Source organism: Lissotriton vulgaris, chromosome 9, assembly GCF_964263255.1.
Source record: "Lissotriton vulgaris chromosome 9, aLisVul1.2, whole genome shotgun sequence".
NCBI classification, from domain to species: Eukaryota; Metazoa; Chordata; class Amphibia; order Caudata; family Salamandridae; genus Lissotriton; species Lissotriton vulgaris.
This window is the reverse complement of record NC_141697.1, coordinates 1,143,108,444-1,143,379,441: the sequence shown is the minus strand read 5'-3', so window position 1 is coordinate 1,143,379,441 and position 270,998 is coordinate 1,143,108,444. Positions and strand designations below refer to the sequence as shown.

General features: G+C 44.8%; 2 protein-coding genes across 2 annotated transcripts; both read right to left on the bottom strand.

Moving 5' to 3' along the window:
• Positions 1-10,715: 10,715 nt before the first annotated feature.
• MUSTN1 (musculoskeletal, embryonic nuclear protein 1) lies at positions 10,716-49,784 on the bottom strand. Its single transcript, XM_086939188.1, has 3 exons — positions 49,646-49,784; positions 43,839-43,956; positions 10,716-10,970 (listed from the first exon to the last, which is right to left on the bottom strand). The coding sequence occupies exons 1-3, from the start codon at positions 49,658-49,660 to the stop codon at positions 10,864-10,866; spliced, it is 240 nt and encodes a 79-aa protein (XP_086795314.1). The 5' UTR covers positions 49,661-49,784; the 3' UTR covers positions 10,716-10,863.
• Positions 49,785-133,453: 83,669 nt separating this feature from the next.
• STIMATE (STIM activating enhancer) lies at positions 133,454-270,146 on the bottom strand. Its single transcript, XM_086939187.1, has 8 exons — positions 269,665-270,146; positions 193,370-193,418; positions 188,844-188,939; positions 181,588-181,709; positions 161,907-162,019; positions 159,085-159,162; positions 146,293-146,442; positions 133,454-134,732 (listed from the first exon to the last, which is right to left on the bottom strand). Exons 1-8 carry the CDS (start codon positions 269,837-269,839, stop codon positions 134,616-134,618), a joined length of 900 nt encoding a protein of 299 aa, XP_086795313.1. The 5' UTR covers positions 269,840-270,146; the 3' UTR covers positions 133,454-134,615.
• Between the last annotated feature and the right edge of the window lie 852 nt (positions 270,147-270,998).

The following is a 270,998-nucleotide window of genomic DNA, read 5'->3' as shown; positions in this document are numbered from 1 at the left end:
AAAATAGCGAGTTACTTTTCTCAGGCTTTGCAGAAGCAGACAATTTTTTAATTTCAAAGTATTTTTTCATTCTTCTTGCGAGAAACCCCTTCACTGGCATCTTCTCTTATGCATGCAGTGGTGGTGGTAGAAGGCAAAATGATGGGGCCCCTCAGCAGAATGGGGAGAGGGGGCCCCCAAGTCACCCCCTTATCTCACTAATATTCATTGGCATGTGACCCTCGTTGAAGGGTGCAGGAACTGGCCGCGCGGCGCATCCGCATCGCACCAGAGACCAGCATCATCACATGCATCTGGTGCGTGCGTGCGTGCGTGGCGAGGTGCTGCTGCAGTGAGTAAACAAACTCACTGCACTGACTGCAGTAGTACAGTAGCAGTAATTTATTTTTTTGGGTGGCGTGCGCTTGAGACTTGCACGCACTAAGCCCCAGCGTAACTGACCAGATTGGTGTCACCCCAGATGGGGTGACACCCGGTGCGGTCCGCACCCCCCGCACCCCCCTAGTGACGCCACTGCACAGAAGGCACTTACTACTTTCGGGATTCACAGAGTGAACTTACTACTTTTGGGATTCACAGAATGAACTTACTACTTTTGGTATTCACAGAATAGATTTAAGACTACTGACTTTACGTCCGCACTCGGGCCGGAAATTCCGACCTGGAGGTGGAGCTTCTGGCTTGGGGGCGGAGCTTGCAGCCCGGAGGCGGAGCTTGCGGCCCAGAGGTGGAGATTTCAGCCATGGTTAAATACCCACCTCTGAGCCGGAAGCTCCGCCTCTGGGCCGCAAGCTCCGCCCCCAAGCCTGTAGCTCCGCCTCCGGGCCGCAATTTCCGGCCCGAATGCAGACGTAAAGTTAGTAGTCTTAAATCTATTCTGTGAATCCCGAAAGTAGTAAGTGCATTCTGTGAATACCAAATAGTAGTAAGTTTAGGATTTAGTCTTAAATTCATTCTGTGAATCGGGCCCTTAATCTCCTCGAGGGCCCTCTGCGCCTTGAAACCTTAAGGGCTGATATGTTCGCGACAACTTCTTTGTACATTTGCTCATGAAAATCATTATTTTGAATTTACTGGTGTAAAGTACTAAGTTATTTGTCTTAAAATTGATTTCCATCACTAGAAGTTGGGTCTGTAGCAATATAGGAGTCTTTGTAATGAGAATCGAGTCATCTGCATGGAGGAGGGGTGGGATCTTTATGCCATTAATTGATGGAACATCAAATGCTGCTTTCAGGACTTTTTCATATATGTCATTAATATAAAGAGAGAACAGAAGTGGTGCCAAAAGGCAGCTCTGCTTGACCCCATATTGGTATATAATTTCCTACTAACATACCCCTTTTGGCTGAGTGTCACCTGGGTGGATGTACCAGAAAATAACATTTGAATTAGTGCCAAAAAACCCAGCTCTATCCCCAGCATATGCAGTTTTTCCCCACAGGTGATTTCTGGAAACCAGATTGAGGACAGATGAAAAATCTAAAAATGACACATCCAAGGGCATTCTCGTCATTGTGCTGGTTTTACTAATCAAATGTAGGAAAAGGAAAAACCTGGTGAATTCTTGACAGCCCTTCTCTGAAGTCACTTTTTTATCGGTGAAAAGATACTCTCAGGACAGAGACACTCATCCAAGGTTTTCAGTACCAATTTGGAAAAATGTTTACAGTCCATGTCAATTAAACTTATTGGTCTGTTGGACTTTGGGTTGTCTTTTTGACCTTTCTTGTATAGAGTAACAATAATACTGTTTAACCAAGAATTGGGGCAGCGATGAAACACAGTTGCTCTTATAACTTCTGCAAGAATTTCTGCCCCCCATTCTATATCAGCGAGAAAGTTCTTTGAAGGAATCATATAAGGGCCCGCCGCCTTTCCTCTATGAAGGTTTTTTATTTCTTTGACTGTTTTTTCCTTTCGTAAACACTCCCAGCTGGCTGATACTTGATACACTATTGCGGGCTCTGTTGAAGGAGAACTGGCGGAGGATGATTCCAGGCCTTGATTGGTCGAGGCATTAAAGATTGCACTGAAATGCTTCAACCAGGTTGCTTCATCGATATTAGCTTCCAAATAGTTACTTCTTACTCTGAGGCCTTCCCCTGATCATCTTCCAAAAAGACCTGCGTGTCATTTTCTTAAGCACATCTTTCCAGCTTCAGCCACTGTCTATTTGCAAAATCTGTCTTCTTTTTTCTAATGAGTGATTTCTAGTTAATTCTGGCCACTCTTATGACCTGTTTGGAGAATTCACATTGAAGCACTCTTTGTAATTCCGATTTTGTTGACTTACATTCTACGTCAAACCAACCCAGCTTACCATAATTTTTTCTTTGATATTTAATGATGCAAGATCATGATATGATTGGGGTCAAGGATTTCAACAAAGATCATGGAGGGATAATATAGGGCCATATTATCAAGCCTGGGCGATAAAATTATCGCCGCTTTATCGGTAGGAAACTGCAGCTAAAGTGGCGATAATGGGCTTGGTAATAGGCTCTATGAGCCCGATTCACAGAACTAACTTAAGACAAAATCCTAAACTTACTACTTTTGGTATTCACAGAAGTTAGGATTTTGTCTTAAGTTTGTCTTAAGACAGACTTAAGACAGACTTAAGACAAAATCCTAACTTAAGTCTGTCTTAAGTCTGTCTTAAGACAAATTTAAGACAAAATCCTAACTTCTGTGAATACCAAAAGTAGTAAGTTTAGGATTTTGTCTTAAGTCAGTTCTGTGAATCGGGCCCTATGGAATTCCAATCGAAGCCCATTTTAGATGTGAAGGACATCTAACATGAGCTTTGATTGGAATTCCTTAGAGCCTATTATCAAGCCCATTATCGCCACTTTAGCGGCAGTTTCCTGCCGATAAAGCGGCGATAATTTTATCGCCCAGGCATGATAATATGGCCCATAGTCTCCCCACATGCTCCATTCACTAGCCGGGTCTGAAGGTCCGCTTTTGAAGATTCCTGCTTCCAATCATTAATTTTGATTTTGATGCTGGTGTTCCATTTTATTCTGACGTGTCCCTCACCTGTCAGATGTGCTTTAAATTCTGTATTTCTCTTGGCTCAGCCCCAGCTTGGTTGATTATTTCTACTGTCAGCGAGGTACCAATCAGTCAAAAAATTAAACATTGTCAAACATGAAATTTGATTTTAATATTCTCAGATTCTCTACAGTTTATAGAATAATTAGGTCAGACCTAAACATACTTCTAAACATTGCACCTTTAACACAAGCAGACAATACTGGAGAAAACAAAAGGAAGAAGAAACAATATGTTAGTGGCATCCTTAAACATCAAAACACAAGTAGAATAATCCTAGGCCAGTCTTTCTTCCTGCTTCCTTGTATAACAAAGTTACATTGTGTTGGCCCCTTCAAGAAGAAAACAATGAATCATTCTCTTTCCCTTTACTTTCTTAAATGACATTTTAGTTTGTGATTCTGCAGGTATTTATCAGTGTTTATGTTTATATAGATTTGTGTTGTTTCCCTTTTGGTAGGGTTTTGTCATTATTGTAGGTTTCAACTTAAAACACTGTAGCCTAAGTATATATCAGTAAATTGTCTGCTACTTTTCTTCACTTCTTTTTGTGACCATTACTTCTGTTTTGGGGAAGCATACAACAATGTCCCTAGTAAGGCTTGCATGAAGTTTGTCATAGACATGGTATATCTTTTGCAGTGTGTAGAAATGTTGCCATTAAGGCTGCGACCAGGAATGTGGACACTTTTTTACAAGAGACGCTTAATAGCAAGTGGTAACCGGACACATTATCATCCAATTTTGTTCATATAAATGGGAAACTCTATGTGACAGCACAGCTTAATATCAAGACTCAGCAGGACTGATGGCAAATTTGGAGCAAGTTAGAAGTTGTACATTACATGGTCTTGTAAGATTCCTGTCCTCTCACATACAGAGTGTCTGCTGCAAGGCTCAAACAAAAAAAATGTTTAAAAAAAGGGAGAATATGGTGTGTGGGTGTGTACATGGCTTGTTGGGTGTTCACGGTGGTTAGATAACCATGATAAAAGAAAGCAAACAGCACAGCTAAACGTTTGGTGGCCAGTGCCAAACCTTTTCGTTTTGCCAGTGCTTGCCTTGTTAACAGTTAGCCAGCCTTGAACGATTTTAGTTTATTTCACATTGCAAATCATTTCATTATTTTGTTCTCAGCAATATTTGTTCTTATATAACCATGGTTGATGCAATAAAAGCCAATGCCCAAATATACTAAATAAACATGAACCTGAACTGGAGTTATTTATCTTCTTCATCAGCGTACTTGCTCTCATCCTCCTTATTGTTAGTATCTTCTCCTTTAGCTTTAAAGGTTATATAAATACAAATGATTCACATTTCATGTGACCTAAAATTTAAAACAATAAACACTTCTTTTCATGATATCTTAGTTTGCACGTGTGATTGAATAACCCAGAACAGATATACTAATCACAAACATATATTTTTCAGTTTTAATTCCTCTTCTCTTTCCTTTGGCCTTTCATGTTCAAAAATAACTTGTTGGTTAAAAGGAGTTCAGTGATCGCGGTCTGTTTATTAAAATATTGTCCAAATAAAAGCCCCGCGAAGCGTAATTTGTCATTTCTCTTCATTCACTCAGATAAACCAGGGGTATCAAATGTCTGTTCAAGAATGGGAATTCCAGGCCTAAATATCAGGCTAAATTCTGAATAAGTAAATTAGTTCCATTGAGTATTATTTTATGCAAATCTGTGTTATGTGGCTATGCAAAAATATGGCAAAGATCCTGCCCCACTACATCTACTTTGGTCACCTCTTGGAAACTGGGCCTGCCATTTGTGTTTTTTTGCGTCCATGTCATTCGTAACATTATGTTACATTGCAATTCTTGCATCTACAAACCATTGCAATCTGCCAGTGTAATGCAGCTGTATACTTAAAGTAAAGCAGGACTATATTGTGTTGTTAAATAAGTGACCAGGGCTGAGATATGGCTTCCACGGTCATATTATATCAAACTGAATTACGGATGTCCATTCTGTACGGATGAGCTTGCACTGCAGTTGGATTGGGGTCCTGTTCTACGTGTGACGGTAAGAGTGATTCTGATGCCTTCGCTGCATATATGGGAAGCCTGAACTGCTACTGTCTGTGCTGAAGCTGCTTTTCATGCAGGGAAAAATGCAGACCTGTTCAATGTCCAAGTCAAGTCAAGTCAAGTCAAAGAATTTATATAGCGCGCTACATACCCAGAGGGTCTCAAGGCGCTTGAGGAGGGGTGGGGAATTACTTGTCAAATATCCACGTTTTAAGTTGCTTTCTGAATGCTAGGTGATTCTGAGTAAGGCGAAGGTAAGTGGGAAGGGAGTTCCAGGTTTTAGCTGCCAGGTAGGAGAAGGATCTACCTCCCATGGTGGTTTTGTTGATGCGAGGTACAGTGGCAAGGGCTTGGTTGGATGATCGTAGCTGGCGGGAGGGGGAGAAGAAGGACAGTCGTGTGTTGAGGCATTCTGGTCCGATTTCGTAGAGTGCTTTGTGTGCGTGGGTTAGGAGCCGGAAAGTGATCCTCTTATTGACGGGAAGCCAGTGGAGGTTTTTCAGGTGACCAGAGATATGTTCTTTACGCGGGATGTCTAATATGAGCCTGGCTGAGGCGTTTTGGATTCGTTGGAGTTTTTTCTGGAGTTTAGCGGTAGTACCGGCGTAGAGGGTGTTTCCATAGTCCAGTCGGCTCGTGACCAGGGCGTGGGTGACCGTTTTCCTAGTTTCGGTGGGGATCCAACGAAATGTTTTTTTGAGCATGCGAAGAATGTTGAAGCAGGATGAAGAGACGGCGTTGACTTGTCTGTTCATCGAAAGTGAGGAATCCAGGATGACGCCCAGGTTCCGTGCATGGTCTGTCGGGATGGGTGCTTTTCCAAGGGCTTCTGGCCACCAAGAGTCGTCCCATGCAGAGGGGGAGGTACCTAAGATAAGGACTTCTGTTTTATCTGAGTTCAATTTCAGACGGCTATGTTTCATCCATTCGGCTACTTCTTTCATTCCTTCGTGTAGGTTAGTTTTGGCGGTGCTAGGGTCATTGGTGAGTGATAGGATCAGTTGAGTGTCATCCGCGTAGGAGATGATGTTGAGGTTGTGTTGGCGTGCGATGACCGCGAGGGGGCTCATGTATACGTTGAAAAGGGTGGGGCTGAGTGAAGATCCTTGTGGCACGCCGCAGATGACTTCAGTGGCCTCTGACTTGAATGGTGGAAGGCGGACTCTCTGGGTTCTTCCGGTGAGGAACGAGGTGATCCATTCTAGTGCTTTTCCTTGGATTCCAATGTTTCTGAGGCGCTGTAGAAGGGTGCTATGGCAGACTGTGTCGAAGGCTGCGGAGAGGTCGAGGAGGATGAGGGCGACTGTGTCTCCATTGTCCAGTAAAGTTCGAATGTCGTCTGTTGCTGCGATGAGGGCGGTTTCAGTGCTGTGTTTGGCTCGGAAGCCGGACTGTGAGGAGTCGAGGGAATTGTTGGCTTCGAGGAAGGCGGCGAGCTGGTTGTTGACAGCTTTCTCGATGACTTTGGCCGGGAATGGAAGGAGCGAAATGGGACGGTAGTAGGTGCCTGCTCTGTGGGTCGGATGCAAGCTTAAAAAATATTTTCAATACATAAATGGCTATGCAGCTGGCATTTTCAATTAGTGTTTTATTTTGTTGGTAGCATTATTTTAACCCCTTCCATGCGGCCGCGATTCCCCTGGTGTGCTGTAAACAACACGGAACAGGGGCGGGCCGTGACGAACCCCAGCCGTCATCAGCACACGAGCACCGTGGTGCATTACGGCTGGGGTTCGTCATCAGCATGGAAGGGGTTAATCTGCAATATTTTACAGTTGTGTCCTTGTCCAGAAGTCTGTATGACTGTACAATTAACAATAGATGAAACATGTCTATTCTAAGTTATTAAAAGATGGCTCACATGTTGTACTTGCAATGAACGAGTCAGACTCTTTAAGACAAAGTACAAATTTATTTTGAGCAAGAATCTGTCGATACATACACCAGGCTTTCATTATGTGAATGAATGTGATCACACATACATGCAATGCACAGTTAGTAAATAATTAAAAGGAAGAGGGTTCTATCCTATGATAAACAATAAAATGCACTGAGATATTGTCCATAATATCACATGCCAGTCCTTATGTGATGCAATGACACTAAATAGACAACTATAGGACTCAAGCCACTTTGGTAAAGTAAAAAAAATATATATAAATAGTAATTTAAGAACTGCATATGTTACACTTACAAATGTGACTAAATTGCAGCATTTAGCCTACAGGTAAACAAGTCTGTTTGCACATGCCTGGCACAGTTGCAACTCTGGAATAATCTAAAATGCATGTGAAATATATGGGTTTCACAAAGAAAGCGGAATACGCCTAATTTTGCACTTCTACTCACTCAGCATTTCTGCTGATGTTTTAATACTCAATTGTAGGCTTAAGAGAAATGACTGAATTTCGAATATTTTTAGTGACGTCTATGATCATTGAACAATTCTTCTATTTGAAACCATCTTACAACATATTACACACATCCTCTCATTTCTGGTTGCATTGGTTTATTTCACCCCACAGTCCAGCTTTTTTACACCACACATGCTCTCTCTACCTGCCTTCCATCATGCCGACTACACCTCTTTTTGCGAAGTGCTAATCCTAGGAACATCCACCCCTGTGCACTCAAATCCAAGAATGCACATGTTACAGATGCATAAATGAGACCTTTTCAGTCTCCTGGCTCTGAATTGAGCGTAATTTACACTCGCTTATAATATGAATTACAAATTGCGTATTACCATACACCTGCACACATACATACACCATTACCATACACCATTACCCCATGCACATGCACACAGTGAATAATGCATGCAGCATAAATACTAATTGATGAGGACAGTCATGTTTTCCTTCTGGAAAATATTTGTCAGTTTGATCAGAATCTCAATAAGAGTAAGCATTTAAACCATGCATCAAATAGCTGGTATTTGTACAAACTATACAATTACATACTGTTAAATACCAGTAAACAATCTGCACAACAAAGTGAAAAAATACATTTAATAAAATGTTCAATGCATTACAAAATATTTGTGTTTGGACTCTGGAAACCCCAGAATGGACGCCTAGTGAGTCATCAGACTCAGAGATGTCTTAATGAGACGACAGTCATTTTATGTGCCGAGTTTCAGGGAGTAGCCAGGGATAGATAGGGGATGAAACTCTTCGGGCATCTAAACATCATCCGTTGTGCATGGCCCGAGGGAGAGTTGGACGGAAAGTCATGAGCTAGGTCAATGTGTGACCCTACTAGGAATCGGTATTTTAAAAATCAATTCTTTAGTACATTAGGAATACCAATTTGGAAATCACATTTCCTAATCTTAGTACATCTAGCCCTTAGTTACCTGGAAACATTGTAAGGCTTGGGGTGAAGAGTCGCAAACGCTGTGTTTGACTGGTGCATTTATGGTCAATCAACTTGCAAACATCACTTATGGATGTCTGTGAAGAGTATTAGGACAAAGAATGCAGACCGGATCAATGGCAAATTTTCATAATAACCACTATGTAAGTATGTTTGGTTTAGATTAATTGCACGCACATTTGTCTTGAACAAATATTCAGAATAGCTGACATGATTCAAACACTCTTTGACAAGGCCTCCTGAGACCCCTGGTCCGGTTGGCAAAGATTTGTCTGTGTATAGTTTAAACTACTCCAGACGTAAGCCTGCAGCAGACCGAAGACCTCCTGACCTTCAGAAGACTCCTCACTGGCTCTTCGAACAGTAGCAGCTCCCCGCTAGCTCCTTGAGACCCTCGCGGGTATGTAGTGCGCTTTACAAATGCCATGATTGATTGATTGATTGATTGATTGAAACCTACTCATGGGAAAAAAGCTTTGTGCCTGAAGCTCTAGTGTGAGATATGCTGTGACTGAAGGAATCTCATGCAGATATTACTCAACTTTTTCGTTCGGATATTTGCTTGCTCATTTTCATACTGACAAATGGACACTCGATAATTCAAGAGAACAAGAGTGGCCAACTGAAAAGGAGTAAAGGTTTTTTTAATACTTCATGTTTGGCAAACCACATTACCCCAAGACACCAGGATGAAACTGGCGAAATGTGTGTTTTAAAAAATGGCCCGGTTTTGGGGGAAAACTCTCAGCAATCAGTGTGAATCCCCAAAGTGATTTCCCATTGCTAATGAAACACAGTAATTGTGCAATAATTGTACAGCTGAAAATTAGCACTCCATGCAGTATGGGAAGTTCTGTTTGTGGAATAACCGTAATCAGGAGACCTAAAAATCCCGTAATGCGGCCATGTGTGTAGGAACTTTCTCTTTGGCTAGGGTACTTCTCTGATGGAAATCAGCTCTCCAAAAATCAACTCTCCAAAAGTCCACCAGTCTTGGCTTTGTCAATGTTTCAACGAGCCACTTATTACCATAAGGTGACTAGAAGGCTCCATGTTCTCATTGACACCATGTTCCAGTCCTTTCACAATGAAGGTTAGCTGGTGTGGCAGCACAGCTCCATCAGTTGGTATGAACCTGAACTACAACATCCAAGGCCCTTGTTACATTATGGTGCACACTCCATGTTTGCGCCACAGCTGACCTTTAAATAGAAGGGCAGGGGCAGCGTGCAGTATTACCATGACTGAGCTGTCCCAAGGGCAGCTGCAAACTGGAGCTGACCCAAGGGGTGAACAACCTTTACAACTAAACGTTTACAACGCACTACCATTACAACGCGGTAATTACAACGCAAACCATTACAACGCATTGCGCTGGGGGCGCTCTAGGATAGGAAATACGTTTAATTTTCTATCCAACACCTTCCCTAGTGTCCACTGGGACTGGAGTTGGAATAGAAAATTTAACTTTTCACTATCCAGCACCTCTAAGCGCTATGCGTTGTAAAGGTATGCGATGTAAACACCCCGTTGTAAAGGCAGGCGTTGTAATAGCCTGCGTTGTAACGTCACACATCCGACCCAAGGCAGCGTATACAAGTGAAATACGGGGCGGCTACTTCAAAGGAGTTCCATGTTTCACTATGCAGGAAGACACTAGCCTACCCTTTCAAGAGGTGAAAGAGAGGCCCTTGCAGGGGGTACAGCGAGTGACTGCACCCGCCTTCAAGTGAGTGTCTGCGGGGCTCCATGGGACACCCTTTTTCCCCTCCAGAGGGCTGCCTATAGGAGGTGCATTGAAAGTGCGCCACGTTGTTGTGACGCACTTTCAGTGCACCACCTAAAGGCATGTTTGCCTCTGTGTCCACATCCATAATATGGCAGGGGCGAGGAAGCAAACTGATTTCCTCAATCTCATGGGGCCACGCCCCCATGAAAATGAGAGAACGCCCTCTTGTGACAGCGGTGGAGCAACATGTGCGCCAGCAGTATCTGTATTACAGACAGGTCCGCACACGCATCTGTGGTTCCGGTAATGCCATAGTGCCCCGGGGATGCACAAAGCAGGCGCACGTGCCCGTTGTGACTCCTCTGCGCTCTCCGTAATACAGCCCCAGGTTGGGAAAGGAAATCAAAGGACTGGAAATTTGTTTTTTGATGTCATGGAACCATCTGATAACCCACCTGGTAGCAACATGTTAACTTATTTGACTCAAGAACAAATGGTACTTGGTTTGGTTAAAAAAAATATATAAATGACAGCAATGTTGCAGATTTTGGACAGCAATCACATAAAGGCATTAGACAAGGAAGTGATGTGTTGATGGTGAAGTAAACCCTCGTTTCATTGCTCTTTTGGCTGGCGCATAGACGATCCATCATCACCCAAAGACACTCTTAGCCGGTTCTTCCTTGGGTTTGTCAAACGCCGTCTCCCCTCCGGTGCGATCTCTGCTGAAGACGGAAGGGGCTGTTGTTCCGCTCTTCTCTGAAAGAGAGAGAAGGAAGATGCGTGTTCATTTCCGCCTGTGGTTTAGGAATGCATAAAAAGTCAGAATCAAATCTCTGGCCCTGGGGATAGGATTCTACTCAGACTTCAAACCCTCAAAATTCTTTTGAACCTCTAGAGAACAGATTCCGTGGGCAATTTCGCAATTTCAAAATTAACTGAAAGGGACTGTTTGGCTCTTGGAGCCTTGGACGTGCATCTGCGTCACTACTAAAAGATCATGATGAGACACACAGAGCATACCGAATGTGGACACCTCTTGTAGCACACAGGGGCGTCCACTGAGGCTGAAGACCTATTCGTGAACTCACGGGACCAGTTCTGGTCATACACTCATGCCTCCAACACCTAACTTTGGAACTCTGAACAGAGCACAGGGGGCTAGATCCACTTCAGGTCGGCACAAGGGCTTGTGTGGTTTGGGAATTTTGCTATGCACAGGTAGGCCCTTGCAATGTAGAGTAAACCAGTGCCATGTTTTTGTGTTGGGTTGTGCCATGTAAGTACCAGTGCACGACTTTAGTTAATTTACCACTTACTTTGTGACTGCAAGGTCATGTAAACATTACTGGCTGTAACAATATTTACTCACAAAAGCCTCTAAAGTCATTGCACAGGAAACATATGCACTGTTAGACCAGTCATCCTCGGCATGGTTTCCCCCTAACGTTTTGCCTTGAAAGTTCCTGTTTTGCTGACTTCGTTTTTTTGTGTTTTTTTAATGGAGTTTTATATAGCGCAAACTTGACCCGAATGTATCAGAGCACTTTACATAGCACCAGTTGCATTACATGAGTACACATTAATTTTTGTTAGGCATGGGGAGATGAAGTGATTTGCCCAGAATCACAGAATTTTCAGCGTCATTGCCGAGACTTAAACCCAGTTCCCCAAATTCGAGATCGACCGCCCTAGCTGTTAGGCCAACTCCTCTCCCCCGACTCCTCCTTTGCTGGCTTTATGACTCCGGGCACTTTAGCACTGCTAACCAGTGCTAAAGTGCTTGCGCTCTTTACCAAAAACATGGTAACATTGGCTTATACCCAAATGGCATATTTAGATTACTTGTAAGTCCCTAGTAAGATGGCACTACATGTGCCCAGGGCCTGTAACTTGAATGCTACTAGCGGGCCTGCAGCACTGGTTGTGTCATCAACTGAAGTAATACGTTAAACATGTCTCAGATGTGCACTTTTAAACTGCCATGTTGACCTGGCAAAACAAACATTTTGCCAGACCCAAACCTTCCTTTTCAGGTCTTGCCTAACATCACGCATGTGCTGTTGCTGTGAGGGGTATTGTATGCAGTAAAGGGCTAAGAGCCCCGCCATCACTTTCCATTTGCAGGCTCAATTGTCACTCTTTGTAGCTGCTTCCTATTGGGACACCATATGCCTGACCTCACTTCGTTTTGTTTTTCTGGCTGATGGACAAAATACCATTTAATTTAATTTAAATCGTATCCTTCCGCTATTTGCGCTGTGCTAATGAGAACTTTTTTTTTACAACATTTATCTCAGATCACTATTTGTATTTTTGATACTTTTGACTTTTTTGGACAACATTTTTATAGATCGGCTAATCATTCTAAACTTTCACTCTGTTCTATGTGACTGTAGTTGAGTTCATTGTTGGTGTGTTTCTTTTTTGTGTGAGAGTGCATGTGATTTAAGGTTTTAGTGCAACTCACACCCGAATTGCAGAACCTCTCGCACTTCTCTCCATATTTCTCCTCCTCCTTCTTATCTTTGCCGTTTTTTATTTTTTCGTCTGCAGTTCTGTATAGTGACAACTAGACTGGAAGGTATTGAAGTGGTCTACCTCTTTTTTAGACACAGGGAGATTAAGTAATTTGCTCAGAATCTCAAGACATTGAGCAAGGCCTGGTACTTGAACCTGGTTCCCTGGTTCCAAAGTCGACAGCTCTGATCATAATGCCACATACTATCTCGTTTATCATTCAGCACATTAGGTTTGCATTTGGATTAACAGTAAGCATTGTTTTAAACTTTACCTTGGTTCTACCTGACTTTTTATGGCAAGGATTTTTAAAGCAGTCCATGTGAAATCAGTGTGTTTCTACTTTTTTCGGGTCTGCATTTTTTTTTCCAGTCGCACATTTTTTTCTTCAACCTTTTACTTTTTTAGTTGTCTGTTTGTTTTTTTCCGTGACACCAACCATTAAAGCAGTATGTGTGACTGCATGTGTTTGTAGGTTGTGTTCATTTTTTTTTCAGTTTTTTGTTTGAGAGTGCATGTGCTTTAAGGCTTCAATCCAACCCACACCCACATTGCTCCCTCTCTCGCACCCCCTCTCTGTGTTTTTCCTGGTTAGAAATGGGGTCTCTAGTTGGAAGTGGTTAACACTCTGTTCAAGTAGGGACCCTCACTTTAGTTAGAGTAAGGGAGTCACATAGCTGAGATAACCCCTGCTCACCCCCCGGGTAGCTTGGCTGGGGCAGTCAGGCTGATCTCAGAGGCAATGTGTAAAGCATTTGTACATATACACACAGTGAAAACACTGCAAAATTAGTCCACATCGATTATTTCGTGCCATGCTCGAACATCCAAAAGGATGAAATCAATTTGGCTTTTACCATCACCCCTAATGAATGTTGGCTTTGCATCAAGATCTGATTACATGGCCTTAGACGAAAAGAGACCGTTGTATCAATATTCTCGAGGGCAGCAGAACTCATTTTAAGTGATTTCCTATGGACGCAAAGACCAGATATCCTTCCAGATTCATCCTCTTCCTTAACAAATTTCAGAAATGGAGTATATGGTTCAAAAGATGTATTAAAATCTCCTGAAATAATCACGTTATGGCTAGGGCTAAAATCCTCCAAAAATGCATTCAAAGTTCTGAGAGTTTGGAAAAAGGGGTCGGCCTATAATAGATATAATATGGGACCCCAGATTTGGGTTTCAAGCTAAGAACTAGGAGGTCATAAAAGTCAATATTGATTTTCTTTATGGTAAACTCCAGCAATATTTTGGACCACGTAAAAGCCCCCCAGATGGCCTAAATGCTACTGATTGCATTGTTTCAATGTTATGTGTTAAGAAAACCTGCCTATGTACTTTAATGAGCGCCCAGGTCTCTTGGAAGATACAGAAGTTAAATTTATCAATGAACAATCTCCAGTCCCTGTTGTCCATTTTGGACCGAATCCCAGCATTGTTCCAGGAGATAAGATGGAGAGCAGAGGCTGGATTTGTCAAGTCATGCGGGGAACTCTGAGCAATCAAAATTGGTTGCACAGAATTAGTTGTCCGTTCAAGATCATCGGTGGACTCCATGATAACTGAGGCAGGGATAAGCTCCTCCTGCCTATATTATATGTACATGGCCCCTCTGGGTAGTCAATCAACTTGGTCTAAAACATCAAACCAGTTGAACATGGGAACACTATAAGGACTAGCCAGCCATGAATCACTCCTTCTTGCAGCCCAGCACACTATGCCTCACTCTAATGCAGGCTCGCGGGAAGTCCTAAGGTTAGTCATTGTTTGCTAAACTCAATAAAATGCTCACACGTTGTACAAAGCAGCTGAGGGGGTTATTCAGAATGTGATGGGGTAGGTACATCTGAAATAAATTGGTGGGTGTAATGTCCTATCTGCCCTAGATAACTTTTTCACTGCTAGGGTGTCTGTACACCGTTATGCTGGAACTCTTAGTACATAATCAACGTTAGGTAGCTTCTATTTTGTCTCTTTGTGCTTCCGCACAAACTATATCTCTGTGCCATATTTAGGGATAAGTAGTGGTGCAAACCCTGCATCAATGTCTCATTGCAGTGTAAATATGTAACGAAAACCAGGGCAATATTTTGATTTTATTTAACAAATGTGTTAATTTTTTTTATTGTTTTTACTGAATGCATCAACATAAATCCCAGACCACTAACCAAAGAAATGTTGCTCTGAATGTCATGAGTCCTGCAATACAAAATATTTGTTAGTTCTCCTAGAGAATGGACTCTGCACAATCAAATATGTAATATAAGCACTGAGCACTAAATTGTTGCAGAATCACTGTATATGGAGCACAGTTCATATGACTACAGCATCAAACTCAGGACTACATGGAAAGTATAAAATCAATGTGTTTTCTAATTCTGTAAGAATCAATGTCTGTAAGACATACTTTCCTTGTCCTGATTGGCTCTCAGGAGAACACTCAGATCCTGAAATGTGTCAGATTGTTTTGCATTTGCTTTCAAAAGAGGATAATATCCACATTTCAATCACACACAAACAAAACTCTGTGAAGGCTAGACTCCAAAGTGAGTTCCCTTTGGAAAACAGGCATCTGTGGCTTATCTATGGATTCATGGTGTTCACAGGTGATACATTTAGTGTAGAGCATTTTGGAAATTTGAACACAAATGAAAACAAAAGCATTTGAGAAATCTGGAAACAAATGAAAATGAAATGCCACTTCGGGGTACTCGTATTTTGGTCAGAAGTATGGACCCAGGGCTGAAGGAAAACATACCACAGCCATATCCCCTCCATAGGGAGCCAGCCAGTAGAACACTCTGACCGTGACGTTTGTCTGGCTTTTAGAATGTTTTCAAAACATCCCTCCAGTCTTCCTGATTCAGGATTATATCTCTGACAAAGAGTGATCCTAAACGGATTTCTCTTGTTCCCCCAATTGTGGGAGTCCCAAAAATATATGCATTTATTACATAAATCTACTGGAAGTCATTAGCGGCCATCCGGATAACATGAGCTTGCATACAGGCATTACCTATATGTTCAGCTCTATGGCCCGGTCGATATTAACAACAAAAAAAAAACATAAGAACAGGAAAAGACATTCCAACAGTAATTACAAAGTACACACCATGCAGCAATCGCAGCATGAGCATTGAACAGTTCAGTAGTAGATTAGCTTTAGCATGTCAATAAACACAGTAACTCTTCATTACATTAAGTTCCCACCATGAAGAGATGTAATTCCTCCCGGAAACCTCTACATGTAGCTGGGGGTTACAGAATTCCCTTGTGGCATAAACATCTCAAATTCAATGTGTACCCCGCGGCAGTATAACACTCATCCCACCCCAGTTCGAGCCTGCTCTGCCTGGGAGTCATCCGCAACAGATCTGTCTAGTAGGTATTGTCGAAATGGACCCCAAATATCTTTAGGTGCACATTTTACAGGCATCAGTGCATTATAGCTTTCGGATTGTGTAGAACAATACGCTAAGTCAATGTGCCATTCCGCCATGGTAGGTAAGGGACCCCTCATCCATCTCCAGGCCACTCTCCGTTTGGCCAAAAGTAAGGCAATGTCTGCCAACTTGCGCACTCCTTTTGGTATCTGTCTATCAAACCCCAGTAGAGCCATCAGCGGTGTTACTGGTAGCGCATGATCCGACATTTTAGACAGGTCATTGAATACCTCCCTCAAGAGCTTTCGTATTCCCGGGCATTCCCATGCTAAGTGCGTGAAGGGTGCATCTGTGGCGGCGCACCTCATACATCTGCCATCCTCCTTCAGGCCATACCTGCATAACCTCGCTGGTGTGTAATAATTTCTATGACGATATTTAAAATGAAGCAGTGTATGTCGGCCGTTCAATGAGATCGATTTGATATTGTTGAAGCACCAAGACCACTGTGCCATAGTGATTACTATCCCAAGTTCCTCCTCCCATTCCAGATGAAACTTTAGTTTAGCCTGTGCACCCTGTCCTTTGAAGAGTGTATATAGTACTGTTACTCCGTGTTGTGGAGATTGAGTTTGCAGAAGGTATGTCAGCAATTGCATCCCTGTTGGTTCTTGCATGGCTGGGCCTAACAACTCGCACAGAGCACTGCAAAACCTGTAATATTGAAAAGCATCCACCCCTGTGACCCCCCACCTGTGCAGCTACCTGGTCCCATGTTTTAGCAATCCCTTCATGGAACATGTCACCCATACATTTTATGCCTAGCTTGGGCAGAGTGTGCATCGTGGCTTTGTCCTCCTTAACCCGTTATCCGCGGCGTAAAATCCACTGCGGTGCAGCTGTTCTATTGCGCGGGCGGGGCTGCGTCGGCCAACGGACGTGCCCAGCACTACCGAGGTAGTGCTCGCGATGGCCGTTGGCCGATGCACGCACTTAAGGGGTTAATTGGAAGTCAAACGCACCATTGCAGAGGTCATTTGGTAGAGTATATTAATTTTATCTGATGCTTGCTGGCTATTTTAGATAATTGGTGCAGTTCACATGTCTATCGTGTGAGGATTGATCCGTAAAGCCCCGGTCAACAACTTTGACAGTGGGGCAGGGGAAACCATAGAATTCTCTATGAAGTGGTGCTGAAAATTATTAGGGCCATGTATCTATCCATGGGCGTGCAGCATCTGAGCAGCTCTATAATACCGTTCCATGTCAGGTGCATTCAGTCTGCCCCCGAATATGGCTTTGTTAGGGTATCCCACTTAACCTGCAGATGTTTCCCTGCTCACACTAACTGAGTCAGCAATGTATGCAGATTACGGAAAAAGGACTGGGGCAGACTAATGGGTATATTCACGAAAAGAAATCGAAAACGAGGAGGCATCACCATTTTCGTCAGGGCGACCCGACCAACCAGAGACAGCGGGCGCTTGATCCATTTTTCTACCACCTCTGTCAATCTGTGCATTGCACACCCGTAATTTCCTGACAATACAATCTCGGCATCAGTGTGTATTTTTATGCCCAAGTACCTTACCGAGTCTTTGGTCCATTCCAGTAGATATGGGGTCTGCACCAGGTAGGGTGACGTCAGTTAACGGGAAAATAATAGACTTTTGCCAGTTGATATGGAGTCCTGAATGTTGACTAAAGTGCTCTACTTCATGCAGCATTGGAACCAAGTTTTGTTCTGCAATCCGAATATACAATAAAGTGTCATCTGTGTATGCAGAAATAGTAAGGTTGTAGTTCAAGGACCGAATGCCTTGATATGCATGGTATTCGCGCAGTGCGCATGCTAGTGGTTCCGCCACCAGGGCATACAAAAGGGGAGAGATGGGGCAACCCTGCCTTGTACCCGAAGGGCCGGATTCACAGAACTAACTTAAGACAAAATCCTAAACTTACTACTTTTGGTATTCACAGAAGTTAGGATTTTGTCTTAAGTTTGTCTTAAAACAGACTTACGACAGACTTAAGTTAGGATTTTGTCTTAAGTCTGTCTTAAGACAAACTTAAGACAAAATCCTAACTTCTGTGAATACCAAAAGTAGTAAGTTTAGGATTTTGTCTTAAGTTAGTTCTGTAAATCAGCCCCCTAGGTATTGCAATTGTCGGAGACAACATTCCATTGATCCATACCTGGGCCACAGGCTGTGCATACAGCACCTTTACTAATTGCATAAAAATATCACCAACCCCCTCCCTACGGAGGACTGCATATAAAAACCTCCATTCTACTGAATCAAAAGCTTTCTCGATATCAATGAATAATGCTGCTGCCCTTTCCTGAGGGATAATACGCGATATGGTTCTGAATAGTGTGCAAAGCTTGCTGGACAACGACCGACCAGGGACAAATCCTGTCTGTTCTGGCCCCCCTAAGTTAGGTAGCAGGGGAGCAAGCCTGTTTGCCAGCACCTTGGCAAACAGCTTCATATCTGTAGTCAGCAATGATAGCGGCCTATAGGAAGAGCAGTGTTTGGGAGGCTTCCCGAGTTTGAGGAGGGTAACTATAGTGGCTTTCCCCTTGATGGTGGCATTTGTCCTGCTTTAGCCATTTCTTCTAATAAATTTACAAGACATGGAATTAATTTGTCTTGGTACGCCTTATAGAATGCAACTGTTAGACCGTCTGTGTTGAGGGCTTTTTCATTAGGCATTTCTTTCAGCGCATTATTTCTGTGGGTCTCAATGGGCCAATTAGTCTTTCCCTATAACTATTTATAACCATGTCATTTCTATGTGGGATAAATACTCATCGGCAGATTCAGGGGCGAAAGCCTCTAGAATGGTTGTTGTGCTATCTACCAGTTCGTTTTTAGCATCATACACACTTGTGATGTGGCTATCGCCCCTGTAAGGTCGGATCGTCGCCGCCAGAGTGGCGCTGCGTCTGTCACCCTCCGAGTATGCCCTGGCAATGGCTTACTTCCCTAGATGCTTAACCTCGTCCTCAGCCAATTCATTATATTCACAATATTTTAGTCCTAAACTGTGAAAGCATCTGTGGGTCGCCAGTGTCATGTAGCCTGCCCGCCAGAGTCTTAACCCCTTCGATGCTTGTGACGGAACCATTCCTTCATCAGTCACGGTTGGGCTGTGCTAATGACGGAATGGTTCCGTCACAACCACACCCATTTAAATCGGGGCCAGCACAGGAGGAGAATTCCTTTAGCAGCGATGAGGTTAAGTGTAGTTTCGACATTGCATAATTGGGTGCGAATAGACTTAAGAACACCCGTGTGTTTAGAGATCGTAATTCCCCTTATGTAGAGCTTAAATGCAAGTTTCCCATATGGAGCTCATAATCGTGACGCTGCCCAGATTTGTGAGAAAGAACTCGTCAATCGCTGTGCCTATTAATGTACGAAATACTGAGTCTAATAAGGAGTATTGAGGAAATCTCCAAGTTTGCTTGTTGATGATTGCGTCTGACAGCCCTATCTTCAGGAGAACTGGGTAATGGTCTGACAGGGTGTGGGCCATGTGTGAGTAGGTGTGTATTGAGGAAAGCAGTGTGCTGAAGGCATACCAGTAGTCTATCCTGGTGTGGAAATCATGTGCAGCTGAGTAGTGCGAGTACTCCCTGCCCAGAGGAGACAAGTGGCGCCAGACATCCCGCAACCCCTCGGTATGGGTAATTCTGGCTATAGCTCTAGCTGCACAAGATGGAGGTCTAGGGGCTCCCCTCGAGCAATCTAAGTCAGGGTTCTAAATACAATTGAAGCCCCCACCCCAAAGTATAGCCATGTGAAAGTACTTCAATATCTTATGATGCAATGCATGGTATAATTGAAGGTCATCATAGTTGGGCCCTTAAACTCCAACCAACAGAACGCTGAAATGCTCTTTATGACACTTTGCCAGAACAAACCTGCCACCTGAATCAACTTCCATAGCCTGTATCTGTATGCCTGAGTGTCTGAGGACTCAAATAAGTACCCCCCTAGCATGTGATGTGAACCCAGATGCAATACATATACCCTTCATCCTTCTTTGGGACAATAACCCAATCTTGGGGGATAGGTGCGTCTACTGTAAAATTGCCACATCTACATTGTGTCTGTAGAAACGCAAAACTACCCGAAGGTGCGGCCGGCCGGTTGGAGCTGCTGGAGATTGTGGATATTGGACCCTAATTATATGTGGGCTCTGAGAGCAAATATTTCTCTCCAGACAATCATCAAGCACCTTGGAGTGATTTATCAGGAAACAAGGTGCTAGTGTACTGCAAGCGTCTTCTTGGGCAAAGATAGACTTTTTAAACAAAACAAGATTATCCTCCAAATCAGGTCGGATTCTGTTCACTGGGATTCTCGCCATATTAAGTTATAAGTTTTAATACCAGGGTGCTGTCATCAAGGTTTGGATTGTACTGATTCCCTCAACGCACAGCTGATTAAAGAGTGCAAGCAGGGAAGTCTCGCTAATTAAAGCAGGAGACTACATGAAAACATTCAATATAAGATAGAGTGTATAAAATACAGGTCTTGATAAAGATGTATTTATAAGGCAAATTACCATCGAAACACATCGACTCTACATTCTGATACACAATCCGGTCATTGAGCATTGGTGGAAGAAGGCTAATTATAGATGGCATATTCCCGTGGTTGTGATATTATGTTATGACGGAGGTGTAAAATGTTAAGACCAATTTTTTCTGTCTAGCTTACGGTTGTTTCACTCCTTTGATGGTTTCACACTTACTGTGATTAATCTTTTTAATGTATTGTATTTTTATGAATTTTTGTGTTATCAAATGTATGGATTTATGGGTTTTTTTTAATGTGACATTTTGTATACAAACAAACAATAAATATATGTGATATATTTTTTTATATAAAGTGTTTATGTGGTTTTCCCTATTATAGATGGTCCAATTGTAGTATGTGTGGACAATGAGACAAAGTATATAGGTATGTGTGATATGCGAATATAGATTCTACTGCGAAATACTTACCAAAAGGGATTTTCCTTTTCTCACTGTAGAAATATGCCTCCACTTTGCACATTTTTCTCTGGTCATTTAGACCCATGACATTCCAGGACAGGAAGCTAATGTCAGCTTGATGCTTAATGGGTTTTGACATGTATTAACTTACTTATCCCGAGCGACCTACCACTGAAAATACACGCTGCATAGTCTAACACAGTGCACTTTTCCTGTTGTATGCACAGATTGACTAGAATGTAACATAGAAAAACCCCCTCAACTCCCACCCACACCACATCAAAAGAAGTAGGGGCCGATTCACAGAACTATCTTAAGACAAAATCCTAAACTTACTACTTTTGGTATTCACATTAGTTAGGATTTTGTCTTAAGTTTGTCTTAAGACAGACTTAAGACAAAATCCTAACTTAAGTCTGTCTTAAGTTTGTCTTAAGACAAACTTAAGACAAAATCATAACTTCTGTGAATACCAAAAGTAGTAAGTTTAGGATTTTGTCTTAAGTTAGTTCTGTGAATCGGGCCCGTAGAAATGGCAATAGTAGTTCCCCCCACCTCACCCCCACCACCCGTGAAAATTACCCATCAACAACAGAACAGTTCCCCAATAGTGGGTACCCAGGTGTAATAATACACACTAAGACAATGGCAGCCAGACCCGTCGTGTTTTTAGATAGCCTGCTGCCGCCCACTCTTATCATTGCCAACGGAGCATCTGGTTAACAGTGCTGCATCACACTATGGTGAATGTGCAATAACAGTACATCTCAGTGTAATTACAGCATAACGTTTACAAGTTAAGCATTACAATGTATGGTGTATGTCCAACATCCTCTGTAGCAGAACGCAGAGTCCTTGAGACATTTACGAAGCTGGTGTACCTGCCCCGGCAGACTCCTTGGCTCTGCGCCCCCTGATGAGGCAACACTCTCCATCGACGGAGACCGAGTTGATCTGTGCGTTTTTTCTGGGCTGTACTTTTTGAGGTCCAGCTGCAACTGATTTGGGTCAGCGTACATTTTGGATTGGCCACCGAAGTAGACCCAGAGCCGGGCTGGATATAACATTGCATAATCCAGTTGTAGTTCTCTTAATTTGCGCTTCGTAGGGCCAAATGTATTTTGTGCTTCTTGTACAAGTGGAGTGAAGTCCAGGAAGAGGGACAATTTAGAGCCTTCATATTTAAGAGCTTTCAGATCTCTTGCACGCCTCAGAGCGGTATCCCTTTCACTATAGTTGAGTAATCGAGCAATCAATGGTTGGGGTGCTGTGCAAGGGGGAGGTCGTGGGCCCAGAGTACGGTGTGCCCACTCGACTACAAAAACTTCAGAGAATGTTTCATGGCCCAGCAGTTGTACCGGCAGCTTTCCAACGAATGTTTCCATGTGACCAATGGATGTGGACTCCGCCAGGCCTAAAATGTGCACATCGTTGCGCCGGGAATGCGCTTTGAGATCTTCGGCTTTGCCCTTCATCACCGCCACTAGTTTCTCCATTTGTTTCTCCGCAGCCCCCATTTCGGTCTGAGTATCTTAGCGATAAAGATCCTGCGCTCCACCATATCAATCCTTTCTGCGTGCTTGTCTACCCTTTCAGACATTCTGTCCATGCGGTACACCAATGAGTTCATCTTAGCATCAAACAACGTCAGGCTTCGCTGCATGGGCCCCAGAATTTGCCGTATGTCCCTGTCTGGTGCAGCAGGGTCGTGTATCTGCTCAGTCATTGTAGGGTTGTGGTCTTCGTCTCTGTGCCTATACGATTTACGTTGTTCAAACTGAAGTTTTGACTGTGTTTTGTCACCTTTATCCATATCTCCCGTAGTTGGTATTACCACGTCGATTGGGTAACAGTGGTATGGGCCCCAGACAAAACTGTCAATTTAGCAAATGTTAGTGGGTGGACTGTGCACAGCACTATATGTCACTACTCTGTGGCGCGACTCAGTAGATTAGACGATGTTAATCCTCGAAGCAGCGATGCCGGAAGTGGTATCCGATGGTGTCCCACCTCTTGTGTTTCAGTGCTTGCTTCACTCTAACTCACTCTCGAATATGTGCCGGAAATGTGGCACCGACCTACAGCCCAGGAAAGCCCAACCTGCGCACGGCAGTACACAGGGTCGCTCAGGCATTATATTGACCAGCTCTCAGAGCAACCCAAAGTCATTCATGCACTTCAGTTGCAAGCGCCGCCAGCGGGACCAGTACCAGGCCTTCTACTAGTCCCCCAGGCGCAGCAACCTGTACAGAGCACACCCTCGTGGACCACTGGAGTGTAGGATGGACGCTGGAGAGCGCTGTGTTCACAATTACAGGCCGTCGATTCTAGTTCTCGTATAGGCCGGGGTCGTGCAGTATAGAGCCGACGCGCTACCTGCCAAAGGACCAACGGAACACTATACTTAGGCCGGCTGGCCCACGCACTCCTCTGCACACACACTGTCTTTCTGGCACCGTTACTGAACCAATAAGGTTTCCACCCTGCTGCACCTCCGGATCAGTGCGGGCACCGCTTTGCAGCTGTGGTACACTGAAAATGGCCGCCTCAGGTCTCCAACGGGGCGCCTCTGCATATTACAGCACTGCTCCGCCGCTAGGTCAGGTAGTACCTCCAGACTTCTTCCGATCGTGCGTGGCTACATTAGATGCTACTGCCACCACTTTTTGTGCCACCAAATGCTCCGATGGTGCAAATTAATGTAGAATATTTTGGGCAGCTGCCGGAGCTCTATCAGGCTCCGGCCATCTACGAGTCAGGCAAGGCACGCCCTCGGCCCAGTCGATTTCTTTCATGTTTGGTGTCAAACACAGTGCTTTTTTAACACCCAACACGATGGTGGTACCGTGGTTTAACCGGCATGTACCTAGGTGGCACTTTAGACAGTGTCCCCAAATGAATCCAGTGTTCCTGTGCCTTGGAGGGCTTTTTTGAAGGTTTGCCGCCAAGACAGAAGTCTGACCTCATGCTGTGGAGCTCCCAGAGGCCCGAGACAAAGACCTGTGTGAGCAGGAGGTAACACAAAGTTTAACGAGTGATTACACCGGTACCGTGTTGAGCCTTACAGGAACTTGTCCCCCACTTGATAACAAAGTCTTCCCCTGCTCCAGGCACTGTTTTTCGCTGGCAGGCAGGAAATTAGCTATGCATGAGGCGTCATCTCCACAGGGCGGCAGCTGATATGTGCAGTCGAGGATGGTTTTAGCCATCCTGAAATTAGGCTAGAAATCAGGTTCTGACTAGTTTTAGTGACTCACGCCCACAGGATGTCATCTCTATTGGGACGGATTAGCCGTAGAACTAGATGGTTATTAGTTTCTAGTCCTCACTCCCACTAACACCCCCTTAGTCCAGGCTCTCAGGGCACCCTAGACCCAGAACCTTAGATTGCACATGAAACAAGAAGAGACCCATGTCTGCACAAGAGAATGACTGCACAAAAGAAATGCACGAAGTACTGCACCTGTGATAGTCACCCTGCACCCGCTGGACTACGACTCGCCCAGGACAAGAGACTGGTTCCAAAATTAAGGTGAACCTCTCTGCAACCCAAAGACTTCATAAGATCTTCCTAGGACTAGTGGTGACTCCCCTGCAGTTGGCAGGGATAAAGCACTAAGTCCACGACCTTGACGTCCTGTTTCCCGAGCCATCCGGCCGCTCAAAGTCCTCGGGTAGGTGACTTCTGGGAACTGTAGTCCTCCCCCTCAATGAGGCTCAGCTTTCTACAATGTTCCCCTGGTCCTCTGATAAAGATTTCCCCAACCTGCAGTACTTGCAGGAACCAAGGCTTGTTGGTGGTCAGTCTGACTGCGACCTGCTTTACTCAACACTTCAAGAGAAGGGACCTGCATGAACAACCAGACACCCCTGTGGCTTCATCGTTGAGATCTTGCATTTGTTTTTGTCCTTGTTTGGCACGCCTGCCAACTCCTCTGGTCATGGATCCTCCTGGTTCAGAGCCAGCTACTTGCTTAAATTCCAAAGGGTTTTGCTCCACTCGCCCCTTAAGTACCTTTTTGCTAAGGTAACCATTTTAACAAAAAAATGAATGTGTGTCCTCATGTAACGTAACTGGTGCTATGTAAAGCGCTCTGATACCCGATTCGGGTCAAGTTCGAGCTATATAAAACTCTGCAAAAAACACAGCGAGCCTGATTGACAGTTTGGTTTGACAGCTAAAGTGCATCTCTGCACCCCGCTCCCCTGAGCCAGGTAAAATTGTGCTTGCTGTGGTGAACTGGTCTAGGGGCTCACGAGACCTTATCCACAGTTGGGTTCCATTGAACTCACTCTCTAAGTAACGGATTGCATATATGTGTTTTCCCCTCTGACCGCAGCGTTATTGCATTCACATTACAAAGTACTGATTTATTTAATGCTTTAAAATTGTTAACTCCGGTTATACTGGATGTATTGATTTCATTTTTGTGTCTTAAAAAAATTATAAAAATCTGAGCTACTTTTATAATTTGGTGTCAGATTTCTCTTGAGTCGTGTCAATTACTTATCGTCCATGATGCTGATGTGAAATGCTGAGAATAGGTGTATTGAGAGAGTGTCGGGGTCTATCTTTGTGTATTGTGCTAGTATTAAATGGTAAGGCACCCCTGCCATACCACATAATACTTTTCCCCTGCAACAATGGGCCCGATTCACAGAACTAACTTAAGGCAAAATCCTGAACTTACTACTTTTGGTATTCACGGAAGTTAGGATTTTGTCGTAAATTTGTCTTAAGACAGACTTAAGTTTGGATTTTGTCTTAAGTCTGTCTTAAGTCTGTGTTAAGACAAATTTAAGACAAAATCCTAACTTCTGTGAATACCAAAAGTAGTAAGTTTAGGATTTTGTCTTAAATTAGTTCTGTGAATTGGGCCCAATGTGTGGCTGCTGCTCTTCTTGTTCTGTTGCATTTATCTGTATTAACTCAAATTGCATCATCGGTTAAATTTTGGACGCTGGGATGTATTTGTGCTAAGAAAATAGCACCAAATACTGGTTTGCACGCACGTAAATTAACGTAATCCTGCATAATTTCGCTGTAATTCTGCACAATCACGCTACATCGTATTATGCGAGTTAAGCACAACCCTAGTTTAGTGTACCAGTTTTTAGTTGCAAGTATAACCCCTGGGCTACCTGCAAAGATATGACAACAATATTTTTAACATGCCAGACCTCCCTCCCCATAATTCTTGACTGGGAGATGGAGATGTTATTCTTTTTTTTCAAACAGGGTATTTCCCTCTAGTCTTACTCGTGCACAAACATATTTTTGCCAAGGCTTAAACCACATCTTTGTTCCTCCTGGTTTTCTGAGTGTGTGTGTACCAGATAATGAGTTTGAGCAGGGATCCACACACTAGACACAAGAGAATGGTTTTGATGGGGGCGCATCTAAAGGGGAGGTCTGCAAAGTTAGGCCTGGGGTCGGCCAGCACCCAGGGAAACCTACCAACCCCATATATTTCTGAAAAGTAGTTCCTCTGGGAATCCATGATGATGTAGCGTATATGCATCTCAGCATATTTGATAACCATAAATACTCTTGAAATATTAAAATAAGGGTAAAAAAAAAACAAATGTTCTTCACTTTTCTGTGGCAGAAAGCTTCAGAACTTTTGTCAAAAGGCAAAGTCCCACCATCAAGTGTTCCCATACATCTACTAATGGAAACAGTACCACAGAAGTGTGGGTGGGCCTTCTGCATTGGATAGGAGTACGGCAAAGCATTGTCCATGTGAAGAGCACATTGACATTACACTGACTTCACATGATCATCGTTTTAGCCTTTTTCTGTCCATTATGATAAGTCCACGCACACATGTGAGGTATGTTTCTATTGGTGTCAGTAAACTAGTTGGTGTGCTTGTGCCATTCATCACAAATTCCAGAACTTTCTATCTCAAGAATATGACAGAATTTACTTTTTGTACAATTTTGAGGTTTATAGGACATTTTGGGTAAGAAGATATTGTATCATTCACACAAGTCACATCACTTAGGGCTCCCGTAGGTGTGTAGTTTAAAAAAATGTCTAGGGTCGCACTTTTTCCGGGGTATTTGGCAATCCCATGTCAAAATACCGAATCTACTTTCATCCTAGCTTTCAACCTAATTCCAAGCTTCATTCTTGCACTTTCCACCGTTGCGTTCTTAGGCCTTTTGTGTCCCAGATCATCTGCATAGCTCCACCCACACTTGCGGAGCATGGGTTTAATAGAAAGGAGTTTGGGAGCTCAAAATGGTATGCCATTTGCTATTATCTATTGAATATCCCTGTATTTTTCGCTTGCTATTGTAAGTCAATGCCCGCAAAAACAGTTTTATAAAAAAATGACCTCAGACTTACCTGGCATTTTTTGTAATCCAGAATTCAGCGTGGTTCAAATGACGTCCTATTCCTAAACTCAGTTTATTGGGGACATTTCAAAAATACCTAATTTTTATTCAGCCCCAATGGCACACAGAGTTCTCAGTATCATGTAATGCTTGGTCAAACACAGTAAAAAAGTATTGCAAGCCACAGCTCAGTTGATGGCTATAGGTACTGTGGCCTTTTGTACAAACATCAAACAATATACACAACTGTAAAACACAATTCTGTTTCACATCAAGCAGCCAGACGTTGTTTGGATTTTATTTTAGCCTATGAAAAAATTCAAACACTGTCTGCCATGCTTGGGCACAGAAATGTAGCAAGAATCCAGACACAGAGTATAAATATATTTGGCAGAGGAGATTTGGCTCCTAGGACCAGGCCAGATATGCAACTAAATTAGTCATTGACCAGTTCGCATTGCAGTGCTTTTTTTAAACAGGGAATGTGATGCTCTACAGTGGATAACGCATGCAGGTATATTGCCTGTCAATATATAGTGTAAAGCCTAAATATTAACTACAAAAAAATTGTCCACTGAGTGTGGGGTTTCCATTACTAACTCCAATATGTTTTAGTACATGTTTATGACAATCAAATATTTTGACAACAACATTCTGATACCAATGGTTGAGCGACCTGGTGGGTGACTGGCTGAAGACTGTAGTTCAACTATTGAGTCGTAAAAGGGGCAGGGGCTACACTGCCAATAATGTGGCACATTGTAATAGGGACATGGGGACCATACAGCACTTCAAGGAACTGCCACTTGAACAGGAGATGTTGACCCCTGATGGACAGCTTCTGCTGTGTGAAAGGTCACTGACTGACAAAGGCTATTGATAACCTTTCATTGCTTTCAAACGGCATAAGCAGCCACACATCACTGATATATGGGATTTCAAATCACAAGTAAGGGGAGCCCTTGTGATTCTCAAGTAAATGCAGTGACATTTGCAACTTGCACTGCCATTTTGAAACACTGCATTTTGTTTTAAATCCACTGAAGGTAAACAAAATGGCTGCTGCATCATGACGCATTCTTACGCCTGATCGACGATGCTTCTGTAAAAAAAAAAGTTGTTCAGCATCGGCCAATAGCATAAGCAAAACAAAAGACTTGCTAATGCGTTTTTGTTTTTACAGACGTCGTTCTGTGGTTAAGTATCTACCATATGTATTTGGAAACGCCCAAAAAAAACCCTTGTTGCCACTTGGAAATATTACATTTTTATTTGGCTATATTTTCTCTCTGCCCTTGTGCCACATATTTAACATTTAATCACCAAAAACAAGCCTGAGGGAGCAGAGAGAACAACCATAACATTGTCTTTCAATAGATATTATTTACAAATTGCTGACATGCTTTTCAGTCTCACAAGTACTATTTGGTTTAATGTGCTGCTCTGCAACAAAGAATGCAAAAGATATTTTTAGGCTCATCTCGCGAAACAAATTGTGTACCCTTGGGCACATTGGAAAATAGCATTATAGAGCACAGGAGTAATTGGTGCAGTAACTTATTGCAGACCCGGTGGGGATTTCCACACATTCCAAGTTCCCGGCCTCACGCTTTGGCAGCTCTTGTAGGAGACGTGCAGAACTGTACAATACACAGTGCCACAGGGGAATCCGACGGGAGCTAAGAGTGCTCTAACATGGCTATGTAGGGAAGAGGTCTCGCCTACCCATGCCAACTCATGCCAGCACTATTAATTTCCCTTTATGAGAACCGAAGCACACAGCCGCGCCTGACCTCGCTTGAAGGTTGTTTTTTAATAGTCGTGCAAGTAGCAAAACAACAGAGGCACAACAGAGATGCCCCCGTTCATTATATTTCGCTTGTTTTTTCAAAATAACCTTTTTATCGGAAAAGTTGACTCTAAAATGTTTTTGTTGAAAAGTGAAAAGGAGGTTTTGACAAGCACGGTAAAATAAAAGAGCGTGGGATATTTCTCAGCTATAAATACCGACTGGTAATATACACGCGCTTATCAGAAATAGTGCATTTTCGTAGACAACACAACATCAAACATGTATTGATAAAGCCAATAGGTTGGCCTTTAAATACTGAAAGCAATTCTGTGTTCACACACCCACCTACACGCAAAGTAGAGATAAGTGGAGAAGTGGGCAGGCAAGAAGTGGGATGAGAGTGTAGTTCTAAACAAGCATTGGCAAACTCGAGCTGCCTTAAAGTAAAACAAGCATTGGAAATGCAATAGGTCTCGCATTAGAAAAGTTGTAGCTATTGGTCTTGTAAATGTAATCATTTTTTAATTTATGTTTATGTTTTTATAATAGCAAATGTATTCATTTTGTTATTGTAAATGCCAATATTTATAGAATTTGCAAATGTGACACCTATAGCATTATTAAAGCTACATGTTTAGTATTCCCCTGACTTACATGTATTCATGTGACAAATCTTAATGGCGTATACATTTTATAAGTAATTATTAATTACATAATAATTTTTGTAATGTATAATACCACTACATTTAAAAAAAAATTGTGAGAAGATTGTGTTGCGTATTTTATATTTTTTTAAATCAAGATTAAAAGTGTAATATTTTTTTTTTGTACTTTTGTAATAAAGCTTTAAACATTGATACATTGCATTTTTGCTGAGAACTGGGTAGAGTGAGGGTGTGAGGGTGGTAGAGTGAGGGAGGTAGAGTGAGGGCGGTAGAGTGGTATAGTGAGGGTGGTAGAGTGGTATAGTGAGGGCGGTAGATAGATAGAGTGAGGGTGATAGATAGAGTGAGGGTGATAGATAGTGTAATTATGTGGTGTGTAATTATGAGGCACTGAGTGGTATTAGGAGTGTATGTTGCGTTGAGCGCAGTGTAAATATGTAGCATATAAATATGTGGCACAGAGTGGTATTTGGAGTGTATGTTGCATTGAGTGTAGGGTAATTATGTGGCGTGTAATTATGTGACACTGACTGGTATTTGTATTGTATGTTGCATTGAGTGCAGTGTAATTATGTGGTGTGGAACTATGTGTTAGTGAGTGGTATTTTGAGTGTATGTTGCGTTGAGCGCAGTGTAAATACGTAGCATAAAATGTTGCACTGAGTGGGTGTTGTAGAGTATGTTGCATTGAGTGCAGTGTAATTTTGTGGCGTGTAATTATGTGACACTGAGTGCTATTTGGAGGGTATTTTGCGTTGAGCGCAGTGTAATTATGTAGCATTTACTTATGTGGCACTGAGTGTTATTATGAGGAGTGTATGTTGTATTCAGTAGAGTGTAATTGTGGGGCGTCTAATTATGTGGCACTGAGTGTTATTGTTTGGAGTGTATGTTGCATTGTAATTATGTAGCATATAATTATGTGGTATTGTGTGGAGTGTGTATTGCATTTAGTAAAGAGTAATTTTGTGGTGTGTAATTATGTGGCACTGAGTGGTATTCGGAGTGTATGTTGCGTTGAGCGCAGTGTAATTATGTAGCATATAATAATGTGGCACTGAGTGGTATTGTGTGGAGTGTATGTTGTATTCAGTAGAGTGTAATTGTGTGGCATGTAAATATGTGGCACTGAGTGGTATTGTTTGGAGTGTATGTTCCATTAAGTGCAGTGTAATTATGTAGCATATAATTATGTGGCACTGAGTGTGTGAGGGTGCAGTGTGTGTGAGGGTGCAGAGTGTGTGGGCGCAGTGTATGAGACCTAAAGTAATTTGAGGGTGCAGTGTGTGTGTGGGCTAAAGTAGTGAGAGGGTGCAGTGTGTGTGTGGCCTAAAGTAGTGTGAGGGCACAGTGGGTGTGGCCTAAAGTAGTGTGTGGGCTCAGTGGGTGTGTCATAAAGTAGTGTGAGTACGAGTGAGGACGAGTTCCAAGCCTGGCAGAGGAATGTTGGCTCGGTCATATTCCACAGCAGGCGCCCCAGCCAGGCTGGTGGTATGACACCAGCAGATGCAATATTTAGCAATCAGACAGTGTCAGAGAGGAAACGGACAGTCTGGCTGCGAGCAGAAGGCGGTAGAGGCATGGAGTGGGAAATCAACACTGGAGGAGACAGAAGCCTGTGAAGAAAGCACACATGAGATGGAGGAGCAGAAATCCGGAGGAAGAAAGCTTGAGAAAGTTGAAGGATGGAAGGATAGGGAGAAAGATGCAGATAAAGTCAGTGAGGAAGGAAACGATGGGGAGAACGGAATGGACCTAGAGCAAGAAATATGGAGTTAAAAGGCATAGAGGAGGCTGAGAGCGCGTGGCTAACTGAGAACATCTAAGCGGCCGAAAGGGGATCAAGGAGGTGCGAGTGCACGCCGAGGTGAAGGACTGTGCGAGAAGGGAGGGGGAAATGCCAGCAGCAGAGGAGCCTGCAGGCTGTTTAAGGCAGATGGTGTCTGCGCGCAAAGGACTGGGCGAGAAGGGAGGGGGAAATGCCAGCAGCAGAGGAGCCTGAAAGCTGTTTACGGGAAATTGCGTGAAAAGGGATGTTCATAACATTCACATTAGAAGAACCACACCAGTCAGCAGAGTAAGACCTTCTGCAGCGTCTAAAGACAGGAGTGTAGCCAGCAGCATCAGAGATCAGTTGCACTACTTAGTTGCGTTATGTATTTTAAACATGCACAATTTATATTGGTATGTATGTTAAACGTACACACACTTTATTTTCTTTTAAAGCATGACTGCTGATGTGGCTCCACATGGCGCCATCCTTAAAAGTTACCGAACAGTGCGACGGTCGTTAGATGAGTGCCATGCTGAAAGCAAAATGTTTTTAAAAGTTACTGACAGTGCGGTGGCCGTGAGATGGGTGTGAGAGAGAGAAATGCTCACCTGAACTGTTAAACAAGAAGCGGTACAATTGCTCAAGCAGTGTCCCGCAAATGGTGTGTGCGGCCGCCACTGCTGAAGCGCGGGATGCCGGGCAGATTGAGAAACAAGTAATTAAAAAAAAGTTAAAATAAAACAAGAGACGGCCTGGCTGGTAAGACTGGTAGATAGACTAAGAAGACGGACTACCCAACGTTCCTTGCTTGCTATTACTGCACATGAGCATGGTGTTGACCTGAAGCGCCATGCCCCTCCTCCTGGGAGGAAAACTTTGCAAGTACAACAAAAAACATAAAAGCAGAAGCCGTGCTCAAACATGAAACACAGCACCAGTGTATATAAAAGTTATACGCATAATGCACTGCATGGGGCATCTGATGACACGACATAGCAATTCTTGAGGGAAGTGTGATGAAGCCTGGTGCGATGAGTCGGTGCCATGCTGAGAGAGAAATGCTCGCCCGAAATGTTTAAAAGAAAGTTACCGAACAGTGCGATGGTCGTTAGATGAGTGTTGTGCTGAAAGCAAAACATTTTTAAAAGTTACTGATAGTAGTGCGGTGGCCGTGAGATGGGTGCTGCTGAGAGAGAAATGCTCTCCCGGAGGGGAGGTGCTGGGGAACAGATGGCCGTGAAGCAGGGGGCGGGGCAGCGGAACCCTTTGAAGTGGCCTGGCGGCCGTGAAAGGAGAAATGCTGCTGCCAGGGGGAAGGCTCATGCATGAGAGCAGATCACGTAATTGTGATTCACTTGAACTGTCCAAAATCCTCTGGGGCCTGAAGTTTGGTTAAGCTGCATTAGGGCTCTTTTCCTATTCCTGCGGAATAGGAAAGGGGCGAGCCCTAAAAAAAAGTGCTATGACAGCCAGTGTTAGCCGCATCATAGCGTTTTTTCTTGACTTCAAGCCATGTTGCACAGCAGCATTGGCTGATATGTGACATGGCTTAAAGTTAAGGGGAGAAAGCGCTTTGAGGTGGCCAACACTGACCGCATCATTGCACATTTTTTTAGCCAGGTTGCACAGCAGCTTATGCTGGTGCGTAATATGTTTAAAAAAAACACAAGAAGGGCAAGCCACACGTGGGAGGTGTGGGGAGGAGGGAGAGAGCAACAACAACGGACCGGGAGAAGGAAGCAACATGAGGAAGGCACGGGGAAGAGGGGAGGAGCAGCAAAACCGGAGGGGGTGGGACCAGCAATAAAGGACAGTGGGAGGGTATGGGACAGCAAAATGAGGGAGGTATGGGGAGGAGGGAGGGAGCACCAACAATGGACCGTGGGAGGGGAGCAGGGGACACAAGCAACATGAAGGAGGTGCGGGGGAGGAGGAAGGGATAAACAACACAACAGATGGAGGTGGAGGGCAAGAGCACAGACATGGCAGGAGGGAGGGACAGGAAACACATGTGCTCTTATAGAGTGCATGTAAAAAAGTTTTTTTTTAAGTACTGCAGGAGCCTCCAGCCAATGGAAGGACACTGGCCACAGACAAGAAGGTGTACTACACCCATGCTCCTTGGCAGGGATACACACAGGACCGGACTGGCCATAGCGGGCAACGTGCATTCCCCCGTTGCGCAGCATGGGTGGGGGGCTGGTTTGGCCCCCCCGGGGGCAGTTTTTCTTACAGGGCCGTTTTTGCAGCATAACCGGCCCTTGCAAAGAGCTCGGCGTTACCCACATCCCCCGGAGGGGGGGGAAGGGGGCCGGCCGAGCACTTTGCCAGGGCCGGTTTTGGTTCCCAGTCCGGCCCTGGATACACAATGGAAGCTCCTGGAGGAAGCAGGAAGAAGCCATCCCAGACGGGTCATTAAAGCTTGGTGTCAGCAGGTTCATCAGTTTGGTATAGCCTGGTTCCAGTCACACACTGAGTCTGGCAGTTTGAGCTGGAATGTTCCTATTGGAGGAGGGTCAATGCTAGTTTGTATATTGCTCGGTCGAAACTGAGATGGATTGGAATGCTCCATGAGTTTTTGCCAGATTTTAGACTAGTTGCAAGCATTCCTCCCATCAACGCTTGTCTGTTTAATCGGTATACACCCTCATACCCTTTAAACAATTTAATATATCATTAAATATTAATAAAGGCTACATCCTTTTGACTACAAGTTCAAAGAGCACAACCTTTACTATTGTTATTGTGGCCAGTCATACTGCTCTCAAGGGTATTGAAAATAAGTGCCTAATGAGTATTTTTTTTTTGTCCAGTGTGACGACTCAATCCCAGCACAATAAACAGTAACTACTAAGTAACAACCATATTTCTCATCTCTAAAATTGTTCAATATATTTATATTTCCATTGAATTAATGGCTACTTTGTCTTAAGACAGAAATGGAAAATACTTAGGGGCATATTCACAAAGAAGTGGCAGTGAGAGGCGTTAGCCTCCTTGGCTTAATGCCTCTCACCGCCGCTCCGGAAACGCCAGGCTGCACCCTGTTCACAAGAATGTGGTGCAGCCTGGCGTTTCCCCCTGCGACGGCGCTAAGTCTCACGACTTAACGCCAACGCAGGCACCCTTGCACCAGAGTGCAAGGGTGTCTGAAAGCTGGGAGGTTTGTTTATGTACAGGAAGGTGTCCCTTCCTGCACATAAACAAACCCAAAATGCTGTTTACTAACTTACATGAGTGCTGCTTCATGCAGCAAAGGTGCAAGTTAAAAAACAGCATTTTTAAAAGGTTTGTTTATGTACAGGAAGGGACACCTTCCTGTACATAAACAACCCATGGCGTTTTGCTAATTCCATGTGTGCTGCACAAGGCAGCACACATGGAAGTAGCAAAAACGAGGACAAATAAAGGTTTACTCCTCGTTTAGCCACATTAAGACTTGATTTTTCTAGGTCTTAAGTTTGGCGCTGCCACCTATTATCGTATAATAGGTGGCAGCGCCAAACTTAAGACCTAGAAAAATCAAGTCTTAATGTGGCTAAACGAGGAGTAAACCTTTATTTGTCCTCGTTTTGCTACTTCCATATTATCGTATAATAGGTGGCAGCGCCAAACTTAAGACCTAGAAAAATCAAGTCTTAATGTGGCTAAACGAGGAGTAAACCTTTATTGGTCCTCGTTTTGCTACTTCCATATTATCGTATAATAGGTGGCGGCGCCAAACTTAAGACCTAGAAAAATCAAGTCTTAATGTGGCTAAATGAGGAGTAAACCTTTATTTGTCCTCGTTTTGCTACTTCCATATTATCGTATAATAGGTGGCAGCGCCAAACTTAAGACCTAGAAAAATCAAGTCTTAATGTGGCTAAACGAGGAGTAAACCTTTATTTGTCCTCGTTTTGCTACTTCCATATTATCGTATAATAGGTGGCAGCGCCAAACTTAAGACCTAGAAAAATCAAGTCTTAATGTGGCTAAACGAGGAGTAAACCTTTATTTGTCCTCGTTTTGCTACTTTCATATTATCGTATAATAGGTGGCAGCGCCAAACTTAAGACCTAGAAAAATCAAGTCTTAATGTGGCTAAACGAGGAGTAAACCTTTATTTGTCCTCGTTTTTGCTACTTCCATGTGTGCTGCCTTGTGCAGCACACATGGAATTAGCAAAACGCCATGGGTTGTTTATGTACAGGAAGGTGTCAAATTGATTGTCAAATTGATAATAGGCTGTAGCGTCAAACTCAATGGGTGTTGCTGTGGTACGACCACCGCAACACCCACTGCACGTCCCCTTTCATGCTAAGTTTAGCGTCAAAGAAGCCCTATTCTCAAGGCAGCGTTAAGCCACTTAACGTGGCTTTAAGCCATGTTAAGTGAGTTAACGCTGCCTTGAGAATAGGGCTCTGGCCCCATGTGTGAGGGTGCAGTGTGTGTGAGGGTGCAGAGTGTGTGGGCGCAGTGTATGAGACCTAAAGTAATTTGAGGGTGCAGTGTGTGTGTGGGCTAAAGTAGTGAGAGGGTGCAGTGTGTGTGTGGCCTAAAGTAGTGTGAGGGCACAGTGGGTGTGGCCTAAAGTAGTGTGTGGGCTCAGTGGGTGTGTCATAAAGTAGTGTGAGTACGAGTGAGGACGAGTTCCAAGCCTGGCAGAGGAATGTTGGCTCGGTCATATTCCACAGCAGGCGCCCCAGCCAGGCTGGTGGTATGACACCAGCAGATGCAATATTTAGCAATCAGACAGTGTCAGAGAGGAAACGGACAGTCTGGCTGCGAGCAGAAGGCGGTAGAGGCATGGAGTGGGAAATCAACACTGGAGGAGACAGAAGCCTGTGAAGAAAGCACACATGAGATGGAGGAGCAGAAATCCGGAGGAAGAAAGCTTGAGAAAGTTGAAGGATGGAAGGATAGGGAGAAAGATGCAGATAAAGTCAGTGAGGAAGGAAACGATGGGGAGAACGGAATGGACCTAGAGCAAGAAATATGGAGTTAAAAGGCATAGAGGAGGCTGAGAGCGCGTGGCTAACTGAGAACATCTAAGCGGCCGAAAGGGGATCAAGGAGGTGCGAGTGCACGCCGAGGTGAAGGACTGTGCGAGAAGGGAGGGGGAAATGCCAGCAGCAGAGGAGCCTGCAGGCTGTTTAAGGCAGATGGTGTCTGCGCGCAAAGGACTGGGCGAGAAGGGAGGGGGAAATGCCAGCAGCAGAGGAGCCTGAAAGCTGTTTACGGGAAATTGCGTGAAAAGGGATGTTCATAACATTCACATTAGAAGAACCACACCAGTCAGCAGAGTAAGACCTTCTGCAGCGTCTAAAGACAGGAGTGTAGCCAGCAGCATCAGAGATCAGTTGCACTACTTAGTTGCGTTATGTATTTTAAACATGCACAATTTATATTGGTATGTATGTTAAACGTACACACACTTTATTTTCTTTTAAAGCATGACTGCTGATGTGGCTCCACATGGCGCCATCCTTAAAAGTTACCGAACAGTGCGACGGTCGTTAGATGAGTGCCATGCTGAAAGCAAAATGTTTTTAAAAGTTACTGACAGTGCGGTGGCCGTGAGATGGGTGTGAGAGAGAGAAATGCTCACCTGAACTGTTAAACAAGAAGCGGTACAATTGCTCAAGCAGTGTCCCGCAAATGGTGTGTGCGGCCGCCACTGCTGAAGCGCGGGATGCCGGGCAGATTGAGAAACAAGTAATTAAAAAAAAGTTAAAATAAAACAAGAGACGGCCTGGCTGGTAAGACTGGTAGATAGACTAAGAAGACGGACTACCCAACGTTCCTTGCTTGCTATTACTGCACATGAGCATGGTGTTGACCTGAAGCGCCATGCCCCTCCTCCTGGGAGGAAAACTTTGCAAGTACAACAAAAAACATAAAAGCAGAAGCCGTGCTCAAACATGAAACACAGCACCAGTGTATATAAAAGTTATACGCATAATGCACTGCATGGGGCATCTGATGACACGACATAGCAATTCTTGAGGGAAGTGTGATGAAGCCTGGTGCGATGAGTCGGTGCCATGCTGAGAGAGAAATGCTCGCCCGAAATGTTTAAAAGAAAGTTACCGAACAGTGCGATGGTCGTTAGATGAGTGTTGTGCTGAAAGCAAAACATTTTTAAAAGTTACTGATAGTAGTGCGGTGGCCGTGAGATGGGTGCTGCTGAGAGAGAAATGCTCTCCCGGAGGGGAGGTGCTGGGGAACAGATGGCCGTGAAGCAGGGGGCGGGGCAGCGGAACCCTTTGAAGTGGCCTGGCGGCCGTGAAAGGAGAAATGCTGCTGCCAGGGGGAAGGCTCATGCATGAGAGCAGATCACGTAATTGTGATTCACTTGAACTGTCCAAAATCCTCTGGGGCCTGAAGTTTGGTTAAGCTGCATTAGGGCTCTTTTCCTATTCCTGCGGAATAGGAAAGGGGCGAGCCCTAAAAAAAAGTGCTATGACAGCCAGTGTTAGCCGCATCATAGCGTTTTTTCTTGACTTTAAGCCATGTTGCACAGCAGCATTGGCTGATATGTGACATGGCTTAAAGTTAAGGGGAGAAAGCGCTTTGAGGTGGCCAACACTGACCGCATCATTGCACATTTTTTTAGCCAGGTTGCACAGCAGCTTATGCTGGTGCGTAATATGTTTAAAAAAAAACACAAGAAGGGCAAGCCACACGTGGGAGGTGTGGGGAGGAGGGAGAGAGCAACAACAACGGACCGGGAGAAGGAAGCAACATGAGGAAGGCACGGGGAAGAGGGGAGGAGCAGCAAAACCGGAGGGGGTGGGACCAGCAATAAAGGACAGTGGGAGGGTATGGGACAGCAAAATGAGGGAGGTATGGGGAGGAGGGAGGGAGCACCAACAATGGACCGTGGGAGGGGAGCAGGGGACACAAGCAACATGAAGGAGGTGCGGGGGAGGAGGAAGGGATAAACAACACAACAGATGGAGGTGGAGGGCAAGAGCACAGACATGGCAGGAGGGAGGGACAGGAAACACATGTGCTCTTATAGAGTGCATGTAAAAAAGTTTTTTTTTAAGTACTGCAGGAGCCTCCAGCCAATGGAAGGACACTGGCCACAGACAAGAAGGTGTACTACACCCATGCTCCTTGGCAGGGATACACACAGGACCGGACTGGCCATAGCGGGCAACGTGCATTCCCCCGTTGCGCAGCATGGGTGGGGGGCTGGTTTGGCCCCCCCGGGGGCAGTTTTTCTTACAGGGCCGTTTTTGCAGCATAACCGGCCCTTGCAAAGAGCTCGGCGTTACCCACATCCCCCGGAGGGGGGGGAAGGGGGCCGGCCGAGCACTTTGCCAGGGCCGGTTTTGGTTCCCAGTCCGGCCCTGGATACACAATGGAAGCTCCTGGAGGAAGCAGGAAGAAGCCATCCCAGACGGGTCATTAAAGCTTGGTGTCAGCAGGTTCATCAGTTTGGTATAGCCTGGTTCCAGTCACACACTGAGTCTGGCAGTTTGAGCTGGAATGTTCCTATTGGAGGAGGGTCAATGCTAGTTTGTATATTGCTCGGTCGAAACTGAGATGGATTGGAATGCTCCATGAGTTTTTGCCAGATTTTAGACTAGTTGCAAGCATTCCTCCCATCAACGCTTGTCTGTTTAATCGGTATACACCCTCATACCCTTTAAACAATTTAATATATCATTAAATATTAATAAAGGCTACATCCTTTTGACTACAAGTTCAAAGAGCACAACCTTTACTATTGTTATTGTGGCCAGTCATACTGCTCTCAAGGGTATTGAAAATAAGTGCCTAATGAGTATTTTTTTTTTGTCCAGTGTGACGACTCAATCCCAGCACAATAAACAGTAACTACTAAGTAACAACCATATTTCTCATCTCTAAAATTGTTCAATATATTTATATTTCCATTGAATTAATGGCTACTTTGTCTTAAGACAGAAATGGAAAATACTTAGGGGCATATTCACAAAGAAGTGGCAGTGAGAGGCGTTAGCCTCCTTGGCTTAATGCCTCTCACCGCCGCTCCGGAAACGCCAGGCTGCACCCTGTTCACAAGAATGTGGTGCAGCCTGGCGTTTCCCCCTGCGACGGCGCTAAGTCTCACGACTTAACGCCAACGCAGGCACCCTTGCACCAGAGTGCAAGGGTGTCTGAAAGCTGGGAGGTTTGTTTATGTACAGGAAGGTGTCCCTTCCTGCACATAAACAAACCCAAAATGCTGTTTACTAACTTACATGAGTGCTGCTTCATGCAGCAAAGGTGCAAGTTAAAAAACAGCATTTTTAAAAGGTTTGTTTATGTACAGGAAGGGACACCTTCCTGTACATAAACAACCCATGGCGTTTTGCTAATTCCATGTGTGCTGCACAAGGCAGCACACAAGGAAGTAGCAAAAACGAGGACAAATAAAGGTTTACTCCTCGTTTAGCCACATTAAGACTTGATTTTTCTAGGTCTTAAGTTTGGCGCTGCCACCTATTATCGTATAATAGGTGGCAGCGCCAAACTTAAGACCTAGAAAAATCAAGTCTTAATGTGGCTAAACGAGGAGTAAACCTTTATTTGTCCTCGTTTTGCTACTTCCATATTATCGTATAATAGGTGGCAGCGCCAAACTTAAGACCTAGAAAAATCAAGTCTTAATGTGGCTAAACGAGGAGTAAACCTTTATTGGTCCTCGTTTTGCTACTTCCATATTATCGTATAATAGGTGGCAGCGCCAAACTTAAGACCTAGAAAAATCAAGTCTTAATGTGGCTAAATGAGGAGTAAACCTTTATTTGTCCTCGTTTTGCTACTTCCATATTATCGTATAATAGGTGGCAGCGCCAAACTTAAGACCTAGAAAAATCAAGTCTTAATGTGGCTAAACGAGGAGTAAACCTTTATTTGTCCTCGTTTTGCTACTTCCATATTATCGTATAATAGGTGGCAGCGCCAAACTTAAGACCTAGAAAAATCAAGTCTTAATGTGGCTAAACGAGGAGTAAACCTTTATTTGTCCTCGTTTTGCTACTTTCATATTATCGTATAATAGGTGGCAGCGCCAAACTTAAGACCTAGAAAAATCAAGTCTTAATGTGGCTAAACGAGGAGTAAACCTTTATTTGTCCTCGTTTTTGCTACTTCCATGTGTGCTGCCTTGTGCAGCACACATGGAATTAGCAAAACGCCATGGGTTGTTTATGTACAGGAAGGTGTCAAATTGATTGTCAAATTGATAATAGGCTGTAGCGTCAAACTCAATGGGTGTTGCTGTGGTACGACCACCGCAACACCCACTGCACGTCCCCTTTCATGCTAAGTTTAGCGTCAAAGAAGCCCTATTCTCAAGGCAGCGTTAAGCCACTTAACGTGGCTTTAAGCCATGTTAAGTGAGTTAACGCTGCCTTGAGAATAGGGCTCTGGCCCTATCGCCACGAGAACGTCAAAAAAAGTGACGTTCCCGTGGCGATAGGGCTTGTGAATATGTCCCCTCAAGAGTTGTGATATTGCAAAGAAAATTAGGCAAATTGAGTGACAGGATAACAACGAACTTGTGCTTTTCTCTGAAAATACTGAGAAAGAATGGTGTAAAGGAATTTATAGGGAAAAGAAGAGAAATAAAGGAGAAAGGAAAGGAACCCAATAAGGGGGTCTGGTGAGATTTTTTTCATAGATAGAGCACTTAACAGGGCTCTGAGAATATTGTATTTGTTGCATGCCTGTGCACCTCAGGCTCATTGCAAGAAAACAATTAAAGAATGGATTGTTTACCAAAAATGTCAAGTAGGGGGCTTAAATGTTCACAGGCACCAATAACCCACGGAACCCAGTGACCGCTGTAGTCATGTCACACTCTTTATGTATCTGTGCGCTTTCCAATCATTTTTCTAGGGTTTTTAACAAATGTGTGAGTAGGATCATCGAAACTAAGGTCGTGTCGCCAGGATTTATGCAGCAATGGATCACCAAATTAAACAGCAGGACTGACTATTTATGCAGCAACAAAGGCAAACTATGTAGCACCATGTAGCTCATTATGTGGCAGAATTACGTTTTTATTTTGTCATTTTAACAGACATTAATAATAGTAATTAGTACAATTTTAATATCGGGATACATCAAACAGCAACAGAAAGGTGAGCAGTTAACCTTTAGGGGTGGTCTGCCATTGGACAGCCTAACTTGTGGCACTTTTTAAAAGTAATTTGTGACCCATCTGAGCTAAAACCAAAGGGTTGGATTGGCAAAATGTTAATGCAATGCAGCAACCTATTGAGATTGGCCTGCGTCTGCTGGCTTCCCCTGTGCTGGCACTCTTGAAGGCTGCCTTGCATGATGCTCAGCCCTGCAGAGGCCAGTGTGCCATGTCTAGCATAGGTTTTGTAAAGAAAACATACCATCCAGCATGATTTCCTAGCTCTAAACAAACATAGAAGGATCCCATGGACTGGATGTGAGCTGCGAACATACAATGCTTGCTTGTTTTGAAGAATAAAAAGCTGGGTATCTTAGCAGTGGCGGCCAGCACAGGTAAGAGCGGCAGGGAAGGGGTGGGTCGGGTGGGGGCAGGGAAGTTGACAGACAACGGGATAAGTAAAGTTAAAGAAAAAAATTAATAAAACAACTTACCTTGCACTCGCTGCATCACGGCGATGCTGGTAGCGTAAGGTTAGCAGGTTTATAATTTTTTTGTATTTAATTTTACTTATCCCATTGTCTGTTGGCTTCCCCAAAACTGCCCCACTGCTCTTACCTGTGCCGGCTGCAAATGTATCTTAATAGATCATTTATCGCATCAAAATCTATGAGTGGTTGCACTGTAATGCCACAGTAACCTCTCTCTCTTGAGGCAAAATGACAGAAGACAGCTCAAAGCAGCACAAACATTTTTTGCTACAAAAAAAGGCACCTTTCTAGTGCAAAATTCCCTTTCCACTCAAATGAAATACCAATGCATTGCTCTACGGCATTTTTCCATGAGTTTGGGTCACATTGAAACTGGCCTAAGTGTTTGTAAACCTCGTCCAAAAAGTTTTTTTACTGAAATATCCAAGCAATGCAGAAGATGGAGGATTATGTGACGTAAATTATGTGCAAAATGCCACAGCTGCAGAATCATAAAATCCCAGAGTCTGACTATAGTGCCATATTAACAAAAGTACATATGCCAGCACTGAACCTACAAATCATCAATTTGAGGTATGCAAGTCCAATTGGGGAAATCGGAGTGATCAAAGACTATGGGCCGTATGTATGAAACAATTTTTTTTTCGCAAACGCCTAAATTCGCAGAATTTTGGCGTTTGCGATCGCAATTCAGGTAAGTGGGGTGTAACAGCCTAGCAAAATAAGGAATTGCAAAATAGCGATTCCCTATTTTGCAATTGCATTTAAGGAATCGCAAATTGCGATTCCTAAAATGCAATGTAAGAGGCACAGAAAATGTGCAATTTGGCCATAAGGAATCGCAAATTACCACCAACTTCTAGTTGGTGGTAATTTGCGATTTCTTTGAAAAATTCACTTTTTTGCATTTTCAAAGTGCCACGTGGCACAGATACATGCCCTTAGGGCATGTATGTGTGCCACATGCACACACATGTACATTTCAGGGGTGCAACAGGGTGTCCTTTTGGCACCCTGGCCCCCTTGAATTTGCATTCGCAATTTACGATTCTCTAATTGAGAATCGCAAATTCTGAATATCTCCCCATTCATTCCAATGGCCTCTACGCCCATAGGAATGAATTGAGAGGTATTCCTTAATTGCGAATCACAGTTTGCAATTCGCATTTAAGGAATATGTAGGATCCGCAAAATTATTTGCTAATCCCACATACATAGCATTTTACTATTCTCAAATAGCGATTCTCAAAAAATCGCTATTTGAGAATCGCAAAATGACTTTTTGACACATATGGCCCTATAACTCCCACAGTGCATTGGGATCTTAAATGCAAGCTAAGAGCTGAAAGATGCTGCCCTTGGTAACATGGACAGAGTGTAAAACAACTACTGCAGTGTCTGAGTAGTAAAGTGTATGAACGTTTATTTCAAACAAACACTTTTGCAGCAAATATGTAGAAGAAAGGGTAACAGAATCTGAAGGTATGTGATATAAGATGGCTAACCCTTTAGCAAAAGACAAAAGGAAACATATTTACCACATTCTTTCATGACTTGGTAGGTTTTCGATTTGATCTCTTGGTTGCCCGATAGCTTATTCCTGGCACCTTTGAGGTCTTCTTCTTTCATGGGTGGGCGCTTCTTTTTCACGGGGGCCTGGTCAAGGTTAATAGTAGAAAGTTAATACCCTCAGTAGAGAGTTTACACCTTCAAGCAGAACACATTCAGAACTGCAGACAGTTGAAGTGTCCAGTTCCCATGAAGCCTTAGTCTCCCCTGATCATCAAACAGAAATCTCTGCTAACAACCCACAGTGTAACGCAGACTGTCACCTGGAAGCAGACTTTATTTTGTTACATGCTATATTACACTTGCACATCTGCCTAAATTCCTGTTTAATTTGGATCCCCTTAATAAACCAGACTCACACTCCCAGTAGATACTGTTCTTGTTCCTGTTTGGCAAATGTCTAACTATGCAATTGAAATTTTCTAAATGCTTGCAGAGAAATTGGACAGGACAAGGTGCTGAAGTTTCTCCAGTGAAGTCGCACCCAAGGGGTGCAAGAAATCCAGTTTTGTCCAACTTGAAGCTTTTTGTAGCCCTAAAAATTGGTTCAGGAGGACTTGTGGCAAATGTATACGGCCTCAGGGATCCATGTCCAGCTAAAGCTTTCAGCCGTGTCCCACTGGAGGATTCCAACTTACAATAAAGTGATTAAGTCCAAAAATAAATCGACCGGGCGAGATGGCATATCTATCCAGCCTGAAAAGCGATCCGCCGGCTACAAAATCCAGGTTTGTCCCATTCAGAGCTTTTGGTGCCAACAACAACTTTAGCAGGAGCTCAATGATGATGCATTTGTCTTTGATGGACCCCTCACTGACCACAGCCTTGCACCTGGCCTCGCCGGAAGATTTCAACTTCCATAAAAATTACTAAGGGCCTGATTTAGAGTTTGACAGACAGGTATTTTGTACCCTAACATACTTGTAATAAGGAGGACTGGAGTAACCCATCCTCCAATCTCTAAAGCAGGCCCTATGCAGACAGTAAAAATGTTGATTGGGAAGACACGCTTGGTACGCCCAACCTCAGCACCATTACGGTCATCTTGAAAATCGCACGGAGGTCCTGGTCAACCTCAAACAGTGACTTTACTTTTTTTTTTAGGTTTTCTTTACCCTATAACTTTAAAAAGTCATCTCTCTGCCACCCCTTAATCAATTTTGATGATTGTGGTGTCTTTGATCATTACATTTTGGCTACCATGTATGTATTGTTCAGGGCAGCTTTGAACTGGAAAGGTATTGTCTGATTTGCTTCAATTTTTTACCCCATGTGGGATCTGCAACAATGTCTGGTAATTAATTAGCTTAGTCAGCGGTAGTCCGGCATATATTCATGCAGTGCCAACGAGGGGAAAAAAGTTGGGAGGGGAGCAAAAAGATGTGTTTTACCATTTAAGCTCCCACATACATTTTGCTCATGCCTAAAGCAAAAGCTGATGGAAGGAAAATGGTTGTATACCAAACTTGATATTAAAGTAGCCCAATACTTAGAAAGCGTACTTTTTGAGACACAAACTTTTAAAAAATGTGCTGAGGGTGCTTGAAAGAGTTTGAAATGTTGTCATATATAGTTGCAATTCAATAATTTGTAACTAAATCACATTTATGTTTTAGACAGATGCATTGGCTGATGGGGATCTTTGTGGATTTTTTTTCACCAACTTGAAAATAGGGAATCAATTTCAGATGATGACTTTCAACCTGTGGAAAAAAAAGCTTAAGAAAGAATGGGAACAGGGGCTGTTCCTCCACTAGGGCAGAGAAGCGTCACCCACTGCTTTCTCGCAGTGCGAGAAGCAGAAACATAAAGTAGTAATAACTACCATTTTTTATTTCTCCTTCTCACACTGCGAGATAGCAGAAGGGGTTGGTTGAAGGCGGTCGGGTGGGCGGGGCTGCTCTGCGAGCAGGGTTGGGCAAAAAAGGAGTGGTGTGCCCACTCCTGCGGGTGCAATTACTGTTTGGTCGGCCCTCTGCGTCCGCCCAAACCAGTCATGCGCCCCTGCCCTTTCTCCATGCAGACTGCAATGCAGCCTACATGGAGAAAATGGCCTCCCTGTAAGCCCCTGGGTGGGCGGTGGCCCCACCAATCACAACGCTGCCATTGCAGCATTGTGATTCGCTTAGGGAAGGTAGGTAGGGAAGCTGCCTACTTCCTGTTCCTGTCAGAGATAGTAGAGCAGGAGCCGAGAAAACGTGGAACCCGGCCGGTAGACAGGTAAGTTTTAAAAAAATTAAATATTACATTTACCCCAACCCTTCCTCCCCGCGTGACCCTCTCCACACAACCTCTCGACGCGATCCCCCCTCTACCTCTTACCTGCGATTAATACCGTCCGCGAATGAATGGGGAGGCACTAATATGAAGTGTCAGAACCCAGGGCAATGGTAGGGAGAGCAAGTGATGTGGGACACTTGATTAACAGACCAGGATAATAATTAGAAAACTACCCATGATTCGTGGCTCAGAACACAATCAGAAAAACACCATTTCAATTACAGGCTACCACTGCCATTTTACAAAACATTGTAAATTGAATTCAGTTCACAAGTTTCGCAAAGGGTGTGAGGCAGAGAAACAGAGAGGACAGAGGCTGAGAAAACAACAGAGGGCGCTCCAAAGGCAATGAGTAGCTGTGTCAGTGTATCTTAGGCAAGTTGGCACAGGGCTTTTGGCCATTCGCACTGGGAGAGGCCCTGTAAGCCAACCTTTGATGCACAGTCCTGCGTCCATGCACTGTGGGTGTTGGCCACCCTCAGCAGAAAGAGCGTTGGGTGCTATCGAAGAGCATGTGCCACGGTTGTGGCACATGCCGCCAATCCAATGCAGCCAATCCAAAGTTGGCTGCATTGGAATTGTCAGATGCTGCTCGGCGAGCTCGAGTGCTGTGCAGGCAGTCTCAGGAGTCACCGCCTGCTTCTTTGTCAACATAAAGTGAGGCTGTTGTGACTCCACCCTGACCGATGCACACAGCCAGAAAGTTACAAACAGAATGCCTCCATACAGGGGAAGGTAAAAACAGCCAGGACAGGGCAGATGCAACAGCTGGTAGTCACAGCCCCAACTCAGGCCGATACACACAGCAAGGCAGATGAGTTCATCTTAGGCCAACACACAGAGCAGGCAGTTGCAGCCCGAATTGGGCTGATACATGGCACGATTGATGCAGACCTTTGGCCGATATATGAATATATGCAGTCTTTCATTGGGGAACTATAGAGCGAGACTGGGTGATCCTCTGCACCATGGGTCACTGCTAGCATTGGTCTCTTGGTCAGTTCACTTTATCTTGCAGTTCCACAGGACAGCTTCACCCTGGGCTGCTACTCATGGACAGTATCTCCTCCTGCAGAACCAAACACACTCCTTACCTCTTCTTTAGGCAGAAGGCAAGCCTTGACTCTGCGATTCGGCAAGCGCAGGGTAAGTGGATTTCTTTATTTCTTTATTTTATCTTCCCTATCCCGTTGTCTGGCGATTCCCTCCTGCCCCACCCGTGCCCCACCCCACTGGCCCACCACTCTTACCTGAACCACATATGTGCTACGTATATAATATACAAGTAGAGGTACTCGACATACACGCACAATGCAAGCACAAGTTTCTGGGTTTCACATAACATTGGAACTTTAGGCAAGAGCAGTCTGTGGGCCACACTGTCAGTGACACAGATACAAAGGTTCTGCCCACTATATGATCAGAAACTTGGTATGTTGCCAACACTGCATTATGTGCCAAACCCAGGACAGTGGCAGTAGTCCTTTGTCCACTATGTGGGCACGCTTGATGCACCCCTGTAAGTCAGAGGACAGGCCTTGACCTTGAATATTCAAGGACAGGCCTACACTTCTGAGCAGATTCCAGATTAGTGTGACACTAGGACTAAAATAAAAGGCAGGATTCCAGACACACATGAAGTCATGCCCCTAGGTGAGGGGTACTCGCTCATATGCCATGCCGGGGAAGTCCCCTCCCCCCCCTTACTTTCCCCACCAAGAAATGTTCAGCAACTGTGTTTTTAATTTCACCTAGAATTCATACGAGGATAAATTTTAAACAATAAAAATATATTTACTCATCTTGCCTCTCTCAGGCTAGCTGAATAAATAACACCCTGTCTATTGGGCACGGAAATTGAAAAGAATTGGAGACATTTTAAGTTAAGGAATACTTTTCCCTTGAAAATAACGGCACTGTTAATTTCTCAAACTGCTGGAAAATGTTTGTGACAAATAAAGTAACATTATTGTTTCCTTTCAGCCTATGTGTCACAACTAGCACCAAGAAGGGAAATCGAAGATGGTTAAAGAATAGTCAACGTTTGTTTAAAATGCAATTTTCATATTTTTAAAAAGGCTATTTGTAATTTGTTGATTTATATAACTCTCAGGCTGTAGAAAAGCCTCTATAGTGGACTCTGCATGATAGGGGGTGAGAGGGACACAGAGAACGAGGAAGGGGCAATCACCCCCTAACTGAGCGACTATTGGTTCAGGCAACTTGTGATTGTATTCAGCAGTGAACACTATTTTCATCAAATCCAAATAATTAGAAGTTAAAATGCACAACTTGAGAAAGGGTGTGGGGTGGTCAGTGTGTGTGCATGAGCGCTTATTAAAAAATAAATGAAACGCACCAGGCATCCATCATTCAAGTTGAAAAGGGCCATTGGGTCGTTTTTGCTTTTACATAAGTGTTTTGAATGTTTTACAAAAAGAGCAATTGTAACCACCGAGGACCCATGTTTGTTCATGGATGTATTTGTAGGGTATGTAAATTCAAGTGCTTTTGATACAAATGTCAGTGGCTGTGCATGTAAAATGCGCTCGGTGCGGCACATGTGCGGGACAGTGCCACCATCATGGAGGAAAACAGAGACAACACACACAACCCAGAGGCAAATACCTTGGAAGGCTGAAAAAGCAAATCCAAAGGTAATGTGTCTTTTGTGAAAAGATTCCTTCAGGCTGCAGAGGGAGAATCAGGGCCAAAGGTGACACAAAGGGCGTCATTTAGCTTTTGGTCACACAGTGGAGGAGTTGAAAAAACAGCTAAAGGATCTTTTTTTCCTTCATAATATTTAGAATTTGCTGTAATTACCCAGAAGTAATCACTACAGATGTCTCTGGAGTAACGTTTCAGAAATGACCGGTTGTAAGAAACTTATGCTCCAGTTTCCAGGAGCATCCTCTATATTTGGAAGTAGTTGATACTAGTAATTGTAATTGCATTTACATAGCGCACACTACCCCTGGCGAGGCGTCGTAGTGCTTTTTCGTCGAGTAGCACCTACTCCGGAACTCAAAAAGGATTAGTGATGAATTAGTAAAGTGAAATATGAAATTAATTTGAGCGGTGGTTATGTTGGTCTATTATTTGGATTGAAAAGGATAGCTGTCACTGTGGTGCTCACTAGAAGATTACTATTTGGAGAGAAGGGCTTTTCCTCAGTGGTGCACAGTTTTGCTGCGACTCACCAGCACAAAACTGTGCTTTTCACTGACCGGTCGTCTGTACGAACGTCAGGTCAAAATTACAATGCACGGGTGTCCTGTTACATAAACTAAGCTACATTATTCTAACAGTTCATGAAATAAAAGCCTGATAAGTTTAAGTTGTCGTTAAGATAGTTATTTAAATTAACTCATCGTTTTATCCAAACAGCAAAGCCAGCATACGAAGCGCAGAGAAGATAAGAACTGCTTTAGTCAAGTATATGGCTTTTCTGAAACCTTGGTTAATTCCCCCAAAACGTTCCGCTATCAGCCCGTACCTGAGGCGCTGACATGACGCGTCACTCCAGTATCAATCCACTTGCTGAAATAGTCCCTCTGCCGGCAGGTCCGCGCGCTGAGTGTGCCAGAGCCTGTCAGCTCCCGGCTTATATAGTACCAGCTGCTTAGCATCAAGTCCAACTTAGAGGGCTTTTCTTATTCCCACAGTGATTCAGAGGCAGGCCCAGCTATTACCGAGAGGTTTATTATTAGCCATGACTTGTCTTTCTAAAACTTTAGGGCCTGTTGTTCAGGCCGATAAAATCTGCCTTGACGAAGACAGACAGCTGTAGTCTTGCACAAACATTTGGTGCCCCGGGCACCGCTACGCCTACTCCCCCTACTTCCGAAGCCTACTGGCTGCAGCGCCTCTATTTATAACCTAAAGGCAGCGCTTTGTTTGGGACCTCCCTGCTGTCTGCTGGCCCCTACACAAGTGGCACTGCCAAGCACCACCTTGAGGTTTAATCCTTCACAATCTGAAAAGCAGATTCGACATCTATGGTTCCCTTGGTTGTATCAATTCACTGGGCACTTCCTGGCATACTTGGAGGTAGGTAGCTGTGACATCGGATGGGAGTTCAGCTAGCAGCTGGAAGTACTGTCAGCCAGTGGTCGAAGTGGGAAAAAAAGTAGGGGAACTATGGGTGGAGAATCAGGGGGCAGGAATAACCGAAGATTGGAACAATGGGCGGAGTCAGGGGTGTGGCTAGAAATAAGAAAACATACCACTTTTTAGTACGTTTAGTATTTCACTGACCAGTTGCAGCTTATAACGTTATTTAATTCAAACAATGGATAAACATGTTTATTTGAGGTTTAATTCAGGAAAAAGCAAACACTCGTATGGAATACAGGTTTATGTAAAGCGTGCAAAATATAAGCAGGAACAACATGTTATGTTAATGCTTTTACTCACATTGTTCAGAAATCCAAGAGTATTTTTGTCTCCAACATTGAGGAAATGAATTCAGGGCTCCTCATGTACACGTGTTCAGCAGGGCTCAGAAGAGAAAGGGACTCTTTAGGAGAATCTAGAGTCACGAAAACCCTCAAAGGCTCCTTCATATTCATGTCAGCCAGTTAGCTGCTCAATCATAAAATAGCAAAAAGAACAACTGGTGGACAGAATGCAGAACAATGTCATACATTCACCCCAGTACAGAGATCTGGGCCTAAATCCATCGTTTTTTTTTCTCATCATGCCATTCCAGTTTAGACCCAGCCATATGCAAATCAATCTTGATCCTGCTCCCAATGGGAATAGTCCAGCCCAAACTGCTAGGCCAGGTCCTCCCTGGACTGGAAACAAGCATCTTAGGACCGGTTTTGAGCTTATAGCCCTCATCAGCCAGGATAACTTGATTCCAATGGCATGGAGAGCACGGGACACACGTCTGGGCATTCTCGTCCCACTCGGGGTGAAAAAAGCAAAAAGAACAACTGATGGACAGAATACAGAACAATGTCATACAATTCACCCCAGTGCAGAGATCTGGGCCTAAATCCATCGTTTTTTTGCTCACCATGCCATTCCAGTTTGGACCCAGTCATATGCAAATCAGTCTTGATCCTGCGACCAATTGGAACAGTCCAGCCCAAACTGCCAGGCCATATGCATTCAAGTGTCCTTTCATTCGGGAAGTGTACACAAAGCAGTACCCACTGAACTATGCACATAAAATATTGCTCTTTGATATGCATGGTACACGTTCTTTGCAGCAGGCATAATACCCCTCTGCGTTTCCTTAGATGAGTAAAACAGCCACTCGACAAAACATGCTCCCATCTCTCATTGTGCAGTCACTCATACTCACAGAGAGCGAATCAGAGAGAGCGTTGTTGCGAAGCAGGAGCTTGGTGCCGGAGCTTGAAACTCGGAGTGGAGTGCCTGGAGCCGCTTACATCGCTGCTCCAGGCAGAACGGCAGGCAAACCGGCAGAAAGTATTTTCGCCTGACTCCCGATTTCTGGAGGTGACGGACCGCCTTAGGCTCCACGGCTCGTTAACCCCACCGGACTAATCGACCTGCAGCTGACCTGCAGCTGACAGCCCCAGCCTCACCACTGCAGGAGGTGCAGGAGCGCACCCGGGAGGCGGATTCAGAGAGGTGCGAGTCGGGACAACAACACTGATTGTATCACGGGATACAGGACATTGCACTGCGCTACCCTCGTACCCGCCGGAGCTTGAAACTCGGAGTGGAGTGCCTGGAGCCGCTTACATCGCTGCTCCAGGCAGAACGGCAGGCAAACCGGCAGAAAGTATTTTCGCCTGACTCCCGATTTCTGGAGGTGACGGACCGCCTTAGGCTCCACGGCTTGTTAACCCCACCGGACTAATCGGCCTGCAGCTGACCTGCAGCTGACAGCCCCAGCCTCACCACTGCAGGAGGTGCAGGAGCGCACCCGGGAGGCGGATTCAGAGAGGTGCGAGTCGGGACAACAACACTGATTGTATCACGGGATACAGGACATTGCACTGCGCTACCCTCGTACCACTCCGATTCTACAATCACTACAGGTGAGCCGAAAGACGAGCGTTGAGTGTCAGGAGCTAGGAGCCATACGGCAGGGGGTGGGAGAGGAGGAGAGGAGCGGCAGTACCTTGCATCCTGTACCCTGCTCGCTCATACTCTGCCCACGCTCTTGATATCAGCTTATCTTGGCCCCTCTTAGTTTTGGACAGCTCTTTTAGCCTCAGATCACCACCTGCTTGCCTGCTTACCTGCCACTCACCTAAGTGGGGGAACGGCGAGTTGGTGAAAACGCTGAACACAACCTTGCATTTACCCGTTTTTTCTTTTATTTTTATTTTTTGTTTTTTGTTTGTTGTTCCTCTCTTTTTCACCGGTATCTTTAATCCTGGCTTGGAGAGTCACATGAATAAATATATGATGTCTGGACCGCTCCAATTTTAAGTAAAGACTTTCTACAGAGCACGTCTAGATACTAGTAGTGAGCCTAAAAAGTCCTTCTGATCCAATAGACGCACAGAACTATCCTTCAGACTTTAACAGAATCAACCTTCATAGAGTAAGGATAAAAACAGAACTCATCAGGTGAAATAAGGGAGACCAAGCCCCAGCGAGCTCTAACAGCGCTGGGTGAAAGCCAATTATGGCCTCAAAAAAAGGGAAAAAACTGGTAGAACATAACTTGAGATCAAGACACGCTGTAAACACTATAAATGCAACAAGCCCGGGCAGCTTGGAAGAGAGCAGTGAGTGTTTGGAATTAACACCGAAAACTAAAAAGAAAGGAGCCAAAAGACCAAAGGTGATGGCCAAAACCCCGGGTAGTGCAGCGTCAAACTCAATAAAGGAGTTTATGGGGAAGCACTTTAAAAAGGTGTTTTCACCTGCAAAAGACAAAGACATTACAACTAGTAAAGTGGCATCCCTGAATGCAAGCCAAGAGGGGAATAAGAACACAGGGGCCTCCCTACCCCTGGAGATACATGGGCCCAACTCCCTCAATTTGGCTAATCAATCGCTACAGCTTTTACTAGACCAGGGGGGCCTAATCCCGCCACGGCTGTCATCATCACCTCGTCTATCCTTCTCCTATGAAGTGGAGGGAGGATCCTTGGACAGCCCAATCCCATTGGACAGCCCAATACTTCGGGTAGGAACGGAGAAAGGAACAGAAACCTCCCTGAATAAAAGGACAAGTCAGAACAGGAGCCAAAATAAATGTCCATCGGAAACTGGAAACACCAGCTCAAGACACTGTGCCGAACTGGATAAAACATCTGAATTAAACCTCGAACCTAATCGCGATCTTTCATCATTGTCAGCCACATCAATGCTGGACCTAATGTTAATGCTACAAAGGACCCTGCAAGGCCTCTTAGAGGTCACCCTGTCTAATAACTCTATTTTAAAAACTCAGAAAACATATCTTGCTAATATAGAGGGGGAGCTGCGGGGGATTAAATCACATATGCCAAACATGATAAGACAAATCCCCGATCCGGAGCCCCAAATTCAGGCACAGGGAGAACCCGTAAAAAATCCAAAGGGAAATGAGCACACACCAAGTACAGCAGGCAAAATCCCTAACCCTGATCCTGCCCCGCAGAGGGAGGTCCTGCCCCAATCTGACAAACAATCCAATGAGGGCCACCAGATATATATTTCGAAGTGGCCAATGAGGATAATAAGAAGGGCAGAGCAGACGTGGGCCAATAAATAGAGTAAGAGGAGCAGGAACTAAACCAGTAAGGAAGGTGTGCCCCTCCTTGGAGGAAGTAGTCACGACGCAAGAGGAAGATAGGATTACTGGAAAGGAAATAAAGGGTCCCCACCTGCAGATGAGCATCCCAAAATCGAACAACACAAAGCCTCAGGGAAAAGGTGTAGGCCCACACAAACCCCTGAAGAAGACAGTCGATAACAAACACATAGGCCAGCCGAAGGGGGGGGGGGGGGGGGGGGGGAGAAACTGGGAGGAAACTTAGAGGCTTGGGTAACAAAGGGAGGTGAGAGTAAACAGACCCTATATCCAGTCAGAAAAGGTAGATACGAATGATCATCCTATACCCAGCAGGTCAAGGAAAGATGAAAACGATAATATGAGGCTATACCTTGAACAAATCCGGCAAAGGCTAGGGGGAAAAAAGCTAGGTAAGAGGCGGCCTCTGAATAGGTCTCAACTCCTGCAAGGCTTTTTCAAATGCCAGAAGCTGAAAGCAATAAGAACGAGCGACATTAGGGAAGTGGGTTTAAGACAAAATAGAGAAGGAAAAGAGATTACTAGAATCACGTTGTACTCAAACCTGGTAAAAGACACGATTGAAAAGGCAGTAAACGAGTTACAAAAAGAAGGTATCCGCCTACTAAATAATAATAATAATAATAATAATACTGGATTTTATACAGCGCGAACAGCTACCTCGCGAGGAGGTGTCCCGGCGCTAGTGGATCACTGATAACCTTAGGCATAAAAATAGGAGAGCTAGCGTGGCTGGGAAAAAAGCCAGGTCTTTAGCAATTTCCTAAAGCAGGGTTCGGAGGGGGCCTGTTGGATAACTTGTGGCAGGGAGTTCCACAAAGCGGAGACGTTGGCTGAAAAGGTCCGACCGCCTAGCCGGGCCTTTTTTGCCCGTGGGATGACCAGTTGGACACGGTCATTGGATCGTAGTGCACGGCTTTGAAAGTATCTAGGAAGGCGGTTTTTCAGGTATTGTGGGCAGGAGCCATACAGAGATCTGAACGCAAGCGTCAAAGCTTTGAATTTTATCCTGTTGGCTACTGGTAGCCAATGCAGGGTTCGAAGATGCGGAGAGACTGACTGCTTGAAAGGAATTCGCAGTAACAGTCTCGCAGCCGCATTTTGAACTACCTGAAGCCTGTGAGTCAAGTATTTTGGGAGGCCCAGGTATAAACCATTGGCATAGTCCAGCCGTGAGGTGACAGTCGCGTGGACAACCGTTTTTCTACAACTCTCCGGTAAGAGCCTTAGGATTTTTCGGAGGTTTCTCAGCTTGCTAAGACAGCATCCGGCCACTTGTTGGACATGGGATGAAAAGGACATGTTATCATCCCATCTCACTCCAAGATTTTTTGCCGAGTGACTTGGTGAAGGGGGCGGGCCCATCTCCGTAGGCCACCAGAGTTCAGGGGCGGGGGGGGGACCCTTGCTGAAGAAGATGACTTCAGTTTTATTGGCATTCAGTTTTAATTTATTAGTGTTCATCCAGTGTGCTATATCCTGGAGACAGCCTTTGAAATTTGAGAAAGAATCATGCGTCATCTCCGAGTACGGAAATACCAACTGGGTGTCGTCGGCATATGAAATTGCCTTGACACCCCAGTTGGCAATTAACGTGAAAAGAGGAGCCAGGTAGATGTTGAACAGAAGGGGGCTGAGGGCCGATCCCTGCGGGACTCCACAGCCAAGAATTTTGGGTGTGGAAGAGAACGTCCCAAGTGCTACCTTCTGCGTTCTAAGTGATAGGTAGGAGTTTATCCACCCTAGTGCTCTGTCCTGAATGCCTATCTCTGCGAGCCGGCTGAGTAGGCTGGCGTGGTCCACCGTGTCGAAGGCGGCCGACAGATCCAGGAGTACCAGCATTGCTGAGTCTCCTGCATCCATCGACCACCTCACTGACTCGGCTACCTCTATGAGCACTGTTTCTGTGCTGAAACCGGGACGGAAACCCGATTGAGTTTCATGTAGGATGTTATTGGTTTCCACAAATTTACTCAATTGTCGCTGTATAATTTTTTCCAGCATTTTTCCCGGGGCAGCAAGTAGGGATATAGGGCGGAGATTCGTAAGGTCGTCTGGGTCCCCATTGGGTTTCTTCTTTAGGGGTAGAAGAGTAGCATGCTTCCAGACGTCCGGGAAAATGCCCGAAGCAATGGAAATGAGAACAAAGTTTTAGTAGAAGTAGAATGTAAATGTAAATGTAGATGTAGGTATACTTATATAGCGCAACCTGTCACCACAAGGGTATCCTGGCGCTTGCCTAGGGAACCCGTCCTGATATTCCCCTGTGAGAAGCCCCGACAGGGTGTCCACAGGGTGAAAGTCAGGCATCCCGCCGCGAGGGGCCGTTGTGGAGATTAAGCAAGCTATTGCCCAGAGTGTGAACCCGAGAGTTGAGGAGGCACCGGGACGAGAATTATCGAGTCCGTGGAATTTTAGCCCAAGACCCGCCGGGGCGGGGAATTGAACCCTGGTCCAGGACCGATCTCAGATTCCGGGTCTGCCGCCTCTAACCCCTGAGCCACACTTCTCCACATAGAAGGAAAGGGATGGCAGGGAAACAACTTTCTAAAATGCCACGCAGGGCTAGGAAAGAGACAGGTTAGGTTATGTGACCTGGAGGACGAGGAGGTATTGCCCCTAGGAAACATAAAAATAGTTGCAAACAATTCAGAGATGGCACATGGGTGGGGAAACTGGAGTAAGGAGTTTGACCAGGCAGGTCCCTCATCGAGACACACAAATGACTGCGGGGAGGAAGGTTGGCTAGATGATATCGAATAGGGAAAAGGTATGCCACATAGCATAAGGATAATCTCCTGGAATATAAATGGCCTAGGAAATGACTTGAAACAAAATAATATAAGGGAATTGGGGGAAAATACAGACATTATGTGTATCCAGGAGACTTGGCTATGTGGCAAGACCCCGATTTTTGATGGCTTCTACCAGCTAAACCGACCTGAAAAGAAATGTAGATTCGGGCGTTCTGCTGGTGGAATTATGACTCTGGTATCGACTAAGATCATGGAGAAAGTAATTGAAATAAATGTGAAATGCAAATGGTTGTTAGCATGTAGAATAATACTATCAGGGTGTATAAAAATGGATACAATTCTAATGTTAAATGTGTACATGCAATGGGCCACCACAGAGCAATATGTAGAGGAAATGGCTCTCTTTAAGGAGGATATAGATTACCTTGGTGAAAAATACAGCAGGGATATGCTTATTCTCGTGGGCGACTTTAATCACAAACTTCACCCCGAGAAGGTAGATTGTTGGTTTCTAGACATATTGGAGGCGTATGAAATACCCTAAGCAACTTTCCCTGAAAGTATATCTAGTGCTAAAGATTTGCAGTTGGGAAACCTCCTGGGAACAAAAAACCTGTTCTGTTTAAATGGAAGATGCGAGCTAGACTGCCCCGCTAAAAAAACATTTAAACCAGGCTCTCAAATCTGCCCCATAGATTATGCCTTTACCACACCTTGGAATTTTAGATTAATCTCAGGGTTCAGAATTGTGAATAGAGATGGAAGCGACCATAACATGGTAGCCTTGGAGATCCCGGGTGTGCACTTCGAATCTGGCCCAAAGGTTATGGAACAAGAGGTGGATTATCCCAGACGCCGCACAACTAGGCTTACAGAAGAATATGTTGCCAGATTAATACAATTACAACAGAACCTAGACCTGAATGTAGCAAGGGGTCGAAACCTCGATTGGTATGTACGAAAAATTGAGGAGGTGGTTCAAACTCTTAGTATAGGTCTAAAAAATATAAATAGAGGCAAAAACAAAAATAAAGCGAAAAGTGAGAAGATAGAGAAACTTACCGGCTGGTTCACTAGAGAATGCCTGGAGAAAAAAAGGGAAGTTAGGAGAATGACCCGCCGCATTCAGCAAAAGAGTGACCAAGATGATGTAAACACCCTAGTGGGCCTAAAAAGAGAATATAACATGCTTATCAGAAGGACAAAAAGGGAATTTAAAGAGGGATGCTGGCAAAAATTACTCGAGGCAATTGAAACTAAAAACTTACGAAACTTCTGGAAGTTAGTCCACTCAGCAGCAGATCGCCAACCAGGGAAAATGAACTGTATTGTAGAAGAGTCCGCATGGGAGGAGTATTTACACGATCTGTACAGCCCAGGGAAAGACCGGGAAGAAAATCTGTACACAGACTGGAGCGGTCTGGTAGCAGATATAAAACCCGTTTTTTCCGCCCCAGAGGTTAAAAAGACGATAAAAGGTTTGAATCTCACAAGAGCGGCAGGCCCAGATAACCTCCCGGCTCAAATAATCAAAACTCACGTAGATTGGTGGGTGGAATTTTTTGCAAATATGTTTGAAGTCATCTTAGATACTAGCAAACTCCCCGATAACTGGAATGGGGCCATAATAAGGCCAATACATAAGAAAGGGGAGATGAACAACCCGAAAAATTATAGATTAATTAATCTACTGGACATCGGGGAGAAAATATTTGCAAAAATAGTTCTTGGCAAATTAAAGGACTGGGTGGAAGAGAATTCAATTATCCCGGTGGAACAGGGAGGCTTTAAAGAAGGGCACTCCACTGTGGATCACTGTTATGCCCTGTGGGCCCTTGCCCGGAAGTCGATAAAACAAAAGGGGAACCTGTTTTGTTGTTTCGTCGACTTCCGGGCAGCCTTTGATTCAGTGGACCGGGGAAAACTATGGGAGTGCCTGATTAAATATGAAATCCCTGTGTGCTTACTTGAAATCTTGAAAGAATTACACAGAGGGAACTGGGCCCAAGTCATTAAAGATATACAAGGGGCGCTGACAAAGAAAATTGAAATAGGGAATGGACTGAGATAGGGCTGCGTCCTAGCTCCGCTCCTTTTTTCAATATTTCTAGCGGATCTCCCAGCAGCACTAGAGGTGGAAAGAAGCGCGAGCCCGAGAATGAATAATAGAAAGGTTTCTTGCTTGCTGTATGCAGACGATCTTGTGATTACTGACCAGACAGAGCTTGGGCTACAAAGAAAACTAAATGTATTCCATGATTACTGTAAGGATAAATTGCTGACAGTGAACATGGAAAAAACAAAGATCATGTGCTTCAGTAAAGGGACCAAGAATTTTAGCTGGTACCTAGATAAAATAAAATTAAAAACGGTAAAAGAATATAAATATCTTGGTCTTTGGTTTGAATCCTCCTTAAAATGGGACATACATTTGGCACACCAAAACGCAAAAGCATCTTCCTCCATTTGTGGCCTGAAAAAATTCAATAAAAACTATGGGGATATGTCACACAAACCGTTATTAAAAGCATACGAGTCCATGATACCGCCCCAAGTACTGTATGGTGCAGAAGTGCTCCTTCTAAGCGGAAAGGGAGGCTGGGATCGGGAGGAAGGTGAGGCCCTGAAAACATTATTGTCACTACCTAAGTCATCTATGATATAGGCAATTAGACTGGAAACAGATATGATTGGATGGAATACTCAGGCCAAAATGGCGATAGTAAGATTCTGGAAACGCAAATCCCAGGGGGTAGGGGAAAAGGTCTCACATTGGTGTAGTGAAGAAATCCGCCACAGTAACCTAAGATGGGCACTAGACGCAAAAATAAAAATAAAGGAAATAATCGGGAATCTAAAAGTGGGAGTAAACCAAAATTCTCTAGATGTAGAGTTCACGAAGAGTGCACTCAGAGTACAAGGAAGGGAGTACTCCAGAAGGCAGGATATAGGATATCTAAGAAACAAAAAATCAGTGGTATATATGATAGAATCATGGGAAAATGAGACTGGGTACCCATACTTAGAAACCCTGCCAAATTATGCATTTAGGTGGGAGATACTGAAAATCCGAATTGGCACCGTCCCTTGGCTAATGGAAGGGAGAGTTAAGGCAGAAATGTTATATCCAGATGGTACATGTAAATGTGGCTTGGGGGCCAAGTGTGAAATGCTGCACATACTACTTGACTGCTTGACATGTCTAGAATTGAGAAAACGGTTCTTACGACCTTTATTTATAAAATATGGCATAAGACAACGAGTACAAGCGACAAACTTATTGATAGGAATGGAAAATCTGGAATAAGTAATTGCACTTGGGAACTTTCTGAAAAAGGTGAATCGCATAGCACAGGAACAACAAAATAAATCAAATTAAGGAACCTATATTGTTAGATACAAGTAAAAGCTAAGTTACGAGGGATTGCAAGCCTATAAGATATCGGATAGTACTGTAATGAGAAACATATCGAAATTGCTTATTTTTAATGTAATATCTTCCAGTTTTATTATGTATAACATGTGTTTTAAAATTCTTCTTAACATTTTTATGTCTGTGCTACCCATAGAATGCCTTTTCTCTTTAAATTTTGTATAACATATAGAAAGCGGCATGGAGAGTAACAGCCTGATTTTATCAATTTTGTATGGTTTTGATATTTATGTGATGCATTTCGATCTCATTGTTTAAAGACCACGGTCTAAATAAACAGAGTTTCTCTCTCTCTCTCTCCCTAGCAGGTACATTGATCACCAAAGTTATCTTGGCAAGCCATGAATCCCTTTTCTTCTTTTCCAAGTGGCGTCTGTCATTCTGCTTGAGCCCGAAAATGAGGGGCAGAGGAGGTTAAGGGCGGGGCCACCAAAGCATCCTGATGTGACCATTGAAATGGTCACAGTGGGGGCAGGCAGGCAGCGTTCTCATTAAATGAAGTGTGAATCACGGCAGCAGCAGGGCCATCAGAGGTAGCAGTTTCGCGCCAGCCTAAGACTGATGGCCCTTTCAGAGTTGCTTTGTAGGCCCCTACATAGAAGGGAAGGGGGAGGAGGTCGTGGGCACTGCAGAGTAGGGTGGCCACCTGGCATGGGTGCAAATTCAGGACGGTGAGTGTAAAAATTCAGGACAAGGGGTCAAAATTCAGGACGAAAATTCAGGACAGGAGGTCAAAATTCAGGACAAAAATTCGGGGCAACAGGTATGCTTTGCAGACACATCAGTGGATGTCATGCAATAGTATATAAATAAATAGACAAGGAACATAAGTACAAGTCACTTCTCCTGCCCTGTCACTTTCTCCTGCCCGGTCACTTCTCCTACCCCATCACCGCTCCTTCCCTGTCATTTCCCCAACCCCGTCACTGCTCCTGCCCGTTCACTGCTCCTGCCCATTCGCTGCTCCTGCTCATTCACTGCTCCTGCCTGTTCACTGCTCCTACCCATTCACCACTGCTGCTCATGCCTAATCACTGCTCCTGCCCTGTCACTTCTCCTGCCCCTTCACTTCCCCTGCCCCATCACTTCTCCTGCCCGTCACTTCTCCTGGCCCGTCACTTCTCCTGCCCCGTCACTTTTCCTGCCCCGTTCACTGCTCCTGCCCTTTTCACTGCTCCTGTCTGTTCACTGCTCTTGTCCGTTCACCACTCCTGCCCGTCACTGGTCCTGCTCATGCCCAATCACTGCTTCTGCCCCATCACCTCTCCTGCCCAGTCACCTCTCCTGCCCCATCACCACTCCTGCCCGTCACTTCTCCTGCCCGTTTCTTCTCCTGCCTGGTCACCTCTCCTGCCCGGTCCCCTCTCCTACCCTGTTGCCTCTCCTGCCCTGTCGCCTCTCCTTCCCTGTCACCTCTCCTGCCCTGTCGCCTCTCCTGCCCTGTTGCCTCTCCTGCCCTGTCCCTTTTCCTTTCTGTCACTTCTCGTGTCCCGTCACATCTCCTGTCCTGTCACTTCTCCTGCCCATTAACTTCTGCCCCGTTCACTACTCCTGCCCCGTTCACTGCTCCTGCCCCGTTCACTGCTCCTTCCCCGTCACTTCTGCCCCATTCACAGCTCCTGCCCCGTTCACTGCTCCTGCCCCGTTCATTGCTCCTGTCCGTTCAGCGCTCCTGCCCGGTTACCACTCCTGCTCATGCCTAATCACCACTCTTGCCCCATCACTTCTCCTGCTTTGTCACTTCTCCTGCCCATCACCTCTCCTGCCCGGTCACCTCTCCTGCCCCATCAACTTTCCTGCCCGTCAGGTCACCTGCCCGTCACGTCACCTGCCCATCACGTCACCTGCCCGTCACTTCTCCTGCCCGTCACTTCTCCTGCCAGTCACCTCTCCTTCCAGGTCACTTCTCCTGCCCGGTCACTTCTCCTGCCATGTTGCCTCTCCCGCCCTGTCACTTCTCCTGCCCCATCACTTCTCCTTTCACTTCTGCTGTCCAGTCACTTCTCCTGTCCCATCACTTCTCGTGTCCCGTCACATCTCCTGTCCTGTCACTTCTCCTGCCCATTAACTTCTGCCCCGTTCACTACTCCTGCCCCGTTCACTGATCCTGCCCCGTTCACTACTCCTTCCCCGTCACTTCTGCCCCATTCACAGCTCCTGCCCCGTTCACTGCTCCTGCCCCGTTCATTGCTCCTGTCCGTTCAGCGCTCCTGCCCGGCTACCACTCCTGCTCATGCCTAATCACCACTCTTGCCCCATCACTTCTCCTGCTTTGTCACTTCTCCTGCCCGTCACCTCTCCTGCCCCTTCACCTCTCCTGCCCCATCAACTTTCCTGCCCGCCAGGTCACCTGCCCGTCACGTCACCTGCCCATCACGTCACCTGCCCGTCACTTCTCCTGCCCGTCACTTCTCCTGCCAGTCACTTCTCCTTCCAGGTCACTTCTCCTGCCCGGTCACTTCTCCTGCCATGTTGCCTCTCCTGCCCTGTCACTTCTCCTGCCCCATCACTTCTCCTTTCACTTCTGCTGTCCAGTCAATTCTCCTGTCCCATCACTTCTCGTGTCCCGTCACATCTCCTGTCCTGTCACTTCTCCTGCCCATTAACTTCTGCCCCGTTCACTACTCCTGCCCCGTTCACTGCTCTTGCCCCGTTCACTGCTCCTTCCCCGTCACTTCTGCCCCATTCACTACTCCTGCCCCGTTCACTGCTCCTGCCCCGTTCATTGCTCCTCCGTTCAGCGCTCCTGCCCGGTTACCACTCCTGCTCACGCCTAATCACCACTCTTGCCCCATCACTTCTCCTGCTTTGTCACTTCTCCTGCCTGTCACCTCTCCTGCCCCGTCACCTCTCCTGCCCCGTCACCTCTCCTGCCCCATCAACTCTCCTGCCCGTCAGGTCACCTGCCCGTCACGTCACCTGCCCGTCACTTCTCCTGCCAGTCACCTCTCCTTCCAGGTCACTTCTCCTGCCCAGTCACTTCTCCTGCCATGTTGCCTCTCCTGCCCTGTCACTTCTTCTGTCCAGTCACTTCTCCTGTCCCATCACTTCTCCTGTTCCGTCACTTCTCCTACCCCTTCACTTTTCCTGCCCTGTCACCTCTACCCTGTTCACTGCTCCTGCCCCATTCACTGCTCCTTCCCCGTTCACTCCTCCTGCCCCATTCACTGCTCCTGCCTGTTACCGCTCCTGCTCATGCCTAATCACCGCTCCTGCTTCGTCACTTCTCCTGCTTCGTCACTACTCCTATCCCCATCACCTCTCCTGCCCATCACCTCTCCTTCACGTCATCTGCTGTCACGTCACCTGACTGTCACGTCCCCTGTCCGTCACTTCTCCTGCCCGTCACTTCTCCTGCCTGGTCACTTCTCCTGCCCGGTCACTTCTCCTGACCGGTCACTTCTCCTGACCGGTCACTTCTCCTGGCCGGTCGCCTCTCCTGCCCTGTCACTTCTGCCCAGTTCACTACTCCTGCCCCGTTCACTGCTCCTGCCCCTTTTACAGCTCCTGCCCCTTTCACTGCTCCTGCCCGGTTATCGCTCCTGCTCATGCTTAATCACCGCTCCTGCCCCATCACATCTTCTGCTTCGCCACTTCTTCTGCCCCATCACCTCTCCTGCCCTGTCACCTCTCCTGCCCCGTCATGTCACCTGTCTGTCGTTTCACCTGCCTGTCACTTCTCCTGCCTGTCACTTCTCCTGCCCGTCACTTCTCCTGCCCGGTCACTTCTCCTGCCCGGTCTCCTCTCCTGTCCTGTCTTCTCTCCTGCCCTGTTTCCTCTCCTGCCCCGTCACTTCTCCTGCCCCGTCACTGCTCCTGCCCCATTCACTGCTCCTGCCCCGTTCACTGCTCCTGCCCCGTAAACCACTTCTTCCCCGTCACTTCTCTTGCCCCGTCACCTCTCCTGCGCTGTCACCTCGTCTGCCCGTCACTTCTCCTGCCCATCACTTCTCCTTCCCGGTCACCACTCCTGCCTGGTCACCACTCCTGCTCAGTCACCTCTCCTGCCCAGTCATCTCTCCTGCCCTGTCACCTCACTTTTCCTGTTGCCGTTCCTGCCCCGTCAGTTTTCCAGCCCCGTCACTCTTCCTGCCCATCACTTTTCCTGTCAGTTCACTGCTCCTGTCCGGTCAGCACTCCTGCACCATCACCGCTCCTGCCCCATCACTTCTCCTGTCCCATCACTTCTCCTGCCCCGTTCACTGCTCCTATCCATACACTGCCCCGATCCGTTTACTGCTCCTGCCCTGTTACCGCTCCTGCCTAATCACCGTTCCTGCCCCGTCACTTCTCCTGCCCCATCACTTTTCCTGCCCCGTCACCTCTACTTTCCTGTCGCATCTCCTGTCCTGTCACTGCTCCTAATCTGTCCCTTCTCCTGCCCTGTCACTTCTCCTGCCTGGTTACTTTTCCTGCCCGTTCACCTCTTGTGCCCCATCACCTCTCCTTTCCTGACGCCTCTTCTGTCCCGTCACTGCTCCTGCCCTGTCCACTCTGTGTACAACATTGACAAATTGTACAAGGTGGCAAGTTCCCCACAGTACTCTGTTTGGGGAAAGCTCCTCGGTAATCACTAACTCAGATCTCACTGGAACATGATATGCTAAAGGCAGAGGGTGGGTGCATTGTCATTCGAAAGGGGATAATCAGCCTCAATCAGAATGACAATGGGCCTCCCCACAGTCTGTGAGAGCTCAGGGAGGGGCTGTTGCAGCCTCTGGAGTTCAACAGAGAAGTGCAAGCCGCCCCTGGAAGCGGAATGAAAACGTTATTGTTTTTAAGTAGGACTATTCTTGCCGTCCCAGGGTGCCTATTTGAAAGAAAGAAGTAGGGGAACGGACAAAACTAATTCATAAAAGTAGGGGCACACCGTGCCTTTCCGATCCCGCCCACTTCTACCCCTGCTGTCAGCCCAGCGAGGCGCTGTATTAGGCCTTTCCAGTAAGAGAACAGAACGTTCTCCCTCATTTAGGTCTCAACCATTCATAAACAATTACGACAGATGCCAGTTTCAGGTTCATACATTTTTTGGTGGTTTATTGGCGATGTCCTATTTAGGTTTCATTTGCTCGATGTCCTGGCGTTGTTCCACTGCACGCCCAAATGTGGAAAATCTGACTTCTCAGTATTTTACAGTCTTGTACTTTCAGCTACTAGACAAAATTAATAGGCATCTTAAATCTATGTATGTATGTGTTGGTATTTATTCAGTGCAAATCTTTTTGTTTGACAGCGGTCTCCCTTTTGTGCCTCGGCCCAGGGACGGCTTTAGTGCTGGTGGCGCCTAGTGCAACAATGGTTGTTGGCGCCCCCCCATTGACCACCTCTGCCATGGATTCCCTTATTAACATCCTTTAACAGTGCCCCTCAAGTCTCCATAACCACTCCATCTCTCAGATGCATTTAATTCATTGTATAGTGCCACTTATACCAGTGTAGGCTGTCAGAGCACTTTAAATCACACACACACACTACACAGAAACAATCAATCAAAGGTGTGCAGATCAGTGTATAGGAAATGTTACATAAAACAGAGGACTATAAGGTGTAGGAGTCACATGTCATCCACACTGGTAGACAGTATAGTTTATTAGGGCTTGGTCTGGAGAAGCACAAATTCAGAATTTAAAACGCAACACCATAGTTTGGGGGTCTTTTTAATAATCAGATTTGATTTATTTACAAATTAATCCTTTTTCCAACATTAGAATAATGAAAGACGGGAGAAAAATCATAACGCTCTCATCTATGCCTTGCAGGCTGCATGCAGCTCTTTGATGACAGTTAATAGCTCACTGTTCTATGCTAGGACGTTAACTTATAAACTGCAAGTAATAAAAGGATCTCTCAGACAAAAGCAATAACCCACTGATCAATTTAAATTGTATGTACTTTGTGATCTGCAGTTACAGGTTCTTTGTAGTAGGCACATTAACCATCTGCGCTACCCTACCATGACTCAAAGCTTCCACTAGACAAACCTCCGATCTTTCTGTAGGATGAAAAGGAATCAAAGAGTTATCTTGATATTTTTATTGACAGCTGTAAACTGCTGGAGGCCAGAACGCCATGTCTGAACTGGGGTGGCAGAGTGGGCTAAAGAACGGTGATGGATTATACCCAGATCTTTTGACTGGGTGTGAGTGTTTGATTGATTCAGATGCTCCGTCCATCACCACCCCCTTTTGTACCGCTTTTGGCCGCCATAAGTGTGGCAGGGTATGCTCAGACGTGAGTCCCTTGCTCACTTTGCCACTGGATTCAAGCAAGCCGGGCTGAAGACGGCTGGAATGCCAGAAACCGGTCCTCGGAAGCTTGTTTCCGGTCCAGGGAAGACATGGCTTGGCAGTTCGGGCTGGACTGTTCCCATGAGGCACAGGGTCAGACTGATTTACATATAGCCATGTCTGACCTGGGGTGGCAGAGTGGGCTAAAGAACGGTGATGGATTATACCCAGATCTTTTGACTGGGTGTGAGTGTTTGATTGATTCAGATGCTCCGTCCATCACCACCCCCTTTTGTACCGCTTTTGGCCGCCATAAGTGTGGCAGGGTATGCTCAGACGTGAGTCCCTTGCTCACTTTGCCACTGGATTCAAGCAAGCCGGGCTGAAGACGGCTGGAATGCCAGAAACCGGTCCTCGGAAGCTTGTTTCCGGTCCAGGGAAGACATGGCTTGGCAGTTCGGGCTGGACTGTTCCCATGAGGCACAGGGTCAGACTGATTTGCATATAGCCATGTCTGAACTGGGGTGGCAGAGTGGGCTAAAGAACGGTGATGGATTAAACCCAGATCTTTTGACTGGGTGTGAGTGTTTGATTGATTCAGATGCTCTGTCCATCACCACCCCCTTTTGTACCGCTTTTGGCCGCCATAAGTGTGGCAGGGTATGCTCAGACGTGAGTCCCTTGCTCACTTTGCAACTGGATTCAAGCTAGCCGGGCGGAAGACGGCTGGAATGCCAGAAACCGGTCCTCGGAAGCTTGTTTCAGGTCCAGGGAAGACATGGCTTGGCAGTTGGGGCTGGACTGTTCCCAAGAGGCACAGGGTCAGACTGATTTGCATATAGCCATGTCTGAACTGGGGTGGCAGAGTGGGCTAAAGAACGGTGATGGATTAAACCCAGATCTTTTGACTGGGTGTGAGTGTTTGATTGATTTAGATGCTCCGTCCATCACCACCCCCTTTTGTACCGCCGGAGGCCAGAATGCTGGCAGAAGGTGCTTTTAAAGCTTTTAAATGTTTGCAAGCACAACGTCCCCACCTAAAGTCAGCACCCGGTGCAGTCGCACCAGTCACACTTCCCTAGAGCCGGCCCTGCCTCTGCCCTCGCTCACAAACACCCGCTATGAGTTGCAAGCTCTCTCTGGTGCGCATCTACCCAGCAATCTCCCTCCCACAATTAATGCTTCAATGAAGGCTGCTTTCTCTGCAACAACAAGTTGATGGATGGTATGCTTGAATTAATCTCAGTCACTGGCCACACCCCAATCCATAATTTTTCACCCACCATCCAACCTCAGTCGGCAGAACCAACAAATCTCGAAAGTCAGAGAATGCTCTGAGCAAAGATGACTTTGGACTTTATCCCTGAACTCCTAAGTTGAACCCCTTTCTGCATATTCTATGGAGAACCTTCTTTGAACTTTGACCTGAAGGTCCTATATGCCTCGGCGACAGCGAGGGTGCGCTTGGGCGGCCTGGTGTCGGCGGCATACCCGGTGAGTAGGGGCACACGACAGGGGTGCTCCCTATCCCCCCTATTGTTTGCTCTGGCGATGGAACCTTTGGCGGTCCATGCGAGGTCGGGCGACAGGTACGCGGGGATAGCCAGCGGTGGGCAGCGGCATTATATATCGTTATATGCGGATGACCTGCTCCTGTACCTCGACAACACGGCGCGGGCCCTGGACGGAGCGATGGACCTGTTGTCGGAGTTTGGCCAGCTATCGGGCCTTAAGGTCAATTGGGCAAAGACTTGTGTGTTTCCGCTTAGAGCGGGATCGCCCGACCCTGGTGGCGATCTGGGTGTGGTCTGGGAGCCATCTTGTTTCACATATCTAGGAGTCCGCATCTACCACGCGACTGCAGACCTATTGGAGGGCAACATTGGCCGATGTGTCCGGGCACTGAGGGGCAGCTTGTCCTTCTGGTCGACCCTCCCGCTGACGGTTCTGGGTAGGATCGCGCTTTTAAAAATGGTGGCGCTCCCCCGCTTTCTCTACTACTTCCGGACGTTGCCTGTCTGGATTCCTCAGGGGATCTTCAAAGACTTGAGGACAATGATCATTGGCTTCCTGTGGGGGCATGGTCGCCGTAGAGTGGCGCTGAACACGCTACTTCGCCCCAAGATAGAGGGGGGCATGGCTGTGCCCGATTTTGAGCTGTATTATTTAGCGGCGCAGTTACAGGTACTCACCCAGAACGTGGCTAGGGTGTTCAGGGGTCCGGAGGAGGACCGGAACCGGGGGATACCACGCCATGTGCTATCCTATATTATCATGCAACAGAGGCTCGAGTTGCGGGGCCTCACTATGGAGGAACGGACGCTCCGGCTGTGCTGGCAGAGGAGCCTTCGGAGAGCGAAGGCGACGCGGCCTTATGCACCGGAGATCCCGATCGGCATGCTGACGGCCTTGCCGCATGGGGGAGATTGGTCCCCATTGCTGGACTGGGAGGAGGCGGGCCTACAGGTAGTGGGCGACCTATACGTAGATGGGGCCTTAGCACCGTTTGATGCGATCCGGGAACAGTTTGGGCTGCCCGACAGGGGGTTCCTTCTGCACACGGCAGTGGTGGCTGCTATACAGAAGCACTGGAAAGGGGGTCTCATGGAACCGACAACGACTATGGCGTGCCAGTATGTGGTAATGGCGGCGGGTACGTTCAAAGCTGTGACATGCCTCCATAATAGGATGCTGAATGAGGGACTGGAACCGCTCCAGAGGCTCAAGACTAAATGGGAGGAGAGTGTGGGCCGGCCCATACCGGACACGGCATGGGGTCACATCTTGCGGCGCACGTGGAAAGGCACGAGAAATGCGCGCTTCCAGCAAGTGCATTTCTACGTGCTTCATAGGGCCTACTTAACCCCTGAGAAAATACAGCGGTACTTCCAGGTACCGGATGCTCGATGCCCACGGTGCTCGTCTCCGGGAGCAGACATGGACCATTTGTTCTGGGGGTGCTCGCACTTGGAGGCCTATTGGGCGGAGGTGGGTGACCTCCTAAACGAAGTGACTGACAGGGAGGTGGACTTCGATATGGCGGCATGCCTGTTGCTCTGGTTCCCGCACACCAAACACACCAAGGTGACGAGCAAATTTATTGATCTGGGTCTGATACTGGCGCAAAGGGAAATATCGTGGCATTGGAAGTCCAGGGGGGGACCCTCACTGCGTAGATGGAAGAATGAACTGCTGCGGTGGTCAGACTGCGAGAGTGTGCTCCGGATGAAGCAGGCTGTCAAGATTGGGAATGAGAAGGCTTTGGATGCGGCGCGTGCTTGGGAGTTAGTGGTACAGGCCTTGCGTGACTCTTTGGTGGAGGATGAGGACGGTGGGAATTAGGCCAGCGGACACTGCGGGGCGAACACAACAGAATCATAACCCGCACTGTAGTGGATCCATCCAACACGTCGGAACGAGGCATACACCTTTAGCAGTTGCCGGGGGGGGGGGGCTCTGGGGGGTTGGTTCATGGGAGTTTGGGGTGGGTCGGAAGCCGAATAGATGGTTGCCCAACAGGGCACCTTGAATCCATTAGGATGGTGGAGTACTGTGCGGAGTGTGGAATGGCTGGGGGGTGCGGCCAGGCATGATAGACCTACAGTGTTCGGGGCAGGACCCGACATGGGCGGTACCACCAATAACCACTGGGATGGCTGACGGAGTGTTGTTGAGGGTGGGGGGGTAAAAGCAGATACGTAAAACGATATATCAACCATGGTCCCTAAGGGACGTGCACAGTGATGTTTTCCTATTGAGTGGAGTATTATGCCGCCCGGCCTCCGGGATGCGGGCTGAATGGCTGTGTACGATCTGTGTTCTACTATTGACCGGGGGGAGGTCACGAGTGCACTGGCTGACTATTTGTATTCTGTGGTTTCTAACTCTGCAATAAAAATATATTTAAAAAAATAAAAAAATAAAAAAAACTTTGACCTGAAGCATTTCCCAAATCCCATTGCCCATTGAATGGACTTTAAGAGATGTTTCCCTATGCCCAGGAATTACAAGGGGTGGTTTAGACAGTTACTTGCCAGAGGATTTGAAGACTCCTGACTGAGTTTCCGCCATCTTTTTGCTAATACCACTTGTACTCTTTTGTCTGAACTCTATTGTCTTTTGCAGATTTGTACTATGAACATTGAGAGGGCCTTCATTTGCAATTGAGAGACTTAGATTGCTAATGCCTAGAAAAGATCAAGCCAGAATATATCCTGAATATCAAAAATTGATGTTGCCTTTTTTGTATAGCAGCTACAGAGCTGATAGTTTGCCTGATTTCAGTGCGCTCAAACGTTTTCCGAAGGCTTGGTCTCCCTGCTGCAAAACTTTGCCTGATATACCTAAACGTGATCACAAATCTGTAATAAACACCCTTGCCATTGGCTACCGATTCCCGGCCATCATTGTGTAGCCAATTTGGGTGCACTGTTAATTGAATTTGATCAGACAAAATATGCTCTCTCGCCTCGGTATGACGGAAAAGTTCCATTGGAGGACCAAGTTAGCAAGTAAGTAAGCAAGCAATAGTAAATGATCCAGTAAAGGAGGTAAGATCCTCAACTTCAGTTGGGTACAGTATCGTAAAATCTAATCTGCTGGATCAAATCTCATATGCCTTCTATGTTGCTCTCCCTCAAATGCGGTTCCCCCCACCCACTCACTGTTGTTTCCCTCCAGACGCTTTTCCATTGCTCCCAACACTGGCTTTTAAGAAATATATATTTATACTTTTTTTGGTCGGGGAGGATTATCAGGCTGGAAAATTGCTTCTTTTTTTCAGATCAGTTAAAAAATAGCACTACTATAAGGCATGCATGCATAATTGTGCATGGATGCACATTAGAATCCCCCATGTGCATGTTTACAAAATGACCTCATGCATTTCATTTGCTTTCTTTTAAATATATTTTGGACATGCTGCATGGCATCTTACCAATGCTGTAGTGTACAGCAACACCCAAAGGCAACACTTATTGACTTTGTCAATACTTGTTGGGTAATTGATTCACACGTCAAATATAGATGTGACTTATTCCTGAGTTTCTAGGAATCACACCTACAAGCTTTTCAAATCTGTGCCATGAATTATGAAAGTGATATAGAGAAGTGGCACTCAAAGAATTTACCATACACTGGCAGGATTTTTAACATTTAGTGTAAATCAAAATGTGTCCATATACACACCTGTAAAGCCAATATATGGTAAAGATCAGTTCTAAGGTAGAAGCAATTTCTGAAAAGCAATTCTGGAAAGAAACTCTAAACTTCAGAGATGGCATTCTGTTGTAAGCTCTACATATTGAAAATAAGTTGACATGCATTCAATTATTTTAAGTGTGTTACCTATTTTCTTTCTAGAATGAAAAGAGAACGTCCCTTTTAAATTTCCTTCTGGGAGTGGTCCCTCGAGTAGTCAAAAAATCTTAATGGTGTAGTATGTCAGTGCTTGAAAAAAAAGAATGTCAGAACTGGTAGTGGGGCTGGATCAGAACTTGGATGCTTCAACATTTATTTTATTAATATATTGTAAGGGGCAACGAAAGCCTTTATTCAAAGAAATAGTGAGAATTCTAGGAAGAAGCCTATGCAATGCAGTTAGAGTCTGGTTAAGGTTAAAAATCATCTGGTGCATCTGTAAGAAATTGGATTAATAGTTGAGGCAGGTGAGAACCCGATCTCAAATAATAAACACAATCCTTGTCAGTGTGTACCACAACAATCCCTAAACATGTGTTTAACTCCAGTACCTTGGCACAAAAGCAGTCAGTCTTAGAAGCAATTTCTAAAGTATTTGTTCAGCACTCAAACAGTAATAAAGTGAAAAACAACACAAGAAAAATTCCAAACAATTCAAAAAAATAAAGTGCATTTTTATAAATACAATGAAACCAAAACAACAAATATCTAACACACAGAACAGAGATTAGAATGTTTAAACGTTTCAGTAGTAATGGCGCCAAAAAGCAGAAAGCGCAAATCGCACTTATCTGGTTGCACTGGACTGGGTCAAAGTTAAAAGGTAAGGCTGACCACCATGGAGTCTGGTTTGTATACAGGGGGCAGGGTCATCCCAGTGGAAAGGTTTACCTTCTAACTTAGTCCAGTTTTTGAATGAGAAGCTCTTGTTGGCGCAATCGTCAGTGGGTAGGATTGCAGACTTGATTGAGAGGGGTTTCAAACAGAAGGTAAGCCAACTGACCCTTGGAGATACTCCTGGAGTCCTCAGTTCAAGGCAAGCTGGCCCAGTCTTCCTTCATGCTTCAGTCAGCAGGGCAGTCATTTTTCTGAGTCTCCACTGGTCCAGACGTGATCTGATGAGAGGTTATGTGGTTGCCACTTTTATGCCCAGTGTTAATCTGTGTGTCGGGCGGACACCCCTCCCCTTTGTCAAACCCTGAACTAGTTCTTGTCAATTCTTCTCTTTCCCCTGGGTCTGGCTCCAGGAAGGGGCTGGCTATAGCACTCATGCTATAGCACTCTGAAGCTCGGGAAGGGATGAGTACAACCCCCCAGGCCATCCTGCTCAGGTGAGGGAAACCTTTCCCCACATCCAAGGCCCTTTGGTCCGCCGTGTGGTAAGGATACAAAACACAACAGGACAGCCATTAGACAGTGGACACTGGCAGGAAGGCCCATTCGTTCTAAGCAGAAAAACGCTAACCTCCTAAATGTGGCATTTTCAAAATAGTAATTTAGAATCTAACTTTATTATTAAAGAGGATTTTAATTTACAATTCGAATGAGTGGAAGAAGGGAAACAGAGGAATTAGATTCATATAGGGATTGGCTTCAATGTTTTCTGGTGGGTTCATGTGTTGATAAAATCCACTGGGTGGCACATACAAAAAGCTGGCTCTTTAAGCTCTGTTTAGAAGATTTTTGGTCCCATCCCCTAAACTTGCCACACAATGCTAAAGAAATATTAATGATGGCCTATTGGAATTTTGTTCTAGGGGGAAAAAAACAAAGTAGGACAGCGGATTGTTTGGCAGACCTGTTCCTCTCTCAAAAATGTACTTTTGAATATGATTCTTATTTAGATATGGTTCATAACTTCTACAGGTGTGCACTTTATATTAGATTCAGGCTTGGGACTTTAGCTGTACTTGCTTTTACCAGTACTTGGAAAGATGGTGTCAGTAAGTCAAATATCTGCCCTCTGGGATGTGAAGTTGTGGAATCTCTTGAACATGTTTTATTTTTTTGTCCTGCCTATAAAAGATATCATGTACATTGGATCAAACCAATATGTAAATTGTTGGGATTGAGGGATCGGCACTCAATTATGCAAATTGCAGATTCGATACCTCCAGTCCAATTGTGTTCTCAATTTCGAAATTCTGATCATCTATATGGTATGTTAGAACAAAGCAGATTGCTGAAGCATGAACTTTTATATGATTTAAAAAAATATATAATTATCCTTGTTGGTAGGGTTTTTGCCTTATTTTATCTTTTTAATTGTATTTGTCTTTTAGCTCTGTTATTATAAAATCATATTTATACTTTTTACGTTTTCTTTTTGCTACTTTGAAATACTTATTTTTATATGTGTGATGCCTTGCATGGTTTGCATAAAGCCGAAATAAAGGATGATTAAGATGATGATGAGTGGACAAAGTATTCCTCCAGCTGTTCCTAAAGTGAAGTTAACACAAATGAAATGAAGTAAAGTAACCCAGTGCTAGTCTTTTGGAGGCTAGCCTTGCCACAGTGAAAAAAGACTTTGTGGGGTGTATCACTGCCAGGAGATTTAAAACTTAAGAACACATTTCCTAATTTTTAAATACCATGCACCTTCCCCTTTGAGCCTTTAGGACCTACAATAACAATTCATTATAAGTACTAATAAGGATGGTTTAGGCCTTACAAATAGTATTTTGTCAGGTAGAAACGGCAGTTCTAAAATTGCACACACAGGCTCCAAAGGTAGACCTGAGAAAGATTTTACAGTGCTTCTTTTAGAGGGTAGCACAATAAGTGCTGCAACCCATTAGTAGCGTTAAATGTACTGGACCTGTGCACATGCATTACCATAAACTAGGGACTTGTGAGTTAATTAAATGGACCATTGGATCGGACATTTTACAATGTTTACCATGGTGACCTTGCAGAAAGTGCTAGGCCCCACAGCATCCTATCCTCGAAGTGGAAGAAAATTCACCCACGTGTTCTCCTCGAAATGTACGTCTTCCTCTGGAAAACCAAGGATTTTCTACATAGGCACAGCTATCAGTACTGTATCAGGTGCAGTGGCAGAGGGGAATAAAGGGCCCGTTGAACCCCAGTTATGGTGGTATTTATTACCCAAACTGAAGGTATAAGACCAATTATCCCTTCATGCACCAGGGTCCTTGGCACCAATGCTACAGAATTGATTTTCCATGGATTACATTGTGGACCAAGGTCTGAGACTCTGATGCCAAGACCAATGCAAATGTTAAATGTTAAATGTTAAATGTTGTATACTTGTAAAGCGCACAGCTGCCCCAGCAAAGTGGCGTCCCGGCGCTGTATGCCACTGGGGAACCCATCCTGGCTTTCCCTGTGAGATAGTCCCTCCTGAGCATCTCCAAGGTGAAGACAAGCATCCCCGGCGCTGATGGGGCCGTTAGTAGAGATTAAGCAAGCTATTGCCCAGAGTTGCTGAGGGGGACCCATGGTTGGAGTAGGCACCGAGGCGAGAATTATCAAGTCCGCTGACCATGGCCCAAGACCCTGCCGCATCGGGAATCAAACCCTGGTCCCGGGCCGACCTCTGCTTCCGGGTCTGCCGCCTCTCACCAGTGAGCCACACCACTCCACAATCTCTTCTTTTCACATGAAACAGGAGTATACCTTTTGCAGTTATTACAGGAACCCATGCTTTTTGTCCACAAAAATGTAACTTGGTAAAAATTGGTCACAATTTGCGAGTAAACAGTACACATTCCAGGTTTGTGCACCAGGTAAATATCACAACTGTCAGCATAGATTTACCTGTAATGTAACTACCACTTGGATTGCACGTAATCAGTAATGAACCCCTCAGTGCTTAATTTGAGCTGGCGGTTACATGTGAGGCCAACCAGAAATAATTGTAAGGGACTGGCACTTAATTTTTCCTCATGTGACTTTCACCCAGAATCAGAGAGAGGAAAATGCAAAAGGGAAACATAGCAGAAAACAAAAAAATGAAGAGAGCAAGCACCTGCGAGAGTGAAATAAAGAGCCAGGGTGTGTCTGGTGGTGGATGAAAGAGACATGACGTAGAATAAAGACTACACAACCTTGGTATTCAGCACCCCAATAGTCATTCTGTGGGTTTTTTAATAGAAATTCGGGCCCCAATACTTATTGTTTTGCAAATTAAGCACTGGGGAACCTTAATGTCTGCGAAAAAGAATGTGTAGCCTACTTAACACATTTGGGGTTCATTTTAACTGGAGGGACAAAGTATATAGTAGCAACATTTAAACTAGCATTAGTGGCAGTAAAGCTTTAAAGTTTCAAAGGAATGTGAGTCATATTTATGACCCATGTGAGGCAGGGCAGCACAGCAGAGCAAGTCACTTTGCTGCTCTGCCCTGCGTCATAGGAATGTGCCGTATATATCCAATACAGTGCATTCTTGTCCTTTCCCCTTGCGTTGGTGCCGTTTTGGAAGCCTGGCGCCAACGCAGGCACCCTTACACCATGGTGCAAGGGTGTCTGTGTTGTAGGCACGATTCTTTTTGTGCATGAAGGGGCACCTTCCTGCACAAAAACAATCCTGAGAATCTTTTTACTCTCTGTGTGTGCTGCATTCTTCACACATAGAAAGAGGAAACAACCAGGATTTCTCCTAGTTACGCCTCCCTTGGGGAGGCGTACGTTTTTGACGCATTCCCAGGTTTACCAGGCTCGGCAAATCTGGGAATGCGTCAAAAACCATGGGAGTTTCATGGGAACACCCACACAACGCCCATGGAATGCATCCCTTGTGCATAGTAATGCAACACAGCAATTTACGCTGCGTTGCATCACTCCATAGATTGAAGCCATGCAAAACCATGCAAAGTGGCATTGCCTGGATTAAAAAATATGACTTTAGGTTTGTGTCTCTCTTGCACCACCTTGTGTGGTGGAAGAGCGACGCAAACCGAACAATAAATATGGCATTGTGTGTTCAATTAATTGAGAAATACCTTATAAGACTAAAGTGTTTAATGAAAAATAAATAAATGGGCTAAAGAACTGAATATTATTCCCACATCTAAAGTGTAAAATGCCCGTATGTGGTTGTCTGATCTTATTGTTCAATGACAATGTGAAAAAACTAACTGCTCCAGAGACTCTTGCAAAAGTATCATATGCTTCTTATAAGGTTTTTGAGCCAGTGAGTACTTCAAGTGTAGGCTCACCCATCCTTTGCCTAATGGATTTCAAGAGAGTATTTACATTCCATGTAATCTTCTCAATAGATTTATATCTTGATGGATTTCTGGGAGAGGATTCTCAAGATTGCAGGTGAGAAATTGACAGCACCTTTTGAACTTTTTGATCTACCGTCTGCTTTTGACAACATAGGCAATCAGACTCTATTGAACCAGCTACAGCAAGATTCTGTGATTCCCTGCTTCATTTAAGCTTTTACTTATTCTTTGTTTGGTGAATAGACATTTTAGGTTGGTAGCTGTAGGGTTAATGCGCCCACTAACAACTTAAGCTTCACAGGGTTTGCATAATTGCCGGTGCTCTTCACTATCTACATGTTATGTTATGTTATGCGTATTTATTAAGCGCACAGATGCTCCAGTGAAGGAGCGTCCTGGCGCCCGACAGGTAGCAGCACAACACAACTGAACAGACAAACCCAAAAGTCAGACTACTAAATAAATAACAGCTTTACAATACTTATTAAAAGCAAAAGAGTAGGTTTCCACATATGTGCAGATGATTCTCACCTAGTTCTTCTTTTGAGTGGAGATTTTACCTCAGAATTGATCCAGCAGATTTAAACTCTGCAATACTAGGCTTGCATTATCTATTACACCACTTCTAATTTACTCCTCGGCTGGATCATTAGCTCTGCTTACTTAATTGCTAGCTTGGTCCTATGTAGCACTGAGGGGGAAGAGAGCTAGCATCACTTGTCGAATAAATACATTTAAAACGCAGCTAATTGTGCACAAATTGATGGTGCACGGAATTACTTGCTCAATTACCATACTCACCTGGGCCCATAAACATACACACTTTGAACAGGTAAATCGGGCTTTTTACTATTTGCCAATCAGGATTTTAATTAACTTTAGGACTTAACCTGTACACCTTGATTTACCAATCCTGGTCACTTGTACCTAGAGTCCTAAGAGATCGAATAGGGAGTTAGCATGATGAGTAGTGGGTAACATTTACCTTCATAAAATAACCACAGAATCTGGTAAAGTTTGAACACTTTATCTATGCAAATTCTTAAATGTCAGTGACCACACAAGAGCAGTTAAAGCCTTTTCAATTAGGAAAATAATAACTAATGCAGTGATATGTGGAAATATTACGAGTTTCTGTTAGGCATTGATACCTAGGAAAGGTGAGAAAGTGAATTGATGCAAAGACATACCCACACAAATTATATTTACCTAGAATGGTGTGAAGATCAACCCTGGCCACTTGCTGGGACAAAGAAACAGGTGCTAACTGGAAAGGACAGGTGCAATTCAGGACGGAATAGATGCAGGTCAGGACAGGTACCCTCAGCTAATTACAACGCCAGCGTCACACCCCTCTCTGCAGCTAACAGTCGGACCCGATTGGGTTATCGATTCTTCTCCCACAGCAATTTATCGATTCTTCTGACAGAGTGCTCCTCCAGCATCTCTGCTCCTGATTCTTCTGACAGAGTGCTCCGCCCGCACCTCTGCTCTCGATCTCCTATAGCGTGCGTTGGATCAGTGACAGGTCAGCTATTCGGTCAAGTCGGACAATCTAACTAGCTAAGCCTACCTTAGTTATACCATTTCCAGGGCAATGTACCACCCCCGGTATTGCAAATTCGTGTATCCCCTTGATTTTCATTGGTCAAAAGACGAGGAGAGGTCATCACACCATAAAAAGATTTCAGTTAAGATTTTGTCTTAAGTTTGTCTTAAGTCTGTCTTAAGTTTGTCTTAAGACAAACTTAAGACATACTCCTAACTTCTGTGAATACCAAAAGTAGTAAGTTTAGGATTTTGTCTTAAGTTAGTTCTGTGAATCGGCCCCTCAGATCGGTCACTTGTTAGTGTGTTCCCAGTTATGTGCTCTCTTTACACTGATGATGCACTTTTGTTGGCAATGAGTTATCATTGTTTTAGATTAATTGCTGAAATCTTTTTAGAGAATGTGAACAGAAGATGTCAGAGGCTAACAAACATGAGTGCAACCTAATAATAATTGGCAGACAACATAACCTTCAGAAGGGTTTCCAATTTTACCAATGAGCATGGCAAACAGGCTACGATAGAAGATTAATATGGCCAGCCAAGATATTGAAAAATATCTGTATGTTGTCAAATGTATTGATTGGCCTATTTGCTCTCCAAACACTGTTGGGTGGAAAGACATTGTTTGCCAAGAGAGGGATTTTGCAGGCCAAAACATGTGGGAGTGCTGCATGGGGCAGAACTATGGGTTCATGTAGAAGTTAGCCTATTGACTCAACTACCGAATAATTTTCTGAAAAATTATAGATTGCCTAAATCTGCTTCTTTTAAATTGTTCCAACTGTGGGTCAATCTGGTTACTAAATGATTGAGGGTTTGCAAGGGTAGGGAGGATGCCCCTGAAATGGCTGAACTCTTGTCACACAGAACAAATCTCAAGTAGCACAGTAATAAGCATACACAACTATTGTATATCCGCAGGGATCCTCTTAGTCTCAAGTTTACTTAATTTACATATGCAATCATAACACTGAATGCTAAATTGGGGGTCAGCTTATAGGATTACGCTGATGACACCCAACTAGTGTTCAGGCTACCTCGGGATCCTTGTGTGGGTAGCCCGAAGGTTCTATAAGTGTTTGAAGTCATTAAGGAATAGATGAACAAAACTGGGTTATGTATAAAGCACCCAAAATGGAATTTCAGCAGATAGTACTGAAAAAGTGTAGCAACCATTCACACACTATTCGGGTAGGTACAAAGAAGGTTGAGGTGAAAGACAAGGTGAAAACTTTGGACGTTTAGTTCAAAATTTGGGTCTCTATGGACTATCAATTCAATCAGATTACACATTGCATGAATTAGCACTTGAAACTTTGAAGTAAAATACAACACCTATCACCCCAAGAACATTGTATCACCATTGCAGGAGTGATCAAATATGGAAACTCTGCCCTTTGCACTTGTACAAAAATTGGTTGTTGGTTGACTGGGGTGTGAGCCCTGGTCAAGCAGCAACCACAATTCTTAAATTCAAGGTGAAGTCACAAGCAACCCTAAATTAACACGTGCGAGACCCTCGAGTAGCTTGGCACATAGCAGTCATGCTTAACTCAGAGTTGATGTGTAAAGTATTTATGCAGCGCTTCAAATAGTAACACAGTGAAAACACACTACAAAAGGGGCCCAAAAGTGGATTAAAAAAATATAGTGATTTTTAAAAAATAAGTCCAAAATGACAAAGATCTAATTAGTTGATCCTGGAGATGTTGATTTTAAAGTTTTTTAGAACAAATAACCCCTAAAAAGCGTAAAGCACCAACTATGGATATCTAGTCACGCCAGACCTGGACTAAGTCACAAATTCAGTCCAACCAAAATGGGGTACGGGCCTGCTACAGGGACCCTGTTAGGCCCCTCAGAACTGAGTACCTTAAATCCGGGTTTGCGGAGAGTGGATCCACTTCAAAGATGCTTCAAGGATGCGCCATGCAGCCGAAGAGGTGAGTCGGTTCCGAGATGCGGCCAGGCAGCGGCATGAGGTCCTGTTGTGTCGACGTCAAGGATTCCGTCGATGAGAGCTTGCGATGCGAAGTCCAGAGTCGGGGATGCGCCGCGGAGTCAGGGTGATGCATCAGTTCCAAGGAGCTGTCAGGTAGTGATGCGTAGTCTGATGTAGTCATTGAGGCTGCCATCGATGAGAGATGCAAGAGCCTTTGCTGAGGATGTATCGTGAAGAGGCGGTTCTGAAGGCGATGCAGGTTGCAGGAGCATTACATTTCCTTGCGACGGGTTCCATCCACGCAGCAGTGGACATGTGTCGGTTCTGCTGTGGGTTGGGTTGCACAGCAGAGGAGATAAGTTGATTCCGCTGGGTCCGTAGAGGCTAGAAAAGCACCGTAAGCACACTTAAAAGGGTCCAGCACTGGAGTGGCACCACTTGGCAGGGAAGGCTCACAGATAGCAGAGTCCAGGTGCAAATGCAATATCGTTGGAAGCCTGTTATGTCCCACAGGCTTCACATCAGAAGGCCAAACAACTAGCCCTTGGTGCCACTCAGGGTTCTGGGTTCAAGAGATGCAGGTCCAGTCCCTCTCCACCAGGCAAGAAGGTAGCAGGCAGCAGGTCCGCACAGCAAAGCAGGAGTCCAGCAGGGTGCAATCCAGCTGAGTTGCAGTCCTTCAGCAATACAGTAATCCTTCTTCCTGGCCGAGTAGCCACAGGTCCAGAAGTGTACTGAAGAGTTGGTGTCTGACATCGCCTTTTTCAACAGACCAAAAAGACTGCACTAATTTCAGAAATTAAATAAAATGAGAAATGTCCATTTGTGTGCAGAAAGAAGCTTTCCTTATTCCAAAGCACGTCCAGAGAAGGGTTGATGGTGACCTTTTTAACCGTGATTATTAAGTTATAAGAATGCATTTTTTGTAATATCTGAAGAATACGGAATAAGTCATTCCTACCTGCAGAGCCAACTCTATGTTGGTGAATGAAGACCTGGATCTTGCTTTTCAGTTCTGGTGTGCACACCCAATATATCTCGAAGGCTGGAAGGTCACTGTTATGGCCCCCAGTAGGACACTTATGTGGCCTGCAAACCTGGCATCATCCTTCTTCCTCATATCTTTAATCGATGATACTGCTGGTAATTAAATCAAAGAATTTATTGGTTTTTCATGAGTCAAGCACCTGAGATATAAGCCACTTCTGAAGTGTCCAGCGGGTTTTGGAAAAGATTGTTCTTTAGAAAGACAGCCCCATGTTGTTGTCATACTTTACAAATACACAAACCTGCACAAACAACAATCATAACCTAGGTGTCTGGAGTGCTGTGGACTAAACTGTGGCTTTTGGATGATCAGAAAGAAAACATTCTTGGATTAAACTGGACAGATTATCTATTGACTGGAGCCTATTTGATCGCTAGATAGCATTACACACCAACTTTGGCCTGCCAGCTCACAATGCCATGCCCGTCACACGACATCACCTCCATTCACATGGTTCTCAATTGAAGAGCCAATAAAACACAGTACAAATAAAAGAAAAAGTAACATACCCTTTCCTTCGCTGCCGCGCTTCCGCACGTCTCACCTCCGTCCTCTTCCTCACAATCTACCGGAACCACCAGGGCTTGCGAGCTCTCCCAGTCAATCATGACGCAGCAGGAGCTGCATCCTGATGACATTATTCAACCACCCACCTTTTCATCCATCCTTCCACCCATCATTCATCCACACACGCTTTCATTCGTCCATCCATACATCCTTCATCCATCCACCCTTTCATCCATATCCACTCACTCACCTTTTCACACATCCAACCATCCATCCATCTACCCATCATTCATCCACCCACCCTTTCATCCATCCTTCCACCGATCATTCATCCACCGATCATTCATCCGTCCACTCTTTCATCCATCCTTCCACCCATCATTCATCCACCCACCCTGTCATCCGTCCATCCGTTTATCCTTCATCCATCCACCCTTTCATCCACCCATCCACACATCATTCATCCACCCACCTTGTCACACATGCATCCATCCACCCATCAATCACCCACCCAATCTTTCATCCGTCCATCCACCCATCATTTTCACACATGCATCCATCCACCCACCCATCATTCATCCACCCACCCTTTCATCCATCCATCCACCCATCATTCATCCACCCACCCGTTTATCCATCCATCAATACATCCTTCACCCATCCACCCTGTCATCCATATCCACCCACCCACCTTTTCACACATCCACCCATCATTCATCCACCCACCCTTTCATCCATCCTTCCACCCATCATTCATCCACCAACCCTTTCATCCATCCTTCCACCCATCATTCATCCACCCACCCTTTCATCCGTCCATCCATAGATCCTTCATCCACCCACCTTTTCACACTTCCATCCATCCATCATTCATCCACCCACCCTTTCATCCGTCTATCCTTAGATCCTTCATCCACCCACCTTTTCACACATCCATCCATCATTCATCCACCCACCCTTTCATCCGTCATCCATACATCCTTCATCCACCCACCTTTTCACACATCCATCCATCCTTTTGTGTCGGACAGTTTTCTCTAGAGGAACAGTGTTTAGTTGATGTGCATCACGAGTCTCCTTACAATAATCACATCGCGTGACTGTATTAATTAACTTTTAATGTACATGTGTGCCGAATACCAAGCAATGATAACATCGCGCCAGTGTATCATTTTTCCCATCTGTGCTGTCTGTGCCACAGTCCGTCTGTACAATTATAACACATTTACGAAACACCTTACAATAACAATGTATTAATGTACTTTTGTGTTAGAACATCATAATAACATTGCGTGTGCCGGACAGTTAACCTCGCGTGTACTTTCGCGTCTGTGCATGCCATTGTAACATCATTTTAACATCGCATACAGTTAATATTGCGGTTACTTTGCTGTCTGTGCATGCTATTATAACATTATTTTAACGTTGCATTAACGTTTACATCGATGGCATTAACGTTTACATCATAAAGTTGCGTTGTTCTGGCTTACGTTGGTATGCCTTATGATGTAAACGTTTAAGCGTTGCTGTGCCTTACGATGTAAACGTTATTGCAATGCTCCAATTGCATTGTAATGTCCTCGCGAAGTGATAACTTTGTTGCGATGGGGGTTCGCCGGAACAGTTAATTAAAAAGTTGGACATGAATTTTTAACTTTTACATTTTCTGGTAGTGAAAAACTATTAAATTAATTTTTCACTTTTGTAAGGCCTGCCTCTACCATAGGATAATATTGGGTTACCTTATAACATATAATAAGTGATACGCGCAATTAACCAGGAGAGGCTGCTTACCGACCGTGAGGGGAACGGTCCAATTCATTGTCCCTGCACCTGTGCTCCCCGTGGCAGGGGGAACATTACACTAGCGCACCGCGAGGGAAACGGCTTGAAAGCGTCACGGACATCCACAGGGACTACAGCCCCCAGAATCACCTCGGGTGCACGCTGATAGCGTCAATTACCGGCGACGCCAGGCTACATCAGCGCACGGCACCTCACGCAGCGCGGGACGCGCAATTAACCAGGAGAGGCTGCTTACCGACCGTGAGGGGAACGGTCCAACTCATTGTCCCTGCACCTGTGCTCCCCGTGGCAGGGGGAACATTACACTAGCGCGCCGTGAGGGAAACGGCTTGAAAGCGTCACGGACATCCACAGGGACTACAGCCCCCAGAATCACCTCGGGTGCACGCTGATAGCGTCAATTACCGGCGACGCCAGGCTACATCAGCGCACAGCGCCTCACGCAGCACGGGACGCGCAATTAACCAGGAGAAGCTGCTTACCGACCGTGAGGGGAACGGTCCAACTCATTGTCCCTGCACCTGTGCTCCCCGTGGCAACGGGAACATTATACTAGCGCGCCGTGAGGGAAACGGCTTGAAAGCGTCACGGACATCCACAGGGACTACAGACCCCAGAATCACCTCGGGTGCACGCTGATAGCGTCAATTACCGGCGACGCCAGGCTACATCAGCGCACGGTGCCTCACGCAACGCGGGACGTGCGCGGGCGTGCGCCGGGCTAAGCCCGGGCAAAGGGCGGGCCCTCTGTGGCCTTCAGAGGCCAGAGGAGGTTGGGTCGGGGCACTCCTCTTGGTTGGTCTCTTGGGACTAAAGACATGAACTAAGGTCTGCTTAATTAGAGACCAACCATCCAGAGCCTACCAACGAATGTTCCTGTTTACTTTTTCTCGAGCCCCTTAGTCTTCCTTAGTCTTCCTAGATATCCATTGATCTCACACAAGGTGTGTGCAGTTGGGTCATTAGCCTGTGGTATCATGACCTCTAAAGGATCAGCCAAACAATCTGCCTCTCAAGGAGGGTCACTTAAGGAGACACTGGACCTATATTAAACTAGGATATCATCAGCTTTTGAGTCAATAGAACATAGCCTCCCTAAAGACACCATAGGTAGCAAACGATCCCCTCCAATTTTAATTGACTCGCCAAACTCTTTATTACAGAGGGAATTAAACGCCATTTGCAAAACCAGGTATATCCCCATTGAACAGGGAATTGAACAATCCAGCTCCACAACATGCCCTACGGGTATTGGAAGCCCTCAGTTTAGGAATTTGCATCAACTTAATAAAAGTCCACTGGAAATCCCAGTCGTAATAACAGATAAAATTACCACTCAGGGGTTAGCACATCCTCAGGTTCTCACCCAGAGCATAAAACCTAAAGGTATGAAATATAAGGGGAAATCATTGAAATGCCGAAAAACAACCTTAAACCCCTCTTTGGTTACTGCCACCACCACCCCCGAGACACTCAAAGCAGGTCAAATACTGGAAACCCCTATATCCCTTTTATCATCTATTTTGTTGGCCCACTTTGAAGAATTGGTAAAAACCCTACTATCCCCGCTTATCGAAAGGTTAGAGAGAATTGGGGAAAAGCTCTCAACAATAGACAACAATACCAAGCCAACTAAGTCAAACAAGCAATCTCTGAGAATTGCTGCCTCAAAAATGTCTGACACAACTGCACACAGCAAAATTGCCCAGAATAATCCATCTGATCCTGTACTATCAGTTATTAAAAACAAGGAGGTAGCCAATGAACTGACAATGGCCCATAGTTCTGTTCCCAGAGCTGGGTGGTCGAAAGTTGGGGCTAGCCGTGAGTAATAGATCCATAAATTTACCACCAGAGGCAGCACCCTACGTATGTGTCCTCTCGGGAGTGCCTGCGCTCGCTACCGGGAAGATTGAAGGTCACCAGGACCTCAGAAACAAAGTCCAGTTTTGGCTGACAAAAAATAGACCGCTTCCATCCAACATTAACGGGACAATCCTAAATGTCAGAAGGGTGGGGTGGATAGGCTCCCGTCCCAAGAACATAGGGGAGACCTGGTCATTGTCAACTTCCGGGACAACTTGGTCGTCCCTTATCTACAAAGCTGGGAACCACAATAGGAGATGGGCCTATATCAACACTTGAATTGTGCGATTTTTACCCAAGAACTGCATATTCGCCAAGCACTAGGTGGAGCGTAGAGGGATACCACCGGGGGGTCAGGAGGGGTCCTGCACCAACTAGATACCAGCGGTTACCCCCCTATAATTACTAGAACCTACCCCTTGGCCCAGACATGTTACTCTGATAGAACAAGGACATCACTCCTACTAACTTTGTATTGTTTGATTGTAAGGAAAACTGATGTATTTTTTTACCTTAAATTTTATTGTTATTTTAATGTAAATGAATTTTGTATTTTGTACGCTTTTATGGTTAATAATCTTAACCGAATAAAGTACCTACTGACTGAATAAGTGAAAACTTTCATTTGGGCACAGGTAGGAATGTTGGACCCGATTCACAGAACTAACTTAAGACAAAATCAGAAACGTACTACTTTTGGTATTCACAGAAGTTAGAATTTTGTCTTAAGTTTGTCTTAAGACAGACTTAAGACAACATCCTAACTTAAGTCTGTCTTAAGACAAATTTAAGACAAAATCCTAACTTCTGTGAATACCAAAAGTAGTAAGTTTAGGATTTTGTCTTAAGTTAGTTCTGTGAATCGGGCCCGTTGAGTTTGGTCTCTAAAGAATTCTAATTTTAAACCCTCTTTAATGGTAAAGTTGGATTTTGAGTCACAATTCTTAAAATTGTTTAGAAAGTTGGTATTTTATTGCTCCAACCAGTTGGTGCCTGCAGCCTATTTCCTGGGTCACATGAGTAGGTGTAGCTGGCAGTTGGTCTTTGTATAATGGCCCTAGACAGTAAAGCAAAGGGGAAATAGGTGCTGGCAGGATGGGCCATCTCTGACTTAATTGGATGCAGAGCTGTCGCCTACCACATTTGCATGTCTCACAAAGTCTCTGCCTCGGTACACTCACAAATAGTTTTGTACTCGTTTTTTATGCCCCGTGACAAGCTTGGGCCAGGGTAGGGAGGCAGGAAATCTCAGACACCTCTATAGGGAGTAGAATCTAGAAACCTTTACTTCAAAGCTGGCGTCAAGGATAAATAGTGGACCCTCAGACCCAACTTTTTGGATCACTGCAACTGTGGACTCTGCGAGGAAGAAGGACTGCTGAGCTATGACTGCCCACCTGCTTGCTGACCAAGGACTGCTTTTCTGCCAAGACCTGCTGTTGCTGCACCAGGACGCTTCTGCTGCTGTGATCTCCCCTGCTGAATGCAGCTTGCTATGTGGACCCAGAACTCCCGGAAATCTCTCAGGGTTAGTTGGCCAGCCCCCTGTTCAAGCCACAGGGACCGAACTGGTTTCTTCGAAGTCAACGCATCTCATTACATCTCAACACAACATTACACAGCCTGCCATTGACTCCAACCCAGCATGACGCAACTCATCCTCATCCTTGATGTTGAAGCCTCTCAGCGCAAGTCCTCACAGGCAACAGCAGCTTCTTTCAACACAGCCCAACACTGACACCGGCCCAGTTTGATGCATCTTATCCCCTGGGCAAACACAGCACAAGTCTCCACGAGCCCCACCGACTTCCTTGACGGCAATGCAGGACCTTGAATTGCACCTCCTCATCAACAGTCTTTGACTCCGCCACTGCACAATGCATCTCAATACTGGACCTCGCACCACAGTTCATCAAAGGTTCTTTGATGCTTGCCCATGAATCTTGACGCTCATGCCGCAATATACTTTGTCAGCGGACTAAACTCAGTCCTGTACCCAGCCCAAACTCTGTTACGTTTGGCCTGAACTTTTGACTTGCACTCAGTCTACCATGACCAGATAACTGCAGTTGTTACTTTTTGCTTCTTAGAACTTGATTTTCACAAAACCTTTTGAATTGCATCTCTCCAGTTGGACTAATTGGATTTTTGTTGTTTTGGTGTCAAACAATTTGTTCCATTTTACTCTATTTTTCTAAATTTGCGTAGGATTTTTCTTCTGTTGTGTTTTTACTTTATTACTGTTTGAAATGCTGTATAAATATGTTACTTATTACCTCCAAGTTAAGCCTGAATACTTTGTGCAAAGCTACCCAAGGGTTGAGCACAGGTTAATTTGGAGTTTGCCTGTGTTTCACCCTGACAGGAATTGTGGTTGCTACTTGAGTAAGGTTTCACCCCCTCAACCAGTAAACCAATTTCCTACATCTACCATTCGAAATCAGGAGTGGCTGGTGTCGGAGGAGAGTGGCGGGGCGGGTGGTGTCAAGGAGACGACAACTATAAAAGGGGGAAGGGGGAACTTACCTGCCGCCTGCAACCCACCACATCACTGGTCTTCTGCTCCTCTTGTGGCTACACTGCAGCCACAGGTTCCCAGACTCCTCTACTGCCAATCCAAAACCAGCTCTCATGCACTAGAGCAGCTTCAGGATTGGCCTGAGCGCCCTCGATTTGCGCTCCTATGGAGACTGGGAGCCTGTGCTTTGCCTTCTCCTACCCAGCAATGCAGCTGGGTTGGAGGCAGCTTCAGTGCACATGACTATTTGGCCGGCTTGGGTACCGTCATGGGCACTGATGGCAGTGCGCACCACTCCCTGTTGGTGCCCGTCATCCCCCTAGCCCTGCACCCAAGACTAGTCCAGGAAACAAAAAAAACGATAATAAACTTGGCTTTATTATAGTTTTATTTATTTTTTAAATGTTTACGCTGCTGGCACGAGGGGAGCCACCGCCACTGTTCGAGACATTTTCAAAATCCACCTGATGGAAATCTCTTCTTAATTTTCATCACATGCTCTTACCTGCATGGCACAGCTGCTGATGCAATATTCTAATTGTCTCCCACTATTTACCTGCCAGCTACATCAGCTGTCTGAGATGGCAGCTTGTGCTCTGAAGGGCTTCCCAAATACTCTATATCAGTGCATAAACAAGAAGGGTCGAACCAAGGTGCAAGCATGGCTGGTTGTCATCTGTCAAACCCTGGGCAGGCCTCTCACCCATCTCATATAGTCTCAGACAGGCCATTTGATACTTGCTTAATTTGAATGCGAATACAGCAACCTCTGTGACTAATCACACTAATGGAGTCGAGCTAAACATAGACATATAATGGGTCCCACGGTTATAAAAATATTTCTGCAGAGGCTCCAATGCGTGTTTACAAAGCTTCTGTTCTGGCCTGCATGAACCCTCGCCCTAGTTTACACTACACACGAATCCCATCTCTGTTGACCCTTTTCGTGCATGTGACTGCACAGGGCTTCCGGATCTGCACCTCTTCTGATGCTGCTGAAATGTTTGTTTCCTTTGCATTGGGTGCTCGGATATGTTGGCTTCAGTTACCACTTGAGAAATATTTGCTTACGTTTCAGCAGGCGGACTGCATGTAAGATACTAGGACACATTCAATCCTACACCAATAGAAAACTCTGTCACATTCCTCTGTCACATTCCTTTTACAACACAGAAACACAGCACAATACAATATAGCACAATAGCAAAACAACGCATCAACACATTGAAACCACACAACTCACCTACACAAAATGAAACAACAAAACCACTGACAAATCCACAAGACAGCATAAAACAATAATACAACAAAACAACACCACACACCAATTCACCATATTAACACACCTAAACAACAAAATAAAAACATAAGATCACACAAACCATACCAGCACCAATGTAGCCATACGCCAACACAAACACACAGCAATAAAAGAGCACACAAATACAATTGTGGCGTTTTATTGTGCAAGGCCATATTTGTGTGTTCCTGTGATATCTTATGTTGCTGTGGCATGTTATTGCTTGATAACAGACAACAAGAAATATTGATACCCTCCCAGCATCTAGTCAGTACAACATATTAACCCCTTGCCTGTGGTCGGAATTCCGCTCCTGTGCGGCACATTCCGATCGCGGGCGTGGTCGTGACGGCTCCCGGCCGTCATAAGCACATGAGCACTGTGCGCCATGACGGACGGGAGCCGTCACCAGCATGCAAGGGGTTAAAGTCCTTTCTGCAAATAATACATTGCAGAAAATGGTAACACCGCAATTCCAGGACCAAAACCTTTCAGGACACCAGTCTGCCTAAAACAATGTCACAGAACTCACCTTAAAACAGATAATCCTACACCACCAATGGATGTAATCAGGTCCTCTACAAGTATATTGTGTAAGGTCTAGATCTTCTCCAGTCCTAATCTGAGTCACTGGTTGCAAGTGGCACTCCTTTTTGGCAGCTAGGATTTATATTTAATTATCAGACTTTGTCCCAAAATAACAGAAGGAAAGGCAGCAAAGGAGGAACGAAAGAAAGAAGAAGAGAAAGAGTGAAAAAGAGTAACAAAGGGAAAAAGTATAGATGAAACTGAACCTTTCAAGAGTGGGATAGATGGGCAGTTAAAGTATATTGGTGGATGAAGGAGGTATGGGGTGAAATTATAACTAGACAGCTTGTTACTAGGCAACATGACACTACGCAGTAGCACTGGAGGGCTGCAGCATTTATGATCTTCTTTAGTTTACTCCAGAATAACACTCACACTGCAAAACATCTGCGGTTGACTGCAGCTGTTGTATTTGAACTCTTAAAATAATTTACATTTCACAGTCGTTTATGTTGAGTTTAAAAATCCTTTTATTAAGATGGCCGTCATTTCAGGGGGGCGTGGATTAAATGAAGAGGAGAATGGTGGCGTAACCTAACAGTTCCTTCCAGTGTGTACCATGATGATACCATAGTGGCCTCAGAGAGCACCTCTCTAGAGGCCCGATTCACAGAATGAACTTAAGACTCAATCCTAAACTTACTACTATTTTGGCATTCACAGAATGCACTTACTTATTTCGGTATTCACAGAAGTTAGTAGTCCTAACTTTAGGACTCCTAAATGCCTTCTGTGAATACCGAAAGTCTTAAAATTAGGATTTTTCTCAATTTAGTAGTAGTAAAGTTAGGACTCCTAACTTTAGGACTCCTAAATGCCTTCTGTGAATACCAAAAGTCTTAAAATTAGGATTTTTCACAATTTAGTAGTAGTAAAGTTAGGACTCCTAACTTTAGGACTCCTAAATGCCTTCTGTGAATACCGAAAGTCCTAAAATTACGATTTTTCTCAGTTTAGTAGTAGTAAAGTTAGGACTCCTAACTTTAGGACTCCTAAATGCCTTCTGTGAATACCGAAAGTCTTCAAATTAGGATTTTTCTCAATTTAGTAGTAGTAAAGTTAGGACTCCTAACTTTAGGACTCCTAAATGCCTTCTGTGAATACCAAAAGTCTTAAAATTAGGATTTTTCACAATTTAGTAGTAGTAAAGTTAGGACTCCTAACTTTAGGACTCCTAAATGCCTTCTGTGAATACCAAAAGTCTTAAAATTAGGATTTTTCTCAGTTTAGTAGTAGTAAAGTTAGGACTCCTAACTTTAGGACTCCTAAATGCCTTCTGTGAATACCGAAAGTCTTCAAATTAGGATTTTTCTCAATTTAGTAGTAGTAAAGTTAGGACTCCTAAGTTTAGGACTCCTAAATGTCTTCTGTGAATACCGAAAGTCTTAAAGTTAGGATTTTTCTCAATTTAGTAGTAGTAAAGTTAGGACTCCTAACTTTAGGACTCCTAAACTGAGAAAAATCCTAATTTTAAGACTTTCGGTATTCACAGAAGGCATTTAGGAGTCGTAAAGTTAGGACTACTAACTTCTGTGAATACCGAAATGAGTAAGTGCCTTCTGTGAATACCAAAATAGTAGTAAATTTAGGATTGAGTCTTAAGTTCATTCTGTGAATCGGGCCCTAGATGCCTGCTCATTAGATCACAACGCCAGAGACCCTGAGGTAATAACTGAGGCAACTTAACTTGATGTAGGAGGAGGAAAAGGTAAGTTAGGCAAGCATACTGCCACAGTCTGTGATGGAAGTCTCACCCAAGATTGCGAAAATACATGCAGCTAAAAACAAGAGCACCCTCTGCGGTGAACCAAGAAGAGAAATGAGTGCTTGAGTGAAAAGAGGGGAAGAAGCTACCGAATGAGGATCCAGATCTAAGACACCTCACTCCCTTTGTTACTGTGAGTCATAAAAATGTACCCAAGTGCAGTCTGCATGCTGCCATTCCCTTCATGCCTCAATTCTCCTTAACAGAGAGAATCTAGCCTGGTTCACACAAGCCCTGAACCTCGGAGGTTTGACTGCTCATCACTGTCAGGATTACAAGCTTCTATTTTCTCGCACAAGACCAGATAAACTGGAAATAGTCAATGTATAAGTGCCTGTGAATTGTGTAACTTCTTTCCATATTTCTTTGCCGGGCATATGTGTGGATAGTTTACTCCAGAGCTACCACAGGACTTGCGACTGTTGGCAAATGAATACTATTATGCTCCACATTATATGTGTGCGCTACATCATCAGTGGTTTCATTGTCCGTAATAGCTATTTGTTCATAGGTACACTTTGGTGCAACATATATTCTAGACCCTTGGTGGGCTAGTAATTTTGGTAGAGGTAACTGTCCTACTTACTCTCTGGCGTTTACCAAGCTCCCTCTGAAATGTTAAAACGAAATCCTGCTTTTTATTAGTCTGCACACTGGACCTCATAACTGCCCCTACATGTGATGTATGTAATCCAGCCCTCATGTCGATTACTAAACTTATTGAAGCCTCTGCCGCAATTTATAGTACATGAGCAATAACATATTCAGACCCCTGCTACACACGATTTCTGCTAAATGACATTTAACAAAATGGAGCTAGAGGAACTCAAAGCCAGCCTTAAACAATCCGAGGTGGAATCACCTAACCCTGATTCCCCTATAAAAAGCAAAACTGATATCAATAATATCGTGGCCGGACATGATTTTAAATAAATTAGCGGAGGTCCACGAATTAGTTAAGTTCACCAAAGCTAATACAGATGGGATGCAAATTGAAATCTCCTGAATTAGATCAAACATGACATTGATTAATAACAGAATTGCGAAAATAGAAGACAGAATCAGCAGTCAGAAATTAGCGTGAAAAAATATTGCTTATTGTTAAAATCTAAGAGAGCATTTCTCCAAGTAGAAATCTCCAAGTTAGAGGACTTGAACAGAAGGGGGAAACTTCTTATCTTCGGAATACCTGAAGGAGCCAAAGACTTTGCAGGCTCCCGCATCACCTTTCTATAATCTTGATTCCCTAAAACAGGCAGCCAACAAGGAGTTGACAACAGAAAGGGTTAATCATGTGCCCTCTCATAAGTCTCCTCATCAAAAACAACTAAGACCCATAGGGGCATATTTACAAGTCCCTATTCCCACAGGAACGTCACTTTTAACGACGTTCCTGTGGCGATATGGGCTTCACCTTGGTGTTAAGCCACTTAATGTGAAAATAAGGCACCCTTTCACGCTATGCTTAAACTGAAAGGGGTGAGCAATGGGTGTTACGGTGGGTGTTCCACCGTAGCACCCATTGATTTCGACACTACCCCTATTTACTAGAAATGCTTTATTTCTCCTAGTTTTTGCTGTTTCTATGTGTGCTGTGTTCTACAGCACACATAGAAACAGCAAAACGCTATGAATTGTCTTTTTTTTCCCCCCCAAGGTCCAATGATTATGCTGCTTGGCATCCTCTTTTTTCCATTTGACTATACCCAATATATTTAAATACGATGGATATATGAACGCAGCATGTGTCCCATATGGTTACTTAAAGGTGGCTTTGTTGGACTACGACACTACTTACTGTGGAGCAATCAGGGCTGCTTCTCTTGGAGCTCCTCCCAGTTTATCTGAGACAGTAAGGTAATTTCCACATGCTACTAGTTGATCACCAAGGGCGAAAATGAGGACAAAAAAACAACAAAAAAACGCCATGAATTGTTGTTTATGTGCAGGAGGGTGTCCCTTAATTTTGGTGCTGACTCCCATTCATGCCACTCTTGTAAATAGGGGGCAGCGTCAGAATCAATGGGTGTTACGGCAGAACGCCCACCGCAACACCTATTGCCCACCCCTTTCCCGCTAAGTATGCGTGAAAGGTTGCTTTGTTTACAAGGCGGCATTAAGCGTTTTAACGCCACTTTGTAAACAAGGGGAAGCCCCTATCACCACAGGAACCTCGTTAAAAGGGACATTCCTGTGGCAATAGGGGCTTCTAAATATGCCCCAAAGGCTTTACATCACTTGGTTAAGAGAAAGAACGTTCCAGATTATTTACCCAAACTTCTAGGTGATATCATATTACTGCACGAGTGTAAATTGAATTTGAAGATGTGAACTGTCTAGGTAGGAAGCTTAAGGCAATATAATGAATGTTTTAAAGAATCTCCAGTCACTTGTAAATTAGCGTTGAGATTGAGGTTTATTGAGAAAGAATATTTTAATAAATTGGTGATAATCATCTAATTGTAAATGAAGCATCTAACATGTGTTTCACCCCCTATTTGGCACGCTTTCTGAAGGCTGTATATAATCATGCAACCAACAAACAACAAACATATGCAGATTAAGAATGATATGCAGTCATCAGCCACGGAGAATAATCATAATAGTAACCTATATTGTATTTAAGACGGAAAGTACGAAATAGAAAATAAAAAATAACTAAGGAAGAGAACACATGGAAACAAAAAGAAACCAATCAATTAGTCATGTATACATTGTATGCGTAAATCATATAAATAATTTACCTTGAGTGAACGTGGAAATCTCCTTTCACCTCTACCACAGATCAAATATATGCTTCTACATAGGACATTTTGACCACCCTCCCATTTACACAAATGTAATCTTAGGCAAAACCCTTCCTGTTGGATGTGTAATGCCGTACCAAAGGAGATGATGGACGGACCGTTGGAGCAAATCAAACACTCACCCCAAGTCAACTGATCCGAGTTTAATCCATCATCATTCTTTAGCTCACTCCACCACCCCAGTTCAGACATGGCCATTTGCAAATCAGTCTGACCCTGTGCCTCATGGGAACAGTCCAGCCCGAACTGCCAAGCCATGTATGTGTAATGCCAACAGTGGCAATCTACCTTGTGTGCTTTTCTACTGACCCTTGCTAAAAAGGTTTTTTACTTTATTAAAACACTGTTTAACATTCAACTACAAGAAGAGTTTACATACCTCCTGACAGGCCCTCTCCTCACTCACCTTAAACAAGGAATGGACAGACATCATACCTCAAATGTTACATTTGCTGCTTGAAAAGAATGGATTTATTTTATTAGAGATGCGGGTAATATCTCCTGGCAAATTTCTCCTTGGAATTCAATCTGGTACACCTTAAACTATTTTAATGCAAAAAACCTTCCCCGCCCCCTTGAAGGATTAGTACGCCAGTTGTACATAAGTCTTTTGGTAAATTGTTTTGTGTTTTCCAATACTCATGCTCTTCGCTGTTCAACATTTGATTCGCAAGGCATACAGACAAACTGATTTTTTTATATTTGATACTATAACTTGTACGGAGCAATAAGTGCCCTCTTCACGTTTGCTCTGCTCCAGATGGATTCTGGTATTTCTCTACAATTTCGAGTGTATTTTGGGAACTATTTAGGACACACGACAATGTCTGTTACACTCTCTGGGCCATATTATCAAGAAAGGGCGATACATTATCGCCGCTTTTATCGGCAGGAAACTGTCGATAAAGCGGCGATAATGGGCTTGATAATATGCTCCATGGAATTCCAGTCGAAGCCCATGTTAACACCAGAACTTGGGCTTCTGTGGGAATTCACAAGGGCATATTATCAAGCCCATTATCGCCGCTTTAGCGGCAGTTTCCTGCCGATAAAAGCGGCGATAATGTATCGCCCTTTCTTGATAATATGGCACCTTGTGCTGTGTTCATTTTCTATCCTACCGTCATTTTACCATTGTGACATATAAAATAGTCTTGAACTAAAAAGACGCCCTTCATTGTACCTACAAATTAAATTCTATTGTATCTCTTAAAATCACTTCTTACAAACGAAGCATCACGATAATACATGTGCATATATACATCTGCAGACTTCTGATACAACTGTATAGATCGTTATTTATACATTTAATTTAAATAATGACATTCCTTGGTTTTGAAATGCTGCAGGACTCCGTAACGGGCTTCGTTCATTTCTAAGCGCTATAAATAATTCGCGTTAGTAATAGTATTACCAATTTTACAGCACACAGTGTACCCACCTCGGAAGGATGGAAATTTGAGTCGGCTTTGGAGGGTTAAACTCGCCACTGCATGCTTGGAAGGCTGTGAAGATGACCCAAATTATATTTAACACGTAATGCTCTCCACTGTAGTCACTAGGATAAAATATTTCGTTTTACACACTTTATTTTAGAAATGTTAACTTCTTTCCCTAATGTTGGAACACTCCGGTGTTCCTGTTATATATGCATTTTTACCTCAATAGGCCTAAATCATTTTCTACTTTCTGACCTTTAACTCGAGTTGCATGAGGTGCCCTATTAAAACAAAACATAAGAATATGACGTGATTCATCAATCTGTTTAAGTCACACTCGTCACTGTATGATGTGTACAAATCGCTGTTCCATTTCGATCATCTAAATCCAAGGGATGATGCATTTAAGAGTCATTCAGACCACATAAGTAGTGCTCAAACAGACTCAAACTGTTTGTGCAACACGGATAGCACTAGTGTGTGTTAAAATAGCAGATAGACATGTTTTGAGATGCCAGGTACCCAGCCATCAGCTACAGCTGTGCAGGACGGGAGCTGAATTTGGGTGAATGTGTGTGTGGTGTTTTGGGGGCTATGCAATATGATATGGTATGTCTGTGTGTGTGTAGTGATAATTGTGTATTAAAAAAATTACATTAACATATTTTTTCAGAACGTGCGTCTGTTATGTTTACATTTTTACAGTGATATCTATATGGGTGCTGCAAGGTCTTAATGTATATGACCATTTTAAAATTAATTTCATTTTAAACTATTTGTACGAGGTGATTTGTATAGCTGTCTGCAGTGTCAACAGATATATATGACCACGTTTCCGTTCGTTTCATTTTAATTTTTTTTTTTTTTTAGGTTTATGTTCTTGTAGGGTTGCTTCCTGCCGCGACTAGTGTAAGTGAGATTCGCATGCAGGGCCTGGGAGTGGCCATGTGGTGTGTGTTGTGTGACTTGCTCCAGGGCTTGACTCGAAAAGATGTGAGCCTTTTTTGGGCTGTGGGTGGACGTGGGTGTACCTTTTGTGAATTGTAACTGCCTTAGCCTCGGTAGGAGTGTTTTAGTATTTTCATGTCCCACCTTGGCTAATCAGTGATTTTCCCATTTCTTCTACTATGTAGTAGACACTCCTCATTTCCATTCATTCTCCCTTGCCACTCACACAGTTATACCTAAAATGCAGAAATGTCTTTGTGGTTTTCTAGATACCCTCAGCAAAGTACATGGACGTTAGAGATCAGAATGAAGTAGACACAGACTTAAAGGCAATACTTTGGAGAATTGTTTTATGAGGACATGAAGTACAACTGCAGGAGTACTAATACACATGCTTACTAAAGACTTGGTTAATCACCCCCTATTTTAATTTAATAAATCAGTCTTTTTCATGATTTAGCCGCGGGCTCTATACATTTCCCTCATTTATTCACTTAAAGCAGTTTACTTAAGGGGTCTGTGAAACAGACTGATTTGCTCCATTCATGTCAGATATAATTACCCCAAACATCTAGAGGAAAGTAATGATTTAAGGCTTAAAGCTAAATTTATATTGTGGATTTGTTAAAGTTAGCAAGCCTGGGCAAGGGCTACCAAGTCTGCATTCTGTGGCGTCTCTAACGCCTTTTTTATTGAATTTAATTGCTTTTATTGATCCAACTGTTGCAATACAATACAATAACATTCCAACAAGGCGCTGCACCCCCCCACACACACCTCCTTTGAATCCTGCCCCATTCGCAACTTGTAGAGCTATCAGTCCATCTTATATTAGTGACTCTGGCCCACACAAGTACGGGTTTCTGTCTCTAAAGTAGTAATGCGGGGATCTCTCTTTGTGATGGTGATCACTCTGCAATTAGCCCAACACTCCTAGATTTTATGTAGCTTTGAGGGCAGCCCCTTGCCTCGTAAACTGGTTCTTCCCTGCTCATGCACCAGTCCAGACCTTTCTTCCACTCCTCGATTGAGGGCGGTGCATCGGATTTCCATTGGCGGGCGATGTCCCATGCAGCCACAGGGCTTACACTGGCCTTCCTCAACATCAGTGGTAATATATAGAAGGATCAATTTTGAGTCATGTGGGGCAGATTGTCCTAGCAATTGGCCCAAACAGGAAAGTACCTTACTCCAATAAGTGTACATTTTACCACAGCCCCATATGCTCACTGATGCTCTTGGCTTATTTCCACAAGCTTTTGGTTGCAGGGAATTCAACAGACTGACTGATTCTTAGATTTCAGCTGATAGGATACTAAAATAAACACAGCCCATCAATTTTTCCTTTTCACAAATTCACAGAACTTCTGGTTAAAAAAGTAGTGGCACTCTTACCATTGGGCTAGGTGCTACTGCACCTACTGCAGTATTGATTGGTACACTCCTGGAAAAAAGAAAGAATAATTCATGTCTTTGGACAAAACCATGTTTTCTCCCTTTCAGCAACTATAGTAATGTTATTCCGGGTCACCTCCTCCTCTGTTACTTGAAGAATTTACTGCAGAATGAGCTGTATCGCCAGACTTTGCTGCCCGTAGTCCTTCCGCTTGCTGTCCTCCACCAGCGGGCCATCGTGCTGCACTTAGAAAATAGGGCCTGTCATAAAAGGAGTCTGTTGACTGAGTAAATACAGCAAAGGACTAAGCATCACTGTACTGTCTGTTGACACAACATAATCATAATGGTCATATTGGAAAGAGACATTTTAATAACAGTTTTTTTTACTATGCATTGTTATGAGCATTTAAATATCATTAGCTGGTCTGAAGGATGGAGTACACTAACATTTCAGTATCTGTTTAGGTCTTGCTTCAGCCAAGACCATTTGATTCTGGTAAAATTATATTTATAATTTACAAACTTTTTGAACTTTCAGCAATTGAACTGTTATTGTGTCATTCACATTTTTGTTCCTCCCATTACAGCATACAGCATGGAGCAAATGGTAGGCCCACTTCAGACAGTGGCTAATTGTACATCTGCACACAAAATATCTCCTTTTAGTGCCAGGGACTAATACAGCAATGTGTGCTTTTTGAGACCAAAGAAATATTTTTGCTTTTGGACAATTATGGTTTAGGATTAATGAGGGCCTAGCAGCTTTCCCAAAATTAAAGTATTTTAAAAATCATGAAAAAACAAAACAAGTATTGACAAAGTACAACATGATGGCAGCCAACACTAGATGTGTTGGTTTTGCCAATGCCTGTTCAATATATGTTCACTAATTTTATTATTGGGGGGTGAGAAGAAATTCCTGGTGAGTAGCTAGAAGAGGAGCTAATGGGGGTCTCTGAAGGCCTGCCAGGAATGTTAGACGGCAGGCTGGAGTTTTCAGATATACATCTGGTAGAATCTAATGATCTGCTGGGTGTGTCTGAAGTTGGGCCAAGAGCTTGCGAAGGTAGGTAATGACCAGTTGCCTTATATACCTCGAGACTGGTCAGAAATAGTGGGTGCAAACTGAGCACTGACTTTCTGTGTCCTGCCTGCATTTGAAAGTGAGAATTTCTTCAGGGTCACCCCCAAACCATTTCCCTTCTTCCTCCCCTTTTTGCGAATTCGTTTTTGTTGGCTTTATAACTCTGAGCACTTTACCACTGCTAACCAGTGCTAAAGTCCATGTGCTCACTCCCTAAATATCGTTTGATTGAGGTATCCCCAATTGGCAGATCTAATTTGCCTGTAAGTCCCTAGTAAAGTGCACTACAGGTGTGCAGGGCCTTTAAATTAAATGCTACTAGTGGACCTGCAGCACTGATTCTGCCACCCTCAGATGTGGCAAATTAAAACAGGTCTCAGGCCTGCCACTGCAGAGCCAGTGTGTGCAGTTTACATTGCCATGTCGGCTTGGTATTTATCCCCTTCCATGCTCATGACGAACCCCAGCCGTCATGCACTACGGTGCTCGTGAGCTGATGACGGCTGGGGTTCGTCACGGCCCGCCCCTGTTCGTGCTGTTTACAGCACACCAGGGGAATCGCGGCAGCATCGAAGGGGTTAAAACCACGTGCCAAGCCTTAAACGTACCGTTTCTTACATATAAGTCACCCTAAGGTAGGTCCTAGATAGACCATAAGGCAGGGTGTCATATAAGTTAAAGGCAGGGCATATACATTTAAGTTTTACATGTGCTGGTAGTGAAAATCCTCCAAATTCGTTTTTCACTTAGGTGAGACCTACCCTTCCCATAGGTTAACATTGGGGATTTCTTGTTACATCTAATAAGTGTAATTCCCAATTAGAAGGAGGTGGAGCTGTCATGTTTAGTGCCTATGGAATTGTAATAAGAAATCATATTTAATTGTAAAGTCGAATTTATCATTACAATTTAAAAAATGGCGCCTTTAGAAAGATGGCATTTTTCTGTTTTAGTCCTGTGTGCCTGCAGCCTGTCTCCAATACACGTCTGGGGTGGGTGACTGCTGGGCCTTGTTCAATCCCTCTAGACAGCCACACATAAAGGGACCGTAGGTGTGACTGAAGGGCCATCCAGACACTGATGGGCAATATGGGCGAGAGGAGCTGGGCACAGCCTCACACTTACACTTGAATAGGCTGTGCCCTGTCCCCACATAAAGGACTGCTTAACCCCCTGTAGTGGGTCTGGAGCCAGGGCAAGAAGGAGGATCTCTGTCCATGCCAAAGCCCCTCTTTCAAGTATCCCCATTTAAAGGACACTACTGTGTATAAGAACTGACCACACCAACTCAGTACAGTTCTGGACCTGTGGAGGAAGGACTGCCACTCTGCACGACTGCTGCTCTGGAAGAACTGTTTTCTTGCTGTGCTGACCTACTGTCCTCCTTGCCTGGATGAGAAGGACTTGACCCCAGAACCAAAGACACCAAAGACTTCCTACTACACTGATATAGCCTGAGGACTTTGCCATGTGTGAGACTTGCCCTCCCAAATGGTGCCGACCCAGTCCTGGGCTCTTGGAAGTGGGTATAAAGTGCAGCTGCAGAAGAAATGCACCATCCACGCCCTTGCTCTGCTCGGAATCGACGCATCTCCATCAATGATGACCCATCGCAGTTGTCACGAGGATCGAATACATCGCATCGTCGACTGAGCGGAGCAGCGCCTCCATTTCCAACGCGTCTTCAACTTTGCAAGGCTCAGAGCCGATGCATCTCCTTCCTCCTGTGATTCTATGACGGCACATCACCCATTTCCTTCTCACATCTTGACTGCGTCAATGACACAACTATGGTACTTCGCAGCGGGCCAAGTCTTATCCCTGTATTTGACCCATACTGCATCACAGTGGGCCTGAACTTTTGAACTTGACGCGGTCTAGTGCGACCAGATAGTCTCAGTTGGCAGGTCATGCTTTTAAGTTTTGTCATTTTGGTTGTTTTGTTCATTAAATTAAGCTCTATTGTTCTAATCAGGTATGGAATCTTTTTATGTGGTGTTTTCACTGTTTTACTGTTTGAAGTGTTGCACAAATACTTTACACATTGCATCTTAAGTTAAGCCTGACTGATCTGTGCCTAGCTACCAGGGGGTGAGCACAGATTAATTTAGGGTGTGTTTGTGACTTACCTTGACTAGGATTGTGTTTCCTGCCTAGATATGGTGCATATCCCTGCCAACCTGAATTTCTAACACCTATTATTTCATGAAGTTATCTATGTGTTAATAGGTGATGTTGCAAACTGTCCAAACACAGGGCATTACAGTATGGCCTATCTGTGTCTGTCTATGAACACTGGTGCTGGTTTAATTTAAATTTTAAAAAAAGGTTTAGTTTAGGAAGGCATCGTAGATATAATCAACTGCTTGTTCCCCATGAGAAGACCTGACACAATTTCTAAGAAGAAAGCTCTCCAACAATGACATATGTCCAATTTGCTTTCTGCCCTTTCACACCTACCACTCTGGACATTCTTATGTTCAACTAAGCTTCCTGGCCACCTACTCGATCCATGTACTGATTTTCAGCCTCTTCTGAAATGCTCATTAATTTCATATCGATTATGAATGGTGTGATAACCAGCATGATATTCCTTATAAAGGCTATACTTTTTCAGAACCCTTGACCTTGTGGCACATACAAAAAGTGATTCACAGTTTCTGAGAAAATGTTCTGGATCTAACCCATATTCCAGATTCAAGCCAGACAGCATGCTTTTCCTATCAAAGCCTCCATTTCCTACAATTCCCTGCTCAATACTTTGTCCCCACCCATGCAGGCCAAGAATGTATGGAGGAATCAGCACACATGTGACTGCCAGGCAGTAGTTTGATCTGACCTCAGGCATTTGATCTTGATGAGCTCACTTGAGCTCTGATTTCGTCAGTCCTGAGTTGGTCATTGTAGCAATATTCCTGGTTGGTTTACCCTATATTTTAAGAGTTCCCGATTCCTGACCTATAGCTAATCCTTGTTTGCAGATTACTGATTACTGATTTAAAATTAAATCCTTGCCCCCGAACCTTGCATTGTCCTGTAGTGTTTCCTTGTTTTCAGAGGTAATGCATCTGTGTTTCTTAAGCTTCCATTATTTCAGAAGCTGCCCTTTTCCTAGCCCTTGCCCTTGCCTTCCTTTCTTTTTGCTTACTTTCAGTTTCCAGTGCGATACTTTCTAATCCCTGCTGACTTTAGTTACCAGTGTGTTAGTGTGATTTGTTTGCTTCCAATCTGCAAAGATACCTTTGCTGTCCCATTTCTCCTGTTCCGCACTTGTCCTCTCTAGTTACTTATCTATTGTGGCTGTGTATTTAGTGCCCTTTCATTTCTGTTGCTGTCATGCCTGTTCCTGTCTGATCAACAGCATTCGTGGGTACAGCTGGCAGCCTAGGGGTTCTCTTACATACAATGTGAGCATTGTCTTTATATTACTTATATAAAATCATACAAAGTATCAGCTTAACAGACCTGCCTCTGCATGTGTATTCCACATGTGGGTATTTGCAGTCAGTATCTGTAACAGCAGCTGTGGGTGAGGGACTTGTGCTACAGTCTTACTATGTGGAACTTCTGAATGATTTACCCATATTCAATGCTGCTATATGTATGTTTTGCGCATCCTTGTTGTTAGTTATTCTGAAGGCTAAATTGTCTCGAGTGCCTCTTCTCTCTGTGCTTTGACTTTGCTACCTAGTGCAGAGCTTCCCTTTTTTTGGATCCCTATTATCCTCTGATTCCCTGTGTGATCTTGAGTAGCTCATTTGCCAATGTTCTGTTTCCTTTGTGTCCAAAGATCAGTTTGGGGTATCTTAAGTAAGGAAAGAATTCTCTTTAGGTGGACGAAGGGCTGACTAGGAGGGGGTATAAATTGATCCGTTGAGTTGTCAGAAGTCTAGCTGGGGGGCTCTTGAGGGCCCGGGGGAAGTGTTCAGTAATACTAGACTGGAAAGGCTCTATTGCAGCAGTTTGGAGAAAGTATTGGTGATCATTTCCCAAAAGGTCTGCAAAAGTAGTTTTTAGTCTTGTTTTAAAGTTAAGCTATTGGTACATGGAAATGTTTATAGAGTTCTTGAACATAGCTTTCCCTCTACTCGAATATGTCTATTCTAGCAAGCTGGAATTGCCTGAAAGTATGTCCAGAGTTTCTGAGGGATATCTGGTGGTGGCTAATTAACGGAGCTCCTTCAATGTGAATTGAGGGCTTGTTGATGTATCCAATTGCAAACTCGGGGCCTTTGAATGCTGGCCGAATGTTAAGTTTCTAATCCAGAATGTCTGAGGGTGGGCTACAGGTGTTTGAAGTTGGCTAGGGGTGTCTGAAGGCTGGCAAAGGGTCTCTAAGGCATAGTTGAGGTTTTTCCAAAGGCCTTTTAGGAGTGTAAGAGTGCATGGCAGTAATCTATGAGCCTATGTGCCATGGGACACTGAAGCATGGATTAGGTGCTTCTGAAAGACAGCTGAGGGCCTCTGATGGTGAGATGGCTGTTTCTGAAGGCTATCGAGCAAGTTGGGGTCTTTGAAACTCAATGACGGTAGACATGTGGTTCTGAATGAAAAACTGGTTATGTCTGATGCAAAGCCTTTACAATGGGGTGGGGGGAGGAGGGGCGAGGGGCAACTAGATGAATTTTCAGGCCCAGAGCCTGTGATGTCCGAAAGCCTCCGATATGGAATTGTTGTACAGATTCAGAAGAGCAGCAAGAGATTAACAAGCATTACAATCTCCCTTTCACCAGCTTGACATGAAATGCCTCATTAAAAATACAGTTGTTGCTTAAAATGCATTCCAGAGCTGGGTTCTGCTGCTTAGGAGATTTCAGTTTTGCTTCAACCCCCGCCCCCCCCCCCCCCCAAACAAAAAAACGACGTTGAAGCGCTCTTGACAAGAAATTCCTGACCTAGGTCCCTTGAGGTACGTTTGTGATTTAACATTAAGTACACAATTCAGTATGTTTGTTTCATAATGACACATCACTTTTTTTCTGCACCTCAGAACTTCTTGTCTGGTGAGCAGAGTGCAGCCGACAGCTGTGCAAGTTAGGATCTGCTTTGACTTTATTTTAATAATTATTTTGCGCCTTATTTTAAGAAATGACACAACACCACTTATGCAAAAGGTTGCACTAAACAATATCATGTATCGTCATGTTCTCATCTCGACTCTAGCGTTCCCTCCAAGAGAACTTACCTTCCCATCACTTACCTCTCTCTTTTTTTCAATAAGTCAAATATTTCCTCATTCAGTACCCTGCCACTGGACATTTAATTATCTTGTATACTTCAAGTGTGCTGTGTCAACTGTGTCATCATCTACAAAGATGAATCTCTAAAAGTTAAATATTGCAATAACAGAGTACTCATGGGGAGCAGCAGGTGTTGGTTGAGCTCTCAGTTTATCTCACATGAAGCACAATGGAAGGTCTTAATATAAGTTATTCAAACCACTATAAATAGAGAATACTCTAATGAATGTATTGTGGAAAAACATGTGGCTTGTTGGATTAATTAAGAGGAACATCACCAAAACAAAACAACTATACAAAAATCAAAAGTTTTTCGTCTTGTGAATAATTTGTGTATGTGTTGTTGATATTATCTACGATGACACATTCATTTGTACACACAATTGTACTGTAAGTGTCAGCATCTCCACTATAGTTTCTTGTTCATTTCCTTCTGGGTTAGCGGAGACACCCGGTAAGGGTGTAACACAAGACAGTGGCAAATGTACCTTTATCATTTATTTGGCTATTAGAGGGAAATTGGAGCCTGAGGTAGACCTTCCCAACTTGCATATCCATTTCCCCTTCTGCCTTCTAGTGCCTGGTGCACTAACAGAACATAGGCGGTTTCTATTCGTGACAGAAGAGAGTCGGCTCACTTTCTGCAAGCGCAACGCTAAACACAAAATAATAAAATGATCATTGCCATTTTATTATTCTGTGTGCCACCGTTTGTAGCGAGTGGATGGTGGAGTCTAGTCATATTCCTGCAGATTGCATGATGCCGTTTTAGGTGTTCAAGTACGCATGTCAGATTGGCCGACTCTACGCATGTCAGATTGACCGGCAGCCTACAGCCGGGCAATCTGACATGCGCACTTCAAAGCCAGCAATACCAGTGCTGTTAAGCAGAAAAGGGGTTGCAGGCACAGGCCTCTAGCCTCACAATGAGCGCTGGGTTAGCATGGTTGAACAAATCCTGATTGATGGATGTTCGTCCCTTTCCTTCCTGCTCCCCGTCACCCCCAGGAAATGCGAGGGAAGACGAGCATGTGTTTGGAGTGCCAGGTGGCCGGCAACATTTATGGTAAGTGCCCCACCATTAATTAATGTTGCCATCCGCCACTAGTCTGGTAAAAAGGTACTGAGAAGCAGAAAATGATACAACTATTATTAAATCTGATGATTACATCAATTAATCATAGATACAGCTCGAAAAGTATGAAATCTTTCTTTTAATGGATCCCTCTAAGTATTCACATTTTGTCAATGTTGGAATAGAGTTACTGTAAATTGTGGAACATAAAACATTCAAATCCTTTATATACAAAAATTAGAAAAATAGTACAAAACATTACAAAAATCGTACAAAGCCAAATTTGATCCCTAAAAAATACTCCCATCTTCCACACATCTACTTGTGGGAGGCTGTGCATAAAATTCCTGCACAATCACTCTAAACGATAGTCTCTGGGGTCTGTATGTATATGCAAAGCAAAAAATCATAGATCTTAAAGCAACACACAGTTTATTTAATACATTATGTAATCCAAGCCTTCCAGAGACTTCATAAATGAGGTGTTGACGCGTTTCGCCCTTTGGCTTATAGGCCTCTTCAGGACATAATGAAAGACGGAGCAGAAAAGTGTCTGTCTTGAGTCAGGCCAATCAAAAAATGGGGGGAATCCTCAACCTCTAGGGGAGCCAGGAAGTTTCACAAGACCACACTGGGTCCCGGTAGACCAGATTCCTGGAAGGACCGTTAGGGACGGAGCACGGGCATGCGCGCTCCAGCGCTGAAGCAGGCAACTCCGCTTCAATGCTGTAGGCAGTTTCACCATGCCGTGAGCTTTGAGAAGACGCGAAGGTAACTCGCTATCCTTTGCCCGTTGGTTTGGACTTGTGTGCCGCCAGCGCTGCTAAACAGAGTACGAACAGATTGTTCTGGAGGCAGTGGAGCCTCCTGCTGGAGACCCCGTACCCGCGCTCTGCCAATAACGGTCCTTCCAGGAATCTGAATGTGAGAACACATGAAGACAGATGAAACAAAATCAGTCGCTCTATGCACCAGATTAGATTACAGCCCCTAGAGTGTATTCCCCCTTCCGCAAATAGGCCTGATTTGTAAAGGGATATTTTGTTCCCTAATAGATTTGTACCTGTATATTTTTTGAATGTGCAAATTGTATCAGATCCATGAGTACAAAATGTATGTGCTTATGGTTTTATGCAGGCATAACTGAATAAAAGAAGACTAAATACAGTAAATGGATGTGTTTATGATTAGGCAGGCTGATCACTCAATTTGCACATGCAGATTATGGACATGTCCTACAACTGTAGATTCACAATAATGGTGCTAAATATTTGCCAGTAACGTTGCCTTGTTGGGTTCCTAAGGACAACATCTTAGCTTGGTATGGGACTGTAGGAAGTTCTGCAAGTTCAGGTGTCATGCAGTATCTAAGCTTGCAGGGATGATAGGGTCAACCCCTCAACTTAGTGCGCTATCAAAATATTGTCTTACATAAATATAGTGTCCTAAATACTGTCTGCAGACTATCACCCCATTGGAGTTAATAATAGAAATTCGTCCCCCAGTCGCGCAAGATGTTTTGCGAATATTTAGGACTATACTTATATCAAACGATAATACTGTGCACAATATTCTGACATACAACCCCTGGGAATCTGGTAAATCTAACACCTTGAAGAAGGGGACACTTCAGTGGAGGCGCCACAATTGGTCCCCTGTATACGTTGTCATGTACCAAAGAACATAATGAACAGTAACTATTATCCATACTACGTGGCCTTCCCATAACCGTAAACAGGTCACAAAGTTAAACACCTGAGTGAATTGCCATTGACATTCCATTCAATAAACAAACATTAACTTCACCCATTTGCTCACCAACTTCAGGAAGGACTCAAGACTGGCTCTTAGACTAAGGTGCACCGCTCCTCAGGGTTTGAATACCCCCTGGGGTGATAAGCCATGCTTTAAAAAACCAATTGATAGAAGGAGCTCATTTAAAAGCCCCTATGCCACCGATGCATCACATTTTCCTCGGCAGATTGCAGACCCATATCTACGAGGCCAGGCAATGCCACTTTGCGTGCCATTTTATGGCCCCGTAGATATGGTGTAAGGTAAAGCAGCGCAAGTCACTGCGTTGCCTCACACTGCCTCAGGGAGACGTTTCATGGGCGTTGTAGTGGGTTTTCCCATGCAACACCTATGCAGATTTACAAGAATCTGTAAGCCTGGGAAAGTGTCAAAACTGTACACCACCAAGGGAAGGCATAACGAGGAAACATATCTTTATTTCTCTTCACTTCTTCCTCTTTCTATGTGTGCTGCATTATGCAGCACACATATAAAGAGGAAAAAGCCTCAATGGATTGTTTTCGTGCAGAAAGTGTCCCTTCCTGCACAAAAACAATTGTGCCAACAACGCAGACACCCTTGCACCACCTGCGTTGGCACTAGGCAACAAACTGTGCGCCGGAACTAGCTGAAAGAACAGGAATGCAACGTTTCTTGTAAATACAGTGAATTCCAGCCCTTTGGAAATGGCGTAGGGCAGCGCAGCAAAAGACTTGCGGTGCTGCGATACTCCAATTCATTGTAAATGAGGCCCTTGGTTTCCCAATAGGATTTATATTTAAGTGGCGCATGGCGCCCACACCTGTTTGATGCAACAGACAGAAATCCTCCAATGCAAGTAGTTCTAAATTGCATGAGAAAGGTAAATTGGGAAGTTGGCCCTGAGGGTCCTTAGAGGCTTTGGGAGTGATATGAGAAGAAGTGGCCAATCCACTAACCATTGCAGAGGCATTTGGGGCTCCCTGCAATAGGCACCTGAGAATATTTACAAATAAGGAAAAGCATCAGAGACCAGACCTGGAGGAAACTTTCATGGCTATTGCCTTGGAATCTAGTTTCCTGCTTACTAATCTTCTACTGTGTGCATCCAAAAATCCTGTCATTGACAGTATCTTATATTTTGGTGTCTACAAGCTGAATGCATCTCCAAGGGAAGGAGGCTGGTGCCATTCATTTCCTTTAGCATCTGAAGGCTGGGCTGTGTTCTTGGGGGCTGTTTTGAGAATCCAAGCCGGACAGCGCAGACTGCATGGATTGTTTTACTCGGTTACTTGAACATCAGCAAAATGTTTATTACAAGGAGATTTCTTGCATAGCTCGTGCCCAAAGCTAAAAGTGACGTTATTTCTGTTTATTTAAGCATGATTTTGTGTAGCATTCGGGGTGTCCCTTGTTATGCTTTTGCTAGAGTATTGCCGCGTCCTGCTTTTATCAAATCCCAAGAGAACCCACCAACGAAATGGGTTATTTGGTTGAATATGTGCTCATGGGAAAGTTTTGGAAGGGGCAGATTCTTCAGCTCAGAGGAAGCTGTCACTTTTTGTACACGGACTGGGATGAGAAGACTTGAGCAAACAAGGCATCAGCCTGATGTTGTTAAGGCTGATGGCCCAGACTGGTTTAATCCTGCAACTAAAAATATGGAGAAATGCTAAGGAAAGGAAATGGACATTAGAATAGAGAAGAAATTGTTCTAGATCTTCGACTGTTCCATGCAGTTTTGAAAACATTTATTATAAATAAGTTTGAAGGAAGAAAAAAGTAATGCTTACGAAAAGAAAGAAGGTGCGTGAATGTTATTGGCAAGCCCTGACATTTCATGGGATGCTACTGGGAGCCTTCAACAGTCACAGCAGTCATCAGCAAGGACACGAGAAATGCCAAAGATGGGAAGACGAAAATGGGCCATTCAAGTCTAGAAAATGGGCGTAGGATCGGATTTCTAGTCCGACAGAAATATATGCAACCACGGGCATAGCCAATAGGTCTGGTCTTAGCATGCAGGCGTGATGGTTACAGTTTTTTAGTGGCTTTGCGTTTTTTCCAACCTTTGTCACAAAAATTAAAGGAGTTAAAAAAGCATGCCATCACCTAATGGTGGCAGTCATATGCTTGAATTAGGAATCTCAAATTTTAAAATAATAATAACAAACATTGCCTATAATTAAGTACAACAGCACTAGCTTCCTAGAAGGCAGCCAAACGTTCCCACAGGCATAGTAACTACTTTTAGTTTTAAAACGCATCACGTGAAAATGTTATTCCTGCTGGCACAAGAAAAAGCTACTACTGACTTTAAATTACTGTATCTTGAAGAGCGTTTTACTGCCCTTAGGTAATGCTCTTTCTGGTCGGCGCTCGATTCAACGCCAGATTCCTTTGGAATAGTCCCAAGCGGGAAACTGGATCCAGATTTTCCTAAAAAACAAATTACGCCCGCATGCCAGCAGGTGGCACCATCTGACTGTTCTGCAGTCTTGCAGGGCCTCCGCAAGCGATATGCCAGAGCGCCATCCGTGCATGTTAACTTTAGTTACCTTGTACGAACTTGGGACTTTTCTAACAGGTAGAGGAGTCCACCCCACAGAAGTGGCAGGCGGCAGTACAAAGCGAGGAAAATGGTGCACTCTACGAACTTGACTGCTGATGAAGTAGGTCTTGATGAATGGATGCCTATATAGCTTTGCAGATGTCTAAACAGTAAGCCTTCACTAATGCTGTTGAGGCAGCCTTGACCCTAGTGGAATGAGCCTGCAGGCCCCCAAGGGGCTCTATTTTGACAAGAGAATAGCCTATCTTTATACACAAGATGAGCTATCAAGACAGTGCTCACTTCTGCACGCACCACCATCCCTTTCTTTGCACCGACACAGCCCCCAAAAAGCTTGCTGTAAGTCCTGCACTCCAATACTCACTGTAATAAAAACTGCAAGCTCTCTTCAGGTTTAGCTGGTGGGGCCTCTCCTCCTGCTCGAAGGTGTGTGGCAGAGAGAAAAAGGTGGGGAGGGTGATGGACCGATCCACGTGGAAGCGGGATACAACTTTTGGCAGAGAGGACGCACGTCCAACCTATGAAGATGGGGCGCAAAGAACGCCATTACCCAAGGCCACCTGGCAGCGGTAAGGCCAAAGGGTAGCACAGAAAGTATAGAAATGCTTCAGCCCTGCCATGAACCACATGAAGCTTCTGTGGGACTGAAAAACAGGCGAATAAAAGTATGCATCCTGAAAGTCCAAGGTGGTTGCACCCATCTTCGCACGCTGGGGATACATGTATTAATGTACCTTGATGACTGGGTGCTGAAGGCAGGCTGGCCACAGTTGTAGACCACCTCCTGATGACAGTCACCCTTCTTTCACAGATGGGGCTTTCCATCAGCAAACTGAATTCTCATCTTATGGCTCCAGATAAGATTCCCTTCATAAAGTCATCCTTGACACAGAAGTGTGCAGCGCCTTTCCACCTCCTCAAGTCTGGTACATCCAGGATATGATACAGATTTATGAGGCTCAATCTTCGGCTCCAGCATTGACAGTTCCCATGGACTCCTGGTCTCAGGCACCTCCGTGGTTCCTCGTGCCTGTTGACACATGAGCTGGCAGTGGAGTCTCCATTTCTACTGAGCTCAACACCAGCACTGTCTGACGACCAACATCAGCAATTCAAAGGAAACAGGCGTGAACCTTCTGTGCTGGCAGGTGGACACCAACCTGGCATGCTGCAGGATGTGCTCCCTAACCCACTAGAGTTTGCAGTAATGACAGACTTTATCCGGATCTGGATGGTCACATGGGAGAAGTGGAGATCAGATGCCTCTGGTTTCTGGTGGAGTGAAAGCTCCATATTGATCTTCCATCAAGCGTCCTAAAGCCGAATCCAGGGCGGAAAGAACTAGTGAGATTCTTGAATTTGTCCTTTCATTGGAAGGCATTAAGGGGTCAATGGTCTAATTCAGCCAGGGCCTCCATCATTCATGGGGACAAAGAAATAGTGGGTGTAACGACTCATCTTTCCCCTCGTGTGGAACTCTTTTTATTGGCCCTTTGGCGAAAAACACCCTATAGGAGGGAAGGTGGCATGATCCGCTGATGGTGGAGTGAAAATGGGTGAGATGCAAGGAAAGGCTGATGTAAAAGGTGACCCTCTGAACAATCTTCAGACCCTTTGATTAGAAGTTCGAGCTCTCCAGCCATGCATGAAAAATCAAATGATGCCCCCTACCAGCTGACCAGGATCGTGAAAGGGAAAATCAGGACACCTTGGTAGCCTTTGAATCAGGAAAGCAGGAGGCTGAGGTTTGTTGTTCTTTGTCCTGTCCGCAAACTCAGCTACCATCGCATCCTCGGGCCCTGCAAAAACTATGAGCTGACTGCTGCAAAGTTTGTGAGTGCTGCCACTAGAGAGACGCTAGACAGCTCTCTGAATTTTTTGGATTGCTGATGAAATGAACAGGACTGTGAAAGTAAACCTAGATTGCGGCTGTATGCCGATGTCCTTAAAATGCTCTATGCTCTAAAGACAAGTCCGCTGAAGAGTCCAGAAACATTCAAACATGTCCATCAGGGATGCCTGTATTTTACCTGAGAAACCGGATTCCTGCATACATGCATAATGCCAGATGATGACACCAATGGCGAGGACCTGGCCTTGCAGTTCTGGCTGGACTGTTCGAATGGGGAATAGGGTCAAGACTGATTTGCATATGGCTGGGTCCAAACTGGAATGGCATGGTGAGCTACAAAACAATGGAATTAGGCCCAGATCTCTATACTGGGATGACTGTATGACATTGTTCTGCATTCTGTCCATCAATTGTTGTTTTTACCAATGGCCACTGCATAACTCAGAGAGTCCATGAGGTCAAGACTCCTCAGGACTATTCCCATAGTTCCTTTTCCAGCTAGAACTGTTTGCACAAAAGTGATGTCCCAAAAGAGGTGAGTGCATCGGTCAGTAGACAGAAGGGTCAAGCTGGTAGAAGAGAGTACTCTTGCCAAATGCGTCAATGCGCTTTGACTCCTATTTAGCGGCGCAGAGGTAACACATTAGGGTTGACCTTGCTGGTGGAAGCTTGTACCACTAAACATCCAGGACTTGGTGCTGAGTAAGGAAGGTTGGGTCTCCATATGCTGGTCCATGCCACCTCGCTACAAGATTCTATTTTTTTCTCCGAATATAAACATCCCACTGACAGACACTTGGGGGCTTTTGTATCCATAAAGTCACAGCCTGTGGGAGCAGATATGGAACTACCAATAGGAGTAGGTGTGTCAGGATAAGCTAAACAATTTCTGCAGAGAAACCATAGCCATGCTCTACCACAAAGCCTTCCTGGCCACCAAAGCCAGAACCAGAATGCATAGTATGGGATATAAGGCATGAATATAAGGAACTGTAACAAAACCTTTGTTGTCTGTTAAAGTACTCACCTTCCTACTCTGCTAAGCTTCAAAGGAATCATCAGTCCTATTATGTCTTATCTTTACACAATGATACACAGTGTGTGTGACAGACATGGAGATAATAAGCATTACCAATATAAAAAAACACACAAATCTTCATCAGAAGGGATAGCAATCATACCTCTGGCAACAGGGAATAAGGGAATTGTAGAATTCATGTTTTTCTGTTAGTTTGGGAATAAGTAGTGCCTTTCGGAGGGCTTCCTCTGCTGCCAGAATGTTCACCAATACTTTACAATACCTACAGGTCTCCCTGTGTAAAATAAGTTCATTGTCTAGTGGAAGATGAGGCCCTTTCAAGCTCATTTATGTTCTTTTTTTAAAGTTTAAGTTTATTGAAGTATAAAGAAGCAAAGACAGAAAATGAAGAAACAGTCACAAGTTCTAAAAAACAAGAAATCTCTCTTACATAAAAGTATATATGATTAATGAAACGATACGTGAAAACGTATTAAATAATAATGTTACTGAAAAAGAAGTAATGAGGTCATAACCTGTAAAATAAGACACGTAAATGAAATGAAAAAAATATTAAATGCAGTTAAGAGAATAAAATCATGGTGGTTTTTGAACTTCATCAGTGCGAACTTGGGAAACAGGAGGGATTGTATCAACTCTGGATAAATACTCAGTAAGGGGAAGCCATAAAAGATCACGTTTGATTGCAAGGGAAATGGGGGAGACAAAATTAGTATCTAGACGGTGGTTAAAACATACTGCATTCCACCAAGCACGAAATGAGACGTCATTAGCTTGTTTCCAATGAGAGGTAATATGATGTAAGGCAATAGCTATGAAAAGGTCAATTAATTTATAGCTGTGTGGGGAATTGGCAAAAATTGGGGAAAGAGAACCTAGAAAAATGTTAACTATGGAAAAAGGAAACTGGAAATTGAAAATCTTCTTAAACTGGGACCAAACCAATTGCCAAAAACGTAAACTGGGAGGACAATCGAAAAGCTCATTTATGTTCTGAATGTTCACAAACGTAACGTGCATTGGTTTTACATTCCTGATCACAAACAACTGAGCTTGCTTACATTCCATGGTACTGCAATGCTTGCCCTTAATTTGTTCAAGAACAATTTATATTTGCAAGCATGGCGTTTGCAAGCACGAGGATGGATGCTGCTCACAAAGGTAAATAAAGAAATGCCCATCACCGATATCTTCTTCCTCTCATGTGGCTTTGTCCCCAAGGGAGGTCCTGGAACATGTGCAAGGTTTCCCCCCAGAGCAAATCACTGGAGGTTGCACCTGGCCAGCTGCACGTAGGCAGTAGCAAACATAATGCATTCTGGGAAAAAGACAAATAGTTCCCCTTCCAGGAGACAAACTGTCCCCATCAGAGTGATCTACAGCAGCCCTGGATTAGCAGCACATGGAGGGCTTTCCTCTTCCTTCTGTCAGTGGCAGGCTGATGGAAGCTCTATTTTGTAAGGAGAACACAGTTCATTTTCGAAGTCCGCAGGGACCTATGTATGGCCTTAAAGAGAAAACAGACAAGTAACTCAGACCCCTTCCGTTGGGCTATCCAAACGGGAAGAAAGGCATTATTGGACAACAGACTTTCCACAGTACTCAAAAGGAATTAAGGGGAGCCTACCCCATTTCAGACACCCAAATCTGTATATACACACAAGAAGCAATTCTACTATGGGGATTTATAGACCCTAACCTACCACAGAAAGTAAACATTGAAATAATCAGGATTACAATACAAACACTTGCAGAGGCAAATAAAATCAGATTAAAGAGAATAAGTGAGATTTGTATCCTACAGTCCTTCTCCAATCTGCCAAGCCATGTAAACCTTCTCTACGCATGTGCCTTAGTAGAACATACCTGATTGGGCCTATCAGTGAGCATGTCCTTGGGAGGGTCTCAGACCCTAGGCATGTAGCTGGTCCTTCAGCTTTCATTTGGAGAGCACGTGTTAAATGGTCTTCATGCTTGGGTATAGTGGCCGCCTGGTAAAGATGTCCTGCTACCCGTTGATCGGCACTTGTGCTTTTAACATGCTGCTAGGGCATTTAGTAAACCAGGGACAATCCACTGTAATCATGAGACAAATATAGATGATGTAATAAATGACAAATTAAGGAAAGAGGAAACACCTCTCCCCTCAATGCTGCCTCGTGTGTGAAGATTGGCTTAATGTATATGCAAGGAGATTGCACAAGGGACTTATAAAATGTATGTATTTGTTCTACCCTCGTCTATGATAAAAGATTAATATATGCGTTGGTCAATAAGTTGCTAATAGCTTTGCAAGGTTTAAAACGGCAAATATTAAGGTTCGTGCAAAATGATAATTAATGAGAAAAATAATGTTCAAAGGGCCCACCTGAGATGATTATGGGCCTGATTACAAGCTTCAGCGGTCCTGGAGCGGGCGGCAGGCCACCGCCTCACTCTAGGGCCGCCAAAACACAATGCCACCCACCCACCAGATTACAAGTAAATTTGTTGTCTGGTAGGCAGATGGCATGGTGTTCCCGCAGTGGGGCTGTTTGAGGGCTCATTCTGAGTCTTAAACAGCACTTCCGCAGGACCCCCAGTGCACGTTCCTGCATGGGAAGGAATGCACCATGTTTTGCATTCCTATCCATGGAGGAACAAGGGTGCTGCATACACCGCCGGTCACAGGGGCAAGAGGGGGCCCTTTCCTCACTGCCAGCAGTTACATGGAGGAAGAACCTCCATTACACCGTTGGTAGTGAGGAAGGTCGTAATTTACTTGGTGGTGCTTCAGGGCACCACCAAACATATTGCATCTCTCAGACTGCCGTGGGACCAACAGGGAACGCGGTTCCCTAGCGGTTGCGGTGGTGCAATGTGGGCTGAGCGCCAAAGTTGAGATTTGGCAGTTGGACTTCCGGTGCGGTGGTGGCTGGACCGCCACCATAATCAGCCCCTAAGTGCAGAAAAAGTGAATGTGGTGGCAACGCGGCCAGAGACTGCGCCAGGCAACGCGGCAGAGACTGCGCCATATTAGGCAGTGGCTCAGAGTCCTAAGTTGCCAGAGTAGAAGGTGAAAGCACAGATGAGGTCTTTGAGACAGCAGATGTGCGATGAAGAGCAAGGTGCAAGGTGCAAGGTGCAAGGTGCAAGGTGCAAGGGCTGGACTAGGTGTCAGACCTGCAGACACGGCTGTGGAACTTAATGAAGAATATGTCTGCTGTGATCTGCCTGCAACCAAAAAGTATTTGATTACGAAGAACAACGATGAGGAATTGTTTAAACCTGTGCTGGCAAGGACTATCACATGTTGGCAACAAGGTAGCAGGATGGATACCCTTAATAAAGAAGAAACAATGCAATAAGGGAATGTTGAAGGCAGCGATGGTGCAACCAAAGTTGCAGGTAGGCAAGCTGCATATGTGAAGGCACTATTGATGAAGACTGCCAATGCACAGAGGAGGCTGCTATTTCATTCTGTAATGGAAGCAGCACAGGAGACTTTAGAAAGACTGTGTGGCTCTGGATCAAGGACAAACTGAAAAGGAAATTATAAGACTAGTGTAGGTGCAGGGGAGGCTGCAAGGCTAGGTGAATGTTGCACAGCAAAGGCTGCCGTTTGTAGAGCCTGAAAATAATCTTGCAAAACAGGTTAACACAGAACATCTGTTGAAGAAATTGAAGAAAAGGATACCCTCTGATGAGGAACCCACCGTGTACTTGATATTGGTAAAGGGCATAAGTAGAGCTAGGCTAGTGCATGAAGGGATGGGCAGCACTGACACAGGCGCGTTGATTTAGCGATCAGTACTTAGAAGCGAGGATGATAACCCCAAGACACTGCATTCATTCCTGCGCATCAAGGATGGAAGACTGGCATGATCACAGAGGAACTCACAACCCAGAACCATAACCTCTGAAAGGGCAATTCCAGATGTCCTGAAGTTTGCTTTATACTCCAACTCTGTTTACATAGAACTACATTGTGTACACGTTGTGAGTGTTCACCTAAAGGATTGCAAGGTAAATATCGTCAATCTAAAACACAGCCTCAAGATCAACCTTTACAAATTCAATCATAGAAGCAAAGACAACTGGACTATTCGTATAGCTATTCTTGGAACTTTGAGCTAAGCTGGTAAATGTACATTGGGTAACTTCATTGGTGAACGTTGTAAAGGTTCGTGACTCAGGCACAATGCTCAAGCAAAGAAACCAATTAGCAATGTAAATCGCTTTTTTCCATTTAATTCGGGTTTATTGGGAACTAATACTACTCTCTGTGTGTTTGTAAAGCATGTGCTTTGTAATGGGAGTTGACATTGCAATAACTCTTAACTGCAAAGATCAATCAGACTTGGATACAGGAAAAATCAGAATGTTAACAGAGGACTGGCATAGAGTGACTTAGCCCTGATACAACACTCATGAAGAATTGTGCCAGGGACTAACATGCTGTGCAGCTTCCTAAAACCATTTTAAAACAATTTTGTAAAGGGCAGTAACTGGTTACAAATGCAGTTAGTTGCATATGAATCCTAAAGAGTCTGGAGCACTAGTGGAGGAAAAGTATCAAATATGATCTTTGCACCTATTGGAGTGCCGATCACAACGCGAGGTCAGTCATCTTCTACTCCTATTACGTCATAAGCTTCTGTAAAACAAGTAAATAAAACCAAAATATTGGTACAGTTGTCTCAATAAATTACTTTATTTGAAGTTCAGTCTTATAACTAATATTCCGTTTGTTCAGGGGTCATTTGGAGTTTCCATTTAAATTATTCGCCACAGCAGTGTATATGAAGGGTTGGAGTCTGGTAGAATACAGTGATTTCTGCTATACTCTCGTGCATCACGAATGCCAATTCCCCGTTCATCAGAAGAACTCTCCTTCAATGAAGCATTCTAGGTCTTGCTAGCCACTGCTTTTTCCTTTCCATGTCTCTGTGTACTGTTGTCCTTTGCGTCAGGACCAGCATTTGGTATGTTCATTATCTTGGGAAGACTATGGCGTTTCTCAGCAGTCAGGATGGTTATTTCTACAACAGTAAGAATATTTATCATCTTATTTCTCCTGGATCCTGTGAAGTTGTAACGCTGATCAGGAGACTGGTACCTACCTGGTGGTTCTATTTGCTTATAATCTCTAAACTGTTACCCTTCTTGGTACTTCCATTTACATTGTGATCGTGGCTTCCGATAAACGGATCTTCTGCTGATTTTGGAACTATCTTTCCAAGGTTTTTTCTCTTCCTACTTGTTATTTATAGAGGTTCTCTCATATTTGCCGTTTAACTTTAATTGAATGGGTAAAATTGCCTCCAAAGGAGTTTGTTGTCTTTAGTTAAATTGACTTAATTATGGAACTGAGTCGAATGCAGGTAACTTAATTGTCCTGAACAAAATTAATTCCAGTTGATTTAAAAAAACATTCATACACTTATAACTGATTAAACATGACAATACTTAACAGTGAGACAAAGACAAATAGACATGTGTATAGGCAAAAAAGTGAATTTTATCAAAATTAGGTCACAAAGGGAAATATACAATGCAAAAGAAAGTATGCAAAACAGGAATACAGGATAGATGTCTGAAAACAAATCAAGATCTCTGTAAAGCCTGTTGGCCGCCTATCCAAAATAAAGATTAGCAGAATTTTCTTTTGGATAAAGCTGAGACTATCTTGATTTGTTTTCAGACATCTATCCTGTATTCCTGTTTTGCATACTTTCTTTTGCATTGTATATTTCCCTTTGTGACCTAATTTTGATAAAATTCACTTTTTTGCCTATACACATGTCTATTTGTCTTTGTCTCACTGTTAAGTATTGTCATGCTTAATCAGTTATAAGTGTATGAATGTTTTTTTAAATCAACTGGAATTAATTTTGTTCAGGACAATTAAGTTACCTGCATTCGACTCAGTTCCATAATTAAGTCAATTTAACTAAAGACAACAAACTCCTTTGGAGGCAATTTTACCCATTCTATTATACTTTTACCCAAGCCCCCAAAGGTTTACTGGGTTGCTCACTCTATTTACTATAACTTTAATTGAGGCTGCATTCGTTCTTCTCCCAAAGTGTCCCTTCTGATGGAAGTGTATATTCAACATATAAACTTGGGTAGTTCGACTTCTTTAGGATCACGAGGCATCGCCGGCGAACCTCTGGTGTGTGGCCAGGAGAACAGAGACACTTTTTACATAGCTGTGGTCAAAATCAGGAAATGCCCCATGAACCTCTTGAATTTGGTGAAGCCCATTTCGGCAGCACAGTCGAGAAAGCCATGTGGTCAATATTAGTATAGACTGTTGTGAATACACTCTCACATTTAACACACTGTTGTGATGCCTGAGACATCATATTTGAAAGGCACAGGTTCATAAATCTAGAGTTACCCTGAGGTGTGAACTGAGGGTATACAGCATCTTACTGATGAGTTTTATAAGACAACCAGAAGGGCAGTTTGTCTTGCATAATCAGCAATATCCCATTACTAGGTTTATGGTTTGTGGGTGGATTGTCAATGTACGGATTGTAGGTGGCGATGTTTTTTTGGTTGTTTTTGTTGACCTTTGTTTTCTGATTTCAGTGCATCAAAATCATTATATTTTCAACTCACCGGTGTGGTCTTCCTTGGCAGTTACACATTCACTAATGTTTTACATTATCCAATTGCAACATGTTTATGAACCTCTACATTCCACCTCGAATATGCCCTTTACCACATGATCATATGGATCCTTGCAATTCAATTTTCTAAACTCGTGAACAAAAACATTGAACTAGAAACGGCTGATTATCGCAGAGAAAGGGTGTGTGCTTTACAATAAATGTTGTTGCTGTTTGTTTTTGCCCTGTATTCAGTGTGTTCTACTATCATCTCCATGTGTTTAATTCCTGATTGGGTGTGAACAGGGTACTTAGCTTTTGAGTTAGATTTATCATGCAGAGTACATTGAAGCTGTATTCATTTTGTTCAGTACATCGAGCAGGGTCTTTAATTTGGGTCAAAGTTACTACTGTATTGTCGGATCAGCCTCCCTTTCAAAATTAACACCTTGTGCGACTGGTTGGCTATGGGCTCATGCTTCTTCTCTGTGTAATGCTACACTTGCTATTTCCGCCCATTTTTTGACCAAGCTTTTCCGCTGCAGAATAGCTGGGGTTGACGAGGCTTCAAAGTATCACAATAGCTCTTTTGCCCATGATTGACACCATGTCTAACATCGGTTTCCTGCTGTTTTTAATTTCCAAAATGCAAACTGACCTAGCCAACATGCTTCTGGTGTACAAAGACATTCTTTTGCCAATGCTCTCTCGAGCTGTACAATAACATCTTCCCAATTTAACAGCTGGGCTGTATAGTTCCAGTCCATCCGGTAGAATCCCACTTTCTCCTGAGAACATCTGGAGTCTGCTAATCCGGCTTTAGATAAGCATCCTGGGAGACATAAATTCTTAAGTATTCATTGTATATAATTGAATTGTATGCATTTGATGTGTGTAATAAACAGAACCTTGCGTGTGTACCCTACGATGTGGCTCCACTCTATCATAGAATTCTAATTCCATCTTGTAAATTGAGATTGATCTCATCCAGTTTGAGTTCCCCGTGCCAATGACCAATCATCTCAAATTTCTATATCTCTCTTTACCTTCATGCAACATGCTTCAAGTAACGGTTATGTCTTTCTGGACAATAGGTGTATCCCACCCATGCTGGCAATGCCTTCCCGGTAACATTAATAAGCCCATCCATGCATGTTCTAAAATGAGCTGTAAAGTACAAGGAAACTATTTCATTTGTCTTGGGACAGAGGGACACTGACCCCATGGAGGATCCATCATCCTCTATGGATGTCTCTCTTATGCTACTAGTGAATATCTAAAATTTGAAATTCTGGTCCTTGGATCCCCACGGAAAACAGCTCCAGTGTTACGTACTTCCCAGTCTTGAGGGCAAACTAAGTTAAATTTACTTCCACCTAAGAGGGTTTAGCTCTGTATATTTGCAAAGAATCTAAGAAGCAACCCCTAAAACAGTGTATACACCCAGGAGGCAAAAATATTAGTGGGGATGTATTATACCCTGGTCTATTATAGAAATGAGGGTTAGGAATTTTCATGAATATAAAATAAATACTAGGACATGTAAATAAAAGCATAGCAGAATAAATATTATGTTATACTTTGTTAGCCACTGGCTTACTGGCGACAATGCCCATGGGACAGGCATGGCTGCTATTTGGGTACATAGTTCTGTTGTCACACTGTAATCCAATGCTAAACCTTGTAGTTGTCTTGGAGATGCTTGCTCTACCTTATAAAAGATAACAAAAGCATACTCATTCAGGCTTGCTGAACCTGGAACCCACAGCATCACTCCTGTTGCAGGACAAAACGTGACTCCATCATGAGTCTCCAGCCTAACCCCGGTCATATCTCATGGACTGCTCATCCGTGTGAATACTAACGCTCCTGCCAAACAAAGCCCAATGCAGAATTGGGTACCATCTCAATCCTGCTTAAGTTTCCCGAGCCAGACAAAAGCACTGTTTCAATCTGGTTGGCTGGATTTTTTAGGTTTCAAGGATGTATAGTCTCCGATTGGCAGTGGGATGCTGAGTAGACTTGGAAATATAGGCCACAACTTCTCTCCAATTTACTGAACGCCACTTTCAAAACATACCTGCATAAACACTGCCGTTCTGGTTCTTCAATAAAACAAAGCCGGGAGCTACCATTTCCTCTTGATTGGGAAAAGACATGACTGCCCTATTGAAGTTCTGCTACACCATACTGGGCATGCCTTTGTCGATTCCCAAAGCAAGCCCAAGAAATCTAGAGATAGGGACACAGCAGCAAGTAGAACTCCTTTCCTTTGACCTGAGACAGAAAGAGGGCAGCTTCACGAATTGCTGCTACAAGTGCGCAGATGAGCACAAGGTGGATACTGCCTAGGAAGCACCCGCCTTTATTTTTTTACCTTTTACCTTAGCTGCAGTGCATTGGCCCCATGAGCAGGGCTGCATTGTCCTGTGCAAACGGTTTCTGCCTGGGGGGTATGCATTCAAACCTATGGGTCAGACTGTGGTCTCTCGGTGAGATCACTTAAGTATTATCATTCCTAGGGATCAGTTTAGTGGTCTCTCGTTGAGATGCCACTAAACATGATCCACCAGGTCACCTGCGCACAAGATGTCCTGGTTATATAGAACCACCATTACATACCCATTAACCATGACGAAGGCTTATCTTCCTGAACGGTGAAGTTCACTTTCCTGCATTCCAAGACCCTGTCTATTTCACTTTAAGTTAACTATTGCACTGCATTTCAATTGCTAGAGTGTGCCTCCTTCATTGAGCTTGTTTTCGTTGTTTCAGTATGATTTCAAGCACTAATACTTTGTGTATCTCAATTTTGGTGGGAGGATTATGTTCCTCATTTTTTTATAGACACAAATGGGTAACATTAGATGTTTGCGAAACTTGTTTGAACCATTTCTTCATTAGTGTCTACATTTCTACTGTGTTCTATGTTCCAGTTTCTTTCAGGCATTTTGTTGTTCATAATCTTTAAGGGACTCTGAAAGGAACACAGGGTTCCCAGTCAAGGGCCCTCCTTTTATCATTGTATTACAATAGTATTTGATTGTGATTTGTGTACTTTTTAAGTCGAGCCTGCAGGCAGCGCACATGCGCTGCTGTCGCTTGGCGGCCTATTGTATTAAAAAAAGTGTTAAACATTCTAAAAATGGGGTTTTAGACCGCCTATTACTTACCATTGGGTGCCATCATTATCACTCTTCTCTGCTTCCTTCTAATTCGGGAGCACATCCCAGGCGTCAGTTGTTGCATCACTTCCGTTTCATTGTGTGGCGTAAGGACGAAGTAAAAATGGACTACTCAAGTAGTGTCCATCCACTGCTTGCACTGTGATCCCAGGGGTTCAATTACCTTCTCCAAAGTGCACCGATTCCAATCTGAAAAGCCTGTCAGAGGGATCAAAGGCATTGCACCTGCTGCATAGAGGTTTTATTCACGAATCCGGGTCATATAGCAACGTTAGGTCACCTGCTGTTGAGAAAGGAGTGCTGTGGGTGTATATGTGTCACAGAACGATGTTCTGGCACTGGCAGTACAAACACTATTGTTTGTGGTGTCTGTAAAATTACAAAAATTCCTTTGGAAAATAAAATAATTTCTAAGTGGCCCCTTGACGGGGGGGGGGGGGGGGGGGGGGGGTCACATTATCCATTTCTGGGTTGTTAAACCAACAGCACTCTGCCGGAATTTGTTAGCCCCTAGTCCAATGGAAAAATTAAAACTTCAAATCCCAGCCTACAAAGTGCAGTTGCTCAACTATTTAGGGCTGGATAAAAATTCCCTAAAGACACGTGCCAGTTGGCAGTTAAGACGCAACAGGTATTCTCATGTCCTAGTCTGTTTCTAACAAATCCCAAACTCAGTAGCTCTGATTAGGTCTATACATTACCACAGACATATAGTCTTCATGAGTTAGTGCCTGAAGTAACACTTCCCTACAGTATGGCGCTGGTCAGAAATCTTAATGGAAATTATGTTCTCTGAAACTTGTACCCTAAAGGATTGTTGTGCACAGTACCTAAAGGTACCACTGCGTGCATGCACTGCTATTTTGATTTGTGTCAATCCTGTGGGAATATACATATTTATAGTGCACTTCTATAGTACTGTGTATTTTTTAGTAACAGATATGATGGTGTCTTTCTCATTGACATAGAGCAGATGGCATTAGTTAGTGAAGACCTCTGAGAAAATTTGAACATTCTGTTTCTTCTAGACCTCTGTGGTAGGCACGTTAATCCACCAAGCTATCTTGCATTGTAAAAATGCTAGATTAACATCATTCCCACTAAATGTCCGCCAAAAGATACAGTAGTGAACGAGATTGAGGACCTACATTAATAACGTTACGGTTTCTTAACTGTTGATTGTAGTTTTGCAGCTTGAATAATTTTCGAGATTCTCATGCGGTGCATTATTCCGCCATCTAGTGGTTGGATCCAGAATGAAAAGTTTGTCCTTTTACTCTTTTTGTTTTTGGTGGGCATCGACGGGTCTCCATTTGTTGTTCTCGAGACGCCATTGTGCTTCAGGAAGCTCCCACCTATGGTCGCCATCTTCAGACTTTTTTTTTTGTGTTCTCTCCTTTCACCTTCTTGGCGGAGATGGGTGGGTTCACTTGTGAATCCAGAAAGCTCTTCAAGCTGCAAAACTACACCAACAAGTAAGAAACTATATGGTTTACTGCGTGAATCTCTTCTGGATTCACATGCTGTGCATAGATTTTATAGCAGTTTGTTACTGCAGTGGTGGTTGGGATGAAAATGAGCATTGATCTGAAAACAGATGTTGTAATACCCTTCCTCCTACTTGTGCTTCGTTTTTCATTTGGATAAATACACAGTAGTGTTTTGTGAATGTGTGTACTGATGAACAGGTAGCAGTCATACAAATGTCTTGTGATGGAGTATTTGCTAGGAAAGCAATGGCTGCTACTTTTTTCTTGTTGAATGTGCACCTGGAGTCTTTTTATAACTTCTCTCGTGTGTTGCTATGGCACAACTGCATTTTTGAGCTATCCTCCTAGCAATTACATTTTTTGTGACTGGGCTTCCCAGAAAACTATTTGCACATAACACAAAGAGTTGTTTTGCCTTTCTGTCCGTCTTTGTCCTTACGATGACAGCCATTACCACGTCTTGCATCTTAAGTGTGTAATGTCCTTTCTGCATGTGTCCTTGGCTTCTGAAAGAAACTTGGTATCTGTAGACTATAATTTATGTGGAGCTGTGACATAACCTTTGGCATATACTGTGAATCGGTTCTTATAACAATTCTGTCCTTAAAAATATGGTTCTTGAAGAGTGAGTGCTTGTAATTCGCTAACTGCACAGTGAGGTAATGGCTACCAAAAACGCTGTCATGAGCATTTGCAAAGTAGCCTTGCTACAGGTTCAAATGGTGCCTTCATCAGTTGTGTGAGATATATAAGCTTCATGAGAGTGTTGGTAACTTTTTTAGAGGTGCAATTATCTTTACTCCTTCTAGAAACCGTTTACAACTGGTGCTGTAAAGAAACTTCTCCCAATGTGGCCTCTTGTGTAAGCCATTATTGCTCCCTAATGGACCTTTGAGGATGCATTAACAAGCTTACATTCTAGCCGCTTAGACGCAGCGCACATTCCCCCGCGTGCGGGCGAATTCCACGTGTGCGCACGTATTACACACACGCAAATCGGACAGCCCCGGCCATCCGGCGCCAACGCCACTGTGATGTAGGACAGCGAGTTAGATCATGTGTAAAATGCTTTAACACTGTCTTTCTCTTGTATTCTTTTGTAATAATCCTTTACGACACCAAAGTGAATCTTTTCCATTTCACAATAAAGCACTTTCGAGTCGTAGGTTTTCTAGCTTCTCTCAGGACAGCCATTTTACTCTCTGGTAACTATAAATGTCCAAATTCTAAGTCTTAAGGAGCCATGTTTAAGACTGGTTCTGGGTGAGGCACCCTTCCTTCTTGCATAGATAGCAGATCTTGTCTGTCTGCCATTTTATGAATATTCCTCATGTATAGATCTATTAGTTCTGGGAACCAGGTTTCCCTTGCCCACTGTAACACAATTACTATTAGGGTCATGTTGCTGATCCTGCATTTGCAGAGCACTCTGTGAATCAGTGGTGTCGTTGTAAAGACATATGCAAATCTCCCTCACCAATTTATCAACAGTGCATTCCCAAGGACTATTGGAAATGTTGTCGGGAAGCAAAGTGTTGGCACTTTGCTTTCTGCTGAGTTGCAAACAAATCTATTTCTGGTGTCCCCCATTTTTAGAAGACCTCCTTGAGTACTTTCAGATTCAGTTCCAATTTGTGAGAACATGAAGCCTGGCTGCTGTCTGTCTGCCTCTATATTGTCCTTTCCTGGTAGATGGACTGCTAAGATGTCCATCTTCCTTTGAATTGGCCAAGTCCAGAGTTCCTGAGCTAACCTTGACCGTGGTAGAGACTGTGTTTCTCTCCAACCTTGTTTATGTAAAACATGTTAGTTTTGTTGTCCATTGGAATCAATATGGTCTTTCCCCAAAGTGCTCTTTGAAAGGCTTTTAAGGCGAGGATCAATGTCTTTAGCTTCAGAATGTTGATGTGTTGTACTGCTCCTCCAAACACCTCTTACCCGGAGATTGCTCATATGTGCGCCCCATCAATTCTGTGAGGTGCCTGTTATGGTACCTTTTGGAGTTGATTTTATAAATGTTCTTCCCTGGGTTATATATGGTCGGTTTCACCACACTCTCTTTTGGTTTTCTGCATGGCAATCACTAGATCTTCCCAACTCTCCGTTGCCTGTAACCAATGGTTACTTGTAGCCATTCTTGAAATGGTCTCATGTGTAATCTTCTATTTGGTATTAAAGGAATGCAGGAAGCCATCATTCCTAGTAGCGTCCTCACTTTCAGAGCTTGGTCTTTCTGGTACAGTTGAGATTCTTTGATTATTGCCAGTGCTTTCTTCCAGCTGGGAAATACTTTCCCTTGGATTGTATTTATCCTGGCCCCCAAGAAACTCTTGTGTTCTGGTTCTGGAGAGGACTTCTCCATGTTTATTGAGAACCCTAGCTGATATAGACTTGCTGAATGTGATCTCTTCATTTTTGATGTGAGTTTGCTTTTACCAGCCAGTCAACTAGGCAGGGGTTAATGTGTATGCTTCGTGTGCTGCTACTGCTGCTAGATATTTTATGAATACTCTTGGTGCTGATTTTAGTCCAAATGCCAGTACTTTGAACATATAACGTCTCTTGTCCATCACAAATCTGAGGAATCGTTTGTGGCTTACGTTCATGGGAATGTGTAAGTACCTTTTAAATCTATTGTTGCCATGTAATTCCCGACTTGTAGCTGTGGCATTAGCTCTTGCAGGGTTGTAATCTTGAATGTTTGTGTTTTTATTAACTTGTTTAAAAACCTTAGGTTTAGTGTAGGGAGCAATGGCCCATCTACCTTTTGGATTAGGAAATATGTTGAGTAATTTCCCTTGTTTTTTGCAATTTGTGGCAATAATCCTATTGCATCTTTAGCCAATATTTCCTCTACTTCCTTAAGCAGATGCATGGTTTTCTCTTTTGAATGTACCTTTCTATTTGGACCTTTGCTTGGTGGAGTCTTGTTTAATTCTATGCAATAACCGTATTGTATTTGGTTTAAAACCCATTTGTCTGTGGTGATCTCCTGAGGGACGTTTTTGATTCTTCCTCCTACTGGTGTTGAATGGAGGAGTTCTTGATGTTGTATACTTGTACCGTGGGTTGTGCTTTGCTTTATTACAACACTTCTTGATTTCTTTGGAATGTCTTTTGAGGTTTTTATTTAGTCACTTATTTGCTGTTAGAGCTCCTCTCAACTGCTTACTGACTTCCACGGAAGGACTGTCTTCCCAGCTGGTACTGCCAACTTTGTTGCGGTTGTTGGTTGGCCGGACTTCATCCCTGATATGGTTGTTGGTATGCTGGATGGGATGTTCCTGCATGGAAGGTGCCTGCCCCTTCCTGAGGGTATTTAAGATGGCAGTGATCCTCTCCATATATTACCTCTGAATTGCAAAGCCCCAATTTACTTTGCAGTTTCACTGTCCTTTTTCAACTGGTAAAGAGGTTCATCTACTGCACTCACAAATAGTTGATCTTTATTGAATTAATTATGGATTTAAAATACTAGTTTGTACTACAGGTTTCAAGCCTGAAATCCATAAACAAAACACTGTAATAGGTAGAGGGTCTTAGGGAAATCCCCAGAACACTTATGTAACAAACAACAGAGTCCGCAGGTCTATCAGAGTCTCTAAAGAGAGCTCACGAGCACAAAAAATACAGGTAAGTGGCTCCTACCCAATCATGGAAGACATCCTCTTTAAAAGGACAGAATCCCATCACCCACCAAAGTGGCATGCTTCATTATCTGGGATCTCTTCATATATCACTGCTTTTGGCACTGCAACCATCACCACGTACATTTTCATGATTCGCATTAAGCAGATTTTAGGCGCTCCCATCCACGGACTCTTAAAAACATCCCTGTGCTCCTCCCTCACAGTGAGGGGGTTGTAGCCCTTGATTGCACCGGGATTAGCAACCAAGAGGAGATCCCAGATGATGAAGCATGCCACTTCGGTGGGTGATGGGATTCCGTCCTTTTAAAGAGGACTTCTTCCATTTTGAGTAGGAGCCACTTACCTGTCTTTTCTGTGCTCATGAGCTCTCTTTAAAGAGTCTGATAGACCCGCGGGCTCTGTTTGTTGCCTGAAATCCATAGCCAGGTATGTTTTCTTTCTGCGACACATCCTCAGACTGCTTGATGTGTCAGCTGCATCTAGAGCAGATTTTCAGCATGCGTTTGCTATTTCCTTTGCCTCTCTCCACAAGGTGTGCTACCCTCTTTTGGTATTGTTCAGGGACGTGTTTAATCGATTCCACTATTTCTTCCCAATGTTGATAAGAATGACAATTTAGCAATGCCCTGGAATTTGCAATGCGCCATTGATTTGCTGCACTTCTCTCCACCTTTCGACTCATGAGGTCCATCCTTTTACTCTCTTTATCAGGGGGAGGCCCAGTAGTGCTTGGTGTGTTAGCCCTTTTCCTTGCAGTTGACATTATTCTAGAATCTGTAGGGACTATACCCCTTATGTAGATTGGATCCTTGGAAGAATGTTAGTATTTCTTCTCTGCTCTAGGAGTAACTGCCTTACATGTTGCATGTTCTTTATAAGCTTCCTTGCCTTGATCCAATACACTTGGCAGCATCGGGAGAATTTGGTTTCTTGGTTGTGTAGGCAGGAGAGTCTCTAATAGAAAACATGTCTGGGGGTTCTCCTACTCTAGTTGGATCCCATATCTGTGGGCTGTCTTTTTAATTACTTGGTTGTAAACCCCAATATCATGCGGTGGCAATGGTCGCAAAGGATAAGTATTAACCCTTTCTTCTGGTGAATCTGTTTCAACATCTTTACAAGAGGGGAGACGCGCTCTCACTTAGAAGCGAGTACTGCACTTTAGTCCTGTGTTTTTAAAAACAAGTCTTTTAAAACAGCCTTTGGTCTTTTTATTTCGCCCCACAAGTGTGCTTAAAACAGCCTTTGGTCTTTTATCTTGCCCCGCAATTGCGCTTTTATTAATTCTACATTTCCATCTTTTAAAAAAAACAGACAGCAGCATGGCACAGTAGCGTTTTCTTACCTGCTTTGCTTTTTCACTAATCCAGTTGTTTCCACTTCCCTGGTCCGATGCGGCACTAACCTTTTGATCGGAGGGAAGTGGACATGCCCCCCTGACTCACCTACCTCACTTCTGGTCGGGAACTCAGACTACATCCTTTTCCGCGCCCGGCCAGCTATTTAATCATATGCTGGCCAAAGGTGCGCCAAAGCCAAGAACCGTCTGCGCCAAGGCCACGACAAGGGCTGGAATCTCTGCCCAAATTGACCCTAAATTTGTATATTCATCTACAGCAATGAAAAATGTTACCAAAGGGGGTTCAGGCAAATGCTTGATAGCATCGGATAAATTAAAGGTGGCAACTTCATGTCACCATTGCAAATTAGAAATTCCTATTGCAACTGACAAACACAAATTAGTCGCACCCATTAACACTACCCAAATTAAAGGGGGACTAATCAATGCCCGCTCTTTGTGGAAACATAGCCAAGATATCAGAGACTTAATAATAGAGCAACAACTGGACTTCCTATTCATTACAGAGACCTGGCTTAAAGATTGGTGCAACCCGGACATCGCGATAGCCCTACCATCACTGTACTTGATCTGTAGAAATGACAGAGAAGGCACCAGAGGAGGGGGTCTGGACATTATCCTCAGAGACACACTTCACTGTACTAACTTTGAAATAGTTTTTTTTTTCTCAACTGTGTTTTCAACGACATGCCAATATTTGCATACCAACGCTCCAGAAATCTACGGTCTCTGATTAAACCATGTAACATTGAATCGACTACATTCAAAGGAACGATTCCGTGCCACAACTGCCAAAACTGCCACAATATCATCCCAGGGACAAGCATCAGCCATTCTAGTTCTGGCAAACAAATTCCATTGAGAACTAATGCCACCTGTGATTCTACCAACGTGGTGTATCTTTTAAAATGCCCATGCGGACTCTCATATGTTGGTAAAACGGAGCGCAAGATAAAAACACGCCTAAACGAACACAGAAGCAACATTAGAAATGGCAACCTCAAATCATGCGTATCTGCACATTTTACGCAAGAAAAACACACGAACAGCCAAATCCGTTTCTTGGTTCTAGAAACTGTACCTAAACCAGAGGACATAGACCCTAAAAAATACCTACTACAAAGAGAACTGTTTTGGATTTTCAAATTGAGAACGATTGCGCCACATGGCCTCAATAAACGCCTGGAGTATAGCAGCTTCCTTTGATATGATGAATGTATAATGATTACTTGTTGTTCGCTGGCTGATCTCACTTTATGCGTGCTTCTACCTTTTGAGGCATTCAATTTTCATGTATTTTCTTTCCATGTACTGGTTTTATTTTATTCTTCTTAAATCAAATTTTCATGTTCCGTCTTCACAGGCAATTTGTCCCGTTCTCTTTACCTCTTTCCTGTTACTTTGATGTTTTAATGTATTTGTACCTTCCATGCTACTCTTTACTGTCCGTTCTCGTCTGGCTCTTAACTCACTTTTCCGTTTTCCCTCGGCTGTTTTATATGTATTTTTACCCACTTCATATACTCCCTTCACTTTGGACCTTGTTCAGTCACTTTCCCGGGAGGTTTGTTTACCTTAGTCCTTCCTTAATGTCCACCTACTCGGCACCATCATGTAGTCCGTCTTTCATTGCCTTCACCTTTTCAAAACACCATCGCGTCTTTCGGGATCTTTTCACCGGCGGGTTCTGGCGTCTGTATCGCCGTTTCACCTTGAGAACGTTTTCTACATGTCTCCTCGGTAAGTCTGCACGGGTGCAGAAATACTTTTACGAACGTATAGACGCAGGGTTTATCTGGGGGCTTTAATGTCTATTTATACTCACATGCACTTTTGATAATGGTGGCTCCGCTATTGCTGCGCACTAACGATCAGTTATTTCATCTCTTTCACACCCCCGTATCTCTTTGTACTTTCGGTAACGTGGTTCTTAACTTTTGTATACACACGGGCATTACTAGACCCTACGACCACTTTCCTTAACTCACATTTTTGCATTTCTTCGCGTTTCTTACTTGCAGCATGCTCTCATTCTTCACGCACAATCAACCAGTTTCATTTAATGCATGATCTCGGCATAGTGCATGTTTACATTTCCGTTTCTTATACTTGTTAGCAGACACTCACCTCCGGCCCCTGACTTACATTAATTTCCTCTACTCATTTACAGTGTATACCCCCTGACGAAGAGCCCCCGGGCTCGAAATGCATCGGGGTGAGGATATATGTATTCTTGTTACCATATTGAACTTGATTATCTTCGGAAAAGTCATAGAAAATGAAAATATGATCTTCAGTTCTTACTACTTGTGGAATATTCTGAACATTACATATGAAGATATTCATACAATTGAAAAAAAGTGAATAAAACTTTTTTGCATCTTAACCTTGGATTACTTTGTGCTCAGTATAGCATACAGGTGTGCTCAGGTTCACCACCTTGTGCCTACAAGGTTCCTCTTGTACTAACTTTGAAATAGACACACTCAAGGATTGGTGGTTTACGGTATGCGACTGGCTCCTCAACAGACTCAAACCTTCCTGCCTTTCAGAGGCACCGGAATTTCTGTTGGGAAAATCTCATAGGTTTATCACAAGTGCACCCCATCTCCCTTAGGCAGCATGTTCTACAAACCTATGAAAGCCGATCCATGGGCTCCACGCCTCTTGGCATCATGCCTTTTCCGGGCCCTCTCCTACAACCTTTTGCAGGCTAATGCTAGGACTCCACGGCATTTACCATCATGCCCTACTGCGGGCGGGGACTCAGAGGCTCCTGAAAGCTATGCTTGGACTCCTTGGCACATGGGCTCATGCCCTATGAGTGACTTTTAAGGACCTCTGAAAAACTGTGATTGGAAACCTAGTCCATGGGCTCATGCCACAGACCTCTGAAAGCTAATACATGGGCACCCGGGCTCTTGGCATCCTGCCCTATCAGGGGACCCTCTTACAGACCTCTGAAAGCAATATTGGACCACCTGAGCGCATGCGCTATCAGTGATTCTTACAGACCTCTGAAAAGCTATCCTTGGACTCCTTGGCACATGCCCTATGAGTGACTTTTAAGGACCTCTTAAAAACTGTGCTTGGGAACCTAGTCCATGGACTCATGCCCTAACCTACAGGCCTATTGCATGGGCCCCATGGCTCTTGGCATGCTGCCCTATCAGGGGACCTTCTTACAGACTTCTGGAAGCTAGACTGGCACTTGTTGAAATTCTTACCATCTGTAGATATGCTTTACTATGCCACACACACGTCAAATAAACCATGTTCTCTTTTGTAATGAAGGTTTATTGTGACAGCAGATGTCATCTGCTTTTATTGTGAGGATAGATGTGATCACCTTTCAAATGTTTTTTTCACTAAGACACTGACATGGGCAGAATTGCTTTCTTTAAGTTATAAGATTTTTTTTTAAATGTCCATTCGATTTCACACATTGGGAGATTAACTGATTTGTTCAGAATACAAGCTTGTTCTGCCGAGACCTAGACAGCATTGGCAAAAGCAATAGGTCTCGCTTTTGAGAGCATTGCCTCTGCCATTGCCTTTTGTTCATGCTTTACATCATGGGACTTGCTGACTTTGGCAAAGATTTGTAGACGCAATATATGCAGAATGGCTAGAAATAATAATAAAAAAGGACAATTAGCCCCGGCTGTATCATAGCGCTCTTTAAATTAGATTAAGCCACACTGCAAAGCATCAGCGCGGCTGTACAGCATGGCTACAAAATATTGCCTTAGCCAATGGCTCTCACAGACACGACCAACTGGCTTTGCCGATGCGTGTTATCATTTGACTTCTATTTGTACGGTAAATATACTTTGTGAAACAACTCCAGTGCTATGCAATCAAATAATCAAAATCTAGCTGAACATTTCTGGCTTTGTTGCATGTATGATAACGCCATTGCACTAAACTAGTTTAAATTTACAACATCTTCCTTCAGCTAACCCATTACTGGTCATTCACATCGACTCCAAGAGTTAAGGTTGGTAAATTTCCATTGGAGACCTTGTTCCCTGGGTTTAGTTAGTTGGTAACACATTATGGTGCTTGGTTGTTCATGCAACTGCACAGACCAAATAATAAATCGGAATAGAGAAGAAAAAAAAGAGAACAGAAGACAGTCTTTTTAAAGGTGGGTTGGTAGTTGGCTACTATGTTTGTAGTTCGCAAAGCAGGTTTCATTTCCAGCTGCTACCAAGGTCTTGAAAATTGTACTTAAAGTAAGTCTCTCATCTACAGTATAAGGCACAGGGTAAATAAGCAGACAAGAAAGAAACCGCACGTTGCAGCAGCATGCATTACACAAATCTGATCATTTAGATTCAAAATAGTTTATACATTTTTGCTACAAAATTTTTATTGTCTTTTTACAAATTTGTTAATGCAAATCAAGCTGTCCCAGAGGTGAAATCTGTTGTTTCTTCTTTGAATTAGCTTCTAGGCAACTAAAACAGATCGATACTTTGTAACAGAAAAGGGTGGTTTGTTTGGTAAGACTGCTGGTTAAGTTCCATTTTTGCGTTTAGGCAAGAACACAGAGCTGAATTAGGTCAGGTACACAGACAATCTAAGAAGGTTTTCCTTAAAAACCACATCAGCTGCACATTTTAGGAAATTAGGAATTGCAGAACAAAGTGCATTAGGTCAAAATGTAGCCAGAACCTTGAATCTTCAATGGTAACAGCTGTCAAATCAACAAAACTATAATGAATTGTGAATGATATCTGAACTGGGGAATACAGATGTATCCTTTCTGAATCAGACTAGCATTCCTCTACATATTAGTGTTTGTTGTGGGCAAAAAAAATGCATTAATGTCAAACTGTTTGTCTTTCATTGAAAAACAGAAACCGAACCATCATTTGCACATTCTTAAGCAAATAATAAAAATTCTTAAATATACAGTAAGAAAATATAACTTAAAAAAACTTTGAAAACGGTCAAGCAGGACAAACGTGGATAGGGAAATCTTTGTTCTGCTTATTTGTTCCATGGGTACCTCAGGTCAGGTACTACACAATTTAGGGAATTTAAAAAAATAATATTACGTTATAGTCTGTAACAATTAGCCATACATCTATCCCTGCGCAGGGATCTGTTAAGTTGGAAAAAGCCAGTTTTAGTAATAAAAAGTACAGGCTCATCTCCAGCAAGCCTGAATATGATACTTTTCGTACTCCATAAACCTTGAACCACAAAATATGTCAAGAATATTCCGATTCCATCGTCTTCTCAAATAATGGTGTAAACAATCACTTCATTGTGTGGTCCTTAACAATACGTTCTCCATGTGCCGTAAAAACGTCCTTTCTTATTTGGTCAGTATGTGTGTAAATCTTGTACAGCCTTCCGTTTCTGTCCGATCACTTGCTCAACCTTCGACGTGTCGCATGTGATTTGAAGAAAACAAAAAGGGACCACCACTATGGCAAAAAAAAAACCTGCTCACCACGAAAAAGTCCGACCCTGAAGTATTTCCGGATCAACAAACAAGAAGAGGGTCATACAGGCAATCCAAAGCGGTGCTTCTTTTTCTTTACTGGCTTCGAATTGGTTAACCTCCTGAGATCCTCTTCCACTTCAGATTCTTCCATTTCATCATCTGCTGATATAAGAATCTGAAAGAGAAAATGTTGTTAAGTGCCAAGGCAGTTACAATTTTCAAAAAGCAAGTTAGGGCTGTAGCATGTGAAGGAAACTCGGTCATCTAATTAAGTTTCTGAACAAATATCTTTTGGTCTGAACGTTGGGTTTGTAAATATGCTTTTCAGGGGTGCTTGAATGGTAAAATTCCTCAAATTGTAAAACAGGCTCTGTGGAACATAACATTTTCATTAAGCGCAGTTGGACTACATCAGCGTTTAGTTGCAGAGAGTAAAATAAAACATAAATCCGACCCATTAATAATAACACATATCACACAAGGCAAATTACAACAATGGTAATCAGAAATAATAACAGAATAAAAATACAAAAGGAACAATACATGGTTTCTATGAAATGACTAAACACATACCAAAACTACTTCATATTAGCGCCGACATTAAATAATTTCTGCAAGACAAATCTCACTGCAAGAAGCAAAACCTGTGGTTATTTCTTGCCATGACAGTGACAAGAACTAGCAAAACTTCTGGATACATGAAAAGTATCTTAGAAGGTTTGCACTCCCTTTTGTTTAATAAATAAAAATAAAAAATAGTGGGAATCAGAAAAAGCACCAGCACTTCTCTGCCAAATATATAGAGGTCTCCAACATTCTCTGCCCAGACAATGTTATTAGACATCTTCTTGCTACTACGTTTGAGATCATGGACAACTGTGGTCTTCAAATTGAGGAGATGGCATCAACATGGGTTTTGGCCATCTTGCTAGACTCTGCTGGTATTCTTTTACTGGCTTCTCTGGCGTCTTTCCAAGCCGCTCGATTCCTACCTCGAATTACACAACGCTACCTGCTCTTTTGCACAACGCAACTCCTGGTTCACCCACAAGCAGGAACAGAACATCAGTGACCTCATTAACACTTAGTCTTGAGAAGGGTCAATGCCCATCTCTCCTCTGAAAGCTGTCATTTATGATTCCCTCACAACCTCTTACCCAAACCTTAGTAAAACGGTTGCTGCAATGGTAAGGGCCTTCCCTCAAGCTTTCCCCGCTGAGTTTAGCCTCAAAGGCGTTGCTGAGATTACTTCTGGTTGATGGACTTGAAGGTCCTTTATTGCTGCTAATCTACAATAAAATTGAGCGCGCTCTCTTCAGCCTACTCCACGGGTGGTCTGCTTTTATCTGTTGCTTTCATGGTCTATTTGTAGAAAGAGTGAACTCCTTGGCAGTCAAATCGTGTAACCCCACCAAGTCACTAGCCATACAGCATTTGGGTACTTTTAATGCTCCTTCCCTGCTCCCATGTACCTCAACTTTGCAGAACTGAAAGGAAGAGGATTGCATGAAAAATAAGTTCCTGCCACTCCAAGTGTCAGCTGTGAGTTCCACCCTGGACATTTTGACCCAACTGTTTGCAGAAAACAAAAGGTGACAGGTATTCACCATTTAGCCTTAGTACATCAAAACACATTGCTAAACTCATACCCTGCTGTTTTGAAAGCTGCTTTTTATCCCCTTACTATATGCTTGCGGTCTTTCCTAGTCTGCAGGGCATGAAGAGGTACAGTAAGGCAGTCTCAAACCCCATGGCTGCGGATTCCTTTCAAAGAGGGCAGTCTGCAGAATGAAAGTTGCTCAGCAAGAGCAAGGATCAGTGTGCCCTTGCCCTCGAGGTCTGTATATAAATACGCAAATGAAGAAGACAACACTGTTCCATTATGCAGGCTTCCTTCCTGGACCTGCCTTACCCCTGGGCCACCAATGAATCTTGCACAATCCAACCATGCATCTGAGTAGAGCAGGACCTAGCCATGAATTTCATATTTAGTATAAATTGAAGAAGATGATCAGGTAAATAGCAGAGGGCGTCTATTTCCAGATCTTTCTCTGTCTGTCTACAGACAGCTTTACCTCTGATGATGACATTACCTCTGGCAATTTCACATAGGCCGCTTTGGGACAACCCTTCAACCATTTTCTTGTTTGGGTCAGCATTCTTTGGCTACTGCTTGTTTGAAGTGTCTTTAATGCTTTGTAAGGGCCCACAAGTATTGTGCAGTCCTACAATCTGGAGTGGTGAATGGAAAATGAGCCAATATGCAACAGTTAAGCCTAATAAGTACCCAGATGTATTTGATCTTCCAATTCCACCCACTAAGCACCATCTAAACAGTACTGTCTTTATTTTACAGGTGTATCTGTACTAAAGTTTTGGAACTCTGAATATTAAGAAACACTCTAATAATTATCATTGCCAAGCAAGGTGCAAATTTATCCAGGAAGAGAACAAAAGCAACTTCCAGGTCTTTAGCAAGGAGGATTGCACTCTACACTGACCTGCGAGCATTTCGATCCAGTAAAGTGCAACCACACTTGTTAAAGGAAACAATACTTTATACACACACCAAACAAACATTAAGGTGTTACTCTCATTTAATACACATGAATGCAAAGGGGTTATGATTCTGCGCAATTTCAGGAATTACTTGTAATTAATTTGCAAACATTATGCCACACCGCATAATTACACACACCGTTCAAAGCAAAACATTACCACAAGCATGAGGGAATAACGCCAACAAGCAGGACACAAGCAGCTTTTGCTCATGCCACTTGTGTAACTCCATGGAATGTTCTCACAATTTTGCATAATTGCGTGAAAGTCAATAAGGCAAGTTTAGCACACCACTGATAAAGAGGGTACCTTTGTTAATGCACACTTGTGTAGCTGGAAGCATATAGAGTAAGGAGTTGGTAAATACTACATTGTTGGGAAAGGACAAGCAGGGATGTAATATCAGTAATGCTCAGTGGATGGCAGAGACGATAGAGTCAGTGCAGCAACTGTCTGTCAGCTGAACTTTTGCTTCTTAGAATTATTCAGTGTACATAGAGTGGTGCATCAGAGGAGTCCATTTGAATAGTACAGAGACACAACTAGAGAAAGGGTAGGCTGGAGCTTCTGGAAGATGTGTTGGAGGGTTAGCATGGTGAAAAGGGCACTTCTGGTGCCTTTGGTTTAATGGAATAACAAGTGATAGGCTGATGATTATGAGTACTGCTAGAATTCTTACTTGGGCAGATGTTGCTGGGGAAGTGCAGATGGTCATAGGAAGGTTGTTCTTCCATCCACCAGAAATGAGAAAGTCTGTTTTTGATGAGGTCAGTGTCTGATAGTAAATTAGTATCTTTTGGCCAATGGGGCACAGGAAATGGTCTATTCTAGAAGCTTCAACATCAATAGGGTTTCCAGACGCGTACATACGCTGAAAGTGATAGGCGTATTTGTAGTTCTAGTATGCTTAGTTGAATGACCTGATGAAGTCTGGCAGCAGGTTTTGGAAGGTGTTGAAAAGGAGTGGAGAGGATTGTGTGAAAAACATCTTTTCATTTGTGATTTTGAACATCGGTTGTTCAATTTGTAATTCCCTGAATAGTTTCTGATCACGAACTTTGGTACCTTGCTGACTAACTCAGCACAAAAAGATTTGTTTTGCTGGTGTCTTTACTCACCTGGTGTTGACATACCTGCCCTTTGTCCATCTGAGGCTAATCTAACAATGGTTAGACTGGATTGTTCAATTGTCTGCAGTTGCAGGAAAAGGGACAAGCAATGTCAACTTGTAAACGTTTATGTGTGTGTGTTTGATTGTCTACCAATGTCCTAAGGAACCAGCAATGTCCACTGGAAAGGTTTGATCTTGTTTGTTTCATTGTATGTTAGTATTGAGGATTTGAAACAAACCTTAACCTTGTTACCTGGTTAGGAATTGTTCCTTCTGTAAATATTTTGCACAGACAAGCTCGTGATAAAGGTATAAATAACCATGCAGAACTGTGTAAGTTATCCACTCCCATCATAGCCCCGCGAGTGTTGTGATTAGGTCCGACTGCGTGTTACAATTAAAAACGAGTTGCTTGGCAAACCTCCGACTACTGGCTTCTTTATTTTGGAAGTTGAGAATAAAAGAGCAATTTACACAATTCACTACTACGATATCCCAGAATCGCTGCAAGAAGGAGTGGAAGTGAAAAGAAAGAATGAAATAAGGATTGACCTTTCTGAGAGGTAAGAGTAGATCCAGTCCCGCATCGTTGAGGTTCAGTCATAGAGTGGGATGGGGTACTGCCTCAAAGGTGGGAGGCTGGCCCAGAAGTAACAATGCAGCAACTTCATTTCTGTCCGATGTGGTATTCAGGGTGTCCCAGATGGGGATCAAGGCAAATTCGTTCTCTTCAGCCAGGGAAGGCAGCTTTTTGGCTGTCAGATTATTTATTGACAGATGCCTGTACTTATGCAGCATACAAATACTGATACAGGTAATCTTGCATTAGTGATCCCTTGGAATCACTGGAAGCCTACTTAAAAAGAGCAATGTCAAGTTAATAGAAACATAAAGCCATGATACTTTACCAATGACAGCCAATGACATTTGTCGGATTAGCATACTCACAGGATCTAGCTCCTGGCAATCAGGTGGTAGGTTCCCAAGTCTGCTGCTGATCAAAGTTCTACCTCTCTGCTTGTTGTATAAGAAATGAGCTACTAAGTTAATTGGGGTGGGTGTCTGAGGATAGAACACTGCTGTTAGATTCCTGTTAGGATGGCAAAATTAGGGTGAATACCTCTTCTTTGAAGAGGTAGTCTGCAGTGGCATCACAGAAGGCTTCACGATGTTGGATCTGTACTGTGGTGCACTCCATGTATTGTGGATATTTGAATGGATACTTGGCGGACTACTACTTCCCTTACCTCTGTGGCAGATAGCTTGTCACTGGCAGCAGATTGGACCCGGTCTCTCAACGCTGAGAACAACAACAACTAGCGGTACCCGCTGCGCGGGTCCCGCGTCGCGAGGGAGGTGTCTTCAAGCCTTTCTGCAAACACTTGGGCGTGGAGCGAACCGAAGCTCCTTGAATCTGCAGGGCTGCGAGAAGGCGGGGAGGCGCAGGACTACCTGTCCCAGGAGCGCCCGCCCGCCCTCACTCAAACCACCTGGCCAGCTCTCCCTGCAGGCTCCTCTCTCCTCTACACTCTGATCCTATAAACAAGCAAGGTTAGACCCGCTGCGCGGGAGCGACCAGGAGAAGCCCGGGACAAGGGCGGGACCGTCTGTGGCCGACCGGGGACGACCGGGGACGGGACGGGCCACCCCCCTTTCATCTGGATTCTGTGATAAAATATGTGATCCCTATTTGAAGATAAGTACTTATCCTTCCTTCTTTAATACATTGTAACATATTACCTCCTGCTTGATTAATAACGGCTACCATGTCTACAAGGGGTAGCCGGAGTAAAACTGCAGCTGGAGGAGCCAAGGTTACTGGTCCCATTGACAATTTCATCACTAAAGCAAATGAGGCAATAGACCATGGAATATCCTTATTGGAACGACGCGTCTCCCTAGAACTGGCAGAGGCGAAAAGGTCATCATTGGGCTTACTAGCCTCGGCCAAAACACCCTATCGAGACTCTGAAACACATGTTAAGCCTGGTGTAATAGTGGAAATACATAGTATGCCAAATACTGTAGACTTATCCGCAACCCAGTCACTGTCGGAATTACAGTTGAGTTTGGAAAAGTCACAAAATTTAGACCTGACCGATGATTTTAACACAGAACTGGGTATGGTGACTGAGTCAATTCCAACAGCAAGTCCTGTAATAGTCCCAGACTCCATCATGATAGAGGCATCTCAAGTTACCCCTAATATTGACACTGTAAGTAGTTCTATTGTTAATGATACCCCGGACCGGCCGGTTGTAAACCCCATCCCTGATACACTCACTGTCACCAGTAATACTCTGGATGACCCAACCACCATTTCAAGGAATTTAAGAGGTTTAAGGGAGGGGGCCATACAGAAACGACCACCCCAAAGTTCAGATACAACTACAACTATCCCTAGGGGGAATCCCCAGGTACAGAAAAAGCAGGGGAAGGGCCCAGCAAATAGTCTCAAGAAAGGGAATAAGAAAGGGACTACAGATTCTGCATATCTAGGGGAAATGTCTAGTCTGGGCTTGATATGTAAAGATTGTACCTCTAACAGCCAACTAATAATGAAGGTTGGGGAACTTGTGAGTGCTCATCTAGCTACCATAGATGCACGACTGGGGTTGATAGAAAAACAACTAACTGAATTAAGTACTATAATTAAAGGCCCCCCTGTAAAATCAAAACACTGTCCCCCTCCCCCTCCGCAAAAAATTGCCCAGCCAGCATTAAAAACCATGCCACCCCCCACCATTACTACCAAATCTAAGGCAGTTCCAACGGCTAAGGATTTGGCAATAAAACCAACAGTACCCACCCCAACTGCAAAACTACAAGATAATAACCAAAAAACCCCGGGGGATAACGCTACTAATGGGAAAGACAAAGTCAATGAGGGAAATAAGGAAAAGGAGTGGCATAAAGGGAAGAAAGGACGATTTGCCGCCAATCTCCCCCCAGGCTCAAGTCCTTATGTTGTAGTGATGACGGGAGTCCCAGAGACCCCGGATAACAGATGAGCCATCTTGGTCCTTACTAAACAAAGTTACACACTGGTTGAGCAATAATAGGCCCTTACCACCATACTGTGCAAGTAAAATCCTGACAGTACGGAGAGTACACTGGGTAGGCCATGAGAAAAAGAGTACAAGGTGATTGTGTGATCATTAATTTCAATGACCCTTGCACAGTGGACTATATCTGCTCCTGGGTTAGTGAGGGATATAACGAGGGTATCGAGACAAGGCACCTTTCATATTTCTACCCACCAAGGGGAAATGTTAGACAAGAACGCTATGACCATGGATTGGATGAAGCGTGGACTCAGGTGGGACAGAGGGACTTAGGAAACAACTGAGGAGAATGGGGGAGAAACAACCATAGGCATAATAATTATAGAAACTATCAGAGATGTCCTCCGGCAAGGGATGCTATTTGGGGGTTCCCCACATCTAACAGATTTAACAGCTTGGATATGGTTGACTGACTCCCATCACTAACTGAACCACAAAATACTACAACAGATGTTAGTGTTAGGGGAAAAAACAGCAGTGAGGTTGAGGTGGGAAGTATACAAACAGATGAGGCACACCTCACACTAGCTCAAGGCTTAGTTAGTGCACCGGGTCAAATGTTGTCCCAAGAAAAGGAAGAACATGCCACCCCCTATGAGCTGGTGGCACAGAGGATTCAAGACCCGGGTTGTTACATTAGTACTCAGGACACTAAGTTAAATAGGGTTAAACAACACTTACAGGTGCCAAATAAGGAACTTAAGATTATAAGCTGGAATGTTGCAGGACTCCAGCAAAGGGTCTCTGACTTGGAATGACTAAAGGTTATTTCGGATAAGGACATAATATTATTGCAGGAAACCTGGGCGATAACTGCGGTGCACATAGAGGGCTTTCATTGTTATTGTATTAAGGCCGAAAAGCCTATTTTTGGCCGCCCGATTGAAGGTTTATTAACCCCTTGACTGCTGGCCCGTTTCCGCCCCTGTGCTGTAAACAAATGAACAGGGGCGGGCCATGACGAACCCCAGCCGTCATCAGCACACGAGCACCGTAGTGCATGACGGCTGGGGTTCGTCAAAAGCATGCAAGGGGTTAATCGGGTTTAAGATAAATATAGGGGGGGTCTATAAAACTGATCTCCTCTAAAAGTTCAAACATTCAGATAGTTGAGTACACCCGTAGGCTTCCATATTACCTAATTAACTTTTATAATAATCATTTTAGCTCAACTCCGAATAAGAATTATATAGAACTTTTCGGAGAACTATCTAAAATAGCGGAAAAATCTCATAATCAGGTGAGCACTAGGACAATTCTAGCAGGAGATTTTAATGCGAAGTTTACAAAATCTAAAACGGACAATACACAAATAGACAGGGCTTACAAACGGGGCGAAGAATTAGAACGCTTCATTATTGAACATATCCTAACAGATATAATGGATGTTAATAAAAACGAGCCACCTACTTACATCCCAACCTTTAGAGGACGAGAATTCTCTAGCAAAGTGGACTATATCTTTATGTCTTCTGACCTAATAGATAAGAGTCAAGAAGGCTGGTGTTCTTGAAACCGCCTTCGGGGACCACAATGCCCTGGAGGTTAACATTGGTTTAGGTCCCTCTAATGCCTTTGCTCGCACTTTGGGAGCTAGGGATATCATGGCCTCGACTAATAATTTAAGATTAAAATGGCGAGGGGAAGACAGTAGTCAAGTAACAAACACAATTATGAGTAACCATGGTTTGTTAATCGAATCCTGTTCTTTGGATGATGGGAACCACCATAGGATAGTAAAAGATTTTTCAAAACTCTGCTATATTATAAAATCCCACCTAAGTGTCCCTATTAAATTGACTGCCCCTGAGCCAAGGTGGTTCGATTGCTATTGTTCAGCAGCAAATAAAGCCCTTCGTAGGGCTTTAAACTGCAAACCCAGAAGTATAAAGGATGTACGGGCCGCTAGACAAAATTATAAAACAGCCATAGGTTCAAGGAATGCTGCTTTACTAGCTGAGCAATGGGAGGCACTAACAACTGCTGCTGCGATAGGGAGCAGTACGACTTTCTGGCCTGCTGTTAAAAAGATGCCGGACATGGGCAAGCAGCTAACTCCAATTAGCTGTACCATAGCAAGTGAGCAATGGGAACTGCATTTTTCCAAAATATATGCTAGCCCGGGAGCTGCCATAGGAGACTATGCCCCAGGAATACTGGAACCTTTAGAAATTACCGTGGGGGAAGTCACCGTGGCCATTAATCAGAGCCTTGGTAACAAGGCACCTGGGCATGATGGCTTCCCAATAGATATAATGAAGTATAAGCCGGAACTCTGGGGACAAATCTTTGTAAACCTTTTTAATAGTCTACCGTTTGTCCCAATACCCGCAACCTGGTCCACGAGCATAATAGTGCCCATTTATAAAACGGGCGATAGATCTGATCCTGTAAATTACAGGCCTATTACGCTCCTGGACAACACATTGAAGATCTTGGGCAGGGTACTGTACAACAGAGTTAATGACTGGGCTGAGGAAATGGGGGTACTAGACCGTTGTCAAATGGGTTTTAGATGCAAGGTTGGGACCATCGAACAATGCCTAAATCTAAATCTTTTAATAAGTAAATATAACATAGCCAAGGCATCACCCATCTACCTTGCATTCATGGATTTATCGTCCACATTTGACCTGGTAAATAGGTCAAAATTGTGGTCGACTCTTTTGTCCTACGGCCTAGATGCCCCCCTGGTACATTTCCTCGCCTACCTGCACAAAGATACAAAGGCGCAAGTATGGATTGACATGGAGGGTACAGTTTCCGGGCCAATTAATGTTGAAAGAGGTGTGAGACAGGGGTGCGTTTTAGCACCCCTGTTATTTATTATCTATATAAATGGCCTGAGTAACTCTCTGAAGAAGGCTACCTCAGATGTTCCCAAAATTAAAGGAGGCCCACTACCTTGACTTTTGTATGCGGATGACGCTGTGCTCATGGGATTAACACCTAATGCCCTACGTGCACTAGTCAGGGATTTTTCTTTCTATATGGGGAATTTGGATCTTAAAGTAAATTTAAAAAAATCATTCATTATGTCCTGTGGGCCGGGTGCCAGGCAACTAAATTCTATAACGATAGGAGCTGATAAGCTGCTCTCAACTAAAACTTTCCCATACCTAGGTATAGTCTTTGCTGCGAACGGCCTGTGGAGTGGGCATATTGCCCACGCCACAGGCAAGTTCTCAAAGGCTATAAACTCAATTTTATCCCTTCCCAGACCGAGGAAAATTGGAGCAACTAAGGCAATCCTAAAGATATACAGGCTACAATGTACTCCTGTGGCAACCTACGGCGCCGAAATTTGGGGGTCAGTAAAAACCCCCAAACTACAAAGAGAAGAGAATCGGCTCTGTAGGAAACTACTGGGGGTTCCCATTTCATCATCAGGGTACATCTGTCTCTCAGAGTTGAATATACCATATATCAGTGATTTTATTGCTGCAAGGCCTGCATTATTTTGGTTGGCTATTTGGGCAAATGACTATGCTAGTCTAACACAGGATATCCTGAGGGAGTGCTTAGCCTGTGATAAATGGAACAAGATCCCATGGCTTCGTGGTATACAAGAAAGTTTGTCTAGCATAGACAGAGGTGACCTCTTTGATAATCCATCTCACATTAAGAGTAATGATAAAAAGGAAGTCCAACTTGAATTATATGCCACCTATAATGAAAAAAGACTGTCAGAAGAGATGCGGAAACAAACTGTTGTGTCCTATATTAACAATGGCTTATCTATTCAACAACTCCCATTGTATTTGATATTGCCAATGTGTAATTGGGAAAGATCCTTACTTTTTAGAATGAGAGCTGGAACGATTAAGTTTTCACTCTGTTTTCCTCTGGGACACAGCATAGCTGGAAATATTCCGTGTCCTTGTGACGGAATCAGTAAACAAAATGATTTACATTTCTTTTTTATCTGTAAGTTTTATATGAAATATATTAAATGGTTTTTAGCCCCATATTTTAAAAAACATAGACCGCTCTCCTCGAATCAGTCCTATTTAATGCTCCTAAAATTAGAGGATGATGAACTTATATTCCGCACAAGCACTTTCTTAAAAGTTATTTTTAATGTACGCAAAACTATGGAATGCCCTTGATTTATTTGCACACTTCATGATTATTGACCTCCTTTGCACTTTATACAATGGAAATGGGTTACTCTGTAATTGTACTGATATGCACTTTATAACATTTATTACATTTACTGTAATTGTAAATATGTTGAATTGTATTTTAAACTGTGCTTTTATGGATTTCTTGCAATCCGAATAAAGATTTTGAATCGAATGGCTATTTTTATGATGGTTTTTTTTGGTTTAATCGGCTGGGAGGTGTATAGTGCTCTTGCTTTCTTGATGGAAATTTTGCAGCTCCTGGTGCAACATTTGAGGCATAAATTGATGTATTCCACTGATAGACTGAAATCAAAGGTCACATACTACAAGAGGGTATGTTGAGAGCGTGGAGCTCTACAAAAATCTTAAGGTAGCTGACATCTGCAAATGCAAACATTTTGTTTAGCCCACATATTTGCTAAGTGACAACTGGATTCTCATGCTAAAGAGGGCTAGTTGGCATTGATAAATCAGTATAGTTTAGTGCTACCATACCACTTCAGCAAATGAGTCAATATGAACAATCCGGGAATCTCGTCTAATCATCTGCACTCAATTACCAACTGCAATCTCCAGGACATTTCTAACCTTTTTTTTTTTAAAGATCATGTGGGATTTAGCAGCAGACTGGAAAAAGAACACAAATCAGCAAAAGATATATGCTCCAAAGTAAGTATTCACAACGTTTCTAAAATATAGCCACCTATAAGAATGTAAAAAACGTATTTAAGAAAGAAAAGCTTTCCTTTTTTGCACCAAAAGTGATACTTACAAGCAGCTATTAGCTGCTGCATGAAGTCAAGTTCAGTTAGTGACTACAGTATTGTTCAAAGTTCTCCTTGTGATACAAAAGCAAGATTCTCACATACATACCTCCGACTCAGACTCTTCGTGCGAGGCTGCTCTCCGGTACCGCACTTTGTTCCCATTCCTAGAATCTAATCCTGCTTCTTTTTCTTCAAGCTTTGCTTTTGTCTTCCCTTTTTTCATGAGAAAATTATCCACCACCCAAAACATTAAAGCCTGTATGAAAAAAGAAAAAAAAATACAAATGCTTTGATTTTTGATACAGGATATGAAATCAAATGAAGACACATTTTTATGTCAATATATTGCTGTGCCACTGATACTGAACTTCAGTCATAATATGCTGGCAGGACACACTTGTATTGAATAGGATTTTGAGTTTTGCCAATGACATGATCTGCCCATTGGGAAAATACTCAGATCATCATGCCATCTTACCATAGCCACTGATGAGTCAAAGAATTAACAGCTATAACAAAAAAGCTGTACAACATAAAATACTCAGAATTAAATACATTGTGTCAAAACAAATAAGGAATGCCCACAAAACCAGGCAGCATTTTCTAATGCGCAGTTCTTAAAGACAAATTCACATGTAGATATCTCACTAAACACCGATTATTCAGTGTTAGGTTATGTAATGTTATTTATTCTTGTAAAGCACACTGTTACCCTGGGGTGTCCTTGCGCTAAGAACTGGGTTACCTGGGAGAACGGTCAACTGTTATTGAGAGAAAAGCCACGTTTTCAGCCCCTTGCGAAAAGAGATTAAATCAGAAGCATTTCTTAGTTGGAATGGGAGTTTGTTCCATGTTTTAGATGCACAGTGAAAAAAACTTCTGCCTCCCCAATTTGTTTTCTTAAACATAGATGTTCGAACCAGTTTGGAACCAGAAGAGTCCAAGGCTCTACTAGGAACATACCATGAGAGCCTATGCTTAAGAAACTCCGGGCCAATACCATTCATTGCTTTAAAGACCACACAAAGGGCCTTAAACCGAGATCTCAGTGGGATGGGGAGCCAGTGAAGTTTCCTCAGCTCACCTCTAACTGAGGCAAACCTGGCCGTATCCGACAGCAGTCTGATTGCAGCATTCTGGACCAGTTGCAACTTGTACATGTGTTATTTCTGTACGTTAAGCTCTTGCAATAGTCCAGACGGAACAAAATCAGGGCTGTAACGACAGTCCTTAGGTTGCTGGCTGAGAGGAAGAGCTTGATTTTTTTAATTATTCTGAGGACCATGAAACATGATGTGGTCACCTGGTTCACTTGGTCCTCCATAGTGAGTTTATATCCACTAGGACTCCCAGATTCTTGGCTTTCCTGGAGGGTGTTGGACAGGACCCCAGCTCAACCGGCCACCAATCCGGTGTCCAAACCCGGGGATTGTTGCCGAACTTTATCACCTCTGTTTTTGCTGAATTGAGCTTTAGACAATCGGCTGACATTCAAGATAGATATTGACCCAAATCTCAGATTGTGATAATCGAAGAAGTGAATACTGTTCGAATCAGTTGGATGTTCAAGATTCAGAAGCTGTAAAGGTGAGTTGGTTCCCTGGTTGCCTTGTTACAGATGGCACATTTAATGTTAAAGTACTGCAAGGAGATAGGCCTCATGACAGAATGCATCACAGGCTTAAGATACTCTTTTAAATCCAAAGTCTCACCAGGCAAGCTATTCCGAAGAGGTAAGAATTATCCTGGAGTCCTGAAATGACTAAAGGCTATAAAGAAAACAACCTCAAAAAGTGATTGGAGGAATGTTTAACCACTAGCAATTGCTTGGTGTACCATTCCAACCTACTGTTTTTTTACCCCATGTGCCACTCTAGACAAAGGACCGCCTCATGCAAATCAGTAATTATCATGCTCCTCCTGGACTCCCAGACAAGCCCCCTCCAGATTGGAACACAGGCAAACCCAGACTTGCTTCAGCCTGGTCTACAGTGACACAGTGGGTGAGAAAGAATAGGTTTGAATGCTACCCCAAGTGACTGCCAGTGTTTGGACCATTTGGAAGTATTATTCACATCACCTATCCTGTGTATGATGTAATGCCCTGAGCGGCCATGGTATGCACAAATGGTGGCCTGTTGCTCACTGTGCCACGGAATCCAAGCTATGCCTCAATAACTAGACCTACCTAAGCTGAACCCGGTCAGAGGTTGCTTGTGTTTCCTGCTGGAAGAGGCCTTACCTGGCGGTTCGGTAATTTATTATGGAGCGCAAACCCGACCCAAAGATATTGGGGAGCTTAAAATGAGCATCAGTAACTTTACATAAGGGCACATACATTTTTTGTCACAAGGAGATTAAGTGATTTTCCCAGAATCACAGGATGTTGAGCGGCGACTCAAACCAGATTTCCCAGTTGCAAATGTGATGCCACATCCTCTACACTAATGTTTATGTTAGGTACTACTTGCTAATTACTGATGCCAAATAACTGGATATATCTGTATTGCTTTCTTAACGGGGCCATCCAGTGAATTGTCATCTGAAAAGATTTCAAAACCCCAGCTGACACCATCAAACAAGCATCTTTAAATATTAGTTCACCACAGACCCTATTTCTGTTGACTCTTCAACTACTTTTGTAATAAATCTATCTCAGTTTGACACACTCATATCTTCCCCTTTATGAACATACATTTTGGCTACCTAGATTTTTAAAAAACAGTATTTTTTTTTAACCTTTATTTTCAATTTTGCAACATACAATCGAAGAACCCCCCTCCCTCCCCCAAGCATCGTTAAAAAACATTTGTTTACAGAAGCCTACCTTAGACCCCCAGTAGCCCGAAAACTATAGACCAATATCTTTGCTCCCCTGGGCCACTAAGTTCACTGAGGCCCATGTTAACACCATTCTTACTAATGTCTTAAACATCAATAACATCTTGGATGACACTCAGCATGGGTTCCGGGCTGGTCATAGCACGGAGACGGCGCTCCTGGCTATGACGGAACACCTCCGAGCATCCTTGGACCTAGGCCAAACAGCGGCACTTATTCTATTAGACCTGAGTGCCACGTTTGATACTGTGTCCCAGCAGATCCTGCTTCGCCGGCTCGAAGAGGCAGGGATCACTGATGTGGCTCTTGCCTGGTTTAGGTCATTTCTTACCAACAGGTCTTTTCGGGTTTCCACCCCTCCCTTCCTTTCCAAGGCTTACTCTATTGAACAGGGGGTCCCTCGAGGCTCAGCCTTGAGTCCCACCCTGTTCAATTTGTACGTCCAGCCGCTGGCTACTGTCGCCAAAGCATCGTGAACATCGTGTCCTACGCTGACGACACGCAGCTAGTGGTTGCCTTATCAGAGGGAAGTGATATGGACCCTCTCAGATTCAAATCTGGTCTGGCTGCTGTAGCAGAATGGCTTACTGCCAACTGTCTACAGCTTAATGCCGGAAAGACGGAGGTCCTATTGGTGGGAAAAAACCTGGATCTTTGGGGAGATCACTGGTGGCCTTCCATTTTGGGAACTGCTCCTACACCTAAGCCAGAAGTCAAAAACCTGGGAGTTTGGCTTGATCCTGCTCTTAGTTTTATCACCCAAACAAAAAAAGTGGCCGCTACATGTTTCGGAATTCTGCGAAGTTTAAAAACTATTCTGAAATTTTTCGACCCTGATACCAGGCAAGTGATTGTCCAATCTATGGTGTTGTTTAGATTGGACTACGCATCCTCTCTGCTTCTTGGGACTAACAAAACAGAAATGGCCAGGCTGCAACGCGTCCAGAACGCGGCTGCAAGAGCTTTAGTAGGCTTGCCCCGCTTCAGCTCTACTTCCGACACTATTCACAAACTACATTGGCTTCCAATAGCCCAGCGAATACAATTTAAGGCCTTATGTATCTCCATTAAAATCGTAAGACAGTCTACCCCAGAATGCTAAAACCTCTTCTGAAAATGTATGTGCCCACGCGAGCGCTTCGCTCAGCCTGCCAGAATCTGATTGAAATCCCCCGATTCAAAGGCAGTCGAGCTGGTGGGCGGTCTTTTCGATACCTAGCAGATAAGCTATGGAACACTTTACCAGGCCACATTCGTGAAATAAATTAACTCTACCAATTCAGGAAAGCCATTAAAACTTTTTTATTTCCTTAATTCTCTGTAGTCTTTTTTTCTGCTCTCTGATGTGTTTTGTTTAGGATCAGTGCCGGGACGCCCCTTTGCTGGGGAAGCTGAGCGCTCTACAAAATCTCATAGCATAACATAACATAACATAGACAGACTCATTATGGCACATCACGGATTTGGGCAACAATTTAAAAATAAAACGGAAGTTCATGTGGTACTTTAGCAGTAAACAGTATTACAGACATGGTGAGGGAAGACAAGCCAGGCCCCGCAACGCTCATCCTGCAAGTGACTTCTCAGTGCTCTTCACCCCTCTCCCCCTCAGACTCTGATGCGTGTGCTGAAGATAGTTCGCCACTAGTCTCCTCTGAGTCGATGTGTGACGATTGCCTGCCAGTGGCAAGACCTGTCATACACATGGTACGCCACGCCAACAAATCATCGTGTAATTTTTCATGTTTCCTAGTGGCCTGCATGTGTGTTTCCTCCGCGAGGGTCCATTCCCTCGCATCCTTCAGCCAAGTATCCACCTCGGGGCCCTCTGTCCCATCCATGTGATGGCGACCCTCCGCCTAGCCAACATCAGTTGTAACCATTTAAATGGAATTTTCCTTTTCCTAGGCTTGGGTACTAATCCGAACAGGCAATGCAAGGGGAATGGATCGATTCAAAGGCCAGTAGTAGCCGCTATACGACCTACAACCCTTGTCCAGAAACTCCCCACCAACGGACATTCCCAGGTCACATGGAGAAACCCCGCGCCCCCTACACCACACCTGGAGCAATTGTCCCGTCTATCTTCCGAATAACGACAAACCATTTTCGGAGTGAGGTATGTGCGGTGAAGAAAATTAAAATGAATAAGCTTAAAGCGTGCATTACAGGACACCCGCCGTGTCAAGATCTCTGTGCGCTTGCGCTGCCCCTTGTCTAGGGGCGCACCCAAATCTGTCTCCCAGGCCGCCCACGATGGAGGCACCGGGGGTGGCGGAGTCTCGTTTCATAGTCACGTAAAGCAAGGCTATCAACCTCCGTCTTCTGCCACAGGACAACAGTATATGTAAGGTATGGGTCATCGGGGGTATCTCCAGACACTGTGGCCGGACCGTGCGCACTATTGAGCGCAATCCTTGATAATGCAAGAATTGACCTCGGCTAAGGCCGAATGACTCGTCCACCTGCTCGTATGACAAGAAGCTCTCCGAGGGGTACAGATCTGCAAGGACCTCACACCCCTGCCCCCCCCCCCCCCTCCCGCCATTCGCGAAATGACATGTGCTGCTCTATTTCCACCATGGGTGCCAATATCCAAAGCGGTAGTTGCCTGTGGAATGGCGCCGAGCGCAGGACCTTTTCTATAAAGCTCTGCCAAACACCAGCTGCGTGCCTCACCACGTAGGGGAGCTCAGCATTAGCTCCTGACCCACGCATCAAAGCCATCTGGAGCTCTTGCACCGTGGTCCGTCCCGCTAACAATCGTGTCTTCCCACACATCCACGTCTGCGAACCATCTGGCCGCCGGGAGGAGCTGCGCCGCGTAATAGTATAGATCGAATCGTGGGGCCTCCAATCCTCCCTCCTCAAAGGAGCGCACTACGGTACTAAGAGCCTCCCTGATATGTTGTCCCGCCCAAAGCAGGGACGTGAGGAGCGTGTTGAGAGTCCGGAAGACCCTAGGAGGAAGAGGACACATCGAGTTTTGAAGAAGGACATACAGTGTCCTCGGCAGAATCACCAATTTGGCGATCGCCAGTCGCCCCATGAGGGACAGTAGTAGGGTATTCCAGAATGTTATGGATTGCCGGAGAGACCTGAGCACCCTATCCTCGTTACGGGCGAGAGACTGTTCCTCCGTCGAGGTCACATGAATGCCCATGTAACGGAAACTGGTTCTTTCCCATCGTAGCCCAAGCTCCGGTAAGTCCTCAAGAGGCACCATGTCAAAGCCGGATAGTGGAAAAATTAGGGACTTACTACGATTAAGTCGCAAGCCCGACACCTCACCAAAACGATCCAGGAGGTGCAGCAATCTCGGGAGCGCCTCTCTGGGCGTTGTCAAATAAAATAAAGTGTTGTCCGCGTATAGCGACAGGATGTTGCACGTGTCCCCCCAACCTGGATAGCCGCAGTTCAGTACGAATCTTGACAGCAAACGGCTCTAAAGCCAGTGCAAAGAGTAGCGGCGAGAGGGGGCACCCCTGTCTCGTGCCCCGACCCATTCGCCACTCCTCCGATCTCGCACCTCCCAGACGTACCCAAGCACTATGGGAGCTGTATAGGATCTGCACCCAACGGACGAAGATAGGCCCAAAGCCCAATGTCCACAGGACCGCCTGCAGGTGTCCCCAATCGACGGTGTCAAACGCCTTTGCCAGATCTATGGAGACCAAGACCGTTTGCTCTCCCCTTCCCTGTAGCTCGTGCTGAATGTGGGTCAACCGTCTCAGGTTCATAGCCGTGTTGCGGCCGTGGATAAAACCGCATTGGTCTTGGTGCACTAAATGCTCCATGTGGGGTGCCAGCCGGATGGCCAATAGTTTCGTGAGAATTTTGATGTCCGTGTTGATCATGGTGATTGGCCGATAGGAAGAGGGATCATGCTTGTCTCCCCCAGGTTTAAGGATCATACAGATTTCCCCCTGAGCCATGCTCTGTGGGAGGTCTCCCCTTTCGAACGCCTCAAGGAAGACCCGCAAAAGGAGCGGAGCTAAATGATCCCGGAATTCATGATAAAACTCCGGAGGGAACCAGTCGCTACCCGGCGATTTTGCACGCGGCAAGTGGGCCAGCGCACCACGAACCTCTAGCAAAGTCAGGCCTGCGTCCTTCTCCTCCCGATCAGAGTCCGAGAGGGTCGACACAGGCAACCCTTGCAGATAAGGGAGATAAGAGGCCCCAGAAAAGTCCGGGTCCGCAGCGTATACTTGCCGCAAATGGGAGTGGAGAACCCCCAGGAGGGCCTGCTCCAAGTAGACCAACTCTCCGTTACGGTCCCGAAGGGCAACTATACGCTCGGGGGTCTGTTCTGTTCCCTTTTCAGAATCCAAGACAGTAGCCTCCCTGACTTATCACCCTCTCTGTGGAGGCATTGTCTATACTGGCCCAGGGTGTACTTGTTGAGCCTATCTAGGGTGTCATGTAGCAGTGCCTGGGCAGCCTGTTCCTCCAGTCTCTGATACTCGCTAGGGTCCTCCACATATTTGGCATGCAGGAGGGTATCTTCCGCTTTCTGGAGATCCTGGAGGAGCTGTTTCCGGACCCCATAGGTGAGCCCCATATAGGCGCCCCTTACTACCGCCTTCAGGGCCTCCCACTTGGTGGCGAAGGACACGCTACCCTCCCCCAACTGAGGTCGACATAGTCCCCAATGGCGGTATCCACGTGGTCCCTCCCCACTGAGTCTCGGAGTTTATCCACTGGGAGCCTCCAAATACGGGGGCGAACCACCGGGGACCTCCATTGAACCACGCAAGCCACTGGAGAGTGGTCTGACAAAAAACGGGCCTGGTGCGTGACATCCACGGTCATGTTAAGTTCGGCGTTTGCCACCAAGATTCTATCTAGGAGACTGTTTTGTGTGTGAGGGAGAATCATGTATATATATACCTTATGCGCCGGGTGCCTGAGGCGCCATACGTCCACCGCCCCCACGTTTTCCATAACCTCCTTAAGCTGTGCAGTCATACGGGGTTTAGTGCCCACCCGGGGAGGGGATCTGTCTAGCACTGGGTCAAGAACACAGTTAAAGTCTCCAAACCAAAGTATCGGGGTCCCCAGGTCGTGAATCAGGGCATTCTGCAGGGTCCCGAAGAATGTCGGGTCATCAGTGTTGGGTGCATAGGAATTTAGGATAACTATTTACCTGCCATCAAGCTTGGCCTTAAGGAGTAGGTATCAACCATTGATGTCCGCTTCTATATACTGGAGAGCGAACGGTACTTCAGGCGCCACCCAAACCAAAACCCCTCTAGCATATGTAGAGAAGGATGCATGGAACAGCTGACCACGCCACTTACTCCCCAACTTCTGCGCCCCGTCCAAAACCAAGTAAGTCTCCTGCAAGCAAGCAATGGATATATTGTGCCTACGAAGGAAGGAAAGGACCCTGTATCGTTTCGTGCATGTGCCTAGCCCCCTCACGTTCCAGCTCATAAACTTATACCCCATGATGTCCAGTAGAGTTCGCCCTGCCGTAGCAGGCTGTGCACTGAAAATGTCCCCTCCGGTGCCCGACCTGCAATACAAATGATGCCTAGAACATTTCCCTTCAACGTTCCCCTCAAACAGTGCCCCCACAAACCTCCTGCGAGCAAAATATAATCAACAACCATATACGCCAATATGCCCTTACCCTGCTGGTGCCAGGATGTACACAGCCATCCCATTCGCCCAACGAGACAAGTTCACTCAATGAAACAATAAAAAAAAACTTTTACCCCCCCTCACCAACTCCCTGCCAGACCCATTATCTATGCAAAAAATACCAGGCTCGACTAGACGGCCCAAATCCATACCCACCCATCTCTGTCCGCAGTCACATTCCCCCTTCACTCATACACTACTCATATAGAGGAAACCCCCTGTAAAGGATATGGCACACAGGCTTTCTACACTGGAGTGGACCCAACGAGGCCCGAGGACCCGGCATATGCCGCACATGTACTACATGCTATCCATGGGTCCCTTCAAGAGGGGCCCGCCGCCTCTGGTGTCCCAGTCCCTCCAGTCTCTGGAATCACCGGAGCGGTGAGCGACATGTCCCCCGCCGCGTCCTGCAGTGTATCCGGGACCAGTATGTCTTCGGGCCCAGAAGGCTTCGAGGCCCCAGACTCGTCTTCAGCTTCAGACAGGGCCAGGTTTAGTGCCCCATCTTCCCCAGCGTTACTCTGCGGCGCTCCCCACTCCCTGCGGCTTCGGAGCGGCATCGTAGTCTGTTGGGGCGATTCCGCGGCGGTCGAGTCCCCCATTTCTCACGGGGTCCCCCGCGCTCACCCGGTGGGTGGTCGTCACCCCTGATCGCCAGCCATTCCCAGAACTCTTCCGGGGACTCGAAGAAGTGTGCCTTCCCCTGTGACAGCACCTTGAGTTTGGTCGGGTATAGCAGCATGTACATCTCCCGGAACTTCTGTTTAACTCCCAAGAAGGACTTCCGTTGCTCCTGGACCTGCTGGGTATAGTCCGGATAAATGGAGATCCGGCTGTTTTCAAAGGTAAGGTCCGCTGCCTCCCTTGCCGCACGCAGAATACAGTCTCTATCACGATAATTTAGAATTTTGGCAATAAGTGCCCGCGGCGGAGCCCCCGACCGCGGCGTGGGAACCAGAGCCCGGTGGGCCCTCTCAATCACAAAGACCTCCGACAGGCCTCTCGGGCACAACAGGGTACGAATCCAGTTCTCGAGGAAACGCTCTGCGTTGCCTGCCTCCGCTCGTTCCCCCACACCAAGAACCCTGAAGTTGCTGCAACGCGCCCTCCCTTCCGCATCCTCCGCTCGCCTCTCCAGGGCTCCCGTCGTGGCCGTAAGTTGTGAGACCGTCTTCTTGAGGGAGGCCACCTCGCCTTGCAACTGTTCTATGTTTCCCTCAGCATCCAAGACTTTATCTGCCACCTTCCGGAGTCCGTCCTCAGCAGGTTGACGTCAATAGACACAGTTTCTATTTGGCGTTCTAGTGCAGTGTGGGAGCCCTGGATTGCCTTCAGCAACTCTGCCCGTGAGAGTACGCCGGGGGCGTCTGCTCCCTCATCCTGGCCAGTCTGCCGTGTGATCCGTTGACAGCAGCCGCTGGGTAGTGTACTGCATTATCGTGTTGGGGTGCGTGGATCGGGACATCCTGTCTTTGCGCATTGCCAGTGCCCCAAGTGGCCCTGTCGGCACGCCAAAGGGGTAGCAGGGACAGCCCCCTGTACCGTCTGCTCTCTTTTAGTACAGTTCGCACCCCCAAGCCCTGCAAGCACTCCGCAGCTCCACTCTACAACCGATCCTCAGCCCCACGTTAGGTATCCGCAGCCTGTAGAGCCTGTCAGTATTTTATGTGTGCCTGTCTCTAGAACCTGCAAGACCCACCGCCCGCCGGTGCTCCAGGCCTCAAACACCTCAAGATCATGGGGATGATGCGGTGCAGGGACGCAGGAGGGCCACTAAACATCCGGGTGCCACTCGGTGTCTCGGTGATGGTGGATCCACCCCACAATGGGCCTACCCCGGGAGTCCAGACTCTCTAAGCGCTGCGCCCGAGGCGCCGACAGTTCTCTCCCGGTCCCCCGTCCGCAACGGCCGGCAGTAGAGTGACCAAGTCTCCCCCGTACCTCCGGGCCACCTCCAGAGCGGCCCGACTCCCGAGGATGCGTTCAGCCCACTCCTAGGGCCACAAGCGTACCTGGCAGGTGCCGCACCCCTGGTCTCTGCTCTTTAATGTCCAATATTCGGGGCACGTGCTGCAGGGAGATCCCCTGAAGGGGGGGCCGGCTCCCCAGCGCTGCCGAGTCCTCGGGGGTGCTGTACAAGCAGTGGCCCCCAGGACCACCTCAATGATTCTAGCTGTAAAGGAGCACAGATGCAGCCGAGTACTCCCGAAGGCACACCCCAAGGGACTAGGGCCACTGAGTCAGTTGGGCCGAGCTGGGCCCCAGACGCTGCAGATTCCCACGTCACTTTGAGCCTGCTGCCGGATCTGGGCAGCGCAGGCCGCTCTCCCCCACCAGAGCCGGCTGGCCCAAGACACTGCAGACTCCCGGGTCACTTGGGGCCTGTTACTGAATCTAGGCTGCGCAGGCCGCCCTCCACCGCCAGCGCTGGCCGGCGTGCGTGATCTTCCCGTCGCCTCCCCCAGGCCGGGGGCGTATGGGCAGCAGAATCGGGCTTCTTCTGGCTGCCTGGAGAAATCTGGTCCCCGCCGGGCCCACCGACACTCTCAGCTAGCCCCAAGGGCTGCACCCACCTGGGTCCGGGGCGTAGGCCGCAGTCCGGGGCCCCACCTAGGAGCGGGCCGCCTCTAGTCTTCTAGACGAGGGTTCCTCCAGGACCCGCTGGCTCCCCTCAGGTGTCGGGCGCCCCTCTAGTTGGGCCGCGTCTTCAGCGGCGACGATCTCCCCGCAAAGGAGAGGCACCAGGAGGACGGGCCGGCCGCCGCATCAGCCACCCCAGCCCCAGGAGCGGCGCAGGCCTCTGTCGGCCCCAGAAGACACCTACCGGACCCTCTCAAGTCGGAGCCACAGCTGGCAGCGGGCTCCGCCGTCCGGTCAGCGCCACTGTAGGTGCCGGCACCCGTTCCCGCTGCTCCGCCGCCCTCCAAGAGCAGGCCGCAATCCCTGGCCTCGCGTAGTCAGAGGTCTGGGGCGCCGTGGCAGTTCTCGGCCACACTCGCGGGGCCCACCTCATTTCGCCACAAAAGTTAGCCCCAGGCAGCAGGGGGGTCATGCCACCCACGATTCCGTCCCGTAGGAGCCCGCACAGGATAAATTAGCAGGATTACAGGGTCTGTTGGCCGGGAGCTGGTGGAGCTCACGTCCGGTTGGCCATGCTGCTTGGCCACGCCCCCTAAAAAACAGTATTTAGATGTTTACTTGTTGTACAATGGAGCAGCCTTTCCTTTATTAGGGCAAGGTAGACCTTCTCATTGTTTGGTGTTCGTGATCAATAGTGCGAGCTCAGGATCATTGAGCATGTTTCACAAAGCTATTAACACACCCAAACATGGGGAGAGGATGTAGCCTTATGGCTAGAGCGGTCAACCTCAAAGCTGGGGAACCGGATTCGAGTCTCGGCAACAACGCTCAACATACTGTGATTCTGAGCAAATCACTTAATATCCCTGTGCCTAAACAAAAATGAATGTGTCCTTATGTAACAAAATTGGTGCTATGTAAAGCGCTAAGATACCCAATATCTTCGGGTCTAGTTCGTTCTATATAAAACTCTAAAAAAAATTCCAAAAACGTAACTTGTGTTAGTAACATTTACAAAAGGAAAATGCTGATTCACTGATTAAGGAATGGTGGCCTTTTGACCTCAGAACCCGATTTACTCACATTAAAATTTCTTCAGTGTAGAGTAATTCAGCATGAGAAAACCTTCAAATCAGTCCGGTTTTGAGCATTTATGTTATTGACATCTGCTACAGGTGCTGAACAATCACAATCTAGCAAGTGTAAGGATTTTCATAAACTTTTTGCTGGACATTTCAGACTCAGAAACTGTCATACAGTTACTCCTGTCAAGGACAGGAGTTATCCATTTTGAGGATATTAAGAGAGAGGGCGCCCCTGAAATAGGAGGAGGTGTACAGTACATGCTTTCTTTACAAGAATTTTTTTTTCCGTATGGTGAAACATGAAACAAGTTAAACAGCAGAAATACACTGGCATTGTACATTTCTTCAAGCAAAAATGCAGCCATGCTACATGTCTATGTAAATAAATATTTACACATGCAAGCACTCAGTCTTGAGTTACAAATATTGCTGGCTATTAATGGAAATATATGTGAACTTGAAAATAAATCTCACATTTTGGACTTCTGAGCATCCCCTGTGTGAACCGGGTCTTATCTAACCGTCAGACATTTCATGAAGTAAACAGTCAAGCATTCTTCATTACATGCAAGTCTATTAGGATATACGACGAAAGTCAAATGGTGGTCATCTCTGATTAGCTCCACAGGTATACACAGAACTGATACTGATCAATAATTCAGGGAGATCCCAAAGCCCAAATCTTTAAAATATTGTATATTTTAAGCAAGTCCAGAAAGCTGTTAGAAAAATGCATTTACATTCACAAAGAAGGGCACTATAAGCATCACGATAGCCAACTCCAGCTGTGCGTTGTCTGTTGTAATCAACAAAGCTACCTGTAAAAAAAAAAAAAAAAAAAAGAAAGATACATATATTGCCCAGGTTTAAAAACACAAAAAACATATATTACAAGAGTATTAAAAAATAACACACCTCAAACACAGACATTGAACAGATGAACGAAAACTCCAGACAAGAAAACAGTATGACTAAACCTGGCACCCATGATGCACTGCAACACCGTCATCCCATTTAGGCATTTGTGAAAAATGCTCCTGTGCATTCGCCAATAAAAGCATACAGAAAGAAGATATGCCTTAAAGGGTGATCCCGTAATTAACGACACAGCTGACATTAAACAAATGAACTTTCTAGAATGCTTATTAGTGGCGATTGCTAAAGAAGCAGGAATGGGCCAGGAGAACTCTTGTCTACACTGGTTTAGTATTGGCTGCTACGGGGCTGTACTGTTAAGGCAGGGGATTTTTTTTTTAATCCACTTACCGGCCAGCGGCTGCCTCTCCTCTGTCCAATGCAGGAAACAGGAAGCACAAAGGCACCCAGATTCCACAAAGTCAATCACGACACTGCTGTCACCAGCATGACAGCAGCATTGTGGTTGGTCGGCTCTCAGACAGGGACTGGGAGCTTGTTCATGTTCTCCTCCCTGGCTGTGTAATACAGCCGGGTGGAGAACATGCTAAGTGTGCATGACGGTTTAACCGGCCCAAGACGGCCAGTCAAACTGTCATGCGCACTTAGAAAGTGTTCACCAATCCTCCCCTGCTCTGTGGACAGCCCAGCTCAGCCCAGCTCCACCCGCACCTGAACCTAGCCAGTTTGGAAAAGTAAATATAATATGGTGTTATTATCATTTTGTTTTTCCTGTGGGGCGACGCTACTCTGCGTTAGCGGAGCAGTCACCGCTGCACTGGATGTTCCCTTTAAATTATTTATCAAGCTTCTTTGGTGCTGTCTGAAGTTGTCAACCCAGTTGCCAACTACCAAGTTAACCACAATAAAGACTAAAAAGATTGATTAACAAACCCCGTACTAAGAAACATTAAATCTCCTTACCGAACTGCGCAAGCGCAGCCTACGGTCCTCGACCTATAAAGGAACCACAACTGAACAAGTAGATGCAATGTGAAACCAAGATGAAAGTTCACCTGAAACTGCTAGGAAAATTAGAACAAAATCCAAGCTATGGTGTCAGTCACTGAATGTAGCTCTCCTGGCTTTAGAACACCATTTTCAGTTGTCAAAGTTCACCTGTATTAAGTCCACTGGTAAAATCTACTGCATCTAGTTGGGTTCTTGCACTCGGTTTGAAACTCTCTAATGAATGAGCCCCATTAGTGGGTGCAGCCTAAAAACCTCAGTCTTAGAGATATGGTATTTTGACTGTGCTGTGTCTACCTAACTTGCGAGGAAGAGACTCCTCGAAATTTGCAGCACACAAGTGATCCGATCAACTGGCCCATGTGGGTAGAAGACTATTAGGTGCGTGTGTCTGCTGTGGTTGCATTGCTTGATTTGTATCCGTGTGTTGCTGTTCAAAGGAGCAAGGAGAAACTTGCCAAAACAGTTTGAAAGTCATGTTTTGTAAACACAGACCTTTGAGATGTGATGGCAAAAACCCTGTTGAAGACTCCGCTTGCCTAAGCAATGCGGGTAGCCCCTGAGTGCCTCTCAAGGTACAGGGACCTACAAGAGAAGATGAAATACCTCAAGAAGTGTAAAAAGGACGATAAAGGACTGCCTGAACATGCAAAGGGCGGCCTGCTTGAAAATGGAAAGGGCCCCACTATATTGGTACACATTTAATTGGCACTGCCGTTCAATCACTAAATAAAGAAAAGGTATGTCACCAAGGCATTCTTGCTCTTGGAAACAGTGTTTGATGCTTTGTATCTCTAAGACCAGAAATGTGGCTAACATTCCAAGTAATTCCACTAGTTAACCACTGGGAACACCGCAGAAATCATACCAACATAATGTACCTGGTCAGTGACACAACAAAACAGGACAATCCTATCAAATTCAGTTTAACCCAATCATAAAAGGAGGAGCCTGGACCAAACTAGCATCACTGTCTCCACCCTGCGGCACAAGCAATCCCAAGCACATTTTGGATTCACCAGGACAGGCCAAGGAGGTATACAGTTGAATTTCTCAGCCCACCAAGCAGGGAACCTGCATATTTGCCAGACTTAAGATGTTGACGGAGGTAGGCTCCGTGGTTTAACCGGGTTCGCTCAGCATTTCCATGAAAGCTGTGTTCTGTATTGCTCAAACCCAATACTGAAGTCACAGGATTCTTAAGCACATACAAAGTACACACAAAGGCCACTTTGTGCTAAGTAGTTCTACTGGAAAAAGTAATATACTGGAAGAGAATTTATGTATGTTTGACCCTTCCGTCACAGTATTACAAGTAACATTCTGCTTTCTAATAATTTGAATGGTTGCTTTTGGCACAAGCATTGTATGCGGTTCAATCTACAGCCCAATGTCATGTAGGGGTGGTGCTATCTGCTGACTGGAAACAGCTTCAGCAGGAGCTGGAGTGATGCCTCCACTAGGCAGGGGTCAAGTTATGAATGCCTGTTTTCGGATTTAAAATTATTTTGAAGTGCTGCAAACAGTTGAGAGGCAATTCATTTCTGGATACACACACTCAGAGCAACAATCATTTACTATTAGTACATTAACCATCCTCAAAAAGATATGTCAGATATCTAGGCAACCACGCTACAGTTCTCAAACAGGTTTTGTTATATGGAAGCAGGAATCAAACCTCTTTCCACTGAGGTATTCGCAGGACTACAACAATGGCAGTTTTCTCAATCATCATAATCAGAATGTAAAGGGCGCACTGCCCCACCCAGGCACGGCACTGCAGTGGATCACCTGTAAAATAAAGACAGTACTGTTCAGATGGTGCTTAGTGGGTGGAATTGGGAGATCAAATACATCTGGATACATATTAGGCTTAACACCAAAGTACGACCTTGCACTAAGAATCTTAAAGCATAAGCATTTCCTGTGAGACGTCAAACTGCAGGGCAAGTGTTCATGAAGTATGATGATATTATGGACAAGGACTACCACTGCGGGACAAAGCGTGCACTCACACAGTACAACATACAGTCCTGTCAGTCAGGGAACCACAGTGCAAAAAAGCAACAAGAATCAAATTAAAAGAGCGCTTCTTTCACATTCCGAAGAGCGTGTGGTAGGTTATTGCAAATGCTACTTACCAGTATGCATCTGTTCTTGGCATGTAGGGCTGCTGACATTCATATCTGTGCATAGATCGCCACCTAGTGTTGGGTCCGGATGATTGCACATTGTTGTCCTGGAAGAGTCTTCGAAGTATCACGAGATAGGTGGCTCCTCCCCTGGACTACAGTGCGCATGGGCATCGCCTCCATCCCCAGATTGTTTTTAGCCATTGGCAGAGATGGAGTGAAGAATGTGAGTGATGACCATGCTATGAGCATATGTATGTATATGATAAAAATCTGCAGCTGCTACAGGCGCCGGGGAGGAGGGTGGGCGATATGAATGTCAGCAGCCCTACATGCCAAGAACAGATGCATACTGGTAAGTAGCATTTGCAGTTCGAGGCATGTGGGCTGCTGAATTCATATCTGTGCATAGAATACATAGCAGTCCCTCCATTAACGGCGGCCGCCCGTGCCAGCTGCAGCAGTCTGAAAAAGCGTTTTTAGAACAGCCTGACCAACAGCTGCCTGCTGTTTGGAATGTACGTCTACACAGTAGTGTTTAGTGAAAGTATGTGTGGTAGACCATGTGGCTGCTCTACAGATATCTTCTAAGGGAATGTTACCTAGGAAAGCCATAGAGGCCCCCAACTTCCTGGTGGAGTGGGCCCTCGGTGGGATAGTGAGAGTGCGTTTAGCTTTAGCGTAACAGATCTGGATGCACTTTACTATCCACCTAGCAATCCCCGCTTTGGAGATTGCGTTTCCCTTGTGGTGAGTAGCAAAAGCAACAAAAAGTTGTTTGGTTTTGCGGAAATCTTTCGTCCTGTCTACGTAATACATCAAGGCCCTCTTAACATCAAGGGTGTGGAGCATGCGCTCCGCCAGCGTCTCTGGGTTTTGGAAAAACACTGGCAATTCGATCGTCTGGTTAATGTGGAATTGTGATACCACCTTGGGTAGGAATTTAGGGTTAGTGCGGAGCACCACCCTGTTAGCATGCACCTGGAAGAAAGGTTCTTGGATGGTGAGCGCCTGCAGCTCTTAACCCTCCTAAGCGATGTAATCGCTACTAAGAACGCAACCTTCCAAGTCAGAAACTGAAGCTCACAAGAGTGCAGTGGCTCAAAGGGAGGACCCATCAGCCTTGTAAGAACCACATTGAGGTTCCATTCTGGAGCTGGTGGGGTCCTTGGTGGAATGACCCTTTTGAGTCCTTCCAGAAAGGCCTTGATAGCAGGGACCTTAAAGAGTGACAGGTGCTGCCTATTCTGGAGGTATGCTGCCATAGCAGACAGGTGAATACGGATGGAAGAGTACGCTAGATTGCATTGATACAGGTGGAAAAGGTAACAGATGATATTCTGAATGGAAGCATCTAGCGGGTCAATATTGTGGTTAGCACAGTAGATGACAAACCTCTTCCATTTAGCCGCATAACAAGCTCTAGTAGTGGGCTTCCTTGCCTCCCGAATGATGTCCATACAATCGGGGGGAAGATTGAGGTAGCCAAACTCTAGGACTTCAGGAGCCAGATCGCCAGGTTGAGCTGTTGCGGATCTGGGTGCTGAATGTCGCCATGGCTCTGCGTCAGAAGGCTGGGAGTGAGATGAAGCCTCTGATGCGGTACCACGGAGAGTTCCAGAAACGTGGTGTACCATGGTTGGCGAGCCCACGTCGGAGCAACCAGGATGAGCGTCATCGAGTGCTGCCGGAGCTTGCGTGCCACCAGCGGTATCAGAGGTGCTGGGGGAAAAGCGTACGCAAATCTGCCTGACCAGTTCATCCACATCGCATTGCCCTGTGATTGCGGGTGTGGGAACCTGGCGGCGAAGTTTCGGCATTTTGCGTTCTCCTTTGTGGCAAATAGGTCTATCTCTGGATGACCCCACCTTTGGAAGTACGGTTGGAGTACTGATGGATGTATCTCCCACTCGTGCATCTGATGGCTGTGCCTGCTGAGCAGATCCGCCATTTGATTGTCCTTGCCCGGGAGATGCTCTGCCATGAGGAAGATGTTCCTCTGAATGGCCCACTTCCACATGCTCTGAGCCAGATGAGACAGCTGTGGAGAGTGTGTGCCTCCCTGCTTCTGGATGTAGTACATGGCCGTCATGTTGTCCGTCCGGATCAACACGACCTTGTTGCACAGATGTACTTTGAACGCCTTTAAGGCCATGAAGATTGCCATCAGTTCCAACACATTGATGTGCATCTTCCTTTGCTGTAGTGTCCATAGTCCCTGCACCGTGTAGTGGAGTACATGCGCTCCCCAACCCTGGAGAGAAGCGTCCGTTGTCAGGACAATCTGTGGGACAGGCTCTTGGAATGGTCGGCCTTTGCAAAGGTTTTGTGGATTCCACCAATGCAGAGAGTTGTATGCCCGACCGCTCACCAACACTAGGTCTGTCAGTTGCCCATGAGCCTGAGTCCACTGACGTGCTAGGCACTCCTGAAGCGGACGCATGTGTAGTCTCGCGTGCGGGACAATGGAGATGCAGGAGGCCATCATGCCTATCAACTGCATGAACACCTTCGCTGGAAGCGAGTGCTGGGGTCTGAATCGTTGGATCAGCGCCTGGATACTGGCGATTCTCACTGAATTTGGCTGCGCAGTGGCTGCCAGAGTGTTGATTGTCGCGCCCAGATACTGTCGCACGTGGGCGGGCTGGAGATGGGACTTGGGGTAGTTCAGAGAGTAACCCAGATCGTGCAGGAGATGAATGGTGCGTGACACATGGTCTACGCACTGTCGTTCCGTCCTTGCCTGAATGAGCCAGTCGTCCAGGTAAGGAAAGACGTGGACGTGTTGGCGACGGAGATGCGCCGCCACAGTCGCTAGGCACTTCGTAAATACCCTTGGTGCCGTGGTGACCCCGAACGGCAGGACCTTGAACTGGTAATGCTGGTCTAAGATCGTGAATCTGAGATACTTTCTGTGGGAAGGATGCAGGGGGATATGAAAATAGGCATCTTTCAGATCCAGCGTAGCCAGAAAATCCCCTTGCTGAAGCAGGGGAAGCACTTGCTGCAACGTGAGCATATGGAAGTGCTCCGAGAGTATGTACCAGTTTAGGGGCCTGAGGTCCAGGATGGGCCTGAGGGATCCGTCCTTCTTGGGAATCAGGAAATACAGGGAGTAAACCCCTGTTCCCCGCTCTCGCAAAGGAACGAGCTCTATTGCCCCTTTTTGCAGCATGACTAGAACCTCCTGCTGCAACAAGGTCAAATGCTCGCCAGACATAGGACGGCTTCTTGGGGGTATGTCCGGTGGAATGGAAGTAAGCTCTAGACAGTACCCGTACTGGATAAGGGACCTCACCCACCTGTCCGTGGTGATGTTCTTCCACGCCGGCAGGAACTGCTGGAGTCTCCCCCCAACCGGTGTTGTATGGTCGGGGGGCAGTGGCAAGACGTCACTGCTTGTTGGTGGTGGTGGACCTGGAGCTATTGTTTCCACGTCCCCTACCCTTGACATTATTGCCTCTGTAACCACCTCTACCCTTGTTGTTGTACGGGGTCTGGGTGTTACTTTTGTAATACTGTGTGGATTGGGATGCCTGCCCCCTTGTGGTGCCTCTGGAGTTTGAGCGGCGAAAGGAACCACTCCGAAACTGCTGACTTTGTAAAGCCCCCATTGATTTGGCAGTTTCCGTATCTTTTTTCATTTTTCCAGGGTGGCATCCACCTCAGGTCCAAACAGGTGGTCAGGATTCACCGTTTGATTCAGTATCGTAGTTTGGATGTCGGGTTTGAACCCTGAAATTCGAAGCCAGGCATGGCGTCTAAGCAACACACTGGTGTTGATAGCCCTGGAGGCTGTTTCTGCCACGTCTAGTGCACATTTGATGGAGGCATTCGTAATGAGTTTGCCTTCTTGAATCAGCATCTCCCCTGCCTCCTTGTATTGGTCAGGTAAGTGTTGCAGTATGGCCTCTAAGGTGTCATAATGGGCCCTATCATAACGTGCAAGCAGGGCTTGGGTGTTAGAAATTCTCCAGATATTAGCTGCCTGTGCAGCAATCCGTTTGCCTGAGGCCTCGAAGATCTTGGACTCTTTGTCTGGGGGAGGAGCGTCACCAGTAGTCTGAGAGTTCGCCCTCTTCCGAGCGTTGGAAACAACCAAGGAGTCTAATGGCAAGTGTCCCCGGATATAGGTAGGATCCGTCGGCGCCGCCTTATATTTCCTGTCGATTCGAGGGTTGACAACACGCGCCCGTGTGGGCTCCCTGAAGACTTCCGTTGCATGTTTAAGCACACCTTTGAGCATCGGCAGCGTCTTGACTGTCTTCTCAGCCACAGAGAAGGTGTCGAATAAGAAGTCCACATCCACGGGGTCCGAGTGCAGCTCGACGTCGTGGTTAGCCGCAGCTCGCTCGATCAGAGCATTAAAGGCTGCCGAGTCCTCCGTCGGGGACGTCTTGGCCGCAAAGAGTTGCGTGTCCTGACCCGATTGCGGGTCCTCCGTGTCGCCTCCGGCGGACCAAGGGGCACGCTCCTCCTCCGGATCCGAGTACGCCGGATAGGTGTACTCGGCATCGTCTTCGTCCACATCGCCTGCGGGGGAATGCGTTGGCGAGAGTCCCAGGGCTTGTGGGGACACAGGTTCCACCAGAGTCGAAGAGTCTGCAGAGTCCCTTTTGTTTTTGAGAGGGATCTTGAAATGCTCCAACGCCGGCTCCGTCGTGATCTTCCTCTTGAGGAGAGACAGTTTTCCGGTGTTGGCGTCGATGATTACCTCACGACGTTCTTCCTCAGCAAGCGGCTGGAGCCGAAGCTTCGACGCCACCAAGGTAGCTTTCGGCGTCAGTACCTCCTTCGAGTGTCCGCCCTGTGTCGACGCGAAGGCCTTCGGCGCCGTCTTGGGTGGTAGGGTGAAACGAATAGGCGTTTGCCCCTTCGCAGGCTTAGGCGGGAGCTTAGGCGCCACAGCGTCCTGAGCGGGAACCACACTGTCCTTTCGGATCCGCTGCAGGGATTCCGCTACCTTCATCGTTAAGGCCGGAGAGGGCTTGACCGGTCCGAGCGACCCCCCGTCGTCGAGAGCCTGATCGCCGGCAGCCACCTTCTTCGGAGCCGACGCCCCATGGCCATGAGCGTCGTCGCCCTGACGCTTCCTCAGAGCCTTTTGCGGGTCCGCGACCCCTTTCGAAGCCGACGCAGACGCAGACGCGTCGGACGATTTCGCCTTCGGCACCGACCCCGAGGGCTTCGGGTCGGCCATTTTGGCGTGGCTCTTAGAGTCGGCCATTTTGACTTTCTTGGAAGTTGACGCCTCCAGAACCTTCTTGACCATCTCAACTTTCGCTTTCGGTTTCGCATCCGAGGGTGCGGGACCAGTCGGCTTCACTTTCGTTTTCTTCGAAGTAAGCGATGGTTCACAAATGTCCGTGACCGGGCCCAAAGGCGGGGACGTAGGACTCATAGTCAGATCTTGGGTAAGGCCCGAAGGTGATCCCTCGACCTGGGCCGTATGAAGGGGACTAACCCCTGAGTCTGTTTGGGGATGCTCCTCCTCCGAGCTATCTCCCATCGTGGTAAAAGCCTGATCGTCGTCCCCTACCTCGTCAGTGACTTCGGCAAAGTTCTCCTCACCCGCGTCGTAGGTCTCCCCTTCGGATGCGGGATTAGAGTCCGAACCTTGCACGTCGTCTTCGTCCTCAACAGATTCTTGAAAAATGTCATCTGGTGGGGGCGCCGCAGCTGATAACTTAGCCTGGAGCCTATGGGCTCGACGAATCTTTAAAGTCTTCTTGCTCCGGAACTTCGAGCACGCCATGCAGGCGTCTTCGCGGTGATCCGGTGACAAGCAGGTATTGCACACCGGGTGCACATTGAGGTGTGAGTATTTAGAGTTACACACCGGGCACTTCTTAAACGGAGTCCGCTCCATAGCAAGAGTGTAGTGTAGGCCCGTCCGCGCCGAAAGCACGTGGAAGGGCAGCAAGAGATCGGGGCTGAGAGTCAGAAAGAAACCCGAACGCAACTATACCGACGCCCAGCCTAAAGACCTTTTGGTCTCGAGTAGAAGTTGAACAACTATCGGTTCCGACAGAGGGAACCGAAACACATCCGAACCCAATGGCGGAAAAAAACAATCTGGGGATGGAGGCGATGCCCAAGCGCACTGTAGTCCAGGGGAGGAGCCACCTATCTCGTGATACTTCGAAGACTCTTCCAGGACAACAATGTGCAATCATCCGGACCCAACACTAGGTGGCGATCTATGCACAGATATGAATTCAGCAGCCCACATGCCTCGAACAGTATGTTTCCTTGCAATGGATATCACACAGAAGGCGCTAAATCCAATCTAACAAAGGCCACGATATCCAATGAAACGGGTCATTCGCTCGAATTCTAGTCAGATCAATTTGCAACTTTGGCACCAGTTTTCAATTTCTCACTTTTACACATTTCCTTTATTTAATCAGCGTTTCAATCTTCAGGATGAAAGTAAACCATTTGTGGATTTATTTTTACCAAGATACTCATTCTGCTTACACTACCATATAAATTCTAAGTTAGCTCACTGCATATGCCACCTCTCTCTTACATCTTCTTTAACCTCAACTGTGAAATTCCCAGTCATTTCCCCAGTAAATCATACACTGCTTTTGTTTAAGAATGTGGAAAAAGAAGCCGATATTACGGCCTCACAAACTGCCAATCAAGATTCTACCTATGCACAGAATGTAGACAGGCAATAGCAAAAGGCATTACTAATGACTTAAGATCCTTTGGAACCGATAAACAGGCATTTCTTGGCTTGGTTTTAATTATGGCATAGGTTGCACCGTAAGCTTGAATGATTCAGGGTATTTGCTCTTAATCACAATTCAAAGTCAGTTTTAATTTTTTTATTTTTCTCTTACTCGAACCGAACTTAAAGGAAAATGCTACTTACCAGTAGGCATCTGTTCTGGCATGTAGAGCTGCAGAATTACAAACTGTGCAAAGATGGCCACCTAGTGTTGGGCCCGGATGTTTGCAGTTTGTTTTGTTGTAGAAAAGTCTTTGGAAGTCACTGGATAGGTGACTCCTCCTTTGGATGATACTGCGCATGGGCATCGGCTCCATCCCCAGATTGTTTTTCGCAATTAGGGAAGTGATGGAGCTGTACAAGAAGTAGTGATGTCCATGTGATTTGTATCTAATTAAGATAATACTGGAACAGATACAGGTAGCAGGGTGGGCGTGTGTAACTCTGCAGCTCTACATGCCAAGAACAGATGCCTACTGGTAAGTAGCATTTTCCGTTCGAGGCATATGAGCTGCAGATTACACACTGTGCATAGATTGTATAGCAGTACCCACACCTAGCGACGACCACCAGTATCCGTTGCAGTAGTTTGAAACAGAGTTTTTAGTACAGCCTGGCCAACAGTGGTTTGTTGTTTAGTTTACACATCTACACAATAGTGTTTTGTAAATGTGTGCAGTGTAGACCAGGTAGCTGCTTTGCATATATCATCTAGGGGAATGTTCCCTAAGAATGCCATTGAAGCCCCTATTTTCATGTAGAATGGGCTTTTGGAGGAATTCTTAACGTACGTTTGGCTTTCTGGTAACATATTTGTATGCATTTAACAATCCACGTAGCTCTCCCTGATTTTGATATGGGGTTGCCTTTGTGTGGTGTGGTGAAAAAGACACAGAAAGTTGTTTAGTCTTACGAAAAGTTTGTGTCCTTTCGATGTAGTACAGTAATGCTCTTTTGACGTCTAAGGTGTGTAAAGCTCTTTCTGCAACGGTTTGTGGCTACGCGAAAAAAACGGGCAGTTCAACAGATTGATTTAGATGAAATGGTGAAATGACTTTTGGAAGGAATTTAGGATTAGTGCGTAGAACCACTTCGTTATGATGCATTTGCAAAAAAGGTTCTTGAATGGTAAATGCTTGTAGTTCACTGACTTTTCTGAGAGAAGTAATAGCTACTAAGAAAGTTACTTTCCAAGTTAGGAATTGTAATTCGCATTTATGTAACGGTTCAAAGGGAGGTTCCATTAACCGTGTAAGAATAATGTTTAAGTTCCACACTGGTGAAGGTGGTGTTCTGGCAGGTAGCCAGTGCATGCTATGGAGGTGGGGAGTGGTGTGGACTTGTCTGAGCAGGTTCAGGATGATTCTTGCTGCTGCGGTCTCGATTGTTTGGAGGTGCTTGAGGAGGAGGGTGGTGGTTCCGGCGTAAAGGGCATTTCCGTAGTCAAGTCGACTGGTGAGGAGGGCTTGAGAGACGGTTATTCTGATGTTGGTTAGTATCCATCTGAAGACTTTCCGGAGCATTCTGAGGGTGTTGAAGCAGGTGGAGGCGACAGAGTTAATCTGACGTCTCATGGAGAGTTTGCTGTTAAGGATGATCCTGAGGTTGCGAGCGTGGGTGGTGGAGGTGTGAGCTGGTCCGAGGGGCAGATGGCCACCAGGAGTCGTGGCACGGTGTGGGGGTATCTTCTCATAATTTTTTACAGTGTTGAGTTTGCGGCAGTTGGCTCTCAAAGTGAAAGTTGTTCTCAGACCTGTCTGTGCCCCAAACCGTCAGCTTGTTTATTTTGGTTCACCTACAACAACGGGCAGCAAGTGTTCTGTAGAATGCTTACATCATTACCTGTAAACTCCATTTTCTCTCTCTTCATAGACATCTACAGAAACATCCTTCAAACAAAATCTGCACCATGAGAAGCAATAATTCTTCATAAACCTCAGAGCTAACCATCCTAAGAATGACACCATCTTCATTCAGGCTTAGGCCCTATACTCGGTCAGACAGCAGCACTATGTCAGCCTCTAATATCTATTTAACAAACAATTGTTATTGACTGAACTCACCAGTACTAAGCGTCACAGTCTAGTGAAGATTTAGTCTATATTTTATTTCATTGTTTTTTCACCTGTTTTGGGTGGCTATCACACGCCACTCTAGGCCGCTTCATTGGATTGGGCTGCATGGACAGAATTGCCACCGCTTTGTAAATACAATTATAACAGCTTCTACTAGGAAAATACAGTAATACTGGAATACATTTAACATTTCTTTACAAATTATGTTCGAACTGTGTTTACTGATGTGATTTCGTCAAAGAAAGGTACTGTGCCTGGTACAGTGTGCTCCTCCAAAGAATGGCACTGTGTTTATTGTAGTGTGATCTCCCAAAGAATGGCACTTTGTCTGGTACAGTGTGCCTTTCTTTGGAGGATCACACTGTGCCAGACACTGTGCCTTTCTTTGGAAGAGCACAGTGTCTGCCAGAGCGTGCTCCTCCAGAGAAAGGCAGAGCGAGCTCCTCCAGGGAAAGGCAGAGCGTTGTCCTCCAGGGAAAGGCACAGCACGCTCCTCCAGGGAAAGGCACAGCGCGCTCCTCCAGGGAAAGGCACAGCGCGCTCCTCCAGGGAAAGGCACAGCGCGCTCCTCCAGGGAAAGGCACAGCGCGCTCCTCCAAAGATAGGCACAGCGCGCTCCTCCAAAGATAGGCACAGCGCGCTCCTCCAAAGATAGGCACAGCGCGCTCCTCCAAAGATAGGCACAGTGTTTGGTACATGGCATTGTGTGTGGTACAGTGTGCTCCTCCAAAGAAAGGCACAGTGTCTTGTACAGTGTACTCCTCCGAAGAAAGGCATGGTGTCTGGGACAGTCTGCTCCTCCAAAGAAAGACACTGTCTTCTACATTTTGCTCCTCCAAAGAAAGGCACTGTGTCTTCTACATTGTGCTCCTCCAAAGAAAGGCACTGTGTGCTCGGTGAAAGAAAGGCACAGTGTTTGGTACAGTGTGCTCCTTCACAGAAAGGTATTGTGTTTAGTGCAGGGTACTCCGTGGCTGGTACAGTGTGCTGCTCCAAAGAAAGGCACAGTGTTTTGGAAAGTGAGCTCCTCCAAAGAAAGGCACAGTGTTTTGGAAAGTGAGCTCCTCCAAAGAAAGGCAAGGTGTCTGTTAGTGTGCTCCTCCAAAGAAAGGCACAGTGTGCCCCTCCAAAGAAAGGCACAGCGCGCTCCTCCAAAGAAAGGCACAGCGCGCTCCTCCGAAGAAAGGCACAGCGCGCTCCTCCGAAGAAAGGCACAGCGCGCTCCTCCGAAGAAAGGCACAGCGCGCTCCTCCGAAGAAAGGCACAGCGCGCTCCTCCGAAGAAAGGCACAGCGCGCTCCTCCGAAGAAAGGCACAGCGCGCTCCTCCGAAGAAAGGCACAGCGCGCTCCTCCGAAGAAAGGCACAGCGCGCTCCTCCGAAGAAAGGCACAGCGCGCTCCTCCGAAGAAAGGCACAGCGCGCTCCTCCGAAGAAAGGCACAGCGCGCTCCTCCGAAGAAAGGCACAGCGCGCTCCTCCGAAGAAAGGCACAGCGCGCTCCTCCGAAGAAAGGCAAAGCGCGCTCCTCCGAAGAAAGGCACAGTGTTTTGGAAAGCGAGCTCCTCCAAAGAAAGTAGTATTAGAAGACAATGGTCCAAAGACTATTATTTTGCAATCTCACAGTTAGTCAACACTTCATAAATCAATCAGTAGAGTATTATAATCTACTCAGCATCAATAAGTTGAACAGTCTCACAACGCAACAGCCAAAGATGATAATCAGTGGTGATTTATTCATTTTCTACCACTATTAGGCGATATAAATAACTTTTACAATACATATAGGTCATTTTGGTTGCCCCAAGGGGAGCGTGCAAAATAGAAAGATGTGATAGTGCTTAGTGATAAAGGAAAAAAAAAATAGCAAGGAATTGCAAAGATCGTGACATAAAAAAACTGTTTTTTTATTGTACAAAAGGATCAATAATCATCCCTATACTGAGACCTGGCCATAAATCAATTCATCCATAATTTTAAATCATTAAGAAACCTATATATCTGATGATTATAATGCACAAGAGAGTAATAGTATATAGGTCAAGGTCAAAGATCAAAAGAGCGTCGACGTTTCGACTCGACTTCGGGCCTTGCGGTGAATTAAGCCTGGGCCGTGCGAGTCTTCATCAGGACTAAGGAGGCCAACCATATATCGTTGGAGGACCCTATGAAACAAAGAAATGGTCTAAGGAAGCTGTTGCTGGTAAAGAAACTAAGTCAGTTTTTTTTAATTTTTTTGTTAGTGTGCTCCTCCAAAGAAAGGCACAGCGCGCTCCTCCGAAGAAAGGCACAGCGCGCTCCTCCGAAGAAAGGCACAGCGCGCTCCTCCGAAGAAAGGCACAGCGCGTTCCTCTGTAGAAAGGCACAGCGTACTCCTCCGAAGAAAGGCACATCGCTCGGGATAGTGTGCTCTCCAAAGAAAGTCCGTGTTGGAGAAAGGCACAGTGTTTTGGAAAGCGAGCTCCTCCAAAGAAAGGCAAGGTGTCTGTTAGTGTGCTCCTCCAAAGAAAGGCACAGGACGCTCCTCCAAAGAAAGGCAGAGTGCGCTCCTCCAAAGAAAGGCACAGTGCGCTCCTCCAAAGAAAGGCACAGCGCGATCCTCCAAAGAAAGGCACAGCGCGATCCTCCAAAGAAAGGCACAGCGCGATCCTCCAAAGAAAGGCACAGCGCGCTCCTCCAAAGAAAGGCACAGCGCGCTCCTCCAAAGAAAGGCACAGCGCGCCCCTCCAAAGAAAGGCACAGCGCGCTCCTCCAAAGAAAGGCACAGCGGGCTCCTCCAAAGAAAGGCACAGCGGGCTCCTCCAAAGAAAGGCACAGCGGGCTCCTCCAAAGAAAGGCACAGTGGGCTCCTCCAAAGAAAGGCACAGTGGGCTCCTCCAAAGAAAGGCACAGAGGAGCAAAGGCACAGTGCGCTCCTCCAAAGAAAGGCACAGTGCGCTCCTCCAAAGAAAGGCACAGCGCGATCCTCCAAAGAAAGGCACAGCGCGCTCCTCCAAAGAAAGGCACAGCGCGCTCCTCCAAAGAAAGGCACAGCGCGCCCCTCCAAAGAAAGGCACAGCGCGCTCCTCCAAAGAAAGGCACAGCGGGCTCCTCCAAAGAAAGGCACAGCGGGCTCCTCCAAAGAAAGGCACAGTGGGCTCCTCCAAAGAAAGGCACAGTGGGCTCCTCCAAAGAAAGGCACAGTGGGCTCCTCCAAAGAAAGGCACTGTGTTTGGTACAAGGCACTGTGTCTGGTACAGTGTGCTCTTCCAAAGATAGGCACTGTGTTTGGTACAGTGTGCTCCGCCAAAGAAAGGCACTGTGTTTGGTACAGTGTGCTCCTCCAAAGAAAGGCACATTGTCTGGTACAGTGTGCTGCGCCATAGAAAGGCACAGTGTCTGGTACAGTGTGCTCCTCCAAAGAGAGGTACAGTGTGCTCCTCCAAAGAGAGGCCCAGTGTGCTCTTCCAAAGAATGGCACAGTGTCTGGTACAGTGTGCTCTTCCAAAGAAAGGCACTGTGTCTGCTACAGTGTGCTCTTCCAAAGAAAGGCACTGTGTCTGCTACAGTGTGCTCTTCCAAAGAATGGCACTGTGTCTGGTACAGTGTGCTCATCCAAAGAAAGGTGCTGGAGGGAATGGTGTCACAGCCACTCATCAGTAATATGAATTAGAAACTCTATACATGAGCTGTGGAAACCCTGTTACCACTGGTCATCTACAGGAAGAAATTTCCTGCATCTAAACAGAACTATGTGCAAAAATATCTTAATGTGCACATGGTACGAGTTACACCTGTTGAATAACAATCTCAATTTTAAGACTAGTTAACCACACTCACATCTGGGAGTGTTAAAAAAAGAACAAGAAGCAGACACCTCACAGGAACCCCAAAGGGAGTAGCATCAACTAGGGAATCGCCAGAGGTAGCAACTGCTGCTCACTGCCTTTCAATTTGCGACTTCTGGCACTTTCCTTGCCATCTCTGGCTTTGACGTCGCTAATGCAAAGCATAGAAAAAGTAGACACAGCTCTCCAACAGCCATGTGCACATGCTTCATCTCCTATCAATTGCTCCTCTCTTATGTTCTCACAGAAGCCCTCAACGCCAGTCAGGTTTAGGGCTGGACTTTACTTCCCTTTGTAGATCACCGTGGCATGGAGATGGAAGAAAGACCTGTGAACTGCAAGTGCCTGCCTTGTGCAAGCTCCTGTTAAATGGGAAATTGGCTTGGCATCGACTCTGCAGGCCAAGACTGCCTCAAGCGGCATCCTCTCCCGGTGCTCCGAGGCCCAAGGTAACCAGGTATTTGGGTCATGCTCTGATGATGTAATGCATTTTGTCCCTATTGGGCAGGTGATCTTTTATTAAATAGAAAAGTATGCTCCTCGGACACAACACTGGAGGGTGGTGGCTGAGGCTGTGGTTTTAATACACAAAAAGGTCAACAGGCAAACAATAATGAATCTCGTTTCTCTCAAATGTTTCCCAGGGTTAGGTTTCAGCTTTTTCTGTAACGTAATATCTACGTCATTGGCTAATAATGCATAACTTTTTTGTGCCTTTCAGAAAAGTAGGTGTGGTGGTCTAAGGGTATTTCAGGCCTTTATATGTTAATGCATGTTAGAACACTTAAGAGCGCTCTTTAGCCAGTGCCCAGCCCAGGAACGTCTTACAGATTACATGAGTGCACACCAGGCACACAGCCTTTACTGCGTCTCTCCAGCAGCAGTGCCCAGTTCAGATGCTAGAAGGAGCATAGTTAAGTGCCTCCTTGCCCTCGTTGAGTAGTAACAAACAGCCACAACTGGGGAGCAGGGAGCCCCTTAAACCTCTGGTCTTTGGTGAAACAGCATCTGCTGCCCCAATGATCGCTACACCAATGGCAATGCCCACAAGGGGAGCGCGGATGCTCCAGCCTCCACACATGCCACGGCTGCCAGGACGGATTCCTATACCACAGTCCCTTGATGGAAAAGAGAAGTAGTGTTTAGCTGGGGTTCGTGCCAATGAAACAAAAAGCACATGGTCAGACATGCTGGGAGTATTTATTTATTTATTTTATTGAAGTTTTGTATAGCGCTGGCTAGACCAGAGGGTATCAGAGCGCTTCACAGCAAATAGAGATCGGTAGCAAGGAAAATAAACATAGAGAAACAGGAATCAGGAGCAGCAGGCAGGAAATAGAGTCTGTAAAACAGCAGCTTGGGCACAATAAGGATCGGAGTTCACGAGTGAATCCATCGGCTCTGGGTTCAGAGAAGTATCGGACTTCACCATCCGGCGTGAGGTTCTCGTTAAGCACTGGAGAGTTCAAGGAAGAGGGCTTTGAGTACCGATTTGAATTGAGGGAAGGAGGCGGTCATTCTGATATGTGGGGGGGTGGCGTTTAGGGGTTTAATTTTATAGAGAAGTTTCAGGTTCAAGAACGCGCTTTTAGCAGTTTTAGAGATGTGTTTATTCATGGCCAGTTTGGGGTCGAGAGTGATTCCTAGGGATTTTGCGGAGTCCGTTGGCTTTATGGAGACATTGAGGGCATTTAAGGCTTTGAGCCATTCCACTATTTGTGGGTTTTCATCTTTGTTCGAGATAAGGAGTACTTCCGTTTTTCTTCATTCAGTTTGAGGTGATTTGCTGAGAGCCAGTCTTGGACCTCCATGAGTGTGGCATTTAATCTGTGAATGTCTGCGATGGAGGTGGACTCCAAATAGAGTTGGGTGTCATCCGCGTAAAGGTGGAAGGGGATGTTGGATTTCCTTAGAAGTGAGGTGAGGGGTTCCATGTAGATGTTGAAGAGTTGCGGGGAGAGTACTGATCCTTGAGGGACTCCTTTGCTGAGGGGGAGGGGGTCTGATTCAAAACGGTTGATCTTTATTCTTTGAGTGCGGTTGTTAAGAAAGGAGGAGAACCATTTTAGAACTGACTTTTCAATGCCCGCTCTCTCTCGGAGGACATTAAGAAGGAGGGTATGGTCTACTGTGTCGAATGCAGCCGAGAGGTCAAGGAGAATGAGAAGGCTACAATGGTTGGAGTCGAGTAACATGTGTAGATCATCAAGGATATTTAGGATTGCGGTTTCAGTACTGCAGCCTTTCCTGAACTCGGACTGGAGAGGATCCAGTAGATTAGAATTCTCTAGATGTTGGTTTAATTGAGAGAGGACACATCTTTCGAGATTTTTGGCTAGAAACGGAAGGTCGAGACCGGCCTGAAGTTGTTCATGTCCATGACTAACACAATAGCCAACGGCTTGAAGCAGCAAGTTTCCCAAACGACTCGTCGTTTGGGAAACTTGCTGCTCCAAGTCGTTGGCTATTTGGTGTTACTGATGGGACCGCGTGATTGCAGTAGGTAGTGAGTGCCTGGTTCATCTCGCTATTTGAAAACTCAGTGGACTGGTGACGCTATTTTACACCTTTAGAGTGGAATAGAGCTACATAAGGGTTTAAGGGCCATTGTTGGCGAGGCGGCAGTGGGCTCGGTCCCTGCCAGCCGTGTGTTTTGCCTAAGAGAGCTAATATACCATTCAGAAATATTGAATCCCCTGTCCTGATGATGCCATAAGGAATCTCTGGCTGAAACGCGACCGCGCCAGCGTCGACATTTTTAAGGAGTCCCATCACGTAGAGTTGTGTGAAGAAAGTAAAGAGCCCCTTGCATAGTTTTGGAGGTGTTATTCCTCAGGCGCAATAAGGACTACATTGTAGTGTATTGCATAGATTTAAGAGTGTACACGCGGTTTGTTTTGTTCTCAGTAGGGGAACCAATTATTGACCTACTGGTTTTTTGATATGTGTATATGTTTGATATATGTTGTATATGTTGTATAGATTGTATATATGTAGTGTATCATATTTAGGAGTGTGATTCAATTGTTTGTGTAATGAAGTGTATATTGTGTATGTATGAAACCTGTATATGTATTAGTTTGTTGTGACTATACTGTGTTTTCTTTCCCGTACACGTACACAAGTTGTGATAGCAGAAATTAATTGGTCTTGAATAAGAATAGAGACCAGCAGGGTAACGAATTGTACTCTGGTTGAAAATAGATATTTTTGATTGATTCCTCCATACCATTCATTTTTTTGATTCTACATCGTTGATGTTATTGCTCAGGTATACGAGGGTAATTTGGGCATGACCCCATTATATATATACTTGTAGTGTGTGCTTCTGGCACCCGTTTTAGAACAATATACACTTAGTGTGCCAAAATTCTTGTGAACGATCTGACAGCACTGGCAACTTGAAGCCCCCACAGTTATTCCGGCTGTACTTTATTGCCAAATAGTTCATCCAAATGTACACCTCATTGTTGTGTACATGTCTTTGGAAGAACTATATGTGTAGAAATGCTGGTCTGAGTTCAAGTATACAAATGGACAATGAAAGTTGTGGTGACATCCACTGGCCCTTCTCCGTGAGATCTATCTTATGTGCACCTTGCCTTGTCCTGCATGCAATGTGATGTGATGGTCACAGTCTAGTAGGACCGAGAAAGGGATCTCCATTTGGAGTGCATGTTTGTCCAACAGCATAGTCGGTCTTGCACCTTCTTTGTGAGCCCTACGCCAGGTGCCCACAGTTGGTCAAGCCGTTCACTAATGGTCTCATATGTACGGCCAAATTCACTACCCAAATGAACAGGGTGCCATATCATTGCTGCTCCAACATGGTGAATCTGGAAAAGGAAAGTACTGCCCAAGGCCAAGACCATTTCACTGCTGACTAAGCCAAACTTGTCCTATGTTTTGGTGTGTCCCAAGAAAGGTAGGAATGCGACAAGATTCAATTTCATTCCCTGCTAAATGTAATTGGTACAATGGGTATATTGCCTCAATTATGCCTTTTGTGCCCTCTGATATGGAGGAAAATATCCTGTTCACAAGCCAGCCATCTAGGTATGGATGTCAATAGCTAGCTTTTCAACGTAAGTGTGCCTTCACTACCCAAAGACATTTAATAAACACTCCAGAAGCAGATTATAACTTCAGAAAGTAGCACAGAATAGCATCAGAAATTAGTAAAGTTTTTAAACTATTACTAATTAAACGTATAACATGAATGATAGGCATGCGGAAAGAAATATCCTTTAAATTGACAGTTTCCTTGAACTTCACTGCTGCAGTACTCCCATTAATGTTTGTCTCTCTACCATTTTTGCGTGTCCTAATGCATGTTCTAATCCTCAATTATAGGAAGAGTCTCAACAAACAGTGTAGAAATAATCCTTTCTGCATCTCATGCTAAAGCATAATAACTAAGAGTGGCAATAAAGAACTAGGTCAGTGATAGAGTCTTTCCTTCATATATCCAGTGGGGATGGATGCTTTAATTCTTAGGTCAATGACTATTCCGCTCATGGACAGTGGCCTGAGTTTTCCTCCTGTGTCCTTAAGGTGAGTATTTGAGTAACTTTTCAAAGCTTGCCGACTAGGAACATTGCATATTTTAGTACAAAAATAATACAGTGTAATTAGCTTTGTGCGAGAAAATGGATGCACAAAAGTCCAGATTTTTTCCCACCGCAGCCAATTATTTACTCTCTTTATCCAAAGTGTAGAGCTGTAGTTTATTGACCACTTATGAGTTGTAATAAAAAGGACAGTCTGCTCTGAATTTATTCACAAATGCATAGTTTCTTGTGGTGTACACTTGTTCTTGCACAAAACAAAAGGTTTTACTCAACAGACAGCTTCAACCATCAAAAACACAACAGCAAGCAATAGCTTCATTTTAAAACACATTAGTAGAAATTAATTATTTCATTGTAGTGTGTTCAGCACTTCATCCTCATCCACCACTTAAGAGCTGCAGTCCACACCACTGTACTGACATCTGGATAAGTGGGTTATATGTGGTCATATTTAGGTAAAGACTTTACTGCCACATTGTGTATCAAGGAATCAGCTTGGTAGACATTACAAATGTGCCGCTCTCTTTTACTATGTACCGATTATTATTGAGAGAGTTAGGCTATGGAACAAAGGACTGAGCTATCAAAGTGAACCTTCTTCACTCAGGGATGCATCTTTCTCCTCTGGGGCTGTTGGGAGAGGAGTAGGATTCCCTCTTGCTTTAGATTTCGCTCCAGGTCCTATATTGAAATATTTCAAGCTTCCTCCAATTTACAACTGATGCTTTGTCAGGTCCATGTTCTTTCGAGCCTGAAGGCTTTGAAGGGAGTTGCGGCCTGGTTCTGGTTGAAAGGTTTTGAGGAACTAGTTATAAAATCAAGCACCAACACCACTGCAGAAAAACCTCGGTGGTTTACACACAAAAGCTGGACTCAGTGTTAGCATAGCCTCAAGACTCTAGTCCGTCTCTGAATGGCAAGCATAGCTGACGCTTTCAGTAAGTTCAAAAGGAAATTTTCCATACCAGACAACAAAAGTTGGAATAAAAGAACATACTTAGCATTTATTGATTTGTATACATAAACAGAAGTAGAAGAGGCCTGGCGTCCAAAAGATCTACATTCTAGCTCCAGTTCAGAATATTTGTTTTGTCTGATGCCACTCGTGCCTCTGAATGAAGTGGCATGAGAAAAAAAAAAAACAACAAAACAAAGATGGCATCAAAGGCACAGAGAATTGTGGGGTTCGGGCTATAGTTGGTGACTGAGTCATGCCTAAGGTCAATAGCCACTTTCGGAAATATCCCCTGATTTGCAAGTTGCCCCCAGTTGTTCCACTCTTCTTGAACACTGGGATTTTTGCTACATATTTGAAAGTGGTCATCTTAGAGGTTTTGCTGAATTTTAAAATGGTAACCAAGTTGCCTTCCGGAGCAGACAGTTGCCCAACAATTTCAGCACCCTCACATTTCTCCTAATGTACTGCCAGCTGCACAAGCCACTCTACCAACGGGTAGACAACAATACCTTACAAGAAAAACGATGTTTCATGAGACCGGAGTGTAGGCTGAGCTAGAGAGACCAACTCTTTACACCCGCATTTCTAATTTTAACTAAAGAATGTGGTCAGTGAAAAACGGTAGTGTTGTCATCTGACATTGAAAAAAGGAAAGGAGGTCCTTGTGCCATGCTCTTGCAGTGGTTCAAATGCAGGCATAAACTCATTAAGTTAGTATCTGAAGAGTCAGGAACAGTCCGGCGATTGCTGGATTGCACTTTATAGAAAGAGGCAATGTTCCTTGTGAGAAATTAGACTGGGCAGATGAACTTTTGACTGTTTATGAGATAAATAAACTTCTGCCTAACAGCTGGTGATAAGCAGGAGAGGGTTTCTTACAAGCTTAATGCGACAGCATTTATTAAAAGGGTAGTCTCCAGTATTGCCTGTCTGTACAGCAGAGTTCACAACCGACTGAACACAGAACTTAAGCAAAGTTGTATCAATTGCTATGGTTTAGATCTGCACAAACATGGCATAAGGAATTTGATTTCAACCAATTATCAATAACAAACATTTACCGTATTCTCCAAATCGAAGTGAATCCCATTGTCGCCATTCGACTATAACACCGACTGTCCGCACGCCAGCGTAGATGATCAGCATCCCCAACGTAGCATCGAGCAGGAAGTTAATGAGGTACCTGCAGGAAGAAGGGCGGTGTATCATATTAAGCGCCTTCGCTTTTTTTTAGTAGATCTACATCCATGTATCGCTTTCCATTATAATTCTTATTCAGAGTGTGTGGAAAGTGTTACATTTCTATTGACTAGTTCAAGGAAGAGTCCATCACAATACATCAGGTATATGATTGTTTGACAGCAATAGCTGAATAAGCAAAAAGATTACATTGTAACGCAAGAATTGCAAACATTTCACATTTAACTTCAATTCTCTCTGTCAAATGAACGAATCAATGCCTTGTACGAACCAATAAAATAAAGTATGCATTTACTCAATCCACTTGATACAAACTATGGTAGTCTTTTTGTGTGTGTACCTGCACTAACAGTTATATAGAGTATACAAATGTTAAAAAGAACAGGTGTCCACCATTTAAACAAGCAGTAGCAAAGCCAAAAGGTCTTGCTCTGGCTGCTGGCCTTTTTGCTTTGTTAATGACCGTTTTGTCATGGTTTTTGTAAAACTTAAAGAAGATGCCAAGCCCTCAAGATAAATAAAGAAATGTTGGCTAAAAGCAAGAATAGTTGTTTAGGTCTCAGAAAGCATACTTTACCAAGGTATTCTTGGTAATGAAGGGAACGACGATGTGTGGGTTGAGCTCTATAAGAAACAGCAGAATGCCCTCACTCACAGTGAAGATGGCCAGCGGGTGAAGGGCTGACCAGTCACTGCCCGGTGTTAAACGCTGTAGTGGTCCGAAGAAAAATGTGAATGACAACAATGGATAAAGACTAGATGTATATTATATGTACAATTTTAGTAACATTAAAAGGTTTTGATAACGCCAACCCCCGAAAAAACACGTTTTTTCAGCAGTCTAAAATTGCAAAGAAAGTGGTCCCAAATTCATGAAACAATTATTCCTATAGTTGGACACAAGGTGGCGCCAACAGGCGGAAAATTATTTTCTGCATTTTTTTTAAATATACGTATGGATCGTGTTACAGACCCATTGAGTCATGATGCGGTGATCTTTAACAATGGGGGCGCATGAGCAGGGAAAAATAGAAAACGCCAATTCATTAACTAAAATTGTAATTATTACGGTTTCGTTGAAGGCTTGGCCGTAACGTGCTTTGTCTGCAAGAGGGTCAACAACGTTTGTCATAAAAGACAACGTTGTTTATTTGTTACGAGAAAAGGTGGATATACTGGGGGTACAGTGACCTCCGACACATCCTTTTTGCATAATGTGGAATCTATGGGCCAGGTTATCTACATGCGAGAGAAAAGAGCAAAACCTGGTTGTAATGACCGCTGCCCTTCTGACCGGGTAATGATTGGCTCAGATAAACATCTGCTATTTACTAATGTTACAACGTGTTTATCAACTGCCTTGTTTAGAAGCAGGAAGCGTTTCATTTTTTAAACATACGTCCATATGTATGTTTTGCATAAACTTTAATAATACTTCATAGCATTGAACATGCTGTTGTGGTAGGTACACGCGGGGGTTGCAAGTATGTTGCATACAGTGGGGCAGGGTGCACCAGAGATCGTAATAACACCACACCACACGCCTCAACCAGTGTTACACCTAGTCTTTCTCAATGGTGTTGTCAAATGGTCATTACAGGTAGCGAACGTGCTTAAATGTCAGTGCTTGGTGGGAGCTACTAGGGATCTCTCAAAAAGCACTGGCTTTCAGCAAGGCAAGCATCCAACACATCTCTTTCAAAATGGACGCAATAATGGAAAGATAACTTCAAGCCACTTTCAGTTAAGAGCTGAATTTAAACTGTACTTGAGTTTAGTTTCGCAGTAGATGGTTTGTTGTTTCATAATACACCTCTGCTTCCACAGATCTATTTCAAAAATCTTCTCCCAATACATACCTAGAACTTTGCAAAAAAAAGTGACCTTGACTTAGACTTTAATTGTCCCCTCCATTTCTTTTGCATGACCATCCGCTTCCAATCCACCATTTGCATGCCTCCCAGATCTATAAACTACTTTGCCACATGCCTGTCCAATGGTAGTGGACCTAGGGGTGTGGGAAGTGCTACCACGCCCTCATAAAACTTGAAAAAATGTAGATGAAAAATGATCAATATAAGGGACCCTTCACATGCTTTTTCTGGCAGAATTTTTTCTGTTTTCAAAGAAACACTATCAAATATCCCCCATTGCTTTTATGAGGTGATGTTACTGGCTAGTACCCCCACCAGTGTGCCTACCACCATTTACGTCTATCTCAGAAACCATAACCATGCAACCTAGCATCTCTTTCCATCAACGGGTTGCTTCCAGCATACCCCCACTAATGATCACATATAAACTCATAGAACCAAAGAACCTAGAGTAGATTCATTTAATAGTTTCCTTGATAGCAGCGGACAAATCCAAGTAATCAATAGACTAGCCACTGATGCTGGGTGTAGGAGTAGAATGCTGCTCGCTGTAAAGTGCTTCAACGCCTCGTCAGGGGTAGTAAGTGCTGCAGAAATACAATTTCAGATCATTTCACTACAATGCTATTCACTGCGACACACTCATCTCACCAGTGCCATTCAGCACTAAACAGCGAGCAGCATTCTAAGGGGGACAAAGTTGGGAGTTTTAGACATCGTAAGAGGGGGTTTGTATGAAAATGTTTGGAGTTAGGGCCAGAGAGTTTAACTGTGATACTAAAGATAACGAAACTTGAGCAGTGCCTAATGCAAGCTGATGGTTGCAAGTGGGGGCTCATCAACACTTTTTTTGGGACCAGGCTCATTTTTAATCATCAGACTGACTCAGAACAAGAAAGAAAGAAAGCAGAAAAAAGGGGGTGGAAGGGAGGAGAAGCAAAGAGATGGAAACTCATGGCAGTGGAAGAAAGGAACCTACGAAAGTGATACAGAAACACTGGCTGATGAGAGGCATAAGGTGAAACAGACTAGACTGTTGTGGTATTTGGCAACACAAATATTCAGCAGCAGTGCCAGTGGGCTTCTTAGAAAAATGTAGGCACAGCACTTTAGCACTACTTGGAAGGCGGCCAGGACCGGTTGGGGATGGGGATGCAGTTGTGAAAGTCTGTAGGCTTGTGACAAAAAGGTTTAAAGCATACTCCCCTGCTTTCCCCTACGAAATGGTTATCAAATTTGTCCACAATTCTTGAAATTAGTAATGCATTATCAGCTACTGTTTATTTCTGGTATAAACAAATGGTAATGGATTAATTTCAATGCTTTCAAAAGAAGAATGTCTGACCACGAGTTTTGCTGCATATAATAATTTTAGGGTCATATGTATTTTCTTTGATCACCGAATGTAATATCTTTATGTATGTAGGCTTCTACAGCACAAGCCTAGGTTCAAAACAACGGAGCACAGTAAGGTATCACAGGTGAGCATACAAAACAAAAACAGACGAGAGGGGAGGGCGGGTCAGCTTTGGAGCACCAAATCAGCAGCTACAGGTGTCGGTTTTGTCACGAGGTCAGTCACAATGGGCAGATGTAGATATTGAAGTATACAAAAAAGTGATGCATAGAATGCTTGAATTAATCTAAGCCACTGGTAGTTACTCTGACCGCATCCCAGTCCATCGTTATTTTGCACACCCTGCCACCTCAATTTGGACTAAGCCATATGCAAATCAGTCTTGACCCTGCTTTAATAGGAACAGTCATGCCCGAACCGCCAAGGCAGGTCCTCCCTGAAACATATCGCTTCATCATACATCATCATAATCTGGTATGTGAGATACCCGATTTGAGCTAGATTCTCTTAACGTTTATGTCTTAGGGCAGATTTTTCCATTGAAGCTGTTATTTGTTGGCCAACAGCCGTCAGTAATGAGCGTTAACATGCCTCATTGTTATGTTATGTAGATTTGCAGAGAACTACCACCTGGAAGGGTAACCTGGGGGCTTAGAAGGAGTCTAACCAAACATAGCGCCTAGAGAGACTACTCGAAAAGCCAGGTTTTCAGCTTCTTATGGAAGTCAAGGAGTGAGGAGAAGGATCTTTAGTGTAGCACCAGGTCGTTCCACACTTTAAGAGTGACGTAGGAGAAGGCTTGATTGTCAGATCTGGTTTTCTCTATGTGTGGCATCTGTGCAAGTAGAAGTCCAGACAAGTGGAAGTGTCTTGAAGGTTTGTGAAAGTAGATACAATTGTTGAGGTATACTGGGCAAATGTTATGTAGAGCCTTGAAAGTGTGGATGAGGAGTCACAAATAAGAGTGGACTAGTCAGCACCCGCTACTCTGCCAGGTCAACAATAGCTGTGCTTCAGCAAATTCAATGAAATCAGGTTAGCGGTTTCACTTCATCACGGGAAGACCAGTGGTGGTAGCCGCCTCTATACATCAGGCATCTGTACTACACTGAGACGCAGAATTAGAGTATTAACACAAAACGGCACTGCAGTACTCTTTATTCCCTGCACACCGAGTAGTTGCTCACATTAAGAGGTCCTCTGACACCATGTGACCAATTTCACTATAGTTTATGGGGATGGGACCAGCAGGGGTCTGAACTCATGGATAAGGTTCCATCTGCTGGGATAGGTAAAAGATTCCCCTGCACAGCGCTGGAGCATATGCTCCGGCCTCAAAATACCAATAACAAACTGTACCTTTTTGGCCTTTCCCTCAGGGTGACCACGAGTGATGCAGGTACACAGGAGGAGTCTTTGCAACAAGGAGTGAGACCTGGGGCGGGGCTCTGTCATCAAAGGGGCACATAATGAGGGTGATTTCTGTAACGGACTCTAGAGGACTGATAGTGGTGGCAGTGATAAAATTCCTTTTACTTGTTGCCTGCTCGGGAGGACAAGATGGAACAACGGCCTCTTCCATATTTTTAACCTGATTTGTCAGTCCCATGCAACCAGATTGATCGCCCAGCCATGTGATGCATGAATGTTTTGTTTATGGGCCCTTCTTATGAGCAACTAGCCGCACGAAGGAGACTCGTCCTTTGATTGACCTATTTCTACAACTGGAGATTTGTTCCCCAGTTGTTTTCTTTTCTTTACTCAATAAGCTAGGAGCCCCGTGAGAGCCCGACCAGGAATTGAACAGTCTCCGTCTTCCTTAATTACTCAAGTGCTCCTTTGTCCTGATGAAGACCCGCTGTGAGGCCACCACTCACCCTCCTCGTCACTGGGGTCGAAACGTAGACCGTCCTACCAAACTCCCACATGCTCATAGTACTAAATGTATTAATTTGTAATGTACCTATGAGCAATGTATGTGTAGGAACTTATTGACCGCTATCAGGCTGTGAAGGTCTATCTGTACATATTGTGTATTGTATATTGTGTCACAAACACCTTTACCCTGTCCCCCACTTGCTTATTCACTATCACTACCCCATTTCCCCATCTTGCTTCATACACAAATGAGCACTACCAATAAGTATTTCGTAAGAACTCATCAATGCTTTGAATGTTAATCGCATCTAATGCTGGGATTACATGGAAATTACATTTCCGTTCTTAAACTTGCTTCCAGTTTGTGATCTTTTTTTGTTTTGTTCTACTTACACTCAAACTCTTATATAAAGGTTTAAATACTCGAACTCTTATATAAATACTCCGAACAACTATCTAAAACGTACTATGGGTCACATGCATCAAGCTATTTACCGGTCGCAAACGGGACGATTAGCAGAAATAGCCTTATGAGATGTATCAAGCCAAAGGCATTCGCAAAATAGGTAAATCGCAGTTTTTGCGATTACTGATTTTGCAAATGCAGTTAGGAATCTAAATTTGCAAATGCAGTTAGGAATCTCAATTTGCGACTCCCTAAATGCAATGCAAGAAGCATTCTCAGAATGAAACTTTGCATTAAGGAATCGCAAATTACCATCAACTTAAAGTTGATGGTTATTTGCATTTCCTTCGAAAAATGCACAAAATTGCATTTTTCTAAGTGCCATGTGACACATACACAGGGGCATGCGTATGCGCCATATGCACACAAATACCATTTTTGGGGGTGCATCAGGGTGGGCTTTTGGCCCCCTTGCACCCTTAAATTGCTTTCGCAATTTCAGATTACCTAAATGGTAATCGCAAATTGTGAATGCTTTCCCATTCATTCCTATGGGCCTCTAGGACCATAAAAAAGAAGGGGAAAGCATTCATTATTAGCGAATCGCAATTTGCGATTCGCCAATAGGGAATGTATAGGAATCGCTATTATTTCTACGATACCTGCATGCATAAGGAATTGAGATTCCTTAATAGCGATTCCTTAATAAATCGCTATTAAGGAATCGCAATTCCTTTGCTTGATTCATGTGCCCCTATATTACTTCTGTAAGTAGAGAACCTGGGTGGAGCACCTATGACATATGGATGATGCCACACTGTATTCCAGTGTGTGTTTGTTTCAATCTAGTGGTTCTTAATGCAGAGAGTTGGACGGTGAGCCAAGCCAGCAGATATGAACTGTAGGGCCACCCTCTCCCCAAAAACATTCTACTCTAAGCATTCTTTGTAGTAGGTCAGAGGAGAGGGGACGGAGGGCCCCATCGAAACTAGGGTGGAGTTTCCCCAAGCTATTTCCCGGCCCTTTGCTTCTCTGGATGGGTTACCTTCACCTCCTACCCCCCCAGATTAACATATAGTTAAGAGGGAGCCGCCTCTTACATCTGTGCCCTTGTTGCAGGTTTCTACTGACAGAAGCCTCCCTACTCCACCCTACATTGCCATTTAGTTCCCATTCTCGATTCTTAATGGAATATCTGCTTCCAGCTCTGAAGACCTGGGAGGTGCACAGCTTGAATGGATAACTTCTCGGTAGGAGCAAGTACCCGACTGCATACACCTCTAGAAAGAGGACCCTCGTCCTAGTGCCACTGTTTATCTACAGAATACATTGTGGTTGTGTTGTCCATATGAATTAACCTGTTCGAGTTAAAGGATGGAAGAAATACTAGGAAGGAAAGATGTACAGGCCTTCATCCCATGACGTTCATCTGGTACATTTCTGTTTTTTAAACCACAACCGGTGTATTGCAAGATTCTGTATATGCTCTCTCTCTCTCCCCCCTTTACTTAATTTTACCCTTTGATCTCTAATCTGCAACAAACTTAAAAAGTTTCACTGAATTGTATTAAGGTGTTTGACAAACAAAAGTTTAAAACTTACAGGGAACAAGGGTCTCCTACGGTGAGCTCCGATAAATAGACGTTAGCAAAGTGGATGAACAGCATTCCTATGGCTTGCTTGGAAGTGTCTAGGAACCTGTGAAAGCAAGAGCAGTTACAAGAGCAGGTCAAAACACAGCGCTTAGTCACTTTTCCATAGCAACTAACATTTCACACGAGGAACGTGTCTCAAAAGTAATTTATCAAAAAAAATACAAAGGATGGCAGCTCTTAGAATTATTTAGAGTAATCAGCAAAATAATATTCACATTTGGATTCTCCTACCTTTATCGTAGTGTGAAAAAGTAGTTTACACTCTGGGACTTGAAGTTCTACCTTAAGCGGTGTAAATATGGCCTCAAATCCCAGCATGCACAGTGCTGTGTGCAAAAAACAAAACACCGGCTGAAAGCGTCACACAATAAGGGGGCATCCGACAGCTATGGGCGTGTTCATCTCAAGCAGCAGATGTACAAGATTCTTCAATAGACAGAATAAGCAGCTTGGGGGCCTGCAAGTAATTATAGCATGGGGTAACGGGAGGTAGGGATTGGCCAAAGATTCGTGTGCATCTAGAGTGCAGTGACTGAGGGCCTCCTATGCAAGACCTGGTGGCTTTAGGCAGCTGCCCCAAGGAGAAACCCTGGGTGCTACCTGGAAGCTGCTGCAGGGTCGATCATTGGTGTGTAGATTCTTGGATGCTGATGCCAGAGTGCAAGCTTTAGGAAGACTGGTGCCACTTGGACACTGGCACACAACCAGGATATCCGACCACAATCCTGACAACAGATTTCAAGACCATAGGTCTTGATTGGCATCTAGTGCTTCATTGCAGAGTCCTGGGTACTGCTGATGATTTAATGGGTCCCTGGCAATGCTTGACAGATGGTGAAGACAAATGGTTGGGGGTCTGTGCAGATCCAGAAGTACAAAACATAGGTTATGGTGCTGCAGATACCAGATTCAATGACATCGAGTGATAGGTGCAGTCTTTCAAGGTGATGCTGGAAGTTCTAGGGGTGCCAAGATCAGACAATTGGGTGTTTCTCTTCTGTCAAGACCAACCAGATAACCATTCATCTGCATCCTGGAAGTATGAGTGACAGCAGCTAGGGGTGCTGCTGTCTGTTCTTGGATGCAGAAAGATAGGATCTTGTTGACACAATGGTGCTCGGGTCTGCATGGAGGGCTACAGATGAAGAAAGTTCCTGATTGGGTTGGTTTTTGAGAAAGTCCAGAGACAGAGTCTGGTGCTCCTTCCTTCCATGGCACAAGACTAGTGGCACCATGCGTTCGTAGTGAGCTTGTTCTATTCCAGACACAGATTTCTGTGCTGAGTACTTTGCAGTATCCTAGGCAAAATATTCTGGACTCATTACAAGGTCTTCAAACCTGGAGCAGTAGGGAGGACGATGTCTTTCCATGGGGTAGGCCGTAATAAATCCCTAAAACCTTCATTAACGTAGAGTCTTCGATTCGGTGATTTCTTAAACACAGGTACAGAAAGAATTTTTTTATCTGAATTCTTGGAAAACAATCCCCTGCCATAGGTGGCCAGGGAAGTGTTCCTACATGTAAGGCCTCATTACCAGATGTCTGGAATCCCGATTACCACCTGCATGAGGAAGTACAAGAAACTCAAGACATTTTTCAGCTCCAACAGGTTCCACCTGCTCAAAGGAGGCAAAATCTACTGGTGTAAAAAAGTTCAGCAAATGAGGAATAACATGCAAAAACACAGATCCTGTTTTTCCACAATTTCTTAAGGGGCATACTCCTAATAGACTGTTCCTAATTATCTTAAGTACGGATACTAGCGGTATCAGCCCTTGTGAATGTAGGAATATGACAGTGAATAGACCTCATTGCTTATAATGGAGCCCTAATTACTTGCACAGAGGATTCACAGCACCTCCCTGAATTTAAGGGGAAGCTCCCGATAGGGAGAGATGCTTAATACGGGACTTTTTGCAGAAAGTGCTTAAAATAAATCCTGTTAGAGAACCCCAAAAGCCTCATTTTAGTGATCTTTGAATGCAATGCACTTTGGCCGACAATATATATATATATTTTTTTACATGAGGACCCAAGAGCCTTGGACTAACATGAAGAGCCATGTGCGTTTACAGCAAGACCATTTGGAAGTGGTTTGGGCTTAATCAGGGGCTACAAATGCAACATATTTATATATCATAAAACAATCTATTAAACATTTCTTGGGAACATTTTCCAACAATTTTTCGTTGCACAGGTTTCAGAAGAGTGCACACATTTGTTAGGTTGTCAGTCTGTGTGAATGGCCGTTCATCTTACTGACTTTTTTTTTGCAACATCAATGCGCCTCCTCAGCAAATTTCAAGAGCCCCATTTTGGCAGGTTCTGAATGTTTGCAAGTAAAAATGCCGAAGAGACACTGGTGCTACCATTTTACAGCCTTAAATTCTAATCCTCTGGAAAATGAAACTCACTCTATTGCCATTTTTAAATGTACAGTATCTGATCTATCATATTTCTAGTTTTTAAACAATCCCAACGTGTACATTTTTGATGATTTAAATTCCACCTCCTTTAATGTTATGGCACGTTCTTAGCAATTTAGTGAGAATGTATTCTATAAGGAGATGGTCCAGAAAATGCCACAACGGAGATAGCTCAGAGAAATTTTAAGCTCACAGCGCACCAATTATTTGTTCTGTAAAAAGAGGAAATACACTACAGAACTCTATGTGCTTGTCTGGCAGCCATCACGCTCTTACCACACTTCCAAAGTCAGTCTGTACTTTATTAAGGAGTTTTGTAAATCACTGTAGATGTGACCTTGGAACTACTGTAGAACTCCATGATGAAAAAAAGAAACACAATGCCACGAAAGCTGAGGTCGGAGGAAGTAGAGTCCAATCAAATACAAGATCAGACACCCCTTCTCTACATTTCTTCAACATGCCACAGATCAGATCAATGCTTGTTTAAAGTTTCTCTTCTGGAGTTTTTCTGATCTGGAAATTCCATAGATTTATTGGCCGAGGGCACCAACTGAACAACCTTCAGGTATATGCAAATGATTGCAAATGTATTTCTCGAATTCCTGGGATCCAGCAGAGTGTGTTTAATGCCGCTGTTGCATGGTCTTGTTCTGCATAATTTTGCAGTCATTAACCTTTCACCGAGCTATTTTGATAGCCCTGTAAAATACTACATTATAGCAGTCCACACTCACCATTACTATGACTCGCCTGTTCCACTAACTGACTGCTGTGCATCAGCTGTAGGCTTTTTCAGAATATGGTCAACTGAAGGTTACTGCTAACTATAGCACTTAACTTTACAGCAAATAATCTACACCAAAGATTATTCAAACTTTTTTTTCTTCTTAATGGAATAAGGTTCATGGGAAGCAAAAACTCTTCTCTTTGGCCATACAAAAATGAAATAAACAAAAAAAAATGCATGTCGTTGTGCAGACTCGATAGTAGCAGCATTTCTCTTTCAGACTCATTCAAAGAAAGTACATTTTCATTCATTCACTAGGACATATGGCCCAGCCATTTTGTGATCTTGCCTCCGATACACTGTTCAGTCAGCAGTGGATTCAGAGATTATCTTCAAACATAAGGAACCCAACAGGATGGCACTCTGGCATGAATGCCAATGGAGGCGTGTATTTTTGGAAAAGTAGAAGTGAGCGGGATGATCCTCATGCTGTGTACGCTGCAAACCACCTTTTGTACTACTGATTAGCTGTCTCAATGCATATCCAGCAAGGTAAAGCATGTCTCACTCTATGCCTCGCGATCAATGCATCTTTCCTGCACTAACAGCCACTCTGAACGAATGTCAAGTTATTTTCGCTTCCTACAATTTCAGTTCACGATTCCAAGAATTCCCAGGCTCACCAGATATGGTTATTGAGGTACAAGGAAGCCATCAAACCGCACGCTTAGTGATGGATAAACCTGGTTCATAACCGTGGTCTCTGGACACACAGCAATCGAGTCAGACATCACCCCAGATCTTAAACATCACCTAAGTACCTCATTTCTTCTATCTGAATATATTTATTCCCAGAGTGTGGAGAATTTATCTGCACGAATTGAGCACATTTAATGTTTAATGAAATATCATTAACAGGGCACTTTGGCTGTTGCTCACCAGCTCTGTATTCTGATTAGTAACATTTACCCTCTACATGGTTTCAGCTTACTGAGCTGTGACAGCGATGGCTCAACTGGACATGTCTGAGGATCAGACGATTCAATTCCTTCAGAAGCCGAGAAGACAGGGACACATTAGCAGAGGGGAAAACAGCGTTCATTTCCACTCGGTGTTGTGTTTATTCCCACAGTATCAAGGGAAATCACGACAAACATTGTCTGTTTCCAGTCTTCCATACCCAGACATCAGACTCCATTAGAAGGGTTTCATTTACATCACCTTAGCAAATGGTTATTCATTCTCTCACTTAGTAGCTGCTGATCATCAAGCAATTCAATGCATTCTAGGAAACATCATGAATATTTCATCACTCACCATATTCTCCACGGACGCCTCTCATGCTTTGGTTCTCTGAAGCGCTTCACTGAAAGAAAATGAAAATCTGGTATTTTCTCAATATGCATCAGGCGTTTGAACAGAAAAAACATTGCACACTTTATTTCGTTAATTGGTTGAACAACCACATGGGACTAGTATTAAAATATTTGGTACGTGGTATTATTAACAAAAACAACCTCACATGGTAAGGTAAACAAGTTTAAATGAAGCACTGGAAAAGCAAATACCTGCATCTTGCATTTTAAGTCCAGACTAAAACATTAACAAGAAGGTCTGCTGAAGTATTAAAGAATTATTTCTCTATGCAATACACATATAAGATGGATAACAATGGATGAAAATTCAATGTGCGTCTGAGATGTAAAATAGTCATCCGTGCATTGCAATGTAAGCACTTCATGGGACTTTGGTCTTCAAACTTTTAAATGACGCACCCACCCCCGTGACGAAAAAAACTAAATCGCCCCCCCACAAAAAAAAATGGTCACAATTATTCTATTACATTGACAATGTTTAAATTGGTATAGCTTTATTTAAGCATTGCAGTCAAGTTCTATTACCATTTTAAAAACAGAATCAAATGCATGATTGCCAAACTTACTGTTCTGGTCAGGTAGACCTTACTACCTGTAAAAGTATGCACAGTAATGGTTGTAGGGATTTAGAGTCCATTCCCCTTTGACAACCCCTCCCACCCCCATCCAGAATATAAATGACAAAAGATGTTAGTGATGGCTATTTACAGAGCGGCTTACCGCCAATCGTTTTTTCCAACTGAAAGAAAAGCAGTTTGCAGCATAATACTTCTTTTGGCAAGAACCTGGCATCCCAGTTTGAACAACCCTGTCATAGGAGGTAGAATGACAGACTAATCTGCCAATAGGATGAAGTGAAAGAAAATATTGCCCGTGGGTGGAGGCAAAACTCCCTTTGTAGAAAATAAAACGACAAATGTGAACATTGCCAGCGCCATCTTGCTTAGCGAAGGCCTCTGCGAGCGCGTAAGCGGCAACCATTTCATGCTCTGCTGGTCACCTGTGAGTCACCCCGACCACGCTATTCTCCCCCGCGCTCTAAGCCTGAACACTTGTACAAGGGTCGTAAAAACTTGTCAGAATGACAATGCCCCGGAGTCACTTCCCGCACCAAACAAGTGCTTTCATCCTCCACACACGGGCAGGACCCTTTGATAACCTCCTTCCCTGCACCTGGTCACTCAATCCGGTCCCAGGCACTAACCAACCCCTGTGGACATAGTTTATTACCCACATACGACAGAACTTGCTTCACCAACAAAGGGGCCGGAATTTAATCAGTGACACGACCCCTTAGATCTGACCGATCCCACATGTTTTAGATCCTGCCGGAATGTCCAGCTGCGAGATAGCGATCATCTATTAGATCTGGGTGGAGGGAAGATTGCTGCTGTGTTTGTTTGGGAACTGGCTTGAGGCGGGGATTGCAAGGATGTTTGACTATGCAATAAACTGATGCCAGGAATGTTTGACCATGTAATAAACTGACGAAAAAACATGTAAAAGGCCATGCCACAGAAATGCAGTTAGAGCACCTCCCGACGATAGCCCCGGTGTCTGATGTGATGTGTTCTCCTCTGGAAAAATAAACCTGTTCTTCGCCATCCAGTTCCAGCGCCTGCCTCGTTTTTTTGATCGCTAATCTTAAGGTGAATTAGAGGTGGTTTGCACCAAGCGGCATAGAAAGTCTTGGGAGTCTCGCTGCTTTTCATCAATTGGCGCACCAACGTCAGGGCCCATCAGCGACACTTGGGTCCAGTGAGAGAGGTCCTAACGATGGAGTGAACATCTAAATGATCGGGAAGTGCACCAGCCTGAAAGAGACCCTCGTCTGGAGGCCGATCAACTGAACTTCACTGGTTCCGAACGGACCTCTCTCGAGTGACCTGCGGTCCTGACTGGGACCTTACAGGAACGCCGCATTTTTTGAGTGAGAGGACAAACGGGCGCTGGAAGGGGACGAAGAAACTATTCCCATATTCCCTCTTTGCAGGCAGCGAAGGGCAGGTAGTGCGGACCTTTGTCCAAGACCTATTGAGATATCAAGATATTTTTGACACAGAACCAGTGTCAAAGATAGACTGGTCCATAGTAACAGCGTGCCGCCAGAAACCACAAGAGGATGTCTCATAGTATTTCTCGAGATTCGAAGCAGTGTTCTCCGATTACAGTGGACAGGACATGTCCACTGCGACCGGACACCACTTATTCGTGCAAAATTACGTCAAAGGACTGCTGCCGGAGGTATCACATATATTACAAACTAGCGAAAGTAGTTGGGCAGCCTCTAAACCAGCGGCCATCCTCCAGATGGCCCAGTACTATGAACACCAGAAAAATTAAATTGATAGAGCTACAGAAAAGAAGCAGAAAGATTTGAAAGAAAGGGTAATGATAGCGCAACTCCAAGGGGTGAATACAGGAAGAGAACAATATAAAGGAGGATACCAACAGAATGTCGCTCGAGTACAGCCTCCTAGAAATTACTCATTGACACCATATGTACGGCGCCAGGACTTAGGACAGGATCAATGCGCATTTTGCAAAGAATACGGACACTGGAAATCCCAATGCCCAGCCTTATCAGGAGCTAGTAGGGGCAGAGGGATAAGGGAAATGACAAATGAACAGAGAGGAAGAGGGCGTGGGAGAGGGTACGCAAGTGAAGCTAGCGAAGGAAGGCCAGGAAGAGTGAACGCATTTGACCTCCCTAGACAGAACCAGTGTCAACAGACAGATTACGACAACATGTATGACTTTGCATAGGACAGCCAGGGGCAAGGGAGGGATCCAGTCGAGCTCTATGTTGATCAGCAAGGCCCTTATGTTACCGCAAAGGTCCTGGGCACAGAGCCGCCATTTTTGGTAGACACAGGAGCCACACGTAGTGCGCTATCCAAACGACTGATTCCAAGGGCACCCTTGTCTGGCTCACATATAACTTCAATAGGATTTGACGGTACGCCCTCCACCAACCCTTTGTCCAGACCGATCCCCTTCAAACTTGAAAACAATGTTATCGACACAACGTTCCTTCTCTCCTCCAACACTCCAGAAGCCATTATGGGTCTCGCTCTACTGAAGCATTTCCGGGCGACTATCAGATGTTCGCCGGACGGAGTACGAGTCATCTTATATGACAATCACCAACACCCGAGAAATAATCCATCCCAACACATGTATCCCATTTCTGAGACAGACACATCCCTACTAGACACTTTAACCTCGCATCTGTGGTCTGGGGCTGATTCGGACGTAGGACGAATGATGATTGACCCAGTACACGTGACAATACGACAAGACGCAACCTTACAGAAAATACCCCAGTATAAGATGATCGCCAGAGGGCGAGAAAGCCTTGACCGAAATCATTCAGTCGCTCGTAGAGGCAGGAGTGGTAGAAAAGGTATTGAGCAATGTTTGTAATAGTCCTATTTTACCGATCATAAAGAGACAGGGAGAGGGAGATGGAAAAGCCTACCGCTTCATCATCGACCTGCGGGAGATAAACAAAATAGTAGCACCACAGTACCCAGTAGTTTCTGACATCACCACCATCCTGACCCTAATTCCGTCAACTGCTACCACTTTCACCGTTATTTCTTCTCCATACCCATTCACCAAGACAGTAGTTATCTTTTCGGATACACTCTAAGATCCCGCTCGTATAGATTTTGTCGAGCACCCCAGGGGTACATCGAGAGCCCGAGCATCTATAGCCAGGCGCTCAAAAGACAGTTAGATGCCGTTCAATTACCAGACGGGGTGGTGTGGATACAGTATGCAGACGATATCCTCCTAGCAGCAGACACCACTCCACTAGCAGTTACAGCCACCATCTAACTCCTACGCTTCCTCGCAGAAAATGGCCACAAAGTTTCTCGAAAGAAATTCCTCATTATTATTACCTGCAGCTCTGCTTTAGTTGCCGCTTTGCTTTTAATGCACTTTTGATTTACCATCGTTACTTTAACTGTGTTTGCGCGTTTTCCCCAAGCGCTCTGCTGTGCTCCCCCCTCCGCTGCCATTTTGTTTGTTGTTGTCGTCTTGTGTAGCCCGCCCCGCCTCCCAGCTGAGCCGCCCTCCCACAGACTAGAAACAGCGCTCCCTTACCTGGAAGCGCTGTGACTCGCTCTTCGCTTTTGGCCGGAGTGGTCGCTCCCAGTGTCCCTGGCGACAATTGGTATCGTTGGGCAGCGCTTATTGTCAATATTGCCTCATTATTATTAATACCTGCAGCTCTGCTTTAGTTGCCGCTTTGCTTTTAATGCACTTTTGATTTACCATCGTTACTTTAACTGTGTTTGCGCGTTTTCCCCAAGCGCTCTGCTGTGCTCCCCCTCCGCTGCCATTTTGTTTGTTGTTGTCGTCTTGTGTAGCCCGCCCCGCCTCCCAGCTGAGCCGCCCTCGCCCCTCCCCCTCCACTATCCATATATGACAGTAGCTCCCGCGTGCAGCGTTTACGCGCAGCGATCGCGCCCAATTCGCGCCAAAGGTAAGCCCGTCTACGCCCGTCCGCGCCTGGACCGCGCCCAGCGCCTGACTCCCTGGTCCTCGCATTGCCCAGCCCTCCCGCATTACCTACGATGCCACCACCCTCCTAGCCCTTAACCCCGGCCGCTTCCCTAACTGCGTCCAAGCCGCTCCTGGACACACCCATGGACCTTTCTCATGCTACTCATGCAAATTCATCGGCACCGACTACAACTCCGCTACGATCACACCACAGATTCTCGACCCCAACCTCCTACAATGCATCTTGCTCAACACCAGGTCGGTCCACAGGCACGCCATCGACCTCTGGAATCTACTAGACACCATCTCTCCGGACGTCGCCTTCCTAACAAACATGGATGAACGCCTGCTCCGCCCCAGACATCACCATTGCCATTCCAGATGATTATAAAATCATACGCAAGGACCGTACCGGCCACATAGGAGGAGGCATCGCTATCGTCCATAAGAAATCCATCCACATCTCAACCAGCTCGGACACCAATCTCGCCAACTCCGAACACCTTCACTTCCAGATCCACATCGACCCCAAGACCACACTCAGAGGCACCCTCCTTTACAGACCTCCAGGACCCCGCGCACAATTTAGTGAGGACATCACGGACTTCATCACTCCACACGCGCTCTCCTCCAAAGAGTACATCCTTCTGGGAGACCTTAATTTCCACCTTGAAAAGAACAACGACCACAACTCCACCACCCTTTTGGACAACCTCGCCAACCTTGGACTTAAACAACTGGTCACTTCCCCCACCCACATCGCAGGTCACACACTCGACCCTATCTTCACCTCCAGCAATCATGTCTCCTTCAGCCACACTACGGCTCTCCTCTGGACTGACCACAGCTGCGTTCACTTTACCTACAACAAGCCCAAACCCAACAACCACCCCCAACCAACTCTGCAAAGAAACTGGAACAAAATCTCCAGCGACCAGATCTCCTCATTGCTTCTTCTAAACCCCCCAGCCCACTCCTCTAACCCCAACCAAGCCGCCACCAACCTCGCCCTATGGTTATCCAACAGCGCCGACATCCTTGCACCACTGAAAAAACGACAAAGCAAACTTGGCAGCAAGAAGGCCTCCTGGTTCAACGACGATCTTAAGAAATCCAAGAAACTCTTCCGCTCCCTTGAGAAGGCCTGGAAAAAAGACCCAACCACCAGCACCAAGGACGCCTTCAAAAAGGCCACCCGCACACACCACCAACTGATCAGAAAGGCCAAGAAAACCGCCTTCAAGGACCGACTAGATAACAACGCCCACAACAGCAAGGAACTTTTCAACATCGTCAAGGAATTTACCAATCCCTCGGCCAACTCTAACGACATCACCCCCTCTCAAGCCCTCTGCGACTCCCTAGCCTCATTCTTCCACAACAAAATTGCAGACATCCACAACAGCTTTGACAACCAACCCGGAGACCAACCCACCCAACCATCTGCTGAACCTTCACCCCCCTCGAACATCCTTAATGACTGGAACCCAATCTCCACTGAGGACACCATCCGCCTGATGAACTCCATCCACTCAGGATCCCCCACAGACCCATGACCTCACCACATCTTCAACAAAGCAGACTCCATCATAGCACCGCACCTCCGAGACGTCATCAACTGCTCCTTCAACTCCGCCACCTTCCCGGAAAGCTGGAAACACGCTGAACTCAGCGCCCTTCTGAAAAAACCCACAGCGGGCCCCACCGAACTCAAAAACTACCGCCCCATCTCGCTCCTTCCATTCCGGGCCAAAGTCATCGAGAAAGCTGTCAACAACCAGCTCGCCGCCTTCCTCGAAGCCAACAAATCCCTTGACTCCTCACAGTCCGGCTTCCGAGCAAAACACAGCACTGAGACCGCCCTCATCGCTGCAACAGACGACATTCGAACTCTACTGGACAATGGAGACACAGTCGCCCTCATCCTCCTCGACCTCTCCGCAGCCTTCGACACAGTCTGCCATAGCACCCTTCTACAGCGCCTCAGAAACATCGGAATCCAAGGAAAAGCACTAGACTGGATCACCTCGTTCCTCACAGGAAGAACCCAGAGAGTCCGCCTTCCACCATTCAAGTCAGAGGCCACTGAAGTCATCTGCGGCGTACCACAAGGATCTTCACTCAGCCCCACCCTTTTCAACGTATACATGAGCCCCCTCGCGGCCATCGCCCGCCATCACAACCTCAACATCATCTCCTACGCAGATGACACTCAACTGATCCTATCACTCACCAATGACCCTAGCACCGCCAAAACTAACCTACACGAAGGAATGAAAGAAGTAGCCGAATGGATGAAACACAGCAGTCTGAAACTGAACTCAGATAAAACAGAAGTCCTCATCTTAGGTACCTCTCCTTCTGCATGGGAAGACTCTTGGTGGCCAGAAGCCCTTGGAAAAGCACCCATCCCGACAGACCACGCACGGAACCTGGGCGTCATCCTGGATTCCTCACTTTCGATGCACAGACAAGTCAACGCCGTCTGTTCATCCTGCTTCAACATTCTTCGCATGCTCAAAAAAACATTTCGTTGGATCCCCACCGAAACTAGGAAAACGGTCACCCACGCTCTGGTCACGAGCCGAATGGACTATGGAAACACCCTCTACGCTGGTACAACCGCTAAACTCCAGAAAAAACTCCAACGAATCCAAAACGCCTCAGCCAGGCTCATATTAGACATCCCGCGTAAAGAACATATCTCTGGTCACCTGAAAAAGCTCCACTGGCTTCCCGTCAATAAGAGGATCACTTTCCGGCTCCTAACCCACGCACACAAAGCACTCTACGAAATCGGACCAGAATGCCTCAACACACGACTGTCCTTCTACACCCCCTCCCGCCAGCTACGATCATCCAACCAAGCCCTTGCCACTGTACCTCGCATCAACAAAACCACCATGGGAGGTAGATCCTTCTCCAACCTGGCAGCTAAAACCTGGAACTCACTTCCCACTTACCTTCGCCTTACCCAGAACCACCTAGCATTCAGAAAGCAACTTAAAACGTGGATATTTGACAAATAATTCCCCACCCCTCCTCAAGCGCCTTGAGACCCTCTGGGTATGTAGCGCGCTATATAAATTCATTGACTTGACTATTTAGGTCACCTCTTATCGAAAGAAGGGAGGAAACTCACACCCGACAGGATCCAGGCAATTCTAGACACTCCCGTTCCCAAAAATCAGAAGCAAGTCCGCTCTCTGATAGGCCTCACCTCCTTCTGCCGACAGTGGTTACCGAACTTTAGCCTCATTGTCAAACCCTTTCTCTCCCTCCTAGCCAAAGACACCCCCTCACCTTTCCCCTGGACACCCGAATGCCAGTCAGCATTCAAAGAATTGCGAGATGCCCTTTGTTCAGCACCTGTTCCAGGAACCCCAGAGTACTCTAAACCATTCTTCCTCTACACACATGAAAGGGAGGGATGTGCATTGTCCGTCTTAGCGCAATCAATTGGTCACAAACATCGCCCTTGTGCATATTTCTCTGCCACCCTCGACCTAGTAGCTAGAGCGTTCCCAGCGTGCTTGCGCGCTGTGGCAGCTGCAGCAGTATCCATACGCCAGAGTGAAGGAATAGTGCTCTCCAATCCAATCCCTGTATTAGTGCCCCATGCAGTCGACACGCTACTAAACCAGACCATAACCCAACACTTGACTAGCGCGCGACTGACAGGTTACGAGTTGACCCTGCTAGCACCACACATCACCCTGAAGCGATGCACCACTCTCAATCCAGCCGCATTGTTACCCCTACCCGAAAATGACCCTGGTGTGACTCCACTGCATGACTGTGACCCTCACCAACGAACAAACAAAGAGTAGAGTAGAGTAGATCTCCGAGACACTGCCTTTCCAGAGCCAGATGGGGAACTATGGGTAGACGGCTTGTGCATCAAACTTACCGATGGCACCACCTCAGCTGCATATGCCGTCACCAGAGCCCGAACCTTCCTAGAGACAGCCCGCATCGCCAAACGATCCGCCCAAGCAGCAGAGCTCATTGCCCTCACACGAGCATGTATTTTAGCAGCTGGTACGACAGTAAAAATATACACCGACAGACAGTACGCCTTCGGGGTAGTTCACCATTTTGGGCTCCTGTGGAGAGAGAGAGGGTTCCGGACTTCACACGGCACACCCATCCTACATGGAGATCTAGTCTCTGCATTGACAGAAGCAGTCCTCCTCCCCAAGCAGCTAGCAGTGATTAAATGTCAGGCACATAGGAAAGTGACCGACCACATTGGACAGGGAAACGCATTAGCCGACATTACTTCCCGAACCACTGCCCAGGACAGAACCACGACACGAATGTACGTGACCAGGTCACAAGCAGAACAATGGACTGACGCTAGAACGACTGCAAGGGACATACAAACGACAGGCACACAGGACGAACTGACTGAATGGGCTCGGGTGGGACTGAGAAACGAGGAAGGCTGCTGGAGGACAAAAGAACGAAACAAATGGCTGCTACCTAATGCCTATCTGATCCCCATATTGACCATGGCATATTTACCAGCACACATAGGATCTGCCCCCATGACCGAACTGATAACCAGAGTATGGCATAACAGCAAGATAGCATAATTAGCAAAACGCCTAGTACAGCAAAGCATAGTATGCCCGCAACACAACCCAGGGAAAGGGAGCGTAGTACCACGGGGAGGGTTTGGAGTCCCTGATCACCCCTTCGAAGTTCTCCAGATGGATTACATCCAGCTAGAGAGGTGCCATGGTCTAAAATACGTACTAGTAATCGTGTGCACCTTTTGGAAAATGGGTGGAGGCCTACCCCACCCGTGACAACATCACCTTAGCTACTGCGAAGGTATTACTGAAAGAGTTTTTCCCCCGATATGGCCTTTGTAGAATTTTATGGAGCGACAATGGACCCCACTTCGTAGCAGAAGTTACACAGAACATACTGAAAGGGTTGGGGGTAAAGCAAAAGTTCCGTGCCGTTTTCCACCCCAGTCAGCGGGCCTGGTAGAAAGACAACGCCAGGCTAAAACTGAAGCTAGCAAAAATAGTTGCCACGACTGGGTTGAAATGGCCCGACGCCCTCCCACTGGCATTGCTGTCAATGCTCTCCACCCCAACCAAACACCGACTGACCCCTTACGAAGTAGTCTTCGGCAGGCCTATGAACATTGGGCGGCACCAAAGCCAACCTCCAATAATGATGTCCCGGACATACTAATGTCTGACTATTTGTACAAATTAACGAACAAACTAACTCTTATCCACCAACAGGTGCAGCAAGCCATACCAGACGTATCCAGGGGCCCAGGACACGATATCAAGCCTGGGGACTTTGTGCTGACGCGAAATTTTCAGAGGTCGAAGAGTCTGGAACCCAGGTGGACGGGCCCCTGCCAAGTCTTGATAACCAGGCTAACTGCTCTTCGAGTGGAAGGAAAGCAAAATTGGCTGCATGTACATCACTGTAAGAAGATCTCCCCAACGCCGACAACCTGCGAGGAAGTGGACGTCCAAGAAGAGCTCCTGACGACGGATCGACCACTACCCACAAACAGACACTTGAAATGGCAGAGTTTCCCGACCCACGATACCATCCAAGAAAGGGTACAATTTGAGATCGACGAAAGAAGAGTGCTCCGACAAGCAGGCCACTAACTGAGTCAAAAGTCTCAGATCGGTAGCTAACACTACAAATGCTACCAGGAGAAACGCTAGATGAAAGTATGTGGTCCTGCCAGTCGTCAAGCCTCTTGAAGGTGATGGAAGAACCCGGATGACCGAATAACCACTGCGACGACTCCAAACTTGCCAAATTGCACAGTACAAAGACAATAACACTTGTAGCAGCATCTCTCGCCAGTCTCTTACTAATGGTCACAGTCTGGATCATTGAAGAGAGTGCTCCCGCTTACAGGACAATGTCACCTACCATGCAACCTACCACCAAGAAAGAACACTATCTGGTGTCACTGTCACCATGCCTCCGAGAACGCCGCAAAGAATTCTGGAATAACTCTTTCGTACAATTATTGCACCAACACAATCTTGCCGCAAATGCCACGAACTGTTGGATCTGTGGGTTACTACCTCATGCCACTGAACATTCCATTCCTTTCATCCCTTCACCCTTTTCTGTTCATGGATCTTGCCTCGCCTGGTTAATGCTCCTGCAAGAGAGCTACAAAGAGAACGCCACATCCGATGGGACAATCAAACAATTTTACAATGAGTTCTGGCTGAACAAAACAGGAAGAACATCCGCTCCTTTCTGCCCTCTGACTTCAAATGCAACCTTTCCAAAGAACATTCCTGCCTAAGAACGATTTGAAATGCAAGTGTACAACAACCCCGCCAGACATACCTTTTCCTATCTAAAGAAACGAACTGCCACAACTCTGACAGTGGCCCTATCTGTGGTGAATGTCTCAGGCCTTTTCTGCATCGAAGGCCATGGGACTAAGTTTGTGGGTCACAGCTCTTGCCAAATAACGAATACTCTGAACACTGCCGACCCCCCCTTCATTTGTTGCATCACCCAACATGTACTTAATCTGTAGTACCGATGCCTACACCTGGCTCCCAAAAGGCTGGGGGGGCTTGTGCTATGTCGCTTTTGTTCTGCCTCCAACCTACACATCTCCTGCAGACCATCACAGAGAAAGGCGTTCCAAAGACACAGAACAAGCAGACTCCGCCACATCACAGTTCCTCGACGCGGCAAAAGGACTCGTCCCGCTATGGGGTCCGATGGCAAACAGCCGAGCCATCCGGCACCTAACTCAAGCATTTGAAAAAGCCTTGAACGTCAATGCTGGCATCCTCACTAACAACACAGCTGAGCTCCAGGTGGTTCGCCTGGTGGCTTTATAGAAACGAGTTGTTCTAGATGTGGTACTAGCGGATCGTGGAGGAGCATGCCGCATCATCGGAGCCAGTTGCTGTACTTACGTCCCTGACAACTCACCCTCTGTTTTCAAGGCAATTGAACACAGAAATCCATCAGGAGTCAGAGACTTGGACACTTGGAAGTTGGTTTTGGGGCATTTTGAAAGAATGGGGCTGGAAAATAATGATGATCCTCTTGGTTCCAATATTAATAATATGTGGTGGTTGTTTGGGGATACATTGTATACCACTTTTGTGTTCTATTTGCCTGAACTACTTGCACCCTAAGACTATGGACACTGAGCTCACGAAGATGAATAATAAACTATAGAGAGATACAGGACATTATGGACATTGAGATAGACTAGCAAGCTGGTGGGACTATGTTCAAAGGGAGGACTGTAGAAAATAAGACAAATATGAACATTACCAGCGCCATCTTGCTTAGCGAAGGCCTCTGCGAGAGCGTAAGTGGTAACCATTTTAGGCATCGCGGCCATTTTATGCTCTGCTGGTCACCTGTGAGTCACCCCGACCTCGCTATTATCCCCCGCGTTCTGACTAAGCCTGAACACTTGTACCAGGATCGTAAAACCTTGTCAGCATGACAATGCCCCGGAGTCACTTCCCGCACCAAACCCACCTGTCCTTTCATCCTCCGCGCACGGGCAGGCCCCTTTGATGACCTCCTTCCCTGCACCTGGCCACTCAATCCGGTCCCAGGCACTAACCGACCACTGTGGACATAGTTTATTACCCACATACGACAGAACTTGCTTCACCAACAAAGGGGCCGGAATTTATTCAGTGACACGACCCCTTAGATCTGACCGATCCCACATGTTTTAGATCCTGTCGGAATGTCCAGCTCCGAGATAGCGATCATCTGTTAGATCTGGGTGGAGGGAAGATTGCTGCTGGATCTGTGTGGGAACTAGCTTGAGGCGGGGATTCCAAGGATGTTTGACTATGCAATAAACTGATGCCAGGAATACTTGACCATGTAATAAACTGACAAAAAAACATTTAAAAGGCCATGCCACAGAGATGCAGTTAGAGCACCTCCTGACGATAGCCCCGGTGCCTGATGTGATGTGTTCTCCTCCGGAGAAATAAACCTGTTCTTCGCCATCCAGTTGCCAGCGCCTGCCTCGTTATTTTGATCGCTAATCTTAAGGTGAATTAGAGGTGGCTTGCACCAAGCAGCATTGAAAGTCTTGGGAGTCTCGCTGCTTTTCATCACCTTTAAGTACATTTTTAGGTCTCACCTGAGATAGCGCATTTGCTCTCACTTGCTAGTCATTTTGTTTACAAAAAAGGGGCTTAAAGCCCATCCCATTGCTTATCATTTGTTGGCTCCACTGGCACTCTTATTTGTTACCTCCTTATTGGGTAGCCCACACAGATTTCACTTCCTCCTCTTGCATTTGGAGCATGGAGTAAGTATTGATGGTTTTATTTGGATTCGTGTCCTTCAGCTGATCATGCGGTGATTGAAGTACTATATTCTTTCCACGTCTCCCATGTTGCTTCCTCCCTCCTTCCCTTCCTCGCTTCCTCCCGTTGTCACAGCTTGTCACAGTGCGTGCCACTGCACACCAGTGTGCTGTATTACAATGCCTGTCACACCGTGTGCTCCAGCACTAGAGCCGGCTTTAGCGCAGGTGGCACCCGGTGCGACAATCATTTTTGGTACACTCACAACCCATGACCGCCTCTTCGGATTCTCTCACTACCACTGGGCAAAAGTCCCCCTCATCTCTCCAGTCATACGTTATTACTAAACGCAGTGCCCGCCCCCCCCCCCCCCCCCCTTAAAGCCAGCACCCCCTCCAGTGCACCAATTCAATTAAATTCAAAATAAATCTTTATTAGGATACAAATATATCCATAAAGGCACAAATCATATGACAGCATATTAGTTCTCGAGTCTTATTAATCATAAAAACAATGCAATAAAATCAGTTTGCATTCAAACATCATAAAAAGACAATCTACCAATTAGGGCCCTCTTTGTTTGTGCTATTTCATAATCATAGTGGAGTTAAAAAGTCAGATTCATAAAAAGTGTCAACATATTTTACACTAATCATAATTAGCACCATCTGGACCCCTAAACCTCAGAGTACCAGATGGTGTCTGCACTCTCAGAACATGAAAACCTAATTCTCTCAAGAAAAATGTGGAAACCGATGTACCCTTTTGTTGTTATCTCAGGCATACCCAAAGGCGCACACACAAGAAATCCACAAACTAGCATGTCAAAAATGTACTGAAGCAATTTGATTCTTGTGTAAAATACATGTGCTGCAGTTATTAGCAGAAGGAAACAAAGCATTATATCCAGCATTACAAGAATGGTGAAAAAGATTAATAGTTCAACCATTATAATTATTGCAGTGATTATGTGAATACATATAATAGTACTCCTACCTAGCACTACCTATCCGAGAGAGCATAGTGAGAAAGCGTTTCTTCCAGATACCTTGGAGAAGCCTAACTCCCCATTTACCTGTGTGTTCGTGATTCACCCAGAAGCCAGTCTGGTGTAGAACAGGCACCATCCCTCGCCGGGTAGTGATGAAAGTCAGAACGGCTGGAAGTCAGAAACACGCGAACGACCAAGATATTCCACGGAAATGCTCCTCTCTCGAACAATAGCTTGGAGGCAGTTTATATAATAAGAACTGGACCCATTCGCACTTTGCCAGAGTTCAGATGCTCATGTCAGTGTTTATTCTACCGATCAAGAGTTGTCTCCTAACAGACAACAAAATACAAGGGCAGTATGCTTAAGGTACTTAGCCCTTGGACAAGATGTGCAGTGTTGGGATAGGTCTACGGAGAAATGTATTTGTAAGCAAAACACTTTGAGTATATTATTGCACGAAAGCAACGTGTGCTGAAAGTCACAGTTTAAAAAGAAGGCAAGTTTTAACGTGTACATGTAAAATGGGAGCATTTGCGCACAAATCCTATTAACCCTCATAACAGCCCTTAATTTAAAAAAATATATATGTATAAGAAATATTACTCAATGAAAATAGGTTCTCTTTTTTACCAACCTCAGAAAACCAATGACTGTTTCATTCTTGCCAAAACTACAACCTGCGGCATGCAAATCACAAACGAATCTCAACAGTGCTCACTTCACTGAACAAGAGGGTGCTTAACAGAATATTGTATGCGAAGACGAGGCACTCAAGGAATGCTGGGTCAACACAAGTCTCGGGAACCACAGTTTTTAAATATTTTACTACATGACATCCATCAGTGGCCTTTAAACATACTTTCAAAAAAAGAGCACGAAAGAATAAGCCATGTAAGGGGTTTTGCAAGTCCTTGACTGAGGGATTGCACTCCATTATGGATTTAGTTTTCAGGTTGGAAAGAATTTTTTTTTTTTTTTTTAACAGTCGTGATAGGAACAGTTTTGAATTCATCTATTTGGACAGTCGGGGACCGTTTGGTATGGTGTCTGCTGCTTGTGAACTGCCAGCGCCTGGTTTGTCTTTGAATGTCTAAAAGGACACACAGAACTACAAGTACCGGAATACATAACAAATAACATTGACCTGATCTACTAATTATGAAAGGACCCTGATAACGTATGTACCTTGTGAAGCCCCTTCTACTCACGGTGCAGGGTCACCTCCCTCCATTCCTTCGGCCAGAAGAGGTTTACATTCCAAAAGATCCTGCTGCCTAGCTCTCATATTACTCCTAAAGCATGTTTGTCGTAGGGGCTGCTTCCCCATGACATTCCATGCACATTATATTGAGAGAATTCTCACTTACCTGGTAACAGCTCATGGCTAGACTCATAGCATTATCTATCAACATTCTGGACACTGACCTTCCTTTTTTGACCGAGCCTATAACAGAGCATGCACTGCATATGCTCTCGCTTGCGTGACATTTATTTATTTATTTGAGAAGCTTATAGAGCGCACAGCTACCCCCAGAGGGAGTGTCCCGGCGCTACAGATTACATGCCAACAGAGAGGGAAAGCTGCTTTAAGAGGTAGTAAACAGCCAGGTCTTGAGTTTGCGGCGGAACACTAGCTCCGACTCAATGAACCTAAGATCCAGTGGGAGGCTGTTCCAAAGCTTGGCAGCAGCCACTCCAAACGTTCTGCCCCCGCTCCTGGCACGGCGAAATCTAGGTACCACCAGGAGACGTAGGTTGTTTGATCTCAAAGATCTGACAGATAAGGATAGTTTGAGTCTTTTACTCAAATAGACCGGGCCTAGTCCGTTGAGAGCACGGAAGGCAAGGATCAAAACTATAAACTGGATGCGGCGGGAGATGGAAAGCCAGTGCAGTTCATTCCGGTAAGCTGCAACTGAGTGGCGGAAAGGGATATTTCCGATAAGTCTTGCAGCTGCGTTTTGTACAACTTGTAACCTTTCAATAAGGTAGAGGGGGCGCCAGCATAAAGACTGTTGGCATAATCTAGATGCGACGTGATCAGGGCATGGACATTAGTCTTACGGGAGTCCAAAGGGAGATAAGGAAAAATCTTCCTGATCATGCGTAGTTTGCCGAAGCAGGCAGATGTAACCTTATTGATCTGGGCCTTGCAAGACATGGTATTATCAAATAGGAAGCCCAGGTTACGAGCTGACTGGACTGGGATCGGAGGGGGATTCAGAACTGTAGGCCACCACAGAGTAGCGGGAGGTGCTGTTTTTTGGTTAACAAAGAAAACCTCAGTTTTGTCAGTGTTCAAAACCAGATGGTTAGAGGCCATCCAAGAGCAGATGTTGCCAAGGCAGTTGCGAAAGTTGGTAAAATGGGTGTCAGAGTGATCTCTAAAAGAAAACGCAAGCTGCGTATCATCAGCGTAAGAGATCACTCTGACCCCCCACGACTCAACCACCCTGGCTAGGGTGCCTAGGTAAACATTGAACAAAAGAGGGCTCAAGGCCGAACCCTGAGGCACTCCACATAAAAGAGGTTTATCCTCGGATTCAAAGGGCCAAAGAAATATCCTCTGCGTCCGCCCTGTAAGGAACGATCTGATCCAGGTCAGTACAATGCCTCCAATTCCCAACTGCTGCAGGCGGTCCAGTAGTATATCGTGGGACACCGAATCGAAAGTGGCGAACAGGTCGAGGAGGACCAACATTGCCTCCTCGCCCCTGTCCACACACTCACGAATCGTCTCCGATACCTCTAGAAGAGCGGTCTCCGTACTATAGCCGGTTCTAAATCCCGACTGGGAATCACGTAGCAGCTGGTTAGCTTCTAGATAATAAGCCAGTTGCCTCTGAGCTGCCTTTTCCAGGATCTTAGCTGGTTTGGGAAGAAGGGAAATCGGGCGGTAATTGCAGAATTGTGAGGGATCCGCATCAGATTTTTTCAGAATAGGGACCAGCATAGCCTGTTTCCAAGCTAAGGGGAATTGACACGAGCTTAGCGAGGAGTTCCAGATGGAAAGAAGAGGACTGATTAAAACCGGGCAAGATTGCCCGTCACCTTAGCGGGGACTGGATCCAATGGTGACCCTGAACTAACTTGAACAAGTAGTTTAGTGGCAGTCTCAAGAGTAAGCTCTTCAAAGGAATTAAATGAACATTGCTGAGAATCAATCTCAGCGGTCATGGGGGGGGGGGACAAAACCGGTTCAAATGAGGAAGATAACTTAATAATTTTATCCTGAAAAAAATCAGAAAGCCCGTTGCTGAGGGCCTGGCTAGGAGAGCTCTGGGCCTTCATGGCAGGAGGATTAACAAAATCCTTCACTATCTTGAAAAGGGTTTTGGTAGAATTCTCAGCCTCCTTAATTAGCTGTGAGAAGTAACCTCTCATCGTGGAACGTTTTAACTTTTGGAATTTATTCAGGGCAGACTTGTATAATGTTTTAGACTCTGGATCATAAGTCTGCCGCCACTTACGTTCCAGCTGTTTACATAGACTCTTTTCCTCCCGCAAAGTGGGAGAAAACCAAGGAGCAGAGGGCAGAGATCTAGCGGAAATAATAGGGTTTAGTGGGGAGATAACATCAAGTGCAGCAGAAAGAGCGGAATTGTATCTAGCCACTTCCTCATTGAGGTCTGTAGAAAGATCAAACTGATAGGAAAAACAGGGATCGATGGCGTCATAAGTGACTTTACGCCATTTTCATCCTCTCTCTCCATTCAGAGTAGAAGGGGGGGGGAAGAGGAGGGATGGAAATTTCAAAAGGGAGGAGAAAATGGTCCGACCAGGTAAGGGGTAGAGCAGGAAGAGAGGTAACACACGGATGATTAGTAAATATAAGGTCAAGGGTATGACCTGCTGTGTGAGTCGGGCCCTTAACTAATTGGGACAAAGTTAGTCCTTGCAAGGTTTCAATTAAAAGAGACGCTTGTGTGCAGGATGGGTTATCAACATGTAAGTTGAAATCTCCTAACACCGTAAAATAAGCGTGTCTTAAGAGAGAGGTCGGCTATCGTGTGCAACAGGGTGGTAAGTGAAGAAGTAGAAGCAGTAGGGGGGTTATATACCAGGATACCAGCTAGAATAATAGTGGCGGAATCCAAGATCGTGTAATACATAGCTTCAATAAGTCCTAAATTAGTGAGTTTCTTAACGGTCAAGTTAAGAATACATTGTTTACAATACAGGGCTGGGAGCCCGCCCTTTGCTTAGCATTTGCTGGCTTCAGTGCCACTCTTCTCTGCGTCTCCTAATTGGCCAGCACAGTCCAAGCGAACCATCCGTTCCTTTCTGTGGAGCAGAGACCAAGCACAGATGGAGTCATCTTAATCAGTTCCCTTCTGCAGCTCTCAATGTGATTGAGATACTATTTCTTCATACTACTCCCACCCACCCCTTCTCGGTGTTGCTGCCCCTATCGGGTACTTTCTCCCTCCTCCCCTGCGCATCCCTCGCATGGTCTACCCTCCCTCCCCCACATTGTACACATCTGTGCATCATGGCTTAAAAAGAGCACTATTACTACCTTCCTAGCACTTTGTTCTTGTTTGATTTAACAGCCAGGCCCTTCGATAAATGTCTTAGTACTGTAACTGATGCCTCTGGAACACATTTTGCAAAACTGGGAAGCATACAAGGTTTTGCACGGCCCTGACCGGGGGGTGGGGGGGGGCCTCAAAACTACGATATAGGGTTTACACACTGCTCTCTGCAGTGGATGCATCCACTCACTGAACTCTTTTCCTAAGAGCCTTCACGTCGCATATGCATTTTGTAGCACCAACAAGGAGTAGATGGTACAGATTCCCTGCCGATTCCATGCTAATGAGATTGGTTCATCATCCTGTGCGACGCTAGTCACGGAGGGCGCTATTGTGACAACACCCTCAAAGCTGGCAATGCCCTCCCCTCATCTGCGTCTGCCCTGGCATAGTATAATGGCACTGGATGCAAATACTAACGGAAGATTCGGCTCCCGGTCTCATATAGTCTGCCCTATGTAGTGCCCAACTCCATATATCTTGGCATTTCGAGGCACACGATATGGGAACGTCCCTTTGCTTTCACAGACAGCTCACTATTTCTCATGTCACTTTAGCAAGGCGCACCTCTCCTAACATACTGTACACTTTTCCCATTACATAATGCACATGTGCCCGTCACAGTGTTACATTTGCATTAAAAGTCTGGGCACGGACAATAGTCAATAGGTGCCTTTGTGTTTTCATCATAATGAGGTGCATTATGAGCTCAGCGTAGGCGCAGGGCACCGAACCCTGCACAACTGGTGTCATGTGGTCTCACTTCAGACACAAAATATACTCTGTAAATAGTGCACTATGTGCACCCTGTGCTCAGTGCAGCCAGACGTAGACTGTAAACAATGCATTATTCGTAGGGGGGGGGGGGCTTTGTGTGTCACTCCTGATGTACCCACGCTGTAAAATCTGTATTATGTGTATGTATCATGTGCCTAGTGTCGTTTTTTTTGGGAAGGGCGGTGGGGGAACACAAATATGGCCCCAGATAAAACTAGTGGGGTCTTGTGCAAAGGTAATCGCAAAGAGTGTGCCAACACACACGGTGTGTAGATATATATATATATCTACATACACACACACACACCTACACATACACATGCACACGGATACATTATATGCCTTTCGCACTACATCACGGTGCTCTAAAGTACGATGCCCCATTCCCACCCATTAACCTTCAGGTGAACTGGTATACATCATGTTGGAGACCCTTTGGCTCCGCCAATGCTTGCTCAGCTTCGATATTTATGTAGTCACTACTTCATCACTCGCACTGTCAAAGAAGTGTAATGCAATCCAAGCGCTGTATGAGACGGTGCTGATAATTTTGTTGCTCAGCCAAATTCCTTGACATTTTTCCCCCACACAGGTGCTTTCGTGACTAAACTGCCATTCATTTAGAACATGCAAAGCACTTCTACTTCCTGGCAGCTAGGAAAGTAGCTACCTGATGCAAAAGAGGAGAATAGCATGCTAAGGGAAGATGGATGCAGGTTAATTACATTAATTACTACACTCCATGCCAGGCTCCAAGCAGTTAACCTGCCTAGAGAGCAGCTGGGAAGAGGACAATTGTCAGCATTTCAGAGGCTCTATCTACCTTGACCGAGCCATTGCCGCTCTACTGGTACTCGTATTTGCACTTGACTGATATAAGCATATCACACTGATCTATTGGCCGCACTCAGTAACCTAAAACAAAAGTCTGTTTTGTTTCTAGCACAACGTGTTTGAGGCATTTGTCAAAGTTTCAATTCTCATTTAGGGCCTCATTAGGATGGCGGACGAACCTGCGTCCGTCCGCCACCCCGAGGTGGAGGGACCATCTGCAGGGGCAACGGTTGTCCCTCTGGTGCAATTAGGATGTGACCGCCACGCTGGTGGTCACATCCTGGATCTTTAACCTTGCGGCGGGTGCTGCTTGAAGCAGCACCCGCCGCAAGGTTAAAAAAGCATGTATTACATTTACATTCACAAAGAGGCAGAAACCACGCGGTGCCTGCCGCTTTGTGCATGTAAATGCAGGGGGGTACCATAGGTACCCCCCATGTGCACCACCCACCCCCCTTCACCCTGGGGGCCCGCAACAGGCCCCTAAAGAAAATACTATATGCCTTTTCGTGGCGGCATTGCCGCCGCGGAAAGGCATGTCCATATGCAAATCCCAATATGGCTGGCGGTGTCTGATAGACACCGCCACCATATTAGAGATTTTCCGCCGCGGTCGGAAGGAGACTGCGGCGGACGGTCTTCCCGTCCGCCGATGACCCCCCCAGCCATCCTAATCTGGCGGGGGGTCTTTAGAATCACTGCAGCAGTGAATCCGCATCCTCCGGGCGGGCGGTGGCTTCCGCCGGCCCGGAGGATGCGGATTCACCGCAATCCTAATCGGCCCCTTAGTTCCTGGACACAAGCATGAAAAAAACAGGGCATAAGTGTGCGACACGCATTGGCCTCATAAAAACGCTCTAGATTTCATTCTGGAATCCTTAGATGGTAGGACTTCCTTTTTGGTAGCCTGATAAACTGGTAGAGTTGTCAAGTATTTTTAATATGAAGATGCGACCTGGCAGTGCTGGCTAGAGGCTCTGGGCTGGTTCCAGGTGAACTAGTGAGCACATGCACGTGCAGGCTGGGCGCATGAGACTACAGTCTAGCTCAGCCTAGTATCTGCACCCAGGCAGGCGGTCACAGAAGGCACCCTATAATGTGTGTGGGCATTCATTATGTACTAATGAGGCAATTACTAAAAGGCTGAGTGCTTTGCGGACTTAGACATTATGGATGAAATCTGCATTATAGTAAAGTTTCATCCTACTTAGGGCTGTAGATACAGGTCAGGTACCAATCCTAGGGTAAAAACGTACCCCACGTACAGACCCAAAGACACCTGTGCTATATTTCTACTCTTAGGGCACTTGGAAATGTGTCGTATTTCCTTTGCTCAGCTTGTGAAGAACCTCCTTAGCAACTAATAACCAGCTTGCTACACCCCTCACCTCCTCTCCCGCGTAAATCTCATTAGTCTGAAGAAGGGTAGCACATCAACTGTGATTCCACCAGATTAGCGATTATGTAACATCACTTCCTATGAGGCTGTCTGGAATCAAAGGGCATGTGAAGTCACTTCCTGTACCCCTGGCATTTTGAATTATCAACTTTCGATGGAGGTCATGTTGAAGCTTAGCTAACTTGCTCCTATAATAGTTAGTATGGTTATATAATGTCGATTGTTTTTCTTTTTTTGTATGCGGCTTCCTTACAACTGAAAGATCGCACCTTGTAACTGACGGGACGTCAGATCGCGCTCGATAAGACAAACACAAACAATGTTCCAAACTGTAAATAGTGCATAAAGGTCATGTTGATTTGCGTTGGTCAATGCTAATTTCATCTCGAGTAAGGCGCGCCTGCATTCACTTCGGCACAACCCTGCTGTCCGCGACAGGCAGGCTGCCAGTGCCAGCAAGCAACGCGAAAAGCACAACCCAGCACTGCATTCACAAAAGCCATCCGGCCATCTGGGAAAGATGAGCAAGTGCTTACATCGCCGCCATATGGCCATCCGCAGCTCGAGTTTCACAACGTGTCACGCTGCTGGCAAAGGGGAAGCTGAGGCAGGCAGACAGCCACAAATCAAACACGACGAGTCAGCCATTCGCGCGCTTCCAAACACGGGCACCTTCCACTTCCGTTCTGCACGCAGAAGCCACTTTATACGAAGTATTTAAAAAATAAAGAGATTTATTTTTATATTAGTGACCAGTGCATCTGTAGGCAGCACCACCTGACCAACGGGCAAATAATGTCAAAAGAAACCACACGTGGCGCCGATTACAGGAAAGGACAAGTGAATAATATAATAGCACTTGGCGTCGAGGCCGGCGCTGCTGCCGACAGGCTGGGGCTGCAATCCCTTTGTCCGAGTGCTTAAGGCACAACACTGGAGAACGCAGGGGACATGGGGGACGAGGGGACAGGGGGGGGGGGGGGGTTGACGAGGGGACAGGGGGGGGGGGTTGACGAGGGGACAGGGGGGGGGGGTTGACGAGGGGACAGGGGGGGGGTGACGAGGGGACGGGGACAGGGGGGGGTTGACGAGGGGACAGGAGGGGGGGGTGACGAGGGGACAGGAGGGGGGGGGGGGTGACGAGGGGACGGGGGGGGGATTGACGAGGGGACAGGAGGAGGGGGGGTGACCGGGGGGGGGGGGGGGTGACGACGGAAGGGGGAGGCCAAGGGAGGGGGGCTTTATAAATAAGGCCAGTGCCAACATCGATGTTTCAATAACCGTGGTCAACGGCAGTGGTCAACAGTTTATTTTTTTTCTTTTATTAGGAGGTAAAATGGATGCACCAGTATTCATAGAACTGCATGACAAGCAAAGTCAAAGTCAATAGCGGTGGACAACCACCACGGAACGATATTTTCTATACTTCCACAATAGACACATACTGTATACTCTTAGATACATATGTGGAGTACAGACCATGCGTATTTATATTATGTACATATAACCTGGCAGTGCTTTCCTTACACAAACCACTAGGAAAATACAAAATTAATCCTTTCTGCACCGAAGGGCTACGGAAATAATAAAATCTTCCCTCTCTGTAGTTGTGTACACCAGTTTTCTTTCTCACCCATGGTTTTCCTACAAAAACGTCCAGAAAAAAATGATGTCAACAAACACAGTGTTCATGTGTAACACAATTCTGGAGCGGATTGATCCCCATTCAGCAGGTTTGCTAGGCAAACTCTTAATTATTGAAAACAAATGTTTTCAGTAACGTGAAAAATAAGATACTAGCAGACAGCGGAAACTTCTTGGATGGCTTTGAAATCCAATGAATTATGATGCTGGCCAGTAAGCCCCCGATGAACTGGGTTTATGTGCCTTCTCAAAGGCATGCTTCGACAGAAACGTAATAGTAATAAACAAATTCCCTGTGGTTGATAGCGCTACTCTGAAGAGCTTCAGCAAAGTGCTTTATTGATGGAAAAGGGAGGAGACTGACTCAGCCACTCCAAGAACATTAGTGGCTTTAGTGCTTGGATACATTAATTTCAACATACACTGTTTGAAATCAGGAACCATGTTCATTCAGATCTTAAGAGGTTTACAAAACATACCAAAATGCAAGACAATGACAAATTAGGGTAAAGAAAGATGTATTGCCAAAGTGTGCAGTCAATAGGAGTTTACCAGCTACAATTGTTGACAGCTAAGCATGCCTTGTGCATGTACAGGGCCATGAACTTAGAGACAAATAAGATATACTCCGGTGGACTTCCCATACGTAGGCCTCAAGAAGGTGAAACAGAACCATCTGATCGTGCTAACCCAGCCTGGTGCTTTCTCTACTTGCACAGCACTTACAAGGTCTCTAGTCCAGGAAGTGTTTCAGAAATACGTTGACACAACTGGACTCCTTTACTCAAAGGGACTGGGTTTATTGCACTCACTCCTATCCTAGCAAAACTGACAGCCCCTACCAACAGCCTACAACTCAATTCACTCAGAAGAACAGTCTTCTATGAATGAACAGCAGATGTCAGGCCTCTTAGCAATTCTGGAAGTGCTGGCCAGAATGGAGATCAACTAATTTCAAAGGCCACCCAACAAATGTACAGACCCTAACATAGGGCTGCATGTGGAAAACAGATACAATCTAAGTCGGCCTGAAAGCAAGTGAAGAAAACCCGATCAGGTAAAAAAAAAAAAGCGGTAATACTACAGAAACGTTGCAAACCGTAATGAAAACACACAACCATGTTTCTTCTGCCTAAAATAATTGTTTTGATATCATAGCATAACATGAAGAAATGGAAATTGCAAACTTTATACGTTTATTGACTATGGCTACATTCTACTAATGACAACTACAGTGAAATATACAGTCCAAGTCGAGCTTCTCCATCCAGTAGCTTCTGAGCTACTGGTGGCTCTCTAGCTACTTGAGCGCAGCTCTCCTGTATGCAGCCCAGCCGTACTAAATTAGAAGCTTCTGCTTGGTTGAAAAATATGAATATCTATACAAGTGTGTTTTTGAGATAAAAATGTGTCCATAAAAAGAAACTCAATTTCCAAAATATATTTAAATCTAATATTTGATGAATTATAAAACATTGAAGACTATTTGGTAATGGCATTGCAGCTATGGCCGTAATCCATTATCCATGTAGAGGCTTCAAATTGACAAAGCCTTTTTTGGTCGAGCCTGGGCAGCGTATGCGCTGCTCTGCGAGCCATGCTGTATTGGATTACGTACTTTAAGCCCCACCCACTCTCCGTCCATATTGGTCATTGGCTTGTGTCATTGTCCTTCAGAAATGCTGGCTTCTGATTCGCTATTAGGCTGGTTAGTTCCTCCTTAGTACCGCCTTGTCTTCATTTGTAACCTCCCATGAGGACTGGCCCTTTTACTTCGGTTGTTACACAGTACATCTTTTTTAGTCTGCAAGCACTATTTTCTTTAATGAGTTCCTATTACTGCACGAGGGCATGAGGGTCTATTGTGTGCAGTTGTGACCAATGGTTTGTTTATTTAACTCGCAGCAAACAGGGAGCTTTTCAGGGGCCATGGGAGACAGAAGGGGACAACTCAGCTATGCCTTCAAGTATTTGGAATGCAATAGGTCTTGCATTTGCGAGAGCTTAAGCAATTGGCATTGTAAATGACAAGGCCTTTTATTTATATTTTAAAAATCAAAACAAACAAAAAGCATTGTAATTTACAATGCCAATAGCTCAAACACGCGTAAATGCGAGACCTATTGCATTTCAGATACTTGTTTACACTACTGCTGTAAACAGTTATCACGTAGCTCAATACAAAACAAAAACAGCAGCCCTGGATGGTCTACAAGAAGAAAAAACCTGATGTACAGCTGATATGAAACAAAACCTTTGAAAATAAATCTGGGCCACATGCCAAATGTGAACTGCTAGCTGCTGAGCAAGCACAACTTAGATGCCAGCATTGTAATTATTTTAGAAGGAATCCGTCAGCAAAACGTACTTCCCCTTGAATGTCATTCAAAAAAGGAAGCTGTCCAAGCACACAATACAATGGCTAGGTTCCAGTCCTAAAGTGGGGCACAGGCGACAATGGAGTTTATCTGGAACGTTATGGGCACTAGTTTAACACAATTAAGTCGGGTTGCCCCTACTAGAAGTGTTGAGAGTGTACTGATCTGTCACTAAACAAATGCAGTTTAATTGTTCTGCAACAACGGCGGTTGTCCAGGCGTAGACGTCAAGTCGCCATAATGCATCGTGTAAGGAATGCGAAATTAAGAGCCCTATTAACACATGACCTCTGACCCTTATGCCATGCTAGGAAGAGAGAAATTATGTTTAAAATTCTAAATAAAGCGCAAGGTAGGTACATAGATATTAGGTGTCACTTTTATTAACTAGGGTCAAGGGGATTGACAGATTATGGTGAACAACGCTTTCCAGCAATTCGTTTGCATCAAAATGCTTATTGCACTATATTCACTCGGCCTGAAGGTGGTAGCACACAAAGTGGTATCCCAAAAATTATATTGTAACTCTTATTATTTTTTTTTTAACTTTACAGTTAAGTAATCCTTTAGCCTCCCTCTGCTACCACCCCACTCCATCCTGATCCTGGTCTGGTCTCTCCTACGGCCACAATCGTGGATATCACTATTTTCCAATGTGCCGGTGGCAGGGGGGAGGTATGCTTTGCTGTGCCTTGCAGGTTGTGTATGGTGTCTCCCATCCCTTGGTTTCTGTCCGTATACGCTTCTGGGTGTGAACAGTGTTCTAGGTACACTTACCATAACCAAGGTCCCTTGCTATGATCATCCACAGAATTCAGGAGTTCTTCGCTGGGGGGGAATCTTTTTTCTAATGATATATACATGATTTTTCCAGTAAGTAAAACTCACAAGCATCCTTTTTCCAACCTTTAAAAGTGTCTGATTTTCAGGGTAATGGGGTCAATCTACCACATAAGTGCACTTGCGTCGGTGCCGCAAACGTCCAACAGGAGCCAACGTCCGCCACTCCCTGTATATCCGATTGAATGAGAAATCAAATCAAATTTGTAGACCTTGGGCTCACAATTTAAAACGCAACTTATGGTAAAATTGGTTTTGAAATTGCAGTTCTGAAAATGTCACTTTTAGAAAGTTGGCATTTTCTTACTTAAACCATTTGGTCCCTTCTGCCTGTTACTGGAATACACATCTGGGGTGGGTGACAGCTGGCTTCCTGCATTCCCTCTAGACAGCCACACACAAAGGCAGATTAGGTGTGACTGAGCAGCCATCTGCATGTTGATGGGACATCCTGAGGGTGGGGTTGCCACTTGCACCTGAATAGGGCTGTGCCTGTCCCCACACTAAGGATTGTATACCACCTCATGAGCCTGGGGCCAGGGCAAGATAGGCAGGGTCTTGTTCACTTCAAAGAAATGATTTGAAGTCTCCCTACTTCAAAAGGCCAAATTGGGTAGAAGTACTTGATACCAAACATCATGATTTCAAAACTTGACTGGAACCAAAGACATTCTGCCAGGAAGAAGAGCTGCTGTGCTGTAGTGGGACTGTCACTTTGCTACCTGCTTTGCTGCTTCTTTTCTGAGAGTTAGAAGACTGGACCTGCTCTCAACATCCTTTCAACCTGGTTCTCTAAGGGCTTGATAACTTCCCTCCTGTTCTAGAAGTCGCAGAGCCATCAAAGACTTCCTTCACCTCTGCTTCAGCTGCTGGACTCTGCCAACTGTGAAGTCTGCTGTACCAAGAGGTGCCAATCCAGCCCTGGGCCTTGGAAGAGGGTTCTGCAGCAGTTTTCCTGCAAAAAGTGACGCAGTGATGACTTTGCGCCAACTGGAACCAACAGTGCCCTTCGACGCCGAGCTAGACTACGATGCCTGTCCCAACTGCAAGGTTAGAAGCCGACGCAGCACCAATCTGAGCACATCTCTGTGCAGCTCCACGACGCAGTGCATCGGGAGGGTTTCAACGATTAGCTGACTGCAAGGCTTGACGATGATTCATTGGCCCAACTAAGTGAATCTGAACAAACGCATCGAGTCCGACGTCAACGCTTGATCTATCCAAGATACTTTTTCAGTGGACCCTGCATAGGTCCTGTAGAGGGAATGTCCTCCATCACGGTCAGCCTAAATCTCTGTAATTGCCCCAGATGAGCTTAAGTAACTCCTAAGCGCTACAGACTTTTAAGCACTATATTGCAGTTTATTCTTTAAAAAAAAATCATATCTCAAGTTCTACTTATTGGGTCTTTGTCGTTTTGGTCTTGTCCTACTCCGACAAATATGTTCTATTTTTTTTCAAAACTGGTGCGGAGTCTTTGTGGTATTCTCACTGTGTTGCTGTAATTAAAGTGTTGCACAAATACTTTAAACATGGCCTCTTAAGTTGAGCATGACTGCTCTGAGCCAAGCTATCAAAGAGTGTGCACAGGTAAATTTAAGTTGTGTATCGGGCTTACCCTGACAAGGATTGTGGTTCCTACTTGGACAGGGTGCCAATCTCTGCCAACTAAAAACCCAATTTCTAACAATGATGCATTAAACATGAAATGAGAATATTGTCTCCTTGGATTTACAGTTAAGATATCACTAGGTGGATTGGATAAGGTCCAACAGCAACAGTACACTTATGCAACTGAAACATATCCTGTCAAACTAGATTAACTGGATGGGCAAGTTCAGAAAACAGGAGTCAAAGAAAATAGTTTGCGATTTACCTAAATCACCCATATTTTTCCAGCATTACTTTTGTTTAACAAGCCACTTTGGCGTCGATGACCAAAACAACCTCAAGCCAACAACTTAAAAGCAATTCCAATCTTCTGTGATCACAGTTATCTTATTGCTTTACAGTATTAGCTTTGCCTTTACCTGGGGTGGTTAAGGGATGTATCAATAGGTTTAACCTTCACTATAAATTACTCTGTGTGTTCAGTACACCTTCTGTGAAACATTCCTCGATGAATGCGGCACGCCCCAACAAATGGTATAATCGCCTCTATAAAAGTAGTTTAGGTTACAAGCTTCATGTTTATCGAATCCATGAGTTCAAGAAGCTGGAGGGCAAAAGAGAGAACATTAAAAGTGATCTCTGCACTGGGGTTTAAGTGGAGGAGTCCAACAGAATGATGTCTTTGGACAACATTGGCTTCAGACATAGATCTGCAGAGGGGCAATGTTCAGACATTAGATTTGTGGAGAATGTTGGAACCGGCACAGATTTAAGTGAGAATTGTTTTCTGAAAGAATTGATATCCTCCCTAGTGTTGTGTGGCAGTGTATTGCCACCTTAGAGGGTTATGGTGCAAGGAGTGCTGGTAAAAAAACAAAAAAAAAAAAGTGAATACTCCTCTAAATACTCAAAAACGAGATATAATTTAGACCATCAATAGAGGTGGACAGTAAAAGGTTCCTGCTTACTTGGTAAAAATCCCTTAAGGGAGTGCAAGAGACTGTCATGGCTTACGGTCACTCCCTGTTGAAAAAAGTTGTAGCTGCCAGGGAGGAAACTTGTGGTTTGTGCAGTCCTGGGGCACCATGGCCACACATGCAGACACTTTCTACTGTAACCCTGAGTGGACCAGAAGCCTGCAGGATGTCCAGTGTTTAGAAATGCTGTTGCAGAGAGGACTGACTTGGATGTAAGCAGTGTAGGGAATTAATGTGTTGTGCCACCATAATCTCGGTGCAGATAGGGAAATACCACTAGATGGAGGACTGTTCACAATACATAGCACATTATGAGGTATTTTTAATTACGCATGGTTTAAATTAATTACAATCAGCTTTAGGGAATGGATTACTGCAGCTGTTGCGCACAGTCAAATCTAGATGTAGTTTAGATGTGGAGATGATTCTTGAACTTTTCCCCTAGTAAATTGTTTTTTATATATTAAATGTGATACGTTTCACAGTCTTTAGACTGGTTTAATCAACCACAACATTCTGCACTTCAGGATGAGGCAGTCTAGAACCATATTACTCATCTTCAGAACAGGAGCAGATTTCAGAATGAAACTGTCCTTCTGCCTTTGTATTTAGCCAAACGTTTGATATATATTACTTATTTTCACAGTCCTCATATGTGATAACGTTTAAGGGAAATTGCCTTTAAAAAGCAATGAATGTTGTATAGTGCTTACGACAATCTGACTAGTCTCCAGGCACTTTAATAATACGCATTATTACCCAAAAACATGGTTCTTTTTTTAGGGGCCCTCAAAATGATGAAAGGCTGAACCAGTCACACTTAAAACATGTGATTTGTAGGTATCCAAGCAAGATAACAGACTCTCTTATCCCACTTAACATCAACCAATTCAGGACTTTTTTAATAATAATTACCGTCTTGTAAATGATTGAAGTACATTTCAGCTACAGCATTGCATTAAGATTGTTAGCCCAATATGATCAAACTCCTTCTAATGGTCTCCTGAAATCCTCCTTGCGATCAAAACTAGGTGATCCAGAATGATCAGATCGTGCAACTCTTTAGAGACACTTAACAGCTCAGATAATACAGGGAAAGGAAGAGGAAAAATTTGCTGACCGCTCCATCATAGCTGACAACCAAGTAAGAGCCCTTCAAAAGGGAGTCATCACCACTGACTGCAGTCTCCAGAAACTGGTTCACGTGTACATGGGCTCCATCACCACAAAAGTAGGGAAAGCGTTAGGAACGTGGCCCCTTCAGTCATGTAAGAATGCATCTACTCTACAAGACTCTGGCTTCGGTCTCAGATCTGCTCCAAATGGACCCCATCTGTGCTCGATCCTCAAGAACACTTCTCTCAAAGTTTTCAATTGCTCAATTGAAAAAAAAAAAACAGTAAAAACCTGTCTGCTTCTCTATTTCTCAACTTTGGAATATGCTGTCTCACTAAGGAAATACCTTTGTTCAAACAATATTTCCCAAAAACCTTTAGTCACCTTTTTTTCTTTTTTACATCGACTGCAGACACTTTGTACATCCTTAATATCACACATTTTCCATATTCTCTGGAAAACAAATCAGACAGGATCCTCCCTTTAATTCTAAATAGTTTATGTGCAATTTCTTCTCCTGAGTGGCCCGCTGCCCATCTACTGATAACTGACCACTTCTCACTCCCCAACTTGCATCAGATTCTATCACAGTTTCCTGTTCCACATCAAATACCACTCTGCCATTCCAGACCTCTATGATTCTCAACCATAGAGCTTGCTCCTCCTTCACACAATGTGTTAACAGAATCGGTACTAAGACCACAATCCCCTTCTAAGATGTTTTATTTTCAGCCTCTGCATTGTCCCTGCCACTAGAGTCTTGCCCCACCTCGCCTTGTTTCAGTATTGTACTGTGTGTGTGTGTGTGTGTATCTACTACCCACCACTACCTGCCACCGCTGCAGTCACTATCGCAAACCCAACACAAGCTAGTTTTCAGAGAGCCTGCAAAGTAAGTGGCTGCTCGGAGCCGCAGGAATTGCAGGGGGCTGCAGGGGCCTGGAGGCAGTAGGTGGTGACCTGGGAAAAGTGTGCAATCTGCGATGCAAGTAGCGTTTAGGTGCCATCACGCAGAAGAGCCAAGGGAGTGCAACCTCCTTTGTGAGTAGCCTGCTCGTGCCTCTCCCCTCATCGGTGTCCCACGGGACAAGCTCGCTGATCAGGAGGTAAGGCGGGGAAACCTATACAACGCCTTGCACTGGCCAAACTTACAGAACAGTATCTCAAGCACTCCGAGAACCAAGCAAACAAGTATTCAACAAAATCTTGGCTTTATGCCCAAAAAAGGAAAGTCTTGCCTGGGAAAAAAAAAAAACCATGAACCCTCAGACGACTTCCTCATTCCATCTCTGGTACTCCCCTCCCAGGAGTTTGAGTTTGGCATTAGTTAACTTAACAAATCAAGGAAGCAAGGGACAGAGGAGCATAATCAAGAAGCGAAACCCATGGCACCATCAACATCCACAACATCTGACCCAAAGACTCCCCAGGGGTTGACCAGCATGTTTTCTAAAAGGGCCCAGGCCCAAAAAGCCCAATCACCAGCACAAGGGCTGATATATTAATATTTTTTAAGGTCCCCCATAAAGGACTTCATCCACCAACCTCATTTGGTTCATGGGAGTTCAACAAGCCATCAACGTCTTCACATAGAGGGGCCGTCGATTACAGGGCCAAAATCCGGCAGGTCAAATTCCTGCCCAGGGCTACAATGGAGAATCCAGTGCAGCGCGGAGAGACATCCTTCTGATCTTCCATCAGGCTTCCAGGGAATTGTCCAGGAGAGTGCAGCAACAGAGGCAGACAATTACCCCACTGAATCAGTTAGGCATAGATAAATCGGGGCTGGAAAGGGAAGTTCTGCCTCGTGAACAACGAGGTGTGCGATTAAGGTGACCACACAAGTAAGTGTATGACAGTAAGACTGCCCATTTGTCTCCGACATCACAGAAGTTATTAAAAATCATCTTAGAGGCCAACCCCACTCAATCTCCCTAAAAAAAGTGTGGAAGGGAAAGTAAACCCGATCAGGAACTGGGAAAACTAGAGTACCGCTTACTTGACACACTGGAAATCCAAACTGGAGCATCACTGGCACAATCTGCAGCATTTAGAAATTAGCACAAACACAGATCCATCAGTCCTATATAATTAGGGGCACCAGTCTCTCCCCTTATAGGGCCTCCCAGCCCCTCTCTGGCCTCTCCATCTTGTATCAGTATAAAGCAAGACACGATTGCCAGGGCTCTTTTATGGCAATCGCAAAACATAGAGCTCCGGATAGACTTAATTCAATCCACTGCCTCAAGCTAAATGGACTTGGGACTCAGGCTAAGCTCATTGGAATATCTCCTTGGGCGGGCTCATGCTCCTCACTGATCTATAAACAAAGTCCTCTACCTGAAATACTATGAACCCTTGTGGATAGAGTCAAGAGTTAAAGCGGCACCCCGGAAAAACACAAGCGAACCATCTTCAAATAGTATTTCCACAGTCAAACTAATTGATATCTAAGATCATTTTACCCTGGTCGTGGCAAGATCAGCCTCACCAGGGATCAAAAAGGGGCCTTATCCTCCAACAAAACAGCCCACTTGCACCTCTGTCATCACAGTGGATTTGCCCGCTCTCCCGCAGCTCGACTGAAGAGAGTGCAAAAGTCTCACCACTTGAATCACTAGCACCAACAGGCCCCTCAAAAATCTCTCGAGAAGGGCGAAAAAGAAATTGAAAAAACGGTTTAAAAAAGTCTCTCAAAAAAATGGAGATCACTGATCGCAGGGACTACCACCATTTTGCAAGTGTAAGGTGGATGGGTCTACTAAGCTCTTGCCTATATTCTACTCCGCTCCTTAATCAAGTATGGGGCACATGGAAGACTCAAAACCACCAAGCTATTCGCAAGATTAACCAAAAAAAACACCCTTCTAGAGACAGCACCAGATGGACCACCAAATATAGTAGCAGCTCCGATCTCCATTAACCGTCCTGTAAACAAACCAAAAGTGAATGTCCAATGGATCAACATGGCACAGGCACCAATGATCAGTACTTATGCATCAGGGGTCACACTGATGCCCACATCTGCCGATGAGCCATCAGTGGTACTAAAGGAAACCCAGGAAAGCACCTGTACATTAAGTTGTGCATCAGAAACAATGGAAACCAACACACCCCAGACATAGGGTGGGTGGGATCGCGCACAGAGGCCATTCCCATGAACTCAATTTTTGTACCAAATAAACCCACATCGGCCACACATGGGATCAATGGGGCGCAGCACTTAACGGGCAGGAGCTCAGGGCTCTGTTATCTACAACTACTCCCAGGGCACAAAAGGCAGATTCAAGTATCATTTTAACCAATAGTTTAATCCCTTATCAAAGGCCCTCCTGGGCGTTCAAGCAGCAGCTGAAATACCTATTGTCCCTGTGCTACTTTACCCAGCAATCTAGCTCAAGCAAGTATAGGACATGGGTTGAACGATAACTTGGAACAGGTCTACCTCATCAGTGAGTCTACCCCACACCTGGTAACAGGAGAGACTATGACAACCAGCCACCACAATCAACATCAATAACAGCGGTCTAATCTTTGGAGGCAAAGTGGGATGATAATCCCACAAAACAAGAAGACCAGTAGTCCAGTAACTGGAGACAAACAGGCCCAATGAGTAGGCTCTCCCCTACCAGACCGAGCGGTCCCCTAGGTACACTTAGCCTTCCATCTTTCCAGCTTTAAGTGTCACAGGAGCCTCAAACCACCAGAACAGAGGAAGCCACAAAGGCACAACAGACTAGTTTGAATTTGCGTTTTTTCCACACTACACCCCCAAGGGTGCCCGCGATACATTAAATTGAGTCAATTTGTTACGCTTGTTCCAACACATTCAAACACTGAAGGATCTGACATTCCCCAAACTAATTCCTGTAAAGTTTATTTAGATCCCAGAAAAAGAAACCTCAACGCACAATAACCACATAGTAAACAGCTGGCCTAAAATAGACTATCTTGAGCGAATCAAGCATCTTTGAGGAGTGGGATATTAAGTTGTTAAAGAGTCATCCACAAAAATAGCCCCATGCTTTTCTGCAGCAAGAGCACACTATGCTGCACAGAAGTGGCTTGAGAGGGACGTGGGGCCCTATCCATGCCTGGCTTTCAAGTGCATCAAAAGCTGCAAACTCTCTAGAAGTATTATGTGCCAATAATCAAAAAACATAAAACACAAGACAAGGAGTTACGACGACGGGTGGAATCAGCAGGGCAACCTTCATTGTGACACCCAAGAGGATTATTCGCAGCCAGGATCAACCAGACCGTTTCCAATCTCAGAAATCCTAAATGGAGCACAAGTTTACAGTCACATTGTAGAACAAGGCAGGTCTGAGGTTAATTTCGACAAATAAATCTGCTGTGGCATTCTTGCATAAAGGCAACATCATCTGCTTACAGGAAACTTGGGCATTTACACCCAAAAGTCTTACACAGCTTCTATGAGCTTTTTAAGCTAGCAAAATGCACTCATTTATTTGGCCGGTCATCGAGGGGTCTCTCAATCTTCAATAAGCAAACCTGCAAGATTGAAGTCTTGCCCCTCAATCAAAACTCTCTGGCTTTGCAAGCAGCAATAATCTCAGGGTTAATAATTTATCATAAAAAGACTCAATTTCTCCTAATAAACTACTACCATAACGTGCAGAAAGCCCTAAAACTGTGCCCAACTGACGACCTCTGCAATTGCCTAGAAGCCATTCTTCTGGATTACGCCTCACATTTAGTCCTGCTCACAGGGGATTTTAACATCAGGGACCTGGGAAACACCAGCATCGCTTTTCGAAAAGCCAAGAAACAGGAACAAATTAATGATCTTTTAGGTACCTTCAAATGAATGCCTGCCATCAAGTCTTTACGGCATAAGAACCCCATCACCAGCTCCTCTGTACTTTCAAAGGAATCTTAACAATTGACTACATCTCCCTGTCTGAATGTCTTTGCAAATCGTTTTACTAACTTTGAGATTCTTAATAGGTGCGAAAGTGACCACAACCCCCTGACTTTAAAAGGGGACTTAGTTCCTATGGTGGCCAAACAGGACATAGTGTGCTCCTCTACACAAGTTAAAGTAACAAAGTTAGTCAGGAAGGTCAAATAGAGGGCCACAGACACTTCTATGGTGAATAAGTGGCTACCCGAGGTGATTATGAACCTTAATACTACTCAGGGAGTTATGCAGAATAAGTGGGACAGATTTACCATGGAGCTTATGGACACTTCACTAGCAACTGGAGGTCGCAAGCAACCCTCAATGGCAACAGGGAAGGTGCAGTTCAATCAGCCATATAACAAGACCATGGTCATTACACGGAGAAAGGTAAGAAGGTTCTTGCGTAACCACAAACTCAACCTCACCATCAAAACTGCAATAGCCATCATTAAATTGTGCAAATAATACAAAAGAAGTGAAGAAAGCCTAAGGCGAAAAGGAGTGGTTAAAGATGTATCAAATGCTCCAGGAAAGAAGTTTAACTCGCTTCTAGAACTGCATGAACAAACTAAAAGCTCCAAACCAAACTAGGGAAAGCAGAGTTTCGGAAATAGCATGGGTGAGCCATGTAACAACTGCCCAAGACTAAATGGACAAACAGGAGCCAGAAGACCAGTCCACATGGAACCAACAGAATCTAACCACGCTGGCCAAGGTTTGCAAAATCATTAGGGTAATAAAAAATGATTGGGCGCCAGGACCAAATGGAATCTTCAAATGTGCCTCAGAGGACTGGGTAAAGGTTCGAACTCCTCTTTTTAATCAAGCTTTCCTCTCTTGAGGGGCTCCATGCTGTGCCCTATATTTAGTAAAGGGAACCCAACAAAGCCACCTAACTATCCCTTTATAGCCCTTTTAGATCTAGAGGTCAAAGAATATGCATGATTAATACTCAAACCGCTAGAGGCTTGGGATCTGGACAATGGTGTTCTTCCATTCTTCCCCGACAGCCTTTCATGCATCAGCGTCCACTGTTGATATCATCACACTTGCCATCCTGAGCCATCAAACAGCCCAAAGAAAACAGCGACCACTTCTTTGCTGCTGTATTTATTACACCACTGCTTTTGATAAGGTGGACCAACCTACACTATGGAGGAAACCAACTGTGAGGGACATTCCCTCAAATCTCTTAGTGGCTATAATTTCTCTTTACTCAAACACCTGGGTCCGCGTGAGAACTAGGCTGAATCCGCTTGGAATTTGGCCTGTTAAATCAAATTCTAACCTACAAGCCGGACACCTTGAAATACTACATACGTATATTGGCAGTGACAGGGAACTCACTCAAGGCCTGTCTGAGAGACACATCTGAGAGTGTAGTGTAGTTCCTATTTTCCCAATAGGCTCTGCGCATTGGAATAACAAACAGCAGTGTAGATGTAGGACTTAGGTCATCTAGGTCTCTACTGACTATGTTAGACTTAATTAGTTTCGCCAGCTACCTCAGAGGTCACTAGAAACTCTCTCGAGTGAACAGGGAGGAGTGAACTCCCTGATTAGACAAGAAGGGATTCAGTTTCTGACAACCGCATAAACATGACAACTTTGCGCCCTCAGAATAAAGAGTGTATCTCTAGAGTCGCGTGAAAACAATAGACAGCTATTTCACTCAGTCAATCGTGCATGCTTAGTTCCACCAGAATGCAGAGCAATAGAGAGAAGGGTGTTTTCAATAAAAAGGTGTTATTTTATTGAGCAGTCTTCTTTCTCATGCAAGAGAAATGAATTGCCACAATTGCAATACTTATTATAAAGTAAATTGCATACAGTAAAAGTAGTATTCTGAAATAATACTGTAAAAGCATTGATCTGGTTTCTTAGACATATGATACTTTAAAATGGATAAAATATATATAGATACATAAAAACATTGACTAACAGACTCAACTGGTGCTTCTAGGATACGCCTACCCCAGTGTACCTGACCTAAGCCTAATACGTGGGAAGGAGTAAGTAAGTAAGCAGCAGTTTTTAAGTTAAAGTTAGGTTTTTTGCCAAGTGATCGGAATCAAGAATTCTCTCTAAGGTTTTAATCAGCTCCGTACCTTGAATATAGAATGAATGAGGTCTTGTATCTCGCTTCTCAGGACTCAATCTCCCAGCAACCCGCTAGGGTGACTCGGGAACACCGGAGCTGGCTTTCTCGGCGTGAAAAAAGACAGCTTCTCCAGCGAGTCAAAAAGGGAGGGGCGGCTGCCTTCGGCTCTGGCAACAGCTGGGCTCTCGGACAAGTAGAACGTCGCTCTGCTCCCCACCACCGTGTGTTTGCTTAAGGTAATGTTGGTATATTTATACCTGAAAGGTGCCGGGTTTGACATAAGGTTGGACATAAGACGTCACTAAGAACTAACAGTTCTTTCTGGACTCCAGGAGTTCTTGTGCAAATCAAAACAAAAGCAGGGGGTTTTCCTGGGCTGCAGGAGGCTTGGTTTGTATAAAGAACGCGTTATGCTTTATAGTAGTCTATGGGAGTAGCCTTGCCGTGCTTTGGACTGCATGGGCTATTACTAATTATAGATATGATTCTTATGCCTTTATAAGGATATTATTTATTATAACCACATAAGGGCATGAATCTGGAATATCGAATTAGGGTCCTAGATAGAAATACAACAAGAGCCCAGGGAACTCATGGCATCTACAACTACAGAAAGCAATTACATCTTTTCAAATTGAAGTGCCAGCCCTAACACTCAACTCCATCTAATTTTCGACCTGTAAAAAGGCAATCAATAGGCAGTTCTGTTTAGCGTCATTTCAGCAAGCCATTGCTTCCCTCCTAAACACTTCATATGTAGGGAGACCCCAACCTTACCTTTCCGAGGCCATCAACAGCTGAGTGTGCAGAGATCTTATGTATATGCGATTGCTTGGTTTATCAGTAGTCATACTTCAAGCCGGCATGGGTCAACCCAGGAAAGGAGAGGGCATACAGACTATGCAATTTCAAGTGTGAATCATGGCTGCACCTCATGAGCCGCTGCCCATCTTGCGACGTGGTTAGGAGGGCCTTTTTTTTGTGATGTGACAGGCACTGGTACGTAACAGTGAATCAAAGGATTTTACTTATCTAACAATCAGCTGGATATCTTCACCCAGAAAGCATGTACAAATAGTTTCACTGATGGTCCGAATACTAAGACATTTAAGAAATGGTTGTACTAAGTTACTGAGCTGCAGAATTAAATTAGGTCAGGAACATATTTGTGTTACGGTTTCAGCTCATTATCCAACCCGCCCATATCACTGCAATTGGCAGAAGCTCGAACCGAAATCTAATAATTTGTTTCCCTACAGTCAGTTTCAGATGAGTTTTTAAACAATCTTGAGCGCTCTGGCAGGGTAACATAGGAGTAGATCTTCACCAGTTTTGAGCTTAATAGTTTACCAATATTTTCATCACAGGAGAGAAAAAAAACACTTTGTGGTCCTTTTTCTTTAAGTCCAACTTCAAGTTTCAACTGGCTGACAGGACAGTTGTTCAGTAGGCCGACAATATACTTAATAGCAGGACTTAATATTTTTTTCAAATTACTTGTGAGGTTAGTCCCCATACACTGGTGATCTGTATGAGACTGCCACATGAAATCAGGCTTGAAAGACATCCAAAATGGACTTCACACCTGGATTATTATTTAAATGATTATACAATGGCATAAGCATATACTGAAGTTGGCATGCTTCATATCTTATTGCCTTGAGTTGGCAGCTTAGTTCATGTTCTTGGATTGCCATATACCTAGGGCATTGACAAGAATCTATTTGTTTAATTGTTTCTCCTCCAATCTTCCAGTAAATACTATACTCAGGGCAACTGGTATTAAGTGATTCTGTGGCCGTGGAGTTTTACAAATTTATGTATTAATCCATCATCCAATTAATAATCTGCAGATTTAAAAAAAAAATTAATAAGGGTTTCTGGCTTAAACAAATCAAAAATTACTAAAATTGTTGTCGCAAGTGTTACCTCACAATGGAAGCTCTCATGAAATGGTTAACGAGTCATTTTTCAGATGATTATTATTACTGTATTTGGGTATTAAACTAGTATTAAGAAGGTGAAATCTTTGCCCGAGATAGTGTTAACATGAAAAAAGTGACAAAATTATGAAGCAATAATATAAAATGTTTTGCATTAGGTCCCAATTGGTCTTTTCTTGCTGCAGAATTAGTCTTTCCGTTCGCATAATTGATATACAACCCACTCATGGTGGAAAGATCTTACTGTCATGATGTAGGCGAGAGCTCTGCTGGGCATAGATTAAATAAAAGCGGAGCCAACCTGCATCCTTAATTAAGACCATGGTTTTAAGGATTTTTCACCTAACCTATTTACTGTTAACTATCTGCATCTTTATTTTGATGTTAGATGGCCGCCGAGCCCCGGGCCAAAAACTCAGGTGCCCCCCCCCCCAAAACAAGGTAGTTTTGCTAAAGGTAATATTTTAGTCCACCATACGATTTGGACCTTTTCCTCTTGCAGCCACTATGCCTACCCACGCAAGTGAGGTACCATTTTTTTCGGGAGACCTGGGGGAACGCTGGGTGGGAAGAAATGTGTGTGTGCCTAGTGATGCCACGCTTTCCCACATGAAAAATCTGATTTTTTTAGATATAGTTGAGGTTTGCAAGGGATTCTGGGTAAAGGGACGTTGGAGGATCCACGCAAGCCATACCTCCTTGGAAGCCCCCGGGTGTCTACTTTTCAGAAATGTGTGGGTTTGGTAGGTTTCCCTAGATGGCCGCCTAGCACGGGGCCAAAAACGCAGGTAACCCCACTTGCAAAAGCTGGATGGTTTTGACATAGGATTTGCCTAAAAAAGGAAGTAGTAAAAAAAAAAAAGCTAGAAAGGAGTTGCCTAAAAAAGGGAAGTAGTAAAGAAAAAAGCTAGAAAAGAGATTGAGGAAGTGAGTGAAGAGGGTAGAGATAAAGTAGGGGAGAAAGAGGGGACTGAAGAAGAGTTTGAGAAGGATGGGAAAGTGTGTCTGAAGAGAGAAGAGAGCTGGGAGAATGAAACAGGAGAGTATATACTAAGCGAGTGGAGAGGGAAGACAAAAAAAGAACAGGGTAGATGAAAGAGCAGAGAAAAGGAAAAATAAACAGACATGAAAGGTGTACATAGAGAGGACACAAGAAAAAGTAGAGTGAGGAACGTGTAAGTGAGTGAAAGTGTATCTAAATGGGAAAAGAAGAAAGATGAATAAAAAGAAAGTATGGAGAGGTGAATGCAGGGAGTACACCCATGCTCTTGGGGTGAGAGGGAAGACTGGATCCTAAGCTCGAGGGGAGAGGACAAAGGGAGAGAAGGGAAAGTACAGTGGTCTGGAGAGCACATGGGTTGGAGGGAGGGAGAACAGGTTGTGGAGGGTGAAAAGTCAAAGATTGGTCAGTGTGTCTGGAGAGAATCGGATTTGGGAAGGGGCAGAGGAAGATTCTCAGAGGTGAGAAATAGAATGGGAGAGAGCATAGCTGGGTAAAGTTCTGTGCAAGGAGGCATAAGAGACTAAGTGCTCACAGTTCAGGCAGACAAAATAAAACAGGGTTCATTTTGGTGGGAAAGTGATTTGTCCAGGATCATCCGAGCGGCCTAGTGATGAAGCCAAGATCTTCAGAGTCTACAATTAGGTCACTGAGAAAAGTATCTTGCCCAGATGAGGGGATAGGAAGGAATACGTGATATAGAGGGGAATAGATATATCAAAATGTAAAGAAAAGGCGAGGACTAGATGTGAGGTGGGGGAAAGGTGACTGAGTGGGCTTACCAATTAGGAGAGTGGGTGTCTGTGGCACAGCAGTTTGGAGGAGAGTCAGAGGATAAGGAAATGGGAGTCAGAACAGTGGAGCGTTATTGAAATACGAGGGCAAATGAGCGGGGTAAGATAGTCGCCCGGTTAAAGATGGAGAGAGAGGAGGGGGAAGACAGCAGCAACTAGAAATCCAACGAAGGGAAGTGGGTGAGGCGCTGAGAGACTGGAAAAAGAGAGAAGAGCAGTGGCGTAAATAAAGGTGTACAGCGACAGTGGGCGATGGAGAAAGAGGAGGGGAAGGGGTGCGAATGTGGAAAGTGTGTTGGTAGTGGAAGAAAAGTGAAGAGGCAAATGGGAGAAACAAGAAAGGTGGTGGGGAGGGAACAAGGATGTGGACGCGGTAGTGCAAAGGGGACAGCACACAGAGAAATGGTAGGTGGGAGGAGAAATCAGTAACACCGATTGCAAACATCAGCTGCGTATGTTTGCCTCAGAAAGGCAACATACAGCATTCCAAGAACACGCGCCGAGGCAAAGAAAATGGTGCACAGAACGAACTGAAATGAACATAGCAAAATGAGACATGTAACAGGGGATGTCTCCATGCGAGGTTCCAAAACAGCAAAAGGAGGGGCTAATAAGCATAGTCACTAAACAAAAGAAGGCATTTATGAAGGGCAAGAACAGGAACCAACGAAAACAAGCTCTAGGCATTGCGGGGGGGGGGGGGGGGGGAGCGCATTCCTTTGAAGTCTGATGCCGAGGCACAGACAAATGGTGGTGTGCGAGCGGCTTCCTTTCTAGTCTGATGAGGGAGCGGGGGAGCAAATGGTGAGCGCACGCCTGGCACATATGCACTGGCCATAATCCGCATTCCAAAGCCCTCCTGGCAGACTTTCCTGGAGCCCCTACATAATCCTCGCCGAAGCAATGCGCAAGCACATTGGCTCAGTGAGACCTAAAAAGGTACTTACATGGTGAGAAGTAGTATCAAAAAGTGGGAGATCACTGCTCACTCTAGGTTTTGCAAGTGATTAGAATTTTAAAGTTTCCAACTTTTATTGCAGCTTTGAGTGGGGGGGAATTAAGGATGTTATGCCTACACTTAGGGCCTCATTAGCATGGCAGGTGGACTTTGTCCGCCCGCCATCCTCACGGTGAAAGGGACCGGGCATCATAAGGGCGGGGGTCCCGTGGGGGTAATTAGGATGCGCCCGCCATAGTGGCGGGCGCATCCCGTATTTTTAACATTGCGGCAGGCGGTGCTGAAAACACTGCCTACCGCAATGCTAAACATACATGTTGTGCATTTCAAAGCACAACATGACAGGCACCGCGCGGTGCCTGCCACGTTGTTTCCACCCCCCTGGAGTCCATGGGGGCCCGCAGGGGGCCTCCAAAGCAGACTCTGCATGCCTGCTGCCACGGAAAGGCATTCCCATTAGCACATTGTAATATGACACCGCCACCATATGGAACCCTTTTCCGCCCGATCGACATGTCGACTGGGCGGAAAAGCGGAGGCCGGTCTTTCCGTCCGCCGCGGACCCCCAGCCATTATATTATGGCGGGGGTCTTTCCGACACGGATGGTGGGTGGATCGCCCCCGCCAGGCCGGTTGTAGCCACCGCCGGCTTGGCGGGGTCGATCCGCCCACCATCCTAATGGGGCCCTTAGTCTCCATGGCTTGACATAAAATATTGAATTAACTTCTCTAAAGAAGATTTTTTAAAGGAAGTTTGTAATCAAATGGTTTAGTTATTAACATGCTGGCAGCAAAAGCTAACCAAAGATCTTGTTTGAACAAATACTTATTTACAGGATTTACCGGTGAAAAGATGAGACATAAATTGAGGATAATGGTATGTGCTACTACTGACAACAAGCATTAGAAATGCAATAGGTCTCGCAGCATTAGAGTTAGTGCTTTTAGAATTGTTAATGGGTTTTTTTGTAAATCTTTAGCATGAGGTTGAGGGTGAGTGAGGGTGAGTGAGGGTGAGGGTGAGGGGTTGAGGGTGAGTGAGGGTGAGGGTGAGGGGTTGAGGGTGAGTGAGGGTGAGGGGTTGAGGGTGAGGGTGAGTGAGGGTGGGTGAGGGGTTGAGGGTGAGTGGGTGAGGGGTTGAGGGTGAGTGAGGGTGAGGGGTTGAGGGTGAGTGAGGGTGAGGGGTTGAGGGTGAGTGAGGGTGAGGGGTTGAGGGTGAGTGAGGGTGAGGGTGAGTGAGGGAGGGTGAGGGTGAGTGAGGGTGAGTGAGGGTGAGTGAGGGTGAGTGAGGGTGAGTGAGGGTGAGTGAGGGTGAGTGAGGGTGAGTGAGGGTGAGTGGGGGTGAGTGGGGGTGGGTGAGTGTGAGTGTGAGTGAGGGTGAGTGAGGGTGAGGGGTTGAGGGTGAGTGAGGGTGAGGGGTTGAGGGTGAGTGAGGGTGAGGGGTTGAGGGTGAGGGAGGGTGAGGGGTTGAGGGTGAGTGGGGGTGAAGGTGAGTGAGGGTGAGGGTGAGTGAGGGTGAGGGTGAGTGAGGGTGGGTGAGTGTGAGTGAGGGTGAGTGTGTGTGTGGAGCGATATGAATTAAGGGACTAACTGCTTGCCCGCATAAACATGTGTATATTGCTCAGTGTTCACACCTTCCAAAATGTGCGTTCACTTCGACACTATCACTTCATTCCATATTCCTCATGAAAAGTTGCATACAGAAAGGAAATAACTAATGTGTAGAAAGATGGTGTTCCTTTGCCATATTAGTAGGAATAAATAGGACTTACTGCTGTGACCATTTGTTTGTATGTAAGTACACTCTTGCAATTCAGACAACAGGGCCTAGAATAAGGAGGCCCAGTAACCAGGGTGCAGCACGGTCCTCCTCGCACCCGAGGGCGTGTGAAGGACGTGCACCCCTCACCCTCGAGCCTCGATGGATCTGTCCCGCTCAGACTCCCTCAGCATAGGCCCGGGCTCCCATGGCTCTGTCAGATGCGTTGTACATTCTAGGAATATCTCAGCCAGAGGGCTGGAGCGACCGACGGACGGAAGCTGCGTGCACGAAGCGAGTCACTGATGCTTATATATCATATACGAACAGTAGCGTCTCTGTTGAGATAGGAAACCATTAATAACGGATCGGTTATGTGCACTTATCTAGACAGTGTGTACACACAACCCATGATAGACGGGGACAGCTGACAGACATCTCTTTGTGTTGCTTCACTGTCTTTATGCATTTATGCTGCATTTAGGTTTGAAGACTCCTATATTTGATCACACTCAGTACATTTTGATTTATTTTAAGGGTGAAACGTACATTACGTGACGGCTGATGTATGAACGTAAACAGTGGCAATTGTGGGAGAGGCGGGTGTGAACTTGCGTGGTGTGTGTCTGTATACGTGTGCTTGTCTGGTAGGGGCATGGTACAGAAATGTAAGAATGTGTGTGTGTAAGCGTGCGTGTCTGAGTGTGTATCTAAGTGCGTGTTTATATCTGTGTTTGAGCGTGTGAGGGCAATGTGTGTACGTCTGTGTTTTTGTGTGAGTGCATGTGTGTTTGTTAATAAGATCATCTGCGTTTGCGTGATTGTGTATCGATATATGTGTGTGTCAGTGTGAGGATGTTTGTGCGTATCTGCGTGTCGTAGAGGGTAGGTGTATGTATTCGTGTGTGAGTGTGTCTTTGGGTGTGTGTCTGGGTACTTGTTTGTTTATTTGTGTCTTTGGGGGCGTGATTTGCTATATATGTGTGTATTCGTTTTTGTGTATATCTGAGTGTGTGCCGGTGTATATGTTTGTGTAATATGTACGTTAGCTTGATTGTGTATTAGTGTGTGAGAGAGAGAATGTCAGCGTTGTTCAAATAATAACACTGTTTTGCAGGTTACTCTGTCATTGATTCAAAATTTCAGACCGGTTTCTAGAGCCATACGCACGCTGTAATTATGGTGTACATTGCAACTGCATAGGATTCAAAATTGAGGACCATTTCGACACTAAACAGTTTTTGAGGTATTTGCAGCGTTTACAAATGTACTGAGTAGGTGTACAACGTCTGTCATTGCCAGTGGGGTGTACATGTCAAGATGAAATTTGCATATTGTACATTGCTCATTGGTGAGCCTATTTAGTGCGGTTGTGTAGATTTGCCGGCGGTTAGAGTGCGCAGGGCCGCCTGCAGCGGGGAGTGAAGCCAGCAGGCGTGTGAGGCGGCCGGGGAGCCGGGGAGGAGTGCGGGAACAGACGGGAGGAGAGTGGGAGGAGAGTAGGAGGAGTAGGGGAGGCAAAGCCTTCAACAACAGGAAAACAAAAGGGGAACAGCGATACGAGGCAGACATCAGCAGTATTCAAATTATCGGACGTCTGCTCAATCTATACCCCAGACCCCGGGTTTACATGGGTAAATCCACGCAAACTGTATAGTACCTCATCGGCTAACACGCATCTCGGTCAGCGCTGCCGCGTGGGAGTTTCTTTTTGCGTGCATAACAATCAGGAGATTCCAAGCAGCATGCCAGTGTGTCGGAGTGCCAAAGGAGCGCTGTGTTCCGGACGGGGTGCATGCATGACGTCAAAGCGCACAGCCATTTTGAAAGCAAAAGTTTGCAGTATTTAATGCAGCGCACTGGAACAGTGATGTGCACACTTATTTGCATATTGTTTTAGCTGAACGTCTGAGGCACACGTTTGAGACCCCATAGAAGTAACACGGCGGGAAGGGGAGGGGGCGGAGAGGGGAGAGGTGCGAGTAAAATAAACAAAAAAAAAGAAGCCGGAGGGAAGAGAGGGGAGGGGGGAGGAGAAATGCGACACGGCGGGAAGGGGAGGGGGCGGAACGGGGGCGGAGAGGGGAGAGAGAGAGTAGGCAAGGCGACACGGCGGGAGGGGGCGGAACGGGGGAGGGGGCGGAGAGGGGAGAGGTGCGAGTAAAATAAACCAAAAAAATAAGCCGGAGGGAAGAGAGGGGAGAGGGGAGGAGAAATGCGACACGAAGGGGAGGGGGCGGAACGGGGGCGGAGAGGGGAGAGAGAGAGTAGGCAAGGCGACACGGCGGGAGGGGGCGGAGCGGGTAAACAAACACGGACGTGCACGCGCCCGTGACTTTTAAGGTCAATGCGCATGCGCATAAGCTTAATGCGCATGCGCATTGACCTTAAAAGTCACGGGCACTGCAAGGAATCGCCACGATTCCTTGCAGTTAGATAAAGAGTCGATGAGCCCCTATAGTCTCGCTTGCTCGATGCGCATGCGCATCGACAGGCGAGACCTAAAAAGAGAGTAACCCAATTAGATCGTAGTCTGATGGGTGTAAAACAGCCGCCTAAGTGCAATTTGTGTTTTGTTAAGAAGGAATCAAAATATGAGCATATTAAAGCTTACATTACAGTAACAGAAAAATCATTGTCACATTTTAATCCTGTAAAACACTAGCAAATGTAAAACAACATTATTAAACTGGTACTATTAGCAAGTGGTCTGCTTAAGTGTAGGTAATAAACCTACCAAACCGTAAAAAATCTGGAACTGTGACAGTTCATACTACTGCCATGTTCAAGCAGACAATCTTACAAAACCGTAAAGCAATAATGTAGGCTACACTAATGACCTTGTACAAAAATTACGGAAGCTATGATTTGCTTTTAGTCCTGTTGGTTATTGTAAACGAGTAATTTGAAAAAAAAGATTAAAGGATGCTCTTGTTGGATCAATAGCACTCAGGACACAAAACTACAACAAATCAAAGATGGCCATGAGCATGCATGCACGGCGGCAAGAACTGCGCTGGAAGGTCTGCAGCAGTTTCAATGTACATTTATGCTTTAAAGATAATCTTCGCTGATATTTCAACTCAAAAGGTTTAATATTAAAAAGATACACCGTCCATAAGCAAGACACTAAAGAATGGCTGACAAAAATACTGATGTGTCATTAGCAAAGAACAAATCAATTAATATTTAAACAATCCATCAGTCGCTCTAAAAGAGCAGCTCTTACTCAGACGCAGATGCAAAAAGGAAATTACGGGGCAAATTATAAATTGTAATCCCTTTGTCGCCCGTAACTGATTTGAAGTAAGAACCGGAGAGCATTGGAGAGAGAAAACAAGCATTTGCAAAGCCAATAGGTTTCGTCTCTAAGACCCACTAGCATGGTTAATATTTTTTGCCATGTTGAACAACATAGCGGCTGCTGTGAGCCAGGGCGGGAAACATAAAACCTAATGGTCCAACGCTTGCATTATTTTGTAGAGATGCATTCAACACACATGCATGCAATTATCATGGGCACTGTTTTGTATTTTTATTTACCGATCCAGGTGGATCGGCAAATTTGATAAAAAGTAGCATGAAAGCACCATTTGAAAACTCAGCTTGAAGCGCGGTTTAAAATAAATAAATATTGGGTGAACTGGCTGCAAGAGTGAGCAGGGTAAAGCAACACGGTGGGTATGGAGAAGCAATATGTAGCAGAGAACATGGACGAAGGAGAGCACTGTGGAGCTAGGGGGACAGAAGCACATGGGTGAGAGAGCAAAGGGGGATACAGGTACATGGGGTGACGGAAGGAAATCACATGCACTCCCATGGAGTGCTTAAACAAAAACAAAGAAGTAGAAGACATGACAAAATGTGCTGTGCTTTTCAGCAGGGACGAACGCAAGACTGACAAAAAACAATCTGTTAAGAAACAGATAAATGTGAGGAACAGGAAAGAAACAAATGGTAAGCAACGGTGGGCTCCAAGCCCTTGTATGTTCTTGGCAAGCCAACAATAAGTCATTTGCAACCAGACAACGTACTGTCTAGAAGACCAGACCAAAATTAACCTTTTCAAGTAGTCAACAAAACACACAGGTAGAGAAGTGATAGTCAGATGTTAGTCCAAGAAGCAAAAAAAATAAAGAAGAAACTAAAAAGCACATCAAGCCAAGTTAATATTCATGGTGACCAGCATTAAGCACTAACTCACCATTTTAATAAAATATGTACAACTTTGTATGAGATTTGGCTATCCCCTTAGTGGTTCTTACAGATGGGATAAATCTACTGAAGCCCTTCTGGCCAAACTCACATCATGGGCTTAGTTTATTTTTTCACTGACAGATTCTTATTTATATATTTCCAAACATTTTCTATATTGTCTCCACATGCTGATGTACAATAGGTCCCAAATAAAAATAATATATATTATACACACACACACACACACACACACACACACACACACACACACACTCTCTCTCAATTGTAAAGTTAAATATATTACACTATCACACTTCCATTATATATGCTTACCTTGGGTGGTAAAGGCATTGCGTGCTACAGTCTTACGTTTATTATTGCTTTTTGCAGGATTAGGCACATAAATGCATACTCTGTTAACAGTCTTTATTTAATAATTTGAACATAGCTTTATTTAAACAATTGCTATATTGCTTATGACAACTTGTTGCAATTATTCAACGGTTGATATGTATATCTTTTTCACTTTTTATTTTTGTTGAACTAGATCCATGTTTATGATATAATGTGATACATAAAGTATAATATGCGTTTGTATATTACCTACTGGCGGTCGCCAGTAGGTATATATAGTTAGGACCTAGTTACCATAGGAAATCCCCAACATTCTATTGAGAATAACTTTGGCGCCGATTGAGGAATCTGCGTGTAATTTTCCTTAAAATTGCTTCGCTCCTTCCCTGAAAGTTTTGAGGGGATACGTCAAGCGGGGGCCGAGAAAAAAGGGGGGTCCCAAAACGTGTTTTCCCCATGTTAATTTCCATAGGGACCTTTAGACATGGCTACAGCCCGAACGGCTGAATGGAATTACACCAAACTTGGCAAAATGGTAGGGCCTGGTATGCAGATGTGCCTTTGCTATGTTTGGTGAAAATCCCTCCAGTAGTTCTTGAGAAAATTGAATTTGAAATGTTTCAAATGGCATTTTCTATGGGACCTTTAGAAACGGCTACAGCCCGAACGGCTGAACGGAATTACTCCAAACTTAGCAAAATGGTGGGGACAGGTATGCAGTAGTGCCTTTTCTATATTTGGTGAAAATCCCTCCAGTAGTTGTTGAGAAAATTGAATTTGAGCAAATTATATATCTATATGCGCTCACCGTACGCGCACCGTAAGCGTACGGTGAGCGTACCCTTACGTGCGCGAGCGAGTTTCTGATTGGCTGTCAGTCGCTTGTCAACATTCCAAACTGTCCAAACCAGGAAGTGCTGGCCACCATCTTGTTTTTCAGGAGAACTGAGGCACAAGAGAGCCCAAAACAAGAGTGGAAAACACGAAAATGGGGCAGGGTAGAAACCACCAACCCTCTAGCCCTTCTCAGGGGGTCCCAAATTTTAAATTGCGGGGTATGCGTACAGTGCGCGTACCCCGCGATTTAAAAAACTAAAATTTGCACTTGGTGGTCCTTCTGGGACCCCCTGAGAAGGTCTAGGGGGTCTCAACCCTGAACCCTTTTTGCGTTTTCCACTCTTGTTTTGTGCTCTCTTGTGCCTCCCTTCTCCTGAGAAACAAAGTGGCTGCTCAGGTGGTCCCAGAAGGATAATAACATATATAAACGTTATCAGCTAATAGAATTAGCATTTACAAAACCTTTGAAATTTATTGAAAAAAAATATAGGTTTCACGCCCGATATAGTTAGGAATTAGCATTTAAAAAACCTTGCAAATTCACTGAATATAGGTTTCAAGCCTTATATAGTTAGGAATTAGCATTTAAAAAACCTTGAAAATTCACTTTAAAAACCATAGGTTTCAGGCCTTATATAGTTAGGAATTAGCATTTAAAAAAACATTGAAATTGCTCCTATATAGTTAGTTGTACTAACTATATTTCGCGCACCCGCAATCCACTGCTGATGATGTCACATATTACAGGTAGGTCATCCTTTTTGACCAATTCACAACTGTCTTTTCACAAAGTGTGCATGCATTGTCAACTTATTGAGAAAACAAAATGGATTTAGTAAAATTATAGTTTTTGCTAAGCAATAGAGGAAGAAAGCTCATTACATGGAGAGCAGAAGATCCAACTTTTTAATTAGACAAAAGGCACTATTTAAACAAATTGAAGGCATGCAAACTACTTTGATTCAGCAAATGTATAAACATATGGCTGCACTTATCATTCAATGAATAGATTCTTCTTAAATGTACGTTGTTGTGGACTTTCATCAAGGGTAAATACACACAAACGGGCTAGAATTATTCACAAAGAATCCTAGTGTTAATTCTGCTGTTGCTATGTCAAGGATTTTAAGCCTTGGTTTATTTGCCTAGCATGGCTGCAAAAGTGTTGCTATCGTTATTTAAAGAATATTCAGAATGATGTGAAAAAAGCTATTGGAAAGTGGACTATTGGTGGGGCAAATGTATATCTGCCACTGGCAATAAGGCCATTAACAAAGTATAGGGCTCAGAATAGGTCTTAGAAAATTATTCCTATAATCAACCATTGGTAGCTTGGCTGAGAGCAGGCAGGCTTAACTTCAAAGACATGCATGTTAACATTTAAGAACACCAATTCAGTAAATATTTAAGACACAATGCACAGTAAAAATCCAACACCAATTTATAAAAATAGGAAATATTTTTATCTTTAAAATAACACCAAAACGACAAAAACTCCAACATAGGGAACCAGAGATATGAATTTTCAAAGATTTAACATTATCTAGCACATAGAAAACTATAGCGCTTTATCGGGACATCTGGTCGGGATAGACCGGGTCAGAGCCAAAGTTTCAGGCTGACCGCGATGGAGCCCTGCTCAGCTATCCCTAGACTCTTACCAGTGATATGCCGCGGTTTTGAATAATTGCAGTCGTGACACCATTCGCACTAGGTCTATGTGGGTACGGTCTATCAGTGATCCTGTGCGAACAGTAATTAGCCTACCACTCCAGCCTATGGTCCTTCTGGACCAACCATACCAATGTATGACGTAATTTTATGTACCTCTGTGTAAATAGTCATCATTTAGTGATCACTACGTAATTCCTTGTAAATACCTTTCTCCTTTAGGAATCGCCCACCCAACAACCCCCCCCCCCTTCACTGTCCTGAAGAAGACCCGCCATGTAAGGGGTAGTATCCCTACAATGAGGGTCGAAACGTTGACTACCAGCCGCAGCACTTGATCGGAGTGTGACTTTGTACACCTTTCATTTATGATGCCATAACTAATGTTATATATGCTTTTTGATTAATTCCGGCTAGGCTCCCCTGTGAAGCCATTTTCAATTGTTGTAAGCAATTTACAATTGGATTGTCACTTGAACCCACCCACACTTTCCCAACACTGCACCACCCCTTTCCCCTTTTTCCCGTTCAGTGGGCACTGTTAAGAGGTGTATTAATTATTCTTATGTATATACACCCTGTAAATGAAAAAATACAGTGAAAAACATATTCACACTATTTGAATAAACAATAGTGTTTTATAAGTAATTTTGTTTAAGGATTTTTACTGAATCTAAATTAATTCCATTGGTCAGGGACCAGTCTTTCTACAACAGCTATCCCTCGCGGTAGGTCTCGGTCAAAGTTTTTACCTTCGGACTTATCCCAGGGTCTCTCGAAGGTCTCAGCCAGTCCGGATTCAGTGAGGGTTCGCTGGATTGCCTTGCGATGAGCGCCCGGTCAAACTTACGGAAGTCTGGCCTCCGGAGCGTTCTAGCAGGATGAACCAAGGATCCAGGCCAACACACAGTTGAAGGCAGGCGGCTTGGCATTCGTAGTTGCTCCCGGTCACCTTTTCTTCCTTTAGACTTAGAAACTTTTACGGAACTTTTTAACACTAGGTACCTTGATGGTCTTCACCAGGCCAGATTCGGCGACGGTTCGCCAGCCTCGGATTTCGACTACTCCCAGTCAAACTCTGGAAGTAGGACCTACGGAGCTTTTCAAACCTGGATGGCAGGCAGACTCGTGGTTGAAGGCAGGTGGCTTGGCTGGCCTGGTTGAGTCGGTCCCCTTTTGGAGTTTTTTCCCCTAAAGTTGCTCCAAAGTTCTCCAAACTTCTGTAACTTCTTCCTGAAGGTACCCAAAAGGTCCCAAAGTGTCTCAAAGTGTCTCAAAGTGTCTCAAACCCACTCCAAGGGTCTGGAAGCTCCAAGATGGTCCTTGAAAGTTGACGACTTCAGTTCCCACAATCCACTTGGATAAACACTTACAAATCCACTGGTCGTGCTCCAGGTTGAGGATTCTTGGTGGTGATGTTCCAGGTGAGCTCTGTTGCTTGCAGGGAGTCCACTCTTTAGTCCTTTTACAGCAAGGTAGTCCACAGGGCTCTAGTTCCAGATGGTGCAATCTTCAGAGTGCAGGCCTTAGGAAATGCACATCAAACTGCTCAGCACGGGCCCTTGTTTTCTTAGGTTTCAAGCAGCATATCTAACAGTCTCTGCCCCTCTCAGATACTGATTTCAAGTTCTCTGGGTCAAGCAGGTGGTCACTCCTATCCAATGGGGGTAGGGAACCGCCCCAAGGTATGGCCACTTCCTGCAGAGTGTGGCACTAGTTTGTCCCAGAGTGCACCAATTCTTCCAAATGTATAATGGCTGATTTTACAGCAGGGAGAGAAGAGCTGGCTCAACACACCACTAGGATGGCTAATCTTAATAGTCTCTCCCCTCTCATTCCTTCTTTAACCCTAGCACCTGGCTGGGTTCAAAAGAGTAGAGTTGTAAATGACACTGGTGTCTTCCCCTTCCCTTGAGGTCCATTGTTTACGACTCCTCCCCCTGCTCTGGCATTCCTGTGTAACAGAACACTGATCTCCCAGCAGAGCTGGTCAACCCCATGGGCTCTTTATCAACTCTTCAAAGAAGCCTGGCTAATCCACTTAACTCTGACCAATCAGGACAGAACACTAGAAGGCTGAATCTGGGCTTACAGACAAGAAAGTATTATAACTTCTTGTCTGTACATTTTAGGAGAAATAGAAATTCAACAATATCATGTTGTTGAGTTTATTAATACCATTCTGGGAAGTCTTTGAATGTGTTTAGCCTTCTCCTATCAAGAGTTAGTAGTTAATACAATCTGGCCAAGTTAAAATGTGACAGGGGATTTGCAATGGGAAAAATGACTTGGGCCATTTTTCCAGCACCAGGGCTTATAAAAACATTTTAGAAGCACTCTGCCTACATCTTCAGGTCCACGACCCATGGAAAACCAAGAGGAGACTTTAGGGGTTCTGAATATGCAGATCCTCCCTCCACAGTGCTCCTAGCACAAAGTCTATTTGGGCGGCACTATCACAATGTGGGGGGTTAAATGTGTAATTTCACTTAACTCAGGAATATAAAACTCATTTTATAATGGTACTCCTTACAACTCCCTGATCCCCGGGCAATGGGACATCTAGCGGAGACTCGGAGGGTGCCTAATATGCGAAAAAAACATTGTAGGTTATCCATTTGTTAGTGCCCCAAACACCAAAGTCGAGTTTGGGCACAATTTACTTTTTAAAAGCAGTCCTGCAACACAAAGCCACTTTTAAACTGACCTCGGGCTCAGCAGGGCACACGTGCAAGTGCTAAAAGAGCTGCTGGCCTCTAAACTACCATGCCCTATTATATACTAGGGACTGAGAGGTTGTTTCAACCCACCTGCCCCATTATGTACTAGGGCCTTAGAGGGTAGGTCATGACAACCACAGGGGTACCCCAACCCATAGTGTACCCTAGTGTATGTAGGTGTTTTCACTGTATTCTAATTGTCTTTTTCAACATAGCACTGGCCCTGGGCCTGGTTAGGCAGAGCCCAGGGTCAGTCACAGTCAGTTACCACCAGTACCAGTCAGGAAAAAGTTGGGGGGTGCCCAGAGGATGACTTTGCAACAAAAGCACACTATGCGCTTTGATTTATGTGCCCACCACTACCATAATGCATTGAATTAACTTAAGTATTGAAAAAATAAAATAGGTTGAATTCATGAACGACTGGAAGATAATAAAGTTTTGATTAGGCGATATGGATTGGTTTATATTTCAGATTTACAGTATAAAAGTGTCTTAATGTAGTTCTAAATTAACTTAAACGTATGTAGTTTTATAGAAATATTTTAACTTAATTTTCAATAGTACCTTTTTGTCAACCTCCTAGAGCGATCACTATCAAAACTGAATTAAAAAAAGCGTACCAACTAAAGTAAATAGGGTAACCCATTTAGCTGCCTAATGTAGGTACCCTACATTCTCAAACAATGGTTGATAGGGGCCTTGAGTCAGTCACCTATACCTGGTGCAGAATTTGAATTTCAGGAGTGGATTTTTGGTGCAATAGGTATTTAAAATGAGCTCAAGCACATTCAACTCAGATTTTAGGTTGTTCTCTTGACACTGAATGCCCTATACTGTCCTTAGTGTCTCTTATCCAATAAGAATGGCAGGCATCCATTACCACCATCTGGATTTGAGTATTCTACCTGGGTAGTTCTTTAGTAAATCAGGTACTGTTGGAACTACGCCCCTTCAGCCATATCCAATAAAAGGTAGTGGGAGGTTTAAGATGGGTACTCAAGTCATATTTTTGTGTTCAGATGTTAGAGTCACCCTCATGCCAATAGTCTTTATCCAGGTGAGGCTGCTTTGCAAGCTACAGGGAAAATAGTACAAAGGATCCATTCAGGTTCTGGAGAAGGTTTTTGAGACACAAATAATCTAGCCACAATGGGTTGTGAGATGAGAAAGGGGAGGAGTGAGTAATATGATAGAAAGTTGTAATAGCTGGGTTTCCAGACTCCTGAATGTTCCTAACACTGCATCCAACCTTCTTTGGCCTAGACATACCAGGGATTCCCTCAACCAGGAAGCAAGCACTAGCAGCCTGTGGACCTTTTGTCAGGACTGAGGTCTGGATTCCCTCGTGAGGGGGCCAAGCCAGGTAACTTACAAAAAAAAAAAAAGCATTTGCGATGCAATAAGTCTTGCATTTACGAGAGTTTGAGCGATTGGCATTGTAAATGACAAAGCGTTTAATTTATGATTTGGTTTTGAAAGCATAAATAAAAGGCATTGTCATTTACAATGTTTAGAACTTAAATGTGCGTAAATGCGAGACCTATTGCATTGCAAATGTTTCTCATTATACTTTTGGGATGGTTGAGGGACCCAACACTCCTGTCTAGGGTCAGTGTACATGGCAGAGAATGACATTATTGGAATTGCCAGGCGGGACCTAATGAAGCAAAGTGCTACTGCTTCAGGGACTTTCAACTTTGCAGAAACCTTAATATAGATACTAAAAAACAAATATTTATTTCTCAAATGCCTTTAAGATCTCCATCTTTTTCCCTCTATTCAGCCTGCAAATAAATGTAAGCATTAACTTTAAAAACCATGGCCTGATTCAGAAACTGCACTTTGTTTTGTTTTATTACTCTGCATTACCTATTCTTTGTGTGGCGAGTTCTCTGCCCCAACTATGGAGTCTCTGCACACAAGTTTTAGTAGTAAATGTACAAAAGGCTGGAAGGAGTGAATGGAAAAAAGAGGAAGACTTACTGCAGAAGGGGGTATCTGATAACAGAGAAGAAAGAGGGGTTTAGAGAGTCTCATCATCCACCCCCACCAGAGTAAGCCAACTGCAATTATCATGGGGTGGAGTCATGTAACTTCGACTTTTGTAGTAAATTTACAGTCTGAGTTTCTAAATACCAAAAAGTAGTAAACATAATACAAATTGTAAATGACCAAAAAGTGCAAGTTACCTTTGTGAATCTGGCCCTTTGTGATATGGTTATGGTTTACTTAAGACCGATTTGCGAAGCCATCGAGTATTTTCCATGTCGAAAACCAATTCAACTCTTACATTTTGTTTTAACACCTCTAAAGGGTTTACATATCCCAGATGAGACCAGAAAATGCTTTTTGGATGAATGTTAACAGGTGCTTTATTTATTATGTGCGGTTGGAACAGTAAATACCATAGCCTATGAGCAGTAGGTTTAGTGTCGTGAAAGGAGTTGGTAGATGTACTGTAGATTCAAAGTATGATCTTTACGAAGACTGGCCCTATGCAGTTTCTAGAAGAATATGATGGTTACTTTACCATGCATCAGATTCAAGGAGATTACTGCAATCTGATTCAATAAGAAATTTGATTACCTTAGTTAGCACTGAACAAGAAAGACTGACTATATTAATACTGGATGGGAATTGCCCCGATTATGTTGCTCGCCACTATTGTACAAAGTTACTGCACTTCATTAGAGAAAGCAAGCTCTTGCAGTACTCTGAACTGTATAAAGCTCTGACCTACATAAACCTACAGAATAAGGTTGGTATTTGCTGAATTACAGAAGATTACTTTGTGTTTGGATATTTTTATTAGTGTGTTTTCACGTGCAATCATAATCAACCCTACAAATGCAATACTAAACTGTTAGAAATAGGATTCCTAGTTGGCAAAGGTATGCGCCTAGGCCAAGCAGAGACAACCACTCTAGTCAGGGTAAGCTAAATACACACTAAAAAAATAACCTGTGCTCGCCTGTTGATAGCTTGGCACAGAGCAGTCCAGCTTACCTGCAGCACACACACACAGTAACACAACTAATACATCACAAAAAGACTCTACACGTTCATAAAAATAGATTATATATTATAAAATAAAAATCCAATAAAAATAAAGTTGATACTGATTTTTGAAGATATAAATGCAGTAAGGCTCTTAGAAGAAAGTAGCGCTAAAAAGGTTACATTTGGTTACGCTGGACTGGGAAAGGTCAAAGTTCAGGCCAACCACAATGAAGCGCCGGCCGGCTACAGGACCCATGCACAGCCCGGTAAAGAAAGTACCTTTCCTGGTCCCAAGCAATGAAATGCGCCAATGTCGAGCTCCGCAGGATGCATCGATCTTCACTCAGTGAAGGCGATGCATAAGTTTCAAAGACAGGTAGTAAGTTGAGAGGCATCGAGCAATGAGCAATTCTGCCACCCATTCGAGGGGATGCGTCTATCTTACTAAACTGCAGCAGGATGCTGTCCAAATCATCGATCTCTGAAGGCAAAGCATTGGCTCTGATGCAATGCACATATTTTACTCCCACAAACGAGATGATGCGCTAGTTCTGCTACAAGCAGACAGAAGAGGAGTCGATTTGGTAGCAACACAGCTGTAGCACCCATTCTGAGTTCCAGAACAGAAAAGGCTACTCAGGCAAGGGTAGAACACGCAGATGACAGAGTCCGGCAGAAATGTAAGAAGTCTTTTGTGTCCCAGAGACTTCAGAAAACAGGAGGTAAGCCAGCAAGCCTGTGGAGGTCACTTTGGAGGAAAGGTAAAGTTCAGCTCTCCTTCAGCGGAGTCCAATAGCAGCAGGGTAACAAGCAGTCCTTCCAGAGAAACAGTCTAGTTGAGTCCTTTAAGCAGCACAGCAGGTCTTTAACCCCTTTCGTGAGAATTTTCATGCTGTGTGGGGGTTTTAATTAGTGGGTGGGATTCGGACAGCCCAGTCATTCGTCAGCACATGCCCACCGTGACGTCGGACGGACGGGGACTGTCCGAAGCACACAAGGGGTTAAAGCCAGGCTCAGTTCAAGGTCCAGAAGTGTCAGATTTGATGGGGTCAGAGACCCAGTACTTATATCCGACTGTGATGTAGAGGGGGGACTTCAAAGGAGCTCTCTGAAGTGCAAAAGGATTCCTTTCAACCCAGTCCTGTCTGCCAGGCTATCTGTGCGGGGTAATCAGTCCTTTGTGTGGGGTCGGACCACTATCCTTTTAAGTGTAAGTGAGAGCCCCTTCCTCCCACCTGCCCAGGAATGCAGATACATGTAAATGGATACTTAGCCACACCTAGCCTTCCTGTGTTTGTGGCTATCTGGAGGCAAGGCACAAAGTGGAACAGTTATCCAGCCCAGATGTGTATTCGCGACAGGCTGCAAACCACAGAGTTACAAGGACAGAGAAATATCCACTTTCTAAAAGTGGCATTTCGAAAGCAGTAATGTTAAATCCAACTTCACCAGTACAGAATATTTATCATTACCATTCAAAACATATCAAACATGAAAAAGCTACTCTTTTTTGATCAGGAATTACCACTTAAAAGTGTGTAAGGGAGTTCCCGATGCTAATCTATGAGAGGAATAGTCCTCACAGTAGTGAAAAAGAAAATTGGCTGCAAAACCCCTCATGTCCTACCTTTTACTTACAGAGTATCCTGCTCATACTGCGACTTATGGTCAATCTTAGGGTTGGCATATGTGCTATAAAAGGAGAGTTCAAGGCTTGGAAACTACTTTTAAACACACCATCCCTGCAGTGGCTGGCCTGAGACATGGTTAGAGGGCTACGTAGGTGGGGGGCATACGCAGTGCTGCAGGCCCACTAGTAGCATTTAATTTACAGGCTCTAGGCACATGCAGTGCACTTTACTAGGGACTTATAGGTAAATTAAATATGCCAATTGGATATGAGCCAATGTTACTATGTTTTACGGCGAGGGCACATGCCCTGTAGCCCTGGTTAACAGAAATAAAGTACCCAGAGTCTTAAAGCCAATAAAAACGAGGTCAGAAAATTAGGAGCAGCAAAGCAAAAGTATTGAGATGACCTTTCAGAGAGGGCCATTGTCCAACACAATCAACTGTTAAACATTGGCAAAAAGGTATTGCTCTTCAAGATACCCGATATGCAAAAGAAGGCATATATTCATCATGATCATTGAATAATAAACAGAAAATTAGATCCATCTCCCCACTAATAAAGTACCAGAAAGTTCCTACCAGGGGTCCGTGATGCCACACGAGATGCCCATCAGCTCCGAGACCCCATTATGCATCCGTCAAAAATCTTCTGCGTTACTAAATGTAAACTGTTAATCAGGGCGAAGGAAACAATCCCCAGAAATCATTGAGCACTAGGTGCTGGTCGTTTAGCTTGTAGATTGTCTTTTTTGAGCCAATATCAGGGCCATTGAGTCATTTCAGTCTTTATATGTGGGTGCTGATAATAATTTCCATCTTCTAAGTGCTGACAATTTCACATCCGCAAGTGCCGAGTCAGTCTTCATGTAATTAATCCCTATGATATACCTAGTGTCATGCAGGGTCATTGCTCTTGCTAGGGGATCAAAGTTAGATCACTTTTTCCAGTGATGGTGTGCCATATTTGGCATCAGTAAGACGGTATATTAAGACACATCCATAGAATATGAAGTACATCTCCCTCTGCTTGGGAATTTCATCAGAAATTAAAGAGGGTGACATTTTAGCCTTATACAATTTGCAAAGGGTCTAATACCAATCTTGCAAATACTTGAAAAATCTTAATTCAAGGAAGGCTTCTCCAAGGCATTTGTCATTATAAATTTAGACCATTCCTCCTCAGTATACAGTCTTTGCAACCTCATTTACGTCTAAGCCAACGTTACAAGGCCTACAGGTACAGTTCCGTTATTATAAGTTCATACAGACTTCAAAATCAATTTCTTGTAGTGGCCCTATTACACTAAGTAGGCATGTAGCAGAGATTATGGAGAAGTGTGGCTCAGTGGTTAGAGGAGGCAGACCTGGAAGCAGAGGTCAGCCCGGGACCAGGGTTCAATTCCCGGCTCGGCGGGGTCTTGAGTCCTAAAATGTCCATGGACTCGACAATTCTCGCTCCGGTGCCTACTCGATTCACGGGTTCACACTCTGCGACTCTGGGCAATAGCTTGCTTAATCTCCACAACGGCCCCTCGGGGCGGGATGCCTGGCTTTCACCTTGCGGATACCCTGCAGGGGTTATCTTACAGGGGAATACCAGGACGGGTTCCCTAAGCAAGCGCTTAGAAACCGCTCGGTGATTTGCGCTATATAAATTCCTGTACATTTACATATCATATGCCTGTGACCCTAACTTTTATGTAAGGCAATTGCACATTTGTAAATATTTCCAAAACTGAAATATATGCAAATGATACTCCCCTGAGGTCAGTAACTGAGTAGAAGATTACATCTAGCATAAGATGATCTTTATCGGGAATTACTTTGTCAAACCAAATCCCCCAATAAAAATGTTCTTTAAAATCAGTAAAGCTGCATTGTTCAAGACAGGGTCCGCAGGGTGGAGAAACCTCTCTTCCCATAGGTCCTGGTGTCTCAAGGTACAGACATGACTTCCATATCTATAGAATTACTTCAAGACTACTGGCAGAATGACCAAACTTCCCAAAAGGTTCACAGATTCAAAAAACATTACACAACCATGCAAAATCACTGACACCATGGACATATTCAAAAGGCTTTGAACTTAGTCGTTTTCAAAGTGATCACTTACATTTTGTATCTTTATTAAAAAGTTCTGAACATACTACTTTAAACGTCTAAAAAAAGTTTTGTGAAGAGGTCAGTTTGTGAAATTGTCACATCTATAAACTTGCACTTTATCACAAAAATTGAATGAAAGGTGGGTGTGGCGCAGCGGCCAGATTAGCCAACACCCGCGTTTGCGGTTCGATCCCCGGCGCCAGCTCAGCATCATGTGACTCTGGGCAATAGCTCACTTAATCTCCCCGACGGCCCCCAATGCCTTGAGACCCATAGGGGTGATTAGTTCACGCTTTACAAATACTCGATTTTACTAAATGTAAACAAAAATAAGAAATACAAAGCAGAATCGAGCCAAATACAACTCAAGAGCGTTAATTCACTCACATATGTCCCATAATGCTTATATGTTCAATATGAAAACTCATATGTGCCTTAATGTGCGCAATTACACATCAATTACGATGTTGTTCTAGCACCTGCTTGAACACCACTATAGCTTAGTATCGGTGGCATGATTTACATGCATTTTAAATTAACTATAGTTCTGTTTCATGTTGTACCCTACTTATTTCTGCTGAACAATGCCGGCAAAGAAGTCGTGTTCTGAAGTTGGCACAACAAAGGAAGGATTATACAAAATAGTAGATTCTGCCCCTTTTAGAGTTAACTTGTATCTGAATTCCAAGGTCTTCATGCATTCCTTCCCACAATCCTGGCACTTGCTCATTAGCGACTGTCTACAAGTTACACTTATTTCACATGTTCCCACTTCCATTCAATTGTATTGAGAAACTCTGTAGAAGTGTAAACGCAAAATGTATGGATTTTAGCATTACATGCCCCAAATGATCTTGGGCGAAGCTGTGGTCTGTGGAAATGGCATTTGCCTTGCTTATTTTTTGAATGCTTGTTAACTATCTTTCATTAACTGCATAATAGACTTCTAAGAGCGACAAATCACGTAAGGAAGAATTTCTCACATACATCAAACACAGCATAGGTATAGTGTGTATTCAGCAATCGCATTGCTCCTAGACGCACTATGCGCCATGAGAGGATACACAAAAACAAAAGAGAATGTTAGGCAAACACCACACAGGCTCAACACAGCTCACACCTGGCAAATGCAGATAATAACATGCACATGCTAACCACAGGGCAACGAAACCCCATGGGCTGCATCACATCCACAATACAACCACACTTTCCAAGTCAGTGAATGATACAATACCAGTCAACCATCTACCACAACCGCACAGAACACCTACAAATGAACCCAAAAATGTGCCTCCACATTGCTGAATAAACACACCACAAACTTGGGGATGGACCAATACTCAATACCCAAAACACAATCATCTGACAATTCAGATTATTTTTCAAAGAGAACCCTGAACTATGGGGAAAACCCAAATACGTGAGGCCAAATCAACAGCATACATGTGCTAGATAAATGATTAAACCTTTGTCATTTGCTTGATAAAAAAAAAGATACCGCACCACACAAAGCTCATATCTGACCCTGCAGAGACCAGGTCCAAGAATGTAGAAGAACACTGTATCTAAACCCATGAAATGCAACTAAATGTCTCTGTTAAGACCACAAAACTATTTACATTGATGACTTAAACTGAAAAACCTGCTTTCGAAAGCCATCATGACATGGTCTGGTGAGTTAAAAGCTCCATCAAATAGGATCCAAAGCTAGCGAGCTGCCAAAAAGGAGAATCTTTTGCAAATATAAACAATGTTATTTTTGTGGTAGGGATCCAGTATTTGATACATGACCCAATGTTAGAAATTCAATACATACTGTATCTAGTTCAATGTGTAAATATAATTGAACCACGCAGCAGGTTACCTGTGTGAGCAGGAAATAATTCTACAATCGTTTTGTCTCCAATATTAGTACTGGAATGACGTTTGGTTAGTCCCAAATCAGATTATTAGCCAAATCCGGTTTATTTTGACAGACCACACACAACTGGAACAAGGATCACTTAAAAGTCATCTAGCTATTCCGTTCACTGGCTGCATTGGAGGAGGAAAGCAATGCTGCCTAAAACCCTCACCTAGAGCTCATCCCTCATTCATCCTAGGGTCTTCGCATCCTCTACGGGATGCGGCGTGATACTACCTACGACAACGCAGGAACACTTATACACAGACTATGTGTGGTGTGTGTAGGTTTTTGTGGTGAACAGGGAGTGGTGAGGTTTGAAGTGTTGTTAGTGATAGTTAAAAAGTACCTGGCTCGTGGGGGGGGCTCAAAAAAGTTTTAATGGGCCCCGAGCTGGTACTACTAAAAAGGTGTGTAGTGAGGTTTTGATGTACTATAATGTACATTAACCTCCTGTGTGCGTCAACATGTTTCGGAGTCAAAACCTCCTTCAGGACGGGGTTGCACAAATCCCCACCTCATTCACGTATGCTATGTACAATCTGTATTCTATAGAAAAGTGAACAATAAGACTATATTGTATCTATTTCACTTCTCTTATGGAGGTTTGTCGCGAATAGCGAACCTGCAAGGAAAAGTGTTATTCCTACTGTTGGTTGTACCTCATGAGCCTCATAGCGTATTTGGGACCAATCGAGCCACTATGCATCGATTACGGAGAGCAGCATCTGCCTGGTTTCCCCCAAACAGCTCCGCTGGATCTGGATCTGTAATATAGATTACCTTAGCCATTTTCCAAAACTCAGACAATCAATACACACAGAAGGCCAACTGATGAAGCCCTCACCAGCAATCCTGTGGTTTAGAGCGTTAGTCACATTTCGTAGACCCACATCACTGCCACTGGGTGAAGTAACCAATCAGTGGCAGTGATGTGGGCCAAGATAGGTCCATTAATTACATTAGCAGAACACTTGTACGAGTCTGCACAGGGAGAAAAGTATGAGTGCGCTCAAATGCAGGCTCAACACCAGAATTCATCCCAGACCCACCCTCAACCTTACCAGCGTCTTCACACGAAACAGCAGACTCCAAGTGACAACAGCTACAAGCATGGCTTGCATGTAGACATCTTTGGCAAATGAACTGTACAGTCAACCAGCTTGGGGTTAAACCCAATTCCTCCCTTACAGGTCACTGTACTGCACATGTGCACTGTGCATGAGAGCACTCCGACACATGTACGAACTGTGTATGTGTCCATGGGAGCTAGAGTGGAGGAGAACAGGCCAGAAATTGTGATTGGGCTGGATCGGCCAAGGAGAGCTCCCATCAGAGGGCACTGTGGAGCTGTCCATGCCTGGGTAGAGGTCAGAGTCCCACAACAGAAGATTATTGTTTTCAAGCAGAAGGAGACCCAGGGAGAGAGCCATGGTCCACACACAATGTTCACGGATGTAATCACACTGCAATCACAAGGTAAAGGTTGTAAAAATAAATTAAGTCAACAAACTGGGTCATTAGTATCCCAACCCAATAAAATTAAAAAACAGGAACAAAACAGCCAGACTCAATATATAAAATGAGTTATATTTGTGGAACCTCGCGTTTGTAGCTTTACATTGCAACTCTGGGCATTTTAGCATTCTGCATTTAATAAAAAATGATGCCCAATAAATTCGAAAAAGTGATCACATCTTGCTACAGCAGTTAGAAGCTGAATTTACTCTGTAGGAGTTGCTCTATAAAACTGGTTACTGGTAAGTCTGCATCACCTGGTCCAGGTCTGAGATATGAAAAAAGCTGATTCGGCTGCAGCCTCTATCACAGCTATTTTCTTTAGTAGTTCTTCACATATGACGCTTCAAAACAATGTTTAAAAAGAAAGTCCCCACTTCATCTTACTAGATACAAACATTACTGCGAGAAAACAAGCTGGACTTCAGCCAACAATGGTCAGAAATGTCATACAAGTAGTCATACATATCTTAACGAGGAAGGCTTTCCATTTCTTCAAATTAAGAAATAAGCTTTTAATTCGGAGGTTCTTGCTCGCCTGCAAGCAGTGATGTCTGCAGAACTTTCATAACAGCGCCCTGTCCATTTAAGCCCGGTTTAGAAAACGTTGGTAGGTTTGTCCCCAAAAAGCGAGCCTCGAGCTGTCAAAAACTGTAAAACGCTGAGCCCTCTTCCAAATCTGAAAAAATAAAAGCGTATATAACTATAGCGTTACCTAGAGCTACAAGTAATGTACGCAAAACCAACGGAATCAGAACGGGCCTTGATCGAGAGGTAACTACTGAATGCTGAAAAACAGGCTATAAATTGTTAAGCCGGGCACTCGAGTGGAGATGGAAGAGTAATAGGTTGAATAACGAGTCAGCCCTCCAGGCACTCGCTGTTAATACCATACCATACCAAGGAGTATATATAGCGCTGAATAACGGTTGGTTGGAAACCAACTGTTTATGCCACTGGGAAAGCAAACTCTAATAATAATAAAATTAATAATAATAACCTAAAGGGAAAGAAACAGTACAGGTTTTAAAAAGCACCAAACGGCTTACACTTTTAAAATCTGAATTAACAAAATAATGGTCTCTTCTTGAACTGGTGTGTAAAAAGCTACAGAGACAAAAACGTTAGTGAGCTGCCACGGTTTGTACTACGAGGCATGAGTAGGTGAAACGTTCAAAGTACCCTTCTCTAAGCAGAGCATGTTCCACGTCTGGGGCCAAAGGACTGCTTTATCACACAAAAGGGGTTCCTTCGTTTAAAGCATATAATAGACAGGCACGCAGATGGCTCTGGGCGACCCGGACAAGGCAAAACACTCCTCTCGTTTCAAACGTTTACATTATTTATGCTCCTAGCTATGCAACACCGCCGCGTCATGTGGGAAGATCAGAAGGAGAAAGCTTGAAAGATCAGACGTGCATCTGTCTGTCCACCAGGGTCCCACATTCCCAATCTTATCGTCACTACAAGTGTGGCCTTCAGATTAAACCACGGAAAAAAGATAGCGTCAACCAAACTACGACATGTCCTGTAAAACACAAGCAAACCTAGCACACTGTGCGCAAAGAAGGGCGCGCGCGCATCTCTTCATGTGCTGCCAATGGATCTTATACCATGTACTCAATGAACCGTCCCCTTTTAACCAGTATCACTCCGCATGATGGAGCCTCTGGGTTTCCCCCCCCCCCCCCCCCCCCCCCATGAAAACAGGTTTTAACCTTCCATCGTGTAAAGCGATGGCTATGAGGCAAGGACCCGAGGCGCCATGGAAAGGGAGGGGGGGGGGGGGGGGGGGGGGTCGGGAAAGACTCATAGTTAAGCAAATATAATCGAGAGAGAAAGAATACACAACGGGTAAGGGTGCGTAATGGTCCAGAGTTGTCATTGAAGCGTTCTGGGACAATCATTAACCAGAAGGCCGCAGGCAAAGTTGTTAGTCAATGTCAACAGAATCACGAGACGGCAATATTAGACCATATTTGCTTTTTTTTTTTTACATTACAAAATTTTGGGTAGTTCCCTTGAAAAGCTGTTTATACAAAGCAGAGCGGCTTGGAATTCTGGTAAGTTTAAAGAACTTTTCATGAACAAATTGTATTTAGTACGTGAATATATAACGCCAGTGAATATATATATAGTCTGTTGTGGAAGATTATACTGCATTATGATGGATTTGCTGCAAGTTCCCCATTATTTATATATCTCACAAAAAAATGGTGATTCTAAATCAAATTGCTAAAAATAACACTGCCAAAGAACGTGATACATACTTCATATTTTTTGTTTAATAATTTAGATAACCAAGCCACATAATTTGTTCCTCTATGCCACAGAATTACAGTGTGCACAATAAAACCATGCAAACTGGTATTATAAATATTATACACACACGTGTACCCAAAGATTTGATGAGCCACAAACTTGAATTACAACTCGTGACTCCTGATTCATATACCAGTCACCAGCAGCAGACAATGCCTCCGCTGAAGCATAGTGAAATACAAGTAAAATTAGAAGGAGCGAAGATTTTGCACACCCCAGTAAACTGCAAAATGAAATGCAGGAGGTTAACGAAAGCCACATATTAATAACAGACAATACAGCAAGTTTGGAATTAAACTTAAAATTGAAAGTTAAACTAACAATGTAAAATAAATCCTCGTGGATAATTTAGCACTCCCAACATTTTCACACTTGTGCCTTTCAAAATGTAATGTTTCACAATGACAGAAGTCTGAAACCTGTTTAAGCAGCTATAAAAGTAAGGGTTTAAACATCTTGGCACGCAGCTTGAATAGCCATCCACGTATATGAAAAGATTATAATAGATAGATAGATATATATATATATATATATATATATATATATATATATATATATATATATATATATATATATATCTCCCTTTCATCCTTCACAAGTACACAATAGAACAAAGAACGTGGTCTCAATAACAAGTATCTTGAACTAATGAAACACTTCCCGGTGACAGAAAGGCCCAAACGAAAGCAAGTGTAGACTTGGGGCCTGATTAAGAGTTTGACGGGGCGGGCGGCACGGCACGCCACCGCCCCGCCAAAAATTTACCACCCACCAGATTATAAGTATTTTCGTTGTCTGGCGGGCGGTCCTTTGGCATTCCCAAGGCAGTGCCTTCAACAAGCATTTGCAATGCAATAGGTCTCGCATTAGGAAAGTTTGAGCTATTGGTATTGTAAATGACAAATATTTTATATATGTGTTGGTTTAGAAAATTGCGAAATTAATAACTTTGTCATTTACAATGCCAATAGTTTTAACTTTCGCAAATGGGACACCGATAGCATTAGTAATTTAATATATGTTGAACTGACCCTAGGCAGCGGCCATGGCGTAGATTGACTGCTAATAATACCACAGCTGGAAACTGACACCTAGGCACGAGGCAGAGGCCACGGCATGGATTATTGATTGGTAATATTAGCATAGGAGTCACCAGGCCCATGCCATGAGGGCAGTTCGCTGGCAAGATGAGAGACCACTGCATTTGATAACTAACTGCTGATAACATGGACTCTTGTTTTAATGGTGGCCTCGTGTCAAAAGCAGCAATGTGTATATTTGATTAAAATCAATCCAAGAGCACACAATATGAATAGTTGTTAATATGCAAATAAACAGGATAGTGGCTATGATGTTTGTCAAGCAGAATACAATTACAGTGCTTTAGGATTTCTTTAAATTAAGATTCCCCTGGCCAACTAAACTAATTTTGGCACTACGAAGGGCCTAGCTGAGTTACATAGATGGGCTTGCTCCCGCACCTTCATACCTTTCTTGAGCAATACACGTACTGTCCAATTAGGAGACACCTGTTGTTCCTGCCTCTCTGCCTCAGCATCCATGTTGTCTGCTTTCAGGCAGGCTCATAAACCTGACAAAATACTTGATATGCATTGTCTGTAGCCTTCAGCAAGGAAAGGTGTTTACTGCTACCGCCTGACCCGCAGCCCGGAGTCCCTGGATTGAAGTTCCTCTCTAGCTAACAGTGCTTCTGCGCAGCTTGGATACTCTGCCTTGAGCATTGCTAAATAATAACAAGGGGTAGGTTGGCAAGTATCAAATATATGGAGATAAATATCTGTCTACATCCGTCCGGCAGGGAAATGTCGAACGATGCTCCAGTCCTAATGTAATTCTTTCCCCAGTGATAAAAGGAGGCGCGCTTCCAATTCTGCCGGCGCCAGCTGATTCAATTTATAAGCATTTCCAATGACATAGACCAGAAACGCAAACGAATATTATTAATTACAGTCGGCCAATCATTCTACAGCGAGGGCAAAGGGCACACAGGGGCGAATCTCAAGTACCAGAAGTGTATTATTATCATGAGTGGATGTAACGGGGTGTACCGTCGGGGTCAGCAGGATAACAGTGCGGGTCTACCCATCGACTCGGGAACGAACCAGGGGAGGTCCGACTTAACTTTTGTCCCCTCCCCTCCCCTCTCTCTGTCTCAACCACAGGAACCAGCAACAACATGGAATGAGTCGACAACCATGGACTGGCCCTTTAACTGCGAGGACAACACCGAGTGGGAGGAGTCCGCATTTGAGCCCTGCCCATTAAAAGGAGAATCCGAAGCCTCTCAGGTGTGCTTGTTCACCTGGAGGACGGAAGGCGAAAGAGGAAGGAGGACGGAGATTCGGGAGAAGGAAGGATCAGAACGGAGGAACATCGACGAGCGTAAGGAGACAGAGCGGGACGACTCAGAAGCCCTTGAGATCCAAGGACCGGGAGAGGAGGTGGAGAGTCGGACGACTGGAGAGGAAAAGCGAGCAGAGTCGGCGCCTGCCCAGGACGGAGGAAAGCCAGGAGGCCACCGTTTCCACGAGCCGCCCAGCCACTCACCCAGGGGAGGTGCGTGGCTCCTCCAGGTACGTGATCGTTTCAGGGGCTGGGTAGGAGGTCGGCGTACGTTAGGTACAACCCCGCGGGACGTATAGTTTAACGGGAAACTGTCAATTTCCCTTCACTGCCGTGCACTCGTTAAACTGAGCACTGGGAGTCCCCTCACTTCCCCTACCCTGCACCTTGAGCGAAGTTGTACAGCACCCCTGACACTTGTTTTCTCTCTTTCCTTCCCTCGGGCTGTGTGATCGCTGGAGAGCTACTCCGTCAGTCGGGACGGACTCGGAGGAGGAGGAGCCGCCTGTCCGAAGACCAGAAGGGACACGGAAGAAAGAAAAGACCGTCCACAGACGTAGGAGTAGAAGCCGGTCGCCGAGGAAATATCCCGCCCGTAAAAGCTGTACGGATCAACTGTATGCCACAATAAAGCCTAACTTACCAAGAGCACGCCTGTTACCTATCTCTCCTGCGCCGCAACCCGCGCCAAGCGTAACAGTGGATTACATGAATTACTTACTCTTATCAGAGCCGCCGGCCTCTCCTTGGAACAAGCATGACAGCAGGATCTGTGAAGCGCGTGCTGCAGTCTGCCGCCGGCCTGCGACCAGGAAGTCAGGCAGGCCGGGCGGGACAACCGGAAACAGGAAGTAGGAGGGCGGGAGCCTACCCCGCCTCCCACGGAAGAGCCGCGATTGTTTAGAGCACCGGAGCAGGCAGGAGCCTACCCTGCGCCCCGGTGCCAAAGAAGGGAGGAAGAGTCCTGCTGCCGGAGAGAGCCGCTGCACCAAGGAAGCCGGTGAGTGGGGCTTCGCCTTGTTGCTGGGCTGCGAGGGCGGGGGGCATGTGTGTGCGCGCGCGTGCGGCGGCGGGCTGTGTATGTGTGTGAGCATGTGTGTGTGTATGTGTCTTGGAGTCTGTGTGTATGCGTGTGACTGTGGGGGGGGGTTGCCTGTCTGGGTGCCTGCGTGTAAGTGTAAATGCGTGTGCATGCAGGCTGACTTGCTGGGAGTATGGGAGGGAAGTGCACGGCGCGGCGCAGGACGGAACGTGCGCGTTCGCGCACCCAAATCTGCCTTCAAAAGATCGTGACAGTTTCTTGTCCTCCATTCCCCCGTGTCCGATAGCTATAAGTCTCCACCCTGGACGCATCCTTCGGATGCCAATTCCAGGGCGAGACCTAAAAAAAGCACTGCAATGGGAACGCCAAAGCAAGTTCCTATAAAAGGTATGGACTGGTAAATCCATACCATGCAAGATCTGGGCATGCATGCAGACGGGGGTGGGGGGGGACACCATGTGCCCCCCTGCATGCATCTTCATGGCCAGAGACAAGAGGGGGGCCTAATAGTTTTTTCACCGCCAGCAGTTTCATGGCGTGAACACCGCCATGAGACCACTGGCGGTAAGGAGACTTGTAATATCCCTGGCAGTTGCGGCAGTCCCAAAACAGTCCGACTGCTGTTCTTTTAATACGGCGGTCGGACCACTGGTGCAGCAGTTCCCAACCTCCACCACAGGTTCGGCGGTCTGATGGACTGCTGAACTCATAAATCAGGCCCTTAGTCATGCACAACTGGTCTCTATGTATGAGGCTTGTGTTCTCTTTTGCACCACTGACGATACAAGGTGAGCATCTGGTTTACAATCCGTAAATGCAAAGTAAAGCTTTAGATGGATTCCAAGCGAAGGTCTGCCAGTTACCTCCAAAAAGGTGAGAGAACGAAAGAGAATGAAAATAAATTGAGACCAATTTCCCTCCTAGTTTCAAGTACATTTATGTTTTTGTGGCATTCACATAGAAATATGTGATACAGTTTTCCTGGAACAGTTTTGTAATTCTTTCATGAATTTCTTGTGGCTTAAATGCAAAATAATCATTGCCCATTAATGTAAAAAAAGTGTTCAAGTACGCATGAATACAAATGAAAACATACTACCTTCCCCTCATGTTGGAGGGCATCCATCTCCATATTTTCACCTGACCTGGACAGGGGTATATTACTGTTCCCACTGTGAGACAAACCTTTCAAAAGTTTGAGAATGCACCAAAATTGCAAGTTCATGGGTTTCCACCACCTTTTCAAGGCACCCACATTTTTTTATGCAAATTTACTCGCACGTAATATTACACCAAATTGCTGTAATATTAAGTCTAAGTAAACTGCATTTATGACTCATTCATTTGGGGACCCAAATGGCACTGCGAGTCCAACACTAACAGTCTGGTTTAGATCTCGGCAGACAGGTTACTCTGTCACAACGGTGATGGATAGCACGTCTGAAAAAATATAAAATCACATAGGATATAATTGGATTTATATTTGAACAGACTGAATATCCGTCACCATTGTGAGGTCTAAATTAGGCCATAATTATTTAACAGAACAAATCAAACTTTTTTCTCTGCAATTATGCAGGACTTATTCCTGAATTTTCAGGAGTAAATTGCAGTTAATCGTGGGGGGGGGGGGGGGAAATTGTGACTCGAGATATAAGAAAGGGAAAATGTGTAATATGCTAACAGGGGGCGATGCTACCCTGCCCCGATGGCCATAGTAAACACTTAGCATTTCTCCTTCCACAGAAAAATAGTTGTCCCCAACATACCCCTTGTACAGCACATTACCTAAGGTGCTGGAAAACTCTTACCAGTCTGCGTTTCCTAGTTCATGTAATTGCGGTTCATATTATGTTGTTTGCTAAGATTGATTTTTTGTGCCATATACACAGCTGATGATGTGACTTGAACTGTTGAACATCGCCTGCACAATTGCTCTCAAGGCAAGAAAACTCCCTCAAGCCCAATTGATAGGTACAGAACTATTCATGTAGAGGGCCAATCATTCAACCAGCAAAAATGTACCAACACAGAAGGGGTGGTATTAGTGACCTAGTTCATAATCATCTTATAAGAAGTGTTTGATGAGGCAGCTTTAGAGCCAACATTCTGCAAAGTTTTTCTTTTTGAAAGCTGCTCAAAGGGGGAGCAGTACATTGTGAGGATGCATGAAGGAACATTCACACTGTTGTGACTTTTGGGCAACTTTACCAATTCACTACTTTATTAGGAAGAGCTAGTTGGTGGTAATTTTAACAGGTCGCAGCCTGTTCCTTCAGTCTCCTCTGCTCCTATGGGATGAGGTGTGCATCCTTCCAATAACATCGGGTGGACTATGCCCAGGCAAATGAAGAATTTCGACCCAAAACAAATCAGAAAAAAAAGGGCGGAGCAGAACATGGCATGGCAGAGCAGAAGTACTTTGAAGGAGCAAAGAGTCATAATTGTGCAGAGGAGGCCCAAAGCAAAGGTAGTGTGGCCGAGAAAAAGAACACTGGAGGGGGCAAAGGAATTGGAGGTGCAGCAGAACAGGAGAACAACAGATGAGAGCAAGGAACCGGAGATGCCGAGCAGAGCAGAAGAAAATCAGGACAAGAGAGGTGAAGAGGAGGCTGGTTACCAGCCAGAGAAACCCTGAAAAGAAAAGACAGCCCAACCGACCATAAACCAACTAATACCTTTTGACCCAGACCACTTGGAGAGAAGCACCAATTCCCACAGACCAGAACAAGGTAATGGTGTGATGCAAACATTAGGTTATTTGTGGGACAGATACCATTAATTTGATTTACAAACACCGGGGTAGGTTTTTAAGCACCAATGAAAAGAAAGGATATTATTGGTTAGACCGAGTTCTACATTTTCCACCAATGCAGGTTGTATTAGATTCTTAAATACGTGAAGGAAAAAAAAAGGGGCAAGGTAACTTCTTGGACTTCATTTAAACTGTAAGATCCATGCTTGGCACACAACAGTACTTCTATGGCTTCACCTATCTCAAAGAGGAATAACCATAGTTAAATGTGACCTACGTAGAAGAAAATAGTGTATTATTTCGCAGGCGGTTATAAACAAATGTGAAAGCAGGGGTGGCAGTGGAAGCGAAGAATTCTATGCCTCGCGACTTCCAACCAGAATACTCTGCAATTATAATAGTGGAATTAAGTAGAATGCAAATCTCATTGTCAAAATAAATTATTTTACTTAGCAAGCAAAGCATGAAATATTTGAGGCAAACACATTCGAATTATTTAAAGTAATATGCATTCTAAAGCAATGCAGCAGCCGACAAAGATGTTTATCGAGCAAAAATACTAACAAATTGCTCAAATATGCATGGCCCACTTGTCACGGCATTCCAGAGAAAGCAGATGCTTAGCGTTAGGGAAGGCACATTGCGACTCCCTAAAGGCTAGGCAATTTACATCTCATCATTTTATACTCTCGCTGTTCCCAGTAACAGTACAAATTATAGGGCTTCTTAGTACAAAATTCCCTTGACTGTTTTCTTTGAACGCATACTGAAATCCTGCTGACATTTGGAGCATTTTCAAGACGCTTTCTGGCACAAAAATCAAATTACAAGCGCAAATACAAGTCAAAGTCTTCAGTATCCTGGTATTCTAAAATCCTCGCTGACAATAAATAGCCCATCCGCAGACAGGAAAAAAAATGTAATTGAAACAGAACTCCAGAGGATCTCTTGATACTGAGGTCCCTCCGCTCAATAGGCAGACAACTCATCACATCAGCCAAAGCAAAGTACTATACCAGCACCATCAATGAAGCCACCAACAAAAGCAGAACGTTGTTCAATACAACCGTGAACTGCACCAACCCCTTGTCGTACAAAATTCCCTTGACTGTTTTCTTTGAACGCATACTGAAATCCTGCTGACATTTGGAGCATTTTCAAGACGCTTTCTGGCACAAAAATCAAATTACAAGCGCAAATACAAGTCAAAGTCTTCAGTATCCTGGTATTCTAAAATCCTCGCTGACAATAAATAGCCCATCCGCAGACAGGAAAAAAAATGTAATTGAAACAGAACTCCAGAGGATCTCTTGATACTGAGGTCCCTCCGCTCAATAGGCAGACAACTCATCACATCAGCCAAAGCAAAGTACTATACCAGCACCATCAATGAAGCCACCAACAAAAGCAGAACGTTGTTCAATACAACCGTGAACTGCACCAACCCCTTGTCAAACCAACCTATTCCTCACTCCACAGAAAAGTGCAATGCAATAAATCTCTGCTTCCTTGAAAAATAATACAATAAAAAAATCTTATTGCACATAAACGACACTAAGCATTCTTAAATTCTTACACCAATCTCTTCACGTACAATCCTGCAAGTCGGCCTCCAAAACCCTCTCTCTCCCAGATGTTCAACCCCCTCAAAACCACTACTTATTAAGATAATTTCTTATAATCATCCTTCAAAGCTCCCTCTGGAGTCGCTTACCTCTGACTGCCATTGTCAATGTCTTCCTAACTCAAGGCATCTTCTCAGAAGCTCTCAAGATAGGCTGGATCCTGCTTCTCCTACAGAAACGTGCTGCTCCTACAGAAACCTACACTACACCCGGATGACCTCGCCAGCTACCAGTCCCATCACTCACCTACCATTCCTCAGCAAGATCATTGAAAAAGCAATTTATATTCAAATTTAAGACCACATCAATGCTAACTACCCCCTGCACAACAATAACTTTGGCTCCAGATCACGTTGTAGAAAGGAAGCCAATACCTTATACATCATAGACGAGGCCATCTTGATGATAAACACCCCACCCTCATATAAGTACATGGAGTCTCAAATGGGATTGCAGCTGAATAGATCCCCATCACCTGTGGTGCCTCCCAGGGCTGCATACGGTCTCCTTTAAACTATACATGGAGCCACTTGGTGCTCTACTCACAAATAGCAGCATCAAGATTCACCAGTATGCAGATGACACATATGAAAGTATCCTCTGATTAAGACATGTAACGCCCAAACACTGCCAGAATAACATCCAGACCTGGATGTCCAGCGCCTACCCAAAGCGCAATCCAATCAAAATAGATTTACTGTTCTTTGCCAAGACCAATAACAAAATACAGCACAAACCTGGCTCATTGACATGAACCTTGACAACTTTGACCCCTAACTTTCACCAAATGCCAAATCACTTGGCTACATCAGCGTATCACAGCACAAGACTCGTGGGCACCTGGGGTGACATGTGAAAGTGCGAGGAAATTAAGCATGACCAGACCAATACTGAGGTCGGGTATGAAGAGATATGTAAAATAACCAGACGGAGTACACAGAGTTAATCCTTAAACAGGACATCACATGGGAAAGGGAGGAGGAGAAATGACTGGGAGAAATTGTCAGGGAGGGGGGATAGCCAAGTTACAAATACTAGAGCAACAGTAAGGCAGGTCAATCCTAGCACACAGAAAGAATAATGCAGGCCAGCACTTGGAAAGTATATTGGCAACCACTGGTGAGAAGTAAAACTCTCTCCAACCCTACTTCTGAGCTAGTCACTCTGTAGGAAGTACCCCTACCTAGGATAAAAGGTTAAACATCTCTGCACTCTATATGCGCTCAGCTTGTATCTCAACTCTCCCAGCCTTTCCTGCTGTGTTTGACACAGTAAGTCACTTTGAGCTCCACGCTTGCTTCTCTTGGCATCACTGGTTGAGACCGACTGGTTCCTCTTCTCCATTTCAAATTGCCTTTTCTTTTGTTGTTCTTCCAATTTCTCCCAGCCAACACCCCTACCTCTTGGGATTCCTATGTGCTCCTTTTAAGCTATCATTTGTGCTTCAAACACCACATGTCTTAGAAGCATCTCCATTTTGGGTTCCCCACCACTTGTATGCGGAGGCCACTGAATTATTCCTCGCTTTCTTCTTTCTCGCTCTTCACTTCATGACCAGAGTCTCCAAATGCTGAATGGCACTCCATCTATCCATCTATACTGAACTCTGTAAAACCAGGAAATCTACTTTTCAGTATTTAAGTCTCTGGACTCCCAACCCAGGACCATTCATTTCCACAATGCACTAATCCCCATGGACAAGGAAAGTGTGTACACCCCTTAACTGCAAATTATGGTTTGAATCTTCCATTTGTGTCACAGATCGTGTTGTTCGACTAAAAGTGCTTAGCCTCTGCACAATGTCCTGCACCATCGTTTTTTACACATCAAGAGCTTTTATAAGAAGCCTTGTCATTAGCACCCTTCGTTAAAGTCCAATGCTTGCGGATAACACTGGATAGTTTTGTTTTTTAAGTTATGTTAGGCTAGCCAATTTCAATCTCTTTATCTACGCTCATGCATGTCATTCCCTTTAAGAAAACTGCTAGCTATGTAGTGGTATTACAAAGTTCTAAACTCAATGTTTACCATAACGCACGTGGCTGCCTCACATACATATCTAAAACACTGGCAAGATTAATTTCAATTTGCAATCATTCAATCTCAACATGACTTTGCCTCATAACAGTGTACGCTAAAATCGGTTTAATTGGGTAGTTTCATTAGATCTTCCTCCCTTACTGTCTGCCACAACACCACTTCTCTCCTTTCAAGTTATCTAAGAAATCAGACACGATGATGATCAGACCCCACAACTGACCATTTTCTTCCATTTGCTTGCTCTGGCAATCAATCATGTTCATTTTGCTCATCAGAGAATAAGCAGCATAAAAGTATGCAATTTGAATAACACAGATGTTATATGTATGCCTTGTTGATACAATCGCCGAAGCACATTTAGATAAACTACTACAAAGGCAACCACCCAAACTGTTCACGTGGCAGTGTATTGAATGTCAAGTCGTGAAGCATTTCTATTAGCATATGTATTCAATAAAACTCAAAAGCACCCGGTGTTCACACAAGGATGCTGAGCTTCTTCTTGCATGCTCCGCTTTCATTTTAGAGGGCTGGGTATGCTATGTGACTTAATACATTGTTATATAGTCAATATGGCAAGACATGCCATGTCATTAAAGTAGACTTGTCATGCCAATAAAGTGTATTGTGTTGGTCACCATGGCACACAGTCAATACTGTCATGGGGCTAATGTACCTTCCTGCAGACATTCCCCATACTCCCAGCATTCACTCACTCCCGTGAGATACTTACACATGAGGGTGCTGAAGGCCACCACGGCCAGAAGCCCCTGCAGGAATATACCGAAGTCGTCCATCAGAGCTCCGTTGCCGCATCCTCGGTTTGCAGGGGCGCCTTGGGTCGTGGCGCTCAGGCTGCTGGTGCTGCTGTTGCCACTGGTCAGCCCAGTTACTACGCTGCGGATCATGGCTGCGACAGAGGCCGGGGAGCAAGCCCGGCGGTCGCTCCTCCACCGCCCGCATAGGTCAGGCAGACGGCCTGGCTGCCAGCAGCACTGCTAAGAGACAGGGACGGGCAGGACCGGTGACGCAGCAGCCGCCACCCCGGCCGCCTCCGAGAAGGAGGAATACAACGATCCCAACGCCTGGAGCCCAGAACTGTAGCGATCAGGACCAGGAGGGGACAGTTAAAAGGACAACACACCGTATCGTGTCACTGGAGCGCCGACAGCCACACGAAACGCACACTATCTCTTTAAGGGAGCTGATCGTTCCAGCTGTTACGGGGCGTGATTGCGTCACAAGGAGAACGTATGACCAGACGACTAACTGCTAGAATGCACCACACAAATTCCAAACTCAGTTGTCGTCCATGTTAGGTTGGGTGTACACGTATTAATATACATACGAAGGAGAGGACTAACTCGCTGCTTATTCTTAAGCGCTTTGGAACTTTGCATGCACGTGAGGTGTCGCCCGGACGTGTCGATGCTATTGCTCGGTGTAGTGTTTGTAGATGTCTAGTCTGAATTTCTCCTGATGGTGTCTGTCTTCTGAAGAATGCCATATATATTGGGATCGAAATTAGAAACAAGATAACCAAAAAAGTGTCATATAGTTTCTGGGTCGTAATCGTTTGAGAATCATTGTTCAGTTAGTATTTAGGGCTACAATGTAGTGAAAGGTGGAACAAGAGTTATTTTCCCAGCAGGTCCCCTCGACCTCTTTATCAAACCTTTTTGTTCCTTCTTCCCTCAGGGCTTCCCTTGTGTTAGAAACTGGGGGGCTTATTTACAAGCCCCTTGCGCCACCCGTACATCACTTTTCCCATGTTAAAAATGAAGCAAAAGTGGCACAAGAGGCTTGTAAATAAGCCCCATGGTCTATTTGGCAGAGGTTTCCACCCTGTCCAAATAGGGACGCAATTCTAGTCAGGGTAAGTCAGATACACAACCTACATTAACCAGTGCTCATCCTCTGGTAACTTGGCACACAACAGTCAGGGTTAACTTAAGAGGCAATGTGTAAAGTATTTGTGCAACACTTAAATTAAAGTAACACAATGAAAACACCACAAAAAGACAGAGGATATTTGTCTGAGTAGACCAAGACCAAATCAACAAAAAT

Excerpts from the sequence above, each read along its gene's own strand:
- MUSTN1 (XM_086939188.1), bottom strand. Across the intron at positions 10,971-43,838 it reads CCAAGTCATGAAAGAATGTG|AGAAGAGCGGAACAACAGCC; the intron begins GTAAATATGTTT and ends TCTCTCTTTCAG.
- STIMATE (XM_086939187.1), bottom strand. The coding sequence starts at position 269,839 with ATGATCCGCAGCGTAGTAACTGGGCTGACCAGTGGCAACAGCAGCACC. Across the intron at positions 162,020-181,587 it reads ACTTCGATTTGGAGAATACG|GTGATCCACTGCAGTGCCGT; the intron begins GTAAATGTTTGT and ends TTTATTTTACAG. Across the intron at positions 134,733-146,292 it reads ACGAAGAGTCTGAGTCGGAG|ATTCTTATATCAGCAGATGA; the intron begins GTATGTATGTGA and ends TTTCTCTTTCAG.